At 42.1% G+C, this 255,639-nt stretch overlaps 2 protein-coding genes and 1 pseudogene across 3 annotated transcripts; 1 reads left to right on the top strand and 2 right to left on the bottom strand.

Moving 5' to 3' along the window:
• Positions 1 to 35,668: 35,668 nt before the first annotated feature.
• GTF2F2 (general transcription factor IIF subunit 2) lies at positions 35,669 to 176,187 on the bottom strand. Of its 2 annotated transcripts, none has more exons than XM_061434545.1 (8): positions 175,908 to 176,187; positions 161,631 to 161,704; positions 153,146 to 153,164; positions 151,807 to 151,951; positions 100,058 to 100,139; positions 60,252 to 60,351; positions 50,092 to 50,235; positions 35,669 to 37,072 (listed from the first exon to the last, which is right to left on the bottom strand). In XM_061434545.1, the coding sequence occupies exons 1-8, from the start codon at positions 175,971 to 175,973 to the stop codon at positions 36,953 to 36,955; spliced, it is 750 nt and encodes a 249-aa protein (XP_061290529.1). In that variant the 5' UTR covers positions 175,974 to 176,187; the 3' UTR covers positions 35,669 to 36,952. The 2 variants fall into 2 exon arrangements, with proteins under 2 accessions (XP_061290529.1, XP_061290528.1); XM_061434544.1 differs by lacking the exon at positions 35,669 to 37,072 and adding an exon at positions 42,666 to 43,657 and having other exon boundaries at positions 175,908 to 176,184.
• On the top strand, positions 109,109 to 119,452 carry KCTD4 (potassium channel tetramerization domain containing 4). Its single transcript, XM_061434547.1, has 2 exons — positions 109,109 to 109,299; positions 118,107 to 119,452. The coding sequence occupies exon 2, from the start codon at positions 118,292 to 118,294 to the stop codon at positions 119,069 to 119,071; it is 780 nt and encodes a 259-aa protein (XP_061290531.1). The 5' UTR covers positions 109,109 to 109,299; positions 118,107 to 118,291; the 3' UTR covers positions 119,072 to 119,452.
• Positions 176,188 to 228,084: 51,897 nt separating the features above from the next.
• LOC133258194 (adenylyl cyclase-associated protein 1-like) lies at positions 228,085 to 230,639 on the bottom strand (annotated as a pseudogene).
• Between the last annotated feature and the right edge of the window lie 25,000 nt (positions 230,640 to 255,639).

Raw genomic sequence — 255,639 nt, 5'->3', positions numbered from 1 at the left:
CACCGTGTATCTGCCTTGTGCCTGGACCAAACCTCTACCATCCACAGAAATACCTGCTCAACTGCAACGAACAGTGTTCTCCTAGCATCTTTTATCTTTTAAGACAATGCCTTAAAAGATAACATTCCTTCCTGATCTTCCAAGGAGTCACATGACCCACCTCGATGGCGATTAGATCCGGATCGTGTAAACTGTCAATCATGCATCGCTTTGATGCACGGTCCTCGGTCTCAAAAACCTTATGTGAACTGCATCTTGACTTCTAATGAGCAGGACGGTTCTTGGAGCTTTCTGAGAATCTCTTCCTGGATTATAATCCTCAAATTTGGCTTGAATAAAACTTTCCAATTCTTTCTTAGATCGACTGATTGTGCTTTTGTCTACACGGAGAAGGAACACCTAGTTGGCTGATGCTAAAGATAGCCAAGCAACCAATACTATCATCCTCTCCCTTCTGAGAATCTGAGATCAAAGAAGATCCAGGCTTAGACTGCTGCAGAAAGAAGAGTTTATGACAGGAAAAACAAGGAATTTCCACCAGGTTATCAGGCACTGACATGACCTGCTAATAAGTTTTTATGGGGTGATTAAAGTGGCAAAACTGGATATCATTTTGGAATGTTTTTCACACATCCCTTCCTAGAGGCAAGGGGCTGTGTGAAAGTATGGACAATATGTGGGGTCTTTCAGCCTGTGCTTTTTTTTTTTTTAGTATTTATTTGGCTGCGTCGGGTTCTAGTTGCAGCACGTGGGATCTTTCGTGGCAGCGCACAGACTCTCTAGTTGTGGCTCATGGGCTTAGTTGCTCCTCGGCATGTGGGATCTTAGTTGCCTGATGAGGGACTGAACCCATGTCCCTCGCATTGCCAGGCGGATTCTGAACCACTGGACTACCAAGGAAATCCCAGCCTGCAGTTGATGGCTCCTGCAGGCCTCGTGATGTGGTTGCAGAGTGTCGTTTCCCTCCTCTTCGTGCTTAGGTCCTCAAAATAGATGTTCCCGCTTCACTGTGTCCTGATATTCTTGGACCCTGCCTCCCTCCCACTGAGATTCTAGCTGGAGCCAAAAACTGGACCAACTTCACTTATTTCCTGTCTGTCACAGGCAGATCTTTTTAAGTCCTTCTTAGAGAGAAAAGACAACTCCAAACTTCAATATGGCTGGGTTGGAGACTTCCCTGGGGGTCCAGTGGTTAGGACTCCACGCTTCCACTGCAGGGGGCACAGGTTCGAGTCTTGGTCAGGGTACCAGGATTCTGCATGCAGCACAGTGAGACCAATATATATATATACATATATACCTGGTTGAGTTGAAAACAACTTCCCAGGTGGCACCAATGGTAAAGAATCTGCCTGCCAATGCAGGCGATGCAAGAGACATGGGTTCGATCCCTGGGTGGGGGAAGATCTCCTGGAGTAGGAAATGGCAACCCACCCCAGTATTAAAACATGTTAGAGTTGAGACATGTGGTAAATCGAATGAATGGTGGCCCCGCTGGTCCTTCTGGACCCCTGCCTCTGTGACTTGGTAGCTCCTTCCATCAAGAGATGAAGTCTATTGCCTACCTCTCCACCTCCAGCCTTGTGATTTGCTTTGACCAGGAGGTTGGCAGAAGCGTCAGTGTGGCAGGACTAAGTTTAGGCTTGCAGAGGCCTTAAGCACTTCTATTCTCTGGGAGCTCTGCCTCTACCAGAACCATCCAGGGCTGGCTGCTGGAGGATGAGAGACCAGGCAGAGGAGCGGTGAGTCCTTACAGCCGAGATCATCCCAGAACTGCCAGCTGACCAGCCAGCTGACGCAGATGCACGAGAAAGCCTGGCCAAAATGAAACAAGACCAGAACCGCCCAGCTAAGCTCGGCTGAAACTGCTGATCTGCAGAAGCTTAAGCTAAGCAGATGGTGGTTGCTTTAGGCCACTAAGTTTGGGGTTAGTTTATTCTGCAGCCGTATTTTGGTAACTGTTTACCGTTTCAGGAGAAGACAACGCTTCCCTGGTGGCTCAGATGATAAAGAACCTGCCTGCAATGTGGGAGACCCAAGTTTGATCGGGAAGATCCACTGGAGAAGGGCATGGCAACCCACTTCAGTAATCATGCCTGGAGAATCCCATGGACAGAAGAGCCTGGTTGGTTACAGTCCATGGGGGTCAGAAAAGAGCTGGACACGGCTGAGTGACTAACACTTTCACTTTCAGGAGAAGACAAAGAAATGGTTCTGATCATTAGAACTATAATTCCCACATTTATACCACCAGCCATGTCTTCTGCCTTGAATTTCAGACCCATATATCCAACCACCTACCCAGCAATATCACCCCCACAGCCTCCTGTAGCCACAGCCTTCCCTATCTCAACAAATGAACAACTTCATCTTTCCAGTGGTTCAGCCTGAAACCTTGGCTTCATCTTTGACTTTTCTTTCTTTCACATTCTACATCCAGTTTATTAGCAAATCCTAGGGACTCTACCTTCAAAATATATCTGGAACTTGTCTGCTTTTCATTACCTGCATGGTTACCGGCTTGATCCAAGCTCTTGACTGGATAACCGTAGGAGCCTGCTAACTGACTTCCCTGCTTCCAAATTGACCAATCTACAGTTTAATCTTAACACCTGATCTTTCTAGAACAACTCGGATCATCCTCTTCTTTGCTTAAAATGCTCCTGTGGCTTCACAAATCTCCCAGAGTGAAGAGCCAACGTGTTTACAGTGTCCTAGGAAGTCCTTCATGAGCTGTTCCCTCAGTAGCTTTTCTTTCTTTTGGCATGAAGCATCCTAGTTCCCCGACGGGGATCGAACCTTCGCCCCCTACAGTGGAAGCACGGAGGCCTAACCACTGAACAGCCAACTACTCAAGTCCATCGAGTCAGTGATGCCATCCAGCCATCTCATCCTCTGTCGTCCCCTTCTCCTCCTGCCCCCAATCCCTCCCAGCAACAGAGTCTTTTCCAATGAGTCAACTCTTCGCATGAGGTGGCCAAAGTACTAGAGTTTCAGCTTTAGCATCATTCCTTCCAAAGAAATCCCAGGGCTGATCTCCTTCAGAATGGACTGGTTGGATCTCCTTGCAGTCCAAGGGACTCTCAAGAGTCTTCTCCAACACCACAGATCAAAAGCATCAATTCTTCGGCGCTCAGCCTTCTTCACAGCTGGAGTTAGTAATTCTCATATTCCCTGCTGCTTTGCTTTCTAGGAGGTCATCACTAATACATCCTTTAAGCTCTCTGCAAGAAATGCAAACTTCCTCTCAAAACTCAAAGTGTTCCAGGACCTACTAGGCCCACTTTTTTTTTTTTCTTTCTGGGAGGGCTCTCTCGTGGAGCCTGTTTCCTTCCTGCTCCAGTCCAGACCAGTTTCCACACCTGCTGCCTGTGGTCACATGGAGACTTCTGCCCTCAGCCTGGATTCCCTTCACTACACACCTAAATTCTGTCTTGGTGAAGCAGATCTCTTATGGCTTATTGGGAGGTTACATTTTTTTTTTTTTGAGACTTTACTTGTATAAAATATCCTTATTTCAAAGGGTACTCTCCTCTCACATTTGATGATTGATAATTTGGCTAAGACTGGGAAGAATCATCTGTCAGATTTTTGACATTGTCCAGAAAGCCACTGTCTTCTAGATTCCAGTGTTGCAACCGAGAAGTTGCCATTCTAATCGTCACTTCTTTGCATGCCAACTGCTGCTTCTCCTCTCTTGCAGCTTTTAGGATCTTCTCTTTGTTCTTGGTGTTCTGAATTTCCTCGGTAAGTGTCTTTGTACATGACTGACACTTAGTCATTTTAACTTGCATATGTTTTTAATTTCTTAGGGATTTTCTTGGAAAAAAAAAAGTGTTTTTCCTTCCACTTTCTCAGTTCTCACTTTCTGAATTTTTTATTATTCAAATGTTAGATCTCCTGGGCATGCTTCTTGGGGGGTGAGATTTAGCATTATCTGATGCCCAACAGCTAACAGTGTCACCAAAGGAGCCAGTTCACATACAAGGTGTCAGCTGGCTGTGCCATGATAGCAGCACATGCCCATAGCTCAGCGCATCTAACTCAGGACTCGAATGTGAAGAGCCCACCTTGTTAGTATGTGGCTGGGTGTTGGGAGTCCGCAGGTAACACTGGGGCGAGTGGTGAAAAAAGCACACAGAAGCTTTTTACAACATCAGTTAGGGAGCATCAAATACCTTTCTCATATTTGTACCATCTTTTATGGATTGAAATGGTTTTTTACACAGGTGTTATAATTTCACATAACATGGATCAGAATCTCAGAATCTTAGGTGCCCTTACAGAGTAGTGAGCCTGGACCCGGGCAGACTAGGAGACCTGAGTCACGGTTTTCCAGTCTTCAAGAAGATCATCTGCTCCCTGTGTTACAAGGATTGTCTTTTTTTTTTTTTTAACTGATTGTCGTCTTGCCTTGGGAATGTGTCTGGACCCCTGTGCCTCCGTGTGTTCTGTGCAGTCACAGTAGCTGTGTATGTCGGTGAAGGCGGAGAGGCCTGGAGGAGGGTGTCTTTTATTACATAACGACATGGTGCGTTGTCAGGCACACAGCCCAAAACCTGTCACCCATCCCAATTGGAGATCACACAGCGACGCTCCCCTGCAGCGTCTTGTTACATTAGCCTTTCCTTCTCTTTCTTAGATTTCTTTACAACATTTCCCTTGTGTATAAACAATTTCTTTTAAAAATCTGAAAGTAGCTATAACCTTTCAGGTTATAGGAGAAAGTTAGCATTAGAAAAACAAAACTTCAATTTCCCCCCCATTATTTTGTTCTTCATTTATTTAATAGCAGCTGAGACTTTAATCTGAATATAGTACAAGGTCCTGGGTGCATGGCAAGAGTCTGAAGCCTATAATACTATCATTAAATTGCCACCTTAAGTCCCGCTCACCCTTGCTGCTCATACTCCTTCCACATTTCCACACCTTGGGCAAATCACAACTTTTGTAATAGCCAACTTTTAATCAGTGTGTGCGCATGCTCTCTCTCCCTCTCTCCTTTCCCCAATAATCTAGTGTAAACCATCAATCAAAAATCTTGGTTTGCATTGTTCTGACTCTAGTCCAGTGCTGCCCAAACTATCTCAGGTAAAGGGCTGATTTCTTTATATTTCCAATCTGTCATAAACCAGTAACTTTGTAAAATATAATCAGCGTGAATTCATAGAAAAGTGAATTAAAAAACTGACAGGAAAAACACTCCTGTATCTCTTTTACACTCAGTACTCTACTTCACTTCTGATACTCTTGCTGCTAGATGTGTGTAGGTTTTTCCTCTCTCTAAGCAATTTTGCAACACCAGTTGGGTGTCCTACCATTCAACCCATTTCTGACACTATCTACCTGGAGAAAACATCAGATTCCAAAGGTTAAGGTTCAATCCTGCAAGGTTGCTCCCCCCAGCACTTCGGATGCCAAGCACTGGTGCAGGTCATGGATTGGCTATAAATCAGAGGTTCCATCAGCACCACCCAGCTTTGGGTTTGATTAATTTGCTAGAGCAGCACACAGACCTCAGGAGAATGTTTTACTCTCTCAGATTACCAGTTTGCTATAAAAAGATATATAGTCAGTGCTCCATAACCACAGCTTCTGCATGCAAGAAAGGAAAAAGAATCCAGGAAGTTCCAAAAACTAAAACTTGAATTTATTCAAGTAAATAGTAGCATGCTGGCTACTATTTACATGGCATTTACATTGTTTTAAGTATTATAAGTGATCCAGAGATGGTTTAAAGTGTATGGGAGGGACCATCCCTGGTGATCCAGTGGCTAAGACTCCCCACTTTCAGTTCAAGAGGCCTGGCTTGTGGAACTGGATCCCACATGCCACAACAGAAGAGTCTGCATGTCAGAATTAAAGCTCCCACATGCCACAGTGAAGATCTGAAGATCCCAGGGGCCAAATAAATAAGTAAAAATTTAAATATATATCTTTCAAAAAATTAAACATGGGAGGATGTGTGTAGGTTATATACAAATACAGGCCATTTTACATAAGAGGCTTGAGCATCCATGGCTTTTGGTATTCACAGAGATCCTGGTACCAATCCCCCTATGATACCAAGGAAGACTGTCATCTGGGAACAGCTGGATGGAAGAGACACCTAAGGCAAGATATGTGGGAAAGGGCACAGAGCGTCCATGCCGTCTTCCAGGGCCACCACCTCCCAGCATGTGGATGTGTTCCCAACCTGGAAGCTTCTGGAATCTCTGTCATTTTGGGGCTTTTATGGAGGCTTTACTACATAGGCATAATTGATGGTGTCCCTGGCCACTGGTGACTGAACTCAACCTCCAGCCCCTCTTCTATCCCTGGTGGTTCCTGGTGCTCTGGGGGGTGGAGGGGTGGGAGCAGGCTGAAAGTTCCAACACTCTTAACTGCATCTCTTCCCAACACCCCCCTATCCCTCCTCCCTGCGCTGCAACTAGCCCCCATCCTGTGGAACTTTACAGAAGTCATTCCCATTACTATAAAGTCAGGTGCGGTTGAAATCGACTTAGAATGAATACCAGAAACACAGTTCATGAATTCCCTGTTGGTCCAGTGGTTAGGAGGCCCGCACTTTCACTGCTGAGGACGCGGGTTCAATATCTGGTGGGGGAACCAAGATCCCTCAAGTCCTGCGGGGCGGCCAAGACCAAAACAACAGCAACAAAACCCAAAACGCAGTTCACCTGTATCCTCTGGAGCTATTTTGAGAGCTGTTGAACAAAAGCTGCCCCTAAAGCTCTCATCTCTTAGGAAATCACAAAGGTTTAAGAAGCTATTCGTGGAACCTGTGGTTTGGAGCCCTCTCCCCTCTGCCCGCAGATCATCCTGGAGAAAGTTCCAAGACCCGGGCTCAGAACACCCACGGCGCTGGAAGAGCGCCGCTTCTGTCCGAGGACCGGGCGGCCATGGGAAATGCCTTTGCCACAGACCCCACGATCCGCGCCCCCCGGCCTTTGCCTCCTCCCCGCCCCGCGATGCCACGCCAGCGCCCCTTTGGCAGGAAAGAGAGGGGCTGGGGCCCGAAGACTCCGGAGCCGGACCCTCGTCCCGATTGCGCGTTTCTCGGCTGAGAAACGTAGGGGAGGGAGGTGGAGACAGAGACGGAGGGCGCGGCGCGGTCCCCGGGGGACAGCAGCTGGCTCTGCGCCACTGCTTTTAAGAGGAAGACAAAAGCTGCTCGGGAGACGCCCCCACCTTTTAGCTTCTCCTATACTGCCTTTTCCTAGCAGAATGTATTTGAACTTGTCCAGATTTTTAAAAAGGCAGCCGTCAGCATTACCCGCCTTCTCTCCCTTCTCCAGCCCATTTTCCGGGCACTCTGACCAGCAGTGGCCATCTCTGATTACAGAGTGTGGGCCGCCGCAGCTGCAGTCATTGTATAATTCAAACGGCTGTTCTCTTTGGCTCAGGAGAACGAAAATGAACAGACAATTGGCCTTGCAGTTGAACCGCCCTGCCTGACTCTCCCTTCTCCCGAGTCCGCGGATGCTAGGAGATGTGGCCTGGAGGGGGCGCCTGCTGCGCGGCGGCGGCTCTGAGATGTGTTGAAGCTTCGCGGAGTCCCTGCTGGTAGCGGTTCAGGGTAATAAAGAGAAGGTCAGGAGGAAAACCACCATGAAGAGCACCTTTTTGATATAGTCAACTTGCCTTCGGAACCAAAACTAAGCAGATATTTTTATGGCCTGGTGGAGAAGAGCCCGGACTTGGCCTGTTGCTTAGCAACAGTAGAGTTATAAAGTGTTAATAAAAAACCATTAAGGTGAACATTTACAAAAGGAGGTGGTACACAGTAAATGGATGCCGCTCATCTCATAACTGAAAGGCCTGAAGGCTAAGTGAAGAGAGAAGTAGTTTTTGCTTCCAAATACATCTTTGCAGAAAGCTACCTAACGTTCCTTTGGAAATGAGTGGGAATGGAGCTGTTGGTACATTAAGTTCAGTCTAATTCTGTTCTCAATTTATGGTGTGGGCATTCTCAGATGGTCAAAGTGGTTAGCATGCTTATTATGAATTTATTCTTTCCCAACATATTAAGTATCACTGTGCAAAGCACATGTTCCTCACCACGGAATTGTCTTTACTTATGTAAAGCTCTTCATACCAATATCTGTTATCACTCTTTCGTATCTTCTGATTATATTTTGCCCATATTTTTCCTACCCTTTCATCAAAAAAGGCAAAAGCAGGAAAAATAATGACTTGGTAAGGGTGGTGTTGGAGAAGACTCTTAAGAGTCCCTTGGACTGCAAGGAGATCCAACCAGTCCATTCTAAAGGAGATCAGTCCTGGGTGTTCTTTGGAAGGACTGATGCTAAAGCTGAAACTCCAGTACTTTGGCCACCTCATGGGAAGAGTTGACTCATTGGAAAAGACTCTGATGCTGGGAGGGATTGGGGGCAGGAGGAAGAGGGGATGACAGAGGATGAGATGGCTGGATGGCATCACCAACTCGATGGATGTGAGTTTGAGTGGACTCCGGGAGATGGTGATGGACAGGGAAGCCTGGCGTGCTGCGATTCATGGGGTCGCAAAGAGTTCAAACATGACTGATCGACTGAACTGAACTGAACTGAACTGAAGGGTGTAGGGTGGGAAGGGTAAACAAAATGATAGTTAATATCTGAAATCTTGTGCCAGGCGCTTCTGAAACTGGAAAGCATGAGTTGAGTGCTATTCTAGCACTCAGGAAAAATTTAATCAATTTTGCAACCACTTCTCCAAGACTTCCCAGGAGATAGACTGGGCAGTAGGATTGTTATGATTTTATTACAATTTGTACAGGCAATAACCATTAGTTTCACCATGAAGGTATAGATACATGTGGGAAGGAATGAGAAATGTCTGCAACTGGTTTAAAAAAACAAAAGGATGGAGGTAAGATTTTTATCTATGTGGTAAAACCACACTTCCAGCTGCTGTATACATAATGTATGTATAGAAAATGGGTTAAATTCACTCCTATAAGGCCAAGGTGCTTAAAAAGAAAGGGCCCAGGGGCTTCCCCGGTGGTCCTGTGGTTAAAAGCCTGCCTTGCAATGGAGGGGACAAGGATTCAATCCCTGGTTGGGGAAGATCCCACATTCCACGAGGCGACTAAGCCCCTGCGCCACAATTATTGAGCCTGTGTCTAGAGCCTGGGAACTGCAACTACTGAGCCCATGTGCTGCAACTCCTGAAGCCCCGGCGCCCTAGAGCCCGTGCTCCGCAACGAGAAGCCACTGCAATAAGAAGCCCACACATCTCCCCACAGTGGGGTGAGAGTAGCCCCCACTCTCTGCAACTAGAGAAAGCCCACACACAGCAAGGAAGACCCAGTGCAGCCAAAAAGAAATCAGTAAATATTAAAAAATAGAAATAAAGGGCCCAGAAAAGTCTGGGTGGTACAGTTTGACAGAAGGCCACCAGAGGGCACCCAAGCTTGCTTCCTACCAAACTGCAAGCTGCAGTTTAAAACACAGCTTCAGCCCATGATGGTTGAACACTGAGGGTCTCCTTCCCGGAAAGTGGCTTGGAAAAGCAGGGCTGATAACCCTAGGACCATCAGTAGGAACTGGAAGATGACTTGGCTCACTGGTGGACGAGAACGTCTGGACCTTGTTCTCAGCTACGGTTTGCTGTCAATCAGTAGGAGTTTCCCTCTCGCCTCCCTCTCCACTTGTCTACCTCCAAGGATTCTTACAGCAAAGGTCGACAATGACTATCCCAGGAAAAGTGTAACCACAGCCTAGTGAATAGACAAGTATGAATGAGGAGATGCGTACATTCACAGAGAAGAACAATGAGTGAAACCAACTCCACCTAATCAGGAGAACTTTGCCATATGTTCTAAAAGTTAAGAGTTTTGAATAAATACAAGGGTTCTTTTTATTTTCAAATATATATCAGAATTTTCTTCATCTTGTTTACTGTGACTCACTGTATTATCTAGTGCTGTGTTATAAAGAACCCCCAAATTTAGTGTTTTAAAACAACAATAAACGTTTATTATCTTGCAGTTTCTATAGGTTAAGAATTCAGATTTGACTGAGACAGTTTTAGCTTGGGGGCTGTCACATGAGACTGTTGTTGTCAAGATATGAGCTGAGTCAGCAATCATCTGAATGTCTGACTGGGCTGGAAGATCCACTTCCAAGCAGCTTGCTCTCTTGGCTGTGGGTAGGAAGCCTTAATTCCTTGCTCTGTGGATCTCGTCACAGGGCTATCTGAGTGCCCTGATAGGCTTTTGGGCTTCCCCAGTGGCTCAGATGGTAAAGAATCTACCTGCAATGCAGGAGACCTGGGTTCAATCTCTGGGTTGGGAAGATCCCCTGGAGAAGGGAAAGGCTACCCACTCCAGTATTCTGGCCTGGAGAATTCCATGGACTGCATACTCTATGGGGTCACAAAGAGTCCGACAGGACTGAGCAACTTTCACTTTCAATAGGCATCTAGTTTTCCCCACAGTGAGATCCAGCAGAAAGTAAGGGAGAAGTCACGATATGTTTTGTGGTCGAGCTTTGGAAGTCATACACTATTATTTCCTCAACACTCTAAAGATTATGCAAGTCAGTCCTATTCAGGGTGGGAGGGGCCTGACTACCTACCCAAGGGTGTGAATACCAGGAGGTCACAGCACAGCCTCTTGGAGGCTGACTACCACTCACTTTGTTTCCAAAATGTATATTTAAACAGCTTTTCAAATGCACATTTACATGTTTAATGTTAATGTTCTTGTTTTTAAGATGTATGCTTAAATAGATTTTAAAAGGTAAACCGGAAGTTTATTTTCCTATGAGAATAAAGACCTCTCCTTTGTGGATCAAAAAACAGTGTCTAGAGAGGTGTGTGTTGGGTGTGTATGTGAGTCACACAGATACACATATATAGACACACATATATGTATACACATACATAGGATATATATATCTACAGGGTATATATCTCTATATACACAGAAACACAGGATATATGTATCTCACAACTGTAAAAACCGACATATTAGGGAGAACTTTTCTACCTTCTAGTTGAGAATGCTCTCGTTGATTTCTGCATGCAGACTGTCTAGAAAATGACAAGTTACATTAAACAATAAAATTCAATAAGCTCATTCAGGGCGTTACTGGTTCACTTTGCTTCATAATAAACAATCCCAAGACTTTTCTTGTATGACCTGACACTGGTCATCCCTAAACAGTTCCTGGAATGAGTCTTATTTTCTGTTTTCACAGACAAGGGCTCTAAGGCAGAGAGAGTCTAAGCAACCTCAGACTTGGAGGATGGCTGAGAACTCAGTTCTAATTCACAGTAACCTTGGATGACATTGGGCTCCCCCTGCAGCTCAGCTGGTAAAGAATCTGCCTGCAGTGCGGGAGACCTGGGTTCGATCACTGGGTTGGGAAGATCCCCTGGAGAAGGGAAAGGCTACCCACTCCAGTATTCTGCCCTGGAGAATTCCATGGACTGTTATGGTCCATGGGGTTGCAAAGAGTCGGACACGACTGAGCAACTTTCACTTTCACTTTGGATTAAAAAGTCAAGAGAGAAAGGCTCTGCCAGGCACGCAGCAGAGCGCCTCCACTTCCGTCCAGAGCAGAGGCAGTGCCCAGGCATCAGAGAGCTCTGCCATGGGCCCCGGCGCACTGTGGCGCTGCCACAATCCCGACAGAGTCGTCCTCAGCTTCCGAGGACGTGCCTAAGTGCAATGCGCTTTGCATTTTCAGTGGGAGAGGGCCGGAAAGGGTAATGCCAAGTCAAGAGCCTTTCTTTTTGTCAAGAAAGTCAAGTTTAACAAACATCCAGGGAATCATCTGGCTGTTTCTCTTGAGGATAAAGATTAAGGCTGAATAGAGGCTAAAAAGCAAAGTGACTCTCTCAACACTAAGATCCTCCAATATCTGTATAAGACCAGAACAAAGATCGATCTGTCGGGGAGGGCTTTTAAGCCAAGCTCCACCAAAACCACCCACCTCTCGTGGTTAGGAGCATATGACTTTTGGAGTTAGAGAGACTTGAGTTTAATTCTCCCTTCACTTCACACTGGCTGCGAGACCCTGGATGTTTTATTTAACCTCTCTAAGGCTAAATGTCGGAGAAGGCAACGGCACCCCATTCCAGTACTCCTGCCTGGAAAATCCCATGGACGGAGGAGCCTGGGAGGCTGCAGTCCATGGGGTTGCTGAGGGTCAGACACGACTGAGTGACTTCCCTTTCACTTTTCACTTTCATGCATTGGAGAAGGAAATGGCAATCCACTCCAGTGTTCTTGCCTGGAGAATCCCAGGGACGGCGGAGCCTTGTAGGCTGCCGTCTACGGGGTCACACAGAGTCGGACACGACTGAAGTGACTTAGCAGTAGCAGCAGCAAGGCTAAATGTATCCCTCTGAAACACTGAGATGATATTTACTTTCCTGGGTAGTTGTGATCTCACTGTCTGAAACATAACATGACATTATATAGGATTTTTTCTCTTAAAAAAAACTGAATAAACTCTGGGGAACATCGGGGCAGTGAGAACAGGTGATGCCCCATATTTAGGTTCTCCACATGCTGGCATTTCAGGATCTCCAGAACCATGGCCAGGTTTCCACCTGCTTGCCACAAAGGGAAGTCTGTTAGTTCAAAGATCCTGCCCACACACACAGAGCTCCTATCAAACATGCAATTCCCTTGTTCAAAAAATGTGAACAAATAAGCAATCATCATTAGGAAAACCTTTAGCACAAAAGAGAAAGATGTACTTCACAACAAACAGAAAACAGACGTAATTCAGGGGACAGAAAAGAGCGACAGCAACAATACCCTCTAATTAGCATCCTAAGAGAAAGCCACAAAGGGGGCGCACCTGAGAAAGAAGAAGATGCTGAGAAACATGAAAAATCACGTTTTTTTAAAAATTATTTTAATTGGAGGCTAATTACAATATTCAGAGTTTTTAGAGATGGAAAAACTGTGATTAAAAAATCTTATCCTGAAGGATTGTAAAATAAAGATGAGGAAATCTTCCAGGTGGTCCAGTGGCTAAGACCCCCCCACTCCCAGTGAAAGGGGCCTGGGTTCGACCGCTGGGCGGGGAGCTAGATCCCACAGTCTGCAACTAAAAGACCCTGCGTGCCACAGCTAAGACCCAGCGCAGCCAAATGAATAATTATATATATATAAAAAGGCAATGTAGGAAATTGAGAGAAATGGTTAAACCCTTAAAGAATCAATCTAGGAATCAACCTCTAATAGTAGATCAAAAAAGAGAGAACAGAGAAAATGGAGGAAATGAAATTAGCAAAGAAATATAACAGATATATTAAAGGGACATCGTCAAACTGAATGCAACATCAAGTGTTGAGTTCAGTAAACATCAAAAAATTTAAAAAACCCATCTTATGTCACATCAAGTATTTCAGTATATCAGATATGAATTGTCTGATGTGTCCTAGTACAGATCACATTTAGTGAAATGTCAGAAAACTGAAGATAAAGGAAAATACAAAGCTTCAATAAGGAAAAATATGACTGTTAGTCCCAGGAGCTCTAATGCGTGCCAGGGATTCTCCTAAGCACTCTTTCTCTTCAATCCTTACAACAGCCCTCTGAGTAGGTGTTGTGATCAGTCCTAGTCCACAGACAAGGGCACTGAGGTCACCCGGGCAGCAAACGGTAACAGAGCTGGGGCTGGAAGTCAGGCGGTCTCGATCTGGAGCCCTGTGCTGGGGCTGGAAGTCAGGCAGTCTCGATCTGGAGCCCTGTGCCCTCCTAGCCTACACACACACTGCGTACTGTTTGCTACCACGTGTTCACCCACAAGGAAATATATGCAGCCTTTCCAGCAATACTGGGTGCTAAACTGAAATGGCTCAATGTGTTACTGTTTCTGAAGAAAATGACTTCAAACTGGACTTCTATCCCCAGCCAATGAAGCAAGGGGTAAAGACATTTTCCGATATTTCAGACTGAGAACAGTTACTTCCTTTACATCCTTTGTTAGGAAGCTACTTGAGGATGAAAACAACAAAAAGCGATGAGAACTCCCAGGGGGGCAGCAGGATGATCTAGTTTGGAGAAAGATGACTGATGCCTCCAGATGGGAAAGAGGAACTCTACGGAATTATCAGCATGACTGAAAACTTGAAAACACTTGAGGGTAAAGACAGAGAGGAGAACAAAGGGCAATTTTAAATTCTAGGAAAACAAAAAGCTGTAGAAGTCATGGTCGAGATAAAAAGAGATTGAGCAGGAGGAGGTGGGGATGGTCTAGGGGCTTCTTGCTTTCCTTGCAAGTTCTCTGTGCTAGCTGATCGCTTAGCAACACACACAGCGGCTGGGCGTCAACTGTTGTTCAGTTGCTAAGTCATGTTCGACTCTTTGTAACCCCATGAACTGTAGCCTTCCAGGCTCTTCTGTCCGTGGAATTTTCCACGCAAGAATACTGGAGTAGGTTGCCATTTCCTTCTTCCCAACTCAGGGATCGAACCTGAGTCTCCTTCACTGGTAGGTGGATTCCTTACCACCAGCACAACTGAGAAGCCCTCCTCCTAAAGACGCTAGTCCCTTATTCAAGGGTGGTGCCTCCTAAAAGAGGTTTGGCCACAGAACATGAGGATCCGTGGGCTAGGAGGTGAAGAACTGTTTACACAGCAAAGCGGAAACCCAAATGCACTGAAGATACCGTGTGCTGCAGGTAAGACGCGGCACAGCCAAATAAATAAATCCATAAAATATTTAAAAAGTGAAACACAAGCCTGGAACACCTAGAAAGGCAAAATATTTAAGTAACATCATAAATCCTATGAGGCTTATCATAAATACATCCTTATAATTCCTATGAGGCTGTGAAAAGGAGGCTGAGCTTTAGAAGCTAATAGGGAAAGATGCCCACTGTATATTAAGTAAAAAAAAGCAACTTGCAGAAGAGTATGTATGCTATGAGTCTATTTGTGTATATATGTATACATATAATATATGTACACATACACACTGCAAAGTATACTTTTGTAAGTACATTTGAAAAAAAGTTAGTAAAATAAACTTCCCGAGGCCTCTCACTTTTGTCATCAATTTCTCTGCATGAAGGAGGGAGTCAGGGAAGCAAGCAGGCCAGGTTCAAGGTCAGAGAGGAAAAGCAAGAAAAGGCCAGGAAGGGCTGGGGGGTGAGCCAAGAAGAACTGGCAGATGGGTCTTCCCTGGTGGCTCAGTGGTCAAGAATCCACCTTGCAATGCAGGGGGTGTGGGTTCAATCCCTGGGTGGAGAAGATCTCCTGCAGAAGGAAATGGCAACCCACTCCAGTATTCTTGCCTGGGAAATCCCTTGGACAGAGGAGTTTGGTGGGCTACAGTCCATGGGGTCCCAAAGAGTGGAACGTGACTTACAGACTAAGCAACAACAACAATTTATTTCATAGACAGTCTTTTTTTCTGCCTCTTTTACATGTTTCTATACTTTCTCAACTTTCTATGAGGGACATGCTTTCTTTAATTATAGTTGATTCACAATACTTAAAATAGTTTCAAGTGCATAGCACAGATTCACTATTTTTATAGATTATACTGCACCTAAAATATTGGCTATATTCCCTGTGCTCTTCAATATATCCTTGTAGCTTATTTTATACATAGTCGTTTGTTCCTCTTAATCCCCTATCCCTGTCTTGCCTCTCCTGGGTCATGCATTCCTAACTGGCAGGGGTGAGAAATCAATTTAAAAGTGGAACAAATTATTTCCAGTAACTTCCAATCAGAAGGGTTCTGAGCAGGAGGTATCTCCAGGTGGCTGAGCTCAGGGACTCATGTGATGTGGTGGGGAGGAGCTGGGTTTTGCGGGAGGGACACTGGGCCAGGTGAGAAGCAGAAGCTGGGGGCAGACACTGAAGGAGAAAGCACTGATGAGCTGGACACAGGGACCAGGAAGGGCGCTGAAGGGAGAGAGGAGCCGCTTTTGTCAGATCACAGCTTGTGGCTGCTCATAGATGCCTGGATCCCTTCAGGTCAGGGACTGATGGGCAGGCAGCTGAGACCCTTTGGAGGGTCTCAGTTTCTTCCAGCAGAGGGAAGAATTAACCTTCCACAGAACCGCTGGGCACCAGGACAATACTGAAACCGGACTTCTATGTTTTTACCCACCCAAGGCTCCCAATACCCTCTCACCCAGGACACGCAGAAGCCTCAGTCCCTCAAGTCAAATTAAGGAAGACAAGGGTTTGTCCTTCCCAGAAACCTCAGAAATACTCTGGAGCAGAAGTGGGTTATGTGGATCTGAATGTGCCCACCAGCCCTGGGCACATCTTGGGACGTGGCATGAAGCAAGGGGCTATTTCTTAAGGGCATGAGGGAATTCTTCCCCTCCCTTTCCACCTGGCCCAGGCTTCCCACATCTCTCCATGAAAACATCATCAAACACCACCATCTTCTGATGACATCAGTTTCCTGCCAAACTCTTCCCATCTCTCTCTGCTCACCTCCCCCACTTCCAGCAACTGTCACCTCCATGTCACTGACTGCTGCTTGCAGACCCCCAGCCTTCAGTCCCACATCTCCAACTTGGGTGCCCTGACTGCAGTGCGGAATCTCCACGTCCAAATGGGAATTGTCAATGCTTTTCTCTGCTGTGCATGCCTGCATGCTCAGTCGCTTCAGTTCGTGTCCCACTCTTTCTGACCCTATGGACTGTAGCCCACGAGGCTCCTCTGTCCATGGGATTCTCCAGGCAAGAATACTGGAGTGGGTTGCCATGCCCTCCTCCAGGGGATCTTCCCGACCCAGGGATCGAACCCGTGTCTCTTTTGTCTCCGGCATAGGAAGGTGGATTCTTTACCATGAGTGCCACCTGGGGAGCCCTTTCCCTACCAATCCTCAGTAAACAAATAAAAATACCCAAATCGTCATTTCGTTTTGGATCTTTCTTCTCCCTTATCCTCCATCAACTCAGTTCAGTCGCTCAGTTGTGTCCGACTCTTTGTGACCCCATGGACTGTAGCACGCCAGGCCTCCCTGTCCATCACCAACTCCCGACTCACGTCCATTGAGTCGGTGATGCCATCCAACCATCTCATCCTCTGTCATCCCCTTCTCCTCCTGCCCTCAATCTTTCCCAGCATCAGGGTCCTTTCCAATGAGTCAGTTCTCCGCATCAGGTGGCCAAAGGATTGGAGTTTCAGCTTCAACATCAATCCTTCCAATGAACACCCAGGACTGATCTCCTTTAGGATGGACTGGTTGGATCTCCTTGCAGTCCAAGTGACTCTCAAGAGTCTTCTCCAACACCACAGTTCAAAAGCATCAATTCTTCGGCACTCAGCTTTCTTTATAGTCCAACTCTCACATCCATACATGACCACCGGAAAAACCATAGCCTTGACTAGACAGACCTTTGTTGGCAAAGTAATGTCTCTGCTTTTTAATTTGCTCATCCTCCATATAGGTTACTAATTCTGGTTCTTTCTTTCTTCAGAACCTCTCTGATCTACTCTTCTTGTCCATTTCCATTTTAATTCTCAACTTCATCAGTTTACTCATTTAACAAGTACTTATGAAATGTCTCACATGTGACAAGCAGTGTGCCCGACAAGGGCCCAACACTGACTCCAAGTGCCAACCTGGAAGGAGAGGCAATCTGCCTATGGCTTCTTGCCCGCAGCCTGGGGGTCTCCCTCCTGGGGGTCTCCTTCCTCCACCTTCCCCACCACTGATCCACCAGGCCAGGCAGCCTGAGCTTCTCTTGAAGTCATGTTCACACAAATTCTTCCCCAGGGCCTAGGAGTTTTAGCACTGCCACTGCCTTATAATTCTCACGTCTCCCTGGAACTTGTTACTCCATTTCTTGAAGAAGGCAATTCAGTGCAGCAACAAGAAGAATTCTCCTGAGTCCTCTTGAGCATGTTTGCCCACAGAGTGATGCTGGGGAGCAGGAGGTCAGGGCTGTAAAAGCATGGAGATTTGAGAAAGGAGACATAGGGGACATGCTGACCGCCAGCCTGTGCAGAACTGCCAGGTTCTGTAAGCTCAGTACTTGTACTATCAGAATGCAGTCATCTGGAGAATGCCAGCTAAGTTCCTTACTGATAAGCCTCCAATAAATTATAATATCATGGAATGAGTATTCAGGAAACAGGCCTATAGGGACCTCCCTGGTGGTCTCGTGGTTAGCACTCTGTGCTTCCACTGCAGGGAGCACGGGTTCAACCCCACGTCGGGGAACTAAGATCCTGCATGCCACAAGGTGCAGCCAAAAAGGAAAGAGAGAAAAAAAAAAGGGCCTGTAAACTACACCATTACACCGCTGCTTTTCCATCCTTAATGTTTGGGCCCATGGGGCAGATGCCTATTTTTTTGCTTAAGCCGGTTTGACTGTCATTTGTAACCCAAACGGCCCACACTAATAAAATAATTAACATATGGATATTCTTTGACAGACTAGTGTTTTACCCTTACAGGAAGCAATGGAAGGTAGGCACTGTGCTGCATCCTTTGTAAGAAAGTGAAAGTGTTAGTCGCTCTTTGCAACCCCATGGACAGTAGCCCACTAGGCTCCTCTGTCCGTGGAGTTCTCTAGGCAAGAACAGTAGAGTGGGTTGCCATTCCCTTCTCCAGGGAACCCAGGTTCCCAGGCTGGGGATCAAACCTGGGTTTACTGCATTGCAGGCAGATTCTTTACCATCTGAGCCATCAGGGACATCCCACCCTTTATAAGGGAGAAATGCAAGATAGAGACCGGTTCCAAACAGCTGCAATTTGAGCCAGAGTTTCTGCCCCAGAACCTCTTCTCTCTTTTCTCCAACCCCCTTCTCATCTGTACGGGAAGTGACCTCACACATTTTCTGAGGATGGGTGTGGTTCACATTGCCTATACATGATCAACTGAAGCAGTGCAATTAGAAGCTATGCTCTCATTAATCATTAATTTGAATATTTCCACAGTCTGATTTATATATATCCTTCTAATTTCTTTCAAATTCTGGACAATGGGTCCTGAACCAAATGGCAAAATGCAAGACTCCAGGATGCAGAAGACACAGGAGACATGGGTTCGATCCTTGGGTTGGGATGATCCTCTGGAAAAGGGCAACCCACTCCAGTATTCTTGCCTGAAATATCCCATGGACAGAGGAGCCAAAGGGTTGCCAGGAGTCGGACATGATTGAGCAACTGTGCACACACACACACAGACTTCCCTTTACACAGGTTTAGTCCAAGCCCTCAGGAAATCGCTAACTTCTCAGCCAGCACACACCCTCCCCCTTCCTCTCTCCTTCCCCACTCGAGAGGAAGGAGCTATTTCTGCCCCCATTATCACGTCTCTCTGCAGCCAAGTGAGGGGATGGTGCCAGGTGCCAGGAAAACTAGTGGAGGCTCCTGCAGGCCTGAGTGATGGGGCTTGCAGACTGCCTTCGGCAGGTTCCCTCGATGGATGCTTTACCCTGGGCTGACCCCGCTGCTGGCTCTCAACCGGATCCCGCTCTTTCCCACCCTTTGAGCTCCGAGGTCAGTCCGCGTGTTTTCAGCCCGCCTGCTGGCTTTGCTATTCAACCTGATTTAGATTGATTTGGCAAGTTAGCCCTCATGAGCATAACCGCCCTCTCCAAACTCAAAGTGGATTGTGTAGGTGTGCAGTCTCTGCTTGGATAAATAACAGAGCTGTGCACTCAGTTCATGGTGAAGATGGAAGGCGGCGAATAACTTTTCCAGCTACGGTTTATGTTATAAACCTCATCCATGATAATGTTCTCATATGGAACTCGTTCAGGGTGTGAGAAGCCAACTGGTGCACCAAAACAAACACGTGTCCAGGCTCCTTGCTACCCACTGAGGTGAGGGACTGCCCAGCTCAGACGTGTCCAAGTCTCCTTGTGTCACGAATGCCAACCACGGCACCAACCCAGTGAGAACTCTGAGCATCACACCCCTTCCATTCTTCACCACTGTGGACCCCAAGGTGTCTAGGACTTAAGGGTATGACTGGAAGTGCCTGTCTTCCAAGGAGTGACCAAGAAGAGGCGTTTTCTCCACCTGTTCTTAGTGCTCACATCTCCTAGCTGCGTGAGTCAAGAGGAAGGAAGTCAGAGCCGACACGGAAGGAACCAAAGGACCTAAACTCCCAGATGACTGGTGTGTGGAGGGTAAGGTTATGCCCACTGGGCAGTGGGGGACAAGCACTTCCTCCCCGCACTGTTAGATGACTGTGTGTGGAGGGTAAGGTTATGCCCACTGGGCAGTGGGGGACAAGCACTTCCTCCCCGCACTGTTAGATGACTGTGTGTGGAGGGTAAGGTTATGCCCACTGGGCAGTGGGGGACAAGCACTTCCTCCCCGCACTGTTAGATGACTGGTGTGTGGAGGTAAGGTTATGCCCACTGGGCAGTGGGAGACAAGCACTTCCTCCCCGCACTGTTTACTTCACCCCCAGGAGTGACTTGGGGGACCGACTCGCCCACTCCAGAGGCCCTGCTGGGGGTTGGGGAGACATGGCCCTGGGGTACCTGCACCCACAGGGTTCCACACCAGATTGCAAGGCTTGAGGGCCAGTCAATATTTACCTTTGTTTTACTTCAAACTGGAGTTACTCTTCTGCCTGTTTGATAAAAGCAATTGTCATGATCAACACTGGATTCCCTAGGTCTGCTTTTCACCCCTGTTCACGGTTTCAGCCGTTTCCTGTGAAATGGCTACAAATGAAAGCTGCCAAGTGCAGGTACCTTTGTCCTTTAGTGACACTATCTCTGGAAACAGGAAGTGTGAAAGCGTTAGTCACTCAGCCACGCCCGACTCTTTGAGACCCCATGGACCTTGGCCCACCAGACTCCTCTGTCCATGGAATTTCCCAGGCAAGGATACTGGAGCGGGTTGCCATTTGTTTTTCCAGGAGATCTTTCCAACACAGGGTACGAACCCAGGTCTCCTGAATTGCAGGCAGGTTCTTTACCATCTGCGTCACCAGAGATTCGACAATAAACATTTTTGAACATGTATTACAGGGCAGACACTGAACCACAAGCAGTATAAGCTCTCACTTAACCCTTGCGCCCTGTTGAGAGGTGGCATTCTCTTCTTGGGGCCTCAGGTGAGCGTAGGTGGCTTCTGGTCAGCGTGGCCTCCTCCTCTGGTCCTCAGGGTAGGTTGTGATGCTTACAGAGCAGACACCACTGCGGTCTCTCAGGAAAGCTGGAAACTTCTCTTCAAGCCCTCCATGGCCAGGAGAGCACAACCACCCTTATTTGTTTCTGGGTTGAAAACTCTGACGACTGCAACTGTTTCCAGATCTGGCTGATCATTAGAAGGAACTGTGGAACTTCATTAAAATATGAAGCAACAGCCCCACTGCAAGGGGTCTGTCTCAGTTTTCCGGTAGCCCCCGGCAGTCTGCACCTGGCATGTCATCCCCACCCCCAATGATTCTGAGGACTACGGAGTCCCCGCCCAAGGTCACAGGTGTGAGGACTTGAACCAAGGCCACAGACACAGAGCCCAGAACCAAGGTCACCTCTGAAACTGACTGAGCCCCTTTGTAACCATTGCCAAAAGCCCCTTGATCATCACTAGTAAGGTTCCTGACCCCAAATCAGGCAAAAATGCCCCTCCCGGTACTCACCCTATAGTGCCCTAACCAATGCCACCCTCCAATAGGAATTTCTTTGTCTTGAAGCTATAATAATTAGCTACTAGCCCACGAAAGGCGTCAGCTCTCCCTTGAGCTGGCCTGCTGTTCTAACAGCATCCCGTGACTCTCCCTGGTCAGGTCGATCCACTGCATTTGCAGCGCCTTCATTGTCCCTGCTCTCTGTCCTTACTAAACCCACTCCCTTCTGAAACACTCTGTGTCTGGACTTTTCCAGCCTGTACTCAAGACTGCTACAATGACTAGGTGGGTTTGAGAATCCAGGGCTGGAGAGGCCATGGGGCTGGGGATGGTTCACCTCTGTGCCTTTGTGTCTGTAGAATGGGGACAGAAACAGCCGTTACACTGAGATTTCAAAGTGCTTTTTGGCGCACACTTGTTAGGTCCCTAAGCCGTGTCCGACTCTTTGAGACTTCCTGCATGACAGCATGACAGGATACTCTGTCCTCCACTATTTCCCAGAGCTTGCTCAAACTCATGCCCATTGAGTTGGTGATGCCATCCAACCATCTCAATCTCTGTCATCCCCTTCTCCTCCCACCTTCAATCTTTCCCAGCATCAGGATCTTTTCCAATGAGTCAGCTCTTCCCATCTGGTGGCCAAAGTATTGGAGCTCCAGCTTCAGCACTGGTCCTTCCAATGAGTATTCAGGGCTGATTTCCTTTAGGATTGACTGTTTTGATCTCCTTGCAGTCCAAGGGACTCTCAAGAGTCTTCTCCAATGCCACAATTCAAAAGCATCACTTCTTCGGTGCTCAGCCTTTTTTATGGTCCAACTCTCACATCTGCACAGGACTACTGGAGAAACCATAGTTTTGACTATACAGACTTTTGTCAGCTAAATGATGTCTCTGCGTTTTAATACCTAGCTGTCAAGGTTTATCATAGCTTTTCTTTCAAGGAGTAAGCATCTTTTAATTTCACGGCAGCAGTCAATCACCATTCACAGTGATTTTGGAGCCCAAGAATAGAAAGTCTCTCACTGTTTCCATTGTTTTCCCATCTACTTGCCATGAAGTGATAGGACCAGATGCCATGATCTTAGTTTTCTGAATGTTGAGTTTTAAGCCAGCTTTTTCACTCTCCTCTTTCAGCCTCATCAAGAGGCTCTTTAGTTCCTCTTTACTTTCTGCCATTAGAATGGTATCATTTGCATATCTGAGGTTGTTGGTATTTCTCCTGGAAACTTTGATTCCAGCTTGTGATTCACCCAGCCCAGCAATATACTCTGCATATAAATTATATAAGCAGGGTGACAACATACAGCCTTGTCATACTCCTTTCCCAATTTTGAACCAGTCTGTTGTTCCATGTCCAGTTGTAACTGCTGCTTCTTGACCTGGATACAGGTTTTTCAGGAGGCAGGTAAGGTGGTGTGGTATTCCTATCTCTTGAAGAATTTTCCACGGTTTGTTGTGATCCACACAATCAAAGGCTTTAGCGTAGTCAATGGAGCAGATGCTTTTTTAGAATTCCCCTGCCTTCTTCAACAGACATTAGCAATTTGATCTCTGGTTCCTCTGCCTTTTCTAAAGCCAGTTTGTACACCTGGAAGTTCTCGGTGCGCGCACCACTGAAGCCTAGCTTGAAGGATTTTGAGCATAACCTTGCTAGCAAGTGAAATGAGTGCAACTGTGCAGTAGTTTGAACATTCCTTGGTATTGCCCTTCTTTGGGATTGGCATGAAAACTGACCTTGTGTGAGCACAAGGATCACCTAACCTTCTCAGAACTAGGATTCAAATACTTTAAAATTGTTGCTCATAGTGCGAGTGAAATGGTCCTTTATTAGCTGGATCTTCATGTAAGCACATCACCTTCTCTTCCATCGGTTGAGCAGTCTCCGTTCTTTTGTCTTTACGTGGGAGTCATAGGAATTTTAAACTGTAAAGTGCTTTCCTCAGAGTTTCCACTATTACCTGAGGCTCACTGGTGGATGGTCCCCAGTGCTCTCTCTTCAGCTGGGACTCCAGGCACAGACTCTCCTCCACAGAGAGGAACGCCCTGGAGCGGGGACCCAAGGTTCCTGAGTGTTTTGCAGAGGGCACCTTTCGCAGATGCTCAGCTAGCAGACCTGCCTCCTTGGGAAGGCCCCCGTCCCTGCACGGGAGGGGGCTCTGTTGACACACATGCTTCTGTCTGCTGGTCAGATGAGGGGTAAGCGGGCAGCAATCCGACTTCTGTAGGAAATCTGCAGAGAGGATCCAGAGTTAAGTCAGTCAGCTGTGAGAAGCTGAGCCGAAAAGTAGTGGGAAAGTGAGGCCGGAGTGGAGGATAAAGCAAAGTACAAGCAGCACTTCTGGGGGTACACAGACCTCTGGAGCCAGGGCAGCCCACAGAGCTCAGGAGGCAGGCAGACCAAAGGCAGAGACCTCGTGGCCCAAGATGGAGGGAAGAAGGGCACGCCCCACCCCGCTCCCGGAGGGCTGTTCTTGCTTCCTCTGAGCCAACTCGAGTGGATTTCTCCCTCTTACAACCCAAGAGCATAGGGTAGGGCGGAGTCTGGTGAGGGCTGGGGGACGGAGGAGTCTTTCCAGGAGCAGGCAGGATGTGCAGAGACAGGTGGGCCCACAGTGAGGGGCTGGTGATGCTGCGAAGCCAGGTAGTGAGCGGTCTTTTCCTGGAACACACACGCCTGTCTAGAGCCTTGCCATCTGTTCACAGCAGGACGGCGATGTGTACAACTCAGCGTGCGTGTTGTAGCTGGTCTGTGCTATGGGCAGAAGCTCAGAATGAGAACGGTAAACCCCTCTCCAGTCTCACGACAGGTGAGACTGACAGGCCAGCTCGGCCAGGCCCATGGTTTAGAAACACGGAGTCTTAAAGCCAGAAATACGTCGAAGATCAACTTGACCAGCTTCTCGCCAAGTACACCCACTTCCACTGAGCAGTCTCCATGCAGCCACGTCCCCTAAACCACAAGTTTCTCCACCCTAGAACACGTGATGACCACCTGAAAACACCTGGCAAGAATAAGTAATCAAACATGATGGAGAAAGTGAACTCTGGTTTGACTTCCTGGCCTCTCTCCAAGTTCGTTCCTAAGACACGTGATTCCCGAGCATTGACTGACACACTCAAATTTTTTCATGAGATCATCATGAAACTAGTTGGGCCCAACAGAAAAGTGTTCTTTCGTGTCCCTTCCCGGTTGATTAGACTCGACACATCCACACACAGAGGTGTTCCCATTTCAGCGTACCAGGCCTGCAGGCAAGGGTCTGTGGGCTTCAGACAAATGTGTGTGTAGGTGGTTAACAGGATGCAATCTTGGAACTGGCTGGCATGCTGTTGAGGTTTCACTTGGCAGTGCTGTCTGAGGGTGACTTAAGAGTTTTATTTTCTAAGAAGATATATAGCTTGGTGAGTAATAAGGGCTCACAACCTCCAGAAACTGCATCTGAACATGTCCATTTGCCTGTGTTCATGGGAAGCCTGGCTCGCCCAGCGCGGCAGGAGTCCTTCGATCTCCTCTCGGACAGTGGGCTCAATGCAGGGATTGGGCTCCTCACCCCGAGGCACGAGAAAGTGCACATTGTGGGGCTGACATTAGCTGGAGCTTCAGCTCAAGCTCCCTCAAACTCTAGCCTCAGCTTTTCCACAGTCCCATGGAGACAGTCGAGAATCTACTTTAGTTTGCTCTGCTTTCCAAACAGATCTTCTGCCTCCCCTACTACAGTAGGAAGTAATCATTCAAAGTTGCTTTCTCATACATTCAGCAAATTAAAGAAGTGATAGGCTTCTCTTTGTTCAGTGACACTCATTTTCCCAATGTACTGAGGGCATATGGGCTTCCCAGATGGCTCTGCTGCTGCTGCTAAGTCACTTCAGTCGTGTCCAACTGTGTGTGACCCCAGAGATGGCAGCCCATTAGGCTTCCCCGTCCCTGGGATTCTCCAGGCAAGAACACTGGAGTGGGTTGCCATTTCCTTCTCCAATGCATGAAAGTAAAAAGTGAAAGTGAAGCCACTCAGTCGTGTCTGACTCTAGCGACCCCATGGACTGCAGCCTACCAGGCTCCTCCATCCATGGGATTTTCCAGGCAAAAGTACTAGAGTGGGGTGCCATTGCCTTCTCCGCCAGATGGCTCAGTGGTAAAGAATTTGCCTGCCAATGCAGGAGATGAGGGCTTGATCCCTGGGTCAGGACAATCCCCTGGAGTAGGAAATGGCAAACTGCCCCAATATTCTTACCTGGGAACCCCCATGGACAGAGGGGCCTGGTGGGCTACAGTCCATGGGGGTCATAGAGAGTCAGACAAGACTGAACAAGCACACGCAAGCGTAAGTAACTTTGTGGGTCCTCTCCCAGTGGACTGAATTCAAGGCCTTCATTGTTGCACATAATGGGCACTTTCTTCCCTTTGGGGGATGGAACTGAACTGTTAATCCTAGGAGAACTGGTGAAGGCAATAGGGCAGGCCTCTTTCCAACACTCTAAATGGTACTGTCCTAATTCTCAGGTCCTTCCCTGACAGAAGTGATCCACAGATATCTGGGGCTTGCAGTGCAGCATGGGGTTGAAGCCTCACTTGGCTCCCCCCTGCAGCTGCTCGGGGTGGCACCCAGGACGCAACAAGTGACATTCAGTAAGAGTATGATGAAGTCCAGGCTCTCTCCCACATTTAGTCCTCGAGGGAGAGGTTCTTCCTTGACGGGGAGACTTGAGGTATTCTCTAACCCCTACACCCAATGGGGTACAAATGGAGTATCTTTTAAGTTATTTCATAAAAGGTATGCTCTCCTTTTAAAATATATGCAGTGTAGCAAGGAATTTCCAAGGTGGCACAGTGGTAAAGAAACCAACTAACAACACAGGAGATGCAGGAGACATGGGTTTGATCCCTGGGTCGGGAAGATCCCCTGGAGTAGGAAATGGCAACCGACTCCAGTATTCTTACCTTGAAAATTCCTTGGACAGAGAAGCCTAGCGGGCTACAGTCCATGGGGTCACATAGAGTCGGACATATATATGTATATATATATATATATATATATATACACACACACACACATTCAAATATTCGTCATTATATACTATCATTATAAAAATACCATCCCTCTCATGATGGAAAGCCATCCCTCAGCACCTCTGAGGACTGGTTCCAGGAGCCTCCTTGGATACCAAAATCTGCAGGTGCTCAAGTTCCTTATAAACAAGGGTGCGGTACAATGAACACTGCTAAGACAGGTCTGACTGTATGCATGTGAAGACTCCCCCTTGCCCTCTTCCCTAGAGGTTGCCCGTTAAGAGTTTAGTGCGTTTTCTGACTTTATATACGTGTGCTCATGCAGAAATACATATTTTGCTCCGTTTTTAATAGAAACAGACCTTACTATGAAGACTGTTACGAAACTCGCTTTCACTCTCAGAATACTGAGCTGTCTCCAGGGCAGTGCATTCACGTGTCTCATGGTTTAACTGTTGCAGACACTCCATAAGACAAATGAGTCAAAGTTTAACCTTTCCTTGTTGATGGATATTTTTCCTAGTTTTCATCCTGCTTAATTTTCCAAAACCAGGGGTATTGAGAGATATTTTATATGCAGTAAAATCCATCCTTTTAAATGTGCAGATTATGTTTTAAGAGTCATGTAACCACCACCATGATCATAATTTCCATGACTGCAAAAGTTCCCTTGTGTCTCTTTGTAGTAAACCTCATGTACCCTCAATGCCAGGCAAATACTGTCCCATTTTTATCCCCCTAGTTTTCCTGTTTCCAGAATGTCATACAGTTGGAAGTACATTGTACATCACCCCCCTACCAACTCCTGCTTCTTTCACTTGGCACAAGGGATCAGAGATTCACCCAAATGGCTTTATCACTCAGTCCTTCACTTTCATTGCTGAGTGAGCTGTATTCATTCACTGTCTACACTACAGTTTATCTAGTCACCAGCTGGTGGACATTTGGGTGGTTTCCAGTTTTCAGCAATTAGTATCAAATCTGTTTAAACATTTGTGTACAGGTGTTTTGTATGCACATATTATTTTCCTGCGTAAATACTTAGGAGTGAGATTGCCAGGCTATATGGTGGTATGATTAACTTGCCAAAAAAATGCCATACTGTTTTTCAGCATGTCTATATAATTCTGTATTCCCATGAGGGATTCTCATGTGAGAATTCCAGGTGCTGTGCATGTCAGTACTTGGTGCTGTCAGGTCTCCAGAATTTTAGCCGTCTTGGTAGGTGTGTAACATTATTTTGTGGTGGTTTTATTTATTTTTTTAAGGTTAGTCTCTTTAATAAACAATGCTGAGAAAACTGGATATCCACAGGCCAAAGAATGAAATTGGACACTTTGCCTTAAACTACAAAAATCAACTCAAAATAGTCTTAAAACTTAAACATGAGACTTGAACTAAAACTCGTAGAATATAGCAAGAGAAAAGTTTCATGATATTGGTTTTGATGACATATTGATGACTACAATATCAAAAGTGTGGGCAACAAAAGCAAAAACAGGCAAATGGGACTTCAACAAACTAAAGGAATTTTGCTCAGCAAAGACAGCAATCAACAGAGTGAAAGGGAAACCCACCGGATGGCAGAAAATATTTGCAAAATTGCTTCTGGAAGGAAAGCTATGGCAAACCTAGTTCAGTTCAGTTGCTCAGTCGTGTCCAACTCTTTGTGTCCCCGTGGACTGAAGCATGCCAGGCTTCCGTGTCCATCACCAACTCCCGGAGCTTACTCAAACTCATGTCCATCAAGTTGGTGATGCCATCCAATCATCTCATCCTCTGTCGTCCCCTTCTCCTCCTGCCTTCAATCTTTCCCAGCATCAGGGTCTCTTCCAATGAGTCAGTTCTTCACATCAGGTGGCCAAAGTATTGGAGTTTCAGCTTCAGCATCAGTCCTTCCAGTGAATATTCAGGACTGATTTTTTTTTTTTAATTTTATTTTTAAACTTTACAATACTGTATTAGTTTTGCCAAATATCGAAATGAATCCGCCACAGGTATACCCGCGTTCCCCATCCTGAACCCTCCTCCCTCCTCCCTCCCCCGCCCTCCCTCTGGGTCGTCCCTTGACTACGCCAAAGCCTTTGACTGTGTGGATCACAAGAAACTGTGGAAAATTCTGAAAGAGATAGGAATACCAGACCACCTGACCTGCCTCTTGAGAAACCTATACACAGGTCAGGAAGCAACAGTTAGAACTGGACATGGAACAACAGACTGGTTCCAAATAGGAAAAGGAGTACATCAAGGCTGTATATTGTCACCCTGCTTCTTTAACTTATATGCAGAGTATATCATGAGAAACGCCGGGCTGGAAGAAGCACAAGCTGGAATCAAGATTGCCGGGAGAAATATCAATAACCTCAGACATGCAGGTGACACCACCCTTATGGCAGAAAGTGAAGAGGAACTAAAGAGCCTCTTGATGAAAGTGAGAGAGAAGAGTGAAAAGGTTGGCTTAAAGCTCAACATTCAGAAAACTAAGATCATGGCATCCGGTCCCATCACTTCATGGGAAATAGATGGGGAACAGTGCAAACAGATGTCAGACTTTATTTTTTTGGGCTCCAAAATCACTGCAGATGGTGATTGCAGCCATGAAATTAAAAGACGCTTACTCCTTGGAAGGAAAGTTATAACCAACCTAGATAGCATATTCAAAAGCAGAGGCATTACTTTGCCAACAAAGGTTCGTCTAGTCAAGGCTATGGTTTTTTCAGTGGTCATGTATGGATGTGAGAGTTGGACTGTGAAGAATTGATGCTTTTGAACTGTGATGTTGGAGAAGACTCTTGTGAGTCCCTTGGACTGCAAGGAGATCCAAGACCAGTCCTGGGTGTTCATTGGAAGGACTGATGCTGAAGCTGAAACTCTAGTACTTTGGCCACCTCATGCAAAGAGCTGACTCAATGGAAAAGACCCTGATGCTGGGAGGGATTGGGGGCAGGAGGAGAAGGGGATGACAGAGGACGAGATGGCTGGATGCAATCATCGATTCGATGCACATGAGTTTGGGTGAACTCCAGGAGTTGGTGATAGACAGGGAGGCCTGGTGTGCTGCAATTTATGGGGTCGCAGAGTCGGACATGACTGAGCGACTGAACTGAACTGAACTGAATGACCAACAATGTTGAGCAGCTTTTCAAGGGCTTCTTTGTAGCTTCTTGGTGAAGTGTATGTGTATAGTCATTGCTCACTTTTAAATTGGGTTGTTTTGTTATTGAGAGACCTTTATACAGTCTAGATATTTTATTTGTATTTTATAAATATATACTCCTGTACAGAATTTTTTTTTTTTAATTTTGGCTGCTCTTGGTCCTTGTTGCTGTGCGGGACCTCTGGGTGCAGCAGGCGGCGGGGACAGGGGCTCTTCGTTGTGATGTGTGGGCTCCAGTGCTTGCAGCACTTGGGCTCAGTAGTTGTTGTGCGTGGGCTTAGTTGCCCCAAGGCATGTGGAATCTTCCCAGACCACGGATCCAATCCATGTCCCCTGCATTGGCAAGTGGATTCTTAACTGCTGGACCATCAAGAAGTCTGTCTATAGAATTTTCTGTCTCCCTTTCAACATCACTGATGAGAAACCAGTATTTATTTCTGAAGTGCTATGAGCAGTTTCATGCTATACTGGTCTCTTTGGAGATCCGCATGTGACAATGTTAAGAGAATGCACGGCTGAATGAATGCTCCTTAATGTCTCGGCTGTGTCCCTGGGGTGAGGAGAAGGTCATCAGTGGTCTAGAGGGGGAACTGCGCAGTAGGCTGACTTAAGGAAGGGATTCATTTGAGAACTCTTTTGGACGCCTAGCATCCCATCACACGTGACTTTTGCAAAGCTCACCTTTTCTATTTCCACTGAATTAACAAAGATTCCTTAACAGTGCCGACAGACAGCTCAGAGACAGCTGTCTTCATCCTGTTTCCATTCTCTGTTCTTGAGTCCCAATATTCACTGTTCATGGGCGAGCATGATAGGCTGTGCTTGCCTCTGGAAATCTCAGGTGTTTTGACTTTACTATTTTTAATTGAAATATATCTGATACAGAAACACTGTCAAGGAATACAACATGATTTGATAATTTATATACTGTGATATAATTGCCAATGAAGTGTAGTGAACTTTTCTGTAACGTAATGACTTCTGTTGTGGTTTAAGTGAGATCTAGTCTCTGAGCAGGTTTGATGACTACTGCTAATAACACAGCAGTGTCGTCTTTACTCATTGTGCTCCTCAGGACTTATTTACTACTAGTTCCAAGTTTGTGTCCTTCAGCAACATCTCTCCTATCCCCTCCTTAACGTCTGGAAAACACTTTTCTGTTTTTACTAGTTTAGCCTTTTTACCTTCCACAGGTATGTGACAGCATGCACCATTTGTCTTTCTCTGACTTATTTAGCACAATGCTCTCATGGTCCATCCACGCTGAAAATGGCAGGATTTCTTTCTTCTCATGGCTGAATAATATCCCACTGCATAACATACGTATACTGTATCTTCTCTATCCATTCATCCACTGATGGCCACTTACGCTGTTGCCATCTCTTGGCTGTTGGGAATCATGTTGCAATAAACATGGGAGTGCGCATATTTCTTTGAACTCCTGTTTTCATTTCCTTTGGGTATATACACACCCAGAAGTGGGATTTCTAGATCATACAGTAGTTCTATTTTTAACTTTCTGAGGAACCTCAGTATTGTTTCCCATAAGGGCTGAACCAGTGTATATTCTACCAACAATGCACAAGAGGTCCCTTTTCTCCACACTCTCACCAACACTTCTTATCTCTTGCCTTTCTTCAGGACAGCCATTCTAGCAGGTGCGAGGTGATAGCTCATTCTGGTTTTGATTTCCATTTCCCTGATGAGTAGTGATGCTGAGTATTTTTTCATGTACCTGTTGGCCATTTGCATGTCTTCTTCCAGCCACTCCAGATTTTTCAGCTGCAAACGGTAAGCCAGGCCAAACACCCACTAGTGGTGGCTGCTGCTGCTAAGTCGCTTCAGTCGTGTCCAACTCTGTGCGACCCCATAGACGGCAGCCCACCAGGCTCCCTCGTCCCTGGGATTCTCCAGGCAAGAACACTGGAGTGGGTTGCCATTTCCTTCTCCAATGAATGAAAGTGAAAAGTGAAAGTGAAGTCGCTCAGTCGTGTCCGACCCTCAGCGACCCCATGGACTGCAGCCCACCAGGCTCCTCTGCCCGTGGGATTTTCCAGGCAAGAGCACTGGAGTGGGGTGCCATTGCCTTCTCCACTAGTGGCGGCCAGTCATCACAAAGTGAGGAAAAGGATAAATACAGAAAGCTCTACTCCAGCCTCAGCTCTTAGGGAGGCCTCCCAGGCCAACTAGGAGTAACTGGGCTTCAGAAAGGAGTCATTTGACCCTGTTTATTTCTAACTCCTATCTTCTTTATTGATTAGCATTTGCAGTGGTGACAAATGATTGGGACCTCAAACCTCTAACACACAATTCATTAAAAGTTGGTTGGGACTGAAGCAACTTAGCACACGCACACACACACGTTGTAGGGTTGTTGTCAGGATTACATGAGTTGAAAGAAAGTGAGAGTGTTAGTCGCTCAGTCGTGTCCCACTCTTTGCAACCCATAGACAGTAGCCCACCAGGCTCCCTGTCCGTGGGATTCTCCAGGCAAAAATACTGGACTGGGTTGTCATGCCCTCCTCCAGGGAATCTTCCCGATCCAGGGATGGAACTGGGTCTCCCGAACTGCATTTTGTAGGGCTGTTGTGAGGATTACACGAGTCACAGGAGTCAAATGCCTAGCAGAGTGTCTGGCACACAACAAGAGTTCAGTAAACAGTTTAAAGTGGAAGCTACAGCATTGAAAAAGTCCTCTTCTAATTTAGATGATTTCTAACAAAATCAGAGAGAAACTGTAAATTTTCTTATGATAAACCATCATAGACTTATACCGTCAGTCTGTCGGGTGTTACATCATGCTACTGTATAATCAATGGTGGCACCTGCTCAAAGGAAAGGAAGTAGAAAGAAGCAAGCATGGGAGTATGAGAAGAAGAGTAATGCTGCAAAGTGATCTCTGACCCCTCCTCTTACATACTATGAAAAAGATATTAGGCTTAGGAGCATGCGCTGAAATGTCAAAGCAATGAAAACCGAACCAAAAAGATACTCAGCTTGTCACCTCTTGGACCATCACACAAATGCCATGGAAAATGGCCAATACAGTGAGATGAATGGCGAGCTTTCAGCAAGTGAAGTCTGAACGAAGGCAGCTACCTTTCAGCTGGTGCCACAGCTAGTGTCCTCCCGTCACATTCCACTTCATCCTGGACGCCCATGGAGCTCGAGGAGTCCACTCTAACGCTGCACACCCTACGTGGGTGCTTGAAGTGTAACAGGGATTATAAGTTAGCAACAGGAGCCTGACTTTAAAGGAGATGATGTAACCGTGTTCTGTGGGTCAGGAAGGGCTGGGTGTCTGGATTCAGGCAGGGGATGTCAAAGACCACTGGTCGCCACTTTGATCGCCTTTTTCCTGGTTTGGAGGTGAGACGAGGGGGAGTGAGGCTCATGGGCTTCTGGGAAGGTATACTCTAGCATTCACTTTATCCCAAAAGGGCAGAATTCTCCTAAAGAAGGACTGGTACTCATGATAATATGTCGGGCAGCAAATGGTTCTATAAAATGGACATTATCTACTTCTCAGCACTAATTCTTTAAACGAGACAGCATTTTACAGCATTTGATACATTGCCAGGCACTGTTTCCTCTTATTTTCATTAATGTGTACCAATGGTGATGAAAAGGACTTCAAAGAAAATGTGATCACAGACCATCAGGAACAACTGCACCTTTGCTGAAATCCAGGAGAGCTGCTTCTGATACCATAGCGCTAAACTGGCTCACTTTTTAAAGATATATCACTTTGGATGCTACTGGTAACATGTGATTTCAAATCTTTCCAATGCCAAGCAACCACAATCTTACTACATTTTGTCAGTTAAAATATCCCCAAAGTGTGTGCACTGGTTGAGTTTAACAATCTCACTGATTACATATGGCCTTCCTGTTGTCTTCTTCAAGAGATGGGAATACCAGACCACCTGACCTGCCTCTTGAGAAATTTGTATGCAGGTCAGGAAGCAACAGTTAGAACTGGACATGGAACAACAGACTGGTTCCAAATAGGAAAAGGAGTTCGTCAAGGCTATATATTGTCACCCTGTTTATTTAACTTATATGCGGAGTACATCATGAGAAATGCTGGACTGGAAGAAACACAAGCTGGAATCAAGATTGCCGGGAGAAATATCAATAACCTCAGATATGCAGGTGACACCACCCTTATGGCAGAAAGTGAAGAGGAACTCAAAAGCCTCTTGATGAAAGTGAAAGTGGAGAGTGAAAAAGTTGGCTTAAAGCTCAACATTCAGAAAACGAAGATCATGGCATCTGGTCCCACCACTTCATGGAAAATAGATGGGGAAACAGTGGAAACAGTGTCAGACTTTATTTTTCTGGGCTCCAAAATCACTGCAGATGGTGACTGCAGCCATGAAATTAAAAGACGCTTACTCCTTGGAAGAAAAGTTATGACCAACCTAGACAGCATATTCAAAAGCAGAGACGTTACTTTACCAACAAAGGTTCGTCTAGTCAAGGCTATGGTTCTTCCAGTGGTCATGTATGGATGTGAGAGTTGGACTGTGAAGAAGGCTGAGCGCCGAAGAATTGATGCTTTTGAACTGTGGTGTTGGAGAAGACTCTTGAGAGTCCCTTGAACTGCAAGGAGATCCAACCAGTCCATTCTGAAGGAGATCAGCCCTGGGATTTCTTTGGAGGGAATGACGCTAAAGCTGAAACTCCAGTACTTTGGCCACCTCATTCGAAGAGTTGACTCATTGGAAAAGACTCTGATGCTGGGAGGGATTGGGGGCAGGAGGAGAAGGGGACGACAGAGGATGAGATGGCTGGATGGCATCACTTACTCGATGGACGTGAGTCTGAGTGAACCCCGGGAGTTGGTGATGGACAGGGAGGCCTGGCGTGCTGCGATTCATGGGGTCACAAAGAGTCGGACACGACTGAGCGACTGATCTGATCCTGTTGTCTTACGATGGGACATCTTACCCGGTGTATATCTCCCTCATCAGCCTTCCTCTCTTGCCATCTCACAGTGGTTATAAGGGTTTAGGATTTTTGGCTGCCAAAACCATGTTTATCAGAGCAAGAGGGTCCTGAAATAAAAGAAAAAGGGAACCTAGGTGGAAGAGAGAATCTCCTTCTTGACCAACAACTGTCTTTTTGTATAAATGAGAAAGCAATTTCAAGAAATTAATCAGGAATGGCACCAGTCTACCACCTATTCTACTGAATAGATAATAAATATTTAAGAGATAAGATACTGTCAGTGTGATAAGGTACCAGGTAACTAAAACAAGCTTAAGAACCAAGCTGGCAGAAAATAACCGAAGCACAGCTTTAGATGAGACAAAGTTGCCCTGGCAACTCTACCAGCAGCAAGTTCTGGCAGGTGCTGTCACTACCAAAACAAAAGGCAGGGGTAGAGGAGACACAGATCTGTTTCAGAGCAGTGTCATACACCCAAGAAGACAAGGTCTGGGGGAAGAATGGCAACCCACTCCAGTGTTCTTGCCTGGAGAATCCCAGGGACTGGGAGCCTGGTGGGCTGCCGTCTCTGTGGTCGCACAGAGTCGGACACGACTGGAGCGACTTAGCAGCAGCAGTAGCAGCATATACTCTGAACAAAGCAAATAACAGGTGCCCAGAATCCTCAGCTATGTACAGATATGTCACACCATTACCCATCTGCTTGCTTACACTGAACCTGAAGCAACTGGGAACTGAAAGGTAATGTAGGGATGTCCCTGGTGGTGCAGTGGTTACAGCTCCAATGCAGGGGGTGTGGGTTCGATCCCTGACTCGGGACCTAAGATCCCACATGCCTTGCAGTCAAAAAACCAAAACATAAAACAGAAGCTATACTATAACAAATTCAGTAAAGACTTAAAAAATGGCCCACATCAAAAACAAACAAAAAACACCTTAAAAAAAAAAAAGGAAGGTAATGGAGATACACTGTTTGGTTACTACAGCAAAATAAGGCAGGATAAGACAACTGGAGGTGGGAGAGGGGAGGGGACAACCTTCCTTAGTTTTATTTCACTGTGAATTCCAGGACAAAAAATCTAGTGCACTGGTACTCAGCTTCAGCATTCCGCTGCTAAAAAATCAAATAATACAGGAAAATATTTATCTCAGTGGACAGATTATTTCCATGATTTGTTTTAATTACATAACATTAAACAATTTTGGCATTTGCTGCTTCTTGGTTGTAAGCATACAGAAACAGCTGATAAAATTAACAAGTAAAAATAAATTCTTAATTGTGTTTAGTTTGCTAAATCTTCTTTCGTTTTGGTGATCTTATTCGTGGGTATGCTTTTGGATTGCCTGATATATAATAACATTTTGTGCTACGTAATACCATGGACAGGTATTGTTTTTATTTAAAACTAATTAAAAAGAAAGACAAAAGAAACACTTTCATTCCCCAGGAGCTGGCATTAACCTGTTTGTCTGTACACATCAACCTTACCCCTACAACCCTCCTTTAGTGGTAAACAGCCTTTGTCACACACTAGTCAACACAGGCTCGCTGAGTGTGCAGTAAACATCTTTGAGAAGCTTATGAGGGGGGATGTACATCCCGAATTGGAAAAGCATTTAATTTCTAATTATTTTAAAAGAAGAAAACAGGAAAGAAAGAAGTGACCACGACGTTTTCCACTTCTCATGTCGCTGTCACTAGGGTTAAGTATGCTATGATGAAAACTGCTGTGTTGAAAAAGAAAAAACAAAACAAAACAAACTGCTACCTTAGTACACACCCAAATGCTATACTTTCATTAATATGTGCAAATATGAGACACAACCACCTGTTTTAAAAAAAAAAAAAGACAGCCTTGCTCTTTGACAATTTCAGAATAAGAAACTTTTCTTTAGTTCCTTTTCAGAGTTTCTGTAGTTGCCTACTTTTTTTTCCTGCTGTGCCAGTCACTTTGGATCTATATCACTTCAACTCTTCACGAAAAGACAGGGAGTCCTCATTTAGAAAACACTTCCTAATTTTACATTTTAAAGTTAATATTTAAAAAGAAAAACCTTTCAACTCCCCACCCCATCATGAATAATCTGGTTTAATACAAGTATATAAATAAAGGTGTTCTTTTGCCTCAAAAATCATTTAAGCAACTTTACAAGAATTATTGTTTAAAAAATTTACCTAGAGAAATTAAAGTACCAGTCATTTACCCCCTATAATAGATAGTGCTCAAGGATTCACGTATCAAGGCTGTCTTCTCAGTTTATCATCCTTTAGTTCTGTTAGGCGGGCTTCGCATGTTCTTAATCACTTTTTTCTTCTACTTGATAATGTCTGTATTCTGGCTTCAGTTCCCATGTGTTTTTGTGGATCCCTTTTACATTTTGAACACCAATTTCCTTTAAGATGTCCTTCAGGTACGACTGAAAAACAGAACCAAAATAACCTTGACAGATGAGATAAAGAAGGCAAGAAACAAAATATAAAATAAAATGATACACCAAACTACATTTACAAGTAACAAAAATTATGATTCTGAAAGCCCCATTAGATTTCTCTGTAAAGAATTTCAATAAACTGCCTTTTTGATTATCTGCATACAATACATGATATCTGCACTAAATATGATTATTTGCATTAAAGGGCTTGGAAGTCCTGAATGCCAGCAGCCCTTGAGAACTAAAAAAAAAAAGAAGGAAAGAGAATCTAGAAGGAAATACATTTGCTGGTACTTAATTTACACAGTATACCAAGTGTAATGAGCTCCCGAGTTCCATGGTATCACTGAGTTCACAGTCAGACAGGGTTATTCTTGGATAGGAAACAGTCATTTTAGAAGCAGGAGCATATGTTATTTTTCTATGAAGCAAGCACATGACAGGCACCCAGAATTCTCAGTTCTAAGGTGAGTTCTCAAATTTGCTATTGGGCCACTTGCTTTTCTTGTGTAATAAGATAAGTCATTATGTATGTTTAATATTGTTTGTATCATGTGGCCAAGGTTGCCTAGACAGAGGAAGGGAGAACAAGATATGTTAAAAACCCCGAGGGCTGCAGTTTTCTTGGGCTTGGGTCCACCAAAGGATAGAGGTGAGAAATGACAGAGGTCAGAACTTTGAATCATGGTATTTCAGGCACCTGAAAATTCAGGTATTACCCAAATGATCACAGCTGCTGCTAAGTCGCTTCAGTCATGTCCGACTCTATGTGACCCCATAGATGGCAGCTCACCAGGCTCCCCAGTCCCTGGGATTCTCCAGGCAAGAACACTGGAGTGGGTTGCCATTTCCTTCTCCAATGATCACTAGAGGCATGGAAATGATGGCTATGAAAAATGTAGTATCAAACCCCACCTTTGCTTGCCAATGCCCAAGGTGAAAAAACATTTCACTATAAACCAATACAAATTACAGTACTTCCTTCTTGGGGAAGAGAGAAAAGTTAAACATTTAAAACAAATCCCACCCGCCCCCCTACACAACCAATGAGCCAAACAAGAATTTTTGTGTGTATGCTTCATAGAACAAGTTACAGGTACATTACAGTGACTCATCCCATTGATGGAAGATGTAATAGGATGTAAATTTTTTAATTTATGGAAATGAGGCACTAATTTTAAAAAATGGCTGATAATGGCTTGATTATGTTGAAGGCGGTGCCTTTCTCAAGTGTGATGCTAGACTACCTGCATCAGAACTTCATGGGGGCCTGTGAACTAAACCCTGCTGTAGGTCAAGTCCATTAAATCTCTGGCACCAGGCTTGGGAAACTGCATTTCACAAGCCCCCTGGAGCCTGACTGAACTGAAGTCCACAGCAAGTGCTCAAAAGCTTCTTCTGGCTCTAACGCTCTGGGATCTTGGGTCTTTGCAGTGTTATTTAGTTTTCTGAGCCTCACGGTTGCTGGAGAGTGTGTGTTAACCGACACCATCGAACACCACCGAACACCACCTTACACTGACCGGTGCACTGCTCTACAGTTTCAACTTTTATTTAGGGGTCCCTGGTTAGCACTGGAACTACATACAGGTCTCTCAAACGGCCCGGATGGCTCAGCTCTCACTTGAGCGGCTTCCCCACCCCAGCAGGTGGCAGCAATGAATCGGTGGAGGCCTGGGTTTCCCCAGGAGGAGGCCTGCCTGCCTGCCTGCTTCCCACGCCTTCTGTAGCTGGCTCCAACGAGGGACCCGTGTAAATGAGTCAGCGAGTTACTGAAGTAGGCTTCAGACAACCAGGTAATATGCATGCCTGCCATCTGCTACTTCAGATTGCATAGAAAACATGGGACACTGTTCATAAATGACTTTCTAGTTAAACAGGATTCATAAATGGAAAATGATGGGATGGGCTTCGGTTTTCAGTTTGGGTGCCATGAATGATTTCTTTGTAAAATTCCAAAGAATGGTTTATTGTGCGAATAGCTAGACCCTGGGTGCAAACAAGCATACAACTGGGGACACAGTGCAGGCTCAAAAATGAAGACAGCAGTGCCAGGAGCACTGTGGCTGCCAGACAGACACTGTCTTCTCCTCAAGCCTACCATGCCCGTGTACATAACCCGGGCACAGAAGATGAAAAGCCTAGAGAGGGCTAAACACAAAATACTGAGTGTCTTAAGTGTACAAAGTCAGTTGCCTTCACTCTCATTTTATTGCATTAGTATAATAAAGTTAAGGAGTATTTTTTTTTTTAATATAAAGATGTCACTCTTTTTTTTTTTTTTTCTTTTTTTAACAAGAATGCCAAGACATAGTCAGGGGTCCATTAATTTGTCAGTTAACAAGATGGGATTAGGGTCATGGTACAGAATTCTCTTCTGGGGTGGGAGAAGGGGCAAACTTCGGAAGTTTGACAATGTTCCAAATCCCAAACCTAAGACCACTCGACTAGAACCAGTTGAGTTAACTTGGCATTAGCATTAGCAGAGAGAGTAGCAGTGACAGTAGAGAAAAACAAGGTCAGAAAACCCTAGAAGGACGGACACAAGGAAAGAACGGGGAGATTATGTCATTTCTCTGTTTAAACTTTTCTCTGACTTCCCCTTTGGCCTTCAGGTTAAATTCCAAACTCTCCTGCAGGCATTCACCCAGGTCTGTCTTTTCCCTTTGGCCTCATCCTCTAGTACCTCCTGGCCGGGCACTGGCCATTTCTGTGCCTGCACGCTCTTGTTCCCCACCCTTTGCTTTCCCTGTAAGGCTTATCCTCTTCCTTCAGATCAGAACTCCTCATCCTTTTAGACTTGGTGCAAATGTCACTTTCTTGAAGGAAACTTCTCCAACGGTCCCACCTCTCAGATCTACACTTCATGTGGTGTGAACTTCCAGGGAGAGCCCTCACAGCATCAGAGCTCTCTGTGTGCACGCCTGTCTCTCCCATCAAACCCTGTGCGGCCACCGCAGGGCCTGAGTGCACGTCAGAGGCACGGGGCACACGAATGCTGAATGAATCGGGTATGCTTCAGAGTTAAGAGAGGGGCGAGGAGGGTTTAGCTCTTGCAGCGGGGTGGTGGTTGTTGGGGGAGATCACTTAGACGGCCCAAGGGAATAAACTCTGCTAGCTCTGTTGTCCTTTCTCGTCTCACTACCACATACAGCAATGACCCTGTTTGAGAAATAAAAATTGGTAAAACTGTATTACCTGAATCTGAATTTACTACTAACATTTGTATTGTGGTGCTAAAACACTATTGAGACAAAGCTAACTGGGGTGGAAATTTTTAAAGGTTTTAGCAGGACAGAAGATTAATTGGTAATCGGACTTCCCTTTTAAAAACATGTGCATCTTCACACTTAGATTGATCTGAGCACCAGGCTGAGTGGCACACAGTCTGTTTTCGTCCTCAGAGTTCACAGCTTAAGATCCGGGTGTGTACGGGGGAAGCAAGGGCATGTGAGCAGGCAACCATAAAGTAAAACAGAAGCCCAGGAACAAGGACACATATGTAGGACATCATGGGAGCACTGGAGAGGGGCTGGAGCCAAGATGCTAGGTTCTTTGAGGAGGGATATTTGATCATTTGAACTAAACGGCAATTCTGTGTGGAGACCAAGGGGGACTAGTTCTCCTCTTAGCATTAAATAGCCCTAAACACTGATTCTGCAATTTAATCTTTGGCCTAACCACTTGTATTTTAAACAAAGGAATCTAGAACTGAGAAGATCACCTTTATGTCACATAGGACTGGAAAGATTTCTCACTACCCACTATGGGCAGTTTGGCGGAACAAGAGCTGAAATAATAAACTGGCTCAAGTCCAGCAAGTCTTCATCAAAGAGAATGTGTGGGGGCGTATTTACAGCAAGTCTGAATGCAGAGAAAAAAGGGAGAGAACATTACAGCCTCCTTGCAAGGGAAGGCAAGGCACATTCTGGAGCCCAGAAGTCTACTGAGGAGGATGTGCTGTGCATTTGTGGATCAAGACAAAACTGTGGTGGCCAAAAGGCTGGAAATTCACACATCAAATTCCTGATTTCTCCCCCAAGATTAAGACAAACCTAGTCACAAGGCACACACCTAGTCACGGTAGCCTACTTTAGCTTCTCTTCTTCACTCTCCTTATCACCTTCCACCCTTGCCATTTTTCATATCATCTTTTCCTCTACTGCAAATGGAGGATTTATCTGTTTCATTATAAAATTTAGTGTTAAGCATTACCACAGATAATAATGAATTAATTATACCTAATTCCTAAAAGTTGATTTAAAAAAAAACAAAAACATATATCTTTGACAGAGAGCTGATCACCAAATAATAATGCTTTTAGGTAAGATAAAGATACTACCTTACTAGACTTCTCATCACAAAACAGTCCCCAAAGGCTGGAGTGAATGTGTATTACATAAATCTACACCAAAAGATGGCACTGGTTAACAGTCACCAAAGGGAAACTGCTTATACGCTTTTTATACACTGACCCAGTGGCAAGGGCATCCATGATCAGTTCTGTGATCATTTCAAAGTATCACTTCATATTTATGTGATTTTGTATGATTGACTGTGACTCCTGTAAGCAAGGCTGACAGAACAGAGGTCGTACTGATGAAGAGGTCAGTGGCTCCAAGGCACAGCATTCTTTCATTAAAAAAAAAATTAAACAAACTACATACTATGCATAAGCTGTGAACAAAGGCAACCTATGTTCTCCCTCTTTTAGAGAAAACCCTGAACGAGGGAGGGAAGGCGGTGCTGAGGGCTTCTCTGGAACCTGGGCCATCTCAGCATTTTTCTCCCCCTTTCCTGCTGGTTTCGTCTCTGTTTTTATACTAGTCTCTGCCGTTTTCCTCTCAGGGTCCCACAGGCTGCATTCCTCCCTTTGTAAAAACTCTAAGGAGTACAGAGATGACGGGTAATGAAATGGTCAAGCCATAAACCCTACCCACTCCACAGCCCTCCCCACTTAGTCCAAACTCTAAAATAAGAAATTTATTGCTGCATTAACATCTATATGCTGGTAAATCATCTTACTTTCAGTAACACTTCATCTGTCCAGCGGTGGCAAGTGACTCACATGCTTACATATTTCAGATAAAGTTTACTACCTTTGGGCCAACTTTGAATTTTAAGTATGTTTAAAGACATGCTTTCTAAATTGTATTAGTTTATTTGTATGCTAAACATAACTTAACCTTGGAATACTGCAAAGTATTCCAAGGCTCGGATATTATGGCTACCAACTGGGGGAGAAAGAAACATACATATATACATATAGTTAATGTTAAAAACGTTAATTAGAAAAATACAATCAAAAGATATTCAAAACTAGATAAAGATGAAAAAAATTCCTACTGAAATATAAATATGAATTCTCACATTTAGAACTACAGAAACTAACTGCATTTGGTGTGATGAGTAGTTTAGCTATTTTTATTTTTTAATTGGAGGAAAACTGCTTCACAATGTTGTGTTGGTTACTGACTGACGTGTAGTTTAGACTGTACAAAGAATAAGAAGATGTCAATTGACATAGTCATTATTAGTCCATCTGGAAACAATGCTAGAAATTAAATGGCAAGCAAGAGAGTCTTTAGGTATTTATTTTACCACAGACAATTTTTAGAAAATTAGCTAGATGATGAGGCATTATTCACCCTTAATATATATAGAATAGACAGTAAAGTTTTACTCTAATGCAACAGTATATAAAAGCGCTTGCTGCCTAAGGATTAAAAAAAAACTGATGACAATCGGGCAGTTCCTCAGTTAAACGGAGTTACCATGTGACCCAGCAGTTCAACTCGCAAGGGAAATCACAATAACTTGTACATAATGTTCATATCAGCCTTATTACAGTAGCCAAAAAGACGAAACAACTATCTGTGGGTGAATGGATAAACAAATCGCTGTATACTCATATAATGGTATATATCTGGCAATAAAAAAAGAAAATACTGATACGTGATACAACATGGATGAAACTTGAGAAGACATTATGCCTAAATCAAAGAAGTCAGTCATAAGAGACCACATATCATACAATCCCACTCATAGGAAAATGTCCAGACCAGGCAAATCTTTAGAGACATAGCGGGGATCAGTGGTTTGCTAGGGCTGGGGAGGGGGTGGGTGCACAGGAGAAATTGTTAACAGGTACAGAGTTTCTTTGAGGGGTGACTAAAATGTTCTAAAATTGGTTGTGGCAGTGGTTGTACAACTATGTGAATATATGAAAATCCACTGAACTGTAACTTAAAAAAAAAAACACAATTGTACTGAAAACAAGGTTTTAAATTGATGAGGAAAAAAAGACCTCTCTAGCTGACAACAAATTAAGATAACACCAGTTTTTATTACCAAATTACCCTGGGTAAAGTAAAATTTCCAATTAACAGTGGCAAGCTCTTTGGATCAGTCCATACAGGCTGGAAAATATGATGGAATTAGAATATCCGTCTTGGCACATTCTAGAAGGAACACTCTGTTGCAACACAGAACTGGAGGTGGCCAGCCAGGCAGGCACCGTAAGGTTTTCTGCCAACAGGTGTAGCCTCTGGGATCAATTCCCCTGCTGAGCTAGAGAGATCAGAAGCTTCAGACACTTATCTAAGCCCACAGGGTAATGTCTGCTCTTAGGTAGAGACCAACACACAGAAAACGACTTCTTCCCCAAGATAATTCCCACAAGACGGCACGCCTGAAACAAGTCTGGCTTTCCAGTTTGCTCTAGGGACTTGCTTTAGGGATCAAGAAACCAGGAGGAGGCAGCTAATGAGCTTAAACATTTATTTTTTACCTCTTACCTTTATTCATTTTATTTTAAAATCAAATGGGACTGGAAAGGTAGAGAAGGAGATTTTATGGGTAATGACATTTCCAGAATAAACACAAATTGTATGGCCTACTGCTTAATTAAAAACTCTAGATTTTGTATGTAGATAATGCCCAATTTTGCTTACTGGGAGCCTATGTCAGATACTGCTTTTATCTACGTAGTATTTCATATAAAATAATGACTGGTTATACTAACAAATTGACCCCCCAATTTTACCTCATTCAGAATTAGGTAAAAAAATAAAATAAAAAGGCTGAGACAAATCATAGGATAAATTAAAAGAGAAAATGTTGCCATTTCATAATAAACTTGGTAGTAAATCTATTAGTTATTAGAACCTTCTCTTCATAAGGAAAGCATTAAAATTTTATAAATGCATTTAAATTTTATCCATTTATATTCAACATAGTTAATAATTTATTTTAATAGGACATTTCATACTCTAAAACTTTTAAGTAAGGCTCAAATTAACAAGATAGCAAATAATTATTTTTTAGCACTACACTCTAACCTACTGAATTAACCAGCAGCTACAAATAATTATTTTTTAAAATGGAAGTCTCACAAAGGGCTGTCACTAGTTAATATGCTTTGCTGGGCAACTGGTGGTCTTTTTAGTTTTGGTAATACCATTTGAAATTAAAAACTTCCAGTTATAGAAAAAATGAAGAGAGAACTGAAAGGAAATATGTGAATAGAAAGGAAATGATAAAGATTCGGGGGAAAAAAGAGAAAAGGAATCATGTAAAAAAGGAAAAGCCTATGTCAGAACAAGACATATAATAAAAACACTTATTTAGCAGTTCATTTTGGGAATGAACTTTAAACACTGAACTTCAAAAAAACAGGTTTTTTTTTTTTTTTTTAAATTGGAGGACAATTGCTTTACAATGTTGTGTTGGCTTCTGAGGAAAAAAAAAATGCCCTGTTTTTACTTGGGTCAGGAACTGAATGAGCTAGCACAGAGCTTAGATTCCATTTTCCATGTGTATGGCTGAGACTAGTGAGACGATTCTTAATAATACAGACATTTTCAAAGCAGTCTGAGAGAGAAATTAGCTCCCCCCTCCTGTCATTAAAAAGGGGTTCCCATTGTCAGAAAAGCATTTTTTGAGTTTGTCTTTGGATATACACGTGTCTGAACAGAAGAGGCGATGCAGTAAGACCTGGGCTCAGGCCACTAGGCAACTCCTGCTCTAGGACTATGACTGAACTGTCCCTAAGATTACTTTCACCTTTTAAGATTCCGAGCCAGAGAGGTAGGATACGTATGTATCATAGTATGCGACACAGACGTCATGAAGAGAAAAGAGGAGTAGTACACTTCCGGCTTGAGCAACTTGGGGCTCGGTGTTGTTACTGCAGTGGGGCAGTCTGGGGGGTTGGGGTTGGAGGGATGTAGAAATCAAGAGTTCTGTTTTCAACAGACTAAATCTGAGGTAACAGCAAATGACCACGGCTCAGCGGGTGCTATTTCCGAGCCAAGTAGTGTGGCGCAAGGGTGCGAGAGGCAATGGGCCTGGCCGATGGACGGTCCTACCCTATCCTCTTGGTTCAGGAATGAACATCCAACCCCTGGCGCGGCAATTAAGATCTTCCCTGAGCTTCTGCTGGAATAATCAGGGCAGACATTCTCCGTATGCTTTGAGGCTGCTGGCTGTGAAGTGCTTCAGGAGGCCACTTTGTCTACCACACAGCTAGATTCTGCCCGAGCAGAAAGACAACACCCAGGAAAGACATAATGATGAGGAGAGATAGGGAGGGGTGGGGAGGAACTGGGCTAACTAAATAGTATTAGCAGCTGGATCCAGCCATGTCTAAAGCAAGATGCATTCCTGAACTTCTCAGCTACAGGAGCCAATACACTGTATTTTTACTTAAGCTAGTTTGAGCTCAGTTTTCTTTTCTTGCAGCTGAACAAGTCCCAGCCAACTGACAGGTCTATAACAACATATGCTTGTAAATAAACTTTTATTTTTTGACAGGAGAAATGCTAAGTATATCAAATTCTTTAGCCACTTTTTCCCTTTAAAAAACGTTGTCTTCTTGTATCTTACTGATGCCAAATTCCACTTATTTCTATTCAGGCCTGTCTGGAAACAAGCTCTGAGGATCAGGTTAACATTACCTTATTGCTGCACTGGCTTTATTAAAAGCCTATTTTGAGCAAACGAGCAACGGCCTGTTGAGCATTATTTAGCTCTGGGCAACTTAAGCTTAGGGATACCAAGCTGCTTCAAAATCAAAGCCATGCAAATCTTTGCCTCATTTTTCTTGTTGATGTGAACTTACTTTATAAAAGCATGCAAACTGTTCAATTACACGCTCTGAATTTAAAGGCAAATGGTCCACTGAGTCGACGTGATTGGGGACTGCTGATTTACAAGGGATCATCAATAATTAAAGATAAAGTTCCCTGAATCTTGACCTGAAATCAAATGGACGCGGAGCACAAGAAAATGAAGAGGTTCAGTTACAATTAGAGCTGATTTCTGATGACACTTTAAACAGAAATGGATGTCTGAAGAAACCCTGGGCAAGGGGTGCTGTGCTGGAGAACAGGGTGCTTGGGCTCATAGTGGTCTTGGCAGTCTGGGGTTTCAAAGGGAACAATTACATAAAGCTTTAAATGGCTTGAATTCCTGAAGGAAATGCTGCTATGCTATTATTTTACAGATACAATAAAATATGAAGAAAGACTTGACATAACACATTTAAGGTAAAAGAGCAAAGACTGTCAACAGAGAAATAATAGGCTTCCTCTGATATTTTACTTTGGCGGGGGGATGGTGGGGAGTCAAAATTTAAAATTCATGAAAACACTCCTTTAAATGGATGCTGTGTTTCTGACTTTTTTTATCAGTTACCAGAGCCTGGCCTTTTAAAATTGGCTTATTTGTCCTTAATGAGTAACTTTAACTCTCTGATTGCTTATGCAAGTCACACACTGGTGAATGAAGGATACAGGCTGGCCCTTAAGGGCAGTTTCTCTAATCAATAATTTCGCTTGCAGGAGTGAAGGTTTTTAGGAAGAAGACTGGAAGGGAAGGAACTGGAAAAACAAGAAAATACTTCAGATGCACTCAGAATGTCAAAAATGACATCCTAAAGGTCAGAAAGCAGATGGTAACTTAAGAATATAGTAGTAGTGCTAATAACAAAGAGGACGTGTTAAAATGAGCACATCGTGGTCAGAAATCTGGTATCAAGAGAGGCGCTGGGGGCCGCAGAAAACCAGAGCGTGTCATTAAATGCACTGACTAAAGAACTCAACACCAAGAAGATCTCTTTTCCTCCCTTTTACACAGGGCTCAAAAATTTGTTTAATAATACTAACAATAAATATTAGCAAAATACTTTGCTGTTGACAAATGCAACTTTCATAAACATTAAAATTATTACAAGGAACCTATAAACTAGGTATTTTTAAGACAAATTTACAAAGTATAATATTATACACATTTAACTTGAATATATTAGTAAATTTTATATTAAGAATGTCATATATCAAGTAAATTAAATATTAAATTATATAATGTATTAAACCATTAAATGCATTCAAGTACCTGAGGCTATTTGGCTAAATGGCAGGACTGGGACATGAACTGAGGTCCTGTTACTCCCAGTCCTGTGCTCTTTCCATCAGGAAGTCTCCTTCCTGGATCACTGACTTTAATGCTACACTGGGTTCCTTCATTCTCCTGGTACTGCTCAGACTAAAATCAAATTAGTAAGGGTGTGTGTACTGAAGCCCATTAGTACAGACCGACTTACGTCCTGTCACCCTTTTAAAAGAGAGAATTACCTACACGGAGGAGAGCTGGGCTCTAGCCACTTTCTAGGTCAACGGGCTTTGCCAGCTCAGTCTGAATGTGAGTGGGAGATGGAGAGGAGATGGAACAGGAGAGGGAGAGAATCATAGACGGAGCGCTGGCAGAGGTCACGATGATTATCCAGTCCAGCTCCCTCAGTTTTAGCGACGACGTGACTTCTCCAGATCCCACCGAGGTAAACGGCAGGACTAGAGCCCATGTGACCATGTCCTGTCCTCTCCTCTACACGAGAGTAACTGCAGCTCTGGCACTCTATGCTTTATTGAGACAGCTCTTTGTACCCCGCTCCTGCCACAGACAACAGGAGGTCTGTCAAAATCCACCCGAGGAAAATATGGTGGTCCTAAAAGGTAAAGGATGTCACCATCTCCTTTTCCTTAAATCACTTCATCTAATATTTATTGGATTGCTACCATAACTGTGTTGTGGAATGTATGAATATTTAGGGATGTGAACAATATACAAACCTGCCTTCAAACACTTAATGCTTTACAGGCAATTTAGTCCCTAATTAATAAAACTACTATAAAATATTTCAGTTTCTAGATCTGTTGTTCTCAAGCTCTTTGAGGTTCCCAGGCTCTCTGAGAATCTGACATAAACTACAAATCTGCTCCCCCCAAAAATCCACACATTTCTGTACATATTCAGGGGGTTGCTGGATCTCCTAAAGCCCACCTACTGACCATGAATTAAGAGGTTCTGTTAAGAGAGTCACTGAGTTCCACCACATAAAAATTATCTGAACAGCCAAGACAGAGAGAAAGCTAGTTATCCTTTTTCTCTGCTGCAAAATGAATAAACTTTAGAAACATTATGCCATTCCATGTTAAGGCAAAGAAAGAGCTTTCCTTAGCACTTATCTGAATGTCCCTCTACAAACACTTTCCCACATCTAACTGTGTGTGTGTTTTATTCTGTGAGACTATGTCATTTGCATCCAGAATATCTGGAATAGCCTTTTCATGTATATATAAAAATACAAAGATAAACTTCATTAAAAGCAGAAGAAATGGAGTTTAGCTTATGAATTATTCTATTTCAAATTTTTTAATCTAGCTTGGAATGCTGTTTCTAAGGCTTTGATGCTGAAGGGAGTGAAGTCATTAAGATGAGTTGATAATACTGCCAGCATGAGCACTTTCCTTCTCTTTGGTTAAAGAAAAAGTATTTAGGTCTTTTGGAATTCAAATTTCTTTCTTAATGAAAAAGTGAAAGCATGAAGCGTAACAGTAAAGAAATCTCTACAGAAGTGGGAAACTGCACCATCAATACTGAAGTTTCAGAAATAATTTCCTGAAGCTTTGAATACATTAAAAAAAAACAAACCATGGAGTCATTTATGTTAAAATATTTTACAAAACTGGTTATCTTGTTCCATATTCTGAGGCAAATAAATGGAGCAGTTAGAATTAACATATTCTTGGGCATCCTGGCAAGGTGGATAAAATGATAAAGGAAACTGGGTAAGAGGACAAGAATAAAGGGGTTTCCACCTAAGTTTTAAAAACCTGTAAGTAAAATACTGCTATAATTCAATCTGCCACTTTGCTAAGCTTAGGTGTGAGAAAGTTAAATGGAAGGAAATGTGACCCAAAGACTAGAGAAAGGGTTTCGATCCCTTCCTTGTTTCCAGCATTTTAAATGGATTAGAAACACAGATTATTTTCAGATAGGTATTAATACAAACGTCTGGAGAAGTGATTAAAAAATGATTATTTATAGAACAAAAATTTTCTAAAACATCAATTTATTAAAAATGTCCTTGAAAATGGAGACTAGGCCAACCCAAGCATAATCTCAACGAGCACTGTGAGGCTCTACAGCTCAAGTTTGAAAGGACCTAATGTTAGTGCTAGATGATTTAAAAAAAAATCCACAGAGAACAGTTCACAAGACAGGGATAAACAATCACTGTGAAAAAACAGTGACTCTTAAAGTTGAGCTTTTCTAGAGGGAGGGAGAAGAACAAATGAAAGACTAGAAATGCTATAAACAAAGAGACTTTAGCCTTAATGTCAAGGATCAGTCAAAGATCAAAAGGAGGACAAATCTGCCTCTTCTTCATATGAACTATTGATACTAAATGTATTTAAAATTAAAACAATGAAGCTGAGATTTAAAAAAGAAACAGAAAGGAAGAGAGGGGAAGAAAGAAAAGGGGAGGAAAGGAAGGAAGAAAAAAGACTGCACACAGACAGCTTTTCCATGCTGGAACGAGACCCAGCACCAGCACAGGTGCAGGTGAACTTACTAATTCACAACACGCTTCTCTTCAGTAAAGCCGTGTTAATGAAGCCTGTTTAAACCTATTTAAAGGATCAATGTGAGCATATACATACCACAGGTTGTTTTGTGATGTCCACCAAGTCCTTCAGATTATAATACTGATGCTTCTCAAAAGCTGAAAACAGCATGTCCAAAACGTGTTGTTTATCAGCTCGGGCTCGCTTTCCATCTTCTTTCTTTTTCCTTTCATATTCAATCTATGTGAAGAAAGCAAAAATCCCGAAGGCATCAATTCAATGTGCTCACTCTGAAACACAGGTACTCTTTTCCATCCTCTACTATTAGATTTTAAATTGCAAGGCAGCAGGTCAAAGAGCGGTAGTTCAGTATCTATGGCTTTCTTTGCTCCTAGGGCTCCTCAGACCTTTAAGGCTCCAGGAAGGTTAGTGCCCACCTGTAAACCATTTTCACTGTTCCCTAAAGCTTTATGTAATGTGTCCATTTCCTCCCCCAAAGCCCATCTTCACTGAAATCATATCATGTGGATCACAAAGTCTATTTGCAACTCTTTGTTTTTGATTACCCAAAATACAGTAAAAGAGTTTATCTGTCTATGCCATTTGGTAGGTAATATCTTTCAAAATGAGAGTTTTTCAGGGCAGGAAGAAGGCTGAGGGGCAGAGAGATCAGACAACAGGTTTTCTAGGGAGGAAAAGCTTGGGAAATCTTGGTAAAAACCAAAGAACAAGGGTGGTGACAGGTGGCCTTTTCTCCTCCCAACCCCGTGACCTCCTTGAACTTGCTTCTTCTGTAAAATGAAGTAAGCAATGGCACGAATGGTGTTACCATCCAGACATATGTGCATTTGTAAAAAAGTTAACTCTTTATTGAAAACACGCAATTTGCTTGCATTCATGTCCGTTGATTAAGCTTTTCATTTTTTTTTTTTATTAACTTTATCTTGATAAAGCCTCAGAAACTTGTTAGAGGACAGATATATATATAAACTGTAGGGCTTCCCTGGTGGCTCAGTGGTAAAGAACTCGCCTGCCAATGAAGGAGATGCGAGTTCGATCCCTGGGCCAAGAAGATCCCCTGGAGAAGGAAATGGCAACCCACTCCAGTATTCTCACCTGGAGAATCCCATGGACAGAGGAGCCTGGTGGGCTACAGTCTGTGGGGTTGCAAAACAGGTGGACATGACTTAGCGACTAAACAACAATGCAGACCGCAGCAGCAGCCCACCTGGTCAATAAGCATCAGCAGGCTGCGTAAAAGCTGTCAGAGCACAATCTTTTGTGCATCAACAGAATTACTGTGAGAGAGAGAGACTAACTTCAAAGACGGAGAAATGCATATCAAAACATACAACTGAATTATGTACAAATTCCAGCTTCATATAGTTAGGCTTATTCTCTGTATTTTAACAAGAGAGACGTAAAGAGATAAAATCTAATTTCTATTGATGTTAAGACTAAAAATATACCTTAAATATAATCAGAGACTTTAGAGGCAAGAAGTAACTCTGACAACAGTATTGGTCTTTCAATAAATAAAATTAGGAGCTAGTCAAGAAGAAAGAGCTAAATTGAATGTCTTAATTTTTGTGATACGTATACCTGGAGAGTAAAACTTGAAATCCATTCAGCTCCTCAATAGATTAAGCATGAATTAGATGCTTGGTATTGCACTAAAACTGAAGAAAATAGCAACCCACTCCAGTATTCTTGCCTGGGAAACCTCATGGACAGAGGCCTGATGGGCTACAGTTCATGGGGGTCACAAAAGAGTTGGACACGGCTTAGTGACTAAACAACAACAACAACTGCACTAAAATATGGGAGTAAATAAGATACTCTCTTTCAAAAGGTATCCCTTTCTTAAGGCTCGTGTGTTAAAATGTATACAGAGGGCCTTGAGTATTTTAAATGTAGTAATGTAGTAAAAGAGACCACAGAGTTACCTAGGACAACTCATGACGTTGGGAAAAAAGCGTAAATGCAGGGCACAGACTGTATTGTTGGGGATACTGGGCTGAGCCCAGTATCAGGTGAAAAAAAATGCACTTATGGTCAAAGGCAGAAGTACAGATTCTGCCCCAATTCCGCGAGAAAGGAGGCTGCAGAGCTATAGCCAAGACCAAAAGAGATGGACTTGGGGGCCACTCGAGACAGAATTTCTTTCTCTCGGGTTAAAAGGAGGAGAGAACTAAGACGGTGGCTGATGATGGAGAAAGAAAGCATGACAGACCAAGACAAAACCACACATCTACAAAAAGGAGGCTCTCTGGATTAAAAAGAGGAACAACGGCATGGAATACCTTAAAGTGATTCACGTTTAAGCCTTGCTTTGCTGACCAGTGTCTAAACTATGTCATATTTTCCCCCGTTTATAACTGTACTCAGTTTGCATCCTGAAATTCCCTTCCACAGCTGCACTGTGCTTGAAAGGGTTTGCTCTGTCCACTGTGATGAATAGTGTAGAAAGCAGGGCCAGAGGAAAGAGTATAAAAGTATGGACCACGGGAAGAAGATACGATAACCCTTTACTCCGACCAAGTGGAAGATAAGAAACTTAACTTGGCATCTACAAAATAGAGGGAGGTAGAATCAGACAAAGGAAGAGTGGAGAAAGCCTATTTCCTTCTTAAAGGCCTGAGTGGGGTGTGGGATTTCATTCAGTGAAAGGTCACTGTGAAGAAGGAATTCAAAGCGCCTGGACTCCATCTTAGGCCTGTTCATGCTGATCATGCTCAGCCACCTTTCCAATGGACTCTGAACTCTGTTTAGTGCCTATGAAAACAACAACAGAAGGATAAGACCCCCTCCAGACAGAGGGAACCTTGAAGATCGTATCTAGGTTACTCATCGCCTAAGAGAAAACATATACTAATCACCCCTTCCTCCAGAGAGGCCATAAATTTTTCTGTATCTATCGGAGTGTAACCTCGGGTTTACCGATTATTGGCTAATTGTTTGACTGTTTGAGCACATGAGCACATAGCACGTGGATGATGGGGTTATTGGGATTGTATTTTCCTTGGTTTATGTAAGTCTCAAGGAATTTGGAGTGGTGGGTTCAGACACGTACACATGGGGTATAAAAGATTTTCACACATGCTGGTCGGGGTCCTTGGCTAAGAGGAGACTCTGCCTTGGGCCCGCCGGTGTAATAAACTGCACTCCACTATCTGCATTGTCCTTCTGAGTGAGTTTGTTTCCCGAAACGCGTGGCTACAACAACTGATCCTCAAGAAAAACAAGACAGGTGGGAACCTAGCAAAAGGCTAGTGCTATGCTTTTGTATTCTCAGTATGGAGCCACAGTTGTACCGTATTCTTTCTTCTCTTCCATCCCAGCTTTAATTTATGCTGAAAGAAGATGGAAAAATTTAAATTCAGGGAATAGGAAACAGAAGTTATGGCAAATTCAGCTTCCACTCTTAGCCCTCTCTTCCTCATGTAAAATGACTCGAGAAGCTAGGAAGATGAACAGGAAAAAGGTTTTCAAGTAACAAAATATGCTGGTAAAGCAAGATAGGACTTCCCTGGTGGCTCAGACGGTAAAGCGTCTGCCTGCAATGTGGGAGACCCGGGTTCCATCCCTGGGTCAGGAAGATCCCTGGAGAAGGAAATGGCAGCCAACTCCAGTACTCTTGCCTGGAAAATCCCATGGATGGAGAGCCTGGTAGGCTACAGTCCATGGGGTAGCAAAGAGTTGGACACGACTGAGAGACTCTACTACCAAAGCAAGACAGTCCACTTTAGAGAGGGCATACAGTCCAGTAGGCAGTAGAGAGGAAAAACTTAAGCGTCTGTTATCAAGTTGTCCCAACCCTAAAAGCCATAGGTCAGACCCAAAAGGACTAAAGATAAGAACTGAGAATAAATTAGAAAGAAACTTCAAAATCAATACTGAAGGTATTGATTAAGAGTCAGATTAGGTTGTGATTTGTAATGTTAATGAGCAGTGAGAAAAGTACCAATTCTACACAGAAAATTTTCTTTTTAAATCTTGGTTTACATGTTTCAATCTCAAAAACACTGCATTTAACATTGGTGCTCTCCTCCTTTAAAATGGGGAGAAAACACACAAGACCTGTATGCTTATCTTTCTGCATTAACCACGCCTATCAATGGCTCAATAAAATTTTTGTAGTACTGCATTATTTAAATCTTTTTTTTTTTTTTTAATAATGTTCAAGACAGATCCATCACCCCAATTCTGCTCTGTGGTATCAGGTGGTTCCAAAGTACATATAACTATAAAAAGGGACTAAAATGATCCCATGATCATGAAATTATTAGCAACAAATTATACTCATGCCAAAACTAAGATCCCTGAGGTAACTTCTCTTTTCTAAGCTCATCAGTGTACAAATGAAGTCTTAATATTGTACTTATAACTCTGTACTAAAAGTTAATTTCACAAATAAACAACACACGATATGCACCAGTCTAGGAAAAGACTACTGTTTGGATATAATGTTATTTCTTCTCCTCTTAGCTCTTTTTCCTTTGGGCATTTTGTTTTGCACTGGCAGTATCAGGAAACGACACTCAAAGCAATCAGATTTCTAACTTGTTCGCAGCCACAAAATACTACTAGGCTAGTTATTAGACTAGAAATAGCTTTTGTGTTATATGAATTTTAATTACTGATATCTGCCCCCAGTGACCATAAACTAAGGCGTCACCAGCTGCACAGAAATGTCAATTCAGAAAGAACTTTCATCTCCAGGCACAAATTTTTATAATCCCCCAATTCCATCATATACAATTTTACTTTCAAAATATAAAACCAATTATTCAAGAATGAACTGCAACCAAATGTTGAACACCCATTGTGGATGTGGTATAGGGCTGTTCAACTGTCATTACTGAAACAATAATCCCTGACTAAAATTATAAATGCCACCCACTTCCAATTAAAATATTATAATACAGATGTCTGTAAATTTCTAGATTGTTGTTTGCAGAAATACTTTGATTGCTTTGTCAAGACAGTCTTTGTGGAGGTTTTTAACTTTTAAAGTGAGCGTGACAGGCTTGAATATCATGGTTTGCATTTTAAATCCTTATGAAAGATTCCCCCACCCCCTATGCTTCTATTTCTGCCTAATGTGTTGTTATCTCTTGGGAGGAAATTAATTCTTCAGGGTTGATCAGTCTTTGGTGTGCAAATTCAAATGGACAAAGCATGCAGCATTTTTTTTTTAAACCATGTAGTATTCTTACACTAGACTATATAATACAGTAGGCAAATACTGCTGAATAGGCCTTTAGATTCAGTCTCGCAGGCATCCACTTTAATCAACAAAATTCCAAATTTATATATATATATATATATAAATACTTAAAAACCAAAAAAAAAAAAAAAAAGCCAAGCCAAAAAAACACTCCCAACAACCTTAGTTCTGAAGATTAAGACAACACAACTGGTTGCTCCACAGAATGAAACAGTTTCTTCTAATGTTCTATCACTTTCAGACCAAGAGCTCTTGCCAGGGTGGGGAGAAAAGGCTAAGAGAAGTCTTCTTTTCAAGCTGGGGGCAGGGGGGTGGGGTGGGGAGTTGATGGTAATAGAGACAAGAAGATACTAATTCTTTCTAAAAAGCCTTGGGTTTAGTGGAAAGAGACTTCCTGGTTTCCCTTCTAGGTATCATTTTTGTTCCCCATGCCACAGGAGATGGCAGACATGCCACAAGAGACAGACAGATTTCCTGTCTCTTTGGATCAGTGGCTGAATGCCAGAACTACCTAGGTAAAAAATTTAAAGATAGTAGGCCTCCACATTAGATCAATACAACCAATCTCTGAAGGTATTTTCTTTTTAAAAAGCTTCCCAGGTGATTTTAGTCTACAGCCAGCACTGAGACCACTGTCTAGACAACAGAGGGCACTTTTTCTTTTCTTTCTTTTTTTTTTTTTTAGAAGAGTTACAGATTCTGTATTTTTGATTTTTATTTTATTTTTTAACTTTACAATATTGTATTGGTTTTGCCAAATATCAAAATGAATTCGCCACAGGTATACATGTGTTCCCCATCCTGAACCCTCCTCCCTCCTCCCTCCCCATACCAACCCTCTGGGTCATCCCAGTGCACCAGCCCCAAGCATCCAGTATCGTGCATCGAACCTGGACTGGCAACTCGTTTCATACATGATATTATACATGTTTCAATGCCATTCTCCCAAATCATCCCACCCTCGTCCTCTCCCACAGAGTCCAAAAGACTGTTCTATACATCAGTGTCCCTTTTGCTGTCTCGTATACAGGGTTATTGTTACCATCTTTCTAAATTCCATATATATACGTTAGTATACTGTATTGGGGTTTTTCTTTCTGGCTTACTTCACTCTGTATAATAGGCTCCAGTTTCATCCACCTCATTAGAATTGATTCAAATGTATTCTTTTTAATGGCTGAGTAATACTCCATTGTGTATATGTACCACAGCTTTCTTATCCATTCATCTGCTGATGGACATCTAGGTTGCTTCCATGTCCTGGCTATTATAAACAGTGCTGCGATGAACACTGGGGTACACATGTCTCTTTCAATTCTGGTTTCCTCAGTGTGTATGTCCAGCAGTGGGATTGCTGGATCATAAGGCAGTTCTATTTCCAGTTTTTTAAGGAATCTCCACACTGTTCTCCATAGTGGCTGTACTGGGAGGTGGGTCATAGAGGATCCTGCTGTGATGTATGTTGGAGAGTGTTTTGCCTATGTTCTCCTCTAGTAGTTTTATAGTTTCTGGTCTTACGTTTAGATCTTTAATCCATTTTGAGTTTATTTTTGTGTATGGTGTTAGAAAGTGTTCTAGTTTCATTCTTTTACAAGTGGTTGACCAGTTTTCCCAGCACCACTTGTTAAAGAGATTGTCTTTAATCCATTGTATAGTCTTGCCTCCTTTGTCAAAGATAAGGTGTCCATATGTGCGTGGATTTATCTCTGGGCTTTCTATTTTGTTCCATTGATCTATATTTCTGTCTTTGTAGAGGGCACAATTTCTTACGAGAAAAGGGATTCCTTATGAGAAAGGTCCTATGACTGGAGACTACGTAAAAGAATGCTATGGCATTTACACAGGCGGGATAATGATGTCCACAAAGTCAACCAGAACACAGAACATACACAGGCACCCTTACCTGCAGTCAGGGACGGATGCAGTTGAAAGGAATCTTATACATCAGTGACTCTATATTTGGATTATATGACTCTATCAGTAAAAAACCTTTTTCCCCGGCCATGTGCCTTGTGGGCTCTTAGTTCCCTGACCACAAAAACAAAAGCTTTATACTCTTATTATATTATAATGCTGTCTATGCTTTTAAGAGCTATGCAGGCGCCTCCACCAATTTCCGATACACTCTCATGGAGTTGGGGGGCGGCGGAAATCACTAAACATTCAAGCAGTGTAACATGGTAGCTTACAGTCAATCTTTGTTAATTAAAGAGTATATGACTCATCACTATAATTAATATTAATGACTCATTAACGCTATGACAACGTTAACAAAGGTTGATACCATGAACTGAAATGTCACTTGACGTTAAAGAGTCTCTTTAAAAGGGATGTGACGGCTTTATATCCTAACAAGTGGTTCAGAATACAATGTATTTGTACTTATTTTAGTACTAAAAAGACAGCAATGAAAAGCACTCCAAAAATATGACACTTGGAATCTATCCTTCTATACCTGCCAGGTAGATATAGTGCCAACATCACTCTGAACATGAATTAGAGGTCAGAGCTTTGATACACGCCAAAGTGCCAGCTCTGACCTAAGAGAGACTTTCCTTTTGCCTCAGAAAGGATGGTATGTAGCAGTATGACAAGAGTGACCCTTGTAATGGAACTAAAGAAAAAAACAATTGTAATTTAAAAATGTGGACTCACTAGGTCAAAGGAAATATAGATTATACCCAAACAGGGTCTGAAAAGGCATGACCAGAGAAACTGAAAAAAATGGTAGCTCCTTGAAGACAGAAACTTTATTTATTTGGTTCACCAAGAGTAGGTATCTCAGGCATAAAATTGGCATTAAAAAAAAACAAACAAACATTTTTTTGTTCAGAGGAGACAAATCTTATGTAACTGTGGTAGGTCACTGTCATGCTAAGTACCAACACTTTTTCCTAGCTTCCCCCCTTTCCCATCGCAACAGAAAAACTTAACACTGTAAAACTTCCACTGTAATGATTCAGACAATAGGTACTCACTGTGACAGTTCCAACAATTCAAAAAGACTGACAATTCCAAGAATTCAAAAAGATTTCATGAAAGAGAAAATCAGGATAAAATCACCCTAGCACCTAGCACTAAAAATTAACAATTGTTAAAGTACTGAACTAATCCTTATTTTTGGACATTTGTTTCTAGTCTTTTCCTATTGTAAACAATAGAAACAGTGTAGCAATTTTTAAAATTTGGATGTCTTTAGAAGGGACACATGCACTTCAGTTCATCATAGTCTCTACCATTTACCTTCTTAAATTTCAGCATCCTACCCAAGAAGATGCCTGCTTGGCCCTGGAGGCGTCTACATTTGCTACCTGTCTTTATAAAATAACCGTAAGATATTCAAATATCATAAAGTAGTGGTTGGGCAGATACTAACCTGCATCATTTGATAAGCTTGTAACTTAAAGGCCAAACTTAAAAAAGAGTATTTATTTCTTCCTAAATTCAGTATCAAGGGGAAATTTCAAGCAACAAAGTAGGACACAAAGGTATCAACTCTCAACTGCTCCTTGACTTAACTTGGACTTCCTTTTATTTTCAGAAAATCATCACTTTCTCCTTACACTGCAGGTCCTTAAAGACCCAAATCTCTTAGCTCTTTAAGCACTGCTAAGGATCTACAGCAACGCAGGTTTCTTAAGAGTAAGGTTCCTACTCACAGACATAGAAAACAAACTTATGGTCATCGAAGGGGAAACGGGCAGAGGAGTAAAGGAGGAGTAAGGGATGGACAGATATATACTACTATATATGAAATTGCCTAAAATGAAAAAGAAACACACACACACACACACACACACACACACACACGGGCTCCTCTGGTAGCTCAGAAAGTAAAGAATCTGCCTGTAAGGCAGGAGACCCAGGATCAATCCTTGGGTCGGAAAGATCCCCTGGAGAAGGGAATGGCTACCCACTCTAGTATTCTTGCCTGGAGAATTCCACAGACAGAGGAGCCTGGCGGGCTACAGTCCATGGGGTCACAAAGAGTCGGACATAACTGGGACATAACTGCACGACTAACACTACCAATATACATATATACACACACGTGTATATACATGCATACACATATATATAATCACATCACTTTGCTGGATACCAACAACTAACACAATATTGTAAGTTGCCTATACTTCAATTAAAAAAAATAGTAAGGCTCTTAAACCAGTTTCCATGGTTCAACGTCTGGACTACTTGATTACTGGCTGTGTGACCTCAAGGAAGCTAACCTCTCTGTGCCCCAGTTTCTTCATCTATAAAATAAGGATCACAGCAATAATTACAACAGTTAGACCTTTGTACTGCCCGGCACAAAGTACACATAAGATGTATACATGTGTGTACTATACATACACACACTGTGTATGTGTACAAATATATACACTATATATTCATAAAGTGTGTGTTAGTCACTCAGTCATGTCTAACTCTTTGCGATCCCATGGACTGTAGCCTTCCAAGTTCCTCTGTCCATGGAATTCTCCAGGCAAGAACACCGGAGTGGGTTGATATTTCCTTTTCCAATATATATAATAAATATAGTACATACAATATACTTTAATGAAAAAGTTTTTTTACATACAGGCAGCCCACACTTTACATAGTAGTGTGAGGTTGTAAAAATTCCTAGAAAAGCTGAAACTAGGGAAAGCAATCTTAATAATGGGAAAAATGACCATTGGTTCATGATCCTACTCTCAGTTATAAAGGTATAGAAAAAACTCTAAAGCTAATATATTTTTTTAAGGATACTATGCTTCAAAACATTAGAAACACTGAAGAAATGTTTTATTTCTCTGAAAAACTTTTCAGGAGTCACTTCAGCAGTGGTTGTCTTCTCATTGTATGACTTTGGCTATAGAGTGAATACCTTTTCTGTGCTCAGCAAACTGTTATCTTGCCCACTAAGCCTGGATACCTCAAGCACCTGACAGCAAGGTGTGTGACTGCTACGGTCCTTTCAAAACCTAAGAGTCTATGACATTAAAGACAGACCAGAATGAAGAACGACATGAAGACTTACATTGTATTGATGATTAGCAACAGGTTTGTAATTGGTTGTCACGACTTTGTCCAGCTGCTGTGATAGCCTTACAGGTTTGGAAGATTCTTCTATTTGCAATCTGAAAAACAGAAGGCATTATCAACAAACTTACTTGTTTATTAGAGTGAAACCTGAACAGGTATTCCGATAATCTTTTTATCAAGACCTAATACTTCACATATAAAGAAGATATATCAGCCTTAATACTTCAAAAACACACTGTATGTGACTATAACATGGAAAGCAGACCACCAACTAAACATACAAACTATCTCATTTATTTCTACAACTTCCTTCTAAATCATATACTGTACAGTCAAACCTTAACTTTTAAAACAAAGAAGCTAATCAGCTTTAAATTTGTGGAAAAAAAATCTGCATGTGAAAATGAATTATCTTAAGTTATATGGTCTAAAACTAATCAAGGTATTTATTTAAAACTTCCAATCATTTGACAAAAGTACATAAAAACAGGACACATCAGCACTCAGGCCAGTAGCTGCTTCACTGGACAGTGCAGATAAATGATCCATCTAAACTAAAATGCAACTAAAAATAGCGCTTTTGGAAAAAGAACTGTAAAATAAACATATGACACTATGTAGAGCATATTATAACATATAATACTAGTACATATTCAAATAGCAATCTTAGGAGATTTTGTTTTGGACTAAATATTACCATGGGCTTCCCTGGTGGCCCAGTGATAAAGAATCCACCTGCCAATACAAGAGACGTGGATTTCATCCTTGGGTGGGCAGATCCCCTGGAGCAGGAAATGGCAACCCACTCAAGTACCTTGCCTGGGAAATCCCATGGACAAGAAGAGCCTGGCAGGCCACAGTTCTTAGGGTTGTAAAGAGTCTGACACGACTTACCAATTGAAGAACAACAAAAGGTAAATATATTAGGTAAAGGTAAAGGTAACATATATTACCATACCAAGTGACTCACAGTCAACCATTTACTTATTTTAAAAATTAAATTATTCTGGTATATGAAGACAGTAAATCTAAACAAAAACGTTTTAAGGCAGGAAAAGGTATAGCTTTCCAAAATGATTACTTTTTTCCAAAGTAACTATTTTTAAAGGACAAAAGGCACCACTGTACCTACAGACTTCTTAACTTAAAGCACTACAGGAAAAATAATTGCCAGCCATGTCTAGTTAAATTATAATCAAAGAGTAAGAATGAAATAAAAATACTCATACAAAAACATAGATCCTCACCAAGAGAACTACTCAAGGATTCATTTCAGCAAGAAGTTAAATGAACCCCAAAGGAACGATGCAATGATCACAGCAAAGAAACTGAGAACCATATTAGAAAATTATCTACTTGATACAGACGAAAAAAAAAAGAAGATACAGTTTTAAAGAAAGTGGAACTTCACATGAAAGATGGGAAGAGATCAGAATGAAGGCATTTAAGATTCCCATATATATTCTAAGTTTTCTGTAATAAGCATCTATCACTTTTACAATCAGAAAAGTAAGTATACTTCTTTTATAGGAAAAAGAAATATTGTTTCTGGGAAGGTTAGTTTGAAAGCTATAAAAATGTTGCTCATTTAAAAATAATATACGTTGAACATAATATATCACTTTCTTTTAATGGGACTTTAAAAATAATTTTCATTTAAAATTCTTTCAAAGGAACAACTTGTCATATAAAAGGTAACTGTTTCTTTTTTTATAACATTATTATTTAATTTGTTGGATGGACTTTCTGTTCTGCTTCCTTCTGCTTATTTTTAGGTGGTTGTTGTTCAGTAACTAAGTCATGTCCAACTCTTTGCAACTCCATGGACTGCAGCACACCAGGCTTCGCTGTCTTTCGCTATCTCCTGGAGTTTACTCAAACTCATGTCCACTGAGTCAGTGATGCCATTTAACCAACTCATCATCTGCCACTCCCTTCTCCTCTTGTCCTCAGTCTTTCTCAGCATCAGTGTCTTTTCTAGTAAGTCAACTCTTCACATCGGTGGCCAAAAGTATTGTAGTGTCAGCTTCAGCATCAGTCCTTCCAATGAATATTCAGGGTTGATTTTCTTTAGGATTGACTGGTTTAATCTCCTTGCTGTCCAAAGGACTCTCCAGAGTTTGCTCCAGCACCCCAGTTTGAAAGCATTAATTCTTTGGTACTCAGCTGTCTTCATGGTCTAACTCTCACATCCGTACATGACTAGTGGAAAAACCATAGCTTTGGCTATATGAACCTCTCTCAGCAAAGTGTTATCTCTGCTTTCTAATATGCTGTCTAAGTTTGTCATAGCTTTTCTTCCAAGGAGCAAGCATCTTTTAATTTTGTGGCTGAAATCACCCTCCACAGTGATTTTGGAGCCCAAAGAAATAAAGTCAGTGTTTCCACTTTTCCCCCATCTATTTGCCATAAGAGACAGAACCAGATGCCATGATCTTTGTTTTATGAAAATTGAGTTTTAAGCCAGCTTTTTCATTCTCCTCTTTCACCTTCATCAAGAGGCTCTTAGTTCCTCTTCGCTTTCTGACATAAGGGCGGTGTCATCTGGGTATCTGAAGTTGTTGATATTTCTCCCGGCAATCTTGATTCCAGCTTGAGCTTCATCCAGCCTGGCATTCTGCATGATGTACTCTGTATAGAAGTTACTATAAGCAGGGTAACAATATACAGCCTTGATGTACTCCCTTCCCAATCTGGAACCAGTCCTTTGTTACATGTCTGGTTCTAACTGTGGCTTCCTGTGCTGCACACAGGAGCCTCTAAGGAGGCAGGTAAGGTGGTCCAGTGTTCCCATCTCTTTAAAAAATTTCCAGTTTGTTGTGACCCACACAGTCAAAGGCTTTACCATGATCAATGAAGCAGAAGTAGATATTTTTTTGGAATTCCCTTGCTTTTTCTATGATCCAGTGGATGTTAGAAATTTTGATCTCTGGTTCCTCTGCCTTTTCTAAATCCAGCTTGTACATCTGGAAGTTCTCAGTTCATGTACAGCTGAAGTCCAATTTGAAGGATTTTGAGCATAATCTTGCTAGCATGTGAAATGAGTGCAACTGTAGGGTAATCTGATCATTCTTTGGCACTGGCTTTCTTTGAGATTTGATATATAATACCAAATTCCTCAGGAAATATTAGAGACCTACCAATTGCTTTTTTAATTTGAAAGCTGTAAATACTACTGGTTTTGTTTTTAACTGCGATTGCCAAATTGAGTATAGTTATTTCAGTATTAAAATATAAGTATTTTAATTCTTCCAATTATTTACAAATCCATATATATTAACTATATAAGGTCATAATTTTATGAAGTGTAAAAAATGTACTCTAGAAATGTCTTCAGAAATTTACTGTACATGTAACCATAAATTGTATTTACTGTGTTACTTTGTTTTCATGGGCCAAGTAGAGTTTCTATAAACTAGGAAAAAAGCACTAGCTAGAGCCCTAGAAGGGAGCTATCCACCCACAGATGGACTTCGATTTACAATCTTTCAATGGCCTCTTCACTGCTCTTGGGTGATGCACAAACTTCTTCCCATGACTGCATGTCATTCTGGGATCTAGTCCCTGCTCCCTCTCCAGCTCAATCCACTGTTCTCCTACACGTGCATTGCTACGGCTGAAGCTGTGCCATGCCCAGACTTTAGAAGGAGCTTCTTACAGGCAGTCATCCAGCAAATCTTTACTGGGTGCCTATTCTTGTTGTTGTTCAGTGGCTCAGTTGTGTCTGACTCTTTGCGACCCCATGGGCTGTGGCACGCCAGGCTTCCCTGTCCTTTACCATCTCCCAGAACTTGTTCAAACTCATGTCCATCAAGTCGGTGATGCCATCCAACCATCTCGTCCTCTGTCTTCCCCTCTCCTTCTGCCTTCAACCTTTCCCAGCATCAGGATATTTCCTGGGTGCCTCTGTCTACCAAGAAAAGACTTGCTTAGTGGAAGACAAACATTAAACAAATGCTTACCTATAACTGGTTATCTGCAGGACTAAAGAGGGACAGGGGGTTGGTATTATGACAACTGACTGTGTGCTGCTACAAAGTAAAGAATAACTCCAAGATGTTCACTTGGTAAGCTGAAGCAGGTCAGCCCACGTTCCTAAGAGGTGAAGCCCAAAAGACTAGGTGGAAACAACTCCTCCAAGCCGAGAAGACGTCTCAAAGTGACTGACAGACAAATGTTTAGAAAGAAATGAATGGTTGCAGATAGGTATAGGAATGTTTACAAAGGATTAGAACTATGCTGCTGCTGCTAAGTCACTTCAATTGTTTCCGACTCTGTGCGACCCCATAGACGGCAGCCCACCAGGCTCCTGTGTCCCTGAGATTCTCCAGGCAAGAATACTGGAGTGGGTTGCCATTTCCTTCTCCAACGCATGCATGCATGCTAAGTCACTTCAATCATGTCTGACTCTATGCGACCCAATGGATAGCAGTCCACCAGGCTCCTCTGTCCACAGGATTCTCCAGGCAAGAGTACTGGAGTGGGTTGCCAGCAAGGAGATCAAACCAGTCAATCCTAAAGGAAAACAGTCCTGAACATTCATTGGAAGGTCTGATGCTGAAGCTCCAATACTTTGGCCACCTGATGCGAAGGTGACACATTGGAAAAGACCCTGATGCTGGGCAAGATTGAAGGCAGAAGGAGAAAGGGATGACAGAGGATGAAATGGTTGGATGGCATCACCGACTCGATGGACATGGGTTTGAGCAAGCTCCAGGAGCTGGTGATGGACAGGAAAGCCTGGCGTGCTGCAGTCCATGGGGTCGCAAAGAGTCGGACATTACTGAGTGACTGAACTGAACTGAGAACTGCTACTGCTAAGTCGCTTTAGTCGTGTCCGACTCTGTGCGACCCCATAGATGGCAGCCCACCAGGCTCCCCGTCCCTGGGATTCTCCAGGCAATAACACTAGAGCGGGTTGCCATTTCCTTCTCCAGTGCATGAAAGTGAAAAGTGAAAGTGAAGTCGCTCAGTCGTGTCTGACTCTTTGAGACCCCATGGACTGCAGCCTACCAGGCTCCTCTGCCCATGGGATTTTCCAGGCAAGAGTACTGGAGTGGGGTGCCATTGCCTTCTCCAGAACTGAGAACTATGCATGTGTAAATCCTTTGGAGGGAAAAAAAAAAACAAGTGGCAGCCTGTTTCTGAACACCTCTCTCTGTATTCTAACCTTAGGCCTATCCCCTTAATGCAATCAGTTCTCAGGGGCCTGGTCTCTCTAAATGGTAATCTAGCTGTTATGCTGCCACTAAATTATCTTTTCTGTTTCAATCACCTCGCTCCACAATTTGATCTTATGAGACATTCAAGGAGGGAGGCATGCACTGGCTTCTTCTTTCCACATTAAATGATTGTTCCCATTACTTCACAGCTTGAAAATACCTTGGGATTTCACTGTATTTAGGTTAAGTGCGTTTTTATAAATGGTAGCTTATTTCTTGTCATACTCTTACACTAGAATTTATTTCAGCCACTGTATCCTGATTCAGATTTAGGTGGCATGGTTTCCTTTCAATTCTAATGCAGAAGTTCTAACAGCCAATTTCATCTTTCATAGAGTGTCATGCCATTTTTATCCTCAAAGTATTCAATCTTTTAAATATATAAAGGAAAACACTGAATTAACTTTTTTTTGAAAGAGCTCATATAAAAATTTAACTTTCTTATTATACATTTAAAAAGTCAAGTTCAAGGGTTTTGTTTTAATTAAAAGAGGATATCTTATGATTCAAAATTCAAAAGGTTAACCTATGGATGGAAAATATATTTTTGAAGAACTAAACCTTAAAATACTTTACTTAACTTGAATAGTTTAAAATAATTTAGCAGGGTTCTTTACTTAACACTAAATAATTCATTTAACATTATCCCATGAAGTGTCAGAACAATTTGCAACTCCATTTCACCACTGAACAATGTACCAAATTAAACATCACTGACCTCAACATGCCTTCAGAGTCAAAATAAGGTTTAAAACTAGGCTTGTACAAAATAGTACAATGTGAAAAATATCTGGTTTGCACAGCTGAACAGCAAACTACACACAGAGGTCTGGGGCTGGACTGGGGGAAAGCTGAAAGTTTTATTGTCCCAATCATGTAAGAAATCGGTCTGGGATTTGCCTGGTGGTCCAGTGGTTATGAATCAGCCTGCCAATGAAGAGGACATGGGTTTGATCCCTGGTCCAGAAAGATCCCACGTGCTGCAAGGCCACTAAGCCCATGCTCCACAACCAAAGCAGTCACTTCAGTGGGAAGCCTGCACGCTGCAATGAGGAGTAGTGCCCACTCGCCACAACCGGGCAAAGCCTGAGCGCACAGCAGCGAGGACCCAGCGCAGCCAAAAATATATAAATCTTTTTTTTTTTAAACAGAGTCTTAACTTTTTCAGAAAATTTAAAAACATGGTGTTATTTTCAAGAAAAAATAATAGAAAAATATCACTATATGATCATTTGGACACAGATAGACCCTACTTTTACAAACCACTAAAAAACAAAAGTGTGGTGCTAATTACTACCACCATTTCCGGACAGTTTAGAATATATGTCCACAGTCTTAGAAGACTAGGATTCACTGAATTACCAGTCTTTCTAGAATATTATATAAAGGGTCAGTTTCTTACTTTCCAATCAAAGGAAAAGCTCAAGGGTTAAATAACCTAAGACTGAAAACACTAATAAAACAACCATAACAACAGACATCTAGAAAGTATTTTACTATGTTGTAGAAACTGTGTTAAAGCTCTGCATACATCTTCTCAATCTTAAAAGCACAACAATGGGAGCTCACATCTTTTCTTTTTTTTAACCCAAAGCCTCAAGTAGTTAATCTATACACTCCCAAAAAGGCCATATAACTGAATAACACCTCTATTTAAACGTTCATTGAGTTTAGTTAAAAACAAGTAATTCTCTTGTAATAACTATAAATGGAATATAACCTTTAAACATTATGAATCACTTTGTTGTATATCTGAGACTTATATAATATTGTATAACAACTAATCTCAAAAAAAGCAATTTTCCTTTATTGGGGAAATTGAAGGTACCCACCTGCTTTCAGTTAGCCCAATTCTACACAGACACGTACAAAAGAGCACATTCTTTTTTTTTTTTTTAATTTGGTCATACCAAGTAGCATGTAGTATCACAGTTCCCTGACCAGGGATCGAATCCACACACCCTGCATGGGAAGAACGGAGTCTTAACTGCTGGATTGCCAGAGAAGTCCAATACATTCTTCTTTACAACACTGAAAAAAGATTCCTATTTCATCAATGTCACTGCTGCTGCTGCTGCTAAGTCGCTTCAGTCGTGTCCGACTCTGTGAGACCCCTGAGACGGCAGCCCACCAGGCTCCCCTGTCCCTGGGATTCTCCAGGCAAGAATACTGGAGTGGGTTGCCATTTCCTTCTTCAGTGCGTGAAAGTGAAAAGTGAAAGGGAAGTCGCTCAGTCGTGTCTGACTCCTAGCAACCCCATGGACTGCAGCCTACCAGGCTCCTCCGTCCATGGGATTTTCCAGGCAAGAGTACTGGAGTGGGGTGCCATTGCCTTCTGCAATGTCACTAGCCACTGGCTATAATTATGGTTCATAATCCACCTTATTAAAGAGCTTCATTATGGTGTATTACAATTTACACACTGTAATGGGAATTCAATCCTCAAATAAAAATGTAGTATAAACACCCTCCAAATATTTCAAATGTCAAAATCTAAAACAATGAAAAAAAGCCAAATTTCTATTGCTCTAAGCTGTTGGCAGACTGGGGAAGACAAGTCTACATATTTTATTCAATTAATCCTTCATTGATCTCACTTAGTGCATCCTATATAAAAGTAACTCAACGAATATTGGTTAAGCAAGTGAACAAATGACACCTTTATTGGACAATTATATCACAGGAGAAAAGGCTGAATCCCGTATTAACAAATTCCACAATAACGCCTCATTATGGAGAAGGCAATGGCACCCCACTCCAGTACTTCCGCCTGGAAAATCCCATGGGTGGAGAAGCCTGGTAGGCTGCAGTCCATGGGGTCGCTAGAGTCGGACATGACTGAGTGACTTCCCTTTCACTTTTCACTTTCATGCATTGGAGAAGGAAATGGCAACCCACTCCAGTGTTCTTGCCTGGAGAATCCCAGGGACGCGGAAGCCTGGTGGGCTGCCATCTCTGGGGTCGCACAGAGTAGGACACGACTGAAGCGACTTAGCAGCAGCAGCAGTATATACACATAGACTATTCTCCTGCCTAAGCAAAAATCCCTAAGTAATACTGCCTAGCTAATCTGGTTGTCAAGTATAGAATTAAGCAACTCCAAAATCACTGAACAAGTGTTTCCATCAGCAACTGCCAATGTGTAGGAGTCATTTTATGATGTAAATATCATTACTTTTGCATTCATCTATCCTTTGTGCTCCAGCTACATTTGACTGCAATTTATGCTATTCGTAAAATGACAGGTTTCACAAAAGAAGGTAAATTATCTTACGATGTTGATTTCATTTTTGAAAAGGAGGGAGTAAAGCAGTGAAGGAGGTAAACAGTGCTTCCCAAGGGGGAGCAGGAGGCTGACATTTGCAGGGTAAGCGAGAGAAAAGTGTCCCTGCAAGGAGAAGCAGGAACAGCCAGAGTGCTGGGACTGCCTGTGAACAAGAGGACACCTTCTGGGCCCCAAGTCAGAAAACAAGATGCAACATTCAGAAGAAGGCCCAGCTCAGGAGCGGGCAGGCAGAAGGCTAGGGGGAAGGCAAGGTGAGGGAATAACCAGGGGATCTACTAATACCAAAAGGTTCTGATGATGCCTAGTTTTAAGACAGTACATTTACAGGAAGCTTCCACAGGACAGAGTTTCTCAGAGGAACAGTAATAGTATTAACAGTATTGGGTTGGGCAAAAAGTTCATTTGGGTTTTTCCATACAACCTTAAGGAAAAGCCCAAATGGACTTTTTGGCCAACCCAATACATATTTGTCTGTTAGAATGTGGATTTGAAAAAATTTCAGCACTTGCAACTGTCAAGTAATCAAACATATCCTTACCTGGAAGGACTACTAGAAGGATTACACAGAATAAACATTAAAATTAAGTAATTTAAGTGTCTTACAAATACCTGTTAATTATTTTAAGCTTCATGAAAATAGGGACCTTGTTCATATTCCCAGGGCCTAGAAATTAGGCATGCAATATAAATGTGTTAAATAAGCAAGTGAGGGAAAAAAAAGATGAGAAGAAGACAAGTTTTAGGCTGCAATTAATCAATAATGGTAATCTGGACGTCATATCATAAGATTTACAGTAATATAGAGAAGGAAACGGCAACCCACCGACTGCAGTATTCTTGCCTGGAGAATCCCCATGGACAAAGGAGCCTGGTGGGCTACAGTCCATGGGGTTCCAAACAGTTGGACACGACTGAGCAACTTAAGCACAGCACAGCACATGCTAACACCCAGATCTGCCATTTAAGAGAAGAGACTGTAAAATACATAAGGCTTAATTTTCACTCTGTAGGAAAAACCCAACAAAGGGAAAAAACTCCATTGTCTACTTGCACTATCCAATAGAGTAGCCACTGCTGCTGCTGCTGCTGCTAAGTCACTTCAGTCGTGTCCGACTCTGTGCGACCCCAGAGATGGCAGCCCACCAGGCTCCCCATCCCAGGGATTCTCCAGGCAAGAACACTGGAGTGGGTTGCCATTTCCTTCTCCAATGCATGAAAGTGAAAAGTGAAAGTGAAGTCGCTCAGTCATGTCTGACTCTTAGCGACCCCATGGACTGCAGCCTACAGGCTCCTCCGCCCATGGGATTTTCCAGGCAAGAGTACTGGAGTGGGGTGCCATTGCCTTCTCCAGAGTAGCCACTAGCGATATGCAACTATTTAAACTGAAACTTCATTTCCTCAGACATGTCAGCCATGTTAAGTGTTCAACAGCCACATGTGGATACCACAAGACAATACAGACATAGAATATTTCTTTCACTGGTGAGGGAATAAAAATTCACAATGGGCTTTGCTTGCTCCTACATTCGTTAGAAACAAGTCACCCACAAGTTTTTGGGTATGTGTTGGGTAAGGTAAAGTAAATGACAGCATAATGAAGACACTTTATAAGTGTCTTGGTTTTGTTTTTTTAATTACTGCCTACTTTTTGTTTTACAGACAAACACTGTAAGACTGTCAATCCCTTGTCAAATTGTCACTTCTCCAGGAAGAGCATACATCACCAACATTCCAGAGAGTATCCTCCATTAGCTAAAAGACACAGAATCTCCACTCAATAGTCCAAAATATAAGTATCTCACCCAATGGCCAAAATATTTTTACTATCTTATATAATTTCCTTTACTCTCATAGTCTTTCCTTAAGTAATCTACTTACTATCTTAAACTTGAAGGCATGTTCAGTAGCTACCTTCAGCCTGTTTGTGTTGGTCACTGTTATGTCTGACTCTTTGTGACTCCGTGGACTGTAGCCTGCCAGACTCCTCTGTCCATGGGATTTTCCAGACAAGAATACTGGAGTGGGTAGCCATTCCCTTCTGCAGGGGATCTTTCCTGACCCAGGGATCGAACCCAAGTCTCTTACGTCTCCTGCTCTGCAGGCAGATTCTTTATCATCTGAGCCACTAGGGAAGCCCACCTTCAGCCTATGCAGTGGCATTACTTCCCCGTCTCCAGCACTCTGGTCACGCCCAAGTCCCATACAGATGCCCAAGCTGGAGGAAGGGGGGCAGAAGACAGCACACGCAACCAGTTCTTGTGACTCTGGGAATCAAAAGGGTACCTAAGATTCATTACACTGCCTGGAGCTTTTGTTCAAATAATTATGAAATTTGGTCTGTGGCTCAGATCATGAACTCCTTATTGCCAAATTCAGACTTTAATTGAAGAAAGTAGGGAAAACTAGTAGACCATTCAGGTATGATCTAAGTCAAATCCCTTACGATTATACAGTGGAAGTGAGAAATAGATTCAAGGGATTAGATCTGATAGACAGTGCCTGAAGAACTATGAACTTTGGTCACCTGCAACTTACTCACTGCAATGTGTTTTTTCTTTAGACCATGTCAAGCATGATTTCTTATACCATCTCCTGAAAGCAAACTGTTTTTCACCTTGGAAAGACTGTATTTCAATGTAAGTGTGTGTGTGATGGGGGAAGAACAAGGGCAGGCAAAGCGGAAGGGGGTGGGGGCAGAAGGAAGCAACAGCGTTTGAGGTAAAAAACCCTTTACTGCTTCTGCTTTTCCTGTTAATCAAATAGTTAATATTTTAGTACAGGCACAAAGTAGAAACTTAAGAGGAAAAATAGTTTAGCAAGTTAGGGATCATTTGTTAGTTCTCAAGACATGTCCAAGTAGCTACTCCTGAAAATTACCCTAAACTCCAATGGATGATGAATGACAAAAATATTTGTTTCATTTCATTTTTAAGAACTTTTATTTCTCTTCTCCATACTCCAAGAAAAGTAAAAAGCCTAAATATTTTGCTATGATTCCCGGAGTGGTGGGTAAAAAGGACGAGGAACTGTATTTATAACTCAATACAGCCGGCCTTCTGTAGCTGAGGATGCAAATCGCGTGGATAGTAAGGTCCAACTGTATTAATACCACTTTATTTAAGGGACAAGCACATCTGTGAATTTCATTTTGTATAAGGGACATGCACATCTGGAATTCTGGTGTCTGCAGGGGGTCCTGGAACCAACGTCCCATGGATGCCCAGGGATGACTGTATTCAAAAAAGCAACAAAGAAATACCTTTTTAATTCAGATTCATCCTGAATAATTTCCCATTAAAAATAAAAATCAAAGATGAAAGCAAACCTATGGCACCCAGAATGGCTCTGAACAATGCTTAGTTTAGAGAATGTACCAGACACCATGACACAGCAGGATCTAAAACCAGATTCTGCTTTTAAGGTCTAGTTCTACTACTAAGTGCTACCATGGTCAAGTTAGCCAGTCTCTTCAACACCTTGGCACTCTCATGAGAAAAAATGATAATTATAGCAACAGAAGTATGCGAGATAATCTTTAAACACTTAAACGTGGCTTGTCCCAAAGTACAATTCAATACATTCTATTATTATTTTCCTTACTGTAATCATTCAAATAGTCACACTAAACAGAAATGTATGGAAGTTATGTGAATAAGCACAACTTTTAATAATAATCTGCTTCACCAATTAGATTTTAAAACTAAGATTTATGGAAACTAAGTTCATCCTTTATCCTGATAGGGGTATCTGGCTACATCAGATAAAAAGCACTTTCTTTCATTGTCTTTGATGTCTTCAAGGATAAGAACATTTCTTTCTAAATGTCATTCAGCTGCAGGTAAAACATGTAATGTTCATAAAAGTGCTAATTAGAACAAATTAAAATTAAACAGCATCAAAAGACATATTAAAAATATGGGAGCTTACAGTTTTGGGTAACTGTTTATATATAAGAATTTTTTTTAATTTACTGAATTTTAGATGCAGTCAAAGTATTTTTGGAGTTAATCCTTAGGGTACTCAAATCAGTCTCTCATAGATGACTGTCAACCAGCAGTGACCAGAACATGAGTCTGAGTTTAACAAAAGTAGAAAAATGCACTTGAGCAGAACATCTTAAGTTACACAGATAACACATAACCATTTAAAACTAAATAGTTTTGAAAAATCTTTTCCCGTCTTCCTCATATAAAACATGATTACAGAAGGTTATATATTTTTCCTCCCAGGAGATGGGGAGACCAACTGTAGAGTGGATACAACTGAACGAAGTAACTGTTCCCCTCCTTCCCTTTATCTATTTCTCTTGGCCCTCTTTTACACTGCCTGGACATTTTTAGTTGGTTTTCTCTAGATTTTTTTCCATACAGCTTTAGATTATTTCACATGTATTGTTTCACTTCATTGGCCAAAGAGGCTAATGCTTTCAGGGGACATTAAACAATAACTCTTGGGCCCCTTTCTGCCCATAATGTCTAATGATTGGCTTAGATTTTTATGTCCTTTAACTACTTGGCCCAACACTTATGCACACTGACCCTCATAGACTTTTGTGTGAGCTGGATCCACGTAGATACTGTGTAGAGGTCTTGACACCATCACTTCACTCATGCCACTCAGATGCTGCCATCCACCTCTTCTCCCAGACCACTCTCCTCTACAGAGGGCAGGTGTTGCCTCAGTACTGATTCGAGGAACTCCTGCCTGAGCTTCCCCCACAGCTCAGGAACTGACTGCTGCCTCCTGCTTCCTGGTGGAGCCCCCATGAACAACAAGGGCTCATAGAACCCCACAGGGATGTGTGACCGAGACGACGGGAGGAGGGAACTGCGGGCTAAGCAGTCACTGTGGCAGCTCAGAGTGGGGTCCTGGGCACCGCCAAGCCCTTGAATATTCTCGAATCATATCATATACATCTTGATTAAAAACACCTTAATAGTCAAGTATTTAAGAAACAGAATACAAAAGCCTTTTCTTCTCATTACGAACTGAAATATATTCATTAATTTAAACACCTTAATAATCAAGTATTTAAGAAACGGAATGCAAAAGCCTTTTCTTTTCATTAAGAATTGAAATGTATTCATTAATTTAAAGTTGAATTTGCTTTTGAGAGCTTAAAGGCTCACACAGGTTCTACTTTTGTGGATAGAATGCTTTAAAAAGTAGAAGAGAAACTGCTAGAGATGACCGTTCATATAATAAAACTAACTCAGTTTCCTAACAGAAACACTAATGCTCATGTTACCATATTGATCAAGTGCTGAGAGTAATCATTACCCTAAGATTCCCTATTTTCACAGTTTTGGCAGTTCATGTTGCCAGCCCTATCAAGAGACATTCAGCCCCCACTTCTGTAAGCTCCTAAGACTTCTTATCTGCTGACTGATAAATAGGCTTCCAGCTAGGTTATCATTTGGTGAGGAACTGTGAACACTGACATGAAGTTACCTAGCAAATTTTCTTTTATAGAGCTTATGGACAGATGTATTAAGAACTGAATATATCATTTTATAAATTTAAGAAAATAATTTTTCTTGCTATTAGTAGAGAAAAGAAGGCATTATAGAAATGTTTCAGTCCTGGTTTTTCTAAATACATAAAACATTATCTGGTTCAAATCAAGTCTAGGTTTTTTATAGCTGGTCTTAGTACAAAGACAAAAAGCTAAGCATATAGGAAAACCATTTCTAAAACAAGCTGTGGGCAGGAACAGCCCTGATGCTTTATGGATTCAGACTCTGTGTGCCGTTTTACTTGCACTGCTAGCGCTATTTAAGAGACGCTTTTACCTTTCAGTCACTTATTTTATACTCTTTAACTCCTATAAAACATTAGGGATATCAGGCTCCTCAGGAGCTTCATGTAGCTCCTATTAGTCAGAGAATGACTACTTTTATGGGCCCCAAACAAATGTATAAAAATATTTTCTGCATCATCAACATGCATGGATGATAGAAGTTATTACAGAGGCTATTTATGTGGACAAAATCCATTTTATTTTGTTAAACTGTTTATATGATGATCCGAGTCATTAACTTTTGTAAATGCTGCTTTGATAGACATTCTGAATGAGGCGGAATAGCAGTTATGGAAACAAACTCTTGCTTTATTTCTCCCTTTGTGGTAACAGTTTTATACCAAGCTCTTTCCCCCGGATCCCTCCAGTGTTGCTAGCTGAAGGTGAGGCTGAAGTCTGGGTCCGTGGAACGTCCACAGGGAACATGCTCAGACGGCAACCTTGGTGTGCATCTGTGCTCAGTCGCATCTGACTCTGCGACCCCACGGACTGTAGCCTGCCAGGCTACTCTGTCCATGGAATTTTCCAGGCAAGAGACTGGAGTGGGCTGCCACTTTCTTCTCCAGGGGATCTTCTGACTCAGGGATTGAATCCACATCTCCCATCTGCACTGGCAGGTGGATTCTTTACCATGGAGCCACCAGGGAAGCCCTTAGGTCCCTCCAGTGCTGCTAGCTAAAGGTGAGGGTGAAGTCAGTGTCCACGGAAAAATCCAAGGTAACACTCTCAGACAGCAACTTTGGTCTCCTAGTGCAATTCATTCAGTAATTGAGTTGGGCAGGAAAAAGTGAAAAAAAAAAAAAGTATGTATGTATATGTACATATATATATTTGAATGAACACATTCTAAAATATGCTGGTGCTTCTTCAGGTTCAATATTCAGAGCCAAGAAAGAAATTAGTCAGAATTTGTTGAGTTTGCTGCATATATACAGATCAAGATGATAACTAAAGGGAAGGGGGCATCTGTGGGTTTCATTCATTCATATATGAGGTAGGGGTTAAAGTATGGAGTGTGTTTGATAAAAGCAATTGAGGTGTGAAATGAACTTGGTGGTTTTAAGTGAGCTTTTACATATTCTACAACAGATGGTACAGCAATAATTTTTTATCATTTAAGATGAGATCAGATTCTTGAAACCATGAATTCTATCACAACAGGCTACACTGTCTTGTCCAAATAATGTGTATTAGAGAATGTGTATTTTCTGCAAGGTGCATGTTTTCACTATGTGAAATCTGAAGAAAACCCATTTTAAAAATGAAAACAGATTTATGTAACTGTTAGCTTCAGTAGTGACGGAAGGAACTTAGAGTGGGTGTTTAGGAGGGGAAATAAATGAGGTAATGCAGTTCAAAGAGGCTGACCTAACAGAAATCTGACAATAAAAGACTGGAAAAAGTACTGTGATAAGTACTTTCCCATTTTCATATTTATTATACTGCAACTTGAATACTTATAACCAGAATTATTTAAGATGTTTAAAGCTAAGCATCCAAGTCATCAAGCAGCCCCAATTGCTAACCTCGGCTCTCTTTCTTTTACTCCTAAAATTATTTAGGTCAGGGATTAAGTAAGCTGCTTATGATGATAGACGCAGCATTTCTCTAGCCAGTCCCTGTGATATATACTGCAAGTATGAATCATTTTTCCAAATTAAAGTGTCTATGATGCTATGACTATGTGATGGGTGCCAAGAGAATACAACAGTGGAATCAAACAACTTCTATTCAGCAAATTTTAAAATATCGTTCTGCAAATTTCCAGTTGCTTCTGAGGAAAAATCAGAAATATTAGCTGCATATCATGTCAAGCTGTAAGAAGCTACCCAGGCATACACGAACCAAGATACTGTTGCTATGGAGACTAAGCAACTCAAGCAAATGGCTACTTCATTAGAGACTCCATGAAACTATAAATGCTGGAATAATAGATGAGGGATATCTGGTAGGATGTGGCCATCAGTGTGGGCTGGGATTCAGAGAGAATTTCTGAAAATATAAGGTAACTTTTAACACACTGTTTTGGCAACCTTTGAAAAATTAAAAAGTGAGATTAACTAGAACCAAATGAAAGCTGGGGGGAAATGAGAAGAGTGGTCAGATTCAAGAATATCTGTTTAGGACCAGCTGCGGTGACCCTGACATTGATCTGAAAAAGTGAGAGTCATTTAGACTATCATATAGGATGCCAAAGGGAGAAAGGAGTCCCTACTGAATCACTGCTTCAGACTTTCCACTGTGAACGGGATTCGAGGCCATATGGTCTCACTCTCTCTCCATCAAGAAAATGAATAGAAAGGAGGGAAAGAATATTTCTGCCTATGTTTCAACTTTGAAGAATTTAAACTTTACATCCAAGAATGAAAATAAAAGCTGGATATGAACTTCTGTAACACAGCGACAAAAGATTAATGCTAAAATTAGATTTATCTCAAAGAATTTAAATCATGTAGCATTTCACATATTCTTACTCTAATCTTCTAAAAACAAAGGCTACATACTAAAAAACCCCAATGTTTCTGTCTTTTCCTCATGAATTTACATTGCCTCTAAGAACTTTTAACTGACACTATATAGGAGCTAAATATAAAGATGTGCTTCTATTTTTTATGTTAGTGATATGTTATATAAATTTATCATATTAAGTTTATTACAAAAATGATGTTAGTTATATCCTGACTTTTTTTTAATTAATTTTTTTTATTGAAGTATATTTGATGTACAATATACGTTACAGGTATACAATATACGGATTCACAATTTTTAAAGGTTACACACTTACAGTTATTACAATATATTGGCTATATCCCCGTCATACAACATACCCCTGGAGCTTATTTTATACTTAATAGTTTGTATCTCTTACTCTCCTGTCTCTACATTGCCCCTTCTCCTTCCCCGTGAGTAACCCCTAGTCTGTTCTCCATATCTGCTTCTTTTTTTGTTATATTCACTAGTTTGTTATACTTCTTAGATTCCATATAAGTGATACCAAAAAGCATTTGTCTTTCTCTGCCTTATTTCACTTAGTATAATACCCTCCAAGTGCTTCCAGGCTGCTGCAAATGACAGATTTTCCTTCTTTTTTATGGCTGACTTCTAGTAAATTCGAGGTAATGCTATGCTTGTGTTTGTCCTTGTTTTGATTGGTATAAACATCCAAGTGTAAAAGCCACACTTACAGGACACCTCGATTTATCTTCCCGGATTTCGACCAGGACTTTCTAATCCTGTCCTCTTTAGCCCAGTGACTTGTGCACATTACTCCACAGAAGACAGCTGCCCTTCCTTCCCATTTGAATGGCTTTTTCATCAGCATTGCTCAAGACACACAAATGAGACTGGAAATCACATTGTTATGCCAAATCAAAGCTATCGGGAGTCAGCTGTTAAACATGGGGACTACAGCAAACGAATCACTGTAAAATCAAGGTTGATTCTGGTTGCAATACGGAGAATGAAGCAGGGTAAGGAGAGACTGGTATCAGGGAGAACAAAGATGAGATGAACAGAAGCTGTGCAGTACCAGTGAGTGGAGAGGCAGAGCAGCATGTGAGTACAGTAAGTGAACATGTGACACCGAATTCTAGAGGGTTCTGCAGACCTAACATAAGCGAGGCCCGGTGTCAGGTACTGGAGGAGAAACCAACCTGAAAGAGCTACCAGCTGTTGGAAGAGTAGGCAAGACCATGCGTGTGTGCTAAGTTGCTTAATCGTGTCTGACTCTTTGCGACCCCATGGACTGTGGTCCACCAGGCTCTCCATGGGATTCTCCAGGCAAGAATACTGGAGTGAGTTGCCAGGCCCTTCTCCAGGGATGGAACTCTCACAGCTCTTTCGTCTCCTGGCAGGCAGGTTCTTTACCACTAGTGCCACCTGGCAAGACAGACTGCTCCTGAAACAAAAGAGCCTCTAGAATGTCTGAGGATCCTGTGGCATTTGCCACCTTGTTTTCTATACTCACTCCTCCTTTTCTGCTTGGCAAACTCCTTCCTGGGCCACTGCCTCCCCAGCAAAGCCAGCCCTTACTCAGAAGTGGCTCTCTGCCTCCCCTGTTCTTTACTGATGGCTCACAGTTCTCCCTGGAGCCTGGTGGTTCTCCCTGCAAGGCGAGTGCTGTAAGCACTGTACTAAAGGAAAAGCAATCTAATGTTACTCAATTACATTCCATCTAATACATTCAGAGTGTCTATTACCTGTCAGGGACCATGGTAACTACTGAACTGCACTCCTTGAAAGTTCATTAGCAAAAACTATAATAGAAATTGTCAATGAAAGCAAATGAAGGCAAGATTATCAGTAAGAAACTACCAAGAAGCAAAGGTTTTGTGATACTGTTTTTAAAACAATTTTTATTGAGGTGTAACTGACATACTATAGACTGCAGGTACTTGAAACATACAATTTGATGCGTTTTCACATATGCACATACTTGTGAAACCATGTGATACCTGTTTCAGAAAAATCACCCAGCCTTACAACCTAGGTTCCTCCATGCTGAATTCTTTTTTCCCCCTGGAGGAATCAATAAATTCAAACTGAATCATTTTTTTTTAAAGTTATTGTCTATTTCTGATCAATACATTAGGAATTTAAGAACACAGAAATTTTATTATTTTATATAAAGCTGCTGCTGCTAAGTCGCTTCAGTCGTGTCCGACTCTGTGCAACCCCACAGATGGCAGCCCACCAGGCTCCCCTGTTCCTGGAATTCTCCAGGCAAGAACACTGGAGTGGGTTGCCATTTCCTTCTCCAATGCATGAAAGTGAAAAGTTAAAGTGAAGTGGCTCAGTCGCGTCTGACTCTTCGGGACCCCTTGGACTGCAGCCTACCAGGCTCCTCTGTCCATGGGGTTTTCCAGGCAAGAGTACTGGAGTGGGGTGCCATAGCCTTCTCTGTATGTAAAGCTAACGAAATATTTTTTAAATGTCAGCATACATTTGCAGGCAATATAACAATGTACTTTAAAGAAACAGAAACAACTGAACAATGACAGACTAGAAGGAGTACAAATGTACAAAAGCAGCTTTCTTATATTCCAGCCACATATTTTTTAAGGGAAAAGAAGTTACAATAGCAACAAAAATATAAACACACAGGGCAACCCTTACCAAAAATGTTCAGCTCTATATAAAGAAAATTACACATTGTTACTGAAAGTATAAAGAAGGCCTGAATAAATGGAGAGAACTACTGAGTTTCTGAGTGGGAAGATTAAATATGCTAAGAAGCTAATTTTTCCCAAATAATTTTATAGATTTAAAATAAAAATTTATTGGAATTTTTTTAATTTGGAAAAAAATTGTTTTAAAATTGACATGGAAGACAGAACAGGTAAGAATTAAAAAAAATATTTTCAGGGACATAGTAATAATTAAACTTAAAAGCTTTTGCACAGAAAAGGGAACTATAAGTAAAACAAAAAGATAACCTACAGACTGGGAGAATACATTTGCAAATGATGTGATCAACAAGGGATTATTTCCAATGTATGCAAACAGCTCATACAACCTAATTTAAAAAAAAACCAAACAACTCAATCAAAAAACGGACAGAACACCTAAACAGATATTTCTCCAAAGAAGAAATACAGATGGCCAATGGGCACATGAGAATATGCTCAACATTGCTAATTATTAGAGAAATGCAAATCAAAACTACCAAGAAGTATCACTTCACACCAGTCAAAGTGGTCATCATTAAACAGTCTACAAATAATAAATGCTGGAGAGAGTGTAGAAAAAAAGGAATCCTCCTACACTGTTGGTGGGAATATAAATTGGTGCAGCCACTATAGAGAACTGTATGGAGGATCTTTAAAAAACTAAAAATAGAGTTGCCATATCATCCTGCAATCCCAGTCCTGGGCATACATTCTGAGAAAACTCTTAATTCAAAAGATACATGCACTCCAATGTTCACTGCAGCACCATTTGTAATAACTGAGACATAGGTTAAGAAGCAACCTAACTGTCCATCAAGAGATGAATGGATCAGGCAGATGTGGCATATATACACAGTGAAATATTACTCAGCCATAAAAAATGGAATAATGCCACTTGCAGCCACATGGATAGATCTAGAATTTATCACACTAAGTAAGCCAGACAGAGAAAGACATACATCATATGGTACTACCTATCTGTGGAATCTAAAAACATGATACAAATGAACTTATTTACAAAACAGGAAGAGACACACAGACAAAAAACAAACTTATGGTTACCAAAGGGGAAAGGGGGTGGGTGGAGGGAGGGATAAATTATGAGGATGAGAGTAACATAGCAAACTACCAAATATAAAACAGAAAAACAACAAAAACCTAAGGTATAGAACAGGGAACTGTATTCAACGTTTTGTAATAATAACCTATAAGGGAAAAGAATCTTACCATGCGTAAGTGTGTATATATACATACACACACATAAAATCTGAAACATCATGCTATACACCTGAAACATGATACTATAAATCAATTATAGTATATATATATAAAAACATGTGTGTATGTGTGTATATATATGATATATAACATATATCATATGTATGTATATGTATGTAATCTGAATCACTGTGTTGTACACCTGAAACATGACATTGTAAATCAACTATATATATATATAAAACGTGTGTGTGTGTATGTATATAATCTGAATCACCATGCTGTATACCTGAAACATGATACTGTAAATCAACTATACTATATATAACATGTGTGTATGTGTGTATATATATTATATACATAAAATCTGAATCACCATGCTGTATACCTGAAACACAATATTGTACATCAACTATGCTATGCTAAGTCACTTCAGTCATGTCCGACTCTGTGCGACCCCATAGACGGCAGCCCAACAGGCTCCCCTGTCCCTGGGATTCTCCAGGCAAGAACACTGGAGTGGTTTGCCATTTCCTTCTCCAAAAAATCAACTATACTTCAACTTAAAAAAAAAAAAAGTCTCTCCTAGACATCCAGATCCTCTCTCTGAAGGCAACTACTGATCCAGTTTCTCACATACACTTCAAGATGCATTCCGCTTGATCATGACCTTGATTTCTAAAGAAGCTGTTGGGTAGAAATGCTTTGTCTGTACTCTACCACTCTAATAGCCTATCTTTGGGAGACAGCTTGTCATAGGTCAATGTCATTCTCATGGAAAAGATTAATTGTTGGTGAGGTTTAATAGACAAGAAATCACCCTACTTAGACTTAATCATTGTTTCCAGTAATTTTATCTCAACATAAAAGTACAAAGTAGAAACATAGGCCAGTGATTTAAAAAGTAAGACTCTTGAGATAGATTAGATTACAGATGAAATGCTGATCAGATTAAACACAGAAACATATTGTTTTGCCTACATATCATCTGAAGACTGCACACCTCCTTGTGAAGAACTCCTTATCAGCCACACTAGATTTGTCAAAATGTGTTCTCAGGACCACTTACATCAGAATCATCAGGTTGCCTAATTATGATGCGTATTTGTACTCCCAACTCAAGATCTACTAAGACAAGAACTCTGGAGACTGGGCCCTGGAATCAACATTTTTAACAAAGTTCCCAGGTGATCTGTATATACCAGTAAAAAGTTTGGGAGTGACTGGGTACCACATAAGCCTCTTAAACACAGAAACCCTGTTTTCCTTATTCATTTTAGGCCTCCTACCCAGGACAATGCCTGACAAAGTACATATCCCATTATGCATGTTGCAGATTTATTGAAGGTACACTGGCCTTAACTGCAGACTATCTTGTTATGTTGTCAATGCTTGACTGATTTTGAAACTGCAAGCTTCATCCATGATAGAAATCTGATTAAAGAATAGAGAAACAAGCTTTGGAAATCAACAGCTTTTTGAGTTCATTAAATTGTATGACTCAGTCTCATGGCAAAGCACGTGGAAAGATGTCAGTTAATTTAATTAGCAATACTTTATTATATACCTGAGTTTCAGATAGATAGTACAGTGTACAAAAGACCAAGTGATCAAAGGAAGGGTTCCAAAATGAGATATTCTACATGTTTTTCTGTTTTGTGATTAACTACACAGAATGACATCTGTCCTAACTAGTACCAGCAAAGAAGCAAAAAGAGCATCTCAGCAACCAAAACAGATGTCACAAGGCCAAATATGACAGCTCTGGGCACTTGACTCACAGGTGAGCCCATTAGACCTTCACTCATAGTCGATTTGGTCTTCTTTTACGCACATCATTCATCCTAATAGAATTTTAAAACTGGTTTCCAAGCTCACAGGAAATTAAAAACACTAAATCAGATCGAAGAGAGGGGCTGCAGCTGACAGTAACGCAATCAACACGACAAAATGATAGCTGCTAAGAGGGAAGTGAAGAACTATATAAAATAATCAGAAGAATTCACAAAATACAATACTCTGTGGCCATCCTGAGAGAGGGTAAAGGACCCACTCTTCTTGATGGTATCTGGAGGCAGCTACCACGTAACTCAAAAATAGGCATTCATGAGGGAAAACAAGTTAGAGTAGGCTAAATTATGTTCCCAGTAAACTTTGTGCATGAGGTATGGATACAGGTATCATGTGTAAAATAATTAGAATCATTCATTAAAACTAAGTAAAATTCTTTTTTAAAGTCACAAACTTTTAAAAAGAATTCAGCGATAGCTATTTGGAAAAGTATTAGAAACAACCCATTCATCTGTGGAGTTCCAGGAAAAAAAAAGATGTGAATGCTAATACTAAGAGGTAATTTTCAAAACCAAATGTCCTAGAAAAAAATAATTTGGTATCTCTTTATTGACATGGTCAGTGGTAGTTAGCCCTATTTTCTATATCTGAAGAACTCTATAGTGTATACCTGTCATTTAGTCACCATTTAGAAGCCACATGGGGATTATTTCTGGAAAAGTCCAGGGTTCTGTATACCACAAATTATTTTCATCTTGAAGAATATTTTACAAAAAAGACTTTAAATTTATATTACAAAAAAACAGTGCTACAGAAACACACTAAAGATAACTCAAGTAGAAGTATAAGCCCCTAGTAATTTAATGAGCTGTGATAAAATGCCATATGGCATTCAATGTAATTATGTAATAAGCGCTGCAAATTCTGTGAACCACAGCATTTGGTCACCACCACACCCACCTCCTCCAAAACTGGTGTGTGTACCAGACAGTACTGGGAAACAACAGATTTGTAAATTAAATATTTCACAATCATGTTAGCTTCATAAAGTGTATGTGTTTGTTCTATACAGTAGCATCGTTTTGGACCACGCAGTTAGGCTTTTTAAGAGCTAGAAGATAGAGTGTAGTTCATAAAGTAGAGTTAGTGCTTTTCTTTTGAAACTACACAAGAATGTTGCGTATGAGAGGACAAGTTTTCTAAAATGAGCAATTCAAGGGCAGGGAAAATGTCTTACCTTTTTGTTCCTGGGTGTCTGGTATATGATAGGTGTTCAGTGTCTACACAATAAATGGCTTTACATAAACCTGTGAAGCTTGAGCTGTGAGACCTTTGGTATTACAATGCAAAATACTGATTCTGAGGGGGAACTCTATTCATGCTATACTATTAACTTCACCTTTAACAGCTAACAGCACCTTTAACTTCCTGTCCAAGCTATGGAGCATATAGAATGTGTCATGCTATTTTAAAGGAGAAGAAAAAAAAAAACTTCAGATTTTAAAATTAACTTCGGAATATCTATAAATTAAACATAAATTAATTCAATTTTATGAGAATTCAACAAATAAAAAAGTATTAGAGCTGAAAAAGGAAAAACACTGTTAACCTAAAATTTCCAAAATGTAAGAGGCTAAAGACTATGAAATATTCATTCATGCAACAAATAATTATTGAACATTATCCTGTGGCAAGTGCTATGCTAGGTGACAAGGATATCGTCAATAAGTCATAACTAAGAGTTAATAAAGAGTGCAGAGTAGCAAGTGCTAAGAATACAATAAAACTGGGTAATGGTGCAGTAAGTAACAGGAGGAGGCTTCACTGCTTCACCTAGGAGTGGTCAGGAAAGACTTATCTGAGGAGGTGACGTGCAACCTGGCGTACTGGAAAGGAGGGTGACTCTTTAAGAGCTGGTGAAAGACTCACGCTTAGGCTGAAAGAGCCCTCCAAGAGGACTGCTCTTGCTCTGAGGGACAAGAAAGCGGCCACTGGGGCTGCCTAGGGAATGAGAGAGGAGTACGGTGGAACAAGAGGCTGAAGAAGCTTCAGGATCAGATCACATTGGGTTTGGAAGGCCAGAGCATGGGGGATTCCCGTAAATTCTAAGCAGGGAAATGCTATGACCTGATCTACTCTGATGACTCTGAGAGCCACGTGAGGAATTGTCTATAGGGGGCAGCAGGGAGCCGTTAGTTAGGAGGCATTTGCTATCAGAGGGAAGGCCAGCTTCACTAGCAAGTGCCCTGTGCAGTCACACTTGTCTTGCACTTAAGGGCCTTGCACTTGACAATGCAATGCTGTTACCATTCTGCAATTCTTAATAATTTATGAACAAGGGGCACTGTACTTCATTCTGCAACAGGCCTTGCAAATTAGGTGAAAGTGAAAGTGTTGGTTACTCAGTTGGGTCCAACTCTTTGTGACCCCATGGACTGTAGCCCGCCAGGCTCCTCTGTCCATGGAATTCTCCTTGTAAGAAGACTGGAGTGGGTTGCCATGCCCGCCTCCAGGGGATCTTCCCAGCTGAGGGACTGAATCCAAGGATCCTGCATTGCAGGTACATTCTTTACAGTCTGAGCCACCAGGGAAGCAATCAGGTAGTCAGTCCTAAATACAGGTGAAGAAGGCAGAACAATGAAGCAGCAGTGGTCATACGCAGCAGGTCAGTGAATGGTGTTGGTACAGCTGGTAGACCCTGATAATGGACTGCATGTTCCTGTCAAAAGAGAACTCAAGGACAAGTCCCAGGTGTTTTGCCCGAGTAACTGAGTGGAAATGGTGAAGACTGGGGGAAGACTGTGTTAGGGCTGGGAGGGTGGGTAAAAACCAAGAATCCAATTTCTGGCCTGTGAAGCTGAGATGCTGTTAGATATCCAAGTGGCACTATCAAGGGGAATGCTGTACATGTATGGGTGTGAAGGTCAGGAGACAGGTCTGGGATGGAGATACAAATTCTGGAGTTCCTTTGTTATAACTGTTTAAAGGGGATAGGATCAGTCAGTAAGATAACATAGGAAGGGAAGAGTTAAAGAGAGAAGCAGGAGCTACAAAGACTCCTAGTTTTTCCAGTAGTCGTATGGACGTGAGAGTTGGACCATAAAGAAAGCTAAGTGTCGGAGAATTGATGCTTTTGAATGGTGGTGCTGGAGAAGACTCTTGAGAGTCCCTTGCACTGCAAGGAGATCAAACCAATTCATCCTAAAGGAGATCAGTCCTGAATATTCATTGGAAGGTCTGATGCTGAAGCTGAAGCTGAAGCTCCAATACTTTGGCTACCTGATGCGAAGAACTGACTCACTGGAAAAGACCCTGATGCTGGGAAAGATAGAAGGCAGGAGGAGAAGGGGACGACAGAGGATGAGATGGTTGGATAGCGTCACTGACTCAATGGACATGAGTTTGAGCAAGCTCTGGGAGCTGGTGATGGACAAAGAAGCCTGGTGTGCTGCAGTCCTTGCAGTCTCAAAGAGTTGGACACGACTGAGTGACTGAACTCAACTGAAGGCCAAGTGAGGAGAGTGTGCCAAGGACAAAGCTATGAAGGAGACCTAGGAATCTCCCTCTGGGTGAAATATGCTCTATCAGTGATTCACTGATCACCTGCTTGTTCAGTGTAACACTGAAACACCCTACAGTCAGCCCTCTGTCTAATCTGCCAGGCTGATCTATGTTTCCTAAAACACTCCTATTGACTGATCTCAAACTACACTGTGCTGTTCCACTTAGAATCTCTCCCTCCCTGTCTTCATCTAGGCAAACTCTCTGACTCCTTTCTCTTAACTTCACCAAATCAATACTTTCTGAAACCTGAAATTTACTGCCTGTGTCAACCTCTCTTATTATATACAATCATATAATCTAAATTATTATTTAGTACCCATCTATGATCCACTTCCCAAAATGAATAAGCTCTGGTTGCTGTATGTTACACTGCTTAGTATATACATTGGATGCTCGGTAAATATCTGTTGAGCAAATGAGTAATAAATAATGCTCTGAAGCTATGAAATATGGGGAAGTGACAAGAGTAGATAAATCAGCCTGGCATGCAGCAGCGTGTCTCACTGTGATCAAAGTTCTAGGCAGCCTGTGAGACAATGCCTAAGTCCCATTCCTTCCTTTCTTCATCCCACAAATATTCACTGTGCACCTACTAGGTGCCAGGTACTCTTCCAGTCACTAGAGATACACCAGTGAATAAAGCAGACAAAAAGCTTTGCCCTCATGGAACTACATTTTAGTGGGAATACATATTTTGTTTTGTATAAGCTTACATCTTTCTCCCCTGTTTTTCCCATCTGTCTACTATTGTTTGGTTTGAAAAGTTTCTGTGTGAACATTATTATTACCAATTTCATCTTTTCAGTTTTCCTCAAATACAGAACATATTATAAGAGAAAAGTTTCAGACATTCAGTGGTCTTCAAAGTCTCACACACACATCAGTATACAGTACATGACAACTATAATACCAGGGTATACTAAAGAAAACTAGTAAAAATAGCTCAACTACCAGCTCATCAAAACTACTCAAAGTACTATAAATTTCACATAAATATCACAAAAGTAAAATAACAAACTCCACAGACACAAAATCACTTAATATTCTACCTCTCTCCTTACAGATACATGGGGCTTTAAAATTCAATTAAGTTATGCTAGCAACGTTCAGTGTTAAGTTTTAGGCTCTGAAATTAGATCAAAAAATCTAAACTGAAACAATGAAGCCACTTTATATCTTATATATAAATACATAAATGTTACCCTATTGTATAATGAAATAGAATGATGGTACTAACGATACTATTAATAGTTTACACCGAGGGACATCAATGCAATGATCACCCAGAACAAGAGAGGAAAGAAAAAGAACAAGCTCCGTTTCTTCTTCCTACTGATAAGCCAGGCAACGTTTTGAAACAATAAAGGCCAGAAGAGTCAGCCTGCCATTTAACACACTGGAATCAATTAGATCTCGGTTCAAACTCCAGCTTTGTCATTTACAAACTGTGAGCTTGGGCAACCACAACTTTTCTATGACTCAATAGTCTCATTTCTGAAAATGGAAATAAGACTTTAAAAAAAAAGTAACTAAAATAAACATCTAATTAATATGAAGCCATTTAAGAGTGTGTGATCCCTAAAATTGTTTCCCCTAAGCAGTTTTTAAAAAATTTGTAAACAATATCTTTTCTTCCTCTACATATAAATTGAAGATTCTTAAAAAAAAATTCCAAGTTTTTTTTTTTTTAAATAAAAACAATATATCTCACTGCAATTGCATTACACTCTTCAAGCAAGAGAGAGAATATATAGATGTTCATGAGTCCGGTTTTCTTGTACTTTGATTGACAAACTACTAAGAATATTTAAAGCCAGATCATCCCAAGTTTAGACTAGTTCTTCCTAAGTAAGTTAAAGGCTTGATTATCATTATTCCTACCAATTCAATGAACTAAATGGGAGCCTTGTTCCTAATAAAGGCACACGTGGTATCTTTCCTTCATTTTCAAAAGGTTCAGGGAATCACAAACCAAGAGTTGAAAATCCAGTGCCTTCAAGGATCAGGCAAGCAACTTAAACTTCAGATCAGCTGGTAGGAAAACAGGACGTGGAGGCCTGCAGCAAACCAGGAAGCAGAGCTCCCTCCCAGCTCCGTCTGTTTAGTGTGCACAGTGGTGCTGCACATTCACACCAGAGACAGCGAAGACTTGTCTAATTACTGTGGCGATTTTCTGGCAGATGGTAGTAATGGCTTCTTTAACAAAATACATAAATTACCATGACTTCTGACAGATACAAATGAGGAAGGATCACCTTTAAAATTTTGTACACGGCATCATATGGACTAGGGGTGGCCCCAATTCTGCCTAAGACCATTTGGCTATTTTTGCAGTCAAAATTCAGCAGCAAGTGATAAATTCTCAGAACAGATCTCCAACAATTACAGCCAGGTCAGATCTACCCACTGGAGCCAGGACACAGAGATGGTTATTCTGGAGGTTAAGTTCCCCTGACAAATGAAAAGGACTACTCAATGTGTGTACTGGGCCAACCTAAAAATGGTATAATTTCAATGACTTTACTTCCTCATGAAAAAAAAAGACAAGACTCCCTACTCAAATACCTTAAACAGGTAACCTGATGGCTATTATTTCACATTTAGTAAGAAGAGGTTTAAAATCAAATGCCCAGTTTGACTTACGCCCATTCATTCTTCAAATGTATTCAGAATTGATAGAATAAAAAAGATCAGAACAGGATAAAAAGCAGATGCCTAAAGATAGTATTACTAAGAAGAAAAGAAATGAAGAAAGGAGACGCTGGGATAATAAAGATAAACTTTCCATACTTCACAGTTTTGCCTAAGGTTTAGCCCTGTTGATTTTCAACTGTGAGTGAACAAAGAGAAATTGTGTACTGAGGTATTTTTATCCTGCAAAGCTGTGAAGCTTTGTAGAAACAGCACCACATGCCAATACTGTTTCTCAGGACCTATAATTTGAATCTTAAATACAGCTAAATGCATTTTTAAAAGAGTAGTCATCCTGGAGAGATTCATTAATCAAGGTAGACTGCAAATTCTTAACTTGAAAACGCTGATTTTTGGTCAATTACTCTACTACCTTTTTATTGAACATCAAGTTGCTGGAGCAAAGATGAATGAGCTCATAGTCCCTGCCCTCAAGGGCCTCACTATCTGGTAGAGATGTAAACAGAAACAGTAAAAGTAAAATGAGAAGCGAAATGCGATTAGTGGTTTACTAGCAAATGTATAGCATTACAGGAACTTGGTAGAGATGATGCCTTTATCCTGTGTGGGGAGAAATGGCTGGAGAGGTTTACATTTGAGCTGAATCTGAAAGGATGAACAGGAGTGTGGCAAGCAGGAAAGCACGAAAGAGCACTGCAGACAGGGGGACAGGAGAGAACTCAGGGAAGATGGGAAACGACTGGTTTTGCACTAGTGCACACTTGAGCTGGAATGGCAGCAAAGAAGGGGTTAGAAGCCTGAGGAACCAAGAGAGCAGGCAGAAGAGGTGGGGAATTCCAAAGACAAGCGATGTCCAGGGAGAAAGAACAGTACCCAGATGATGAAAAAATATTCCTCTCCTCCTCCAGCCTTAAGGTAAAAACATCTGAGGACTTGAAAAAAGGAAATTATATAAAATCTTTGTTGCTTAATTATGCCAATGGTTTAATTATGTATATGTGTGTGTGTATCCATCAAATCAGATCAGATCAGATCAGTCGCTCAGTCGTGTCCGACTCTTTGCGACCCCATGAATCGCAGCACGCCAGGTGGTCCCCTTCTCCTCCATACATACACATATATACTCCCAGCAACTTTTTACAATCATTTGGAAATCCTATTTCATCAAAATACTAAGCCTTCAGGAGCAGTCTACAGCTCAAGGGCTGTGGGGACACCTGCTATGGCTTTTCAGAGGGAAAAGGACCACGTTTACCATTAATTTCCCTAAAAAGCTTGCTTGCACCAAACAGCATTACCCATGAGGACCTGTGGCGGCCTTTTAAAAAACTCTGGATAAAACACCGTGACTAGCTTTTCGTGGTACTTCTATCCCACTGGTATTTTTGCAAGTTTACTACAGCTATCTATTAATATATTTAAAAATTATTGTATTAACACTTCAGTGAAGACATCCAGCTTCTTTCACATAATCCTTCACTCTTAAGTGCTAATTAAAAAGGTGCACTTCGAGGAGAAAGGATGTGAGAACAGGGCATGCTTACAGCCAAGCAAGCTAGCTGCCTTCTTGGGTGGGTTCTTTAGGACTTCCAGTCCCCTGGTCCTTCAAAAAATCTTTGATGAAGACGACTTACAGCCCCATGTTTTACAAAATCACACATTTGGTTGCCTCAGGAGAGCCATCAGCCAAAGCATCACTGCAGGAGGGGACGATAAGATTTCCAAAGGCAACTTGGGAAATTTTTAAGATCAGTATCCTTTATAGTTTTCATAAAGATTCTGAACATCTAGAAGATTTACACACTACAACTCCAGGGCTTTCAGATCTATCCATGATGCTGGGCACATTAAGGAGTCCCTGAGGGGAAGAAAAGGGTAAATGAAGATTGTGCAGAGAAAGTGAACTCAGATCCCTGGGTCTGAATCTGGATAATATCTAGGAACATCTAAACCACTACTTTACAGATTTTGTTTTGAAAAGAGGATTATTACCACAAAGTCTCTAATAAAAAAAAAATCTTCACGTTCTTTTTCTCAGCTCTAGCTCTCTTTCTGCCCTATTTCCAATTTAAACTTGATTAAACTAATTTATCTACCTCAGGGCAGGAATTCAAAAAGAATCTTTGTGTGCAAGTCTCTTTTTATCATGAGAGCTAAAGACAAACCAGGATGGGTTGGGAATATCTCTGGGACAGGAGTACTTACTCAGGTAAGTCATAAACATAATAGTTAATATTTACTGAGTACTCTGTGTCAGACACATCATATATTATATAGTGCTATTTAATCATTATCACAACCCTGACATAAACGCCACTATCATATTTTATAAAATATGAGGCAATGAAGGCGCAGAATGGCCACGTACTTCGCCGAAGCTCAGCCAGCCAGTCACTGGGGAAGCCAGTCTCTGAAACCAGGCAGTGAGACCCCAGAGCCTGACCTTTCACCCATCTCACCCTGTTAAGGCATCTTCATAGGTCCAGAGTTGCTTTCTAATAAAAATCTGGACCTTCTCACGAGAGAGAAGATGGTCATTCCCCAAAAGGAAGCAACAAAGGATGCAAACATCCTGGATGAGTGTTTCTGACCTAAGATGCTTTTTCTGGTAAGAACAGTTTTGCTGTTGATCTGATGATGACCTCCCCAGGCCTCGCCCCCACCCCAGCCCCTCCGTACAGAACAACAGCCACGTGTTCTGGATGTGACTGACCCTCCCTCCTATACATGTCCACAGGTGGGCTCAAAGCCTTAATCCATGCTTCCCATCCTCACTGACATATTTACTGGTTCCAGGATAAACTCAGAATCCATGATGGCCCATGGAAGGAAGTGAAGGGTTGGTTGAAGACAAAGTCACTCAGCTCCTGGGGCTTAATAATGAAAAAAGAGGCAGATAATCCTGGGAGCTGCAAGTGGCTGTCTTGCTACCAAGAGAAAGGTCAGTCTGAAAACAGGGGAGCTGGAGAAAAATGGGCCCCAAAACTCAGAACAGAGCTAAAACACTGGTGACACTGAGAACTCCTAAGTAAAGCTGCAGCTGAAGTGCACAGCGCCACTGGATTCAATTCAGGTGAGTCAATAGATGTCTTTTATTTCTAAGCGAGTTGGCATTGGATTTTCTGACACTTACGAATGCAAGCATATAACTAGTATACTAACCATTAACCTCAATATTTGTCAAAACCTCTGTTCAATAAAATGTGCTTCAAATAAGATCACCAGAAAGCTAAAATCCAGTACTATTATTTCCCTGGTCATAAAATTACCTTTATTGAACTCTGAGTTACTTCTATGACCTCAGTTTTTATTAACAATTAACTGTTTTACTATAAAACTGATTTTAGTTTATTATTCATTTTACTGTGTAAGAAACTTTATATACAAATTTACATTAATATTATGTAAACATACATTTAAACATGAAAAGAACACTGTCATATGCCCAACTTTGTGTGGCTACTGGGACTCACATCAAGCTTAAGTTCAGCCATAGCTGAACGTTCTAGATTTTGTGGTACATGTTTCCTAATCGCCAGAACTTTCAGTATTTGACTCTTCAAGTTCTTGTTTTAAATTTGGCATTTTAATTTATCCAGGCTATTCACAGTAAGGGTCATTTTACATCCCAGTTTATCTGGGACAGTTTACAGTGTTGTCTCAGTGTGGCTTTTTCTCTAGTTAGGCCTACTTTCCTTCGTAAAAGTATCCTGTTTTACATGAAAAGATGCTCAACATCACTCATTATCAGAGAAATGCAAATCAAAACCACTATAAGGTTCCATCTCACGCCAGTCAGAATGGCTGCTATCAAAAAGTCTACAAACAACAAATGCTGGAGAGGGTGTGGAGAAAAAGGAACCCTCTTACACTGTTGGTGGGAGTGCAAAGTACAGCCACTATGGAGAACAGTGTGGAGATTCCTTAAAAAGCTGGAAATAGAACTGCCATACGACCCAGCAATCCACTGCTGGGCATACACACTGAGGAAACCAGAAGGGAAAGAGACACGTGTACCCCAATGTTCATCGCAGCACTGTTTATAATAGCTAGGACATGGAAGCAACCTAGATGTCCATCAGCAGATGAATGGATGAGAAAGCTGTGGTACATATACACAATGGAATATCACTCAGCCATTAAAAAGAATGCATTTGAATCAGTTCTAATGAGGTGGATGAAACTGGAGCCTATTATACAGAGTGAATTAAGTCAGAAAGAAAAACACCAATACGGTATATTGATGCATATATATGGAATTCAGAAAGATGGTAACAATGACCTATACGTGAGACAGCAAAAGAGACACAGATGTAAAGAACAGACTTTTGGACTCTGTGAGAGAGGGCGAGGGTGGGATGATTTGAGAGAATAGCTTTGAAACATGTATATTACCATATGTGAAACAGATTGCCAGTCCAGGTTCGATGCATGAGACAGGGTGCTCAGGGCTGATGCACTGGGATGACCCTGAGGGATGGGATGGGGAGGGAGGTGGGGGGTGGTTCAGGATGGGGAACACATGTACACCCGGGGAAGATTCATGTCAATGTATGGCAAAAACCACCACAATAATGTAAAGTAGTCTCCAATTAAAATAAATAAATTAATTAAAAAATAAATTAAAAAGAAAAAAGCATCCTATTTTAAATGATTAATTATATAATCATCTTATTTACAGGGCTTCCCAGGTGGCACTAGTGGTAAAGAACCCACCTGCCAATGCAGGAGACTTAAAGGACGCTGGTTCCATCCCTAGGTGGGGAAGATCCCCTGGAGAAGGAAATGGCAACCCACTCCAGTATTCTTGCCTGGAGAATTCCTGGATAGAGGAGGCCGGCAGGCTACAGCCCATAGGGTTACAGAGTCGGACACGACTGAAGCAACGCTTAGCATATCCTATTTACAACCCATCTTGTACTTCTTTTTTAAATATAAAGGGACCTGGTATAAGATCATCATCCTAATATATAAGAAAAATCATTTATAAAATAATTAATCTTTATGAGATATATATATATGGGGAAAAGTAAAAACTCCAAGGACTAGTTTAAATGTGGTGGAAAGAAAATGCTTTGGTGCTGTTACTGCAAAAATTTTATTTGCAGATACTTCTCTGGGCATGAATTACACTCCCCACAAATTATATACAGATCTACTGAGTGAGAGGGTCCTTTCTGCTTGCCTCATAACAAGACAAGGCAGATACCACAGGATCAGTTCTCCCTGGGAGAGAGCGTGAATCACATCTTGCTCCCTGCTGTTTGGAGTCTTAGCACAGGGAAGAAAACCGTCTGCAACCAGTACTCTGTTCCCAGAGGGAGAGGCTTTTCTTATTAGGTTTTTTAAGAAGACCCACAAACAATGAAAGAATTAAAAATAAAAACTTTCGAGACAAGGATTTTTAGCTGAATTAGTGACATAAACATGCAGAAGTTAAACAAAGAAGCTGAATGCTGCTGAATTCCATGTCTCTGTACCTAGTTTTGCCTTCCCTTTTTATTTCAATCCATTTCAACCCAACAAATACTTCTAGATATCTATTATTTGTAAAGAACTACGCCAAGTGCTGAACATACAAGAAGGAAAGGAAGAAGGGAAAGCGAACAGGCAAGGAAGAAAAACAGAGCTCTCATTCTCCGTTCTTATGAAGTCTGTAATGTTGTAGAAGATGCAACCATGTACACCTCAGCAGCAGACATTTATACACTACCAGTGAAGAAGAACAGAACGGGGGAGCACAGGATCCTGCCTGGACTGGGGAGTGGAAGGCACGAGGTTTCTCTGAGTGACGCCTGGGTTGCTTTCAAAGGCTCCTGGCAGAAGGCAGCTAAGGCATTCTAGGTAAAGGATGCAACATGTTACACAGGCATAAAATGTACGAGGGCCTAGCGCATCTAGGAAAACAGCTTTAGTGTGCTGTAACTGTCGGGCATCTAGGTGAAGGAGACGAGCTGAAAGTGAAGCCAGGAAGTGAGACAAGAGCCAGGTGATCAGAAACGCCTGAATGTCATTCAAGGGCAGGCAGACAGAAGAAGGCCTGACTTGCCGAGTGGCTCAGTGGTCAAGAGTCTGCCTGCCGACGCAGAAGACACGGTTTGATCCCTGATCTGGGAAGGTCCCACACGCCTCTGAGCAACTAAGCCTGGGAGCCACAGGTGCTGAGCCCACGTGCCGCAGCTCCTGAAGCCCGAGGGCCCTAGAGCCCGCGCTGCGCAACTAGAGGAGCCACCGCAATGACAAGCCGTGCACCGCAAATTGAGTGTAGCCCCGGCTCGCTGCATCTAGAAAAAAGCCCAAAGGACAACAAAGATGTGGTACAGCCAATAAAAAGAAAAAAGAAGGCCCTAAAACTCTCTGACTCAATGTGTGAAATGTCCACAGTACAGGACATCTGAAACACCGAGCTGCTGACTCTGCTCTCACACACTTCCGCTCTGACAGCACCCACACCCGGCCGCCTGTCTTTCCACTTGCCATCAGCAGTGCCACCACGTTTGTGTTCCTCCCTCACTGCACTGTCAATAAAGATCTTTAGATAATCCGCTCTGTGTGTTTTGATGAGGTTCAAAGATGGAAAGCTCTCTAGAGCAAGAAGAGTATCTAGTGATTTTTTTTTTTTTTTTAAACTGAGTCTTAGTGATCACAGTAAGTAAGTAAGTAAGTGAAGTTGCTCAGTTGTGTCCGACTCAGCGACCCCATGGACTGCAGCCCACCAGGCTCCTCTGTCCGTGGGATTTTCCAGCCAAGAATACTGGAGTGGGGTGCCATTTCCTTCTCCAGTGATCACAGAAGGAGTCTGAAAATGTTGACTAATGATCAACAAAATACATGAGCTACGACTTAAGGCTCAGATTACTCTCCTGTTTTGGTAATTTACTCACTGGTACTCTTCCTAGTCTTCCCTGGTGCCTCAGACGGTAAAGCATCTGCCTACAATGCGGGAGACCCGGGTTTGATCCCTGGGTCCCGAAGATCCCCTGGAAAAGGCAATGGCAACCCACTCCAGTACCCTTGCCTGGAAAATCCCATGGACGGAGGAGCCTGGTGGGCTACAGTCCATGGGGTCGCAAAGAGCCGGACATGACTGACTTCACTATGCTATGCTCACTCTTCCTAAGTTTAAGTACTTCTTGCTTTTTTAACTTTTTACATAAATTGTCAATCGGACTGAAATTCTAAGGGCATCTCTACCCCTCTGCCTTCGTGAGCACATTACACAGGGTGGCAGAGAGCTAGCCTGAGCCTCACAGCAGGACGTGCATTTGGCCACAACACAAGAGCCACCACGATCAGTCTGGGTCTGGAGAAAGCCCCTGTCCCACAACTCAGGAAGTCTGAGATGGGCTTATCAAGTCCTGCCGACTCTACCTCCAAACATCCTCAAACTAAGTCTCTCATCTCCCTTCGGCCTAGAACCACTGTGTTTAGTCATTCTGATGCTTTGTACCTGGACTATGACGCCAGCCTCTAACTTCCCTCCCTGGTCTCAGTCTCTGCACCATGGCCAGAATGCATGTGCGTGTGCTCACTCACTCAGTCGTGTCCAACTCCTTGCAACCCCATGGACTGTAGCCCTCCAGGTTCCTCTGTCCATGGGATTTTCCCAGGCAAGAAAACTGGAGTGGGTTGCCATTTCCCCCTCCGGGGAATCTTCCCGACCCAAGAACTGAACCTGAGTCTCCTGTGTCTCCTGCATTGGCAGGCATTCTTCACCACTGTGCCACCTGGGAACCCATGGCGAGAATGACCCTTCTAAAAACACAGTCCCTTCACTTTCCATCCAGATTAAAATTCTTCAGTGCCTCCTTAATAGCAATAGCACACCAAGTCCAAACTTCTTACCACAGCACATATGGCTCTTTAACAAGTTGTCTAACAAGCATAAGAGACTCTTTAATCGTCTCTCCCGCCATTTATTCACTCAACGCATATTTCCTGTCTACCTACTACATGTCACCAACTATTCTAGACACTCAGGGTGTATGTTTGTGCGCGTATGAGTGAACAAAAAGCAAGTATACATAAAACAAAAAACAAACCATGGGAGCTTAAACTGCTCTGGGGCAAAGCTGGCAATACATATAGTAAGTAAATTACATTAGGTAATACGTGCTATACACAAGCATAGAGTGGTCAGGGCAGGCCTTATTGAAAAAGTAGAATTTGAGAAGAGACGTGACAGAGGTGAGGAAGCGAGCCATGAAGCTATCTGGAGAAAGCATGCTCCAGGCAGGAAAGACCATCCGGTGCAAAGGCCTCATATGGAAGTGTGCCTATGCTTGTGGGCTGTTAGGAGATCAGCGTGGATGGAGCAGATGAGCAAGGGGAGGGAGACAGCAGGTTCAGATGGGGAGAAGGGGAAGAGAAGGGTGGGCAGACCATGGAGGTCCCTGCAGACAACTGCAAGGACTTGGGTTTTATTCTGAGTAATATGGGAAGCATTGCAAGTGACAGGTGAGCAAAGGAATGGCACGACTTGACAGGTTTTACAAGAACTGTTCTGGCTACTGTGCTGCCAGCAACCAGCAGTGGGGCAAGGGCAGAAGCAGGAACTCTGCTAGGAGGCTCTGGCCGTGATCCAGATGAGACACAAAGGCAGATCATGTGGGTGCTGGGAAATGGTCAGACAGCAGCTGTGTAATATTTGGAAGGTACATTCAGGAAGATTTTTCTGACACATTGGATGTGAGGTGGGAGAGAGGAGTCAAAAATGTAAGCAGGGCTTTTGGACTAAGAAAATGGGAGGACAGACTTGGCATGAGCTCAGAGCAGGTTTGGGGGGGCAAGACTGGGAGTTCAGTTCTTGACATCTTTGAAACACGTCAACTGGACTTCCCACCAGGCTTTTGGATATTTAAGTTCAGAGTTCAAAAAAGGGCTGGAGCTTCTTTTTTTTTAAACATTTCAGTTTTTTTTGGCTGTACTGGGTCTCCACTGTGGTGCGCAGCTCTTGGCTGCTGCGCACGAGTTTTCTCCACTGCAGTGTGTGGGGCTGCTCTCTAGGAGCGGCACGAGGGCTTCGCACTGCAGTCTTCTCTTGTTGCAGAGCAGGGGCTCTAGGGCACGCAGGCTCAGTAATTGTGGTGCATGGGCTCAGCTGACTTGTGGCAAGTGGGATTTCAGTTCCCTGGCCAGGGATCAAACCCACGTCCCCCACTCTGGCAGGCAGATTCCCAACCACTGAGGCCCCAGGGAAGTCCCTAAGTCTGCAGCTTCTGTTTGCTCTGAATGGAAAAAAACCCCACATTCCAGGCTTGTAGAACCACATACAGGTCCCTCCACGGGTCCCAGATGTTTTCCCCAGGTCTCTGTACCTGCCTGTCTGTCTGTCTAAAGTGTTCTTATTCCCATCTTTTCCCACTTGGTCAAAAAAAGTCTCAGCCTTCAAGACTTATGTCATATAGCATCTATTTATGAAACTCACATGATTATCATCTCCTGAATTACCCTGTTTCCTTAAGTCACTGACGAAACTGAACTATATGATAGCTGGTCTTTCAGCATACTCCAAAAGGCTAAACAATTTTAACGTCTTCTTTGGTAAGGAAAAAGCAGCCATTTCATAACACAGCAGGTGACTTGCCTGATCTGATCACCAGAAATCTTTAGAAACTTTTAAAGAAAATTAAGACCACAGAAAAATATTTTGGCAAAGAGCTGAGTAATCAGATTTTGCATTTTCCAAGTTCAGTAGTTATTTGAAGACGATAAATTCTCAAGAAGAATTGTATTACATAATAAACTTTATAGGCTAAAAACAAAGAGGAACATCTGCCTGTGTTCCAAAGTTATTTACTGTTATAAAAATTTTTCATTTTGATTGTCATCCTTTCCCTTGCCCTGGGGAGGAATTGAAATTAGAAGAGTTATTGGACAAGAAAACTAGTCTCTGTTTCATTCCCAAGAGACAGACATCTGATCTAATTGAGAGGGGCGGGGCAGGGGAGTTTAAAAGATGTGAAATTGAGAGCTGATCAAGTTCAGTCAATGTGGATATTCAGAGGTGCTGTGGCTGCCTATTGGAAGTGTGAGCCCAGCTACCAGTTCAGTGCAGCTACAACCTTCTCAAATGTATGCACCATGAGGGCAGAGAGATTCTTTTGTTTTGTTCACTACTATTTCACATAGTTAAGTACAGGGTAAATTTTAAATGTGTAATTCAAGACTATATGGGGGATTCAAATACATTCGATATAAACTATAAAACAAGTACAATATGTTTCTTCCAAGTTTAAAAAATTGTTGACTCTTTGAAAATCACAAAATTTGAAGTACCAAGAATTTGCAATCATAACCTTTAAACATGAATTACAAAAGGGTAATAACCACGTCCAAAAGTGTGGAGGAGGGACACCAAAGCAAAATCTCTAACAAGGTAATGGTTTATAAAAGTTCTTTGTAGATTAAGAAAAAAGGATGGTATTCTAGCAACTAGTTATACTTGCTTTTTAGTGTATAGTATTTTAGATACACATTCATCATGGGAAAATTATAGCCCTTGAAAATAAAATGGTGCAAAGATCTTGTAACATGTCTTCAGAGAATCAAGATTTACAAGGACAACTAGAAAAAGACATTTAAAACTTCTGATTCCAGGTTATAGTAACAAAGTAGCTGAATACAACCCAAATTAACAGCCTAGGTCCTCAAAGTCCCCTTACTGAAGAAACTCTTTCTGAGTTTAGTTTTAATGTGACTGACATTGTATTAGTTTCAGGTATACACGGTAAGGATTCAGTCAAGCGTACACACTGGAAAAGGATCACCACAGTAAGTCTAACTTCCGACAGCAAGCATAGTTGAAAAAAATTGTTTTTTCTTGCAATGAGATCTTTTGGGATCTCTTCTCTCAGCAACTTTCAAATGTGCAATAAACTATTATTATCTATAGTCAGCATCCTCATGACTTACTTATTTTGTAACTAAAAATTTGTTCTTATTTATTTGATTTTAAAAACAAACAAGCTTTGAAGAAAACACTTGCAACAATAACCATTGTTTTCATGTAGTCAACAGGCAATCTAATATATGTATTTCAATTCTAAAAAAAAAAAAAAACAACACACCAGGTATCGTTTTAAAGTAATAAACACCAACCTCTTTAACCTCATGTAGTTTTCATTGGCAGCAGGTCGGCATTCAGCTCTTTGTACCACTATTCCTTCCAGTGAAAGCTTATCTTGAATGGAAAGAAAAAAATTAACAAATGTATTTAGATAACATTTATCATTTTCAAGACTGTATTTTGACATACTAACCACAGTAACAGTGATCACAATCAAATATAGTCAATAATATAAATCAAGAAAAGAAAAGGAATATTTTTAAGTTTATAGTGGTATCACTGATCAGAACAGCAAAAAACTTGTAGTGAAACACTGGGCTCCTGTCAGGTTTATTTACAGACTGCTGCAGCCCCTTGCCAATAACAGTTTTTAAACACTTAGCTCTTTCTAAAGAGTGGCTTAGGGGAGGCGCCAAGATGGCGGAGGAGTAGGACGGGGAAAACACTTTCTCCCCCACAAATTCATCAAAAGAGCATTTAAACGTGGAGTAAATTCCACAAAACAACTTCTGAATGCCGGCAGAGGACATCAGGCACCCAGAAAAGCAACCCAAGTCTTCGAAAGGAGGTAGGAAAAAATATTAAAGACAATAAAAGAGACAAAAGAGGGAGGGACGGAGTTCCGTCCCGGGAAGGGAGTCTTAAAAAGAGAGAAGTTTCCAAACACCAGGAAACCTTCTCACTGCCGAATCGTGCCGAGCTTTGGAAGCACAGAGGGCAACATAACAGGGAGAAAAAATAAATAAACAATTAAAACTGGAAGACTGCGAGCCCTACGGTAACTCCCCCAGCGGAGAAGCAGCGCAGACGCCTGCATCCGCCATTAGCAAGCGGGGGCTGGGCAGGGAGGCGCGGCGCCGGCTGCATCGCTGAAAGTAAGAATCTGGCCTGAATACCCTGAGCACTATCTGAGCGAAATAATTTGGGCTAGCAAACCCAGACTGTGGGATATCTACCATGCGAAAAGCCAGCCCTAACCTAAGACACCGCCAGCCCACGCACGGAACAAAGGACTAAACAGAGATAGCCGGCTGCAGACCTTCCCCCTCCGGTGGCAGGCAGCCAGAGCCGGAAGGGGGCAATCGCAGCCCCAGAGAGACATTATCTATAAAACTGGCTTCTTTGCTAACTAAAACTTATTGGGGGTCTGGACGGTCAACATCTGCCTGAGAAGGTGCGCCGGTTTTACACCCAGATAACCGAGTGGCGGGGAGACGATAAGTCGCAGCATTGGCGCTCGCCAAACACCTCATCACCTGAGCTGCTCGGACCTGGGAAGAGCACAAAACGCAGGCCCAATTGAGTCTGCGCCTCTGAGGACTACCCGAGTGCCTGAACCTGAGCGGCTTGGACCTGGGAGGTGCATGCAACCCAGGGCCAGCCTCGGATTGTTCCCGGCGGAACAACCTAGAGCCCGAGCAGTGTGGGCAGGGAGGCTACACGCGCCGTGAGCGGGGGCAGACCCAGTGTGGCTGAGGTACTGCGAGCGCACGCCAGTGTCATTTGTTTGCAGCATCCCTCCCTCCCTCCCCACAGCGCGACTGAACAAAGAGAAGAAATACAGCTCCACCCACCAGAACACCGACACAAGCTTCCCTAACCAGGAAACCTTGACAAGCCACCTGTACAAACCCACACACAGCGAGGAAACGCCACAATAAAGAGAACTCCACAAACTGCCAGAATACAGAAAGGACCCCCAAACTCAGCAATTTAAACAAGATGAAGAGACAGAGGAATACCCAGCAGATAAAGGAACGGGATAAATGCCCACCAAACCAAACAAAAGAGGAAGAGATAGGGAATCTACCTGATAAAGAATTCCAAATAATGATAGTGAAATTGATCCAAAATCTTGAAATTAAAATGGAATCACAGATAAATAGCCTGGAGACAAGGATTGAGAAGATGCAAGAAAGGTTTAACAAGGACCTAGAAGAAATAAAAAAGAGTCAATATATAATGAATAATGCAATAAATGAAATTAAAAACACTCTGGAGGCAACAAATAGAATAACAGAGGCAGAAGATAGGATTAGTGAATTAGAAGATAGAATGGTAGAAATAAATGAATCAGAGAGGATAAAAGAAAAACGAATTAAAAGAAATGAGGACAATCTCAGAGACCTCCAGGACAATATTAAACGCTACAACATTCGAATCATAGGGGTTCCAGAAGAAGAAGACAAAAAGAAAGACCATGAGAAAATACTTGAGGAGATAATAGTTGAAAACTTCCCTAAAATGGGGAAGGAAATAATCACCCAAGTCCAAGAAACCCAGAGAGTCCCAAACAGGATAAACCCAAGGAGAAACACCCCAAGACACCTATTAATCAAATTAACAAAGATCAAACACAAAGAACAAATATTAAAAGCAGCAAGGGAAAAACAACAAATAACACACAAGGGAATTCCCATAAGGATAACAGCTGATCTTTCAATAGAAACTCTTCAAGCCAGGAGGGAATGGCAAGACATACTTAAAATGATGAAAGAAAATAACCTACAGCCCAGATTATTGTACCCAGCAAGGATCATTCAAGTATGAAGGAGAAATCAAAAGCTTTTCAGACAAGCAAAAGCTGAGAGAATTCCGTACCACCAAACCAGCTCTCCAACAAATACTAAAGGATATTCTCTAGACAGGAAACACAAAAACGGGGTATAAGTTCGAACCCAAAACAATAAAGTAAATGGCAACGGGATCATACTTATCAGTAATTACCTTAAACGTAAATGGGTTGAATGCCCCAACCAAAAGACAAAGACTGGCTGAATGGATACAAAAACGAGACCCCTACATATGTTGTCTACAGGAGACCCACCTCAAAACAGGGGACACATACAGACTGAAAGTGAAGGGCTGGGAAAAGATTTTCCATGCAAATAGGGACCAAAAGAAAGCAGGAGTCACAATACTTGTATCAGATAAATTAGACTTTAAAACAAAGGCTGTGAAAAGAGACAAAGAAGGTCACTACATAATGATCAAAGGATCAATCCAAGAAGAAGATATAACAATTATAAATATATATGCACCCAACATGGGAGCACCGCAGTATGTAAGACAAATGCTAACAAGTATGAAAGGAGAAATTAACAATAACACAATAATAGTGGGAGACTTTAATACCCCACTCACACCTATGGATAGATCAACTAAACAGAAAATTAACGAGGAAACACAAACTTTAAACGATACAATAGACCAGTTAGACCTAATTGATATCTATAGGACATTTCATCCCCCCCCCAAAAAAAAGACTGCTCACTATGGCAATTATTGAAGCTGACTTAGGGTGACATAGAGGCTTATTTCTGTTTACCCTTCTGAGTTCTTAGCTGAGGATCTCTGTAAGAAATGACAGAATAGCAGGACAAAATCAAACAGAAGTTTATTAACATAAAAAAAAAAAAATAAAAGTACCTTCCACATACATTTTCTCAATATTTATGATAAATTTAATTTTGAAAAATTATTTATTACCATAAAGTAATTTCCTGCAGACTTTTTGAGCAAAGCTTTCATAGATAAATTTAATCTTAGTACAGTAGCCCTTTCTCCTAGACTATATTCAGAGCTTCCAGTCATTTAAAGCATATAATTTTTTATAAAAGATTGCAGCTATGAAATAGACTCCCGTTATAAGCAAATCATAATGATGAAAAATATCACTTCTATTTTGGTACCTGTATGAAATTACCAGCAGTATTTCAAAAAAATAAATAAATAAAATGATGAAAGAAAATAACCTATAGCCTAGATTATTCTACCCAGCAAGGATTTCATTCAAGTATGAAGGAGAAATCAAAAGCTTTTCAGACAAGCAAAAGCTGAGAGAATTTTGCACCACCAAACCAGCTCTCCAACAAATACTAAAGGATATTCTCTAGACAGGAAATACAAAAACGGTGTATAAGAAAAAAAAAAAAAGTGGCTTAAAAGGGCATAAAATCAAATAAAAATTTGAAGGGTGTATAGGCTATATCATCTTTGAAGGGTGTACAGAGAAGTAACTTCTGAAAAAGTCTAAAGCACTAAATCAAAGGTATATACATACACGTATTTGAATGTGTGGGTATGTATACATATATGTCCAAAAAACAAAATTCTAGAATACACTTTGACTAGAATAGCTAGCCTAAAAAATACTGTGAAACTAGTCAGGTTCTTGCCTAGGTTATATAGAATACCAGTTCCGCCTGCCAGTTGCTCTAACTTCTATTTTTCAGCAAAATGATTAATATGGGTGTGGCCAAATGAGAGCTTTTAACTGCTATGAACATTTGTCCAAACAGAAGGAAAAATTTTCCCACTGTTAGTAAGAATTCTTACAGTGACCCTGATACAATATTCAAGAGAAACAAAAGTTAGCACCTACTGTTGTGCGCCTACCAGGCACCAAGTCACTTTGGATCTCATCTTATTTGATAATGCATATATGACTGACCCACGATGGCACCAGCCTTAGTGCATTCTGGAAATGGATGACTATGGTTAGGAACAGTTACGGTTCAATCATATTTCTAAGAGAATTCACCCAAGTACCCAGGAGAGATTCAGGAACTCCTTTGGCTCCTCAGCAATGCATTTATGATCCATCTTTTGAGGGCCAATGACCTCATACATTCCACAAACATTAACTAAGTGCCTACCATGCGAAGGGAACCATCTAGGCACTGTAGAATCGAAGATGACTGAGATACAGTACTGTCTTCAAGAAGCATACAGTTCACTGGGCGAACAGATAAACTGACCAAAACATAAAATGCAGATGGAACCACGCCCACATGATTTATATGAGAAAAATTTTCTGGACTTCCCTGGTGGTCTTGTGGTTCAGAATCCACCTGCCAATGCAGGAGACATCGGTTCGATCCCTGGTCTGGGAAGATTCCACATGCCTCGAGGCAACTAAGCCTGTGCGCCACAGCTACTGAGCCCACACGCTCTACAGCCCTAGTGCCGCAACTGCTGAACCTGAGAGCCACAGCTAACGAAGCCGCGTTCCATAACGAGAGAAGCCACCACAATGACAGGCCCAAGCACTGTATCTAGAGAGTAGCCCGCACGCAGCAACAGAGATCCAGCATATCCATATCCATAAATGAGGTCTTCCACACACCAAAAATTTTATGGTGACCTTTTCTGATTTTGTCTCCAAAATCCTGGAACTCCTTATTACAGCCCCTAAGTACTAACTGCAAACACACAGTAATTCAATAGTCTGATGCAACATAAGCACAAACCTCAAGGTACAGGGTGACAGACGACTGCAAAGGGTGATGATGAGAAGCATGTCTACCTTATACCAAAATATGGCAGGAAGGAAACAAGCAGGCTGGAATTATTTTATATTAAATTTAAATTCTAAAAGTAATTTCCTCTTACTAATGAATTCTTAAAGCAAAAACAAATCTTATATTCAAGCATGCCCCTCTACTGAAGCTGAAAGTTTAAGCTAGAACGATTCTTGTCGTAACAATCACAAGATTTGGGAATGACTCCAATCTACAGGGACTTAAATGCATGAGAATAGCTCACTACTGAAACATAAATTAATCCTTTTTAAAAAATGAAATAAATCTAGAATACTGTCTCCAAAGATAATTTACATACCCATGTATTTACTAATGTTGAACACTAAGAAGCTACCTTTCAATACCATCTGTGAATGTTCCACACTTATTTAACAGTACCTACTCCCGGGTGGGGGCTTTCCTGGTAGCTCAGCTGGTAAAGAATCTGCCTGCAAAGCAGGAGACCCTGGTTCGGAAGATCCCCTGGAAAAGGGAAAGGCTACCCACTCCAGTATTCTTATCCTGGTTCAGGAAGATCCTCTGGAGAAGGGATAGTTACCCACTCCAGTATTCTTGGGCTTCTCTGGTGGCTCAGCTGGTAAAGAATCTGCCTGCAATGAGGGAGACCTAGATTCGGAAGATCCCCTGGAAAAGGGAAAGGCTACCCACTCCAGTACTCTTGCCTGGAGAATCCCCATGGACAGAGGGGTCTGGCGGGCTACGGTCCATGGGGTAGCAAAGAGTCAGAAGGGACTGAGCGACTAAGCACAGCACAGCACAGCACTCTCGGGTGGACAAGGTGAATTTAATTTTTATTTAAAAGTTTCTGCTGAAGATGTTTCACACTTATAATGTCTGAAAGAGTAGCAGGCATCTAAAGCACCTACCTGCTTTCACCTGGCCACCACTCATCATCACCCTTCTCCAACAAGGTCACTCAAAGCAGCAACATTCACTTCCCCAAACCATGATTTCCTGTCCATCATATTCTCTTTTCAAATCTAAAATAGCTTTTCAAGTGAAAGGAAAGGTCTTCATCAGCAGCAATGAAAATTTCCATCAACTGGCTGCTCTTAAATAAGGCCACATCTCTGTTCACTCTTTGCCCTTTCCCCTCTCTTGGGAAAAAAAAAAAAAAATTTACTTATAGCCCCCTAAGCAAGATATAAAACCATCACACACTTTTAAAACCTCTCAGGAACATGCTTTCATTTTTTTTTTTCCCTCACTAAACTGTGCTGCTTCTCTAAAACACTGCTTAAGATTTCAGGGGAAAGCTATTATATATTACATTTTAAGACAGCTGAAAGCACTCACTTGCACACCACTGCTGTTAATTACAGATCATATTCATTAATACAGAAACCATGACTTAAAACTACTTTGTTGGTTCAGTTTGAAAGACTGTAAATACTTGAAAAATGAGCTTTTTTTCATACATTTGTCAAATATTTACTGAGTGCCTTTTATGTAAAAGATTATGCAAATACATCAGGAATAATTCAGAAATATGAAATTGGCTCCTGCCCTCAAGGAGCAGAGTCTAGTGCAGCCATTCACAAATGTGAGGATCCAAAAGAACTTTTTATGTGGATTTTATCTACTGATATTGACCATACTAGAAATGAAAACTGAAAACTGTGTAGAAAATCAGAGTGAAAAAGGCAAAAACGCTTGATATCATTAGGAAAATGGTTTTGATTTCCAGGGACCCGCCCTCCACCCAGTGGCTTCCAGATTACTTTCTGGGAGCTTGCTGGAATGAGACAGGTGTATAAACTACTCTAACACACTAGGAGCACTTCTGCTAGGCCTCCACTTAACCCACTTCTAGATTAGCACGGCTCTCAATCTCCCTCTTAAATATGGTGACAGATGCCCAGAGCTTGCTATACGCTAGTGGGTAGTAGGTTAATCTCTATCACTCCCACACACTTCTGCTCAAGCTATGCTAGAACTTGTTTATGCTAGTTTTACTGTTAGTAATTACGCAATTTGATTATATGTTATATAATCCTATTAATTATGAGTATGGGAGAGGGAGACTTTCTATGAAAACTAAGTTTAATGCTTTGTAAGATGTGATAAGGGCTGCCCTGGTGGCTCAGTGATAAAGAATCTGCCAGCAATGCAGGAGATGAGGATTTGATCTGGGTCGGGAAGATCTCCTGCAGAAGAAAATGGCAACCCACTCCAGTACTCTTGCCTGGAGAAACCCATGGACAGAGAAGTCTGGCAGGCTACAGTCCATGGGGTTGCAGAGAGTCGTCCGAACAACTAAAGAACAGCAAGATGTGATAGAAAGACAAGTTGCTAAAAACCTGTCAAATTAGGTACTGGAGTGACAACTAGAGACCAGAAGAGAGAAAGTCTTGAAGGATTCTACATTTGTACTGTCTCACTGTGTCTAAAGTCTTGCTCCTTTTTCAAGAAACCAAAAATAAAAATCTAAACTAAATTATGGGTTTACTTTCCACAAGAAAAAGAGATCAGATAATCAGTGTCCTATGTTGAGGGCAAAGGCCTTGTCCTCCATGCACACTGGCGACTAAATGTGCATTGGTGGGTCCTACAGTGTTTAAGGCAGTAGGAATACATTCGGCTATCATTTCATGATTTCCGACCTTCTAATTCAACTACTGGAAGGACTACTGGTCCTCTAGGACTACGGTCCTAGAGGCTGTGTGATTCTACCGTACTAAGTAGAATTTATTATGGTTCATGAGGGTTATCTTTCCTTAGGCCTGGACATTTGTCCAACTTTTCTTTAGATTCTGGGAACTATTCCAGGACCTCTTCTAAATTTTCTCACCTCCCCTGCTTCTTGAGCTAGACTGGTTTGCTTACTGGTTTCTGCTCCTTGCAGCCCAAAGAATCTTCATGAGTATGAACATACACCTTTGTGATGGTATTTTATTGATCTATATACTGCCACCTAGTTTCAGAAAAAAGTTGAGAGAAAGTTTTAAAGGCTAAGTTACACAAAGTGCATTCTTATAACAAGAATGGAAGCATCCCAGTTCTAAATCTGTCACTAAACAGCGGAGTTACTTTGGAGAAGTTACTTCACATCTCTGGGTCTCGGCATTTGTATGCAGAAGGAAAGTCACTGGGATCTCTTCCAAGTCTCTTTCACTAAAATTAACAAAACAAAACTGGCCCTTCCCTCCAACTGAAGATGTTTTACTGTTTCATCAATATCTATTTTGTTTGCCCTAATACTTTCTAAAAGACCTAGATATAATTATAAATTTTTTTTGAGTAGGGATTAAGAGAAAAACGCTTTCTGGGAATGACAAAGGGAAAATGCTGAGAAGCTGTCCAGGACTTGAAAACACACAAACTTCTTTTCTAAGCTGGACCTTCCTACTCTCTGTCTCAATTTGACATATACTTCTGTATGATGATGGAGAAGGAAAGGGCAACCTATTCCAGAATTCCTGCCTGGAGAATCCCACGGACAGAGGAGCCTGGCGGGCTATCATCCATGGGGTCACAAAGACTCGAACATGACTGAGCAACACACACACACACAAACACACACACACACACACACACACACACACACACACACACACGATGTAGAACCCAGCAGAAACAACTGACTGGCACTTTTTACAAGTTAAGGGCCTGGCTGGTCTAAACAAGCTAAAGTGACAGGTAAGCAGGAAGGGTGCCTATTAACATTGGCACGTAAGTAATGAGAGCAGTATGTTAAGAAGACGCTGGGCATCAGGAAGTTACAGGCATTCATTTCCACGAGACCACTCTGGATCCAGTTCAACATGGAGGCCTTTAAGAGCACTGCCAACTCAAGTTAAAACACAGACAAGGTTAAAGTCAAGATTCTGGGCTAATCCTTGAGGCCTTGAAGCTACTTCCCTGATTCTTCTTTACCTCACACCCGTGTCTGTCCTCTCTGGAAAAGGACTAAAGAAACAGTATTTCAAGAGATCAAGAGCATTTAAAAGGTAAACCACTGTTTAATATTCCTGCTAGTCTCCACTGTTCTCATTTAAAATCTTTTTCTAGCAGTTTCTGCCTGTGGTTGGGGTAAAGCCTATTAATATAAGCTACTTGGCATCTTAACAAACCAGTTGGGCAAAGTTGCGATCCTTGCTATTATTAAGAAGGTGTTTCTAATTGTATTCAAATCTGTGAATTGATGTTCTGATCTATTTAATATTCAGGAATTTTAGGAATAAAAGATCATACTCAGATTTCAGTAAGCCTACAGAGTCAGAATTGTATTACTTCAAAAGCAACAAAATGAGCAGCCATTTAAGTATTCCCCCAAATTATGTTATATAGTGTTTTCTTATAATAATATTCAAATTATAAACAAGCCTGAATAGCTGGGAAGTCCCAGTTTTAAATCAAATACTGAAACCATAATCTGAGGATTAGATTTAGGATTAGGAAACATCTCAGTTTCCTCATTCATAGTACTGCTCTTCACCTTCTCCCCTCTGGACTGGGAGAAAGAAGGTTTCTGTACATTCCTGTACAAGGGATGTTGTAATGCTCACCAAAGAGTATCTGTGAATGACAAGACTGGCTGCCCAGGAGAAGAAAGAAAAGTGTGACCTAAGGTACAAAATCAGACAGATGATTTAAATGTACAAAGGAGTCTGGATTGCTCTATGGGTCCACAGAAGCCATAACATACTTCTGATCAAAGAAATAACTTAGTGTACAACATAAAAATAAACATTGGTGTTTTAATGTTTATGAAGCAAGTTCACAAGTTATTTTTCCTCCTGTACTTCACAGTAAGTCTCCTTTTTTGCTTATTATACATAATTAATATTCACAATATGTATAATTATATATATATAATTAATCAATATAAATTCTCAAATACAGACATGGGCATGATATATATAAACAGACATGACCTCTAACCTAAAAGCCGCTTTCAAGAGTAAGAGGTTGAATAAAACCCAGAAATAAAACTTTCATTTGAAAAAAATGAAGTAATACCGTTCTATAATAATAAATGAAAAAACCATAGTACCGAAATAGTCTTGTTTTAGTAAAACCTTCCTCAAAAGGTGCTATCCACTTGCACTAGAAATGAGAATTCAAGAACAATAGCAACCATGATTATATGAAGAGAAAAACAAATCCTTCCAGGAAAGATTAAGTCTCCAGGAGAAAAGGCTTTGACCACAGGGCTGCATAGGTAAATAGTGCCAAACACGGTGCAAGGTGTGATGAGAGGCACAAGAGAAGAAAACTACAGACCCCTGTACCTAAGAAAGCCTGTGGTACAGCTGAGACACAACATGAACAAAACACTTAGAGACAATCTGATGACACATTTTTTAATCACTGAATATGATTCAAGCTTCATTAATTTCATCCTCAATAACCCCAGTTCTCTTCACCATATTTAGTAACAGTACTAATACCACACACTAGTTTAGTTCTAGATACTATTTCAAGATACTTTAATAGGAAGTGATCCTCGTAACTACAGGGTAGAAATTACGCCCTCATCATTAAGAACTCCTCTGAGGTAAGTTCGCTTTCCTGAGCTCATCAGTTTCCTGAATATAGTAGTTCTTCAATTCTGCTTGGTCCTAAGAATCACCTGGGGAGCTTTTTAAAAACTACAGGGTCCACTCTCAGAGATTCTACCTTAATTGCATTGTGTGGGCAAGAAGTGTTTTTACACACTCACTGGGCAACTCTAATATGCAGCAGGCAGAGCTGGGAACTGGTGCCCTGATACTTCTCTCCTCCTCTCCCCCAACACCTTCTCCTTCCCCTGTCTTTCTGGTAACTGAATTTTCTGGTGGTGTGGGGACAACAGCTTACAGAATTGCTCAAATATGCCATCAAATCTAAGATGCCATCAACTGTAATGTTCACCATTACCTTATGTGCCAGCAAGAAAGACAAAATACTACCATGAAAATTTTACAAGTCAATGATTTTAAGACATACCCCAATTACAGAAATGTTAGATGTAAAAAAGTGTGCCATATGATAGAGTTCTCCATCCCAGATTTACAATCACTCTACTCTCTGTAAGAAACTCCATGTCCTCCCGTGAACCATCATATCCTGTCCTGCTGGTTCAGGCCCCCACCTCCCTACCCCCTCACCCCTCGACCACCTCATCACTAAAGACACAGGAGAATCTAAAGAGAAGATGGTAACATGAGGGACAGTGGTAAGGGACAGCATTTGGGGGCAGAAACTCTTTTGGTCCTTGATTTCATAGCAATATTCACTTTACAATTTTTCAAAGTCATACCCCTCATTTTGAGATTGTAGACAATGATTATTAACTTAAAACATCTCCTTCTGAGAGAGAAGGCAAAATTCTGTTTTGCCAAATAGCACTATAAAAATGAGTTCTCTACAATAATATAATTTCAGTGTTCATTTGATGGCTCATAGAAGCGCTTTGCTCATCTAGTTACAATAAAATTTTCCAGTGAATAATAATGCATAGTCTGCACTTCAAAAAAAAAAAGAGCACACTCATTTTAAAAGCTCAAATGACTTTTGCTTACAGAATTATAAAACACAGGTTTCCCTGCAATACTCATCTCCCAAAGTACATTTAAAATATGAATTAGCATGATTTGTAAAGTGTTTCCAAGATTGCCTCTGTAATGAAAAGCAAAGAAACAGTGGAATGGAATGTTGTCAGAACTTCTCCTCCTTTAGTCATTTTTACGTGTGCTCCTTTTGACACAAAGCGCTTTAATCTTTTCTACACTCCTCAAATGGGGTTTAAAAATTAGCTGAAGCAGCAGTTTCCTGGGCTTCTATGAAGACTCAGTTCAACGCTGTAAAACACTTACAAGCTTATTCCTCCAAATGGAATCACACATCCACATCACCATTCCGCCAGAAGCTATAGTGAATGAGTCCTAGGAGGACTTGACACTCTGCACAGTTGGTGAGATACTGTGGTCAGTCAGCTCCACAAGGTGGGAGAGACAGTACCTGTGCTGATGAAGCCCAGGACCAGACAACATCTAATACAGAAAACTTTCATATTTCAAAACAAAACTGAAGTTTTGGTATTTAAACAGAATTAGGTTAACAGAAAAATCCGTGATTCTTAAACTATGTTAATACATAACACTGTCTCCTTTATTTTTATTTTTAAACACCAAAAAGAAACCACAGTAACATAATTATAGCTGAATATCAAAATGAGTATTTCTCACATTCAATGCTATTAACAGGAGGCTATGAAAAACAAGAAACGCATACATTAAAAAACAAAACTCAGCTTGTGAAAGGAAGGTCAAGCCAAAAAGTAATCAGAGGACATGAAAGTCAGATGGCCAAAGGTTAGCCAGATTTTGGAAAATGAACAGATAAAGATATCACTGCAGATCAAGTAGATGGGTATCAAATTCAAGTGAAGACGAAAGACCCAAATTAATAAGTCTCAAAAAATACGGAGAAGTTCAGAGCAGAGACACAGTGACAGGTTTAAGTAAAAATTAACAGCTCCTGCTCTTTCTGTAGTTGGCTTCACTTTCTTAGTGCAGAAACAAGAAATCATCTTTTTTTTTTTTTTAAGAAGAAAAAAAAAGGAATTAATGCATGCAGGTAAAAATAATCAAAAAGATTTGGTAGAGGCAGAGAATGAAGAACCAGAAACCCCATGTTTTTAATAAAGGCAGCTTCATCCGTTTTCCTTGAAAAGGAGTGTCTGAATTTCATAAAAGAGTGATCTGTTGAGTGTAGGGGAATTACCAAATCTTTTATCTTCTAACCAAGAGAGAGATCTTCTTGGTAAGGTTCTACTTCCTTATGGCAAGAAAATATCTCTGGCATATTGTGTGTCAATCACGCTGCTGACAATGACCTCATTTCCCATCAAGAGCTGGCAGATAATTCCCACTGGCCTGGAGTAAGTTCTGCCTAATGCAGGCAGTGGAAGATTGGCATCACCATATAGCAGAAAGATTTTGCTAAAATTTGGTAAGGCACTGGGCCTAACCAATGAGTATACTTGGAACAAGAACCTGTCAGTGACACTGTTTAAGTCCTCCAAGTTGGCTATCACCAACAGGAACACAGATTAGCAACGCTGGGGAGTGAGGATATGGAGAAAGGGAGGCCTCATACGCTGCTGGGGGTAGGTAAACTGGTGCAGCCACTTGGGCAAACAGTATGGAGGTTTCTCAAAACTAGAAACAGAGCTACTGTACCAATCAGCAATTCCACTTCTGAGTATATATTCAGAGGAAATTCTAATTTGAAAAGAGATATACAAGGACCCCGATATTCACAGCAGCATTATTTACAACTGTGAAGGTATGGAAACAAGCTAAGGGTCCATCCCCAGATGAATGGCTAGAGAAGATGTGGTGTGTGTGCATATACATATGCACAATGGAATACTACTCTGCCATAAGAAAGAATGAACACTGCTGTCTGCAACAACATGAACAGACTCACAACTCAGCACGGACTTATGCTAAGTGAAACAGGTCAGACAGAAAAAGACAAATACTGTATGATATCACTTCTATATGAAATCTAAAAAAACAAAACAAAAGCCAGATAACACCAAGTGCTGGAGAAAATGCGGGGAAACAGGAACCCACAGGCACCGCTGGTGCGAGAGTGCACTGTTAGAGCTCATCTTGGGAGTCATCTGGGAGTGCTAAGTGAAACTGAACGTGCCCAGAAAGCTCTCCCCTGGGTGTCTACCACACAAGTTTCCACAGACACCTATAAGAGGACGTGCCTTAAACTGTTCACCACAGCAAGGGACTGAGGCAGCCTGGGGGTCCATCACCAAGGAATCAAAAACAACATTCACTGAATGTCTAGGTGTGAAATACTCTGTGTTATCCAGAGGCAGTGAAATATGTATATACTACAGCAACCTGAACTAATGCAAAAAACAGAGCTGAATGAAGGAAAAACAGATACATAGATGTATGCGAGAAAATACATCTTCAAAGTTGACTAAACTTGGTCAAACTTTATATGTGTGATTACAGATGTCTATGATAGACACTTAAAAAAAAAACACCTTTCTGCATATGAAATCTTCAAGTCTAGCGGTCAAGTGCATTCAAACGAGCTCATCTTTGCTGTGTAGGTTGAGCCCTTCTGCTTAAACAATTAACTGATTACTTCCAGTCTGGATCTGCAGTGAGGCAGAGAAACATGGTCACACAAACCCATGGATGTCCGCCTCGGAATAGTTATCGAAGCACCATTTTTACAATTTTCGGGCTGTGTGGATTTGACTGACATGACTCTCCCCACCCTCTAGCCCCCAAAGCAAGTAAATATAAGCTTAGAATAGACTAAGAAAAAGACAACCTGGCTTTCTCCTCGGAAGCACATGCACCGTAACAGCGGCAATGAGCAACAAAAGCCCTGTGATTAATGTAAACTGCAATCACCTTGCTTTGATGCGGATGGAGTGGAGCAACGCAGAGAAGGGGGGGTCTCCTGGGTACCATTTTTCTTTCTTAAGACTGCAAGTTGGGAGCAACAGGACATTAAAAAAAAAAAAAAGTCCTATAGATTCTTATCAGCTTCCAGCGAGGCACTAAGACAGGCCTTCTGTTACACTATTGTTGCCCCGCCATGGGTGGCAAACACATCTTTCATGTCAGGTTGCAGAAGCCAAGAAGGCCAGAGTGAAGTCTAGAGTGAGAAAGGGCAGTCAAGGGTTAGAGGCACACGACAGGGTGGTTCACGGTCAAGGAAAGCCAGAAGGAAAAAAGACACATACCAGCAGGTTCAAAAATCAGGAAGCAGAAGTGAGTGAGTCAGCAGGTGTAAGGGGGCCCTGGGGATGACGGCTGAAGAGGTCAGCGTCGTGCCTCAGGTCCCCACCGGCAAGGCCCAGCCTCTAGCAGCACTAGCCCCAGGGCTCCCCAGGAAGGTGTCGGTAAACGGCCACAGTGTAAAATGCAGCAGACCAAGGCTTACACAGAATCCAACCATCTCACCTTACTTAAACATACAAAGAAAACCTGAGCAGTCCCCACTACGCTGCAGCTGCGCTCTACTGGTCCTGCTGTCCCGTGCGCACTGTAAACAGCTGTGTGGTTGCGACCTCTAGAACAGAAGTCAAAGTAACCTAAGAACTTTTCTGAATGAGAAAAACTGGTTTAGGAAGCTTCACTGAAGTCTTCTAAATGGGCCTTAAAGACGTTAAAAAAAGCAATTAAGAATATCCACAAAAAACTTGGGAAAAAATAAAAAAGGTCTACCAATTACTTCAATGAGGCAAAGTTTTTTTCTTTCTTTTAAAAAAAGGGATTACTACAAATGAATTTTTGAGGATTCTTTGGACTGGGATACGTAGAAATAGACATTCATGTGACTGAAACAGGACTGCTACACTACCTGGGGTGGGCTTCCCTCATGGCTCAGTCGGTTGAAGAATCTGCCTGCAATGCAGGAGACCCGGGTTTGAATCCTGGGTCAGGAAGATTCCCTGGAGAAGGAAATGGCAACCCATTCCTGTATTCTTGCCTGGAGAATCCAGGCGATGGACAGAGGAGCCTGGCAGGCTACAGCACATGGGGTTGTGAGAGTTGGACATGAGTTAGTGACTAAACCATCATAAACTTCATTAAAAGAGGACTATACCTGTAAGTGAAACTGGCATGTCTTTGCTGGCTGTGCTGTTATGTGCTTGCTACTCAGATACATTTACTACTAAGAAAAGAATTCCATTTTTAAAGTTGTGCCGCCCCCCGCCCCAAACCTATTCCGTATTTCAGAAAAAGTTGTATCCATAGGTAAGACTTGATTCCCAAACCACAAAATCCACACACATGAAATTGTTAGAATATACCAGTAAACTTTTCTTAAATGATGCGGTGCTGAGAGGAAGATTTAGTCTAAAGTGTTGGCTTACTATCAAGAAGCTATAAAGTTCTAGATAAAACACTAAAAACTCTCCAGAATGCAATCTTCTCTGGCTCAATTTCATGGTCTCCAAGCAAAAGTGAAAGTTGCTCAGTCAGGTCGGACTCTTTGCGACCTCATGAACTGTAGCCCCCTGGCTCCTCTGTCCATGGAATTCTCCAGAAAAAATATTGCAGTGGGCAGCCATTCCTTTCTCCAAGAGATCTTCCCAACCCAGCGACTGAACCTGGGTCTCCTGTAATGCAGGCGGATTCTTTACCTTCTAAGCCACCAAGGAAGTCCTCTCAGCAAAAACTCAGCCCTAAAAATGTTATGCCTTTGATTTCTAGTTTAATTTCAATGAACTTTTTTTTTCAATCAACTTTTGATAAGCTCAATGATACCTAAACACTAAATTCAAACTGCTGTAATTAAATATCAAATTTTTTTTATCTGAAGAAAATCTAACATTGTTTTGAAAAAACACAATGCAAACCTTTTTAGAAGAATCTCCGCCAATAATACTTCTATCAAGTGACAGTGAAAGTCACTCAGTCGTGTCCAACTCTTTGCAACCCCGTGGACTATACAGTCCATGGAATTCTCTAGGCCAGAATACTGGAGTGAGTAGCCTTTCCCTTCTCCAGGGGATCTTCCCAATTCAGGGATCAAACACAGGTCTCCCACATTGCAGGTGGATTCTTTACCAGCTGAGCCACAAGGGAAGCCCACTTCTATCAAAGTTGAAAATTTTTAAATACCTTTAATGTAAAAAAAAAGTAAATAAATTTGACAAAATCTAAAGTCTAATTCTGTAGTTCCTCAGAATAATTTAGCAGGTAGATCAGCCAAATAATAGTGTACTGGGGACCACGTTCACATTTCTTACCACTGGGTCTTTAAACTCAAGAAATGAAAACTCAGATCCCTAACATGTTTTGGAAAGCAATTTACGAGGGAAGAAGGAAAAAAAAGAAAGGGGGCGGGGGAAAACACCATACTCACACTGTTAGAGCTCAAAAAAAAAAAAAAAAAAAAGGCAACAGGCTTTGGTCTTTTCTCTCCCTTTTTGTGAACACTGGGGGGAAAAAAACAGCAGCAGCAAAAGAAACCCAACTAATCTGGCCCATGATATTATTTTATAGCAGGTATTTTGAAACTGTCTCTGTCTTCTTCTCGAGGGAGCACTCGTTCGTGCACACACACACAAACACACAGACACACAGACACACGGTTACGGTATTTTCCACAGCAGTCCAAGTCTTTGTTCAGTGTGTTTAGGGTGAAACAAGCTTATGAATTTTTCATAGGAAATCTTAACCAAAAAAAAAGCAAAAAAAAAAAAAACCATAAAGCCTGTTTATTTGACTTGTTTTACTTGTAGGGTAAAAAGCCAAAATAACAGAACCTTTTGCTGAAAGACATTAAGAAAATTTCTTCTCACTTACTGATTCCCCAAATCAGAATCACATGCAAATCCAATTAAACTTAAGTACAATGTCACAAATAACGGGTTTAAGTATTCTCATTTGTGTTTCTAAAATGACACCACCACCGTGAAATGTGTGACTTTTTACAGGAGAGAAAATTCTATACACCTAGGTCCTTTCTCTTTGGGTTTCCTACTTATAATTTACTTTAAAATATGATAGCAATTCCACATATATTATTCTCTGAAAGGTCACAGTATTGTTCAATATTAAGCCTGCCTACTTAATTTTGACACTGAGAAGTGAATAAAAATTCACACTTAGCTGGAGAATTAAATATATATAACTGCTTAACTGCCCATAGGAAATTCAATTCACTGAGTAACTTTTATTTATGTCTAAGAATATCTATGAAAACCTTTTCACAGCAGGTTCCTTCCCTGATACGGTTAAATGCAAATTATCTCTTTTCCCTCTTACTCCAGAAAGCTCCTGCATACATAGCTGATACGCCACCTACTGCAAAACCGAGCTGACAGCGCAGGCGATGCTGCCAGCATTTCCATTCCATCACCAGGCTGGGGCTGAATAAAGGCGTGTTTGTGTGGTAGTGTTTCTTTTTTAAAAATCTCAACGCCAAGAAGAACAAGCTGAAATAGCGTGTTCAAAAATGGAGCGTAAAATAAACAGGAGAGAAAAAGAAAAGGACTATGAAGGGAAACACAACAGCCTGGAAGATGCTGACCAGGGAAAGAACTGCAAATCCACTCTGATGACCCTCAACGTTGGTGGATACTTATACATCACTCAGAAACAAACACTGACCAAGTACCCAGACACTTTCCTTGAAGGTATAGTCAATGGAAAAATTCTCTGCCCGTTTGATGCCGATGGTCATTATTTCATAGACAGGGATGGACTCCTCTTCAGGCATGTTCTAAACTTCCTACGAAATGGAGAACTTCTACTGCCCGAAGGGTTTCGAGAAAATCAACTTCTTGCACAAGAAGCAGAATTCTTTCAGCTCAAGGGACTGGCGGAGGAAGTGAAGTCCAGGTGGGAAAAAGAACAGCTGACACCCAGGGAGACCACTTTCTTGGAAATAACAGATAACCATGATCGCTCACAAGGACTGAGAATCTTCTGTAATGCTCCGGATTTCATATCAAAAATAAAATCTCGCATTGTCCTGGTGTCCAAAAGCAGGCTGGATGGCTTTCCTGAGGAGTTTTCTATATCGTCAAATATCATTCAATTTAAATACTTCATAAAGTCTGAAAATGGCACTCGACTGGTACTGAAGGAAGACAACACCTTTGTCTGCACCTTGGAAACTCTTAAGTTTGAGGCCATAATGATGGCCTTAAAGTGTGGTTTTAGACTGCTGACAAGCCTGGACTGCTCCAAAGGGTCAATTGTTCACAGCGATGCACTTCATTTTATCAAGTAATTACCTGTGCCATGAACAAAGGCAACAAGCATGCAGCCAGCAAGCTTCGGAAAACCTCGGCATCAAAGGCATCCCAAATAATGTGCCCAACCAGCTCTGTACTCAGAGTCCTGCTGCTAATCAATTACTGTGAGCTAACGGTATGTAAATTCTATCGCTAAAGATGTCCTTCTCTAGGTGTTCCTGCTGATCAGACGTACACTTTAAGTGAAAACAGTGATCTCCTACATACTGTAAATAAAGACGGAATGCTTTTGCTATTTGTTTATTTTTCATTAAGCTGTCTTTCAATCAGAATGTCTTGGGTACTTGTACAATGAACAAGCATGTACATTATCTATCATTCTTTCAAGGAAAGGTTAATAAAATATTTTAAGGGACTATGAGACTTTAAATCCTTTCTACTCATGGCAAAAATCTACGAAGAAACTGAACTGATAAAATTAACCATTGAGAGCAAGAGAGATGTGCAGATCTACTAAAACAGAGCTGTGGTGAAAGCAAAATGAGATGTAAGCATTAAAGCTATGGGTTTAATTTTTGATGGTAGGCACCAAAAGCTTGTTCATAGTTTCTGTATTTCATATTAGAATTATAGCTGGATTGATATACTGCTGAAAATTCCTAGAAAACTGCTTGATGACAATAAAAAAAATGAAAGCATGACTAACTTCTTTGCTTATAGTTAATAATTATAGTAAAAAGTTACATGTGTCACTTTTAAAACAAATATGCCTTTTAATGACTTCACACAGTATTATGCATTGATGCAGTCAACTGGCAGGCTACAGGCTACAGTAACCCTGGCTGGATTTGTAAGTGACAAAAATCAGCCAATTCATTCCTTTGCAGACTGAACTCCAATACAGCATGGGTAACTTATTCTCAATAGAGTATACAGTATTAGAATAATGAAGAGAGTTCATTTTCAGAATTATCCTAAATATCTCATCTTTCAAGCTCAAAAATAACACATGAGTAACACTAAACATTATTCCTATGGAAGAAGTTTATTGATTCTTTTCAGTACCTCTTTTGATGGTAAATCTCAGGCTCAATGAGTTTGTGGTCATTTCCTTAGTTCATGCTAAACAAGAAGTTATTTTTTAAAATTAGGTTTTATGTATGGCTATCTAAATTAAATAATCAAGAAAGTTAGCTTTAAAGGTGAGAACATTTTTTGCTCGCAAAGAACAGCTAAATCATTTATTTCTATGCCACTTATTTTCTCTGACTTCTAAGTACAAATAACATCTTAATTCACTCCTTTAAAATTTAACCATTAAAACTGGTCATTAAATATTGACTTTAATAAACTTTAACAAAATATTTCTGAAAATCTTAACTGAGGTTACAAAAGTTAGCATCTATGCAAAAAGTTTGCTTATACATAAAAACTCAGGAGAGCTAATATTCACTCAGAACTGTAACTGACTTCCCATTACAACATCTAAGGTAATACAAAAGTTGGCTGTACATACTAAAAGAAATATTTTAAAACCTACTGTACAAAAAAGTCCTTTAAAAATCCATGTTAAAAACAAAAATCTCTACATCAACTGCATAATTTTCTTTTTGTATAACAAGAAAAAAAGTTTATAACATCAAATTATCCCTTATGTACTTAAAAAGGCTTAATCAGGATTCAAAAGAACTATGAAAACAGAAAAAAAATACTAAAATCTATTTTATCAGTCACTATAATTGAACTGTCTACATACCTCTCCAGCTTATGAGTTGACTTTTCCTTGGCATTTGGACTTTGTAATGTAAAAAACAAAAACAAAAACACGGTAATGATTTAATGTCAAAGTAAGATTTTCTCTAACAAGGTTTCATTTCAGATAATAAAAATAGCCCTGACACATCTTTTTACAGGAGATATAGTTTGTACAAATCTCCTTAGAAGTATTATAAGTGAGGCTTTTGCATCAGTTCACAAAAGAAAATTTAACTGTTATAACAAAATTTTATTGATGGAAACCATTACTCTAGGAAATCTGTCACTGATTTTTTTTGAACATGTCTAAAAAATCATTTCTGAAATGCATTTAATTCCTCCTTAAGCTTTTGATAAATCATAATATCCTAAAACATTTAGTAATCTAGAAGGAAATTAGGCAGATTGATTACTCTTGCGAAAATTTTCATAAATATATCTTCAAAATCACTTGCACTGGTATTTACATATTCAAGTGTCTACATATTTTAAGTGCACACGAAATACCTAGTTTTTTAAATTTTTATTGAAATATTGGTGATTTACAATGTGGGGTTAGTTTCAGGTATACAGCAATGGAAATACCTAGTGTTTAAACTTCACTACTTTAAAAAATACTGAGAAATACTTCCCATTCAAAAGACTCAAGTAATTGTACAAAGTGCCTACTATAAGTCAGAGTGAAGTTGTCACAACATTTTTGTTTGCAATCAATGATGAACTTCTTCCTCAAATCTTTTCTCATATTGTTCCAAAGAATAAATCACAAAGTGACTCTATCTTCTTTTTCAGAAGAAAGCTAATAAGAAAACAGGTTACTGTACTTGCCATATGCCTAACATATATATGTGTGTATTTGGAATTATACCACACAGTGATTCTAGCATTACCCTTAAAATATAAAAAACAAACACACAGCTTAAGGTATACTGTATTTCTAAAATGTGTATGGCAGTGTGCAGAACAAAGGGAAATGCTTACACAACTCTTCAAATGATACAGAAATGATGACTACTGTCTCAGACTGAAGATCAGGATACTAATTAAACTTGTTTTGTTTTGTTTTTTAAAGAAAAGTATTTATATTTCAAGTGCTATTTTTAAGATGTTAAAAGGTAACGTTAGTGTTTTATCACATGCCAGGTACCATGCTATGAACATATATTATCTCAATTAATCCTCACGATAACCCTAAGAAAGATGAAGAGAGAGCCTTAGAGGGCTAAGGGACCTGCTAAGATCCTACAGTTACTGAGAGATCAAGGTGGAACCAGTATTGAAACCTAGTTATGCCAGCTCCAGAGACAGCAGGAACTATGCTTTCGCAGGCCACTTATCTCTGTAACACCTAGAACCTGGCATAGAGCAGGCATTCATGAAGTACATGCTAAACAAAGAACACCAAAATAGAGGTTTGCCTCACTTGATAAAATCTCACGATGCAGGTATTCTTAAAATGTTGAGTGAAAAAATGGATTTCAGGAAAGCAAATAATATTTTAAATGTCATGTCGTGTCATTTAAAGAACATGAGATGAATCATCTCACAAGAATAAAGAATATCCCAAATTTGTATATTGGCAAATCTAGATTTTCACATGTCAGATTTGCTGAAAAGGGGGGTTACTTTTTATGGCTTATAAAGTCCACAGAACTTACTATGAGGAAAAAATACAGGACAGTGGAACACATATGGGCTCTGCAGTCAGACCTGGGTTCAAATTCAATTAACTTCCCCTAATTTGCTTACATGACCATAAGCAATATTCTTCACTTCTTTGAACTTCAACATCCTCACAGTAAAACAGATAGTAATGATCAGTTGATAGGGCATTTATATGGCTTAAATTAAATTCTAAATTACATGTAAAATCCCCAGGGAAAGAAATGGTAACCCACTCCAGTATTCTTGCCCAGAAAATCCCCATGGACAAAGGAGCCTGGCAGGCTGCAGGCCACAGGGTCACAGAGTCAGACACAATTGAGCAACTGAACAGCAACATGTAAAATGCCTTAGCCCATCACAGACTTTCTATAGCCTGGTTATTATCTTATCCAGTGCAAAAGTATCTTCATGACATAACCATGAATAACAGGCACAAAAATGCACATTTACATTAACTAGGTTTTCAACTTAGACATGAACAGACAGAGAACTTTCAACAAATGCAAGCTTAATACTGTGTTGAATTCTATAAGATACAAGGCTCTACTTTAAATTGCTCCAGGCAAATGCAGTTTTCATCTTTATTAGTTTAAAAATACGTATGGTAAATTTTTCTTAGGACATTTATCTCCTAGCTTCATATGCAAAATCTACAAGAGCAAAATAATCACTACAGCTGTTTTCAGCAATTTAAAATCAGTCAGGAATAACGTGATATCACACTCTTAAAAGATACCCCTATCTATTAAATTATGATCAAATGCTTTAAGCTGCAATGGTGTCAGTCAAGGTTTAAATCAGAGCACTGGAATCATAATAATCTTGCAAATAAAATAGAGATGTAATACGAACTATCCAAAACAGCATGCAACTTGGAAATTATTTATATTTTGTTTTTAAAATTTTTTTTATTGGAGTTGACTTACAATGTATTAATATATGCTGTACAGCAAAATGACTCAGTTACACACACACACATTCTTTTTTATATTCTTTTCCATTATGGCTTATCCCAGGATAACTGAATATGGCTCCCTGTGCTGTAAGGCAGGACCTTGTTGTTTATCCGCTCTACACATAACAGTTTGCATCTACTAAACCCAAACAACCAGTCCATCCATCCCCCTTTGCCCCTCCCCCGTATTTAGCTCTGAAAAATATCGTTACTTCTGTAGCAGACTTATCTTCCTAATCATATTTTGCCTAAGTTAATAATAAAATTAATTTGCTTCTGTGAACAAACACCAAGGGGATGATGATAAAGAAAGATGTGCTGGGAAGAAGGAAATATCTAAAATGAAATTTTGAATTGCCTAATTTATAAAGAGGTGACTGTATTCCTACTTCTCCTCTTTGCAAAGATACACAATAGTTCAAGAGTTTAAATCAAACAGAAGTCACCAATATTAATGGAAGTCTTATAAGCTATTATAAATAACTTACACTTCCTTCCAAGAATGCAAAAACTATGCAATATCAAGCATTTTCTACATAAAATATAGTAACTCTAAATTTATTTAAATTACTACACATTTTCGAAAACATACTGGATATTAAAAAGTCATTCAGGATGGGGAACACGTGTATACCTGTGGCGGATTCATGTTGATATATGGCAAAACCAATACAATATTGTAAAGTAAAAAATAAAATAAAATTTAAAAAAAGAAAGAAAAAAAAAAGTCAAACAATTATACTACATTTCCTTGTTACATGTCTTAAAAAATTGTTCCCCAGCATAAAATAAAAATAAATAAAACAAGATGCAGTTAACCTAACAGAACAGCAGGTTTTTCCAAACTGAGGACTCCAGAATATTCAGTTACATTTAACAGCAAATTTTACTAATTTTTTTTTAAAGATTAAGTTATTTTACAAATTCCTTTTTGAAGACAGGCCCAATCTTTCAAAAGTTATTTTGATGACAGCCTTTTAGAATCTTCAGTACATATTTTTCTACATAAAGTATAAAATTGGGCAAGTCTGATTTTTAAAAAATTCCACGCTACTGATTTTACCTTGTTATAGGAGGTTTGTTAACTAATATTAAAGTTTCTTAAAACTGTTGAGTGATACAAATTTTAATCTTAATGATTACTTGAGTCTGATAAACTTCTATGACTTAAGGTGGTTTTACAAAGAACTACAATGTTTAGCATTTACTTCAGGTACCCTATCATTTGATGAATTTTTATTTATATTTATTTTTAAAAAACATTAAATTTAAGTGTAGACATCCTAAGAAAACTACTTTGAATTGTGCATTTTTCCTATCCATGTAAAGGAAAGACTATATCACTGTGTATAGAAATAATTATTAATAAAGGTTGATGACTCTTAGATAGAAATACCAAGCAAAAGAATCTAAAAGTCACAGGTGACTGATTTATAAAAAAAAGAGAAACAAAAACTGCAACCCACAGGCATTTATGACACATATATGTTTGCCTTTCACAACACAGCCAGAAAGAAACACTGGGATTCAATATACAGATATTCAGCTACCTTGAAAACTGAAGGCAGGCTTTATCAAAATGTCATTTTGGTTCCCAGTTATATATCACTCCTCTCTTTTTCCTATCTTACCAAAATTTAATTATTTGGATATAAGGTAGACTGTACTTAATAAGAGGCAAGAAGGCTCAACTCTCTCTCTTACAATTATATAACAAAAATTTGTATATTATAAAATTCACTACACAATGAATATATAGGAAAATAGTAAAGCTTGATACAAAACTTTGGTAGGTAACACTGAGGTTGTTTAATGAAGCAAAGTTAAGCATTAAGTAAAATCATTCCCAATTGTCATTCTGTATCACCCTAAGACAATTTAAAAGGATGTAACAAGTAAATTAATTCTCTTTATTTAAAAAAACAAACAAAAAGGCGTATGTACTAACAGTGGCCTTTTTGGTTCAAAGTACTGGGAAGGAAAAGCAGTTGAAGATTTAAAAATCAAAGTGAAAAAAGACATATAGGACTTCCCTAGTGGAGCAGTGGATAAGAACCTGCCTGCCAATGCAGAGGACTCGGGTTCAATCCCTGGCCCAGGAAGACTCTACATGCCTTGGAGCAATCAAGCCCACGAGCCACAACTACCGAGTGTGCCTGCTCCAGCTACTGAGGGCCGTGTGCCTGGAGCCTGTGCTCCGCAACAAGAGCAGTCACCGCAGTGAGAAGCCTGCACACCGCATCAAGGGGTGGCCCCGCTCGCTGCAACTACAGAAAGCCCGAGCACAGTGGCAAAGACCCAGTGCAGTGAAAAAGAAACAGATTTCTTTCTTTCTTTTTTTTTTTTTAAAAAAAAGGATGTATCAACTCCACCAATGTTAAGACTGGCTAATTAAGCAAAAAAGATGAAACCTATTCTAGAGACGAATGGTCTCTAGTAGGGGCGCAACTACTACCTACCTACCTCTACCCTTCAAAGAAATCACCTGTGGTTGTTTTGGTTTCGGGTATTACGATACTATAAAAGACCACACTACCCTGCAAAGTACATAAACGGGTAGAAAGGAATAAGAAAACGTGGGACCTGCTGGTAATCTGACCTTCTGGCAAAAATCATAACAATGCCTGCGTTCACGGAGGTGTACTCTCTATCAGTTAGCACTCAGTACTATGCATGCATTGTCTCCTCTATCTCTGAGGTGCACAGACTGCTACTTTCCCAGCACCCATTCTTCCCTCTTTGTTAGTAACTGAACCCTAATTCCACTGAGGTGGCAGCTGTACCCAGATAAAAACTGGTATTTTCTGATGTTCTGTAAGTGCAAGGTCAAGTTATCAAGTTCTGACCAAAGGAATAGAAGCAAAATTGACAGGGTATGAGTCTGGATGTGGTCCTCTCACAACGCTGGGTGAGCCTTTCTGACTTGCCCTACTGCCTCCGTTTTGCTGCCCGGAATATAGATGTGATGGTTAGAACCACAGCAGTCATTCTGGATCACCTTGAGAATGGAAGCCACAAACTAGTGATGGCAGACAGTTGCTTTCAACCATGGGACCGCCACACCAGACCTGGACTTCTTACCTTGGAATTTCTGTACAAAGAAGAAAAACACATTTGCATCACTGCTATTTTAGGATGTCTAACAGACAGAGGTGGGCAGTATTAAAGATCTTGTTTTATCAATGAGAAAACAGACCAATAGAGTTAGGCAACTTGCCACAGGCACACAGCTAGCAAGCAACCCCCAAAGCGCCAAGCTCTGAGCTACTGCGTAACACCACCTTCAGACCACACACCAGGAACTGAGTGAGAGATTCTGCAAAGGACGTGAGCCCTGACAACAGGCGAGACAATGCTGAGGCCAGGTTAGCTTCTCCACTCATTAGACTACGTCATACATCAAACCCTGGCTTAAAATACTGGACGACGACAAAGTCAATGAAAAAGGGAATCCAGTCAGTTTGCCACGGAAAAGAAACAACAACACTAGAGCAGAGACTCTATGGATGAGAAGTGTGTAGCCACAACCACAGAAAGGAAAAGGGGTAACTGGTAGGTCCAGGAATAAGTTTAACCTAGAGAGAAACCTCTGTGAGCCAGGCAGATTTTCCTCATTCAGGTCCAGAATCATCATCAGATTAAATCCAGAAAAATAGCTACCTGATTTCTAAAAATGAACTAAAAATTCTTAGTTTTTTGTCAATTTCTGCCAAAGTTCTTGCCAACAAGGGTCTCTATAGTCAAAGCTATGGTTTTTCCAGTAGTCATGTATGGATATGAGAATTGGACCATAAGGAAGGCTGAGCATCGAAGAACTGATGCCTTTGAACTGTGGTGCTGGAGACCTCTTGAGAGTCCCTTGGACAGCAAGGAGAACAAACCAGTCAAACCTAAAGGAAATCAACCTTGAATATTCACTGGAAGGACTGATGCTGAAGCTGAACCTCCAATACTATCACCACCTGATGTGAAGAGCCGACTCATTGGAAAAGACCCTGACGCTGGGAAAGATTGAAGCCAGGAGGAGAAGGGGGTGACAGAGGACGAGATGGTTGGATGGCATCACCAACTCGATGGACATGAGTCTGAGCAAACTCTGGGAGACAAAGAAGGACAGGGAAGCCTGGTATGCTGCAGTCCATGGAGTTGCAAAGATTTGGACATGACTAAGGGACTGAATAACTAAATTTCTTTATGCAGATGGATGGAGGGGAAGGGTGCTTATATATTAAGTAAGCAAAGGAACAACTCTACAGATTTCTCTGACATAGTCAGCTTTTGTACTACTACCCCCGCCCCTGCTTTAGGCGTGGGGGTGTGTGTGAGGGTGAATGGAGAAGTGAATAATCCTCCTGTTTCCCTGCAGTATCAAGCAATTAAAATACTCTGGATGAAAAAGCATCTTGTATGCTATGCTTCAGTCTTCTGGGAGGGAATGAAGTAAGAAAACTGAGAAAGAGAAACGTAGTCTGAAAACTTGAACTTGTGGAAGCTGGGAGACAGACATGGCCAATTTTTTTAGAAACAGGAAGATGTGAAAGAAGAAAGTTACAGAATGAGCTACCTTCAGACCCAGAGAGGGGCCTGAGGCTTTAACCAGCGGGGTGGCCATTTGTTCCCTAAGTAGCTAGTAATATCTTCAATTTTCCAAATTAATAAGCTTGTGGCAAACTACTCAAATAATTATACATTTTCCCTCCAGAACATGGTAACAGAAGGATCAAGACAAGCTACTGCTAGCTTTTTTAACACTTAAGTTAAAATACTGGAGCGCAGATGCTATAGCTCACATACTTTTAAAAATAACCAGGTAAACAAATGACCTATGACCTAAAGGATAATGATAAGTGAGTTTTTCTGGTTATATAAGCCAAAATTGATGATTCCTTAACAGGCAATACACACTCATCCACATATTTACAGATTTATTTAAATTTACTTCTGCTGCTGCTAAGTCGCTTCAGTCGTGTCCGACTGTGCGACCCCACAGACGGCAGACCACCAGGCTCCCCCATCCCTGGGATTCTCTAGGCAAGAACACTGGAGCGGGTTGCCATTTCCTTCTCCAGTGCATGAAAGTGAAAACTGAAAGTGAAGTCGCTCAGTCGTGTCTAACTCTTTGCGATCCCATGAACTGCAGCCCACCATGGGGAGCCCTCCATCCATGGGATTTTCCAGGCAAGAGTACTGGAGTGAGTTGCCATTGCCTTCTCCTAAATTTACTTCTAAATGCATATTAATTGTTTTTGTATTGCATAGCTTTAAAAGATAAAATTGAGTTACTGTTGCTTAAAATCTTATTTTACACAGCCACATGGGTGGCAAATTATTTATAAATTATTAGAAAACTTAAACGCAAGAACACAGCATAAAAGAGTTCATCAGGGGATTTCCCTGGTGGTCTAGTGGTTAAAAGGTCACCTTCCAATATATGGAATGTGGGTTTGATCCCTGGTCAGAGAGCTAAGATCCCACATGCCTCAAGGCCCAAAAAAAGAAACATAAAGCAGAAGCAATGTTGTAACAAATTCAATAAAGACTTGAAAAAAAAAAAAGTCCACATGAAAAACAATATTTTCTTTAAAAAAAAAGTTCGTCAGAAAGAAAAAGTATTTTGAGTATCTGTAAATAAATAAATGAAAGATGTCAACTAAGATCAACATAGTTAAAAAAAAAAAAAACCCAACGTTGCCTTGGAACTCAGGCATCTTTTAGCTTCTAGTCACTCAGAGTGCATTAAATAACTAAACAGATGAAGACAAAGAGAGAAGTGCTCTTACTATGAAACAATCAAGGAAGATGCCTGCAACCCCAGTTCCTACCATAATTTTATAAAATCAAATAGAGAAGGACAGGACCAATGTCAGTCCTTGGACTGTCAATCTTTCTGGATTGAGCACACATCTCACTCAAGTTGCTAATAACATCTTCTCCTTGGCTTCACATTGATGACAGATATCTTTTAAATTTTATTGTAAGCTGATACAGGCCAAAGCAATTCATTTTCTTAGACTCATATTTTTAAAACACGTTTACCCTGGACATTTATTTAAAACTGTTCTTGTAGCCGAAGACCCTTACATCTTTAAGTCTATTGTTCATCACTGCTCAAAATTCTAGCCCACACAATTATAGGCTCATATTATACATGTAAAATAAAAATAATAAAAATTCAATTAAAGATAAATAAAAGGTTCAGATGAGCATTAAATCATGCCAGGCACTGTGCTAAAAATACTGCTATTGCTACACCTAATTTACAAATGAAGACACTATAAAGTGTGGCAAAGAAGTGTGTCAAAGACCTCAGAGCTTCTAATGAGAAACCAAGCAGGGTTTTCACTCAGCAGTTAGGCTCTAGAACCCCTTCTCAGTTACTGCGTCAACACACATTCTGCTCTCAGCTTTGAAGAGTAGAAAATGGATTCATTCCTCCATCTCTGAAGAACAATGTTCATCAAACAACTTAAACATGATTCAGAGATGAGGTACTCAGCTCGTCAAAAAAGTGTTTTTAAGCACATTAGAAAGTAATGTTTATATGCGTAAGTAACTGAAACATTTTAAATAGTCTTATAGCTATTCATTCAAAGATTCTCCCCAAAGTTCTCCGGGCCAGCTTTTTGACTCTGATTTATTATTTTGAAACAATGACAATGACTTTCCTTAAAGCTACTATGAATAAATAAATTCTAAGCTGCCATTAGTTGAAATGTGTGACCCCCCCCCCCTTTTGAGGCAGCCAGCAAGAAGGGAGGGAGGCGTGCGAAGAAAGTCGATGCCAGGCTATCTGAAGAGCACTTTTGGTTTTCTTAGGACTATATATAGCACATAACACTCGAGAGATTGGCAATTCACCCATACAAAAACATACTTCTTTCTGAGAAGTCCTGCCTTCAGCATGTCACACTACCTTCTGAAAACAACACTGATACATACATGAAAAATTAACTGAATAACTTTTATTGAATAAAAATTTATTAAAGCAATACTTTAAGATAATTAACAGGCTTCAATTGTATAAGCCCACAGAAATAACAGTCCAATCCACTTCACTACAAACACATAAAACTAGAGAAAAGGACCAATCATTTTCCCAGGATATAAGCAATACTGACCAAATTGAATCAGAGTTTATAATTAAGACAAAGCAAACTTATTACAAATCAGATTTGGACATCAAAGGAAATAAAGACAGGAAATGTGGAGGGGACCAAAAAGGGAAGTATGGTTCAATAAGTAAATCAATTCTTCCACAAAAGCACTACAGTGCACTGCCAGCTTAAAAATAAACATTTACTAACTGCCTAGAAGTGTTTGAGAAATGAAAGATATATATCTTATATATATGGTATATCACTGTCTCTCTATATAAAATTATAACTACATATTGAAAACAGACACAAAGCAGCAGGTCTAAAATGGAGATTAAAATTCTACAATGGAGCTGAAAAGAAAATAATGGATATTTTGCTAAAGTCATCCATAAACCCTTTCTGGGAAAAAAGGGGGATTTATTGTTAAAATCTAGACAATGAAGAGATAAATAAAAACAAATAATTTAGGAATAAGATGGTATGATCAAAAGATTAGAATCAAAGTGCAAATCTATTTATCCAATTAATAGTAAGGTTAAATAACCAGAATATTAGCTGCAGAACAGAATGCTTATCTTAAAAACCTTAATAAAGTGACAATCAGTTCAGTTCAGTCATCTTTGCAACCCCATGGACTGCAGCACGCCAGGTGCCTGATGAACTATGGACGGAGGTTTGTGACATTGTACAGGAGGCAGGGATCAAGACCATCCCCAAGAAAAAGAAATGCAAAAAAAGCCAAATGGCTGTCTGAGGAGGCCTTACAAATAGCTGTGAAAAGAAGAGACGGGAAAAGCAAAGGAGAAAAGGAAAGATATACCCATTTGAATGCAGAGTTCCAAAGAACAGCAAGGAGAGATAAGAAAGCCTTCCTCAGTGATCAGTGCAAAATAGAAAACAATCGAATGGGAGACTAGAGAGCTCTTCAAGAAAATTACATACCAAGGGAACATTTCATGCAAAGATGGGCTCAATAAAGGACAAAAATGGTATGGACCTAACAGAAGCAGAAGATATTAAGAAGAGGCGGCAAAAATACACAGAACTATACAAAGAAGACCTTCACGACCCAGATAATCACGATGGTGTGATCATGCACCTAGAGCCAGACATCCTGGAATGTGAAGTCAAGTGGGCCTTAGAAAGCATCACTACAAACAAAGCTAGTGGAGGTGATGGAATTCTAGTTGAGCTATTTCAAATCCTAAAAGATGACGCTGTGAAAGTGCTGCACTCAATGTGCCAGCAAATTTGGAAAACTCAGCAGTGGCCACAGGACTGGAAAAGGTCAGTTTTCATTCCAATCCCAAAGAAAGGCAATGCCAAAGAATGCTCAAACTACCGCACAATTGCACTCATCTCACACGCTAGTAAAGTAATGCTCAAAATTCTCCAAGCCAGGCTTCAGCAATACGTGAACCGTGAACTTCCAGAGTTTCAAGCTGGTTTTAGAAAAGGCAGAGGAACCAGAGATCAAATTGCCAACATCCGCTGGATCATGGAAAAAGCAAGAGAGTTCCAGAAAAAACATCTATTTCTGCTTTATTGACTATGCCAAAGCCTTTGACTGTGTGGATCACAAGAAACTGTGGAAAATTCTGAAAGAGATGGGAATACCAGACCACCTGACTGGCCTCTTGAGAAACCTATATGCACGTCAGGAAGCAACAGTTAGAACTGGACATGGAACAAGAGACTGGTTCCAAACAGGAAAAGGAGTACGTCAAGGCTGTATATTGTCACCCTGCTTATTTCACTTATATGCAGAGTACACTATGAGAAATGCTGGGCTGGATGAAGCACAAACTGGAATCAAGATTGCTGGGAGAAATATCAATAACCTCAGATATGCAGATGACACCACCCTTATGGCAGAAAGTGACAATACAACGAATAAAATTGTGAGGAAAATAATTTCCTAATTTTTCATAACAGAATCAACAAGACTGTCAAAAAGTGAACCCTGGCGTTAAAAAAAATAAACAATGTAATGACTCTAATTCCTTAATTTTTCTCTGCTCAGAGTATCCACACTTCCAACTCCCAACTTTAGAAGGAGCTCTTGGGAACTCATGTTTTTTGTAGAAAAGAAGCATTTATTTGACACTCAGCAACTCTCTCTTCAGTTATCTTTATTCTGTTAAATTCAATAAATTAACTATACTTCTTCCTATTTCCTATAATGATGGGCTAAGTTACTTAGATCAAACCTCCTGTAAAACAACTGTAAAAGCGGAATAAAATCCTGAAAGTAGTAAAAAGACTACCAGAGGGGACTTCGCTGATGTGGTTAGGACCTCGCCTTGCAATGCAGGGGGTGCAGGTTCAGTCCCTACTTGGGGACCTAAGATTCCACAGACGCTGCAGCCAAAAGACAAAACATAAAAACAGAAGGAGTACTGCAACAGATTTGAGAAAGATTTTTTTTTTAAAAGAGACTACAAGATAATAAATGATCATCAAGCTCCAAAGATAGGGAAAACAAGAATCTTTGTGGTCATGGGCCAATCAGAAAACTTGACCCTTTGTTTAGGATGCCCAAGGCAAGTGTTGGGAGACAGAAATTAAAATCCAGAGCCTGCATAAGGTGGAAAGCCTAACAGAAACTTCTTACCATAAAAAATTAAAATCCCAGGAGGCTATACTCACAGAGTGAGTACAAACAAAAGGAAAAGCCAATCCAATAAAAAATGGACAAGAGATCTGAACAAGAATGAATTTCACAAAACAGAAAATCCAAATGGACAATAAATATATGACAGGGATTCAGCTTTATTAGAAATCAGTGAAATGTTGGAAAAAACCACAAAGACAAGTTACTACACATCCATAATACCAGTTAACTTTTTTTTTAAAAGGTCAATACCACTGGAGAGACTGGAGAGGAATTGAAACAAAAAGAACTCACACACATTGCTGATGGGACTGTAAACTGGTATTAACTTCTTGGAGAACAGTTTGGCATTATCAACGGGAAGTGAACGTATCTACTCTGTGACCAAAGTCCATATACCTTTAAAAATTTATGTACCAGGGCACAAGTAAAAAAAGTTGACAGCAATACTGTTAACAAGTCACAAATATCCAGTAACAGTAAAAACTGATAAACTGAGCTAAATACACATTGTGGAATATAGCAAAGAAAATGAATAAACCACCACAGAGTAGTACATCATGAGAAACGCTGGGCTGGAAGAAGCACAAGCTGGAATCAAGATTGCCGGGAGAAATATCAATAACCTCAGATATGCAGATGACACCACCCTTATGGCAGAAAGTGAAGAGGAACTCAAAAGCCTCTTGATGAAAGCGAAAGTGGAGAGTGAAAAAGTTGGCTTAAAGCTCAACATTCAGAAAACGAAGGTCATGGCATCCGGTCCCACCACTTCATGGGAAATAGACGGGGAAACAGTGGAAACAGTGTCAGACTTTATTTTTCTGGGCTCCAAAATCACTATAGATGGTGACTGCAGCCATGAAATTAAAAGACGCTTACTCCTTGGAAGGAAAGTTATGACCAACCTAGATAGCATATTCAAAAGCAGAGACATTACTTTGCCAACAAAGGTCCGGCTAGTCAAGGCTATGGTTTTTCCTGTGGTCATGTATGGATGTGAGAGTTGGATTGTGAAGAAGGCTGAGCGCCGAAGAATTGATGCTTTTGAACTGTGGTGTTGGAGAAGACTCTTGAGAGTCCCTTGGACTGCAAGGAGATCCAACCAGTCCATTCTGAAGGAGATCAATCCTGGGATTTCTTTGGAAGGAATGATGCTAACGCTGAAACTCCAGTACTTTGGCCATCTCATGTGAAGAGTTGACTCATTGGAAAAGACTCTGATGCTGGGAAGGATTGGGGGCAGGAGGAGAAGGGGACAACAGAGGATGAGATGGCTGGATGGCATCACTGACTTGATGGACGTGAGTCTCAATGAACTCCGGGAGTTGGTGATGGACAGGGAGGCCTGGCGTGCTGCGATTCATGGGGTCGCAAAGAGTCGGACACGACTGAGCGACTGATCTGATCTGATCTGATGGGATGGGGGTTTGGAGTGAAAATAACAAGTGACTGCTAATAGGTATGGGGTTTCTTCTTTATAAAAAAAATGTTATTGGAGTACAGCTGACTTTCAATGTTGTGTTAGTTCCTACTGCACAGCAAAGTGTATTAGTTATGCATATACTCCCTCTCTTTTAGATTCTTTTCCCATATAGGTCATTGGGGTTTCTTCCTGAAGTGATAAAAATGTTCTAAAACTGGTTTTGGTGATGGGTGTACATCTCTGCAAATACACTAAAAAACAACAAATTGTACCTTCCAAATGGATAAATTGTATACTAGGTGAATTACAGATCAATAAAGCTCTTCTATTAAAAAAGGCAATATTATACAAATACTTCTTCATTTATAAGACCACTGAATGACATCGCATTTACTTGTAAACAAAATAGGAAATTTTAAAAATTAAGAAATTCAATATAATGTTTAAGCAGACAAGAATTTTTTTACTTCAGAGCTATTTCTTATTTTATATCATTTTAAATAAGAAGGAATATAGCAATCCTTAAAGAAGGAGCAGGATCTGAGGACCAAACACGTAATGTATGCACAGATAAAGTGATAAACCTGGGATCTGCTTTGCAGTAATCCAGCAGAGGATAAGAGAGGTAAGGAAGGGAGATAGAAATGTAACAGGACTGGCTGGCTGTGGTCAATGTTCTTACACATATCTTGTTTTTAAATTTATTTTTGGCTGCACTGGGCCCCTGATGCAGTGAGTGGGCTCTCTGGTGCAGGGAGTGGGGCCTCTCCTCTAGCAGCGGCGCTACTCCCTGTGGCGGCTCCTCGTGTTGCAGAGCACAGCCTCTAGGCCTTGCCGGCTCAGCAGTTATGACATGAGGACTTAACAGCCCCACAGCATGTTGGATCTTCCTAGACCAGGAACTGGACCCATGTCCCCTGCATTGGCAGGTGGACTCTTAACCACTGGACCACCAGGGAAGTCCCTGTTGCTAATTTTTGAAGCTGAGTAATAAGTATATTAAGATTCATTTATTATTCTCTTTACTATGTTTGACCCCGGGATTCCCTTGTGGCTCAGAGGGTAAAATGTCTGCTCGCAATGTGGGAGACCTGAGTTCGATCCCTGGGTCGGAAAGATCCCCTGGAGAAGAAAATGGCAACCTACTCCAGTATTCTTGCCTGGAAAACCCCATGGATGGAGGAGCCTGGCGGGCTACAAGCCACAGGATCGCAAACAAAGAGTCGGACATGACTGAGCGACCTCACTTTCACTATGTTTGAAATTTTAAATTAAAAAAAAAAAAAAATGGACTTTCTGGTGGCGCAGCAGACAGCAATTTTCTAAAAGCAAATCAGTAATTATATTCTAATATATGATGTCATAATTTACTTCACCAGTTAACTTGTTTTTGGACATCTGCTGCTGCTGCTGCTAAGTCGCTTCAGTCGTGTCCGACTCTGTGCGACCCCATAGACGGCAGCCCATGAGGCTCCCCCGTCCCTGGGATTCTCCAGGCAAGAACACTGGAGTGGGTTGCTATTTCCTTCTCCAATGCATGAAAGTGAAAAGTCAAAGTGAAGTCACTGAGTCTTGTCCAACTCTTAGCGACCCCATGGACTGCGGCCCACCAGGCTCTCTGTCCATAGGATTTTCCAGGCAAGAGTACTGGAGTGGGGTGCCATTGGTTTGTCCAATTCCATTATTACTAAGAATCCTGGATAAACAGGCCACACATCACTTAATGTAGACTTAGTGGACCATATACCTTGGGGAAGAAGGAAAAATCAAAGGAAGGAGTTGAGAATACAATTAAGGTACACATTTTTCACTTCTGTCCCACCCTCCCTACCTGGTACTGACAGATATCCAATTGCCCGATGGTTAGTTCTGGAGGTTTTTAGACAAACTCTTATGATGACAGTATATTAATCATCTCAGAAAAAAGAAATAAATAAAAATATAACCTTAAGCACCAAACTTCCAAAGAACTGTTTTAAAATATTACAAAATCAGTTTTACAAAGATATCTATGGTTCTGCAGAAATGGTTCCATTGACTTTCAAATAAATCTAAATTCATACACAGTTTAGACAGCACTGTAGTATCCTCCACAATAAGGCAGTGTTTTAAAATGGAAATTCTTACCAACTTGTATCAAATATGTATCATCTAGTTAGATCTAAAGCAGATTAAATGTGTTTTTTACTATTCATAAAACATTACTATACTCAGGGAACAATCTGCATAGTCGATTAGACAGTATGTTAACCAAGACAATTAAAAACTGGTTTCAAATAGAGTTAGTGATTAACATAACTAAGAAAGACCTTAAAGAGCAAAGCACTAGTAAAGCAAATTCTTTTCACTGGAGGGTAACTGTGTAAAACAAATGATCATAAAATGTGAAATCCTTCACAAAACTACTCAAAGCAAATTAAACTTTAGAATGATAAATATTCAAGTGCTACAGTATAAGTACTGTGTACTGTATTGAATAAAAGTAATGAGAGATAATACCAAAAACAGCCACTATTCGTGAATGTGTGAAACACTTGAAGAAAGTTAACAGCTGTCTTTTGAACAATACTTCAGCATTAGCAATAAAAAGATGAAATAGAAATGTACACAAAATATTTGTGGCTGCATGGCAATTAACTTCAAAATGATATGGCGTCTCTCCTGAGAAAACGGTAGTCCTTAAAAGGATTAACCCATTTGGAATTACATTACAGTTAAGTCACTCAGTCGTGTTGGGCTCTTTGTGACCCCATGGACTGCAGCACGCCAGGCTTCCCTGTCCATCACCAACTCCTGGAGCTTACTCAAACTCATGTCCATCAAGTTGGTGATGCCATCTAACCATCTCATCTTCTGTCATCCCCTTCTCCTCCTGCCTTCTATCTTTCCTAGCATCAAGGTCTTTTCAAATGAGTCAGTTCTTTGCATCAGCTAGCCAAACTACTGGAGTTTCAGCTTCAGCATCAGTCCTTCCAATGAATATTCAGGACTGATTTCCTTTAGGATGGACTGGTTGGATCTCCTTGCAGTCCAAGGGACTCTCAAGTGTCTTCTTCAATGCACCACAGTTCAAAAGCATCAATTCTTCGGTGCTCAGCTTTCTTTATAGTCCAACTCTCACATCCATACATGACCACTGGAAAAACCATAGCCTTGACTAGACGGACCTTTGTTGGCAAAGTAATGTCTCTGCTTTTCAATAAACAGAGGTTGGTCTAGGTTGGTCATAGCTTTTCTTCCAAGGAGCAAGCGTCTTTTAATTTCATGGCTGCAGTCACCATCTGCAGTGATCCTGGAGCCCAAGAAAATAGTCTCTCACTGTTTCTCCATCTATTTGCCATGAAGTGATGCGACCAGATGCCATGATCTTGGTTTTCTGAATGCTGAGTTTTAAGCCAACTTTTTCACTCTCCTCTTTCACTTTCATCAAGAGGCTTTTTAGTTCCTCTTCACTTACTGCCATAAGGGTGGTGTTATCTGCAGACCTGAGGTTATTGATATTTCTCCCAGCAATCTTGATTCCAGTTTGTGCTTCATCCAGCCTAGCATTTCTCATGATGTACTCTGCATATAAATTAAATAAGCAGGGTGACGATATACAGCCTTGACGTATTCCTTTCCCAATTTGGAACCAGTCTGTTGCTCCGTCCAGGTCTAACTGCTGCTTCCTGACCTGCATATAGGTTTCTCAAGAGGCAGGTCAGGTGGTCTGGTATTCCCATCTCTTTCAGAATTTTCCACAGTTTGCTGTGGTCCACACAGGTAAAAGCTTTGGCATACTCAATAAAGCAGAAATAGATGTTTTTCTGGAACTCTCTTGCTTTTTCGATGATCCACCAGATGTTGGCAACTTGATCTCTGGTTCCTCTGCCTTTTCTAAATCCAGCTTAAACATCAGGAAGTTCACGGTTCACATACTGTTGAAGCCTGGCTTGGAGAATTTTGAGCCATTACTTTGCCATCGTGTGAGATGAGTGCAATTGTGCAGTAGTTTGAAAATGACAATGTCTGACAAATTCTAGGCATTGAATCACTTCTCTTCTCCCCTTCTTTCATTCAAACTTTTGTTGTAATAGCACTGCTCAGTCTAAGCTGCTCTGCACCACAGCCCCTACCCCCCTGAAATATGAGGATGCTACCAGTCTTTAATGATCCCAAAGCATTTTCACCAGGATTCACAAACTTCTAGGAACTACCATTTCCCTTTAGCAGAGCAGGGAAAAGCAGTCGTCATCAGAGCTCAGGCCACTGTCACTCTCTGATGGGCATGCACACCTAGTCCCAACTCTCCTCACTCTGTGCCTCATCCTTTTACACTTGGAAATTTTCAACCCCATCTTGCTCTCAACCCTCCACACATGCTGCTTGAAGGCAACAGGCATGCTTCGCTTGCCCAAGTAGAACCCCAACTAATACTTCAGGTCTTAACTCAAGCTGGGTTCCTGGCGAAGCTTCTCTCATCCCGGAAAATTTGCTGCATCTTCTCTTTTGTTCCCAGTGAGCCACCACCCCTACCACCTCCTTATAGATGCCAACTCTGTGTTAGCATCTATAAAGAACTGTGTGTCTTTTCTAAACATTTCGTTCCCAGGGCTCAGGTCTAATAATGATCTCACAGTAGGTGGTCAAATTAAATCCACTTAACCCATCTTGGGTGATTAATTTTTCCTATCAGCATTCTTGAGGATCATGTGACAGTATTGCAAAAGTATGCTGTGAAGCAGTGTACAAACGATGAGTTTTTACAGGCTATACATGGGCTTCCTGGGTGGCGCTAGTGGTAAAGCATGACCTGCCAAGGCAGGAGATGTAAGAGATGCAGGTTCAATTCCTGGACCAGGAAGATCCCCTGGAGGAGGAAATGGCAACCCCCTCCAGTATTCTTGCCTGAAAGATTCCATGAACAGAGGAGCCTGGAGGGCTGCAGTCCATGGAGCTGCAGAGTCAGACATGACTGAGCACACGCATGCACACACCCTTATGTTTTAGACAGTGAGTCACAGTGCTTTTCACCCTAAGTCACAGTTACATTAACACCCTGTTAGTCTTCACTGTCTAATTTCTTAATTCCCTAGCCAAATAAACTATACAATTCCACCCCTAAGATGGGTCTGGTAGCTTCAGGAATATTAAGATTCCCTCTCCAGGAATTTTTTCTTTTAATCTCCCCTAACTTCAGATACAAAGGAAAATTTACAGCGTTTCTTACTCCAGAGGTGCAAAACGAATAGTCTGACAGGATCTCCCAAATCACTTAAATACGTTTCACTTTTATCCAGACTGCTAGAGCAAAAACTACAGTGCTTATTATCATTCTGTCCTATGTCCAAAGATATACAACTTGGCTTTTTACTTATCTCTTCACTTCTTTCCATGGCAGGAAGGAGATGGACACAGAATAACAAAAACTGGTCTCCAGTTCTACTGCTCAAAGGCATTCGGAACAATTTCCCTGCCTCAAAAAAAGAGACTGAACTAAAATTAGGCAGTCTCCAATCCATATGTTTTCTGAGATGGGGCAGGTAAAATAATTATGCAAAACAGCTAAGTATAATAAGGAATAATGGTTACTATCCTGGTCCTCTGAAGAAATGCCTTGTCTAAAATCTCAGTATTCATTAAAAAAACAAAAACAAAACCTAGCCAAATAAAATCAGGTGGGTTCATTGTCATACCAGCAGTGTCTCAGCAGCCGTGTGCGTGTGTTAGTCACTCAGTCGTGTCCAACTCTGGGATCATGTCGACTGCAGCCTGCCAGGCTTTTCTATCCTAGTAGCCGTAACACACATCAATTTGTGAGTTCACTGCTGGACCTGATAATCTTTAAGCACTTCCTCTTCTACCTTTGAAATTTAACTAAAAAGCAAACAAACAAAAAAAGGGTGACAAGAGCCATGTTTTCCAAGGTAAAAGATATCACAGCTGGGAGGTAGCAGTTTCAACAGTCCAAAGCTTGCTGGTTTCTATTTTACTTTAATAATGAACCAATATATCCTTGAATATCTTGTCCTAAAACACCTTTGGCCTAGGACTATAACTCCCCTTCAGTCTATGACTTTTATTCCATCAGTATACTCTCCTTTTAACCGTGCAGCAGAGCCACCATCTTTGAATGTCAGAATTACCTCTATTAGTGAAATAAGGTCTCTTCCAACCAATGTTCCATTACCACAACCCTGCACATGTGCATGCGTGCACGCACACGCACGTGCACACGCATACACACATTCCCATTCAGAAATGGTCTGGGGCGACAGGCATTTCCCTCTCCACTAATACTGTGAGAAAACTGCCATTGAAATGGCACCCCTAATTCTATATATTCAGCCAATATGATTCCACCGACTCAAGTACACACTACTTTTCAGCGACACGTGAACCACGCGGCAGACATCACCCTGCGCCGCAGGCATGCTCCGGTTCCCGACCAAGTGTCATCCCATAACCCACAGGGTGAGCTTCTGGAGAAACCAAACCGAGACCGAGACGAAGACAGTACACTGCAGCTCCACAGTTACTGCATTCGAGAGCTAGGGTGCGCCACGTGACTGGTGTCCTTACAGCAAGAAACGGTCACAAAGAGACACACCAGGGGTGCATGTGTGCAGAGGCAAGGCCGTGTGAAGAGGCAGTAAGGGGGCAGCCGTCAGCAGGCCAAGGAGAGAGGCCTCAGAAGAAATCAAACCTGCCAGCACCTTCATCCTGGACTTCCAGCCTCCAGAACGGTGAGAAAGTAACTGTGTTTTTTAAGCTACTCAGTCTGTGGCATTTTGTTACGGCAGCCCTGGCAAACTAACGCAATGTGATTTAACACCTGTGATTTAACTTTTTTGAACCAACCAAGAGAGCTGGCTGCTGGATTTTTTTAGAAAATTGTGTTTTCTTCTTGTGCTTTCTGCCTTCTCTGGTAAGAAAATTTTTAATGAAGCAAAGTACACAAATCATAAATTTCCAGCTTTGATGAGTTTTCACAAAGTGAATATATTCATGTAAACACAACTGAGATCAAAACAGAAAACACTAGTAGGTAAGCTGTTTGAATTCACAGATTCAACACTGAATTGTCTACACTAATCGCTTGCATATCTTGAGTAACTTTGTTTCCTTCCTAATACACATTTTTTTTAATCTTTCAAGCATAAGTCTTACTTGACATAACCAGTACCATTTAGAAATACTACAATATCAGAAACATTAAACTTCTAAACGACTAATAACATGTTAAGAAATCAACCAGAGTCATGGGTCATGGTTCCAGTATTTTATTTATTTATCTTTCTTTTCTTCCTTTTTTTTTTTTTTTTTTTTAACAGAGAGACTGTGGTTATCTTTGTGAGACACATAGTCTGGTGAAGTTATCACACAGGCTCCAATTAATTTCTCTTTCTCCCACTTAACATCTTTTAATATTCTTTTCTGACAAGACTTTGAAGCAAGTACAGGCTTTGGTGGAAAGTGAATGCCAGCTGAATCAGTGATGCAGTTAATTTATTTGAATTACTTTTCATGAATTGTACAGTCTTGAAATAAAATTGTCCCCAACAAATGATAGTTTTTTTCCGATAATGAGATACTGTGTATTGTTTTTCCCTTGCAACTGTCTTCCTGAGTAAATTATATTCTAATGGGAAAGGTCTGTGGCTTTTGAAGTAGTTATTTCAAAAAGCTGGAGAATACAGAGAAACTGCATAAATGAAAAACTGGGTGCTGAAATCCAAAACAGAGGCGAGGCAGCAGCACCTGAGCAAACTTTACCAGCATCACAACCACAGCTCAGAGGGGAAGTACAAGAGTCCCGGTGAAGAGAAGGGCAGGGCTGAGCAGCACCGAATCTCCGGGGCCTGCGGGGAGATGGGGTAGAAGCCGAGTGGAGGCAACAGCAGCGTGACCGTCACCCTGGTGGAGCAGAGGCAGGTGAGGGAGACGACAGTGGCCAGACTGGCGGCCGGCACTGACGGGGACAGCAGCAGAAACAGGCGGTGATTAGAGGCAGTGACACAGCCACGGGAAAACTGATGCGGCCAGAAAGCGCACCTCGACTTCCTGGGTAAAACCTTCCTGAACCTCAGCCTTGGGACATCTGGGCCGACTGGAGTCTGCTTCATGTGTGGTGTCCCCAGGAAACACACTAGGGTCTAAAATCTCTCGGATGCACAGACCCTCCAAGAGAGAGGGCTGAGGATCAGAGAACACACCAGAACTCTCACAAAAATACTAGTGTGAGTATACATGGTCAGTTGCGAAGTATGGTATTAATTTAAAAAGGATTATAATACCACATTTGGTCCATGATTTTTTAAAAAGGCATGTGCGCCAGGGAATTCCCTGGTGGTCCAGTGGTTAGGAGTCCAGGCTTTCCCTGTTGAGGGCATGGGTTCAATCCTTGATCAGAGAACTAAGATCCCATAAACCGAGCAGCACGGCCAAAGCAGGGGGGTGGTGCCAAGTAACCCCTATAAAGACATCATTTTCAGTTCTCGAATAAAGAGAGAGCTACAGTTTACTATTTCTATCTTGGTTAGTATCTTGGTTACTATTTCCTCCAGAAGCTCCAAAGGCTTCCAAGTAGTTTGCTGGTCAGGTGATCCCAGGAAACACTGGAAGAGGACTGAAGAAAAGAGACAGGAAGGGGAAAGAAGTCGTTGAAGAGGTGCATCTAGAAAACAGGTACCAGTTGCACAGCACTGAGGACAGGTGTAGCCGCCGTGCGGAAGAACTCTGTGAGACAGCGCAGGGCGCGTGCCCGGGGTTACCCTACCTGGGCACTAAGCGGGCTGGGTGTTCACTCACCCAGTCCTTTCCAATACTGGCTCCCAGAGTGCGGGTTGACACCCTGTCATTTCTGACCCACCCTCCCGGCCAGCAGAGACACAGAGAGATGCTGAGGTTTAGACACTGGCCAGTGTGCCCAGAATGGCCAGGGCTGACGGGTCGTGGGGTTGGGGGAGCACCCAGAGCATCTATGACACATATGCCACAATTCCTAAACCACAGCAATCTGTCCCTAACTTGGGAATGTAAGGAACATCACCCTTCACCTAGAAGACACAGAAAAGAGATTGAGAACTGCTCCAAATCACTGGATATTTTTCCTTTGCTGAACAATATAGGGGCTCTTCTCAAAAAACTGTTTAGCTGTGATACATAACAAGTTACAAAGTAAGAAAAAAATCTACCAAATCCTCACAGTCATGAAGTTGTGTGTAGTTACAGAAAAGAAACCAAAGCTGTAAATAACCCTGGGTGGTGTGCTTTTTTCTCTGTGAGCAGGAGAAGGCTACAACTTCCAACCATAAAATATTCTCCAGAAAAGCTCTTTTAAAGGAAAAGGAAAAAAATGTGAAAACAGTATGTGTCTGCAGGGCTCCCCAACCCTCTTCTTCTGGAACAGCTAATGACACAGTACAAGCAAGAGACTGGCAACTGACACACACACACACGGTCCTTAAAATAAATTTTTAAAGAAGGCTTCAGCTGAATTTCCTTTCAAACAGTCTTTCAAAAAGCACACTGGCTCTCTATCAGTGCTTCACCTCTGGCCAGGCCACAGCTGCCTATTTCTAACAAGTTGGTATAAACATGGAGGAATGAGGTTTTATTCCAGAATTTTAAAACATTTACTAAGTCATTTTGCATTAAAGACAAATAAACTGACCTAACTTTCAAGAGGTTTATTTTAAACTTAAATTCGACCTAGATGAAATTGGTTTCTCTTTGTGATCAATTTCTTTAATTTTTCAAGAAATTAACATTCCAGGGCTTCCCTGGTGGCTCAGTGATAAAGAATCCACCTGCCAGTGCAGGAGACCCGGGTTCTATCCCTGATCCGGGAAGATCCCACGTGCCTCAGAGCAACTACGCAAACGCACTCCAACTAGTGAGCCTGTGCTCTAGAGCCTGGGAGCCCAGCTACTGGGGCCCGCGTGCCCTGAAGCCTGTGCCCCGCACCAAGAGAAGCCACCACAGACAGAAGCTTGCGTACCACGACTGGACAGCAGCCCCCTGCTTGCCCGCAGCTAGAGGAAAGCCCGCACAGCAACACGGACCCAGCACAGCCAGCGAGGGAATAAGTAAAATTATGCTTAAAGAAATAAACAAGAAAGTAACATTTTAAATTGAGCTTTATATTCAAACTGTATGTCCCTACTGCTTTACCGAGATACACTAGTACATTCCCCACTCAAAGAAACCATATTGAATTAGTAACACTTTTAGTCTGGTCATCATATAAATTCTTATACTGCTTCTATTTTATTGTTAACTTTTCTTTTACAAGCCCTCTATTTCTTTAGAGTTTGGTCATATTGCATTGACAAGATCTTTTTCTTTCTAAATGTATGTATTTGTTAACATTTTATGCAATCTGAGAATAATGCATGACATTCAGTAAACATCGCTTAAGTATTTTCCCCTCCAACAGTGTTACAAATTTCACATCGGTGCCTTGGTACATACAGCTCTAAAAATGATTTTCTATTCTGTCACTTCTTTGTCAGCCAAATTCCTCAAACAGTTTTGCAGAAAGATTGCTCCATGCCTTCGCAGTAATACAAATGACTTGATGAATTGTATTTTCTCCAGTGGTACCTGTTCAAGTGGATAACGTAGGCTATAAAATTGCAAACCACTGTGATTTCACATACAGCTGAACCATAAATCAGAAAACAGAACATAAAGAGGGGGAAAAAAAATCAAGAAAGATGATTAATCAAGAGCATTAAACAGTCTCCACTGGTGACATCTATGATGGTATTTTGCAATTAATGCCCATTTTTTTTAGGTACCGTAACACTACTGTGCTTACGTATCTTTAAAAAAGGAATCCTTATGGAGACTTGTACTAAGAATTTAAGGGTGGAATGATATGTTGTGTGAGGCTGTCTTTAAAATGACCCTGTGAGGTACAAAGAACAGTGGCTGCGGAAGAGCTGAAACAAGACCAACCAAATGCTGAAGTCCGAAGTTAGATGACAGGCACATGGAGTTTCACTATACTATTTCTCTACTTTCGCATATGCTTAAATTTTTTTTCCACAATGAAAAGTTAAGCTGCAGGCCAGAAGGGAGTGGCAGGATATATTTAAAGTGCTGAAAGCGAAAAACCTACAACCAAGAGCAATCAACCCACAAGGCTCTCAATTCAGATTCCATGGGGAAATCAAAAGCTTTACAGACAAGCAGAAGCTGAGAGAACACAGCACCACCAATCCAGTTTCACAACAAAGCTAAAGGAACTTCTCTAGGTGGGAAACACAAGAGATGAGAAAGAAAGAGGAAGGGGGAAAAAGACCTACAGAAACAAACCCCAAACAATTAAGAAAATGGCAATAGGAATACACACATTGATAGTTATCTTAAATGTAAACAGAATAAATGCTCCAACTAAAAGTTAAGCTAAAACCTCAAGAGCAGTCCCCTAAAAGCACAGAAATTTCTTCTGATAAGTCAAAAGGAATAAAAACAGCAGCAGGAGGAGGGGCAGGGGAAGAACAGGAGAAGAACAAAAAAACCAGCTACTGGGGAGGTGAACAGGTTCTCATCACTCCCGTTGGCTCCGTCAAAAAAAAAACAAACATTTTTATTTTATAACTTTAATCTCACCAGTAGTTATACCAAATAGGTGGTCCACTTAAAATAACACCTTCTTTTCTACAAGAGGAGGGTTTCTCATCCTTGGCACTACTGACATTTTGGGCTGGACAGTTCTGTGCTGCAAGGAGCTGTTTGTGTGCACAGCAGGCTGTTTGATGACACCCCCAATTATTCCATGCCAGGAACACGCACCCAGGGTGACAGTCAAAAATGTCTCTGTGTGCGTGCTCAAGTCACTCAGTCATGTTCAACTCGTTGTGACCCCATGGACTGTAGCTAGCCAGGCTCCTCTGTCCATGGGATTCTCCACAAGACTAGTGAAGTGGGTTGCCAGTTCGATCGCCAGGGGGACATCCTGACCCAGGGACTGAACCCAAGTCTCCTGCAGCTCCTGTACTGGCACGTGGATTCTTTACCACTGAGCCACCAAGGAAGTAAGTCCTCAAAAATGTCTCTAGATGATGCAAAGCAGCCTCCCAGGTGGAAATCACTGCACTACATAATATATAAACACAGCTTTGTATCTGGAAAGTGGCAGGTTAAAAACATACTCATAATTTGCAGACAATGATCAGACAGATTATTTTTGTTTCTGCAGGACAAACCCAATAGGCAATTTACAAAGGAACTGAGGTTTATAATAAGTGAAGCAATGTATCATTTAGATAAAATCACAGTGATTTATAGACTTTATAAAGGCTTAGAAATAAAATGCAGCAGGACAATGAGGGGTGCAAACATATTTGAAAAAAGGGAACTATCTTTTTACAAAAGTAATTTGTTTTTAATCACTGCTGCTGCTGTTTAGTCCCTAAGTCGTGTCTGACTCTTTGCAACCCCAGGGACTGTAGCCTGCCAGGCTCCTCTGTCCATGGGATTTCCCAGGCAAGAATGCTGGAGTGGGCTGCCATTCCCTTCTCCAGGGGATCACCCCGACCCAGGGATTAAACCCACACCTCCTGCTTGGCAGGTGGATTCCTTACCACCGAGTCACCTGGGAAGCCCCTCTTAATCACCAACAGCACCTTAAAAAAGCTGGGTGAGTTTATACTATTCTACTTCAGCATGTGTTTGAAATGTTCCCAAATATAAAAGTTCATTTTTCTCCCAATTTCTTTCTTTTTTTCAATGCTGTCAGTTACTCACAAAATTAATTTTGCACCTACACTCTGAAAACCACCAGTATGATGATTAAGGGCACAGGTCTACCAGCTGCATGTTGGTCAAATTATATCCTAAGTAAGCCTGTTTCTCTCATCAGTTAAATGACAGTGGTTTCCACCTCATAGGCTTGTTGTGTGAAACAGTTGCTAAGGAGTACTCAACACAGTGGACAAAATAAGCGTACAATAGGTTGTCCGTTTGTTAACTATCACTGCTTAATGACAAAAAAGATGTAAACATTAACAAAAAGTTCCTTCAATTTTCCTAAACTAAATAGTTATGAGCAGCACTACTTACAATAGCCAAGACATGGAGACAACCTGAATGTCCACCAACGGATGGAGGAAGACGATGCAGCATTTACACATGCACAGTGGAATACCACTCAGCCCCAAAAGAATGGAATAATGCCAGTTGCAGCAATGCAGATGGACTTAAAGATTATCAGACTAAGTGAAGCAGGTCAAAGACAAATGTCACCTGATATCATTTATACGTGAAATCTAAAAATATGGTACTTATTTACAAAACAGAGAGAGACTCACAAACACAGAAAACCATTATACATAGAAGTGATAAACAAGGTCTGACTGTACAGCACATGCAGCTATGATAAACCATAAACCAAAAGAATTTTTAAAAGAATGTATGTGTATATAACTGAATCATTTGCTGTACGGCAGAAATTAACACACAACATTGTAAATTAACACAACACTGTAAATCAACTATACTTAAAAAAAAAAAAAAACCTCAGAGTTCTATTGCAATGGCAACTAGTAATATGCAGATGGTGATAATTTACACAACAGCAAAAATCATGTAAAAGCAGTGATAAGAAAAAAATTCAACAGAAGAAAACAGCTGTAGTTTGAATGCTGTAAAGCACACACAGATACACATAAAGCTTAATTCAAACCTCTGAAAATTATATAACTTATTCTCAGCACACAGGAAATGCACCAAGCAATATGATAACGTGTCTAGTGGTCAACCAAGTGTCACATCACACAGCACTGAACTAATCTGACTGGCAAAGAAAAAGTAAAAGAATCATTCATGCCAAAATAAAAATATAATGAGCAAGAAGTAACGTAGGGAACAAAGGAATTTAATATTCAATTTTGAATCTCAAAGTTCTTAAGACTTAACTTTGAAATAAGAAAATCTACCCTTTGTCACTAACAAGCCATATCAGTTAAAACCAGTCTAAGGAGTACCTTTAGAATACCAGTAATACTTAGGAGAAAATCAACTATTTCAATACGTATTTGCTTTAGCGAGCCCAAGTGCTGTGTTCAGTCCTATATGAGACATTCTGGCAATAAGCATGAGACATGGTCCCCTGCCCATAAGGTTTAATTCAGGGACAAAGTGAGTAATACAAACCTTACTGCCATAAAAGTCTAGATGAAGGAAGAATCAACAAAGACTGGAGTCATAAAGGGAAAGCTGGTTACGACTATAAAAAGCAAACAAATCCCTGACAGAGAAAAATAAGGGAAGGAGAGGCAGCAGTGTCGGGAGGCTCTGGGGAGGGAGAAGGGATTCTAGCAGCTTGGAGGGTAGAGAGGACGGCTGAAGTGTTCAGAGGACGGTATAAACGGTATCAAGAAATGTGTACGTGGTTCATGCCTGGTGATTCAGCGGCTAAGACTCCGCACTCTCAATGGAGGGGGATCAAGTTCAGTGCCTTGTCAGGGAACCAGATACCACAGGCCACAACTAAAACACACCGCACGAGCCGCAGTTAAGACCTCGCAGAACCAAATGAATAAAAACGAATAATAAAAAAAAAAAAAGAAAAACAAGAAGGAAATGTGTATTTCTACTATAGAAATAACCTAACAAGCAACTGACTGAATGTGAGAGTCAGAGGAGGCTCAGAACAGAAGAACGATGTATCACTGACAGAGATACGGACATGTGGAGAATAAAGGAATGAAGAAGTCAATCTGATTTTGTATCTTCTGCATTTCAGGTGATGAGAAATCCAAGTGGATTGTCTGTTAAGACAACGAAGGATGGGATGGGATATCAGGTGAGAGACTAGACCTTTGTCACTGTTACCACGCTGATCAAATCTCTATCATGCCTTCCCCGGATTACTGCAATAGCCTCCAGCTTCCACCCTTGTCCTCAAGGAAATTAAACCACGGAAAGATGCAAAGAGGGACTTCCCTTGTGGTCCAGTGGCTGAGACACTGTGCTCCCAATAGAGAGGGTCCAGGTTAGACTCCTGGTCAGGGAACTAGACCCCACATGCTGTAACTAAGACCCAATGCAGCCAAATAAAATAAAAAGTATACATAGAAAAAAAGAAAGGTGCAAAGAGAGTTAGGGAACAATGACATGAGACAGAACAAATGACATTAGGCACCAAAGACTTGCCTTGGAGTGTGCACCATCTAACGGCAACATAGACCTCACTTGCATTATCACAGTTCTACAAAGAACATACTGTACAAACTCCAGAAGAAGGACAATCTTGATCCTTTTCCATATTCCTGGCAAGATAATCCTCATAAAGCCATATTCACTTTGGAGTACACTGTAACCCCAAATGTGAATACAACATGTTCAGAAAGAGCACAACACTACCGAAAGGATTTACAAGATTAAATACGAAAGATTAATTTTGACGATAATAAACCTCAGCTTTCTAAATCACCGTCTTTTGTGTAAGTACCAGCAATGAGTTATACTTCAGAAAAACCACCAACCTGATAAAAGGTAAAAAATCTGAAACAGGGTGCCTTTTTCTACCAAGGAATTACAAGTTTCCCCACCTCGGGCTTTTTTTTCAGACTGCTTCCTTTTTATCATTTTGGTGCCACGCCTCTTCCACTCCAGGAACAACCATAGAGGTAGAGGAAACCTCACAGGTTCGACAGGTCTTATTAAATCCAACCAGTTGGTAGACTAATTGTGCCTATGTTGTGCCCTGCACAACGTACCACACAATAAATATTTGTTGAATGGCTGAATCTTCTCCAGGAGAAAATGCATATGTTTAACGTTCTCTACTTCCAGCAATATTACACTGAAAATTATGGCAACAGAATAATGAAATAAAACAAACCCTGGTGGCTGATGGTACAGAATCTGCCTGCAGCGCAGGAGACCAAGGTTTGATCCCTGGGAGAAAGGAATGCCAACCCACTCCAGTATTCTTGCCTGGAGAATTCCATGGACAGAGGAGCCTGGTGGGCTACAGTCCATGAGCTCCCAAAGATCTGGACACAATTGAGTAAATAACAATTTCACCTTCCTTAACTGTAAACCACTTGACAGAAAATTTACAATTTACCACTTTTTAAATTCTACATCCAAGGGGAAAAAAAACCCCAATGATTTTCTGACATCAGTTTATGCAGATATTGGCAATCTACGACACCACGAAACTTTGCTGGAGTACAGCTGACCCTTGAAGAACATGGGTTTGAACTTCAAGGGTCTACTTAAATGCGGATTTTTCTCAATGGTAAAAACCACAGTACTATTCAATCTATACTTGCTGACTTCGAGCACACACAATTACAAACATGGAGGAACCCTGGACACAAAGAGCCCACTGTAAACTATACCTGTGTTTTCAACTGTGAGTGTTTGTGTCCTTAACCTTCCCATTTTTCAAGGATCAACTGTATATTCTGTTAAAACAATAATGTTCTTAACATATAATTTCTTATACCTTTCTTTGTAATGTTTAATGAAAATACAACAAACCATGCATGTTTTTCTTTTATACAACCAAATAAACTTTCTGAATTAGGTATGAGAAATTAGTTCTGTTAAAATGAGGTAGCCTGTTGCTTTACTAGTAGTATTGCAGATTCAGTGAAGCTTAAAAACCAAGAAACAATGAAAATGAACATATACTCTTACATACGCCACCAAAAAAGTCCCCTCTATATTTAATTCACAAACTGAAACACCTGCTCCCCTTTTACTGAGCTATTAAAACATTCAAGAGCAAACAAACAAAATTTAAAACCATGCAAAGCTTCTTAGAAGTCGATATCAATTAAAAGAAGTCAATCCCTATGCATTAAGAAATACAGAAAGCGCACAAGAGCCAAAGTATTTCCTATATTTTGACTAAATACTCCCTAGTATTAAGCAGTATTTTTTAAAACACAATTTACAGTTGCTGAATATCAATTTACCAAAACAGGCAAGGATGACCTTATCTTGGCAAAACTCATAATACTGTTTCCTCAACATCCTAGAAGACAGCTTGATGCACCACACTCTTCCATCTGCTTTGTTCTATTTCTTCATGCCCCAAATGGAAATTAAACCCTTCCAGTAACAGTCAAAAATTCATCAATCACAGGAAAGGACTTCGAGCACCGAGGAGAGAAGTACCATGATGTGAATTAGAGGTAGAAAGAACCACAGGTGGAACAGCCCTGGTAATGACCTTCAGAGTGTGTGGAGAGAGATAATCTACACAACACGTCCAGGAATTGCATTTAAATGATTCTATGCCCACTCACCTGAGGAGCTCTCAGTGAACACGGTTAATGTCTGTCCTCCGACACTTTGTAAGACAAATGGATGTTCTCTAGGAGCACTGACTGAAGCCGGTTTTCCACCAATATCATGAATATTTGCAAGATCCTCATTCAAAGTAAATGAAACCTAGTAGACACATTAACAAGAGCTTATTACAATACACTTTTGTATTCAAAGTATCTGTACAGAAACTGTGACTATAAATCAAATATTTTAATGTGAATCTTTTCCAATCATTTTATGAAGCACTTTAAAAAAATTTTATCAAATAAGCTTTAATAATTAGTCATAAATCTATTCCTATTTGTCTGAACAATGGGGTTAATCTACCATTATAAAGATAGCTTTCAAATGTTTCCTCTAGTCTACGGCTGAAAAAATTCTATTTGTAAAACAGAAGTAACTTGTTTCCCTAAGGTATCTGCGGTCAAGGAACCATGTCTTGTTATATTTATACCCATAAATACATTAAATAAATATTAGGTGGATGGATGGATATACAAACAGAACTATCCATCCATCCATTTGTTCATCTACCCATGTCCGAGCAAAATGCCCGGCACACAGAAGAAAACCAGTATTTGCTGAATGAGTGAACAGTAAGTATTAAGAAAGCAACTGCTTGAAGCAGGGGGAAGAGATCTATTTACTCAGAAAGCTTAAACACTCCCATAAGCAGAGGATGGCTTTCTTTTTTAGATCCAATGACTACCATATGAATACATGGTGCTGTTTTACTTTCAAATATTTCAACAAATACAACTAAATATGTATAAGGATAACTCAATATTGAGGTTTAGAATGAAAAGACCCAGTAGGTCTTTTTTGAAAGACCCAATCTTTCAAAATGCTTTTTACCATATCTCCCCAAATTTTTCATCAAAGGGATTTATAAAGTGCTGATCTCTCAATCACATAGAAAGATTAGGAAGTATTATTTAAGTATCTCTCTAGTATGTGACAGGTACCACAAATTATGTCCTAGACTCAATGGGTCAAAATCTAAGGCCTTCAAAAATCTGTGTCAAATACATTTGCCACTCTGAAATAATGTTAAAGTATTACTGAAGCAATACTAGTTTTCATAGTACTAAGAGAGGGGATATTTAAGTCAAAGTAGAAAAATGCTAAGTATGAGCAACTAGAAAGGAGCCTATTCACTCACACAAGAGCGGCATTTACACTCTACTATGTTTTCCTGACCAGCCACCAGTTTCATGTGGAGTTTTCCAGAGCAAACACTACCCTCTTTTTACTAACCCTCATGCACAGTAAAATAATCTTGTGTTTTAAATAAAATTTCCATAGAAATAATCTTACCTCGGTCCTTCCTTGATTTCTGAAAGAGAGAAAAGAAAACATTTCAATTATTTAATTTCATGTTTTTTCCAAATGTAAGCTAAGAACTATTAATAAAGGAAACACAACTTCATATGTACATTAAAATATTACATTTACAGAGATTAATATTAGGACTTCCCTGGTGGCTCAGACGGTAAAGCGTCTGTCTACAATGCGGGAGACCTGGCTTCGATCCCTGGGTCGGGAAGATCCCCTGGAGAAGGAAATGGCAATCCACTCCAGTACTATTGCCTGGAAAATCCCATGGACAGAGGAGCCTGGTAGGCTACAGTCCATGGGGTCGCAAAGAGTCGGACATGATTGAGCGACTTCACTTTCTCTTAGTTCTCCTAACTATTCTATTTATAATCCTATAGGAGAAAAAAATTCACATTAATCCCACGCGAATATTTCATTTTGTTTTTTGACCGCACTGCACTGCAAGCAGGTTCTTAGTTCCCTGACCAGGGATCAGACCTGAGTCCCCTGCAGTGGAAGCATGGAGGCTTAACCACTGAACTGCCAGGGAAGTCCCACCAATGAATATTTTAGATGTTATAAGTTCGTGTCTCTTAACACTATAACAACCTGCCCTAATAATATTTTAGCCAAATAACGATCTTATTACAATTCTTATTTTAACTTTTGAGTATTTTTAGCATTCAGCAGCATGTGAATGGCATGTTTAATACCAGATAGAGAACTTCAACAAATTCTACTATTTATTTTGTCCAGCTAAAGAAGTTTCATTTACTTAACAAAATTTTAAAGATCAAAAATTATTATTTTAAAATTATAAGCAATCTTCTCTGCTATTAAATAATATGCTCATACAGAAATAATTTTATTACAGACAAGCCAAAAAAAATTTTAAATTAGCCAAGATTCTACTGCTAACATCTTCTACTATTAGCTACAGTAAATATCCTTCTCTACTATCTTTTTTCATAATTTGCTTTTAATTTTTGGGTGCACTGAGTCTTCCTTGCTGTGTACAGGCTTTCTCTGGTTGCAGACAGCAGGGGCTACTCTAGCTGTGGTGTGCGGAGCCCCTCAGCATAGTGGCTTCTCGTTGCAGAGCACAGGCTCGAGGTATATGGGCTTCCGTAGTTGCAGCATGTGGCCTCAGTAGGGGCGGCTCACAGGCTCAGCTGCTCCTCAGCACGTGGATTCTGCCTGGCCCAGGGATTGAACCTGTGTCCCCTGCATTGGCAGGCGGACTCCTATCCACTATATCACCAGAGAAGTCCCATACTATTTTTTATTTACTTGAATTACGTGTTTTTAAATTGTTTTTTTTACCAATATGGGATCAATGTACTCCCTAATAATAGCCTAATTTAAAAAAAAACAAATATGTATTAAATACCTGTCATATGCAAAGTACTGAGTGCAGGGCCCCTTTGCTAGCCAGCAGAAGATATAAAAGCTAAATCCATAACCATAAAATGAAATAAACTTTAATTAAGAGAGCCACAATATGCCAGGATCAGACAGGAGAACACCATCTCTTCTATTTTAAGAGGTAAGTATTGGCTCAGCAAGAGGCAACTTTTGAACTAGTATCAAAAGTAAACAGCTACGCAAAGTCATGGAAGAGTCTGATCAGAAAAATGTGATCAGATTTGGCTGTGAGGGAAAGTACAAAATAAGGAATAGTAGGAGATGAACTACAAAGGAAAAATGGAACCAGACCATAAATGATCTCTAATATCACAGCACAGACTTTATTCTTTGTGCAATGGAATGCTACAAAAGAATAACAAGTACAAAGTTCATAACAAGTACCATATTCAAAGTTCCTCCAAATCTAACATTTATATTCAAACTTAAAGTGTTAAACTCCCTAAGCTCATATGAGGTATTTATTAGCTGATGATCAATCACTGAGTTTGCTGAGTGATTAAGAACAAAAGTATAACAAGTAGAAAGACATGATCCAAGAAACTTATTCCAAAAAATACAAACAGAATAGACATGAAGACCAGTTGGGAAAGTACTATTTCTCTGTAACACTAGGTTGAGTTCCAACCTGTGCCTTCTTTCAGTGGTTCATTCATTCACCGCCACTCAGCGTTTGCTGCACATCCAGGGCCTTGTGACAAACGCACGGCATGAGTGTAGGTCTTTATCCTTAAGGTCTCAGTTTAATGGGGAAACAAAACCAGTTCTAATCCATGAGCAATTACAACAGGATTTCATAACTGTAACGGGATTCCTAGATTAAGGAAAACTAGAGAGACCTGACAACAGAAGGTAATGCAAGACTGCGGACTGGATCCTTTTGCTGTAAAACATCATTGAGACAACTGGCAACTCTTAAGTGAAGTCTGATGATTAGGCAGTAGTACTATTCGGTGGTTAATTCATAGATTTGAAAGGGTGAACTGTGACTGCCAAAGAGAATGCCCCTGTCAGAAAGTAGCTCTTTATTTTCCCCAGTGAGGTACATACTTTAACACATTCTGAATTTAGGAGATATATCCCTAAGGGAAACCTTACTGCTTTCTTTTAGATTTAAATATTTATTAAAATCATAGCAAAAATGAAACAGTTAATGTGGCTTTGGATATTTCTAACTTTATAAAGATCTCTTGTTAATATCAATGCATGCAACATTAGAAGACAGGAACGTATTCAAATTATATTCCTGAAAAGTCACAGAAGAATGCTGTATTACATGGACCTATCTGGTGGAAAAGTTCTTTATATTGTTCTTCCAACTTTTCTGCTACTTGAGACTGTTTCAAATTAAAAATATTAAGCAATTTTAAAATGTCCCCAGTTTACTTAATTAATCCCTTACTAAGAAATTTGAGAATGCTACTCATTTTTCTCCATAACAAACCATGCTGAAACAATTATCTTTGTGTATCAATCTTTGCATCACTAATGAGTATAACAAGCACACTTGTTATTTCCACAGGATAGGTTTTAGAAATTGATGGAATTGCTGGGTCAAAGGCATGAGGATTTTATTATTAACATAATATTATTTCTCACTGTCTGAGTTCCCCTCTGCGAGATGAGTCTCTCAATGTCTTTCTGTAAGGGCAGCACCAAGAACTGAACATAATGCTTGCGCGGTGAGCTGACTGGCAGAGAAAACAGTGGACTGTTATTCTGCTTTGTTTTGAGTAGCAGTGCATATCTGCGCTTGTGTGTATGAGACATGTATATATACGTACATGTGTGTGTACATATATATGTGCATTAATATACATGTGTGTTGCCAGACTGCCCTTCAGAAGGTTTGTACCGATTTAAACTCCTATCCATAGTGTAACTCTGTTCTAAACATAGTCAATTTTTATAACAGAAAATTATCTCACTGATTTTTATTTGCATATTTTCCATTATTAGTGGGCCCCCACAACCTTGAATGTTAAATGTGTTTAGAAATAAATCTCTGAGAGAAGCTGTATTAGCACAGACTGTATGACTGTCAGTAAAACATGACATTTATCAAAGATTTTAAAAACTGAAGTTTTCTGAGGCAGGATGAAAACTGTAAACAAATTAAAATGCAGTACCCATCAGATGTTCAAAGGTATTAAAAAAAAATGCAAGTACAGTGATTTAGGGACGTGGTGGGGAATGCTTGATGAAAATGGCCCAAATGTTAGCAACTGTTAAAGTAGGCTGTTATTCTCAGCTTATTCATAACTAGACTCTCCTTTTTCTCAGGTGTTAACAGACCACACTGAGGAAGAGCTGCATTCGTAGCTGTGCGTCTCCCCCTCCCCTCTCTGCCACTCTCGATTCCTCTACTCCATAAGCCCTCTTTCAGCTCTTGGCCAATCGCACAGGAAGCTGCTGCTGCTGTTTAACTCTGGGAGATCGGAGCGGAAGAGAAGACATCAGACATGATGCGGTCTATGCCTGTATTGGGTAGTTATGACAGTACGTGAACACTTACTAAGTATTTTACACACACTGAATCCATGAGGTATTAATACCATCTCCTTTTAACAGATGAGGAAACAAGAAAGGGTAATAAGCAACTTCCCCAGAGTCAAATGGCTGGTAAATGACAAGGTCTGGATAAAGCCCAGAGCTGACGGACTCCTGAGTCCATACTCTCCTTATCAGTATGGCACATTGCTTTTTTAAAACCTTAGCTGTTTTTTATTTTTTTCCCCAAATATATGTTTTTTGAACCACACAGATAACCCATAAAGGGTTACTCTGCCTCTAAACATCAATACTTAATTATACATCTTCTAGTTTTAAACGGAGAAGGCAATGGCACCCCACTCCAGTACTCTTGCCTGGAAAATTCCATGGATGGAGGAGCCTGGTAGGCTGCAGTCCATGGGGTCGCTAAGAGTCGGACACGACTGATCGACTTCCTTTTCACTTTTCACCTTCATGCATTGGAGAAGGAAATGGCAACCCACTCCAGTGTTCTTGCCTGGAGAATCCCAGGGACAGGGGAGCCTGGTGGGCTGCTGTCCATGGGGTCGCACAGAGTCAGACACAACTGAAGTGACTTAGCAGCAGCAGCAGTTTTTAAAAACAAGAGAGTTTCACCTGGTTTGCCCTAGATCTTCTCTTGAACGGCCACAGTCCCTTCAAATGCTCCTCACAGGAAATTGATTTTCGTTTTCTCACTGTCCTAGTCTTACTCCACTGAACGAACTTATTTGTCCATGTCTCTAAGCATAGCACTGAAAATGGGACACAATGTCTGCCCTGTAAGCTAACTGACAGAGAAAAGTGGGGTTATCAGCCCACTTCACGAGAAACAACAATCGTCCAATAAATGAAGCCTTTTGTTTACAGCCACAAAACTTTGATGACTCCTATTTAGCTGAAATTAAGTCTTGATAACCTAGTCACATGCACTGCTAAACCATTCCTCGCTTATCCTACACTTATTTAATAGTGACTCTAGTAATCAGTAAGAAGAATGAAAAATAAGTAAATTAGAAACATAAATGAGATAGTCAGCAGACATACTCCAGAACAAGCTCTTTTCAAGCATTTCTATAGAAATCTTGGGGAACCAATCACTATATATCTGTTCTCATCATTAACAGCATCTAGCTCTTCTACCGGAGAAGGCAATGGCACCCCACTCCAGTACTCTTGCCTGGAAAATCCCATGGATGGAGGAGCCTGGTGGGCTGCAGTCCATGGGATCACTAAGAGTCGGACACGACTGAGTGACTTCCCTTTCACTTTTCACTTTCATGCATTGGAGAAGGAAATGGCAACCCACTCCAGTGTTCTTGCCTGGAGAATCCCAGGGACGGGGGAGCCTGGTGGGCTTCCATCTATGGGGTTGCACAGAGTCGGACACGACTGAGGCAACTTAGAAGCAGCAGCAGAAAATCTGCTAGGCTTTTAATCTACATATAAAATACACATCCTAAAGGAGATCAGTCCTGGGTGTTCATTGGAAGGACTGATGCTGAAGCTGAAACTCCAATACTTTGGCCACCTCATGTGAAGAGTTGACTCATTGGAAAAGACCCTGATGCTGGGAGGGATTGGGGGCAAGAGGAGAAGGGGACGAGAGAAGATGAGATGGCTGGATGGCATCACCGATTCAATGGACATGAGTTTGAGTAAACTCCGGGAGTTGATGATGGACAGGGAGGCCTGGCATGCTGTGATTCATGGGGTTGCAAAGAGTCGGACAAAACCGAGAGATTGAACTGAACTGAAAATACACATACATCTGTTATTATTAAGGCAAGTGTGTATTAATTGCTCAGTTGTGTCCAACTCTTTGTGACTCCATGGACTATAGCCTGCCAGGCTCCTCTGTCCATGGGATTTTCCAGGCAAGAATACCGGAGTGGGTTGCCATTTCTTTTGCAGGAGATCTTCCCAATCCAGGGATCTAACTCAGGTCTCCAGCATTGTAGGCAGACGCCTTACCATATGAGCCACCAGGGCAGTCAAGAATACTGGAGTAGGTTGCTATTTTTTCCTCCAGGGGATCTTCCCAACCCAGGGATCAAACCCAGGTCTCACTGCATTACAGGCAGATTCTCTACCACCTGAGCCAGCAGGGAAGTTACATACAGTTTATTGCCAAGACCAGGATACTCTGGGAGTAAAAGAAGGGATACTATTAATAACTGCACAGAAAACTTCGTAAACTGTAAAACATGTAAACCGGCCACAACATGGGGACACGGCTACCCTAGGCATACTGGATGTGACATATAAAACACCTGCTTTAAACTAAGGACACGTTTGAAATTTTCTTCCAAACAAAGAGTGATCAAGAAAAATCGCAGCACACCCATACTGACTAGTTAGCGTGCTATCTTTAATAGATGCTTTAGGCGTCAAAGCAGTACTTAGGGCTTGCACAGGCTTCCCATGTGGCTCAGCTGGTAAAGAAACCACTTGCAATGCGAGAGACCTGGGTTCGATTCCTGGGCCGGGAAGATCCCCTGGAGAAGGGAAAGGCTACCCATTCCAGTATTCTGGCCTGGACAAGTACATGGGGTCACAAAGAGTCGGACACGACTGAGTGACTTACACTTTCACCTTCAGGGCTTGCATAGGTCTCCCTACACCTCAGCTCCTTTGACTCTATTTCCCATACTAACTCCCTCTTCCTCACACCAAGAGAAAGATTGTACATTCCTAAACTAGGTATTTTCTGTACACAGAGATTTTCAGGAATGCAATATTCATGGTAGGGAAAGGAAGGGAATCTAAGCTCAGAAGATTAAGTGTCTGTCCACAGTCTCACGGACAGTAAGTGACAGGGCCGGAACTGGAAGCTGCTTGAGTTTTCTTACCACTCAAAGGACTGAATTCACGCTGGTTCTGCTATTAAATGTTAGTAGCTTCTTAAGATACTACCGTTCTCTACCTAATTTCAGAACTCTGGATATAAAAGCAGGCCTGCTTCCAATATGGCTTGTGAAAACAAAAGGAAGAACTAAAAGATCTGTCTGTAACAAAGGTAAGTAAGATAAAGGACAAAAAGTACTTAGGGGCATAAACACAACAAAGTGTCAAAGTTTCTTACTTTAAAGACATGACGTCATCCAAGAACATAGCGTTGCTCCTCCAAAGAACACCTCCAGGGGGGGTTCAAATAACATTCAGAGACTGAGAAGATGAGAAGGAGCCACCAACAGAGCGATGTCTCAGAAGTGAGATGAAAACAGCACGGTGTGAGGGTAGAAGTGATCAACTCTGTCAAGTTATGCTGAAGGTCCACCGAGAAGGGCTGCTAGTTGACCCTTGCATCTTAGAATATGGATGCGGTGCTTGTGCTCAGTCGTGTCCAACTCTGGCACCCCATGGACTGTAGCCTGCCAGGCTCCTCTGTCCATGGGATTCTCTAGGCACGAATACTGGAGTGCGTGGCCATTTCCTCCTCCAGGGGATCTTCCCAACCCAGGGATTAAACTCTTGTCTCTTACATCTCCTCCACTGCAGGCAGATTCTTTACCACTGAGCCACCAGGGAAGCCCATGAATATGGTAGACTGTTTTTGTATTTTTTTTAAAAAAGGCAACAAATTCTTTCCTGCAAATCCCACCTGGAGGCAGAGTCTACTGCAAGTTCCATTTGGCAAACATGATGCAAGCACAGGTTTGCAAAGTGTTTGTGCCGTGGGGCTTCCCTCTCTTTCGCTATAGGAACTCTTTCACCATCATGGGAATGAACACAATGGAGATGAAACACAGGTGGACCCGGCCCCGGCTGACAGTAAACCAACCCCAGACACACAGGCGAGATCATTCTAGCCAGGAAGACCAGCCAGGTCAGCCACAACAAGAACTGTCTAGAACTGCCCCCATAGAATTAAAAACAAATAAAATGGTTTTGTTTTAAGCCATTAAACTTTGGGGTAGTCTGTTAACAAGCAAAAACTCAGTGATAAAGAGGAAGATACTGGTGGCAGAAAAGAGCTGTTTCAGTGGAGGAGTGGGCGTGGATATCGGATTAGAGCTGGACTATGAATGAATGGACAGAAAGAAGGGAACACAAGGCCTGTGGCTGACACCAGCTGAGCTACAGGGGCTTCCCTTTCAAACAAGGCCAGTTCCTCAACCAGGAAACACCAAACACTCTTGTGCTGTTTGCGAGGTATTCCCTACCCTCTTCCAAAGCCTCTATAAATAGGTATGGTGGCACAATGGCAAAATCCTTCTATGGCCAACTCAAGCATACCTCCTCAAAGATGCAGAGGACGGATGAGGGAACTACATACTCTGCTACTTTACTGCCAATAGATTTTAGCAGCAAATTGTACTTGATATTTATACTTGTCATTAGAGGAGTATATGTGTGTGCGCGCATGTGCACACACAAATCCTTACAGGGCACCTAACCAGCTCTTAACAAGCCTTGGTAAGCTCATCATTTCTTATTTTCCAGATAAATTCTCTGTTTGAAAAAGAACTCTAATTACATTTAAAAGTACTTGTAAAATAAATTCAAACAAGTTTCATAAAATGTCAAAAATTCATAAATAACTTACTTGGCAATCCTCAGCTTCCCAACTTCACCTCTTCCAGGGGCTTTAGCCCATTGCTGCGACAAATATTTAGGAACCTAAAACAAAATATAACACTATTAAACTAGGTTTTGGATGCAACAAGCTAACAAATCCTTTTAAGCATAAAGTGATATACTGCTTCGAACAGGACATGGAACAACAGACTGGTTCCAAATAGGAAAAGGAGTACGTCAAGGCTGTATATTGTCACCCTGCTTATTTAACTTATATGCAGAGTACATCATGAGAAACACTGGACTGGAAGAAACATAAGCTGGAATCAAGATTGCTGGGAGAAATATCAATAACCTCAGATATGCAGATGACACCACCCTTATGGCAGAAAGTGAAGAGGAACTAAAAAGCCTCTTGATTAAGGTGAAAGTGGAGAGTGAAAAAGTTGGCTTAAAGCTCAACATTCAGAAAATGAAGATCATGGCATCTGGTCCCATCATTTCATGGGAAATAGATGGGGAAACAGTGGAAACAGTGTCAGACTTTATTTTTCTGGGCTCCAAAATCACTGCAGATGGTGACTGCAGCCATGAAATTAAAAGACACTTACTCCTTGGAAGGAAAGTTATGACCAACCTAGATAACACATTCAAAAGCAGAGACATTACTCTGCCAACAAAGGTTCGTCTAGTCAAGGCTATGTATGGTTTTTCCTGTGGTCATGTATGGATGTGAGAGTTGGACTGTGAAGAAGGCTGAGTGCCGAAGAATTGATGCTTTTGAACTGTGGTGTTGGAGAAGACTCTTGAGAGTCCGTTGGACTGCAAGGAGATCCAACCAGTCCATTCTGAAGGAGATCAGCCCTGGGGTTTCTTTGGAAGGAATGATGCTAAAACTGAAACTCCAGTACTTTGGCCACCTCATGCGAAGAGATGACTCATTGGAAAAGACTCTGATGCTGGGAGGGATTGGGGGCAAGAGGAGAAGGGGATGACAGAGGATGAGATGGCTGGATGGCATCACTGACTCGATGGACATGAGTCTGAGTGAACTCTGGGAGTTGGTGATGGACAGGGAGGCCTGGCGTGCTGCGATTCATGGGGTCGCAAAGAGTTGGACACGACTGAGCGACTGATCTGATCTGATCTGATCTGATTTTCTTTCTGTCTGTCCTAACTGACCACTAAATAGCAAGCTCTGATTATATGTTTTGCACTAAAGAGACATTAAGATCTGTAAGAAATGATTTTAGCTCTCCAAGTGCTTAACACCAACTGAGTTGGTGACACAAAACTAAAACTGGGCATATAGCTTAACAATAACGAAGTGCTAATTTATGTTCCCAAGTCTAATAAAAGTTCAGAGATGAGAAAGGCGGCCAGAAAAGGCTTCTTGGAGAATAACACTGACACGTAATGTAGAGACACTACTGAGCTTAAGATGATTTGAAAAGTCATGTTTTATTATGTATAAGATAACTAATGTGATGAAGGATCTGCTGAAATAAAAAGAAATTATTCAATGTAACAACTAGCATTTATATAACACTACTTTCCTGACACTGTGATATGCACTTTTCAAACATTTATACCTCACATCTATATGAGGCAGGTACTATTCATTATCCCCACTGCACAGACTATGTATTTGGAGTAGCCAGGGATTATAAAATTTAGCCAAGGGTATATAACTGGCAAATGAGGACCCAGGATTCAAATCCAGGCACTCCAGTTCCAATGCCTATGCTTTAACCAATACACTATATTGTGGGTGCAATCAGATATATGCAATCAAAATCTCAAAAGGTTAAGAGCATATAACCTAGTATGGCCACCTGTTATTTCTTCTAAGACATAGTGGAGCTCGGGAATCAGTACATAGTTTAAGATGGCCCTACTCTGGAGGATACGATGCTCCACGTGAAGTATGAAGCGCAACGCCTCACACAGCAAGTGCTCAGTGAGTGTCCGGTGTCAATTTTACTTTCCACAGTAAGTCTGGAATGACAACATGAATGTATAACACAGTCAAAGAGCGCTTCCAAAGCTGCAAAGGGAAAAATCCTATCTAACAAAGTTTCATTTACAAGAAGAACCACATGACTATTAGTTCAACTGCAGTGCTTTGAACTGAGTAAAAATTTAAGAAGACCCTAATGGTATTTGTTCATTCCTCACACTAAAATAAACCGAACAACTACTGTGTTAAAAACATGCCAGAAGCCTGGAAGAGACGTAGGGGAAGGGAGCCCATGGTGTCAGGCGCCATGCTATCCATTTTACACCCACAATCCCACTTAATCCTCCCAATCACCCCGCAAAACTGCACCGCTCTCCTCATTCTATAGACGACAAAACCAAGGCTCAGAGGACTGAAATGACATGGTTAGCTACTACTAGTCAAAGACTCCAGACTGGTCAAATGCTCTCTTTGCTACACCATCCTTTACATCCTCTAAAGGAAAAGGAGTTTTGAAGATTCCACATCTTAAAGTTTCAACTATACTGCGCTCCACTATTCATGCAAGCTTACAGGATTTGGCAAATTTCTTATGATAACTGTACCTACCTATTAGGTCTGCTTTGATTACAGATGAGAAGAAAACCCACTGAGGCATACAGAAGATTTACTGGCAAAAGTAACTAAATATTCCAGAAGGAGTGTTAAAGTGGCCTGATTAAGGGCTCAAATACCGTCACCAGGACTCTCACCATCTCTCAGCTCTTCTCCTCATCACACTCACTCACTTCTTTGACAGCCTTCCCCTCTATGTAGCATGACGGCTGAAGCCACTCCTGAAGAAGAAGAGTTCTTCCCCAAATCCCCAGCAAAATCGTTTTTCTCTTGTGGCTCTGACCAGGTCACGGGTCCTTCATCTGGCCTGTTACTGAGCCAGAGATGAGATCCCTGCACCACCAGCCTGAGCCAGTGACACCTTTGGGGAGGGATAGTCAACACCTTAGAATCACCAGACTGAAAAGGCAGAGCGGTGGTGCCCAAAAGGAAACTCAAGGTACTGTCACGGTGAGTCAAGAAGCAACTGTCAACATTCCCTGTCAGAACTAAATACAAGATGTGAAACCGATCTGGGCAAATACAACCCTGAATCCTCAGACTATGTAAATTATTACATAGTCCTCATGTCCTCAATCTTGAAATCCTGCCTAACAAGTTAGCCTTTGCTTCTGGATTTGTCTGATTTTTAGCCCAAAGAAATCTTCTTGTCAATTACTCTAACACAAAGAGGAAATGGAGTTCTACAGATAGCAGCCTGCTCTAACAATCAATGGCAAGCTATACTCCCTAATAAAGTCCTTAGGGGAAAGATAGTGGCTTTTCTTCATCATATTCCAAGTTTCTGATTCAAATACTGTTAAGACTTTCTCATTATCAAGAACAGTACCCTTTCCATAAACTGTATTTCAAGGAACCCTTCTGACCACCATCTCCTAACTCCCTGGCCATCTCCTCAGTACTTCGGCTCCAACAATTCTTCCCTCCTTCACATCACTGACTTTGTCCCTGTCTGCTTATGTCTTCCCTTCTCTCTGAAATGGAACTACATTTCACAGCCCATCATTATAATCATTCTCTTGTCCCCAACTCCCTCCATCATACTGGCCTGGCAGAATCTAACCCTGACTAAAGCCAAGTGATACTAGTAATATTGCTTATCTTATTAATTAATCTATGTATTGTTTTATTTGATTGTTATTCCTCCTCCACACTTGCACCTGAGCATCTGAAGAAAGACAACCATGCTAAATGGTATCTCCTGAAATCCTTGGCGACTAACATCAAGTAAGCCCTTCAATATGCTGGGCGATTTAACTCCCTCTCCCTGGTCAACAGTCACCTGCAGCGGGAAAGCCACTGCAGGCAGGCCGCACATTCACGTCACTCCTCAACCCTGTAACACGTCTTGCCCCCTCTTCCTTCCAAGATGATAACCCGACTTCCTCTTCCACTGAACCATCTGAAAGCTTCTAAGTCTACCACTTAGCCACAGGGGAGCCTTCTACTCTGCTCTCCCCTCTTAAAAGATGAACTGTGGCCGCTCCCTCCACATGCGCACTGAATTTTTGCCTGTAGTCTAGCCTAGGATGTCTTTCCTTCAGTGCTACCCTTTCTCCCCTCCAGTCCTTTCTTTATTCTCCCAACAGAATAACAATGGTGATATGTGTGTGTTAGTGGCTCAGTCAAGTCCAACTCTTTGTGACCCCAAGCCCACCAGACTACTCTGTCCGTGGGATTCTCCAGGCAAGAATACTGGAGTGGGCTGCCATTCTCTTCTCCAGGGGATCTTCCTGACCCAGGGGACTGAACCCAGGTCTCCTGCATTGCAGGCCAGACTCTTTACCCTCTGAGCCACCAGGGAAGTCCAAAGTGAAAGTGTCAGCTGCTCAGCAGTGTCCGACTCTTTGCAATCCCATGGACTATACGTGGCTTTCCAAGCTTCTCTGACCATGGAATTCTCCAAGAAAGAACACTGGGGTGGGTAGCCATTCCCTTCTCCTGGAAAATCTTCCTGACCCAGGGATCGAACCTAAACCTCCTGCACTGCAGGCAGATTCTCTACTGTCTGAGCCACCAGGGAACAGAGAGCTTACCAACCGTGGCAGAAGACTCTAAGATGGCCTCAATGACCCCCACCCGCTGATACTTGCACCCTGGTGTAACACCCTGCCTGCATCCGCCCAACTAAGCCACGCCAGGAAACTCCTGAGCCACAGAAACTAAGATATCAAAAGTGCGTGCTATTTTACGCTACTATGCCTGTGGTGATATGTTATATAGCAATAGATAACAAACACGTTAAGTGACATTTAATATATTTAAATGTTTTAAATAAATTAACCATTTAATTCTCACACAATCTGTTTATTTTTTCCATTTTACAAGTGAGGAAACTGAGGCACGGGGAAGTGAGCAAATGGACTCTCGGTCACACCCCTGGAAAGGGCAGGCTCCTTCATCCTTCCCACCCGCTGTCCAGTGTCTCTGCATCTCTCCACCGCAAGGCTCTGAGTGAGCTGTCTCTGCTGGCTGACCACAGTTCCTTCTCTGCTGCTGTGTTCTGCTCTAACAGGCTCTCCCCTCCACCACTCCACTAACACGGCTGCCTGTGCTTAAAAAGCTCTCCGCAATGTCAAGCCAACGTTCAGTCCTCATCTTGCAGACCTATCAGATTATCTGAGACTTAATTGTCTCCTCCTCCTCCAAACGCTTTCTTCACTTGGCGTCAGGTCACCACAGTTTCTCGTGATTTTCCTCCCACTTCTCCACACTCTCCTTTTTCGGTCTCCACATACCTAGATTCTCATCTTCCTGACCTTTTAACCTGAGAGGGCCCTGATTTCAGTCCTCAAGCCTCTCTTCTCTGTCCACACTCGTTTTTACGTAGCCTCATCCAATCCCAAGGTTTTAAATCCCATCTCTGTAACTACAACTCCCAAATTTACAGCTCTCCCCTAAAGTCCCAAATTATACAACCAGCTGCTTACTCAAACTCTCCATCTGAATATTCAGGAGACATTTCAAACTCAAAATCTCCACTCAAGAACTGATTCTTACTCATGAACCTATTCCTCTGGCAACCTTCCATAATGTAGTAAAAGTCACCTCCATCCTTCCAGGTACTCCGTCTGAAACCATGGATTTACCCTGAATAGCTCCTTTTTCTCACGTTCCACATCCAATCAACTGACATAGCCTGTCAGCAATACCTTCAAATTATATCTGGACTCCATGTCCTTCTCACCAATTCCAGGGCTACCACCCTAATCCAGGCCACCATCATCTCTTGTAGGATTATCATCCGTGTCCACTTTAGTCCCAGTACAGCAGCCAGAGTGACCATATTAAAACAGAAGTCAGATGACACTGTACTGTTCAAAGCCTTTCGGTTTATTTAACAGACATCTACATAATGCTTACTACGTGCCAGATACTTTCCTAAGCACTTTAAAATTTTACCTCACTTGATCCTCATAACAACTTTATTATTATCCCATTTCACACAGAAGCAAGTAGGGCATCAAAAAGTTATCATTCGTCCAAAGTCTCACAATCACCAGTGGTGAAGCCAGGATTCTAACCAGGGCAGTCCGGCTCCACCATCGCCATCCATGCCTCCTCTCTATGGCTACTAGCCTCCCATGGCATTCACTGTAAAATCCTGTAATGTCTCAGATGATACAGTCCACTGAGATCCACAGCCTCACCCCCTACCACTTTCACTCACTCGACTCTAACCACACAGATCTATCAACGTTCCCAGCAGCATCCCACCTGAGGGCCTTTGATTTGCTGTTACTTCTGTCTAGAACGTTCCTCCCCCAAATATGTGAAGGGCATTCAACTCCCTTCAGGTCTCTGCTCAAGGCCCACCTTATCGGTGAGGCCCTTTCCCACCTGATTAAAATAGCATCCTCAGCTACTTTCTGCACTCTTTACCCTGAGTTACTTTTCTTCAGAGCACTCAGCACTTGCTATACACTTTCCTGTTCATTGTCATTCTCCCTCTTCACTAGAATGCAACCTGCACGAGGCAGCTGTTTCGTCCATTTTGCTTACTCTGCTGCTGCTGCTAAGTCACTTCAGTCGTGTCCGACTCTGTGCAACCCCATAGACAGCAGCCCACCAGGCTTCCCCGTCCCTGGGATTCTCCAGGCAAGAATACTAGAGCGGGTTGCCATTTCCTTCTCCAATGCATGAAAGTGGAAAGTGAAAGTGAAGTCGCTCAGTCGTGTCCAACTCTGTGCGACCCCATGGACTGCCACCTACCAGGCTCCTCTGTCCATGGGATTTTCCAGGCAAGAGTACTGGAGTGGGGTGCCACTGCCTTCTCCGTTGCTTACTCTGCCACATCCCTAACAGAAGAACAGACTAGCATGCGGTAGCAATAGAGTTATTATTTTAATGACTGGATACTGTTAAAGAAACATTAGCTACTGTTAATGTAATGACAATGATGGTGTTATCAGAATAAATCCAGGCTATGGAATTAAACTTTAATAAATCTCATTGCATTATCAAAGGGAAACCTATTCCAGAGATCTACCTTAAAATAAGGGGGAGAAGGGGAAAACACCCGTAGAGTGAAACATTTTCCAGCCTGCCATTGTCCCCTTATTGCTGGTTCCCTGACACACTGCTAAGGTAAAGGGAAGACAAGAATGTTTCAGAGCTCCTGTTGAGACCACAGTTCTTCAATACATAACCAGGTCAGAAGACCCTGTGGTCAAACTGCCTGAGACCACAATTCAGGCCATCAAACAAGACAACAGTTCTAAGTGAAGTAACTACGTATTATAAAATAAATTTAAGAATCATATTCAGTACAATAATTGAATCTAATACAAGCAACTGGCCAACTTAAAAAAAAGATTATGTGCCTGAAGTTAATTGATAAAAACAAGTCTGGAACTCATACTGCATTGTCATCATTATTAAAATAAAACGGAAAGTTCCTAAGGTAAGCCTACTAGCTTATTTAATTCAAAAGGTTGCCAAAATACTATACCCTTGTAAGGAAAACTAGAATACAATGATGACAGTATGTCAATCATATATAACTTTTTATACCAAGAGATTATGGAAATGGGCTTCCCAAAAGCTCCAACGCATTAAGTTGGGAAGAGGCCTTCGCTGGTGGTCCAGCGGTTAGGAGTTCACCTTGCAATGCAGGGGACACTAGTTCAATCCCTGGTCCAGGAAGATCCCACATGCCCCAGGGCAACGAAGCCAGCGAATGCAGCTACCAAAGGCCATCAGCCCTACAGCCCAGGCTCTGCAACCAAAGAAGCCACTGCAGTGAGAAGCCCGGGCACCACCACCAGAGAAATCCTGCAGACAGCGGCGAAGACCCAGCACAGCCAAAAATAAATAAACAAATATTTAAAGAAAAAAAAGGGGGAAGGAAACGGAAAAAATAATGGTACATATGGTTCCCAGGCTCCACAATTTTTTTGGACAGCTGATATTTTTAATTAAAACATTACATTCTATCTTTAAGTAAAGCTGTATATTTAAGGTGTACAACATGGTTTTATATGCACATGAAACAATTAAGCCAGTCAAGCTAATTAACATATTATCTCTTCACATAATTACCTTTGTTTCTAGATGAGGACATCTGAATTCTATTCTGAGTAAATTTCCCCCAAACACTCCTGTCAACTTGTCACTTGTGAGATAGCTGTGTTGTTTCCACTGTCTCCACATTCATTAAAGAAAGGCAGATGGAGACAAGAAAACAGGTACAAGAGGGGATGTTTTCTCAGATTTCCCAAGACCAGGGAGAGTGACAGCCAATGACTCACTTCAGCATTATTTTCTCAGAGAAATTCCCTTGACCTCCAGACTATGTTCCTTTGTTATTCACACTCACAAAACAGTATTTCTTTCTTCAGTAACCTTATCTATCTGTGTGTAACTGTTTTCATTAGGACCAGTATTGCCTGAGGTCTGTGTCCGGGAGCGCACTAGACTCTAGTTTACAGAGTATGGACCCTGTCCATTCTTGCTCACGGTAACGTACTCAGAGCCTAGAACAAATGACTGGTGGTCACTGAAAGCTTGTGGAAGAAACCCATCCGCCCGCGCACTCACTCAAGCTACAGAGTAAGGGCAACTGCGCCTTTGAAGCCAAGGGGCCAAGGTGGCGTATACAGAGCTTGCTCCCTAAGCTTGTTTGCCAGCTTTGCTTCATCTAGTTCCCCAACAACTAGCCTCCAAAGCCATGCTGCTCCCAGAGTATACAAGCAAATTAAGAGCGCTGTGTGGACACTGGCGCGGCACCCATTTCTCCATTGAGGAGTGAAGGCCTATCCCCCGAGCCGCTGGGAGTGTGGCCACAGACAGCCCGCAGTTCTTAGCTCTCTTTGGAAGTGCTTCCACTGAAGAGTTGACCAAGATCACACACTCCTCCTGGACCAAACCACCCTGTGCCCAATCCTGCGTAAATCCTTTCCTTCCACAGGGGATGATCCCAACAGCACTGCGTAACAAACCCCTGCATGCTCATCACCTCAGAACCAGCTTCCCTGGGAATCCAACATACATCAGGCAGCTTTTACTCACACGTTGTCTTGAAGGTCAATGCATTGAGCTGACAAGACCCAAGGCCATAAAAACAAATTCCCCACCCCCTCACTTCTGTTCTCCAGGGAGAAGACTCATTAAAGAGACCCAAGTGGTGGGGGGAAAGCACATTTCCTATTCCTGGCATAAGCTTTGTAGCCATACAGACCTAAATTTGAATCACTGTTCCATGCTTAGGCAGGATAATTAACCTCCCTAAGCCTCAATTTTACCATCTGAAAAATATAGATAATTAGTACCTACTTCACAGGTTTGCTTTGTGAAATACTTGGCATATTATAAGTTTCTTTTTCTCCTGCAAGGCTTTGGGGTATCACCCATTCCAGTTTCATCTCTCCCTGGGAGATAGCTTTCACTCTGGCTGCCAATGTCCAACTGCTTATTTGTCTGTGAAAAAAGAAATGCTAAGCTTGATGGCTTTTGAGGTGTTGAATGAAAGTGAAAGTCACTCAGTCGTGTCCGACTTTTTGTGACCCCATGGACTATACAGTCCATGGAACTCTCCAGGCCAGAATACTGGAGTGGGTAGCCTTTCCCTTCTCCAGTGAATCTTCTCAACCCAGAGATCGAACCCAGGTCTCCAGCATTGCAGGCAGATTCTTTACCAGCTGAGCACCAAGGGAAGCCCAATACTGGAGTGGGTAGTCTATCCCCTCTGCAGTGGATCTTCCCGATCCAGGAATCCAACTGGGGTCTCCTGCATTGCAGGTGGATTCTTTACCAACTGAGCTACTGAATGGAGGACCCAACATTCACAGAGGATGAGGTCCGTCCCTTCGGTCCTGATTCTCTCCTCCAACAAACATCAATCAAAATGCTTATAGGAGGAAGGCTGATGGGACCCGAAACACATCTTTATGCTGGCCAGAAAGTTGCTGGGCGAACCTACCACAATGCTTGTCAATACCTCCACTTGTCCATTTCCTCTAAGAAAGAGTTTTCTTATCATTCAAGCTCTGATAGGATATTCATTTCTTACAAAAACCCCACCACTCCTAAAAACGCTGTGAGCTTTATCTCCTCTTCTTCCCCATCAGGTACCCTTACCATCCAGGCAACCATAACTAGAGAAGATGACTTTTCCAGAAGTCTAAATGTTGGAAGTGAAACAATAGAACTATGCTACGATGTTCTTAAATATCACTTTTAGACCGTGATCTGGTGTCCAGTGTGCAACAGCAGTCCTGTGACCGGCTGGCAACCTGACAGTGGCAAAGACTGAGCAGCAGGAACCGGGTGATGCCCACTACAAGGGGTGAGCTCCCGGACCAGGGGAAACTGTAGTTGTTTATGTTTTTTTGAGCAGGCGATATCTATTGTAAAGTTAAATTCAGTCACATCTATTATCTATCAAAACTTATTTAGATCATCATTCTCTTGTAGATTTAAGGTATTCAGAACTCCAGAAATGGCCTTTGTCTTGCTGTATCTCACTGTCTGCTGACCCCAGGTTAGGCAAAGCACGAGCGGGGAAGCTGGATGAAGATGTGAGGCACCGTAGGGACCTAGGGACCACAGACGGTCTTTATTTGCAGCAGCAACGTGGACATGCTTTATTTTCTAATGGCTGACAGAGCAGCAGCAACTGCCCGACTGCCCGACTCAACTAGACTCACCTCGACTACAGGAGCTTTTCAGGTGGTGCTTACATAGACCACACCACGACACGCGTGTGCAGTGCCACAGATGATCCCAGCTGTAGGATGTGAGTGGAATGGGGCGAGAGCGCCTGACCACCATCACCTGGCCAACTGCTCTCTCCCTACAGCATTCCACTGGTCAGAACAGATACAGGCAGTGGACATTCTGGTACACAATCTTCCACTCTATTTGCCTTTTCCTGAACACTCACCAGCCCTGCTCAGAACATTTTTCCCCCCTAACTAATCAACTCCATAGGCTCTTCTTAAATGTCAGCTTCCCCATGAAGTCTTCCCTGATTCCACCAGATAACTTTTTTACTGCTTAAAACTCTGAGAGATCTTCTATAACTTAAAGTATTTATCCTTTTCCTTACTTTTCTAGTGATGAAATTAATAATGAACAAATTATGAGCAAAAATGGCCCATAAACTCGCGATACTCTAGGAACTCACATATTTTGCAACAAATAATCCTCAAAGAGCAGAACTCAAGGCATGATTTATAATAATTATGAATGTATACCAAAAAGATTTAAAATTGCATGCGGTTCTATTCAAATTCTAATTTGAACAGAAAAATTCTAATTTGAACTATCATTAGTAAGACTCCTTTTTAAAGCGATAAAATGTATTCAAATGGCCATATAAGAGAGAACACCAGAATTTCTTAACTTTAGTTTAGATTTGTAACTTTCTCTCACATCATCATTTAGTCAGTCACGGCATCCTGACAACTTTTGCCGAAAAAGTTTCCTAACTCCTGAGACTTCACTATCAAATGTCTAGGATCCTGTGATAATTTTCTAATTTTGACTCTGGTTATCTTCTCTTCAAGCTTTTTTTTCCCCCCCTAAAAGAATCATTTGTAGCCCTGCCTTACTCAAAACCCTTCAAGACTCTCCTCATTTCCTGTAGACTAGAGTTAAAACCGGAGAAGGCAATGGCACCCCACTCCAGTACTCTTGCCTGGAAAATCCCGTGGATGGAGGAGCCTGGAGGGCTGCAGTCCATGGGGTCGCTAAGAGTTGGGTACGACTGAGCAACTTCACTTTCACTTTTCACTTTCATGCATTGGAGAAGGAAATGGCAACCCACTCCAGTGTTCTTGCCTGGAGAATCCCAGGGACGAGGGAGCCTGGTGGGCTGCCGTCTATGGGGTCGCACAGAGTCGGACACAACTAAGCGACTTAGCAGCAGCAGAGTTAAAACATTCCCATTTCACAACGTGACAATGTCATATGGTTCCAATCCACTACTCCAGACATGATGTCCTCTTTGTTTTCCAGCCCACACCACATTACTGTGCATTTTCACTCCTGCATTTCAGAACCACTCTCCATGGTATGCTACGGAGATACTATGGGCCCCCCATCCAAACCTCTGTAAGGCAAACAACATGTATTGAGCATCTATTGCACTCCAAGCACAAACACATCACCTCAAACTCTCGTCATCTTTTCAAGCTCTTTCCATCTGCAATGGAGATCTCCCTAATGATATCTCTCCATTTAGCATGCAAGAGGAGAGAGATACTTGGTTACTCCATCATTTTAAATCACACTGATATCACTGTGATAAGTCAAATCAGTGCCAGAGATTAAGGCTAGGGTTGAAGAATAAGAGTTCATTTATTCATTCATGCATACATCACATTATCTGAGCTATTTACCTTACGCAAAACACAGTTCTGGGTGTGACAGGCAAGACGCCTACTCTCGTAAAATATGACTGTGCGTGTGCTTTGGAGAATGTTAATACAGGTTCAACATGCTAGTGAATAATCATAAGGGCAGGAGCAGGGGACTACAGAAGTTGAGATGGTTGGATGGCATCACCGACTCAATGGACATGAGTTTGAGTAAGCTCCGGGAGTCGGTGATGGACAAGGAAGCCTGGTGTGCTGCAGTCCATGGGGTCGCAGAGTCAGACACAATTGAGCTACTGAACTGAACTGAATCATAAGGGAGCTACATCAGAGAGGAAGACTGGAAGGGCCTCTCAGATTTAACTGATAAAAACTCAGACATGTGATAAAAGCTTTCCAAAAATCTAACAAATAAAGGTCTCTATGTTTTACTTGAGTTTTCAAGACTATCATAATCACATTTTGAATATACACATGTCTTATGAAAACTGCCTAAGAAACAACAGTCCCAATATGAAAAAGTAAGGCATAAACAGTGTACTCACTAAGTGAAGAAGTGAAAGTTGCTCAGTTGTGTCTTACTCTTTGCGACCCCTTGGACTATAGGGTCCATGGAATTCTCTAGGCCAGAATACTGGAGTGGGTAGCCTTTCCCTTCTCCAGGGCATCTTCCCAACCCAGGGATCAAACCTAGGTCTCCCACATTGCAAGTGGATTCCTTACCAGCTGAGCTACAAGGGAAGCCCAATAAGTACTTACTAAGGGTTAATCAAAATGCTGACTTTACAAAAAAAAAAAAAAAAAATTACTGACAGTTTCACCTGAGTCCCAGTCGAGCTCTAAAAGAACACTCCAGTCCACAGTCTCTCCTTCCCTGAGTTCAGAGCACTCTCAGCTCTCCTGGGAATTCCATAAGAGCCATCAACCTAAAAGAACACTTTACGAGTGAAAGTTAAGTCACTTAGTCCTGTCCAACTCTTTGGGACCCCATGGACTGTAACCTATCAGGCTCCTCTGAATGGGATTTTCCAGGCAAGGATACGGGAGTGGGTTGCCATTCCCTTCTCCAGGGGATCTTCCCCACCCAGGGATCGAACCTAGGTCTCCTGAACTGCAGGCAGATGCTTTACCATCTGAGCCACCAGGGTACTCAGAGACCAGTTCTACTTTCTGGCTCAGGAAACTACCCAGAAAGCAAACGCTCAACTTTCTTACAGAGATTGATGACTGAAATCAGTTTCAGCAAGTGGAGATGAAGAAAGTCTTCAGTCTGGGGTAAAATGCTCAACCCAGGGGGCCATCAAGACAGGAGCCCAGAAAAACCAGGTCGTGGGATAAGGAGATCCATTCCAGGCACGTTCAGACTCTTAGTTGGCTAAAACACACTGGGTGTCCCTGAACTAACGTCCTCGTCTGCAAACAAGCCTACCAACCAACCCTGCCTCTCGAGGTAAGCGAAGTTCTAACGAGAAAGCCCTAATGAGCTTTAAAAGGCGCAGAAAGTGGGACGGTCTCAAGTCACTTGTGTGTGTGTGTGGGTGTGACAGATGGTCTCAAGTCACACGTGTGTGTGTGTGTGTGTGTGTGTGTATGTTAGTTGCTCAGTTGTGTCCGACTCTTTGCAACCCCACAGACTGCAGCCCACCAGGCCCCTCTGTCCATGGGGTTCTCCAGGCAAGAACACCGGAGTGGGTTGCCATTTCCTTCTCCAAAAAGAACCATTTAGAAAGAAAGAAAGTGAAGTCGCTCAGTCGTGTCCGACCCTTTGAGACCTCATGGACTGTAGCCCACCAGGTTCCTCCGTCCATGGAATTTCCCAGCCAAGTACTGGAGTGGGTTGCCAGTTCCTTCTCCTCTCAAGTCACTTAAACTACTTTAAAAGGAGCGCAAGCGGGAGCCACGCAAACCTTACCTTGACCAGCCACACTCCGGTGTTCTGTTTGGCGCCAGTCAGGTCGAGTTCTCCGCGCTCGGCCATGGGTCCGTCGCCGGCGGAGACCTGCGGACTTAGAGCAGCGGCCCGGGGAGCTGGTGACTGCGGGACGAGGGAGCGAAGCACACGGTGAACCCTGGCCGGAGGTTGACTGTGAAGAGCCCGCGGTCCAACTTCCGGGATGCCGGGAGCCCGGGGAAAGACGAACACACGCCGCCGGCAGCGGGGAACCGCGCCTGCGCTCTGCGGCCGTTACTACGGCGCGCTACTGAGGACAAACTTCATCAGCGGGCAACTTCTTGAGTGGGCGTGGCTAGTTCCAGGGGCTGTGTCTGAGTAATTAAAACCGAGGTTGGGATGGGCGCAAACATCAGCAGTACATATAAAGACCAGGTCAGAGTAACAGAACAAAGTGTCAAAATAGAAAAACGGGGTTTAAAGAGACAAAGGCTGTCAGTGTATGTCCAATCCTGGCCAAGGAGAGAAAGACAGCATTTGGAGGACAGGTAGGAGAAATAAATAAAATGAATTAGCAGAGTGGTCTTTATTGAAAGGCTACCCTGAGCACCTTCAATTAAACGAGTAGGGCGCACCCCTTTAAGAGACTCCAAAACCCAGAGCCCTTTGTTTTTTGTTTGCTATTGTTTTTAATTTATTTTTAATTGGAGTATAAGCGCTTTACAATGTTGTATTAGTTTCTGCTCTAAGACAACATATGAATCTAAGTATACATGTGTCCCCTCCCTCTTGAGCCCCCCTCCAACCACACCTCTATCCCACCCCTCTAGGTTGTCGCAGAACCCCGACCTGAGCTCGCTGTGCTCTACAGCAGCTACCCACGAGCTATTAATAGCTTTTTACACATGGTAGTGTATACATGTCAATGCTACGCTGGCAGTCTGTCCCGCCCTCTCCTTTCCCGGCTGTGTCCACAAGTTTGGAGCCGTTTCATGAGGTCAATGACAATAGACATGTAACAGAAAAATATGATTGTTCAACTCCCCTGCTTAAAGAGTCTCCCCTCTCTCTTCTTGTCTCTAGAATAAAATTCAATCCTCTCCACACAGGCCCTCACAGTTTGACCTCATCAAACTGTGGTGCACGCAATGCACCACACATCTAGCCCCACCTAACCCATCAGACCTCCCGGAACATATCAGAATGTTCCTCAATTATTTCAGAGCCTCTGCACACCAGATTCCCTTTACTCAGATGCCCTATTCTTCCCCTACTGCCTTCTGATTGGCAGACTCCTACTTAGGTTTCAAGATTAATGGAAATGTCTCTTCCTATGAGACCTTCTATCAACTCCCCCAGAGGAAGATCGTTTTTTCTTCCCATCACAATGTGCGATACTTAGGACTATGAGCTATAATATACTTGTTTACATATTGCCTTTGCTTTCTAGACTATGGGCTCTTCCTAGGCAGAAATGGTGGGTTTTCTTGTTGTTTAATCAAAGCATCTGGCACAAGCTGACACCACGTCAGATTTCAGTAGGCTTTGGCTGAATGAACATTTGCATGAAAAGAAACAAACAGTAAGATATTGTAAGAATGGCAAGTGACGTATTGAATCCTGCATCAGAACCATACGAGAATTGAAGAAATTCTATGTCTGTTCAGCCTAGGGCTAGGAAAAGCTGTCAGGGCTCTGAGATCAGCTGGGAAAACCTAACAGGAAAAACAGGAGATCAGGCACGTGTTAAAGAAGAAGATCACAGTCTTGTGTGATCTTTAAGGCTCAGCAAATGGCCTTAAAAATATAAAAAGGACAAGTGGATAAAGAGAGCTGCTTTAAGCTTTGATCAAATAGAAGGAATAAATTGGACTTCCCTGTGTGGTGCAGTGGATATGAAACGAATCTGCCTGCCCGTGCAAGGGGACATGGGTTCGTTCCCTAGTCTGGGAAGATTCCACATGCTGCGGGACAGCTAAGCTTGTATGCCGTAACTATGGAGCCTGTGCTCTAGAGCCCATGAGCCACAACTACTGAGCCTGCAAGCTGCAGTTGCTGAAGCCCTTGTGCCTAGAGCCTGTGCTCTGCAGTAAGAGACGCCACTGCAGTGAGAAGTCCGTGAACCTCAACTAAGAGTAGCCCTGGCTCACTGCACCTAGAGAAAGCCCACATGCAGCAATGACTCAGCTCAACCAAAAATAAATAAATATATAAATAATTAATTTTTAAAAAGAGTTTGACTCCTTTAAAGAAAAAAGAAGAAGGAATAAATTGAAATATAAGACCATAAGAGAAGAGAATTAATGTAGCCTAGATCACCCTAGTAATGAACTTCAGAGTAAAGGATTAGGACGTTGGCCTTGATCTATGGCTTATGGGAAGTCTTAAAATGTGTGTGTGTGTTTACAGGGATTGGGAAGAACAATTCTTCTCAGACATTGTGACATTGTTGAATAAGAACAGACTTCTCCTATTTGTCCTTTTCAAATTTCCTTCCAGCTTTAAGAGAATGCTAATGGGCCACTAGAGGAAAAGAGGATGTGGGGTCTGTGAAATGGATTCACAGATTGACTTTGGAGGCCAACATGGGAAAAGATCCTGCAGCCAGATCTGATCCAGCTTTATGTTCCTCCACCATGATCCTATACCCTTAATACGGGATTCTCACACAGGTTCCTGGGATTGCCAGGCTCGTGCTCAGCCACTCAGTCGTATCTGACTCTTAGCGACCCTTTGGGCTGTAGCTGCAAGGCTCCTCTGTCCATGGGATTTTTCAGGCAAGAATACTGGGTTGCGATTTCCTCCTCCAGGGGATCTTCCTGACCCAGGGATTGAACCTGTATGTCCTGCCTCTTCTGCACTGCAGACGGATTCTTTACTGCTGAGCCACCAGGGAAGTCCCTCCCTGGACTCTGCTTTCAGTCAGTTAGGTATATCCAGTGCAGACATGTTAGGTATCTCTATTGCCATTCATGAGAGACACGGGTTCTATTCCTGGGTCAGGAAGATCCTCTAGAGGAGGGCATGGCAATCCACTCCAGTATTCGTGCCTGGAGAACCCCATGGATAGAGGAGCCTGGTGGGCTACAGTCCATGGTGTCACAAACAGTCAGCTATGACTGAAGTGACTTAGCACAGAGCACACATTGCCAATCATGCCAGAGATCATTGGTATTCGCTTTACTACTGAAAATAGAGTCATTAGCATCTTTAAATCTAATGAGATTAGACACCCAATTCCAGAAACCCAGAACCAATTCAGAAAACCCATCCTTAATATTCTGGTTCTCTAGGATCACTCTCAGCACCAATATCTGTATTAGTCAGCGTTCTCCAGAGAAGTACACAGCTAGCTAGCTAGCTAACTAGCTAGATGATAGGCATTTGAATGTGAACGTGAACGTGAAGTCGCTCAGTTGTGTCCGACTCTTTGCGACCCCATGGACTGTAGCCTACCAAGCTCCTCTGTCCATGGGATTTTCCAGGCAATAGTACTGGAATGGATTGCCATTTCCTTCTCCAAGGGATCTTCCCAACCCAGGGATCGAACCGGGGTCTCCCGCATCGTAGACAGACGCTTTACCTTCTGAGCCACCAGGGAAGTCCAGCTAGATGATAGGCATTTACTGTATAGGAATTAACTCACATGATTATGGAGGCTGAAAGTGAAAGTGAAAGTCGCTCATTTGTGTCTGACTCTTTGCGACCCCATGGACTATACAGTCCATGGAATTCTCCAGGCCAGAATACTGGAGTGGGTAGCTTTTCCCTTCTCCAGGGGATCTTCCCAACCCAGGAATTGAACCAGGGCCTCCTGCACTGCAGGCAGATTCTTTACCAACTGAGCTATCAGGGAAGCCCTATGGAGGCTCAGAAGTCCTAAAATCTGCAGTTGACAAGCTGAAGACCAGGAGAGCTGAAGGTATGCTTCTAGTCTGAGTTCAAAGGCCTGAGAGGCAGGAGAGATGATGATGTAATTTCCAGGCCAAATCTGAAGGCAGGAGATGATAAATGTCCCAGCTTGAAGACAGGCCGAGAGAGTGCATTCTTTCTTCCTGAACCTTTTCATCTAGTTTGGCCTTCAACTGATTGGGTGAGGCTCACCTAGATAGAGGAGGACAATCTACTTTACTTAGTCTGTTGATTCAAATGGTAATTCATTCAGAAATACCCTCAAAGGACACACCCAGAATAATGCTGGACCAAATATTTGAGCCACCTGAGGCCCAGTCACGTTGACACATAAAATTAATCATCACAGACAGATACAGAGCTCAGCACCCAAAAAGAAACTGCAAAATTCTGCATACAGAATTTCCCTGGTGACTCAGTAGTTAAGACACTGCTTCTGCAGCAGCGAGAGTGTACTCCCTGACTGGGAAACTAAGATCCCACATGCTATGCAGAGTGGCCAAAAAAGAAAAAACCACTTTACTTTCCCAGATGACTAACTAGTCAAGTTTTATTTAATCGCTGAAGGCACAAATGCAAGTCAAGGAGGGGAAGCTCGAGAACTCGCTGTTGACTGAAAATTTTTCAAGAAGACAATAGGGAATCCTCCATGTTTTGTAAATTTAGAACACCACAATGCTATTAGGTAGCCATTAGAAGATAAGCAGTAGTCAGAGGGGATGTTACAAGTGAGTTGAGGGAATTAGAATGATATTAATAGGAGCTGAGTCAATTCTCAGATTCTTGTCCTTGGCTGTCCCATATGGGCCCAATGTCTCTCTAGGGCAGAAATTCTCTTTGTTCGTAGTTACTCAGGAACATTCTACCAAGGGGAAATGTTACCTCCAGGGGCATTCACACAGGCAAAAATAGCGCCATCACAGGACTTCCTTGGTGGTCTAGTGGTTAAGACTCCATGCTTCCAATGCAGGGGGGCGCAGGTTCAATCCCTGTTTGGAAAACTAAGATCCTACATGCCATGGGACATGGCCAAAACAAACAAAAAACACTATCACAAAATCCTTCCTTTTAAATTTTTTTCTTTCAGTTTTATTGAAATGTAATTGACATACAACACTGTGTAAGTTTCAGGTGCCCGACATAATGATTTGACTTACATACATCCTGAAATGATTATCACAATAAGTTTAGTGAATATCCATCATCTCAAATACATACAAAATGCAAAATTAAAGAAACAGAGGAAAAACATTTTTCCTTCTGATGAGCACTCAGGATTTACTCTCTTGACAATATTCATGTATAACATATAGCAGTGTTAATTATATTTATCATGTTGTATATTACATCCTGAGTGCTTACTTATAACTGGAATTTGGTAACTTTCACAAAATCCTTCTCAATGAGCCAGACTTATTATTTGTTGGTTATTAGCGTGAAGATTTTCATCCAAAAATTATAATTGGATATGGCAATGTGGTAATTAATTAGATTTTCCCTGCATTAGTAATGCTAAGTAAGTTACATTAGTAATGGTGTAGGTTGATAATTTTGCTATAGTATCATGCCAAGGCTATAAGACCCCATCTCTGAATTCTCCCTGCCTCTCCTTTAGCCCCTCAGTTCTCTCTTTTACAGAATACCCACCCTCCCTGATAGAGTCCTTGTTTCCCCAGTCACACACACAAATAAACAAAAACACCCCCTGCGATAGTTTTCGTGTTGTCAGCAGGAACACTCTGTTGAGCATGCACTGTGGAGTCATAGCTTCAAGTATAACTCTGCTGCCTCCTGGCCTAATTACTTCATTATCTCTCCACCTATTTCCTAGCTTATAAAATGAGATTATGATACCTACTTCATAGAGTTGGAACATGACTGAGAAAACCAAAGAGATTTTACAATGTGAAAACTATTTGGTAACTTCATTAATTCTATTGGCTCAAATAATTGAAAGGAAGCACAAAAGCTTTATTACAGGTAGTGCCGCGCTAGTAAATATCTAACAACTGGCTTTTTCTGACACCCAGAAAAAGCCTTGCTTTATAATGTTTGCTTGATTTGCAGTGTACAGTTGGTGTAGATGCATATTAGCATCTAATGCACATTAATGTAAGTAGAGAGCACAGATCATTGTAAGACACAGTAAAATGATTGAGAGGTGATGAGTTTTGGGGTTTTATTATCTCAATGTTCAATATAATTTATTTGATCATTAGTGTTCTGCAAAAAGGGGAGACACATCTGCAAACTCTGCAGGGACCTGTGTCTTGGCGTCTGTGGAACAGAGGGGATGCCAGCAGGCAGGGCACAGTGAGTGAACGGGGAAGCGGTGACTGTGCCACCAGTTGGAGAGAGAATAGGAGATCAGCCCAAATACACACCTGAAGAAGAATGGATTTGGGTTTTTTGGGGTTTTTTTGGTCACACTGTGTGGCTTGCAGGATCTTAGTTCCCTGACCAGAGATCGAACCCAGGCCCCTGGTATTGGAAACTTGGAGTCCTAACCACTGGACTACCAGGGAAGCCCCTGAAGAAGAGTTTTAAGCTTGAGTATAAAATAATCAGATTTACATTTTTAAAAAGATCTCTCTAGCTATTGTGGAGGGAAAAGGTGGATAGGAAGAGGCCAGAATGGAAACCAAGAGACTAGTTTAGACATTACTGCACTAACCCATGTAGGAGGGGATAGTGGTTTGCATTAGGAAGCTGGCAGTGGAGATGAGAAGCAGATGAACTGGAAAATGTAGATAGATTTAGGAGATCGAATTGACAAGATCTTGTGATTCCTTGCTGTGTAGCAAGATAACACCATTTAAATGGGCAGAAGACCTGAAGATACATTTTTCAAAGGAGACATACATAAAGCCGATTGGCACATGGAAAGATGCTCAACTTTGCTAATCATTAGAGAAATGCAAATCAAGACCACCAGGAGATAGCACTTCACACCTGTCAGAATGGCTATCATCAAAAGGTCTAAAAATACAAATGTTGGTGAGGATGTGGAGAAGGGGACTGTCCATTGTTGGTGAGAATGTAAACTGAGGCAGTCACTCTGGAAAACAGTGTAGAAGTTCTTCAAAAAACTAAAAACAGAACTATCATATGATACAGAAATTCCCCTCCTGGGCATATAGCTGAAGAAAACACAAATACTAATTTAAAAGGATACATGCTTTTTAAGGAGGGAGGTGGTGGGGAGTTTCAAGGGGGAGGGGATATATGTGTACCTATGGCTGATTCATGTTGAGGTTTGACAGAAAACAGCAAAATTCTGTAAAGCAATTATCCTTCAGTAAAAAATAAATTAATTTTTTTAAAAGGATACATGCACCCCAATGTTCTTAGCACATTATTTACAACAGCCAAAATATGGAAGCAACCTGTGTCCATCAACAGATGGATGGATAAAGAAGATGTGTGTGTGTGTGTTGTAGCTAAATCACATGTGACTCTTTAGCGACCCCATGGACGGTAGCCCGCCAGGCTCCTCTGTCCATGGGATTTTCCAGGCAAGAATACTGGCGTGGGTTGCCATTTCCTCCTCCGAGGGATCTTCCTGACCCAGGGATCAAACCCAAGTATCCTGCATTAGCAGGCGGATTCTTTACCACTGAGCCACCAGGGAAGTCTGTGTGTGTATGTGTGTGTGTGTGTGTGTGTATACATATGTAGTGGAATACTGCTGTTGCTGCTGCTAAGTCACTTCAGTCGTGTCCAACTCTGTGCGACCCCATAGACGGCAGCCCACCAGGCTTCCCCGTCCCTGGGATTCTCCAGGCAAGAACACTGGAGTGGAATACTACTGAGTCATATAAAAGAATGAAATTCTGCCATTTTGCAACAATGTAGATAGATCAAGAAGGTCATTATGTTAGTGAAAAAAGTCAGACAGAGAAAGATAAATACCATATGTTGTCACTTACACCTGGAATCTAAAAAATAAAATGAATTTTTAACAAAACAGAAAGAAACTCACAGATACAGAGAATAAATTAGCCATTAGCGGTCAGAGAGAAGAGAGGTAGGGGAGATGGGGGAGGGGATTAAGAGATACAAAGTACTATGTATAAAATAAACAAGGATACAGCACAGGCAGATATAGTCATTATTTTGTAATAACTTTAAATGGAGATAATCTATAAAAATATATAACCATGTTATATATCTGAAACTAATGAAATTTTGTTAATCAACTACAATTTAAAAAAAAAATAGATCATTTACCAAGTGATGACTCAGTACCAGAAAACAGAACAAAACAGAAACACATAAACACACATTGCTTTGCTCCTTCTGGGGATGAGACACGACTCTGCATGTATTTTGCCTGGCGGATGACATAATTCAGTGGAATTGCTTTTGTTAAGCATCTTATGTCTGATGTAACATATGGTTACTGTGGCCTACTAGAAGCCCTCAGTCTCAGTAAGTTAGTTTAATTGCCCATTAGGGATTACTCTGGGAATAAAGTGTTAAATAAAGCATGAGAAAATTTAATTTGTCATTGCAATAATGAAATTCAATTTGTTTTCATATATGATTTACCAAAACAGTCATATCATACTTTACATATTAAATAAAATTATAGTTAGGGAACAGCACTGAAATACTTGATCAAAGTGCCCGGATAAAAATCACAAATGACAGTTAAGTCCTAAAATATCATATTAAACAGATGGATCCTCACTAGTATGCTGATTTCAAAGCCAGGGAAGCCATGTGGGCTGAATATCAATGAGGAATTATGTCCATATCCCTGCTACGAGCAAAGGCTAGAGGCTTCCTTATTGATGGAGCCGACTTCCCACCCAAATCTACAAACATCAGGGGCAGGATCATGTCCACATGCAGGGCAAGGTGAAAATATTAGCTAAAGCAAAGCTGTGCCTCCCCTATCAATAGGTAGAGTCAAGAAAAGTTCAGTTAGGGACTTCCTTGGTGGTCCAGTGGTTAAGACTTCAAGTTCCCCATGCAGGGGAGGGAGCTAGATCCCACAACCTGCAATTAAATCATCCCACAGGCACATCAAAGACCTGGTGTGGTCAAATAAATAAATAAATAAATATGTATATATCTTTTAAAAACAAAAAAAAAGTTCAGTTTAAGGCCCCTTTCTACAGGTACAGCTCTTGCAATAGATTTGTCAGCGTTATCTTTACTCATCTCTTCTGTAATGACTGGTTTGATGATGGCTCTGAAAAAAGGTCCATTTAGTCAAAGCTACGGAGAGGGCAATGGCACCCCACTCCAGTACTCTTGCCTGGAAAATCCCATGGACAGAACCTGGTGGGCTGCAGTCCTTGGGGTTGCACAGAGTCAGACATGACTGAAGCGACTTAGCAGCAGTCAAAGCTATGGTTTTTCCAGTAGTCCTATACGGATGTAAGAGTTGGACCATAAAGAAGGCTGAGTGCTGAAGAATTGATGTTTTCGAATTGTGGTGCTGGAGAAGACTCTTGAGAGTCTCCTGGAGAGCAAGGAAACAAACCAGTCAGTCCTAAAGGAAATCAACCCTGAATATTCATTGGCAGGACTGACGCTGAAGCTGAAGCTCCAATAGTCTGGCCACCTGATGTGAAGGGCCAACTCATTGGAAAAGACCCTGATGCTGGGAAAGATTGAGGGCAGAAGAAGAGGGCAACAGAGGATGAGATAGTTGGATGACATCACCGACTCAATGGACATGAGTTTGAGCAAGCTCCGGGAGATAGTGAAGAACAGGGAAGCCTGGCGTGCCACAGTCCATGGGTCTCAAAGAGTCTGAAATGACTTAGGGACTGAACAACAACTGCTCCATATACTTGCTGGAGACCTAGGGTTCTCCCATCTTATTATTTCACCATCTCTGGGATGCTGTCCTTACCTACATCATGGACCACAAAGTCTACATCTTCCAACCAGCAAGAAAAAGGGAAAGGGGCAAAGAATTATACATCACTTTGGTCAGAGATTCAAAATATTTTTTTTCACAGCAGCATTATTTACAAGAGCCTAGAGGTAGAAGCAACCCAAGTGTCCAAGAAGGGATGAATGAATAGACAAAATGTGGTCTATATATACAATGGGGTATTATTCAGCCTTAAAAAAGGAATGAAATTCTGTCACATGCTGCAGTATGGATGAACTTTGATGACATTATGCCAAGTGAAATAAGACAGTCAGAAAAAGAGAAATATGTGTGATTCCACTGACATGAGGTATCCAGAGTAGTCAAATTCGCAAAAACATAGTAGAAAAAATGGTAGAATAGTGGGTTAGGAGGTGGAGGGGGATGAGAGTTGTTTAATGAGTGTGGAGTTTCAGTCTGCAAGATGAGAGAATACTGGACCAGGATGATGGGGATGGTTGCACAAAAATGTGAACGGACTTACTGCCCCTAAGTGGTACATTTTAAAATGGTTAAGAGTAAAGATTCTAGGACTTCCCTGGTGCTCCAGTGGTTAAGAATCTGCACTTCCAATGCAGGGGGTTAATGGTTGATCCCTGGCCAGGGAACTAAGAGCCCACGTGCTGCAACTAAGATCTGATGTGGCCAAAATATTAATAAAATTAAATATAATTTTTGAAAGAGTAAATATTCTGTATATTTTGCCACAGTTTTAAAAAACACTTAAAATTAAAGACGAAATGTTTATCGTCTGAATTGGGATCCAAATGAGGGCCATACACTGTGACTGGTTGACATGTCTCTTCGCTCTCATTCTCTACATCTGTCTCATCGTTAAAGAAATTAGATTCATTTCTTAGATATAATTCTTTATACACTTATCTTTTTTTAAAAAAATTATTTGGCTGCACTGGGACTTAGTTGCAGCGCACAAGGAATTCTCTGAGTCATGCAAGACCTTTTGTGGTCATGGGTTTAGTTGCCTCGCGGCAAGTAGGATCTGATTTCTGCAACCAGGGATCAAACCCACATCTTCTGCGCTGCAAGGCGGGTTCTTAACCACTGGACCACCAGGGAAGTCTCCAAGTATACACTTCGCTACATTCTGCATTTTACTCATTGTGTCTTCAGGGTATCATTTATGATGTTTCTCCTTCCCTTTTATTTTCTACAAAGTGCTAGTTAGATCTTAAGGTGTGGTCAGACGGGCTTAATTTTGGTGGAGGTGAAGATAACTTCCTTCCTATGTGCTCTTATGCACTACCAGTAAGATATAGATCACGTCTAGCTTTCTTTCTTTTCCTGATATTGGCAGCCATTGACGAGTATCGCTTACAGCCAGTAATTCATTGTGCTGTGCTTAGTTGCTCAGTTGTGTACAACTCTTTGCGACCCTATGGACTGTAGCCCACCAGGCTCCTCTGTCCATGGGATTCTCCAGGCAAGAATACTAGAGTGGGTTGCCATGCCCTCCTCCAGGGGATCTTCCCAACCCAGGATTGAACCAGGGTCTCCTGCATTGCAGGTGGATACTTTACCAACTGAGCTACCAGGGAAGCCCAGTAATTCTTCAGGGATTGCAAAATGGTTATAATCAAATTCTACCATTCCTTCTTTGTAAAAACTTTCCCAACATCATTCCCATGAGACAGAAGATAAAAACTGGACTCTGGCACAGACCTGAGTGAAGGAGGTGTAAGGTTTTTATCACATGAAGGTGGGGAATCCAAGTGGGAGTACTTGGATTCCAAAATACATCCCGAGCGCTGGAGAAGTACTCCGGGGAGTTGGGCTCTCAATGCACCTGCAGTACTTTGACACCCAGGCTTGCATCCTCTTTCTCTTTTAACCCCAAAGTCACGGCCTTTTCTGTTTTATTTTTCCCACAACGTCCTTTGATCACCTATCAAGAAGAGCCTGTTAAAACTGGAGCTCCCAAACTTGCTACTGGTTGATTGCCAAACTGCTTTTGTTTCCCCCATATAATGGATTTCTACAGCATTTGCCTCTCAAACATCCAGAAAGAAAGGCACTGTCTTTGCTAAACTAAGAGAATCAAGTGCCAAGTAATGCTATTCAATTTACACTAAGGTTTGGCTCTGCGTGGGGGTAAACTAGGCTGGGTAGCAAGTCGGTTCTGGAAGTAGCTGCCCCATGTGGGCACATCACTGCAATGCCTCGGAACCAATAAACAAGTTATTTGTTTACTGTCCTCTGGGAAGACAACACTGATCAAGATGGAATGACTCCTGAGAGGAGTCAGTAGTTAATGATGTTTCTGCTCCATTGCTATTTTATTTTTCTGGCTTCAAGGTGCAGATTCAACTCTAGCAGGACAGAAAGCCCTTAGCAATTATTTATTATTCTATATCCTTTTGTTCCTATGTAGCCCTCATTAATAAAAATAATCAGAATTTCCCTATTTCCTGAATCCAGAGAGCATTACGTAAATCACACTTTTAAATTGACTTTATTGCATTGATTCTTTTACTTCCAGCTTGCAGAGACCTTAAGCCCCATGAATGCTTTGCTGTGAAAAGGATGTTAATTGCTTTCCCTGAGGTCAAACACGCTCTTTGTTAATCATGACTCCTACACTCTCTAAGAACCCAGAAGAAGAATTGACCATCAGTCTTACAAGAGTTATAATTGAGCATTTTTCACTTAACTCTAATGCAGATTGTTTTTCAATGGACTTTTTCTCTTCTATCATCTTCTAAATGAAATAATCACTGTGACTCTTTAGACTCAGATTATTCATTTACTCTGAGGATTCTTTCCAAGAATTTCTTCCCTCAGTGACTAAAAGATCTCTCTCTGTGTCCCTCTCTCCTTCTCCCTCTCTCTTTTCTCGGGTCACTGATGATTTACAAAGTGCACTTAACAGTTCTGATTTTCTGTATTGCCTCTAGAGGTGATGTTGACAGGTGGTAGAGAGACAAATGCTGGGGTAAAAATTCCTCTCCATATTCAGGCGGATTTAACTAATATCTTCTTGTGTGAAGAGGCAGACTAGGGCAAATACGTTTCAGCTGCTATGTTACTATGTTGAATTTAGATGAACTTTCTATGTGCTATTTAAATTCCACTAGGGAAGAAAGGAGAAGGCGATGGCACCCCACTCCAGTACTCTTGCCTGGAAAATCCCATGGACAGAGGAGCCTGGTGGGCTGCAGTCCATGGGGTCGCTAAGAGTCGGACACAACTGAGAGACTTCACTTTCACTTTTCACTTTCATGCATTGGAGAAGGAAATGGCAACCCACTCCAGTGTTCTTGCCTGGAGAATCCCAGGGACGGGGGAGCCTAATAGGCTGCTGTCTATGGGGTCGCACAGAGTCGGACACGACTGAAGCGACTTAGCAGCAGCAGCAGCAGGGAAGAAAAAGGAAAACTATAATACTTCTATTGAGAGAATGCCAGAACAAACTTTTGGATGTGAGTTACTGCCTATCTTCCTGGGCAACTCCTGTTGCTGCCATTGGCTATGACTCTACAGTGATTTTAGAGTATATCCCAACTTAATCAAACTTACAAACTTTTGCACTGCAAAGGAAACCATAAACAAAACTAAAAGACAACCTACAGAATGGGAGAAAATATTTGCAAATGATGCAACTGACAAGTGCTTGATTTCCAAAATATACAAACAGCTCATAGAACTCAACAACAAAAAGCAAACAACCCGATCGAAAAATGGGCAGAAGACCTAAATAGACATTTCTACGAAGAAGAAATGCACTTGGCCAAAAAGCACATAAAAAGATGTTCAACATCACTAATCATTATGCAAATCAAAACGACAGTGAGGTACCACCTTACAGCTGTCAGAATGGCCATCATTATAAAGTCTACAAATAACAAATGCTGGAGAGGGTATGGAGAAAGGAAACCATCCTGCACTGTTGGTTGGGATGTAAATCAGTGCAGCCACTATGGAAAACAGTACTGAGATTCCTCAGAAACTAAAAGTAGAATTACCATATGATCCAGTAGTCCCAGTCTGAGGCATATACCTGGACAAAACTCTAATTCAACAAGAAACATGCACCCTTATGTTCATAGCAGCATTATTCACCATAGTCAAAACACAGAAGCAACCTAAATGTCCATTGATAGATGAATGGATAAAGATGTGGTACATATGTACAGTGGAATACTGCAGCTGCTGCTAAGTCACTTCAGTCGTGTCCGACTCTGTGCAACCCCATAGACGGCAGCCCACCAGGCTCCCCATCCCTGGAATTCTCCAGGCAAGAACACTGGAGTGGGTTGCCATTTCCTTCTCCAATGCAGGAAAGTGAAAAGTGAAAGTGAAGTCACTCAGTCGTGTCCGACTCTTTGCGACCTCATAGACGGCAGCCTACCAGGCTCTTCCGTCCATGGGATTTTCCAGGCAAGAGTACTGGAGTGGGGTGCCATTGCCTTCTCTGACAATGGAATGCTACTCAGCCATAAAAAAGAACAAAATAATGCCATTTGCTGCAACATGGATGCAACTAGAGATTATCATACTAAATTAAGTAAGAAAGAGAAAGACAAATACCAAATGATATCACATATGTGGAATCTAAAATATGGCACAACGAACATATCTACAAAACAGAAATAGACTCACAGACATAGAGACAAGACTGGTGGTTGCCAAGGGGGAAGGTGTTGGGGAAGGGATGGCGTGGGAGGCTGGGGTTAGCAGGTGTAAACTTTTATATAGAGAACAGATAAACAACAAGGTCCCACCATAGAGCACAAAGAACTATATTCAATACCCTATGAGAAACCATAATGGAAAAGAATGTTAAAATGTTATGAGTATTTTATTTAATATTATAATCTTAATTTATATAAGTATTTAAAGTATTAAAATATTTTAAAAGAATGTATATATGTATATATATAGTGAATCACTTTTCTGTACAACAGAAATTAACATTGTAAATCAACTAAATTTCAATAAAATAGTATTAGAACTGAACAATAAAGTAAAATATATCCCAATTCTTTGATACTCCTTCCTTCAAAATGTGAATGTGAAGCCTAGGACCTGTTCCCCTTGTATAATGACTCACCTCAAAGAGAATGTAATGAAAGTGAAATTATATGATTTCCATTCCTAGGATACCAAGGCTAGTTTTCCACCTGTTCCTCTCTCTCTCTCAGCAACTAGCAGAATCAGTTTATTTAGCATACATACAGTCTGCAAGGGGTTCCCAGGTGGCGCTAGTGGTCAAGAACTTGCCTGCCAATGCAGGAGACGTAAGTGACGCAAGTTCAATCCCTGGGTCGGGAAGATCCCCTGGAGGAGGGCATGCCAACTCACTCCAGTATTCTTGCCTAGAGAATCCTATGGACAGAGGAGCCTGGTGGGCTACAGGATGGGCTACCAGGACTACCTGGTGGACCCTGGTAGTCCATGGGGTCACAAGGAGTTGGACACGACTGAGCAACTGAGCATGCAGGCAGTCCCCATATGCTCATTTGTAAATACAACAATTATAATCCAATTTAAAAATCTCTAACAAATAAAACAAAATAGCCACCCCCATAGGAAAGATCAGTTGTGTGTATTTTAAGATGAAAACACTACTGGGAAGTTTGAGATTTATGGTTTGTGTGTGTTAGTCCCTCAGTCACATCCAACTCTTTGCAACTCCATGGACTATAGCCCACCAGGCTCCTCTGTCCATGGAGTTCTCCAGGCAAGATTACTGGAGTGGGAAGCCATCCTCTTCTCCAGGGGATCTTCTCAACACGGGGATCGAACCTGGGTCTCCCACGTTGCAGGCAGATTGTTTATCCTCTGAGCCACCAGGGAAGCCCAAGGCTTATGGTTTAGAACCTCGATATTCAAAGTATGTTCCCCAGATGACAATATCACATCATTTTAGAGCTCTGTAAGCAATGCAGAATTAAAAGCCCTACCCTAGACCTGCTGAATCAGAATCTGCATTTTAAACATCCCCGGGTGATTCATATGCACTTGAAACTTTGAGAATGGGGGTGGGATGGGGGTGGTTAATTCATACGTTCATGTATTCAACAAATATTTCTTGAATATTCATTGCATCAGGGATAGAGCAGTGAACAAGGCAAGTCAGAGACTTTCAACTCTCTTCTAGCTCTCAAATTTTGCATTTTTTAAATCTAATTCTTTGACAGGTGGAATTATTTTTCTCTGGCTTTTCTCCCACCATCACATGATGACAGCACCATGAAACTCCGCAGAGAAAAAGCAGGTGCCAGAGAAAGTGGGGTAGGGTATGTGTAGAAATTCCTTTAAGATCAGAACTCTAATTCCCTAAAATCAGAGTAGAAGTATGCACATGTACATTAAAACTCCCACCGCTGCCACTGACAGCTTGTGACAAATTGCCTCCTTAAGGATTCCAAGGTCCTCTGACTCCACTTTCAAAACTGCTTCACAAATCACTGAGCAAGTTCACAGTACTTCAGAAACAGTGAGATTCTGATAGCATGCCAGGCATCCATTGTCCTGTCTTGCAAAGTTGTATCTCTAACAGTAAGCCACAGGGCTAGAGAAAGCGGCAGAGACTCATCTGTGGCAACCAAGCCAAAACTTGCTACTTAAAAACTAACCACAGGACTAGAAACATTTTTATCTTTTAAATTCCATGAATAGGCCTTTAGGCAGTAAAAAACAAAATAGCTGTTGCTGTTGCTGTCAAGTCGCTTCAGTCGTTTATGACTCTGTGTTACCCAATAGACGGCAGCCCACCAGGCTCCGCCGTCCCTGGGATTCTCCAGACAAAAACAGCAGTAAAAAACAAAATAGGGAGGAGAATAAAAGAACAGAAAAAAGTAAAAGAAAGTATGACAAAAAGAAGTACAACACAAGAACTAACCTCCGTTTCTATTTACTGGTCCCAGGTGCCCCAGACTGCCCGCCTTTGGTCTAATTCCTTCATTTTAGCAGCCAGTAAAGCAAAAGCTAAAGCTATTATTTTAAAATGTCATTTCCTTTCTCTCAGAGGTCAGATTTCCAAAACAACTCTTTTCAAAGGTTGAAAGAAAGAATTGATTTTTAAGATGAAATCCTTTGTCAATTTTATAAAGTTGCTCCTTTTTTAACCCTTCCAAATAAGATTCCTCTTTTTATACATATGAGAAGCAGGCTGCTTTTCTCCTGTAACATCTCCAGTCGTGTAAATCTACACACATTGGTGATTAAACAATATGGGTCACATTATTTGTTGGGGGAATTTTTTTGTTAAACTAATTAAAGCACTGGGTATCAATCCTTTTAAATCTTAATGAACACCTGACATATACTTTACCAAGAACATACCAGTAAATTAAAACATGAAATAGAGTTCAGAAAGACAACAGAAAATGTAATTTAAATCCCATTCTATCAAGGACTCGGCAGTTGGTTACAAGCTCAGTCACCACCTGCTGCCTCAGCAAGCCTATTTTAATGAAAAGGAATAGCATTGATTTAGAAGACATCCCTTGGCTCCAAGATTGCTCAATATTATGGCTTTTGAGGAAGCAGGGCTGTTAAAAGCAATGCTGGATGAAGCAAGCGTATAATGGTCAAACAACTATGTAACTGAAAAATCTTCCCAAAGCAAACATTCACCTAATTAGCTTGGATTGTGGGTTTAGAATTATAATGAAGAGGAGGAAATGTTTGAAGCCCTAAAGACAGTGTGTGTGTGTGTGTGTGTGTGTGTGTGTGTGTGTGTAAGCAGTGGCTTCTGAAGAGCGCTTTACAAAAGCACGTGCTTCAAAGAAGCCAGTGCAAGGTTTTATGTTCACTGCATGCTTCTTAGTAGCTGCCCTCATTTCTCTGGTTTATTTCTTTTCTTACTGATCTGAAGGACGCAATTAAAATCTCAGTGACTTGTGGTTTCTGCTTGAGAGATAAACAGTACCTGACCCCATGTGATGTGCTGCACGAATAGAGACCAGGATTTTATCTTCTAGCAACTCAATTTTGGGTGGTTGCTAAGGAGACTATTGGCATCTCGGTGTCCTGGGCGCCATATTGCTTGGGAAAGAACTACAGCAGCTTTGCTTGTTACTTTCCCAGAGAAAAAAACCTGAAAACTCATTAGGGCAGACAACACTTTAAAATTCTGCAGGTCTCTTGGATGTTTTGAGTGCCTCTGGCCTTGGAATCTAACTTGCGAACATGTTGGCATATAAACGAGAACACTCTCAGAAATGACAGTGCAGCCTTGCTATAGAAAATAGAAGCATGAGTGGTCTGGCTGTGGGCGCCAAATTCTCCAATGCTGCCTATGGTATGTGTCCTTAGTTGCTTAGCCGTATCCGACTCTTTGAGACCCCATTGTATCCCGCCAGGCTCCTCTGTCCAGGGGATTTTCCAGGCAAGAATACTGGAGTGGGTTGCTATTTCCTTCCTGGTTTGTTTTTCATTTTCATTTCTTTCGTTTTCATTTCATTTTCCTTTGGGTTTTTATTTCTTTGTGTGTTTTCAGAATGACTCACCCTCCTTATATGTCACTTCCAACCTAGATTTTTTTGTTTTTGTTTTTAATTTGGCTGCAGCAGGTCTTAGTTTTGGCATGCAAGCTTTTCAGTTGCAGTATGCAGACTTAGTTGTGGCCTGTGAGATCTAGTTTCCTGACCAGGGATAGAACCCGGGGCCGCCTGCATTGAGAGCATGGAGTCTTAGCCACTGGACCACCAGGGAAATCCCCCCCACCACCTTGTTTTTAATAAGCAATATGGCCCTGGGAAAGTACCCTCTCTGACCTTTAGTTACCTTATCCTCAAAGCAGAAAAATAGTGATCCTTCACAATGTTGTTTTTGGGGATTAGAGAGGGTAATGAGAACATGTGGTCAAAAGCTACTTGTAAAGAAAAAAAAAAAAACCTACTTGTAAACTGCAAAGCAGGTGAAAGTTAGTATTCCAGGGCACAGTAGCTTTTGCATAAACCCCTATTAGCTTTGAAGTTAGAATGACCCTTCAGGATCATCCCAAATAGGGCTAATACGGCCAGGCCTTCTTTCCTCTCTGTTGTGAACTGAATGTTTGTGTCCTTCCCAAATTCATTGTCAAATACCTAACCCCTATGTGATGGAATTTGGAGGTGAAGCCTTTGGAAGGTGATTAGATTTAGATGTGGTTATAAGGGTGCCCTGTGATGGGATTAGTGGGTCCTTATAAGAGAAAGAAAGATTGGAGCTCTTTCTCTCCCCACTGTGGGAGGACACTCTGAGAAGGCAGCCATCTGCAAATCTGGAAGAGAGCATTCACCAAGAACCTGACCGTATAGCAGCCTGATCTTGGACTTCTGTTCTCAAACAGCAAGAAGATGAAAGTCTGTTGTTGAAGCTACCCTGTCTATGGCATTTGTTACAATGGCCCCAGGCTGACTCAGATACCCTCGGTCAATCAGTTATTGGATGTGGACTGCCCCAGGAAGCTTTGACTAGTCAAAACTATAGTTTTTCCAGTAGTCATGTATGGATGTGAAAGTTGGACTATAAAAAAGCTGAGAGCACTGAAGAATTGATGCTTTTGAACTGTGGTGTTGGAGAAGACTCTTGAGAGTCCCTTGGACTGCAAGGGGATCCAACCAGTCCATCCTAAAGGAAATCAGTCCTAAATATTCATTGGAAGGACTGATGCTGAAGCTGAAACTCCAATACTTTGGCCACCTGATATGAAGAACTGACTCATTTGAAAAGACCCTGATGCTGGGAAAGATTGAAGGCAGAAGGAGAAGGGGACGACAGAGGATGAGATGGTTGGATGGCATCACCGACTCAATGGACATGAGTTTGAGCAAGCTCCGGGTGTTGGTAATGGACAGGGAACCTGGCTTGCTTCACTCCATGGGGTCGCAAAGGGTCAGACATGACTGGCAACCGAACTGAACTGAACTGCCACAGGAAGCAGCAGGGCTTTTGTCTAAAAGCTCAGGTGATCCCTTGAAAGGGCTGGTTAGCTGAAGGCCACCTCCGGGTACCCATCACAGTGGACACACAATCACTTTTGTTCTCTCTCACTCCTCCCTAACGAGAAACCCCATTCTGTCCAGCTAGTTTATGTCAGGCAGAAATAGCAAGCTCATTACTGACTTCACATTTCACTTATCGCATCTCTATTTGGCTCCACTCCTGTCTCTTTGGCACAATATCTTTTAAAATAGTGGCTCTTAATTGCCTTTTCATCTGCACTGCATCCATGGATACAACATGCATCAATTATTAATAGCAACCATGGCCTGTGATTTCCCTGGTTGGGAATGGTGGACTGTGGGCTCGTACTTCCTCCCATGGCAATATAGTAGGGTCTTGGGGAAAAATAACTAATTGCATCCATCCTGCTGGGAGTTTAGCTTTTACTTTCAAGTCTTGGGGTTACTGTTAGGTAACAAAAGGAAATAGATTTCAACAGATGAACACTGTGATAAGACTTGCAATTTAGAATGATTTCTCAAACTAGAATGTGGACCAGGTGGGGATGACTAAAAGCAGGGAAATACAGAACTTCTGGTCAGACACTGAAAGTGTTAACTACAGATTTATTTCCTATTTCATCTTCCCCCAAATTCCCATGAAAATGATGCTACCTGTATGGATACAGTAAGTTCCCCACATACGAACCTTCAAGTTGCAAACTTGCAGAGATGCTAACATGCATATGGGTCCAGCAGGGAACCAGAATCTGTGCCATCAACGTCAGGTGTGAGCAAAATTGCAGCTCGCCCTCCATCTCCCACTGCTGACGACCCTCCAGCTCTGCCATTTCCCACCTCCTCTCCCTCCTCCAGTCAGCAACTCTTCTTGCCTGATCACTTGATACCAGCCCTTCTACCTCTTATGCCAGCTGTTGGATTGGACTACTATACTTTTCAAGGCTCTGTACTGTAAGATTAAAAAATGTTTTATTTTTTGTGTTTGCTTTTTATGTATTATTTGTGTGAAAAATATTATAAACCTATTACAGTATAGTACTATATAACTGGTTGTGTTAGTTGGGTACCTAGGCTAACTTTTCTTAATATCTTCTGCTTCTGTTAGATCCATACTGTTTCTGTCCTTTATTGTGCCTGATAAAGAATCCACCTGCAATACAGGAGATCCCAGTTCAATTCCTGTGTCGGAAAGATCCACTGGAGAAGGGATAGGCTACCCACTCCAGTATTCATGGGCTTCTCTTGTGGCTCAGCTGGTAAAGAATCTGCCTGCAATGCAGGAGACCTGGGTTTGATCCCTGGGTTGGGAAGATTCCCTGGAGAAGGGAAAGGCTACCCGCTCCAGTATTCTGGCCTGGAGAATTCCATGAACAATATAGTCTATGGGGTTGCAAAGAGTCAGACACCATTGAGTGACTTTCACTTTGCAAGAAATGTTCCCTTGGTATCTCTGATTTTCATGAAGAGATCTCTAGTCTTTCCCATTCTATTGTTTTCCTCTATTTGTTGCTGTTGCATTGATCTCCTAGGAAGGTTTTCTTACCTCTCCTTGCTATTCTTTGGAACTCTGCCTTCAAATGGACATATGTTTGCTTTTCTCCTTTGCCTTGTGCTTCTTTTCTCTTCTCAGCTATTTGTAAGGCCTCCTCAGACAACCATTTTTTCTTTTTGCATTTGTTTTTCTTGGGGATGATTTTGATCACCTCCTGTGTACAATGTCACAAATCTTTGTCCATAATTCTTCAGGTACTCTATCAGATATAATCCCTTGAATCTATTTGTCATTCTCACTGTATAATTAATTGTAAGGGATTTGATTTAGGTCATACCTATTAAGAAGACATGGCAAGAATATACAGAAGAACTGTACAAAAAAGATCTTCATGACCAAGATAACCATGATGGTGTTATCACTCACCTAGAGTCAGACGTTCTGGAATTAGTCAAGTGGACCTTAGGAAGCATCATTATGAACAAAGTTAACGGAGATGATGGAATTCCAGCTGAGTTATTTCAAATCCTAAAAGACAATGCTGTGAAAGTGCCGCACTCAATATGCCAGCAAATTTGGAAAACTCAGCAGTGGCCACAGGACTGGAAAAGGTCAGTTTTCATTCCAATCCCAAAGAAAGGCAATGCCAAAAATGTTCAAACTACCACACAATTGCACTCATCTCACACACTAGCAAAGTAATGCTCAAAATTCTTTAATCTAGGCTTCAACGGTACGTGAACTAAGAACTTCCAAATTTTCAAGCTGGATTTAGAAAAGGCTGAGGAACCAAATATCAAATTGCCAATATCTATTGGATCATAGAAAAAGCAAGAGAGTTCCAGAAAAACATCTACTTCTGCTTCATTGGCTATGCCAAAGCCTTTGACTGTGGATCACAACAAACTGTGGAAAATTCTTAAGGAGATGGGAATACCAGATCACGTTACCTGCCTCCTGAGAAATCTGTATGCAGGTCAAAGAAGCAACAGCTAGAACCAGACATGGAACACCAGACTGGTTCCAAATTGGGAAAGGAGTACGTCAAAGCTGTGTATTGTCACCCTGCTTATCTCACTTATATACAGAGTACTTCATGCAAATTGCCAGGCTGGATGAAGCACAAGATGGAATCAAAATTGCCAGGAAATGTCAGTAACCTCAAATATGCAGATGACACCACCTTTATGGCAGAAAGTGAAGAGGAACTAAAGAGCCTCTTGATGAAAGTGAAAGAGAATGAAAAAGCTGGGTTAAAACTCAACATTCAGAAAATGAAGATCATAGCATCCGGTCCCATCACTTCATGGCAAATAGGTGGGGAAACACTGGAAACAATGACAGACTTTCTTTTCTTGGGCTCCAAAATCACTGCAGATGGTGACTGAAGCCTTGAAATTGAAAGAAGCTTGCTCCTTGGAAGAAAAGCTATGACCAACCTAAACAGCATATTAAAAAGCAGAGACATTACCTTGGCAACAAAAGTCCATCTAGTCAAAGCTATGGTTTTTCCAGTAGTCATGAATGGATGTGAAAGTTGGACCATAAAGAAAGCTGAGTGCCAAAGAATTGATGCTTTTGAACTGTGGTGTTGCAGAAGACTCTTGAGAGTCCCTTGGACTGCAAGGAGACCAAACCAGTCAATCCTAAAGGAAATCAGTCCTGAATATTCATTAAAAGGACTGATGCTGAAGCTGAAGCTACAATACTCTGGCCACCTGATGTGAAGAACCGACTCATTGGAGAAGACCCTGATGCTGGGAAAGATTGAAAGCAGGAGACGAAGGGGACAACAGAGGATGAGATTGGTTGGATGGCATCACCAACTTGATGGACATGAGTTCGAGCCAGCCTCAGGATTTGGTGATGGACAGGGAAGCCTGGTGTGCTGCAGTCCATGGGGTTGCAAAGAGTTGGACAGGACTAGGCAACGGAACTGAACTGAGACTAACTTTGTTGGACTTGTGAACAAATTGGACTTATGAACTCACTCTTGGAATGAAACTTGTTCGTATGTAGGGGACTTACTATATATATTTTAAGAATAGAAAAACAGCAAATGAGGAAAGAGTTCAGCCCCATTTTGGAAGCTAGGAAATAGATGGAAGAATGGAGACTGACTCAGCTGCATGGAGAAAAAGGTCCCATCTAAGTGCCTGGGGAAAGAGACATCAGTTAGGGCTGTGTTCAGCTGCACATAATGGAATATATACGAAGCAGAGGCTTCAATAGCCAGGGTTTATTTTTCTCATCTCAGAAGAGGTCCAGAGGAAAGTGGTTTCCAGCATTGGTTCAGCTAATTTTCTATGCTGGGCTCTGTCTTTCTGCTTGGCAGTCCTTAGCTGGCTGACTTTTGTTTGCTGAATGGTCATAAGCTGATCCTTGCAGTTCCAGGGATCATGTTTGTATCAAGGAAAGAATGGGTAAAGGAGAAGCCTCGTGACAGTCACGTCCATCCCTTCTCATTGGGAAAACACATTTTTAAAGTCTCTCCAGCAGACTGCTGCCTACAAGAAAAGGGATAATAATTGGTCTCTGTGGCTACAAGGAAGGCTGGAAGAGTGAATACCTCACCTGACATTGGGCACCTGGTTGTCTTAAAGGTAACTGATGTCCCACAAGTGAAGAACAAAGGATGTACTAGATATCCAGTATGTATCTGACAGTGTTGGCCATATTTACCCATGAAAGGTGAAGGATTTGCCTAAAAGGCATCAGGTCATGGATGGGATGTTGAGAAGGCTGAAATCCTTGAAATCTGTTAAAAACATGTTGCTAATCCAGGGGGTCACCTCTGCAGATTGTCTCCTACACCCATCCTGCCAGCACCTAGCCTTGCCCCCTCTCTCCTTTACGAAGATAAGACCTGTTCCCTAGAGAAACTGAAAGAAGAGAGGCTCTGGATCAAAGGACACTAGGCTCTGCAGAAAGCAAGAGTGAAGATCTGTATCGAAAGGAGGGGGACTCATGGGAAGCCTGCACGCGGAGAGGTGAAACCCCATGAGATTGCCCTGCTCCTGGAATGCTAGCAACTGTGTACCAGTCAGGCAGGAGTTGGAAGCCTTCCTTCCTGAAAAAAAGGGAAAATCCTCAGAGAACAGACCCCCTGATACTTGTTGTTGCTGTCATTTTTATGTCTTAAGTCTTAATGAAAAAGAAAAGCTTTAGGTTTTATAGGTACTTCTATATATTTTTAAAAACTGTGATGAGGGACTCCCCAAGTGGTCCAGTGGTTAGGATTTGGTGCTCTCACTGCCAAGGGCCTGGGTTCGATCCCTGGTAGGGAACCTAAAATAATCCCATGAGCCATGTGGCATGGCCAAAATAATAATAATTATTGGTTTTGATAAACTAATCATTGAAGGCAGGAGGAGAAGGGGACGACAGAGGATGAGATGGTTGGATGGCATCACCAACTCGATGGACATGAGTTTGAGCAAGCTCCGGGAGCTGGTGATGGACAGGGGAGCCTGGCGTGCTGCGGTCCATGGGGTCGCAAAGAGTCGGACACGACTGAGTGACTGAACTGAACTTGATGGGCAATGTATGTTAGTGGAACAGAAGGAGCAACTGATAGGGTCAGGGTCCCCTCTCTTGAGGTAACAGTTACTTCTTGAAAGGAGACTACTAGACCTGGTGACTTGAAGGCTCCTTGCTGAAGGACTGACATCATGATGTTGAGACCCCTGCCAGACAGACACTGCCAAGATCTGGCTGGAACAGAAGGTGACATCCTACTCATGCTTTCGGGGAAACCTATTTCCCTACTGGAGACCACAGCTTATGCTGAGACGCCCCTCCCCCAGCTTCTCCCTGGAGTGTTCATTCCCCCCTTTCCCTACTCTGACTAGCCTGCTCTGCTGTGGCCAACAACCCAGGGATCATGCATCGAATGTGGCCACTGTTTCGTGTATCTCCAATCCCTTACTGCTAGGCCCTGGGACAAACCGTACTAATTCCTTCATCATGTTTTTGAGTATGCCAATCATTTTGTAATCATTGAACATTCATTGTTCAATCATCATTGAACAATCATTGAACAAATACTATATAAATATTTTCCTTGCCTTTAAAGTGAAAGTGAAAGTTGCTCAGTCGTGTTCGACTCTTTGCAACCCCACCCATGGAGTATACAGTCCATGGAATTCTCTAGGCCAAAATACTGGAGTGGGTAGCCTTTCCTTCTCCAGGGGATCTTCCCAACCAACTGCTGCATTTAAAGGAATCCAAGGCATTAGATTTGCAAAGATTTAATTGACTAAATTTGCGATTGATGTTTGAATTCTTGAAGACAGTTCATTTGCAAAATAATGACTTTTATTATTTATGTAAGTAGTACACACACACTTAAAGGAACACTAATTACTGAAATATTAATAAGCTTGGGATTATTAACAGATTGAATGCAAGTAACAGTGAATATTCCTCTCCAGGAGGGAAAATCCCAGAGACCACTTAACACTGTGAGCTTTTTCATTTTTAAAGTATTTTTATTGATTTATTTGGCTGTGCCATGGTCTTAGTTTTGGCACTTGGGATCTTCAAACTCTATTGCTACATTCGAACTTTTAGTTGCCCCATATGGGATCTAGTTCCCCCAATCCCCCGACCAGGGATTGAACCCAGGCTCCTGCATTGGGAGCTCAGAGTCTTAGCCATGGGACCACCAGGGAAGTCCCATCACATGAGCTTTTGAATTAATCTGCACACACTAAGGAACCAATCAAGTTTTACTTTATCTTTTTGGCCGAGCAACGTGCCTTGTGGGATTGTAGTTCCCTCTCACCAAGGACTGAACCCAGGCCCTTGGCAGTTAAAGTGCAGAGTCCTAACCACTGAATTGCCAGGGAATTCCCTCCCAAGTTTTATTAAGGTATATTAACATATGACGTATGTGTGCTTAGTCATTCAGCCGTGTCCGACTCTTTGCGACCCCAAGGACTATAGCCCACCAGGTTCCTCTGTCCATGGGGAGTCTCCAGGCAAGAATACTGGAGTGGGTTACCCTGCCCTCCTCAAGGAGACCTTCCTAACCCAGAGATCGAACCCAACTCTTCTGCATTGCAGGTGGATTCTTTACCATCTGAGCCACCAGGGAAGCCCAAGAATCCTAGAGTGGTGGATTGGGTAGCCTGTTCCTTCTCCAGGAGAATTTCCTGACCCAGGAGTCGAACCAAGGTCTTCTACATTGCAGGCAGATTCTTTACCAGCTGAGCTACCTGGGAAGTCCATATTAACATATGATATATTGCATTTATTTAAATGTATAATTGTATTTTTTCCCTATGTCTACATTTGTAAAACCAAGGTAATAAACCTTTCAGTCATCCTAAAATGTTTCCTTTTGTGCTTTGGTGATCCAATCCTCTCTGACCCACCTTTTCTCTGCCAAGGCAAAATTAGTCTGCTTTCTGACCTACAGATTAATTTGCACTTTCTATACTTTCATATATGTGGAATCACATAGCATGTATCTTTTGACTCTCTTTTATCCACCATAATAATTCTGAGATTTGGCCATGTTGCTGCATATATTAAGAATTCACTATTGTATAGCTGAGTAGTGTTCTGTTTTATGGATATACTACAGTTTGTTCAGCCATTCACTGATGGATGGACATTTGGAATATTAAACATAAAGTGCTGTGAACATTCATGTTCAAGCCTTTGTGTGAATATATACATTTATTTATTTTGAATAAATATCATGATTGAAATGGCTGGGTCATAACATAGATGTATGTTTAACTTTTTAAGAGACTGTCAAACTGTTTTTCAAAATGATTATTTCCTTTTATATTCCTTCCAACATTGTTTGAGAATTCCAGTTGATCTACATCCTTGCAACATTTGGTATGATGGTCTTTATACTTTAAGCCATTATAGTGGGTATGTAATGGTATTTCATTGTGGTGTTTATTTGTGTTTTCATAATGATGAATAGTGTTGAGCATCTTTTTATGTACTTATTTGCCATCTGTATATCTTTTATTTTGTTAAGAGTCTGTTCAAATATTTTGCCTATTTTTTAATTGGGTTGTCTTGTGTTATTGAATTGTGAGAATTCTTAATATATTCTAGGTACAAATCCTTTGTCAGGTACGTGTTTTCTGAATATTATCTTTTACTCTATAGCTTGTTTTTCATTTTCTTAACAGCATCTTTTAAAGAGTGAAAGTCATTAATTTAGATGAAATCCAATTTAACAGATTTTTCTCTTATAATTCATACTTTTTGTCCCTTATGAAATCTTTGTCTATGCAAGGTTATTAAGTTTCGCTTATGCTTTCTTATAGGAACATTATAATTTTAACTCTACATTAGGTTAATTTTTAGTAGATTTTTATTAAAGGTATTAGGTAAGGGTAAAAGTTTTTTTTTTTTTTACATGTGACAATCCAATTCTTCCAGGATAATTAATTGGGCTAATCTATTCCTCACTGAATTGCTTTGACACCGTTGTCAAAAATCAATTGACCATATATGTCATATATGACCATATCTCTACTGTTCCATTGACCTATATGACTATCTTTGCCTTAATAGCTCACTGTCTTGATAACTGTAGTTTATTATAAGGCTTGAGATCAGGTCCTTAGTCCTCCAACTTTGTTCTTTTACAGAATTGCTTTGGCTATCCTAGTCTCTGCATTTCCATTTGAACTTTAGAAATAACTTGCCAATTTCTGCAAAAATACCTGCTGGGATTTTGATTGAGATTTCATTGACTCTACAATTCAGTTTGAAAGTAATTGCCTTCTTGATAGTACTGAGTCTTCTGATTAGCACACATAATATGTTTCTCCATTTATTTAAGTCTTTAATTTCTCTCACCAGTGTTTTGAGTTTTCAATATGCAGGTCTTTTACATCCATTGACAACTTTTTTTCCCTAAATATTTCATATTTGTGAAATGACTGTAAAGTGCATTGTTTTAAAATTTCATCTTCTGTGTATAGCTAGTATGTACAAATACAATTCTTTTTTTTTTGTATCGAACTTAAATTCTGCAACCTTGCTAAACGCAGTAAGCTGGGACATTTGGAGGGCTTATATTATGTATTTTTCCTGTTCTCAGAAACCATTGTCCTGTGCTATCTGTCAAAAAAAAGCATTGTTTTATATATCTGTTTTTTTTGCTTAATTTTGTTTCAAGTAGAAGAATAAATCTGGTCACTGTTACTCCACTCTGGCCAGAAGCAAAGGAAGCCAATCAGATATTTTAATGCCTCATTTTTTATTATTAATGGGCAGCTTGGGATCACTAAGTATTTTACTAAGATCTCCAACATGAATGACCAAGACCTAAATAAAGAATTTTTAAAAGAGGAATTTAAGAGAAAACTTTAAGTATTTGTATTAATACTCTCAGATTACCCAGCAAAATAAACATAGAAAAGTATATATATATGTTGGGGATTTTCTCTCAGATTACCCAGCAAAATGAATATAGAAAGGTATATATATATATATATATGAAACATACATATATATGAAACATAGAAAAGTGTATATATATACATGTGTGTGTGTATATATATATATATATATATTTTGGGGATTTTCTCCCCGGGACTTGGAAGCGATGAACCTGAAAGAAGGACACTTGGACAGTCTCTTGCAAGGACTGACAAGTTTATTTCTGCAGTCAAGCCTTTTTATAGAAGTAGGAACAAAGAGCTTAGAGTATATAGCCAGCAGAGTGCGTACGGGGTTAATACCTAATCAGTGAAAATATTTCAAGGACAGCGTGCTCTAAGTGACCCATGTGCTTATCCCATAACCCGTTTTCTCAAGCAACATCCTTAATATTTATTATTAAATCTTGGTGCCGGGCATATCCAAAGGCAGGAGATGTTTTTCTGCCCGAGTAAAGCAAGCCAGGGTATTTCTGGCCCTTCGCCATTTTCCCAAGGACTTCCTCCAACCGGCTATTTTGTACTGGGCTTTCCAACAATATACACATATACCAAGAGTAAACTCCTTTACAAAAAATTCTGAAGGATTTGGAGACAGGGCAAGAGGTAAGGAACAGGAAACAATAAAACATAAAAAATAAATTATGTTCTCTGGTTTCTCAACAACTATATTGGAAAGGAATGTTGCCTTAAACATTATGTAAGAATATAACTTTCAGTGCATAGTTCTAGTCCCAGCCATATTATCAGTGAGATTTGATACTGAAATTAAAAAATGTTTCAGCCATGTAAAGTTTCAAAAAGTAACCTCCATGTACCTTTTTGTTCAGGAAGCTAGTGGAGGATATTCTCCAAAATAGTCTAGTAATATACCAGTAAGAGCAAGCACATAAGATCTGGTGAGAGGATACCCAACACAGGAGAGAAGGTGTTGAAAGACACAATGGCAGCTCTACATCTGGCTAGAGAGATTGGTCCATATTGGATCAGGAAGACCAAGACTGCTAGAGAGAAGAATACAAGAGGGGGTAAAGAAGCTATTGGGAAAATTGGCTCAGTATCCTTTCCTGTTCCCTGAATCTCTATTCTTTACTCCATTCCTTTTTTCAGTAATACACTTGCAGCCTCTGTTGCAGGGTGATTGCCCCATTGCAACAACATCCATAGAAGACCACTGTCTCTCAACCTGCGTGTTTGCTGTACACATATTAATGGAAACTCAGAAGTACCGATCTAGAGTCAGGTAAGCAAGATACTCAGCACTCACAATTTGGGGATGCATTATTCTCAAGCGCAAGCTCAGCACCTCATGCTTCCCGAAACCTAGTTCCCCAGGGATGAATGTCTGATCATCTACCACTCCCCTGTCTGCCTCACAGTCTTCTGTTCTGCTTTCTGGCTGTGTTTACTTTTTCTCATCTTCCCCTTCTACAGTGGGCTGAAGCATGATGGTAGGCAAATGTGTTTCCTTTAAGAATCTGTATTACAATCGAGCAAGACTGTATGGAGACGTCCTTGGACAGACCTGCTCCACCCTAACCTCTTTGCTGGGATATTCTCTGCATGCCTCTCATTTGTAGAAAAGCTTTAGTCTGTCAGGCCTTTGAGTCACAGAAGCCTTGCTCAAGAGTTAAGGACTGGACTTCCCTGGTGGTCCAGTGGTTAAGAATCCGCCTGCCAGTGCAGGGAACACAGGTTCAATTCCAGGTCCAGGAAGATCCCACCTGCTGCCAGGCAACAAAGCCTGTGCGCAACTACTGAAGCCCTTGCACTGCAACTAGAGAGCAGCCCCCGCTTGTCACAGCCAGAGAAAGCCCACTTGGAGCAACAAAGACCCAGCACAGAACAACCAAAAATCAACTAATTAATTAATTTTTAAAAAAGAGTTTAAGATTGGAAGAATGTGAACATGCAGTAACAAAAGATAACAGTTGGGGCAGGAGAACTGGCAACAATTTAAACAAGATATCAGCTCTATAGCTGACACAGAATCTTTGGTTCCCCCCTCCGAAGGACATAGATAACAGTGTCTGATGAACATTCCTGAGCTGTACTAGAACAGCCACCAGAGGAAAAAGGCTAACTGCACGATGACCAGACTGGAGGTGTGACTAAAGCACCTCCATCTTAAGCAGTGCTGAACTTATGGTTTGCACAATTCCAGGCACTGGCTTCAGTGAAGTGGGAGTGAGCTGACTTTGGAGTAGAAGATTAATTGCACATAAAACCATCCAGATGACACTAACCAGACCACCGCGCAACTAGCTTTAAGATGGTTATCAGAACCAATTGTGCTGTTCTGCAGTAACCACCCTGCCTGTACACCACCAAAACTTCCTTTTAAAACCCTTGTCCTCTAACAAAGGGGATGGTTTTGGGGACATTAGTCCACCATCTTTCCAGGTTTCTGGCTTCCTGAATAAAACAGCATTTCCTTTTGAATCAACACGTGTCTCTCCAGTATTGGTCTTTTGAGCTGTGAGCAGCTGAATCTGAATTCCATTCTGGTTCTGGGACTTTTTGGGTGGTTCAGTGGTTGAGACTATGGTTCTGACTGGTAACAGTATAATTTTTTTTTGTATTTAACTAAGTTTAGGCAACAGGGATTTTTTTTAAGGTCATATTAGAGATTTCTTCACATTTTGTGAGGCAGAACTTTAGAGTATCAACTCTACCATCTCAAAATTTTATAGGCAAAAACCCTCCAAAAGTACATGGATCATGACAAGCATTTGTGATCCATGTGTAGAGAAGAATAGAAAAGGTATCCAGAAGAGAAGAAAGTGGGTAGAGAAAGTGATGTCTCTAAAACATGTTCTGTTCTCATTAGTCAAAAGCATTATATGGTCCCCTGAAAAATTTCTACTTTCAAGATTTGAGGACAGAGACTTCTCTGGTGATCCAGTGGCAAAGACTCTGGGCTCCCCAAACAGGAGGGCCCAGGTTTGATCCCTGGTCAGGGAATTGGACCCCACATGTCACGACTAAGACCTAGCAAAGCTGAATAAATAAATACTTTTTTAAAAGATTAAAATAAAAAGATTTGAGGATAAGATTTTCCTAAGTGATTGTTTGAAGCTAAAAAATCATGCCAAAATGGGAATGGAAGAGCACAAATCACTTCTCTAGTCTTACGTCTACCTCCAAAAATATGCAGAAAGCACTCACAAGCAGTACACAGGGCTTCAGTGGGTGAGGTGCTTCTGTGAGCGTGCATTGTCATGCGTTACTGATCTTCAAGATCAGGAGTTGAAAATGAGTCTTTATGAGTCACTTATGATGAAAGAAAAAGGAAAGCTTTATACTGTAGTGGTACCATCCCCATCAGCCAAGGACTGTTGGCAGAGGTAGAAAGAAGTCTGCTGCCCTTCCAATTTCACTTGAAAGTGAGTAATGATTTAGTATTCCTAATGTGCAGTATGGTGACACGAGAGAAACCCAGAAGCTGAGGACATTGTTCTGCACTATAAAAACTTTTAAGCAGGCCTCTAAAATTTATACTAATTTAAACATTTTGATGTTTAAAAAATATATAAATATTATATTCTTTGCAGCCAAAGATGGAGACGCTTTATACAGTCAGCAAAAACAAGACTGGGAGCTGACTGTGGCTCAGATCATGAACTCCTTATTGCCAAATTCAGACTTAAATTGAAGAAAGTAGGGAAAACCACTAGACCATTCGGGTATGACCTATATCAAATCCCTTATGATTATACAGTGGAAGTGGGAAATAGATTTAAGGGACTAGATCTGATAGACAGAGTGCCTGATGAACTATGGACGGAGGTTCATGACACTGTACTGGAGACAGGGATCAAGACCATCCCCATGGAAAAGAAATGCAAAATGGCTGCCTGAGGAGGCCTTACAAATAGCTGTGAAAAGAAGAGAAGCAAAAAGCAAAGGAGAAAAGGAAAGATATAAGCATCTGAATGGAGAGTTCCAAAGAATAGCAAGGAGAGATAAGAAAGCCTTCCTCAATGATCAATGCAAAGAAATAGAGGAAAACAATATAATGGGAAAGACTAGAGATCTCTTCAGAAAATTAGAGATACCAAGGGAACAGTTCATGCAAAGATGGGCTCAAAAAGGACAGAAATGGTATGGACCTAACAGAAGCAGAAGATATTAAGAAGAGGTGGCAAGGATACCCAGAAGAACTGTACAAAAAAGAGCTTCACAACCCAGATAATCATGATGGTGTGATCACTCACCTAGACATCCTGGAATGTGAAGTCAAGCGGGCCTTAGGAAGCATCACTACGAACAAACCTAGTGGAGGTGATGGAATTCAAGTTGAGCTTTTTCAAATCCTAAATGATGATGCTGTGAAAGTGCTACACTCAATATGCCAGCAAATTTGGAAAACTCAGCAGTGGCCACAGGACTGGAAAAGGTCAGTTTTCATTCCAATCCCAAAGAAAGGCAATGCCAAAGAATGCTCAAACTACCGCCCAATTGCACTCATCTCACACGCTAGTAAAGTAATGCTCAAAATTCTCAAAGCCAGGCTTTAACAGTACATGAACTGAGAACTTCCAGATGTTCAAGCTGGTTTTAGAAAAGTCAGAGGAACCAGAGAGCAAATTGCCAACATCTGTTGGATCATCGAAAAAGCAAGAGAGTTCCAGAAAAACATCTATTTCTGCTTTATTGACTATGCCAAAGCCTTTGACTGTGTGGATCACCACAAACTGTGGAAAATTCTTCAAGAGATGGGAATACCAGACCACCTGACCTGCCTCTTGAGAAACCTATATGCAGGTCAGGAAGCAACAGTTAGAACTGGACATGGAACAACAGACTGGTTCCAAATAAGAAAAGGAGTACGTCAAAGCTGTATATTGTCACCCTGCTTATTTAACTTCTATGCAGAGTACAATATGCAAAATGCTGGGCTGGATGAAGCACAGGATGGAATCAAGATTGCCAGGAGAAATATCAATAACCTCAGATAGGCAGATGATACCACTCTTAAGGCAGAAAATGAAGAGGAACTAAAGAACCTCTTGATGAAAGTGAAAGAGGAGAGTGAAAAAGTTGGCTTAAAGCTCAACATTCAGAAAACAAAGATCATGGCATCCGGTCCCATCACTTCATGGCAAATAGATGGGGACGCAGTGGAAACAGTGTCAGACTTTATTTTTTGGGCTCCAGAATCACTGCAGATGGTGACTGCAGCTATGAAATTAAAAGACGCTTACTCCTTAGAAAGAAAGTTATGATCAACCTAGACAGCATATTCAAAGGCAGAGACATCACTTTGCCAACAAAGGTCCGTCTAGTCAAGGCTATGGTTTTTCCAGTAGTTATGTATGGATGTGAGAGTTGGACTGTAAAGAAAGCTGAATGCCGAAGAATTGATGCTTTTGAACTGTGGTGTTGGAGAAAACTTTTGAGAGTCCCTTGGATTGCAAGGAGATCCAACCAGTCCATCCTAAAAGAGATCGTCCTGGGTGTTCATTGGAAGGACTGATGTTGAAACTCTAATACTTTGGCCACCTCATGCGAAGAGCTGACTCATTGGAAAAGACCCTGATGCCGGGAAAGATTGCAGGCGGCAGGAGAAGGGAACGACAGAGGATGAGATGGTTGGAAGGCATCACCAACTCCATGGGCATGAGTTTGAGTAAACTCCAGGAGTTGGTGATGGACAGGGAAGCCTGGCGTGCTGCAGTCCATGGAGTCGCAAAGAGCCAGGCATGACTGAATGACTGAATTGAACTGAAACCTCTGTGTATATTGTCTAAGAACAAACATTTACTTACATAAATACAGTACAATAATCAAAATCAGGAGCTTATCACAGATACCATACTACCCTCTAATTTACAGATATTCTGCTTTGCCTGTTATTCCAATAATGTCCTTAACAGGAAAAAAAGAAAAATCTTTTCTTCTGGTCCAAGACTCAATTCAGACTGACAAATTGCATTCAGTTCTGCAGCCAATTTAGTCTCCCTTAACTGGAACAGATTTTTAGCCTGGCTTTGTCTCAACCTTAACATTTTTGAGTACACAAGACAATTATTTTAAAAATGTTACTCAATTTTGGATTTATCTGGGTGTTTTTTTGACAGAAGAGTTTTATATACATACATAAAGAAGAAGGCAATGGCACCCCACTCCAATACTCTTGCCTAGGAAATCCCATGGATGGAGGAGCCTGGTGGGCTGCAGTCCATGGGGTCGCTAGGAGTCGGACACGACTGAGCGACTTCACTTTCACTTTTCACTTTCATGCATTGGAGAAGGAACTGGCAACCCACTCCAGTGTTCTTGCCTGTAGAATCCCAGGGATGGCGGAGCCTGGTGGGCTGCCATCAATGGGGTCACACAGAGTCGGACACGACTGACGTGACTTAGCAAATATATATATATACATAGATATATATACATACATATATATATACATGTGTATATATATATATAACCTGTATGTTGCAAAGAGTTCAAACAGAGAAGTCCTTCAAGTAGAAATAAAAAGGGTCTTCTCTAACCCCTTCACCATAAATGTTAGCAACTTGATATTTAGAACCTTTTAGAACTTCACAGTGTTGCTTAAAAATAATTTCTTTTTTTGTTTGAATATGCATTTCTAAAAGCTTAAAAACATTTCCTGGTTTCCTAGGTTGCTGAAATAACATCAGCACCTTAGAATTAAGAATAATTCCTTAAAATTATCTAAAACCCAGTTCACATGCAGTTTCCTATGATGCATGCTGCTGCTGTTGCTGCTGCTGCTGCTGCTAAGTCACTTCAGTCGTGTCCGACTCTGTGCGACCCCATAGACGGCAGCCCACCAGGCTCCGCTGTCCCTGGGATTCTCCAGGCAAGAACACTGGAGTGGGGTGCCATTGCCTTCTCTGCTACAATGCATGCTGCTAAGTAACTTCAGTCGTGTCCAACTCTGTGCGACCCCAGAGACGGCAGCGCAGCAGGCTCCCCCGTCCCTGGGATTCTCCAGGCAAGAACACTGGAGTGGGTTGCCAGTTCCTTCTCCAATGCATGAAAGTGAAAAGTGAAAGTGAAGTCGCTCAGTCGTGTCCGACTCCTAGCGACCCCATGGACTGCAGCCTACCAGGTTCCTCCATCCATGGGATTTTCCAGGTGAGAGTGCTACGATGCATAATGCCCCATAATTTTCTGAACATTTCCAGAAATGTCTTGTAGAGTTTATTTGTCCATACCAAGATTCAGTCCATAGTCAGATATGTGTAATTGGTTGCTACATCCTCCAACTCTCTTTTCTTCCTTAGAGATCATAATGTTGAATGGTAAGAAATAGCATGGAAAGAGAGTACCAATCTTTTTTTTTCTAATGTATTGGGGTATAGTTGCTTTACCATGTTGTATTAGTTTCTGCTGTACAGTGAAGTGTGTCAGCTATATGTATACACATGTCCCCTCCCTCTAGGACCTCCCACCCCACCCCTCCCATCCCACCTTTCTAGGTCACTACAAAGCTGTGACTGAGAAGGCAATGGCACCCCACTCCAGTACTCTTGCCTAGAAAATCCCATGGATGGAGGAGCCTGCTAGTCTGCAGTCCGTGGGGTCGCGAAGAGTTGGACACGACTGAGTGACTTCACTTTCACTTTTCACTTTCCTGCATTGGAGAAGGAAATGGCAACCCACTCCAGTGTTCTTGCCTGGAGAATTCCAGGGACGGGGGAGCCTGGTGGGCTGCCGTCTATGGAGTCGCACAGAGTCGGACACAACTGAAGTGACTTAGCAGCAGCAGCAGCAGCACAGAGCTGCGAGCTGAACTCCGTGTGATTACAGCAAGCTTCCTCTAGCTATCCGTTTTACACCTGGTACTGTATATGCGTCAGTCCCAAGCTCCCAGTTCAGCCCCGCCTCCTTCCTCTCCCCAACCCGTGTCCACACAGCTGTTCTCTACAAGAAAATATCAGTCTTTAATGTTGACCTTGGGAGTGTGTCGAGAGTAAATATTCGGCTGAGGTTCCAAAGGCTCAGAGGTCATTCTTAGGGCAGCAGTGAGAGCCTGCACCTCTGTGGACCGGGCGGGTGACTCAGAACATGGCTGTTCAGGTAGATCACCTCTCCATGCTCTCATCTTCTGTTTTGCAACGCAAATAAATTACCTGGCCTCAGGGTTTTGTTAAAAAAAAAAGGTCATCATTGATTAAATATAAAGTATCAAATACAAATATACTTGCTGTATATGTCTAAAGCAGACAAAGGGAAAACTTAAGCCATAAGGAATTAGCTAATGAGAACTCAGCTCACGCAAAGGAAGAAAAATCTGTAGTCTGAAGATGTTTTCTTTTTTGATGTATTTTTCAATCTTTTTCTTTCAGCGTTTTCTCTTTCATATTATAGGGGCAGTAGGTGAGCTTGTTAGGTAGACCAGATAAATTAATGAAAGTGGAGTAACACTATATTTACAGATCTGAATGTAGTGGAAGTGCATTGACAGCTACAACAAAGGAGAGCAGACACTGAACAGTGTTTCACAAACTTTCTTTCATGTGAACAAAATGCTATGGTTATTACTTTTCAGGACTTCTCTGATGGTCCAGTGGCTAACACTCTGGGCTCCCAATGCAGAGGGCCTGGGTTGGATCCCTGGTCAGGCAACTAGATCCCACATGCTGCAAGTGAGACCTGGCAGAACCAAATAAATAAATAAGTAGGTTTTTTTTTTTTGTTTGTTTTTTTAAGAGCTAAAGCAAAAGAAGGATATTATTTTTAAAAATGTTATGGCCGTTACTTTTAAAGGAGACTTCAGTTTGTTTTGAGATTTATCCTCTGAGTTTATTACCTAGAGAAAGGAATCCTTTGTTTATTACTCCTTTTGTTGTAAGCGTGTTAAAAAGCCTAAAAATGAGACATAATTAATAATGACTTATGGACATTTGTACTAGGTTGAATAGTGTCCCCCCAAATACGTATTTGCCCACAGCCTCAGAAGGTGACCTTATTTGGAAGTAAGGTCTTTGCAGAGATAATTAATCAAATTAAAGTGAGGTCTTTCTAGATGAGGTGGGCCTTAATTCAGTGACTGGTGTCATAAGAAGGGAATTTGGACAAGAGCACACTGAGCCAAACCAGGTAATGATGGAGGCAGTGGTCGTAGGGCTGTGTCTCAAGCCAAGGAGCCCCGAGGGTTGCTGGCAGATCCACCAGAAGTTAGAAAGAAACAAGGAAGGAGCTTCCCTGAGAGTCTATAGAGAGAGCATATCCTGGAGACACCTTAATTTGGGCTTCTGGTCTCTGCAACTATGAGAGAGTAAATTTCTGTTGTTCTAGGTCATCCAAGTTTGTCGCAATTTGCCACAGTGGCCCCAGGAACCTAACACAGCCTTGTGGTGTCCTGTTCAGCTGCACTTTGGGGAGCTGACTCATTCTAAGCAAAATTCGCCAACTGCTTTATAAACTCAGACTTCAACTTATTAGTGTGCAGGGGGAAATAGCAGGCAGAGCAACAGGCATCCCCTTGAGGTGCACCAGCCTAAATTATATAGCAGGAAGGAGAAACTAACATTAATCCAGCATCTGATATGGTTCAGGCCCCTTAGTGTCACAAATAAATAGGAAGGTAGTACTGTGATAAAGTTACAACTATGATAGGTGTCATAAATATAAACTTACAACTGTGCTTCAAAGGACTGTGGACATGAACAGTTGCTCAGTCTGGACATGGATATTAGTCGCTCAGTCGTGTCGGACTCTTTGCAACCTTATGGACTGTAGCCTGCCAGCCTCCTCTGTCCATGGGATTCTCCAGGCAAGCATACTGGAGTGGGTTGCCATGCCCTCCTCCAGGGGATCTTCCCAACACAGGGGTCAAACCCGGGTCTTCTGCACTGCAGGCAGATTCTTTACTATCTGAACCACCAGGAAAGCATGAAGGAGATCAAACAAAGTGAAGCTAAGAAAAGGAACTGGAGGAAAAAGAGGAATTAACGAGGAGAAACAGGATACAGAAGGATGGCAGGCAAGAAAGCTGATGTGTTCAAGGAACTGAAAGAGGGACTGGGGTTGGAGTTGACTTGCACAGGTGAGGCAGGAAGGGAAGAAAGCCATGACATGTGCAAGGGCACTCAGATGATGTTCAGATTTTGTGTCTTTCTCCTCAGGTCAATGAGGAGGTGTTAAGGTTTGCTATATGATGCAGCGACCTGAAAAGATGACTCTGGGGACTCCCCTGGTGGTCCAGTGGCTAGGACTTCGAGCTCCCAATGCAGGGGATGTGGGTTCGATTCCTGGTCAGGGAACTAGACCCCACATGCCATAACTAAGAGTTCACATGCCACAACTAAAGATCCTGCGTGCTGCAAGAAAGATTGAAGATCCTGTATGCTAAGACCCAGCACAGCCAAATAAATAAATATAAATAAATATTTAAAAAAAGATGACTCTGACAGCAATTGGGGTACAGGTTGGAGGGAAGGGGAGAGTTTGATGCCAGCAAAGGGTCCAGGGAATAGGAATTGACGACAAACCACACTCAGCAGACACTCTGTGAGACCCTCAGAGTAAGCAGAAGGCCAGGTCCCTTTTCCCCCAGAGCTAGGAGTTTCCCAAACCATACTTCTTCCTGTAGAGCCAGACCATAGAGTTATCCAAGCAGAAAGTAACTCAAGTGCTTATTGAGATCATGGGATTGGATGAGGACTGAGACTTTGGACTAAATTTTTACCCTTGTTACCCCAAATGACGTGAGTTCATAAAGTCGGATTTGTTATGGTATACGGTGGTGAGTGCAGCATGAGTGAATTCACCTGGCACAGGTGAAGAGTAGACACTCAACAATGTAGACATGTCCTTTCAGGTCAGAATATACACATCTAGGACATTCTTATGTGAATGTACTGACATTAATTTAACTATTTTTAAAATATTTATTTATGTATTTGGCTGCTCTGGGTCTTAGTTATGGCACGCAGCATCTTCGATCTGTGGTGTGGCATGCGGGATTTTTAGCTGTGGTATGTGAACTCTTAGTTGTGGCATGCAGGATCTAGTTCCCTAACCAGGGATCCATCCCTGGCCCCCTGCATTGGGATCATGGAATCTTAACCACTGAATCATGAGAAGTTCCCTATTTTTCGATTTATCAATAAACACCCTCTCTCCAGTACTCTTGCCTGGAAAATCCCATGGATGGAGGAGCCTGGTGGGCTTCAGTCCATGGGGTCACGAAGAGTAGGACATGACTGAGCGACTTCACTTTCACTTTTCACTTTCATTCATTGGAGAAGGAAATGGCAACCCACTCCAGTGCTCTTGCCTGGAGAATCCCAGGGACAGCGGAGCCTGGTGGGCTGCCGTCTGTGGGGTCACACAGAGTCGGACACGACTGAAGCGACTTAGCAGCAGCAGCAGCAGCTCTAGTATTCGCTATTATACCAGCAGTTTCAATGTACATCCAGGTGTCCTTCTGAGAGATTCTCCTGGGAGAACCTTAAGGGGAGGATGTCCAGGTCTAAGAGGAGGCATCTTCAACCACCGATAGATCCTTGCAACCTTCCTAAGAGACTGTTCTCGTGCCATAATTCTATCAACAGTCAAGGCGTGCCTTCATACTAACTTCAACATGGGTATGATACACACTTTCACACATGTTATCTAACTTTTGGTAAACTTTTTCCCTGGTTATAAAAGCTATTAATATATGTGTTTCAGAAGATGGAGGGAATTTCCTTCACCAGACCTCTCAAGGAAAACGCTGTGCCTGCTGGAAGGAGGTGTACGAGTAGCTGCTTGGGATGAGAGGTAATTCTTCCCTGGGATGTTCCGGTAAGAAACTCCCTCAGGAGGATGTGCGCTCAGTTGCTCAGTTGTGTCTGTCAGGCTCCTCCATCCATGGAATTTTCCAGGCAAGAATACTGGAGTGGGTTGCCACTTCATTTTCTACTGTAAGGGATCTTCCCAACTCAGGGATCAAACAATTGATCTGGATGCAGGACATGCATCTCTTGCATCTCCTGCACTGACAGGTGGATTCTTTACCACGAGGGCCACCTGGGAAGCCCTTCTGGAGGATGGACTTCTGGCTTTTTTGAGCTTGCATTTCAGAGAAAGCCCTAAGCCAGAATGGAATCATCAGCATTACAGAGGAGAGGATTCGAAGGTGGCAGGTGGAATGGGGACTCTGAGAGGAAGGTCCCAGAAGCCAGAGACAAGAAGCCTGGGCTGGAGGTAAACCCAGACACAGGGCAAGTAGAAAGGATTTTGGAAGTGAATATACCATTTCCTAGAGTTCATGAATTCTACTCTTTACTGTGTCAGTGGAACTTCCAAATACGTATTGCTATTTAACCTCTGATTAGAGATTTTGTGAGCTGGTGAGTTCTGGCCTTTGTCCCAGGAAGGCAGCTGTACAGTTTTCATGAGCTGTTTCATCACAGAGAAGACAGATTGGCTATGAGGACCAATTTCTGATGGCAAGAGTAGAAGAAGGTGAGGGAAGGTTGCCACTGAAGGATAAGGTATCTGGGACTTCCCTGCAGGTCCAGTGGCTACGACTCCCAGCTCCCAGTGCAGGGGGACTGGGTTTGATCTCTGATCAGAGAACTAGATCCTATGTACTGCAACTAAGAATTCATATGTTGCAACTAAAGATCCCTAATGCAGCAACGAAAATGGAAGATGCTGTGTGCCACAGCTAAGACCTGGCACAGCCAAATCAATTCAATAAAATAAATATTTTTTAAAAAGGGAAAAAAGAAAGCATAACTGCAGGCTTGCTATGGGTACAGTTTTAAGGACCCTTCTGAATCTGCTTTACCCTGCCTTCAAAACCCACGTAAGCAAGTGAAGGTGAGGGGATCACTTAAACGGAAGGCTTTAGTCACACCTCTGGAATGGGGCCTGGCAATCCAGCTAGAGCATCCCAGAAGGGTTTAGGCGACCGTGTGGAAGAGATGACCGAGGACAGCTGAGCGTCACCAGAAAATGAAACAAGAGCAATGGGAGAAACAGCGGGGGAAGTGTGAGAGCCACTGGGAAACCCGGGACCAAGAGCAGGGAAGGCCACCTCTACCTGGGCTGGTCAGGGGAGGCTTTACAGACAATGCAGCTCCCGAGCTGAGCCTGAAGGATGAATAGCACACCTCCACAAACAGCAGGGTGTGCAGAAGGGTGAATGCACTCCCTAGGGCAGCACTCACAAATGACCAGGAACTGGATGGCTGATAACAACAGAAATATAGTCTCCCACAGTCTGGACCAAGAGTGACCAAGATCAAGATGTTGGCAAGGTTATACCTCCCACCCCCTGGGGTTTAGGGGGAGACTCCCTTCCTTGCCTCTTCTGCCTTCTCGTGGTTGCTGGTTTCCTTGGCTTGTGGTCGCATCACTCCAGTCTCTGTTTCCATCTTCATGTGGCCTTCTCCTCTCTTGTCCCTTCAAAGCACACCTGTCGTTGAATTTGGGGCCCTCCTGGATGACTGAGCATGATCTCATCTTAAGATATTTCAATTACAGCAGCAAATTAGGTAACATTCACAGATGCCAGGGGTTGGGGGCCACCATTCAACCATCGCAGAGGGCATCATTCAGAGCATCTCTGGGAAGAACACGAACTCCTTCATAAATGACCATGATCCCAGTATCTTTCAAGTCCCATCACCCACTACTTCCCCTGACTTCAACGGGTGATTAGTTGCTTTTATTTCCACAAATGAAGGATTTCCCATACCTCTATGCTTTTGTAAATGTTGTTTCCTCTTTCCATTTTAATGACTCAAGTTGGATGCTGGAAGGAAAATCAACAGGATGGAATGGTTGTAGGGAGCAGGTTTAGAGGGTAATGTGAACAGGCTCCATGGTTCCAAATGTTCATATTTCATTTTTTGGCTGCATGCACAGCATGTAGGATTTTAGTTCCCCGACCAGGGATCAAACCCTCACTCCCTGTAGCAGAAGGGTGGGATCTTAACCACTGGACTGTCAGGAAGTCCCCAAATATTCATATTTCAACAGTAAAAGTTTCCTCTGGACAACCTAGCTATGTCCTGGAGGTCCCTTTACCACTTTGTCTGGCTTTACGTAAGTTGCAATTAAAAGGTTTATTTGTGTGACATATGAAAAGTTCCTCTCTGAAATTTGATTTCATGTTTACTCATGAATAGCAGCTGCTCTCAAAAGTGGTTCACTTTTAAGTAAATTAAAAGTTTGTCTCTGAGGATATACATATCCTAAAGGTTTATTTTGTTTTGTGTCTCAGGAGAAGTAAGTGGGGAAGAATGAGCTGGATATACATAAGGCTGCAGGTAACTTGTTTTGAACACTTTCAGTAGACTGAGAGAACAGCAGTCAAGGGGAGAAATGTTTGAATTTCAATGGGAATTGTCAACATGGAGTGAATGATAAAGACACCAGCCACAAGATCAGTGTCCTTATATCTTTCTTTTATTGCTTCATTGTAATTAAAGCCTAAAGTGAATTATGAAAATATGCAATCCAACAGCTTCTGCCTTGGATTTATGCCTGGCACGCTGTGAAACTGTGGTGTGATGATTGCTTTGTATTATGCATGTTGTACTATAAAGGAGGGACTTTAATATGTAATACGGAGTTTCCACATGATAGAAATGTATCTACCAACACAAAGGCAGTTAAAAACTGTATTGCTTATAGAAGACCATAAATAGCTGAGGAGAAATTAAGAGGCAGGGAGGAAAAGAAGCCATTGTGGGGCAGACACAGAAAAGGTGAAGAATATCTGGTACATAATTAAACACACATATTTTGGGTAGGCAAAATTCTAAGATGACGACCCAATGACCTGGTATAATCCCTCCCTTTGAAGGTGGGCAGGATCTGTGACTATGATAGGTGTCATTCCTGTGATGAGGTTGTGTATTTACCACAAAGGTTAAGGGATTTTTTTCCCATCAATTGATTTTAAATTAATCAAAAGGGAAATTACCTGGGTGGATCTGAATCAGAGGAAACTCTTGAAAGTGTCGGGTTCTCCTACTGGACTTGAAGAAGCCATCATGGGTTCTATAACTGCAAGGAAATGAATCCTGCCAGCAACCAGGTGAGGCTGGAAGAGCACTTGGAGCCTCAGGTGAGACCATCTTATAGCACTGATGCCTGATTGGAGCTTTGTGAGACCTGGAACAGAGGACCCAGCTATGCCACAGCTCCTGATCCAGAGAAACTGGGAGCTAATGAATATGTATAAATATATATATTAGGGAGCTGCATCCCAGGTGATTTGTTACACAGCATTACGCTAAGTGCTGGGGATTCAATAGTCTCCAAGACAAACACAACTCTGCCCTGCAAGAGACCCAGACAAGGAAAGAGATGACTATTGATTGAACTGTTCCCTTCTCCAGGGGATCTTCCCGACCCAGGAATCGAACCAGGGTCTCTTGCATTACAGGCGAATTCTTTACCAACTGAGCTACCAGGGAAGCCCAACCAAAGGTTCAGTTCAGTTCAGTTCAGTTGCTCAGTCGTGTCCTACTCTTTGTGACCCCATGAACCGCAGCACGCCAGGCCTCCCTGTCCATCACCAACTCCCGGAGTTCACTCAAACTCATGTTCATTGAGTTGGTGATGCCATCCAGCCATCTCATCCTCTGTCGTCCCCTTCTCCTCCTGCCCCCAATCCCTCCCAGCATCAGGGTCTTTTCCAATGAGTCAACTCTTCGCATGAGGTGGCCAAAATATTGGAGTTTCAGCCTCAGCATCAGTCCTCCCAATGAACACCCAGGACTGGTCTCCTTTAGGATGGACTGGTTGGACCTCTTAGTTTTCAATTCACTTCTCCTGTTGCCCCTTCATCAGTGCCTGTGATTCTTCCACTACAGCCCCTTGGCCATCATGCCCAAGGGGAAGGGGAATAGAGAATTCAGAAAGGAAGAGAATGGACAGGAGGGAAATCCCTTCTGGGCGGACAGGGAAGGAAAAACACATCCTGTTGGGTTCTGAGGGGTGAGGCAGAGAGCAGGGGCCGCAAGAGAAGGGGGACCACGTGGGCTGCACCCCCCTTCATCCTCCCCAAAGTGGGGGATGGTGAGAGGTTTTAAATAACCAGAAAAGCTTGGGGGAGATTTCAGAGCAGAGGGTCTGTTTCTGGGTAAATACTAGGATGTTTTCAAGTGCTCTTAGAAAAGTCCTGAATCCATTACGCTCCTACTTAGGTGGCAAACTGGAGATGGATCCAGGCAGAGGGATGCCCAGAAATGGGGCCCCTTCCCTCTCTCCCGACACTGCCCCTTCCTCCAGGCTGCCACCCGGTCAGCAGCCAGCTCGTTTGGTCCCATTTCCTTCTCTTGAGACACAAGATAAAATAAATCTTTGGGATGTTTATGTGTCCAGAGGCAAACTTATAATTTATTCAAAAAGTGAACAGCTTTCATGGGCAACTGCTATTCATGAGTAAACATGAAATCAAATTTCAGAACAGGACTTTCCACATTTGGCACAAGAGATGGTTTTCAACCAGCAGAGAACAGTGTAACTTGCAAGATGAAAAGTTTTCTCTCACTCATGAGACAAGTGGTTTGAATGTAAGAGCAGAACACTATTTGCAAATCTCTTTCTTCTTCTTTATTCCCCTTAGTGTCTGAACATAATTGGGTTATAGTTGGCCCCAAGGCAAGCAGTACCTTGTTGTTTAGTCGCTCAGTCGAGTCCAACTCTTTGCGACCCCATGGACTGTAGCCCACCAGGCTCCTGTCCATGGGATTCTCCAGGCAAGAGTTCTGGAGTGGTTGCCATGCTCTCCTCCAGGGGATCTTCCAGACCCAGGAATCGAACCAGTGTCTCCTGTGTCTGCTGCATCACAAGTGGATTCTTTACCACTGAGCCACCAGGGAAGCCTAGGGATGATGCTAAGTCCTCTGAATTTATTTTCCTTAATGGTAGAAGACACATGACACCCCTGCGGTCTGGAACCTAATTTAGGGACTGTCTACATAGCCAAAAGTAAATTCAAATGTCAGGCATACCAAGTAATTTACAATCTGACCCCACCTACTCTGCCTTTCTTATCCCCTGCATTTGGGACCCCCAATACAGAATCAGTATGGAACCAAACTGAACTGATGGGATCGGTGTAGGGGCCACACCAAGGGCCCTGCCACTCCTCATCTGGGATGCTCATTTAATGCCTCCTTGTTTCTGACAATATTAGAAACTGCCCTACTGATCTCCCTGGAATATGTCTCTGGATCAGTTCAAATGATGAATTAGTTGAGGGTGTAGGCAAAATGTTTGTGCTTGCAAACCCAGATTTTGGGCATCAGAGTCAAGCTCCTTGTCTTCTCACCTGTATGCAAATGTCAGTTTGATTCTGAGCCTGTTATTTGTAAGTAGATACCGGCTTGGCTCACAGGGATCTCTGCTTTGGGGAAATGCCATCTCGATCCACAGGTCTCAGGAGTGGACCTCTGGCAGCTGTATTTGCATCGTAGGATCCACAGTTTTTACAGCTAGTGCTTGACACCCTGTAAAGGAATCTCTTTTTCTGAAAATCTGTAACTGGGATACAGGAAGAATTAGGTCATACATATTAGGTGGCGGGAGCTGAAACTTTTAAATTTAACAAGCATGAGGCAGCCGCCTTCACTGATCATCTGCAGGTGATGCAGAGGAAATAAATCCTTGAAGAGAAGAGTGTAACAAATTCACATGGAGATGCAGAGATAAGAGAATGAGAAAGAGATCTGGAAGCTTCGTAGACCTTAATTTCAGTTGCTTGCTGAAGCCCAGCTCAGTCATATCCCTGGTCCATGAAATAACATCGTATCCTTACAATTCCTTGCCTTTTCATTTCTTTCCTAGTCAGTTGTGAATTACAGCACACCAAGCTCATTTAATGGTGCAAATCTTCTCTCCTGTTTTAAATTACTTTCCCTCTTTCATCTTGAGCCTCCATTTTCTTACCTCAATCCCACCACTGAATAGCAATCCATTATGATTATAACACAAGTTGTTTATCCAAAAAAAATTTAATTTCCTTTTTTGCTATTTCAAAGAAAGCTGCTAACAATATTCTTCCATATGTCTACAATTGCATATAATTAAGAATCTTTAGGGTATAGTCCTTGAAGTGGAAGTTACTTGTATGTTTAACTTTACACAATAATGTCAAATTATTTTCTGAACTCATTGTACTAGCTTGTGCTCCCACCATCTAATATTCAGTTCAGTTCAGTCGCTCAGTCGTGTCCGACTCTTGGTGAACCCATAAACCACAGCACACCAGGCCTCCCTGTCCATCACCAACTCCCGGAGTCCACCCAAACCCATGTCCTCCTGCCCTCAATCTTTCCCAGCATCAGGGTCTTTTCAAATGAGTCAGCTCGTAATCAATAAAAATCAATAATATTACTAGCATTCATCATATTCCAGGCAGTCACTCACTGGTAGAAGTTTAATTTTGTCTTCTCTTGCATTCTTAGGATAAACACTAATTGGTCATGGTGTTGCAGGAAGGGTGACCCCTTCCAGGGCCCGAAACTGGGCTCTTGTCTAACACTCTGAAATGAATTGTCCGAGGAGACACATCTGCTGACAAAGCAAGAGATTTTACTGGGAAAGGGCACCTGGGTGGAGAGCAGTAGGGTAAGAGAACCCAGGAGAACAGCTCTGCCACGTGGCTCGCAGTCTCGGGTTTTATGGTGATGGGATTAGTTTCCAGGTGGCTTTGGCCAATCATTCTAATTCAGAGTATTTCCTGGTGGTGCACACATCGCTCAACCAAGATGGATGCTAGCGAGAGGGATTCTGGGAAGTGGACGGACATGCGGTGTCTCCTTTCAACCTTTCTGGAACTCTTCCTGTTGGTGGTGGCTTATTACTTCTGTATTCCTTACCAGGATCTCCTGTCATAAAACAACTCATGCAAATAGTTTCTATGGTGCCTGGCCAGGGTGGGCGGTTTCAATCAGTGTGCTTCCCCTAACAATGGTGTATCTTATTTGTAATATATTGTTGGATTCAGGTGGTTAATAGCTTATTAAAATTTTTTACATCCATGCTCAGAAGTACAAAAGACTCGGGTTTCCTTTTCTTGTCCTGATACTGCCTGGGTTTGAAATTAATTACACCAGTCTTAGGAAAAGTGTTATCCTTCTTTTTCTATTTTCTGGATGATTTATATAACGGTTATTTTCTGTTCCTCGAAAATCATTAAAACTCAACAGTAGGGACTTCCCTGGTGATCCAGTGGCTAAGACTCTGAGCTTCCAATCAGGCAGCCCGGGTTCAATCCCTGGCCAAGAAACTAGATCCCACATGCTGCAATTGAGACCCAGCCCAGTCAAATAAATAAATATTAAAAATAATAACAACAATTTTTAAAAGTAGTCTTTAAAAAATTTAACAGTAGAACCATTTGGAGCAGGCCTCTTTGTGGAGGGTAAGATTGGGGATGTCCTTGATAGCAATGTCAATTTCCTTAACTATTATTAGTCTCTTCAAATTTCTTTTCCTTCTTGTATCAGTTTTGACATTTTTGTTTTTGTTTTCAGAAAGAATCTTTTTTATCTAGATTGTCAAATACTCATTTTATTTTTATTTAAAACTGCTGTGTTTGCAGTTATTTTTCTTTTTGATTTTGTGATTTAGTTGCTTCTTATTTACTGTTTTCTTGATCAGTTTAAAAAAACCCAGCTTTTAGTTTTCTAAAAGTTGATGTTCTCTGCTTTTATTTTTATTCATTTCTTTCTTCTGATTTCTTTGGGTGTGACCTGTTGCTTATTTTCTGACTTCTTAAGCTTGTTTGTTTTCAATACTTTGGTTTTGGAGTGTTTGTTTGTTTTCTCATTTTTCTGCTTGGGACATCTTCCCCTAGATGGCTCTGTGAAGTGCTCTCCCCTCCTTCCAATTGTCATTTAAATGCCTCCTTCTCATCTGTCTTCCCTGCCCACTCTATTCAAACTTGCAATTCCTCCTCCCTCCCCATTCCCATTCCCCTCTTTATCTTTCTCTCCAGCACTTATTACCATCAACACAATGTATATTTTCCTTCTTTATTATTTATTGCCTATTTCCCCACATTAAAATATGAGTTATTTTTAATGCCCTTTGCAACAACATGGATGGACCTAGAGATTATCATACATACTGAGTGAAGTAAAAAAGAGAAAGACAAATATCATATAATACCGCTTATGCATGGAATCTAAAATTACGACACGAATAAACTTATTTACAAAACAGAAATAGACTCACAAACATAGAAAACAAACTTACGGAAAGGAAAAGGGAAGAGGAATAAGTGAGGAGTTTGGGGTTAAAACAGACACGCTACTATATTATAAAGTAGATAACCAACAAGGACCTACTGTATGGCATGGGGACCTATATTCAATAGCTTATAATAACCTATAATGGAAAAGAATTTGAAGACAAAGAATATAGGGATTTCCTTGGTGATCCAGTGGCTAAGACTCTGCACTCCCAGTGTCAGGGGCTCAATCCCTGGTCAGAGAACTAGATCCCAAGTGCTGCAACTAAGATCTGGTACAGACAAGTAAATATTTAAAATAATAATAATAGAATATATATGTGTGTGTGTGTGTAACTGAATCACTTTCCTGTGTACTTGAAACTAACCCAACATTGTAAATCAACTATATTTCAATACATTTGTTTTCTAAAAATGTGAGTTATTTTAACTTGGTAAATTTATGGGTCAATCATCATCACATCTAGAATATTTTCTTCACCCCAGAAAGTTTCCTTGTCCTGTTTATAGTAATTTCCCCTCCATTCCTGTCCCAGGCAACCACTGATTTGCTTCTGTCTTTATAAACTTGGAAGTTAGGATTTTGACTGTTTTGCTCACTGCTGTAGCCCCAGTGAAAGTGTTAGTCACTTAGTTATTTCTGACTCTTTGGGACCCCATGGACTGTAGCCTGCCAGGCCCCTCTGTCCGTGGAATTTTCCAGGCAAGAATACTGGAATCCCCTTTCCTCAGGGAATCTTTAGAGGAGCCTGGCGGACTGCAGTCCACGGGGTCACAAGGAGTCAGATACAACTGAGCAACTATTGCTACTACCACATAGCCCCAGTATCTAGAGCAATGGTGCATAACAGGTGGTCAATAAATATTTGTTAAATGAAAGTTTCAAATAATCTTATCTGCCCCCACAAAATGAGCTACCAGTTTCTAGAGATGTTGTGTTTAAAATCTCTAAAAATACCTGTTGATATGTTTTATTTCTTCCTGGGATTCTATTCATTGATGCATTATATATGTTGGAGTTATTGTTGATCTGTGATCATTATTTTATTGGTCTATTGTTCCTTTCTTCAATATGTAATATTTTTATTTATTGCTTATGACATTTAAACTTTGAATCCATTTTTTTAATATTCAAATTGCTATCTTTGTTATCTTTCAGTTCTCATGCCTTAATCTTTTCCCATCACTTTGTGTTTTATCTACCTAGATCTTTTCAAAGTGTGTCTCTTATTGTAGCTAAAACATTACTTGATCTTACTAATTTTTTTAAGACTCTGAGAGTCTCTGCTTTCTAAATGGTGAGTTCAAAATTTTCATTTGCTTCTCTTTGGCTTTTTTTTTGTGTGGCTATTTTATCTTATATTTTCTATCAAGATTGCTGGGAGAAATATCAATAACCTCAGATATACAGATGACACCACCCTTATGGCAGAAAGTGAAGAGGAACTCAAAAGCCTCTTGATGAAAGTGAAAGTGGAGAGTGAAAAAGTTGGCTTAAAGCTCAACATTCAGAAAACGAAGATCATGGCATCCGGTCCCATCACTTCATGGGAAATAGATGGAGAAACAGTGGAAACAGTGTCAGACTTTATTTTTGGGGGTTCCAAAATCACTGCAGATGGTGACTGCAGCCATGAAATTAAAAGACGCTTACTCCTTGGAAGGAAAGTTATGACCAACCTAGATAGCATATTCAAAAACAGAGACATTCCTTTACCAACAAAGGTCCATCTAGTCAAGGCTATGGTTTTTCCTGTGGTCATGTATGGATGTGAGAGTTGGACTGTGAAGAAGGCTGAGTGCCGAAGAATTGATGCTTTTGAACTGTGGTGTTGGAGAAGACTCTTGAGAGTCCCTTGGACTGCAAGGAGATCCAACCGGTCCATTCTGAAGGAGATCAGCCCTGGGATTTCTTTGGAAGGAATGATGCTAAAGCTGAAACTCCAGTACTTTGGCCATCACATGAGAAGAGTTGACTCATTGGAAAAGATTCTGATGCTGGGAGGGATTGGGGGCAGGAGGAGAAGGGGACGACAGAGGATGAGATGGCTGGATGGCATCACTGACTCGATGGACGTGAGTCTGAGTGAACTCCGGGAGTTGGTGATGGACAGGGAGGCCTGGCGTGCTGCGATTCTTGGGGTCGCAAAGAGTCGGACACGACTGAGTGGCTGATCTGATCTGATCTGATCTGATACTTCAGTTTTCCAGATTCATCTCTCCTTTCCAGACTTCTACTGGGTAAATTGCATTAAGATCTTTAATTATATTTATTTTCCCCTAGCACTTTCTTGCACAAATAAAATCTCTATCTTTCCTCCACATAAGACCAGTATGATACCATATTCTTGATTTCTGGTTGGTTTCCAGCAAACCCTACTTCCTTCTCCAGCACACTGGGGATCACCTGGCTTTAGTTCAGGATTGCAGTCATCAGAGGAAAGAAAAGATCCCTCCCTCTTTCTGAGTGTGTCCTCAAGCACCAAATCACAACCACTTTCTCTCTCTCTTGTAGAGGAAGATAAGAGCTCTCAACAGTCTTTATAGGTCTCTAGGTCCATACACTTTTTCTCTACAGCATTTATTAGCATCAAAATTCTATATATTTTACTTTTTTATTATGTCTCATCCTATTAGAATGTCGAGCTCTTTTAATTTTAATAAATTTACAAAATTGTTTCAGCATAATTGTAATCCTATCAGGGCAGGGCTGGACTGGGAGAGGAAGCTAGCGGTCTTTGCGAGTTTGCCTACTTCTGATCTTATTGCTGAGGCCAGCTTGAATTGCTTCTTGTTAGCTGCAGCCACAGAGTCCTAAGAGTGGCAACTGTCAATTTGCATATCATAGAATTCAGTTTGTAGGCACCAGGTTTTGTGGATATTTATAGAAACTTTGTTCATAATTGCCAAAGCTCGGAAACAATCAAGATGTCCTTTAATAGGTGAATGGGTAAATAAACTGTAGTACTTCCAGACCATGGAATATTATTCAGCACTAAAAAGAAATAATCTATCAAGTCAGGCAAAAACGTGGAGGAAACTTAAATGCACGTACATCATTATACATTGATCCAAACCCATAAAATGTATAACACCAGGAGTGAATAAAAAGGTAAGCTAAGGACTGTGGGTGATCATGACGTGTCAATGCAGGTTCATCTTTGGTTAAAAGAATATACTATTCTGGTGAGTGATGTTGATCAGGGGAGGCTATGCATGTGTAGGGTATATGAGAAATATCTGTATCTTCCTCTCAATTTTGTTATAAACTTAAACCTGTTTGAAAACAATAAAGCCTCAAAAAAGAAAACAAACAGTAAATGAAAGCCTACAGAAGGCTTAGAAAGTGACCACAGAATGGTGATATTATACATACCCTTTTTTTTTTTGGTATTAATTTTATTCTATTTTCTGTATAACTTTAAGTACATAAAGGTTTATTTCCACAGGCCTCAGGAAATGGGTAGAAATCACAGGACAATCTCTCTCCCACCAAAAAAAAAGTTGCATATTTTGGTAAAGTGTCTGTCCTAGAGGAAAAACTGAAAGTTGCATTAGCAAGGTTGTGCAAGACTTTTACACAAGACCTAAAACAGCCTGCAGTGGAGATTTTTAGTCCTTTGTTCAGGTGCCCAGACAGAAGCCAAAAGTTGTGAGTATGAGAGGGCCATGGAAGCAGTGAAGATGGAAGACGGGCACCTAGAATGGAAGGAGAAAGGGAGCCAGATTTCTGGGAATGGTGCAGTTTTCCTTTTTTTTCACTCTTTTAAAGTCATCTCTGTAGGAAGGTGCTGGGCAGGGGCCCAAGAGAGAAAGGGTCCGAGACTCCTTTAGCTGGCCTGGATGCAGGGCACCACCACAGCAGCCTCCACAGGACAACCTACGGCCAGGTTTGGCCAGGTGTGGGATGGAATGCAGAAGAAAAGGAATGCTCGTAGGAAATCATTTTGCTAGGAATGCTAGATGGCCAAGTTTCAGCCTTTGGTCCCGTGCAATCCTTGCCACACTTGTCAATAGTGATAATTAGTTTAAGTTAGAAGAACTAACTAGGATCAGCTTCTGTTACCTTCACACTCGTTGTTAGAAAAAGGTTAACTTGTGTGAACATTCTGACCTGTTAATTCCTGGGACTGCTATAGTCTTCCCAAAAGACTATTTGTTGGTCAAATAACCCCAAAGGCTGAAAGCTAAAACACACCTGTCCTGGCCTGCAGTTGCTTAAGAATGGATTGGTGGTGTGGTTGAGCTGATATGAAAGAGCTGCACCTTCCTGCGGAAGATCAACTGACCTGCTATCCCACCCCAAATCTCAGCCTGAGGTATATTTCAGTGAAGGCAGGTAGCTGTGCTTCTCAAAGCAGAGAAGCAGTTTAAGAGCAGAAAGGTAGAGGAAATCTAAAAAAGAACCGTCTTGATACAGATTTATCCCATGGTGTGAGGGAGAGGACAAGGAACCCCGTGGCACTTTGCTTATCCAGCAATTTCTGTCACTGTGGTGACCAACTTCTGCCCATTCCATAGGGTCTTAAACTGCTCAGCGACTGGGAACTCATTGAAGTCACTGCCTTCTGTAGGAATGACATTCATCTCAGAAGATTTGGCACTGACTATCTCACAATCCAGGGAGTTCTTGCTCAGGTAAACGTGGCAGCCATCTGTTTTGTTGATGGAAATGGTTGGCACTTTACCCATTACCTGAACTGTGACATCCTTACTATTGATTATCTCCACAATGCCCACCACGTCTCAAACACCAGACCAAGTTTCTTACAGTTATCTACAGTAATGGAGTTAATTTTGCCCTTGATCTGCAATGTCGAGTTCACACACTTGAATATGTAAGCCACCTGTTTCAGCTCTGTATCCTCTATCACCAGGTTGGAAACATTCTCCTGATTTTCCACTCTCCACTTCTTGCCCTCCAGTTCAAGTAGGGCTGGTTCCTTCTTTGTGACTGGTTTGGGGGATCTGGTTTAGATGCAGAGAAGGGTTTGGGGCCACTTCGTATCAGACCACTCTGAGCCTTCAAGGCAGGGTTCTTGTGAGTCTTCATGTCATCAGATACGTGTTTCAGGGCATGTGTGATGCTCTCCCCCTGATTAATCTGCGCAAACAGTGCTGAGCGTGAAGCAGAGTCATCTGAGCCTGAACTGGTGGGGACTGGCGGGGGGAGGTGGACCTGGTTGGGGGGAGGAGGAGGACCAGATCCAGCAGAGGGTCCAGATGGCAAGCCACTCAGTTCTTTTGCCACAGGCCCCGTTCTGCTCCAGGCCAGTCCAGTGGTATGGAACTCCTTAATGTAAGCCTGCAGCTCTGTCCATATACTCAAGTAAGCTTTGACCCAGTCCACATGCTTTTTATCCACATTTTTGTACTCCTTGAGGACTCGATTTGTATAAAACATGGCAGCATCATTCATTTCCTTCACATAGGGACCAGGCTTGGGAGCCATAGCCACCCAACCCAGGGCCTGGATACTTTCGCTGACAGCTGACAGGTGATTGAACAACTTGCTGCCTCGGTTCTTCTCCCGGAAGGTCACCACTTCTTGGATCTGCTCGGAGATGGGTGCCAACAAGTCAGAAAGCTTGTTGCCTGCTGGCTGCTGGCACTGAGAGGCTGTAACCAAGAGAGCTCGCTCTAACTTCAGACCTGTGTGGACCATCTCCGCATGTTTCTGCACATCTCCCCCACTCTCTTTACTGATCTTGAGGTACTCTGCCACAGGACCGGCCAGCAGTGAGTCAAATGCTTGCACATATGGAGTCGTTCCTTTTGCAGCACTGTCTCCACAGTGTGTGTCAGAGGCATGGGAGACTGCCTCCAGGCGGCCCACCACTCTCTCCAATCTTTCTACCAGATTTCGCATGTCAGCCATAATGTACCACCTCAGACTTCTGTCTCACCTCCGGACCGCGATTGGCCTCTCTCTACTTCCGGCAAGAACCGCCCAGCAACCTTCGCGCCTATACATACCCATTTTTTTAAAAGGAGTATCTTTTAAGCTAAATGGTAAGTCATTACTGTTTGCTTATCTTGAAAGGTGCTCTAATACAAGAGCTCTACAGTCTCACTTCCCCTCTCATGTACTGTATTCACATGTTCTTGGACAAATTATGGGCTGGGCGAAATCCTGCAGTACAAACATCTGCTAAACTGTTTAACTCGGTTATTCATCAGACTTATGTGATTGCAGAACCCTTCTGTCATGAAAAACATATCATCATGAGAACAACTTCTATGGAGCTTACAGTTATAGACAGCTCACTCCTCATCAAAAAACACTGAGCGCCCACTACGCAGCAGGCGCTCTGCCAGGAGATGGTAGGAAGAGTCAGGCCTCCTTTTTTTTTTTTTTTCACACTTAACACACCAGCAGGGGAGCCAGACACTACTCAAATAATCATCAAACACATTATTTAAAACTGCAATAAGTGCGATGAAAGAGAAATGCAGGAAACTTGAGAGAATAGCACTTAGACTAGGAGAGAGTCAGGGAAGATCTTTTTTGACAAAGTGGTATTTAAGCTGAAGTCTGAAAGATGGATAGGAGCCAACGAAGTATTGAGTGAGGAGAAGCGTACTGGGCAGGAAGGAAGAATGGGGTGTGTACGTAGGGGATATCAAAAATATTTATTAATTTATGGGGAAAGATCAAGGTCTCAGGTTTAGACATGATGACATTGAGATGCTGTGACAAAAATAAGAACTATGTGTTTGGTCTCTGCTCCCGGTTCTTGGCACAGAGCTTCTAAAATCTTCATAACTTCCTTTTTATTCACAGTCAGTCCTTCTGCCTCACTTGCATTTATGCTAATGCAGTGATGCTTGGAGGATAGGGGTGGCTGCCAGAGGAACTAACCTTGTGACCGAAGTGTTGGAACTTTGAGCTCCCCACCTGTCTCTGGGGAGGAGTGTGGGGCTGGAGATTGAGTTAATCATCAATGGCCAATTAATTAGTCAACCATGCCTATGTAATGAAGCCTTAATAAAAATTCCTAAACAACAGGGTTTAGAGAGCTTCTAAGTTGGTGAATACATGGAGGTGTTGGTGAGGCAGGAGGGAAGGGGGCAAGTTCAGTTCAGTTCAGTCACTCAGTCATGTCCAACTCTATGTGACCCCATGGACTACAGCACGCCAGGCTTCCCTGTCCCTCACCAACTCCCAGAGCTTGCTCAAACTCATGTCCATCGAGTCAGGGATGCCATCCAACCATCTCATCCTCTGTCGTCCCCTTCTCCTCCTGCCTTCAATCTTTCCCAGTGTCAGGGTCTTCTCCAAGGAGTCAGTTCTTCATATCAGGTGGTCAAATATTGGAGTTTCTTCAGCATCAGTCCTTCCAATGAATATTCAGGACTGATCTCCTTTAGAATGGACTGGTTGGATCTCCTTGCAGTCCAAGGGACTCTCAAGAGTCTTCTCCAACACCACAGTTCAGAAACATCAATTTTTCAGCACTCAGCTTTCTTTATAGTCCAACTCCCAGATCCATATATGACTACTGGAAAAACCATAGCTTTGATTAGATGGACCTTTATTGGCGAAGTACTGTCTCTACTTTTCAATATGCTGTTAGGCTTCCCTTGTAGCTCAGGTGGTAAAGAATCTGCCTGCAGTGCAGGAAACCGGGGTTCGATCCCTGGGTTGGGAAGATCCCCTGGAGAAGGAAATGGCAACCCCCTCCATTATCCTTGCCTGGAAAATCTCATGGACAGAGGAGCTTGGTGGGCTGCAGTCAATGGGGTTGCATGACTAAGTGACTAACACTTACTTACTTACTAGGTTTGTCATAGCTTTTCTTCTAAGGAGCAAGCATCTTTTAATTTCATGGCTGCAGTCACCATCTGCAGTAATTTTGGAGTTCAAGAAAAGAAAGTCTTTCACTGTTTCCATTGTCCCCCCATCTATTTGCCATGAAGTGATGGGGCCGGATGCCATGATCTTAGTTTTCTGAATGTTGAGTTTTAAGCCAACTTTTTCACTCTCCTCTTTCACTTTCATTAAGAGGCTCTTTGGTTCTTCTCCACTTTCTGCTATAAGAGTGGTGTCATCTGCATATCTGAGGTTATTGATATTTCTCCTGGCAATCTTGATTCCATCTTGTGCTTCATCCAGCCCGGCATTTTGCATGATGTACTCTGCATATAAGTTAAATAAGCAGGGTGACAATATTCAGCCTTGACGTACTCCTTTCCCGATCTGAAGCCAGTCTGTTGTTCCATGTCCATTTCTAACTGTTGCTTCTTGACCTGCATACAGATTTCTCAGGAGGCAGGTCAGGTGGTCTGGTATTTCCATCTCTTGAAGATTTTTCCACAGTTTGTTGTGATCCACACAGTCAAAGGAGTTGACATAGTCAATAAAGCAGAAGGAGATGTTTTTCTAGGCACAACCATTAAAAGAATGACAGCCTTTGAGGATATGACAGAAACTGGTTAGAACTAACTAGGTCCAAGACGGCAGAAGATTCGACTTCCAATAGACTTTGAACTCATTATACACTCATTGTTATATATTCAGTTCAGTTCAGTCGCTCAGTCGTGTCCGACTCTTTGCAACCCCATGAATAGTAGCACACCAGGCCTCCCTGTCCGTCACCAACTCCCAGAGTTCACTCAAACTCACGCCCATCGAGTCAGTGATGCCATCCAGCCATCTCATCCTCTGTCATCCCCTTCTGCTCCTGCCCCCAATCCTTCCCAGCATCAGAGTCTTTTCCAATGAGTCAACTCTTCACATGAGGTGGCCAAAGTACTGGAGTTTCAGCTTTAGCATCATTCCTTCCAAAGAAATCCCAGGGCTGGTCTCCTTTAGAAGGGACTGGTTGGATCTCCTTGCTATTAGCTTATGCTAAATGCTACCCGCCAGCACCATGGCAGTTCTTGACATTGACTGTGAAAGGCCAAAAAGTGGGTGGGGGCCAATTCCAGGATATCTCTGCCCCTGCCCCCAAAATAGTTTGAATAATCCTTGCACTTGTTGGCCTATGAAATTGCCCAGCCTATGAAACTAACCATCCCCACACTGTGGGGCCTTGTTTGCCACGCTGTGTGGAGTGTGTTTTTCCCAAGGCTGCTCTCACTTTCTGAGATGGACCGCCTATAGGTCCGCCTATAGGATGTGTATCTCTCTAAATAAATCCACTTCTTACCTACCACTTTGTCTCTCACTTTATACTTTCTGCACAGAGACATAAAGAACCTGAGCTTCAATAACTCATGTCGTTTCTGTGGGGAGATGGTGGGTTTGCATCCCACTGAGATGCAATGGAGTTCAAGTCTCATATGAGATACAGTTTTGTTAGGGAACCATTGACAGAAATTGTCTGCCTTGGCCAGGCACCATATAACAGCTTGCATGAGTTGTCTCACAAACGGAGGGAGAATTCGGGAGGGGCCGAAAGGAGAGAGGAGACATGAGTCCATAATATGTCCTGCCAACCTTCCAGAAACCCTCACGCTGGAATTCACCTTGGCTGACAGATGTTTGCGCCACCAGGAAGGACCCAAGTCCAACCACATACGGGCAACTAGCAAGATGATTGGCCAAAGACAACCAGGAAAACTGATGCCATTGCCATAAAACCTGAGGCTGTGAGCCACATGGCAGAGCAGTTCTCCTGGGTTCCCTTAACCTGCCCTTCTCCACCTGGGTACCCCTTTCCAATAAAGTCTTGGGCTTTGTCACGTCAGTACATGTGTCTCCTTGGACAATTCATTTCTGACTATTAGACAAGAGCCCACTCTCAGGTCCTAAAGGGGTCCCCTCTCTGGTAACAGTTTCACAGAGAGAGTGGCACACCCAGAAAGGGCATGGAAGCTGCACACTCACACCCCTCACTCCTCCCCTTGCCTTCTGCATCTCTTCCATTCGATTGTTCCTGAGTTGCATCCTTTACAATCAACCAGTAATAGTAAGTAAAATGTTCCCCTGAGTTCTGTGAGCCATTTTTTCTACCAAGTTATACACCTCAAAGAAGGTTCTGAGAACCCTGACTCTAGCTGATTGGTCAGAAGAACAACAGGGGGTAACCTGGGCCTGTGACTGGTGTCTGAATCGGGGACTGAACCCTTAAATTGTGGCATCTGATGCTAACTTCATGTAGAGTGTCAGAGTTGAAATGAATTGCAGGATACCCAGTTGATGTCTACAGATGAATCACGATGAATTGCAGGATACCTAGTTGATATCTACAGAGAACTGGAAAATTGGCGTGAGAAAAGAACTTAGACTTTTGGTGTCAGAATTGTGAGTCCAGAAATTCTTTTTCTCCTTTTAGATGCTCAGGAGATATCTAAGGGGAGATACTGTAGGTAACTGTAAATTAGCCTGAAGCTCAGAAAATAGATTTAGGCTAAAATAGTTAAATTATAATTTGCTAATATTTCAATGCAAAGATGGGCTCTATAAAGGACAGAAATGGTATGGACCTAACAGAAGCAGAAGATATTAAGAAGAGGTGGCAAGAATACACAGAAGAATTGCACAAAAAAGATCTTCATGACCCAGATAATCATGATGGTGTGATCACTCACCTAGAGCCAGACATCCTGAAATGTGAAGTCAAGTGGGCCTTAGAAAGCATCAATACGAACTAAGCTAGTGGAGATGATGGAATTCCAGTTGAGCTATTTCAAATCCTGAAAGATGATGCTGTGAAAGTGCTGCACTCAATATGCCAGCAAATTTGGAAAACTCAGCAGTGGGCACAGGACTGTAAAAGGTCAATTTTCATTCTAATCCCAAAGAAAGGCAACGCCAAAGAATGTTCAAACTACCTCACAATTGCACTCATCTCACACGCTAGTAAAAGAATGCTCAAAATTCTCCAAGCCAGGCTTCAACAATACGTGAACCGTGAACTTCCAGATGTTCAAGCTGGTTTTAGAAAAGGCAGAGGAACCAGAGAGCAAATTGCCAACATCCTCTGGATCATCGAAAAAGCAAGAGAGTTCCAGAAAAACATTTATTTCTGCTTTATTGACTATGTCAAAGCCTTTGACTGTGTGGATCACAATAAACTATGGACAATTCTGAAAAAGATGGGAATCCCAGACCACCTGATCTGCCTCTTGAGAAACCTGTATGCAGGTCAGGAAGCAACAGTTAGAACTGGACATGGAACAACAGACTGGTTCCAAATAGGAAAAGGAGTCCGTCAAGGCTGTATATTGTCACCCTGTTTATTTAACTTCTATGCAGAGTTCATCATGAGAAACGCTGGGCTGGAAGAAGCACAAGCTGGAATCAAAATTGCCGGGAGAAATATCAATAACTTCACATATGCAGATGACATCACCCTTACAGCAGAAAGTGAAGAGGAACTAAAAAGCCTCTTGATGAAAGTGAAAGTGGAGAGTGAAAAAGTTGGCTTAAAGCTCAACATTCAGAAAATTAAGATCATGGCATCTGGTCCCATCACTTCATGGGAAATAGATGGGGAAACAGTGGAAACAGTGTCAGACTTTATTTTTTTGGGCTCCAAAATCACTGCAGATGGTGATTGCAGCCATGAAATTAAAAGACGCTTACTCTTTGGAAGGAAAGTTATGACCAACCCAGATAGCATATTGAAAAGCAGAGACATTACTTTGCCAACAAAGGTCCGTCTAGTCAAGGCTATGGTTTTTCCAGTGGTCATGTATGGATGTGAGAGTTGGGCTGTGAAGAAGGCTGAGCGCCAAAGAATTGATGCTTTTGAACTGTGGTGTTGGAGAAGACTCTTGAGAGTCCCATGGACTGCAAGGAGATCCAACCAGTCCATTCTAAAGGAGATCAGTCCTGGGATTTCTTTGGAAGGTATGATGCTAAAGCTGAAACTCCATACTTTGGCCACCTCATGGGAAGAGTTGCCTCATTGGAAAAGACTCTGATGCTGGGAGGGGTTGGGGGCAGGAGGAGAAGGGGACGACAGAGGATGAGATGGCTGGATGGCATCACTGACTCGATGGACGTGAGTCTGAGTGAACTCCTGGTGTTGGTAATGGACAGGGAGGCCTGGTGTGCTGCAGTTCATGGGGTTGCAAAGAGTCAGACATGACTGAGGGACTGAACTGAACTGAAAATTTCAATAAAAATTTATTAAAATTATATTAATAGTAACTGAAAAAAATCACTGGTGGGTATTGAGAAATTAATTACCCACATTTTGTGTCTACTCTAACCAGGGGGGAAAATATCTGAGTGTGCCTTTAATTTAGTCTTATTTTCCTTAAAAAAACAAAGCTTATTCTAGTGATTAACATTCTTAAAGCCTCCAGGAGTCCCAGCTGGCAGCCATAGTAGCTGTTTCAAAGCCAAACAGGAGAAGTGTTTGTGTCTGCTTAAAAATGGAGCAATTAATGATGTGGGAAAAATATTTTTCCTTTATTTGCTTTTCAACATGATGGCTTTGCATGATAAAGGATAGAGGAGTGTTAAGACTGAATACGAATGCCGCAGGGGGAAAAATATGTGAGCTGATAGGTCTGTATTATATAAAGAATGCTCAGATGTTTAGCAGATATGCTGCAAAGACCAAGATGGCATCTTAAAGCATTAGAGAATTCTTGAATTAAAACTCCTGGAAAATGATAACATCCACGAGGAGCTTTGGACATCTCAACAATACTATTAATAATAAGAATTGGGAAACTAGGTTGTTGCAAGGTGATGTGCTGGAAAAATTTTCCTGGTAACAAAGCAATGGTGAGATTTTTTTTTTTCCTAGGTAGGGAACATGGGAATATGGGGTCTAGCAGGATTGAAGATAAGAAGTGCTTGACCCATATCCATTTTACTTTTTAAATTTATTAAAAAAATTTTTTTTTCACATCCTCTTTAAATACTTCCTATTCAATCTTGAGCTCTCAGCTAAACTTCAAGGAAACCTAACTTGATCACCAGCCATCCCCTTTCCCTCATTCAGATGAGGCCTCTGTCATAGGTGTTCAAAGAACCCAGTCGTTCTTTCACAGCAGGTGATACTATTGTAATCAAATCTTCCATTGTGGGGACTTCCTTGGTGGTCCAGTGGTTAAAAACCCACCTTGCAATGCAGGGGACTGCGGTCGGATCCCTGGTCTGAAAACTAAGGGCCCCGCACAGGCGCAACTAGAGAAGCCTCTGCACTGCGACTAGAGAAAATCCTGCACGCCGAAACAAAGAACCAGGGCAGCCAAAGTTGTAAAAATAGATAAATTTAAAAGAATTAATCATTCATTGTGTATAGGTGTAGAGATAGTCCACGGCTCAGGTGAGCCAGAAATATGACTTAATGTCTATTTCAAGATCCCATTCAACCATGGTGGTAGAAATACAGTTGCAGTCAACTTGGGGAGCCCCAAAGTTTCAGTAGTTCTGAAGGGCTAAAGGGCTATAGGGCTTCCTTGCTGGCTCAGCAATAAAGAATCTGCCTGCAATGCAGGAGCTGTGAGTATGATCATCGGGTTGGGAAGATCTCTTGGAGAAGGAAATGGCAACCCACTCCAGGATTCTTGGCTGGAGAGTCCCATGGACAGAGGAGCCTGATGGGCTTCAGTCCATGAGGTCACAAAGAGTTTGACACAACTGAGCACGTGCAAAGGCCTATAGTTGGAGAGAGGAGGGCGGGGAAAGGAAGTGCTGAGGGTGGTTATTTTGCCTTGAGTTTCATCTGTCCCTGAAGCTCTCTGCTAAGATACCCAGAGTCCTACCTGGTTCCGTTTCCTTAGGCCCCTCGGTGTTGAACAACAGCCATCAGAGAGAGCCTTGGAAATGTGGTGTCCAGGGGCAATGAACACAGCCTGACCTTTTCAAACAGAGAAAGCAAGGAGAGGCAAGGAAATCACTAGAGAGAGAAAACATTGGTAAATATTTTAAAAACAGTAGTTCAAACATATATTTACTCTTTGGGAATGTGTAGTGAAAGTTATGTGGGAGATATAATTTGCCAGTCCTTACTGGCTCTGTAAGTCTAGTGTGGGAGCTTAAATTTCTTAAAAAAAAAAAAAAGTCAAGAAGTCAAGGGAAACAAATTTAAAAATATTATCCCAAAGGTGGAAGCAGACCAAGTGTCCACTGGGGAATAAATAAAATATTTACACATACAATAAGGTATTGTTTGGCCTTCCGAAGGAAGGAAATTCTATCACACGATACAATATGGATGGACCCTGAGGACATTATGATCAGTCAAATGTCACTCATAAAAACACTTACTGTACCATTTCACTTACAGTGTTTGAATTTGAGTGTAGTAAAATTCATAGAAACAGACAGCAGAGTGGTGGTTTCCAGGGGTTGGGGGAGAAAGGAGTGGGAAGTTGTTTAATGGGTATGGATTTGCAGTTCTGCAAGATAAAAAGCCTCTTGATGAAAGTGACAGTGGAGAGTCAAAAAGTTGGCATAAAGCTCAACATTCAGAAAACGAAGATCATGGCATCTGGTCCCATCATTTCATGGGAAATAGATGGGGAAACAGTGTCAGACTTTATTTTGGGGCTCCAAAATCACTGCAGATGGTGACTGCAGCCATGAAATTTAAAGACGCTTACTCCTTGGAAGGAAAGTTATGACCAACCTAGATAGCATATTGAAAAGCAGACATTACTTTGCCAACAAAGGTCCATCTAGTTAAGGCTATGGTTTTTCCTGTGGTCATGTATGGATGTGAGAGTTGGACTGTGAAGAAGGCTGAGCACCAAAGAATTGAGTGCCTTTGAACTGTGGTGTTGAAGAAGACTCTTGAGAGTCCCATGGACTGCAAAGAGATCCAACCAGTCCATTCTGAAGGAGATCAGCCCTGGGATTTCTTTGGAAGGAATGATGCTAAAGCTGAAACTCCAGTACTTTGGCCACCTCATGCAAAGAGTTGACTCATTGGAAAAGACTCTGATGCTGGGAGAGATTGGGGGCAGGAGGAGAAGGGGACGACAGAGGATGAGATGGCTGGATGGCATCACTGACTCGATGGACGTGAGTCTGAGTGAACTCCGGGAGTTGGTGATGGACAGGGAGGCCTGGCGTGCTGCGATTCGTGGGGTGGCAAAGAGTTGGACATGACTGAGCGACTGAACTGAACTGAACTGAACTGAATAGAAGAGTTACGAAGATGGATGTTGTTGATGGTTAAACCACATTGTGGATGTACATAATACCACTGAATTGTACACTTAGAAATGGTTAACTACACTCCTGCATACAGGCTGCTTCATTAAGACACACAAGGCAGTGGCTTAAACAAGTTTTACATTATATGTATTTTAATCACAATAAAAAAAAACCCAAACACACCTGTAATTAGTTGTTAATATCTTTCCCTAGAGCTAGAGTGGTTTCTCCTCCGTCTTGTTTACCACTGTGTGTTCACCGTCTAGAATGGTGCCTAGCATACTGGAGTCACTCCATAAATATTTGCCAAGTGAATAAATGGTCTTGGGAGTGGGATTTGGGGGCAGAGTATGCCTCAGGAAAGCAGTATTCCATATAATGAGCCACCTAGAAAAAACTGACAGGGGACTGAGAAATTTGCTACTGATACTATTCAGTTGCCATAGTGCCTGGTGTTTGTGAACATGTATCTTGATTAAAAATATTGCATATTAAAAAGAAGAGACATTACTTTTACAGACAGAGATCTGTCGAGTCAAAGCTATGGTTTTTCCAGTAGTCATATATGGATGTGGGAATTGGACTGTAAAGAAAGCTGAGCGCCAAAGAATTGGTGCTTTTGAACTGTGGTGTTGGAGAAGACTCTTGAGAGTCCCTTGTACTGCAAGGAGGTCCAACCAGTCCATCCTAAAGGAGATCAGTCCTGGGTGTTCATTGGAAAGACTAATGCCAAAGATGAAACTCCAATACTTTGATGACTTGATGCGAAGAACTGACTCATCAGGGAAAAGACCCTGATGCTGGGAAAGATTGAAGGCAGAAGGAGAAGGGGATGACAGAGGATGTGATGGTTGGATGGCGTCACTGACTCGATGGACATGAGTTTGAGCAAGCTGGTGTTGGTGATGGACAGGGAGGCCTGGTGTGCTGTGGTCCATGGGTTCTCAAAGAGTTGGGCACGACTGAGCGACTGAACTGACTGATTGATCTTGATTAAATATAGAAATAGGAAAAAACAAGTATATTACATTCCTGTAGTCACATTCTTAATCATTTGGTCCCTTGCAGAATAGGGCTTCTTTCTCATGAAACTTTTAAATTGACTATGATTTTTCCCCCCAGTTTTGTACTACTTATTTTATTTTCACAGCTAAGTACAAATGACTGACATTTTAGCACGTCAGACCTAAAATGATCACCCGTGTGTGTGCGCTCCATTGTGTCCGACTCTTTGTGACCCCATGGACTGTAGCCCACCAGGCTCCTCTGGTAAAATGTAGTCTGGACTGCAGGGAGATGGGGTGTTGCAACGAGAGGAGAAGGACTTGCCCTCTGTGTTTGCTCCCTTTTTCCGTCAGTATCAGTATCAGTATCGGCTTCCCTGGTGGTTCAGACGGTAAAGCATCTGCCTACAATGCGGGGGACCCAGGTTTGATATCTGGGTAGGAAAGATGCCCTGGAGAAGGAAATGGCAACCCACTCCAGTATTCTTGCCTGGAAAATCCCATGGACCGAGGAGCCTGGTAGGCTACATACAGTCCATGGGGTCGCAAAGAGTCGGACACGACTAAGCGACTTCACTTCACCCCATGACAAAACCCCTCCAAATCTCTGTATGTGATTCTGTGAGCATGGAGGAAAATGTGGGAGGATGGGTACTTGGTTGGTGATCTGTTTTGTGTGTGTCTTAGTGAAGGAATGGCTGGTGTTACAAGGGAGGGAGAAAAAGGGGAAAGGAAGGCGGAAACCAGGTAGAAAAGAAAAAAGAGCATTGTACCAAAATACTAATAATAGCACATGATACATATTGATGTAAAATTATATGTGCTATAGACTAAATTAAGTTTAAAAAATTGTGCGGGGACTTCCCTGGGGGTCCAGTGGTTAAGATTCCTGGCTTCCACCACAGGGGGCACAGACGGGCTGGATTCCTGGTCAGGGAACTAAGATCCTGAGTGCCAAACAGCGTGGCCAAAAAAAATTATGCAGGTCTTTCCCCAGGTCAAGTGCTGCTCTTTAGCTTTGAGCCATCATTTCTGAAATGTTCATATTAGTGACAGATGGAAAGACAACCTTAAGCTATCTCTAAGAGAAGTCAAGACTCTTGATCATGCCTGGCTTTCCCCTCTCCCAGCTGTGATGGGGGAAGGGCCTGCTGCCTGGCATGGGGAAAGTCAAATTACTTATTTATAATAATAGAAATTAAGGTGGTCCTGAGGACCTTACAAGAAGCTCCCAGAGGTAAAAACATGAAAATGGAGTGAGAGGAAGAAGTATGAAAAAAAAACAAACAAACCAAACTCCTGGAGGGTACTATCTTTTATTTACTCTGAGATCTAACACAGATCCAGGGAGTATGACACTTTCATCGGTGTTCCTCTACATGATCTGTGATATACGATGTAAGGGGTATAGAGAAGAGGTGGATGGTGTGAGCAAACATCATGGGGTGGTGTTTCCAGGCTTGCAACCTGGGGTCACAGAACCTTGGGTTCAAATCTGCATTTGCTGGATAGAGGCTGCTTTCAAAAGAAACACAGCACAGTGGCTTAAGCAAGCACATAGCGTCAGTGTTTCTGAAGTAATGGTCCTGATCACTGGTGAGGGCTGATCTGGTGGTTCTGGGGCAATGCTTGCCATTTTCATCCTGCTCTTCTTCCATCCTTTTCATCCCTGCACCAGTAAAGACCGTTCATCATTATGTTTGCCTTCCAGTTTGCCAGAGGGAGGAAGAAGAATGGGGAAGGTGTGCTCCTTTCCTTCTAAGGGCTACACTCAGAGGCTGAACACATCCCATTGGCCACACTCTGGTCGTATGGTCACACCTAGCGGCAAGGGAGCCTGGAAGATGTGGTCTCTGGCTGACATGCACACAGCCAAAACTTTCGAAAGACCACAGGGAGACAGACGTGAAGCCCAAACCCACACAGCTATGGACTTATAAATATGAGGATAAGAGAGGAGCCCTGCTCTAGTCTTGGGCATCACGGAATTGACATTTTCCAGCAGAAGTCTAAAGGACTTGATTAGATGGAACAAGGAAGAGTGTTCTATGAGTAGAGAATTGCGTGTACTAAGGAGAGGCACAAGGCATATTCGAGGAACTGAAAAAAGGCGTAATTGAAGCAAATACATCAATCAGTTCTCTTCCCAAGGATCGGAGTGAAATACATTCTAACATGCATGCCTAATGGCCTAAAAGACACTGTTTATTTTCTGTGGTTTGGAAATATCCCACTGTGGTTTGTCTGGCAGCCCAGAGAAATCTGATGCTGGTTTGGGAAGGTCTAATTATTTCTCACAGAAGACCGAAGCTAATGAGTGAAGTCTTTGTGTGTGTTCCCTAGAAAAATTTGACAAAATTGTGTGCCTGGTTTGTGTTATTTAGGACTTTAAGTAACATTAGGACATGGTATAATAGGACATGTCTATAGTGTATTGAAATTCGGTGCTTTGAAAATCATTTGCCTTTTTTCATGAAGGGAACACATTGGCATTTGGGTAACAAATCCACCTTGCCACGTGGGAGGTGAGAGCAGCAATAATCTTTGACTCACAGAAACTCATTTCCATACACTGCTCAGGAAAATCGGTTTCATTTACTTTATAATTTCACCTCCAATGAAATCCTTGTTAAGTGTGAGTCATAGTAAACGCAAGGTCCTAGAATTTCAGAGAGCCCAGTATAAAAAATTCATGGAATCTTTCTGCACTGTTTACTCCACTTCTTCTTATTGCAACCGGGTAATTGGTCTTTTTTTTTTTCCAGTTTTAATGTGCTTTCTCTCCTTTGCTTTCCAAAGGACATAACCTTCCCCTTGCAAAGGTGTGTATCTGATTTGGAGGAGATGAAAATCTGTTATGGGAGGAAAGCTGAGAGAAAGACAGGATAGTTTTCAGTTTTGGGAATTCAAAACAAGGATTGGGACTTGCCTGGTGGTCCAGTGGTTAAGACTCCATGCTTTCAATGCAGGGGGTGCAGGTGTGATGCCTGGTCAGGCAACTAAGATCCCACATGCCCTGAGGTGAGGCTAGACACACACACACACACACACACACACACAGGGAAAAATCCAGGATTTGTCAGCTAAAACTATTGTTTTAAATATGGATTTTGTATGTTAGCATGTTTAGCAAACCTAGGAAGCAGGCCTTGGTATAGTGTAGAAGAGTGTGAAAAGTGAGAGTGTTAGTCACTCACTCGTGTCTGACTCTCTGTGATCCCATGGACTGTAGCCTGCCAGGCTCCTCTGTCCATGGAATTCTCCAGGAAAGAGTACTGGAGTGGGTAGCCACTCCCTTCTTCAGAGGATCTTCCTGACCCAGGGGTTGAACCCAGGTCTCCTGCATTGCAGGCAGATTTACCATCAGAGCCACTAGGGAAGCCAGAAAATATAAAAAGATATCCCTAGGGAGAATCACTGGATAAGACACAGTACATTTAATTTAAATTTCCTATTAAATTTGAATTTCGGATAAACAACGAATACTTATTTTAGTATAAAGTATGTGCCAAATATTGCATGGGACATACTTATACTAAAAGATTATTCACGGTTATTCTGAAATTCAGATTTGACTGGGCATTTTGTATTTTTATTTGCTAAAACTGACAATTGTACCTCTAAGGTTAGGACAGCAAGGCAAGTACTGCTCTACAGTTCAGTTCAGTTCAGTTCAGTCGCCCAGTTGTGTCCGACTCTTTGCGACCCCATGAATCGCAGCACGCCAGGCCTCCCTGTCCATCACCAACTCCCGGAGTTCACTCAGACTCACGTCCATCGAGTCAGTGATGCCATCCAGCCATCTCATCCTCTGTCGTCCCCTTCTCCTCCTGCCCCCAATCCCTCCCAGCATCAGAGTCTTTTCCAGTGAGTCAACTCTTCGTGTGAGGTGGCCAAAGTACTGGAGTTTCAGCTTCAGCATCATTCCCTCCAAAGAAATCCCAGGGCTGATCTCCTTCAGAATGGACTGGTTGGATCTCCTTGCAGTCCAAGGGACTCTCAAGAGTCTTCTCCAACATCACAGTTCAAAGGCATTCAATTCTTCGGCGCTCAGCCTTCTTCACAGTCCAACTCTCACATCCATACATGACCACAGGAAAAACCATAGCCTTGATTAGACGGACCTTTGTTGGCAAAGTAATGTCTCTGCTTTTGAATATGCTATCTAGGTTGGTCATAACTTTCCTTCCAAGGAGGAAGCGTCTTTTAATTTCATGGCTGCAGTCACCATCTGCAGTGATTTTGGAGCCCCCCAAAATAAAGTCTGACACTGTTTCCACCGTTTCTCCATCTATTTCCCATGAAGTGATGGGACCGGATGCCATGATCTTCGTTTTCTGAATGTTGAGTTTTAAGCCAACTTTTTCACTCTCCACTTTCACTTTCATCAAGAGGCTTTTTAGTTCCTCTTCACTTTCTGCCATAAGGGTGGTGCTCTACAGAAACAGAAAAATAAGAGGTGAGGGAAATTCAGGGCATGCCATTCATACTGACCATCCAAACTTTGCAGCCCTTTTCTCTGAGCAGAGCATGTACTCCGTGTAGAATCAGAAAGCACGAGAGGCTTGATTTCACAGGCTTCCTTAAATATATAAGAGGGCACTTGCCAGGGAGCTACATCTACCCTGACTCTGATTTGAAAGCTGGTATTCAGAAGCAGCAGGCGCCACGCAGAGTCCGTTCTGGTGTTGGGTGATAACAGTGACCTTGGCTGCTCCCAATGGCCAGTGTTGTCAGTGGAGGAAGCTGTGGTGTCCAGCGTCCATAGCAACAGCAGAGTCTCTAAGGCCTTATCCTGAGCACCATCCCTGGCTCCAGAGCCTTCGGTGCCTGGTGCAGAGTACTGGTGCCCCCTGGGGCCCTGCAAGGTGCCAACATTCTTCTGATGAGTGCTTTCTGCTCCTTAACTATGTCAGAGTCAGTTCTGTCCCTTGCATGTAAAAAGCGTGCATGCATAGTCCATGCAGGGTGAAATGTAAGCCTTTTCAGAACTGAGAAATTGTGGAGAGAAGAATAAAGAGGAGCGAGAAGAGAATGGCCTGAGAGAAAACAGAGTGGGCAGAACTGTGTCTGGAGAGGAGACGGCACATAGTAAGTTGGGGCGGGTGGAGGCCTGGGAGGGTACTCTTGTGCCAGTCTTCACTTGGGGAGCTGTCCTGGGGGTTTGCAGCCAGTTCTGACAGCCTTATGGGGATTGTGAGGATGGGTGTCCATTTGGACTGCATCGTGCCTGCGCTCTTTAAGCATTCAAATATTTTCGTTTTATTTTTCCTTTCTAAAACTGTAGTTAAAAAAACACATAACATAAAAGCTGCCATGTTAACCATGATTAGGTTGAAAGTGAAAGTCGCCCAGACTCTTTGGGATCTGTACAGTCCATGGAATTCTCCAGGCCAGAATACTGGAGTGGGTAGCCTTTCCCTTCTCCAGGGGATCTTCCCAACCCAGGGATCGAACCCAGGTCTACCCACTTTGCAGGTGGATTCTTTACCAGCTGAGCCACTGGGGAAGCCCATTATCATTAGGTTGAGTTCAGCAGTATCCAGAGCCTTCACACTGTTGTAAAGCAGATCTCCAAAACTTAGTGGTCTTGGAAATCTGAAACTCTCCCCATGAGACAAAACTCCCTCCCACCCTCCAGCCCCTTTCTGTTTCTATTAATTTGACTCACACACTATTTGTCCTTTCGTGTCTGGCTTATTTCACTAAACATAAACTCCTCAAAGTTCATCCACATTTGTAGCCTGTGATGGGATCTCCTTTTGAAGCCTAAATAATCTCCCCTTGCACATGCAGACCACATTTTCTTCCCTCATTCACCCATCAGTGGACACTTGGGTTGCTCCCATCTCTTGGCCACTGCGTATGAACAGGACAGTGCAGACAGCTCTTCGAGGGCTCGTAAATATCTTGAAATTGCTCTTGAGTGCCAGCGTTTCATCTTGGTGAGGCAGAAGGAGTTGTGGAGGTTGAGCTGTCCAAAGCCTCCCTCGACTCCCGGGTGGCCCAGATATCATCTAGAGTGTAGCTGAGGAGCTTGATGGGTGGAAAAGAGGTGGTTTTGCAGCTAAGACATGTGCAGGGAAGAGCACCCAAGCCTCGGTTGATGGAGAGTCACAGAACGACCTCAGAACAATGGGTCAGTGAGGGCTCATCATCCAGGGCTTGCTGCTGGGCTGGGTTCACCTGAGTTAGACTAGAGTCAGCATGGATTTCCAGACTCAGATACCAGCATGGCAGGCAGCACCCCAGGGAAAAGAGCTGCTGTGCCAGGTTCCTGAAGTCCCCTGCTCTTCCTGATCGTGACAAGTTTGCAAAAACCATGGAACTCAACACTCTTTGAGGAAGAGAAGGAGAGAGCAAGAGGAGCTATCTGGGAACCACAGGTTACCTACATGGATGGTCAAATTGTTGCATTAGCTATAGAGTTACGTCTGTATCTGACAAAGGTGTGGATAAGGCAGAGAAGGAAGGCTGGATCAGTGGTAGTTGTTGTTCAGTCGCTAAGTCGTGTCTGACTCTTTGTGACCCCATGGACTGCAGCACGCCAGGCTCCTCTGTCCTCAACTATTACCCAGAATTTGCTCAGATTCATGTCCATTGAGTCAGTGATGCTATCTAACCATCTCATCCTCTGCCTTCCCCTTCTTCTGCCCTCAGTCTTTCCCAGCATCAGGGTCTTTTCCAATGAGTTGGCTCTTCGCATCAGGTGGCCAAAGTATGGGAGCTTCAGCTTCAATATTAGTCCTTCCAATGAATATTCAGGGTTGGTTTCCTTTAGGATTGACTGGTTTGATCTCCTTGCTGTCCCAAGGGGCTCTCAAGAGTCTTCACCAGCACCGCAATTCAAAAACATCAATTCTTGGGCACTCAGCTTTCCTTGTGGTCCAACTCTTAAACAGTTAACTTTTTGTTACCTTGCTCTATTTCCCTACCTCCCAACTCACATGGTGTGCTTCAGCCCCAGGGCACTGCTCATCACTCCCCCAAGCCACCCACGCATCATCCCTCAGGCTCTGGAATGCCCCATGTTGTTCTGAGCAAGCAGCTCGGCTGTTGCTGTCTGTGTCCTGGAGAAAAATCAATGGTTTCCAAGGTGCCTCAGCCTCAAACCCTGAGGGTTTCTGTTCATTCAGTTCCCTTGGTGTGGATCTCTCCCATCGCCACTTGAAAAAACACATTTGCCCCTCGAAAGCCAGACCAAATGCCACATCTGGGATATTTATTGAGACCTGTGTTCCCTCTCCAGGCAGAATCAATCACAGCAGTTTCTCCCTGCCTGATGGTTACGTGTCTGTCTGCCTCGCTGGGCCATGAGCAAGCTGACGGCAGAGAACACGCGATTCCATCACTATACCGCAGCTCCTGACACGAAACTGAGCAGAGCACTCTGGGGCCTTCCTGGGAACAGACTCTCCCCACTCCCCCGGGCCATATCCCCCATCTCTTGTTTGTAGAAAAGCTTTAGTCTCCTAGGCTTTCACTGAGTTCCAAAGAGCAAATTTAACTAGAGAAGGGAGAAAATGCAGAAACAAAGGGAAAGAGACAAGCAAGACAAAACGGGAGTTTAGCCATAAAACAAAGTCAAGGACCTTCAGTTCCTCTTCCAGGGAAATAGATAATATCCTGAACCATACCCTTGAATTGTTGTGTAGATATTAAAACCCCCACCAGGTGGAAGAAGTTAACTGTATGTTGACCACAAGCAAGAAGGCCCCAGATCAGATCAGATCAGATCAGTCGCTCAGTCGTGTCCGACTCTTTGCGACCCCATGAATCGCAGCACGCCAGGCCTCCCTGTCCATCACCAACTCCCAGAGTTCACTCAAATTCATGTCCATTGAGTCAGTGATGCCATCCAGCCATCTCATCCTCTGTCGTCCCCTTCTCCTCCTGCCCCCAATCCCTCCCAGCATCAGAGTCTTTTCCAATCGGTCAACTCTTTGCATGAGGTGGCCAAAGTACTGGAGTTTCAGCTTTAGCATCATTCCTTCCAAAGAAATCCCAGGGCTGATCTCCTTCAGAATGGACTGGTTGGATCTCCTTGCAGTCCAAGGGACTCTCAAGAGTCTTCTTCAACACCACAGTTCAAAAACATCAATTCTTCGGTGCTCAGCCTTCTTCACAGTCCAACTCTCACATCCATACATGACCACAGGAAAAACCATAGCCTTGACTAGACGAACCTTTGTTGGGAAAGTAATGTCTCTACTTTTGAATATGCTATCTAGGTTGGTCATAACTTTCCTTCCAAGGAGTAAGCATCTTTTAATTTCATGGCTGCAGTCACCATCTGCAGTGATTTTGGAGCCCAAAAAATAAAGTTTGACACTGTTTTCACTGTTTCCCCATCTATTTCCCATGAAGTGATGGGACTGGATGCCATGATCTTTGTTTTCTGAATGTTGAGCTTTAAGCCAACTTTTTCACTTTCCACTTTCACCTTCATCAAGAGGCTTTTTAGTTCCTCTTCACTTTCTGCCATAAGGGTGGTGTCATCTGCATATCTGAGGTTATTGATATTTCTCCCGGCAATCTTGATTCCAGCTTGTGCTTCTTCCAGTCCAGCGTTTCTCATGATGTACTCTGCATATAAGTTAAATAAGCAGGGTGACAATATACAGCCTTGACGTACTCCTTTTCCTATTTGGAACCAGTCTCTTGTTCCATGTCCAGTTCTAACTGTTGCTTCCTGACCTGCATACAAATCAGATACAATACAGATACATACAATACAGATCAGGTGGTCTGGTATTCCCATCTCTTCCAGAATTTTCCAGAGTTTATTGTGATCCACACAGTCAAAGGCTTTGGCATAGTCAATAAAGCAGAAATAGATGTTTTTCTGGAACTCTCTTGCTTTTTCCATGATCCAGCAGATGTTGGCAATTTGATCTCTGGTTCCTCTGCCTTTTCTAAAACCAGCTTGAAAATCAGGAAGTTCACGGTTCACATATTGCTGAAGCCTGGCTTGGAGAATTTTAACCGACAAGAATCAGAAGACTGATGAAGTTAACACCGGACATACGACCTTTTCCCCTTTACCACCAGCCAGTCAGAAGAATGTCCAGAAGCTGACTGTGTACGGAACCCTCTCCCTCATCTGCTGTGGAGGAGAGTCAGGAAGCCCAAGGACAAAGGTAGAAGACTTTTTCTAGGAACTGGGTTGTGAAAAGGAAAGAGAAGAAGATGATCAGAGAGAGTATTAAAAAAAAATTTTCAGGGACTTCCCTGATGATCCAGTGGTTAAGACTCCATGCTCCCAACGCGGGGCAGTGGGGGAGCGGGGGGCACAGGTTTGATCGATCACTGGTCAAGAAACTAAGATTCCACACACTATGCAGCCAGAAAAAAAAAAAAAAAAACACCTTATTTTCTAAATAGTTATTTTTTGGCTGTGCCACATGGCAAGTGGGATCTTCCTCAACTAGGGATTGAACCCACGGCCCCTGCTGCATTGGGAGCGCAGAGTCTTAACCACTGGACCACCAGGAAGTAAAAAATTAAAAAAAAAATTTTTTTTAATAAGAGAAAATAGACTTGGACCTGCTTGTGTGTTGAGAGGAAAATGCCAACTGAGAGGGTGGACTGAGGATCAGGAAAGAAGACGGGAAGATGAAGCTTGCCAGCTGTGTAAATCTTCCCAGCTGTGCAAAGTTATCACTGAAGACCCTGTAATAGGGGCTTCCCAGATGGTGCAGGTGGTTAAGAACCCGCCTGCCAATGCAGGAGAGACTTAAGAGATCTGGGTTTGATTCCTGCATTGGGAAGATGCCCTGGAGGAGGGCATGGCAACCCACTCCAGTATTCTTGCCTGGAGAATCCCACTGACAGAGGAGCCTTGTGGGCTACTGTCTGTAGGGTCGCAAAGAGTTGGACACGACTGAAGCGACTTAGCACATACACACAACCTGTAAGACGGGGTTTACTTCCCTTTTCTAGAGGCAAACTTGTGGTTTAGAAAGTTTCAGGCATTTGCTGGTGAGTGGCAGACACGAGGGGTGTGACTCCAGTGGTCCACCTTTTAACCCCCTGGTGTAAAAAATACGCTACAAAGCAGCTCACAAACCAAACCGTCATCAGGCCTTCGAAGCTGTGGTTGCAGGGGTGCTAATGGGGTTGTGACACACACAGGGAAAGAACAGAAGAGACGGATAAACAGAATGTTTATGAACTGTGCGAAGCGTGGCTATGACACTGACTAGTGACAGTTTCCTCCAACATGAAAATAGGCTAGTTCACAACTCACTTCCTGGAAACACAAAAGTCAAATTCTGTGGCTCAGATGGCAAAGAGTCTGCCTGCAATGCAAGGGACTAAAGCTTTTGATTCCAGGATCGGGACGACCCCCTGGGAAAAGCAAATGGCAACCCACTTGAGGATTCTTGCCTGGAGAATCCCATGGACAGAGGAGCCTTGTGAGCTACAGTCCTTGGGTCACAAAGAGTCAGACACGACTGAACGACTAACACTGGTGTGTCTGTGTGTGTTAGTCGCTCAGTCGTGTCCGACTCCGTGATTCCATGGACTGTAGCCCGCCAGGCTCCTTTGTCCATGGGATTCTCCAGGCAAGAATCCTGGAGTGGGTTGCCATTTCCTTCTCCAACAATGGTATCGGAGCTCTTTGGTAAATGCATCCTTTATTCAAGGACTTGGCTCAACGTTAAGGCAGATGTGACAGATCCTCTGGGATACATACATGGTGGGTCCAGCAGTGCCTGGCACACCAAGGTGATTAATGTTTGCTTGCTGATAAAGTGATGGCTCAGGAGGGTGAGGGAAAAATATTTGGGAGACCCATCAGAAATTGGCGTAGGGACTTCCCTGATGGGCCAGTGGTTAAGACTCCACACGTCCACTGAAGTGGGCACGAGTTTGAAAAAAGTAAGAAAACCTAACAGAGGAAAATCTCTCAAAAAGCCACATTTGAGGGAGAGTGACAGGGGCTCCCTGTTACTCTCCTTATACCTAATTGTCCCCTCCCTATACCCAGATTTCCACTTCTGTGAAGGAAATAGTATTTATTTCTTATTAGTGTTATTCTGGGGCCTAGCTGAAATATAATAGGTAGATGGTAAAGTTTGTAGGAGAGAGAGGGTTGGGTGGAAGGATGGATGGATGCACGGATGGATGGATACATTAATAGATGGAAAAAGAGTACCCAGAAATTACTTAAATGTCTGTAAAACACTCACCTAAACTGAAATCATCCAACCATATTAACTGTCCTTCTAACAGTCAAAGCCCTACCAGCTTCTAGACGGTAATGGCCCAGCTGGCTTAAATGGGTCTCCATGGTTACAGGCATGCTCTGGTTTCCATGGTTACGTTTCCCAGTCCCTCACAGGAGTTAGAGATATATACTTGAAATTTAAAAGGATTTTTTTTTCTTTTCTTTTGTCAGCCTACACAGAAATCCAGGGTTCTACAGTCTGGGGTGAACATCTCAGTGACCTCTTAGGAAGAAAAGGGGGGAAATGGCGATAATATTTGTGACAGTTCTATTTTCCTCATTCGCACTGAGTGAGGAAGAGAGGATTCAACAGGGAAATATCATGGCAGTAGAATGAAATTGCTGTATCACGAGCCTGAGTGTTTTGCTTAATTAGTGGAGGAGGAAAATGGGAGAGGCAAGAACATCTGATACGGCTTCAGGGGGAGGAGGGGGATGTTTTCCAAAGGTGGAGGGGAGTCCTTCTGTGTCAGAGTCCGTTTAACGTGATCATCCCTCTTTGCTATAGCTGTGCTGTAATCACTTTGCATTAATTTCCCCCACAGTCCTCATTTCAAGCAACCCCTCCTGGCCCATTTTGGCTTCATCAGACATCTGTCAGAAGGCATCAGCCCGGGTCAAGATCCTTGGTTGGATCTGGCTTTTCTTGGCAGAAGGAACCCATGTGGAACTCTAGTGCCTCCTTGTGGTAGGTCTAACATTTCCATCTCTACTTCACTCCGGAAAAAGCTGTTTTTACTTGCTATCATTTAGGAAGCAAAAATATTCTTTTCCCATGTATTAATGTATCTATCCATCTATCCTTCCACCCAACCCTCTCTTTCTCACAAACTTTACTGTGTATCTATTATATTTAAGCTAGACCCTAGCAATAATACTAATAAGAAATATAGGCTATTTCCTTCACAGAATTCACAATCTGCGTATAGTTATTCAGTCGCTCAGTTGTGTCTGACTCTTTGCGACCCCATGGACTGCAGCAGCCAGGCTTCCCTGTCCTTCACTCCCTTTGGAATCTGCTCAAACTCATGTCCATTGCGTCAATGATGCCATCCAACTATCTCATCCTCTGTCACCCCCTTTTCCTCCTGCCTTCAATCTTTTCCCAGCATAAGAGTCTTTTCAATGAGTCAGTTCTTCACCTCAGGGGCCAAAGTATTGAGCTTCAATCTCAGCATCAGTACTTCTAATGAACATCCAGGACTGGTCTCCTTTAGGATGGACTGGTTGGATCTCCTTGCAGTCTAAGGGACTCTCAAGAGGCTTCTCCAACACCACAGTTCAAAAGCATCAATTGTTCGGCACTCACCCTTCTTTATGGTCCAACTCTCACATCCCTCTGGAAAAACCATAGCCTTGACTATCTGGACCTTTGTCGGCAAAGTGATGGGTAGGGAGGGGACCAAATAATCGAACAGCTCCTAAGAGTACAAAGAACTATGGGAGAAAGACAGAGGGAGGGACCCGCTGGCTGGGGAAGCTGTGTCAGCTATGGGGCTAGAAGACATTGTAAAGCTGGATGTTCAAGGTTGCAAGATTTTAAAAAATGACAGTGTTTCATCCAAGAGGGGTTTCTGTCATCAAAATAAACCGGAGTATAAATCATAGTAACAGCTGTCTTTATCCGAGTTCATGTACTTGCTACCTCAAAGCAGCTCTGTTGACAGAGGCAGGTACAAAGACTCAGTGCTGTTGAAAAAGAGGTGAGAAGAAGCTGCCAATATCAGACCCAGCGCAACACAGCATCAGCACAGCATCAGTTATGGGGCATCCGGGGCAGAGGCGACAGGTGCCTCCTGGAGGGTCCAGGCTGTTCACTGGGCAGAAGGTGCTGTGTGTGCCCGTGTGCGTGTGTGTGCATGGGTGTGCGCGTGAGCATGTGCTTGTGCGTGCGCATGTGTGTGAGAAGAGTGGCACAAACGCAGGTGAGGAGGAAGGCACAGATACCCCTTGTCTTCCCCTCAACAATGAGCCCATCAGAAGAGATGGCGCCTTAATCTGAAGGCTGTGGAGTCATTGAAAGATTTAAGTAGGGCAGGGATAGAATCAAGCTTGCATATTATAGAGGTCATTTCTATGGCATTATATTCATAACCGAGCTCAAGAATGACTCTCAGGCTCTGGGTTGGGTGACTTCATTGATGGTGGTGCCGTCCACAGAGAGGGATAACGGTCTAGGAGAGGAGGTTGGAACACAGCAACCGCAGACGGGTTTCTCGTGTGTTCTCTCAAAGACTTCAAGTGGATAATGAAATTCTGTGTTGGTATGGGTTTGAGGCACCTGTGGAACTTCTAAGTGGAGACGGCTGGCAAGCAGGGGACAGAAAGTGGAAGTGTTAGTTGCTCAGTCGTGTCTGACTTTTTGCGACACCACAGACCGTAGCCCACCAGGCTCCTCTGTCCATGGGATTCTCCAGGCAAGAATACTGTAGTGGGTAGCCATTTCCTTCTCCAGGGATCTTCCCGACCCAAGGATCAAACCTGGGTCTCCTGCATTAGCGGTCAGCTTCTTTACCATCTGAGCCACTAGGGAAGCCTGGTGGGCCCCCTGCAAACCAGAACAAGAGTGCCCCTTCTGTTCCAGCTTCAGTTCATTGACCCAGGCGTGGGCGGCTGAGCTGGCCCAAGCCAAGCCTGTCTTCTGTTCCAGCTTCAGTTCATTGACCCAGGCGTGGGCGGCTGAGCTGACCCAAGCCAAGCCTGAGTTCTCCCAAGGAGTTTTTTTAACAAAACACTCAATACACAGCTGGAGCACTCACACACCCTGACCTGGGGACGGAGCAGGGTGTACCTAGCTTGCCCTGTCCCCATGGAGGGGGTGAAGAGCTGACTCACCCCTTCATTCCCAGCACAGACTCTCAGAAGGACAGATGCTGAGTTCCAAATATCAGGATCCAGATACCAGGGCTCACCCTGCCCCAAAGAAGCTCAAATGACTTGCTGCCAGGAAGGCAAGCCTTCTGCTCCTTTATCTTCCCTGAGACAAGAAGCCCTCTCTCTGGCCATGGCTGGCAGTCTGCTGGTGAACCCCAGGAGAAAGCAGTCATCTTTCCATGTGGAGCCACTGTGCTGACACCCCATTTTTGAGCACCCCTGTGGTCAGTGTCTGGGGTGCTGTTGATGCCCAGGGGACATCTGGGGACAAGCTCAGAGCCCTGTGGGAGGGTGGAGTTAAGGAGTTAATACTGGATGAGGGGTGATATCCTGCCCTCCTGAAGCCCAGCGCCCTGCAGCACGCTCCAACAGGCTGCTGGCTCAGGTCTTGGAGTCCTGGGAGGGGAAGGGGTTGACAAGCGCGAGGGCCATAGCACAGAGCATGGGTCACCAGCGTGGATGGAGCACGCAGTAATCAGGGCCCGGGGAGAGCCGAAAGAGGGCCAGGTTGAACTCCCCGGGAATTTTCATGCCCAAATGAAAAAAGAGCCAGTCTCCCTGGTGTGGTTGAAACTGTAAAAGTCAAGTTCAGCAGCTGCGCTCTCCAGCACGTGGAGAAGATTAACCTGCAGGGACTGAGACTGATGACACAGAAACTCAAAGGGGAGCAGACTGAGAACACAACCAGTCTTGGGACTTTACTGGTGGTCCAGGGGTTACGACTCCATGCGTCCAAAGCAGCGGGCATGTGT

This window comes from Bos javanicus, chromosome 12, assembly GCF_032452875.1.
Source record: "Bos javanicus breed banteng chromosome 12, ARS-OSU_banteng_1.0, whole genome shotgun sequence".
Classification (NCBI taxonomy): domain Eukaryota; kingdom Metazoa; phylum Chordata; class Mammalia; order Artiodactyla; family Bovidae; genus Bos; species Bos javanicus.
The sequence above is the reverse complement of the archived record's forward strand: the minus strand, read 5'-3'. Positions and strand labels throughout refer to the sequence as shown.

Bases quoted from the DNA above. Each gene is read 5' to 3' on its own strand.
- KCTD4 (XM_061434547.1), top strand. From the start codon at position 118,292: ATGGAGCGTAAAATAAACAGGAGAGAAAAAGAAAAGGACTATGAAGGG.
- GTF2F2 (XM_061434544.1), bottom strand. From the start codon at position 175,973: ATGGCCGAGCGCGGAGAACTCGACCTGACTGGCGCCAAACAGAACACC. The intron at 161,705-175,907 runs GTAAGGTTTGCG...ATTTTGTTTTAG, and splicing joins CCGGAGTGTGGCTGGTCAAG to GTTCCTAAATATTTGTCGCA. The intron at 60,352-100,057 runs GTTGGTGTTTAT...TCTGTTTTTCAG, and splicing joins AACTACATGAGGTTAAAGAG to ATTGCAAATAGAAGAATCTT.